The 257,906-nt window shown below is 23.5% G+C and overlaps 13 protein-coding genes across 17 annotated transcripts; 10 read left to right on the top strand and 3 right to left on the bottom strand.

Annotated features, from left to right (window-relative positions):
• The first annotated feature begins 33,923 nt into the window (after window positions 1–33,923).
• On the top strand, window positions 33,924–103,037 carry LOC129616151 (germinal center kinase 1). Of its 3 annotated transcripts, none has more exons than XM_055531643.1 (10): window positions 33,924–34,194; window positions 39,315–40,502; window positions 93,945–94,040; window positions 94,108–94,236; window positions 98,788–99,297; window positions 99,364–99,509; window positions 99,597–100,176; window positions 100,241–100,573; window positions 100,666–100,853; window positions 102,411–103,037. In XM_055531643.1, exons 2-10 carry the CDS (start codon window positions 39,771–39,773, stop codon window positions 102,421–102,423), a joined length of 2,727 nt encoding a protein of 908 aa, XP_055387618.1. In that variant the 5' UTR covers window positions 33,924–34,194; window positions 39,315–39,770; the 3' UTR covers window positions 102,424–103,037. The 3 variants fall into 3 exon arrangements, with proteins under 3 accessions (XP_055387618.1, XP_055387613.1, XP_055387624.1); XM_055531638.1 differs by having other exon boundaries at window positions 33,924–34,231; XM_055531649.1 differs by lacking the exon at window positions 102,411–103,037 and having other exon boundaries at window positions 33,925–34,231; window positions 100,666–100,890.
• An 8,135-nt stretch (window positions 103,038–111,172) lies between these two features.
• Window positions 111,173–113,801, bottom strand: LOC129615664 (ATP-dependent RNA helicase DHX33). Its single transcript, XM_055530991.1, has 4 exons — window positions 112,741–113,801; window positions 112,230–112,616; window positions 111,773–112,171; window positions 111,173–111,707 (listed from the first exon to the last, which is right to left on the bottom strand). Exons 1-4 carry the CDS (start codon window positions 113,734–113,736, stop codon window positions 111,303–111,305), a joined length of 2,187 nt encoding a protein of 728 aa, XP_055386966.1. The 5' UTR covers window positions 113,737–113,801; the 3' UTR covers window positions 111,173–111,302.
• Window positions 113,802–114,202: 401 nt separating this feature from the next.
• Window positions 114,203–117,744, top strand: LOC129615133 (trifunctional enzyme subunit alpha, mitochondrial). The gene is made up of 7 exons (XM_055530212.1): window positions 114,203–114,432; window positions 114,863–115,566; window positions 115,646–115,786; window positions 115,962–116,654; window positions 116,714–116,790; window positions 116,845–116,980; window positions 117,049–117,744. Exons 1-7 carry the CDS (start codon window positions 114,357–114,359, stop codon window positions 117,550–117,552), a joined length of 2,331 nt encoding a protein of 776 aa, XP_055386187.1. The 5' UTR covers window positions 114,203–114,356; the 3' UTR covers window positions 117,553–117,744.
• Window positions 117,745–119,276: 1,532 nt separating this feature from the next.
• LOC129616525 (G-protein coupled receptor Mth) lies at window positions 119,277–136,189 on the top strand. Its single transcript, XM_055532181.1, has 9 exons — window positions 119,277–119,451; window positions 123,204–123,383; window positions 128,743–128,927; window positions 129,059–129,311; window positions 129,437–129,515; window positions 134,409–134,590; window positions 134,655–135,038; window positions 135,109–135,259; window positions 136,058–136,189. The coding sequence occupies exons 1-9, from the start codon at window positions 119,277–119,279 to the stop codon at window positions 136,110–136,112; spliced, it is 1,644 nt and encodes a 547-aa protein (XP_055388156.1). The 3' UTR covers window positions 136,113–136,189.
• A 1,675-nt stretch (window positions 136,190–137,864) lies between these two features.
• On the top strand, window positions 137,865–140,721 carry LOC129615672 (protein DDI1 homolog 2). Its single transcript, XM_055531001.1, has 7 exons — window positions 137,865–138,712; window positions 138,796–139,228; window positions 139,285–139,407; window positions 139,466–139,628; window positions 139,696–139,780; window positions 139,845–139,970; window positions 140,027–140,721. Exons 1-7 carry the CDS (start codon window positions 138,451–138,453, stop codon window positions 140,248–140,250), a joined length of 1,416 nt encoding a protein of 471 aa, XP_055386976.1. The 5' UTR covers window positions 137,865–138,450; the 3' UTR covers window positions 140,251–140,721.
• A 95-nt stretch (window positions 140,722–140,816) lies between these two features.
• On the bottom strand, window positions 140,817–141,914 carry LOC129615679 (peroxiredoxin-6). 2 transcript variants are annotated; one of them, XM_055531026.1, is made up of 5 exons: window positions 141,821–141,914; window positions 141,480–141,745; window positions 141,232–141,424; window positions 141,084–141,156; window positions 140,817–141,015 (listed from the first exon to the last, which is right to left on the bottom strand). In XM_055531026.1, the coding sequence occupies exons 2-5, from the start codon at window positions 141,664–141,666 to the stop codon at window positions 140,884–140,886; spliced, it is 585 nt and encodes a 194-aa protein (XP_055387001.1). In that variant the 5' UTR covers window positions 141,667–141,745; window positions 141,821–141,914; the 3' UTR covers window positions 140,817–140,883. The 2 variants fall into 2 exon arrangements, with proteins under 2 accessions (XP_055387001.1, XP_055386990.1); XM_055531015.1 differs by having other exon boundaries at window positions 141,480–141,896.
• Window positions 141,915–142,083: 169 nt separating this feature from the next.
• LOC129616233 (uncharacterized) lies at window positions 142,084–143,193 on the top strand. The gene is made up of 2 exons (XM_055531766.1): window positions 142,084–142,297; window positions 142,382–143,193. Exons 1-2 carry the CDS (start codon window positions 142,172–142,174, stop codon window positions 143,081–143,083), a joined length of 828 nt encoding a protein of 275 aa, XP_055387741.1. The 5' UTR covers window positions 142,084–142,171; the 3' UTR covers window positions 143,084–143,193.
• A 1,466-nt stretch (window positions 143,194–144,659) lies between these two features.
• On the top strand, window positions 144,660–148,065 carry LOC129616517 (putative uncharacterized protein DDB_G0286901). The gene is made up of 4 exons (XM_055532175.1): window positions 144,660–144,765; window positions 146,634–147,325; window positions 147,647–147,815; window positions 147,922–148,065. Exons 2-4 carry the CDS (start codon window positions 146,892–146,894, stop codon window positions 148,063–148,065), a joined length of 747 nt encoding a protein of 248 aa, XP_055388150.1. The 5' UTR covers window positions 144,660–144,765; window positions 146,634–146,891.
• On the top strand, window positions 147,569–152,462 carry LOC129615747 (meiosis regulator and mRNA stability factor 1-like). Its single transcript, XM_055531122.1, has 10 exons — window positions 147,569–147,815; window positions 147,922–148,053; window positions 148,688–149,443; window positions 149,539–150,264; window positions 150,331–150,534; window positions 150,601–150,754; window positions 150,811–150,918; window positions 150,992–151,719; window positions 151,777–151,872; window positions 152,096–152,462. The coding sequence occupies exons 3-10, from the start codon at window positions 148,712–148,714 to the stop codon at window positions 152,240–152,242; spliced, it is 2,895 nt and encodes a 964-aa protein (XP_055387097.1). The 5' UTR covers window positions 147,569–147,815; window positions 147,922–148,053; window positions 148,688–148,711; the 3' UTR covers window positions 152,243–152,462.
• A 23,416-nt stretch (window positions 152,463–175,878) lies between these two features.
• Window positions 175,879–215,758, top strand: LOC129615449 (scavenger receptor class B member 1). The gene is made up of 11 exons (XM_055530670.1): window positions 175,879–176,294; window positions 200,950–201,041; window positions 201,196–201,356; window positions 201,483–201,627; window positions 207,711–207,911; window positions 208,034–208,261; window positions 208,355–208,472; window positions 208,594–208,760; window positions 208,835–208,960; window positions 209,101–209,724; window positions 215,430–215,758. The coding sequence occupies exons 1-11, from the start codon at window positions 176,102–176,104 to the stop codon at window positions 215,715–215,717; spliced, it is 2,343 nt and encodes a 780-aa protein (XP_055386645.1). The 5' UTR covers window positions 175,879–176,101; the 3' UTR covers window positions 215,718–215,758.
• Window positions 215,759–219,904: 4,146 nt separating this feature from the next.
• LOC129615111 (congested-like trachea protein) lies at window positions 219,905–228,342 on the bottom strand. The gene is made up of 5 exons (XM_055530188.1): window positions 228,145–228,342; window positions 227,851–227,993; window positions 227,008–227,437; window positions 220,488–220,667; window positions 219,905–220,395 (listed from the first exon to the last, which is right to left on the bottom strand). The coding sequence occupies exons 2-5, from the start codon at window positions 227,947–227,949 to the stop codon at window positions 220,208–220,210; spliced, it is 897 nt and encodes a 298-aa protein (XP_055386163.1). The 5' UTR covers window positions 227,950–227,993; window positions 228,145–228,342; the 3' UTR covers window positions 219,905–220,207.
• Window positions 223,366–226,860, top strand: LOC129615101 (leucine-rich repeat-containing protein 15-like). 2 transcript variants are annotated; one of them, XM_055530180.1, is made up of 4 exons: window positions 223,366–223,442; window positions 224,552–224,737; window positions 224,817–224,979; window positions 225,049–226,860. In XM_055530180.1, the coding sequence occupies exons 1-4, from the start codon at window positions 223,386–223,388 to the stop codon at window positions 226,728–226,730; spliced, it is 2,088 nt and encodes a 695-aa protein (XP_055386155.1). In that variant the 5' UTR covers window positions 223,366–223,385; the 3' UTR covers window positions 226,731–226,860. The 2 variants fall into 2 exon arrangements, with proteins under 2 accessions (XP_055386155.1, XP_055386147.1); XM_055530172.1 differs by having other exon boundaries at window positions 224,817–226,860.
• A 1,371-nt stretch (window positions 228,343–229,713) lies between the features above and the next one.
• LOC129614806 (uncharacterized) lies at window positions 229,714–240,286 on the top strand. The gene is made up of 10 exons (XM_055529690.1): window positions 229,714–230,052; window positions 230,676–230,860; window positions 230,925–231,762; window positions 231,981–232,147; window positions 232,210–234,034; window positions 234,102–234,854; window positions 234,908–238,192; window positions 238,251–238,746; window positions 238,814–238,869; window positions 238,925–240,286. Exons 1-10 carry the CDS (start codon window positions 229,899–229,901, stop codon window positions 239,851–239,853), a joined length of 8,688 nt encoding a protein of 2,895 aa, XP_055385665.1. The 5' UTR covers window positions 229,714–229,898; the 3' UTR covers window positions 239,854–240,286.
• The last annotated feature ends 17,620 nt before the right edge of the window (window positions 240,287–257,906 follow it).

Raw genomic sequence — 257,906 nt, 5'->3', positions numbered from 1 at the left:
TATGGCAAATCACATAAATAACTTCTATTTATTGAACACAAATTTGTATTTAGAATTAATAAAAAAAAATTTTAAACGGCAACACTTTTTAACATATGCATAATAGCATGTTGTCTACTAGGTTTCAAATTTAGGTTAACATTGAAATTATTACTTATAGCTTATGTTTTTGTTCGTCATTCACCATTTGATATTTAAAGCAACAAACCGCAGTTTTTTTTTTATTTTTACATATCTTGTTTTGCTTAGAGGAAACAAAGGCAACAAAATCAACTAAAAAAAAAAAATGAATATTAAAATAGAAAACAAAACAATGTAGTCGTCTAGTATAACGTCCAGTTTCTGATTGTTTTTCATTTTCCACGCTTACATATACATACTTACATACATTCGTACATATAACGTTTGCCATAACATTGAATACACAAGTGCCTGTAGTATAAATACTACATATTTTAGATATCTACATTTTTATTGAAAGTTCTGTTCTGGGCAGATGAAAAATACAAAAGAAATAAAATATGTATTTGAAAACGGTAAACTGGTTGGTTATTCTTTCTCTCTCTTTTTTTTACTTTTATACTAATATTTCATATTGTTTTATGTTAAAATACAGTTATAGGCAACCTAAATGCAACATTATTATATAATAACAATCAATAAATAGTTGTATTTCAAATAAGGCGTAGATATGCGCTTCAGCATCTGTTTATTAGTTTTATAGTGTTGCCGATGTGCCGCAAATAATTAAGAAGCCCATTGTATATGTATTCCTATGCTCCTGTAAGTGATATCAACATATAAACTGACAGATGAGCTCGTGTCACGCTCATGTCTAAACTATCGAAAATTCCTAATATTTGAGCTATATTTTTAGTATAACACTGAAAATTGTTCGCAACCACTGTCGTTTCTATATTAATATTAATAATATACATTTTTAAAATACAATCATATTCTACATTCTTGTAATTTAATATTTATATACATTAATAATGGAATGATGATTGTTAATAATACGCTCATTATAATATTCTGTACATACACACATATTATTTGTATTTAATGCATAGGACATAGAAAATTCACAAACCTATTTCACGCTTCTATATAATGACATATACGTGTATGTATTTTAAAATTATTACAAACAATAGAATAATGTCCACTCATTTTTTGAAATGCATCCCATAAATTTCTAAGTTATAATTTAAAAGTTAATTTATATAGCCATGTAGAATATATTCGCGTATTTACATAAGTATATAGTCGTATATATTCGCGCCATAAATACGAAGTAAAATACTTGACAAAAACAAAAGTTTCAAATTTAAACCTTATATATTCAAGTTTCATGTGTCTATGTATGTATGCATGTTATATTATTTTTGTTCAAAAATATCAGATGATCTTGTTAATCTTGATATTTTAGTTATATTTACTTTTTATGTATATAAGTTATACTAAGTATGTAGTATACTTATCTTATGATGTGAAATATTTATTATAAAAGGTAAATTAATACGTTCACATCAAATTATTTTCGTATGTTTTATAAAGAATTTGAAATTTTTCTTGGTTGCGCTCTAAAAACGCATTCTGAATAAATTTAAATAAAGTAAACTCAAGTACGTACACAAAAATACTCTTAATATACATAAATATTTTCATTTTAAAATAAAAATATATGATTTATATCTAAAAAGCAACTTGGACATTTTATGGCTTTAAGCAAATTTTTCAATTCCCATAGAAAAATTAGAAAATTTTATGCAGTTTTTTTAATGAAAATTATAAATACAAACGTTTGGTATATTTTCTAAGTTGCTTACAACAGGAATTGTAATAAAATAAATGGCTAGGCTTAACTGAACGTTATTTGGTTACTAATTTAATCAGTTAAAGAAAAACCAGCACTGCAGGCTCATAAATCTAAAAAAGAAAAAATGTTAAAATTTTATAATGTGAAAATGCGAAAATATTTTGATTATAATCTAATAATACTTACTTTAAGTCAAAATTCAAGTTATAAATATTAGTTTATTACACTTACACGTATACACATATATATATATATATTTCATGAAATAATTTAAAACATTTTAAAGTCCACCAACTCACTTTCTTATTTGATTTTAAAAATATAAGTGCAAATCCAATATTCTGTAATTATTTTGCAATTTACAATAGTAAAGATGCCTTGAGTGATCGATAGGATGAAAGTGCCTAGATCGAACATACTAGTCAATTAGCCAATTTAACAATGAAAATGACATTTACTACAACTATTGTGTGCAACGCAATTGATATTGTGTCATTCTAACCATCTGCGTATTTACAGAGAAAAATTCCGTCTATATCCCAAAAACTGTGATAATATGTTGTTTAAAAGAAAATAATGCTAGATCATGTTCCATGAAATTTTTCTTGGTTGCGCTCTAAAAACGCATTCTGAATAAATTTAAATCATGAAAATCAATACTTCGTTTAAATGACAATCTAATTTGTTATCTTTCAACCAGGCTTCGACAAGCTGTCATGTTAACTGCATATATTTGACAAATTCTGTAAATATAAATCCACTATTTTGTTTTCTTATTAGAATTTCCTGAAAATAGATTAATTTAAATATTTATAAATTATAATTAATTTAAATATTTATATAAATATTAACATTCTCTCAGTATTCTCATTGAACAAATATCTCACAGAGCAAAACCATAATATAAATTCTCCCATTGTCATATAATGTTCACCAAAAAATTATTGTGAATAGAAGGAATGAAAATTTTAGAATATCTCTCTCTCTCATATTTCCGCAGTTAAAAAAAGAGTTGACGTGTTTAATAATCTTGTTTTATATAATATTAAAATTTTATTTTCATATTTTCAATTTCATATCATTATTTTTTTATTTACTCATATTTATATTTTAAATTAAAGCATATGCTTTAAATTTTTTATTAAAAAATTTGAAGGTTATTGTAAAACAATTGTTATTTACTTAAAAAAAGTTTTTAAACGAGACTACATTCATGCTAATAAAAATCACACTATTTGAACAACAACATAAACAGCAATATAACAATTATCAAATTACATAAGTTATTTTGTTTTTTTTTTTTTAATTTAAATATTTACTAATTTAATCAACATGTTGATTTGTTATTGGTATATAAAACATTTGAAAATATGAAAAAAAACAAAAAATCATAAATATAAGAGTTCTATGAATAGAAGTACTATATCGTAATCGTAAAATATCGTATATCGTAAAATAAATTTTAAAACTACGATTATAAACAAAATTTTTGACGTAAAACTCAACAACAAGCAATTCCAATTTAAATATACGATAATGATTAATGACTCGAACTTGATTACCTTTGCATGGTTAACATTCAATGATACGATCAATTAACCAATTCGTAGGTGGTCTTGTGTTATCATGAAGAACGACTATATAGCTTTCTTTGTATATAACTTGTGTTTCATTAGCTATCTAAGTTTGAATAGTTTATTCTAAAATTACGTTATGTAAAATGAAGTTTGACACCCCAGACTCAGTGGCAATTATGCTGTCAAAAAGTGTAAATATTTTTCCTCTCTCAATATAATGTACATATTCATACTTACGTCAATTGTTAAAAATAGTGAATAGTTAATAAAGAAGTGCTTTTGATTCGATTTGTCGTGACAAATTACTGGTGTGTCGTTTGATCATATCAAAATACATCGTATATTTGAGAAAAATAGTAGTAATTGCTATGAGATTTTTAAGTATGTGCACCTTTATTATCTCCTGTGAGAATGAAATAACAAAGACTTTATTTTGCCAGTGCAGTATTGCCAATGTTTTATTTTAAGCATATTATTTGTTCTATATATACTTTTTAAAATTTGTTGAAAATGATTATTAAATTTTAATTCAAATATTTATTCAAAGCATACCTAACTAGTTTCAATCACTTTAAAACCTCTTAAAACTTCTTTCTATTAATAAATTATTTTCGGAAATATTTTCGTATAATTTCAAATTCTTTTAACACTCCTTCCGCTTATAATAATATTCAAATACGATTCTAATACGCAATAAATTGTTCATTCATACATACTTATTGGCTAAAAGTGATTCAAAATAGAAATTAAATACGCGTACATATGAGTGTATGTTAGATACTATATAAGTATATTTTTCAAATAAGTTTAAAATCCGGTTCATCTAAATATATCACGGATTATTTTTAATAATCACCTCTTCAATCTAAAACTATAAAATATTTTCGATTTTTAAAAGTTTTTGTTTTTTTTGTTATAAATTCATTAATAAAGAATTTTTTTAAAATGCTATCTAATTTGATCAATTATCTCAATTAATATTGGTTATAGAGTTTTAGTAAATACATTTAAAATGTTATTAATTAAATTGTGATGAGCTATTTTCGGTGAAATTAGAATGAACAAAGCTCACATAATTAGAAAAACCGAATGAAATAGAAAAATTAATATTTAACCTATATTAAAATTAGTTCACTATTTACGAGTAATAATTAAGTCATTGTCAAAACGTAATTTGAACATCTGTGATTTGGGAGAGAAATATTGAGAGAGATTTTAAAAAATCAAAAGTTTAAACAATATTGAAAAGCGCTTGAAACGTCATTATTGTCGTGTCAAACAACATTTAAATACAAACTTTCTTTGTTTTGTTTGATTGGATTAAAGTTTGATATGAAAATTATTTTTTACTCGTAAATAGTGTTTGAAATATATAAGAGAATGCAGCAGAAATGGTAATGGTAAATAAATGGAAATGGTTGTATTTATTTATTATTTATCCTTATTGTTTTTGTTCAATTTTCGATATTACTAAATTTGAACATCAAATTTTTAAGACAATGTTTTAGTGTGTAAATAATATTCTGAATTATGAAAGTGTTTGAACACCAAATTATAACTCTTTCCCAATATTTTGACATAATTGAATCTGACATTTAAATGACTTTGACATTAAAAAAAACGCCTATAATTTCATAATTATCGAATAAGAATTCTAAGTATTTGCATACATTTTTAAATTTTTGGGTTTATTCTCAAAAAAAAAGAGAAAAAGAAGCCCGCCAAATTCTCTTATAATCAAATTGCTAGGTTAGTTATTGCTTTAATTTTTATGGGATGGGAATAGAAAATCATCTTTATTAAAGTAAATTTTTTTTAATAGGTTAGTGTAATTTAACGCTCTTTTATGATTTTCTTTTTGTTATTTAGTTTCTGTTTTTTTTTTTTGGAAAAATTTTTACAATTTCTTTTCATTTTTTCACATGTTGTCATTTTTTCTCTTTTTTTTTTTCTTAAATGTATGAAATTCAAACTAATTTAAAGCATAATTCACATTAAAAATACCTGATTTTTTGTTTCTTGTTTTCTGTACTCATTTTCATACCTCAAAAATATTTCGCCTCACCTTCTTTATCGTATCTTCTTCATTAACATTTTTAGATTTCTATCACTCGCTATTTTTTATTTTCTTGAATTGAATAACTCTTGTGTCTCATCGTCTCTCCTCGTCTCTCCTTGTCTTCTGTATATAGTGTTCAGTCCTTCATCTAAAAAAAATATTTTTTTTTTTCTATAATAATTCTTAAAGTTGTTTTGTATTTTATATTTATGCTTTTATTGAAATTAGATACCAAATGTTTTTGTTATTTTGGTTTCTTTTTTTTTGTTGATTTTCTCCTCTTTTTTTTCTGATATGACTCGTCAGTTTTCGTTAACATACCGTGGAATTTTCTTATTTCATACATATGTGAACAACATACATATTATACCTGTATTTCAATTTCATTTCATTTCATACATGTAGAACATGAGAGCATATAATTTTAAAACAAATTTATATTAGAAATTAGTGGACGGAGGGGTAAAAGTGTTTGGAACGGGGATGCATTATCAGCATTTTTATGCCATTTTTTATTTATAATGTATATAGTATGGTTGGTGGTGGTGTCTTATGAATAATATTAAATAAATGATTTTCTTAAAAAAAAAATAGAAGAATGAATCTAAGTCGCTTGATTTTCTTGTATATTGTAAGTATATTTTCAGTGTTTACCGCTTAATTTTATTTTTTTCATGTTCATACATACATATGTGAGTAGATGTGTTGTATGTGTTGCTCTGTTTTTCATACATGTATATACATTTATGCATGATATTATGATATGGGAATGAATTGAGAATTCAAGTGAAATTTTGCAGGTGTGTATTGTATGCAAATTATGTTTTTTCATTTTTCTCTTGTTTTTTTTTTTTGTTTTTCTTAATATTTTTTTCTTTTGTTTTTCTTAATATTTTTTTCTTTTGAAATGTGCTAATTTCCAATAAAATTTTGGGACAAAATATAATTTTTCCGTCTGATCTTAGATTTTCTATTCATCATTTCGAATAGCAAACTGTGAAACTTGTAAACAAACGGGCTTTTTTTTTGGAGGAAACAAATTTTTCTCGAACAAATTATTTTCCTATTTTCTTCTCTTAAAGTCTTATAAACAGAAGATGGACAGAGCAGAATTCAATACAAATCTAAAATGGGCCCACGCAACTGCTATGTTGACAGATTGACTGTTAAAAACGGTCCTGTTTTATTTTTAAATATGCTCATTATTTATACATTAAATACGCTTCTTCTCATTAAAAAATAATTTGTTATGGTAGCACAATATCTGTTTTATGTATACTTCCGAGTTACAGGTCCTTTCTTCCCTGCTGACCTGTAGTCTCCTAAAATCAATATAAGTGCTTCTTTTATTTTAAATTATTCGTTAGTTAACTATATTATTCCATTTTTTCGTTAATACTCTTTTAGATTTTTATTAATATCCTAAAAATATGCAAAAAAATGAAATTTTAATAATGTAGTATGAAGGAAAAATGTGCTACTTTACAAACCACTGATTTTATTCAAATTTATTTTAACTTATTGTATATTAACGATGTGTGTCGGTTTATCAATTTCATTTACATATTAAAATTATATGTAAATCATATGTTTATGTATCAAATAATGTTTAGTAGAATACATTCCTATATTACAAATCGACTATTTAATTAATTTTATTACATTTATGATAGAAATTTTTATATACTCATATGCGAAAGAAAAGAAAATTATTGTACTCGTATTGTTAAGAAGAAGAGGAAATTGATTTAATTAAGTCTTGCCATCGAGAAACATGAGAGTGCAAAACAATAAAAAAGAAAATGAATCAGTTTTTTTTCCTTTTTCCACTTTTCAACATCAATCCGATGCAAATGAAAAGATTTCTGTTGTTTTGCAAGAATTTTTAACATTATATAAATACCACAGGCATTTTAAGATTCCCCGGTACATTAAAAGTGAAATTAAAACGTAAAATTAGAGTATATAAATTTTAGGTACAAATTTTTGTAGACATTTCTACGAAATTTCTATCAGAACACCTCGTAGTTGATTTCTAAAAGTTCGGGCTTGAATAAATTAATATCAGCTTTATTTTAACTTGTATGTTCCAGTATATTCCAGTTTTCTACACGATGCGTTGCGTCTTCCTCATTGAAATCATTGTAATTCACAAGCCAATATTGAAATTATTCAAACTCTCTTACCGAATCAACAAATTGTTGCCTTACTTTTCTGGACTCTTTCGTAGATTTCGTAGATTCCAAGGGAACCGAGTGGGACAGGAGTAACCCAACAAGCCACCGCAGCCATTTTTGACTTATTGTAGCCCCCCCCCCCACCCTCCCGTCTATAATATCCCCGTCCCAATCACAAAGCCGGAGATATCCCTAAGGGAGTTGGACAACAGTTCCCGAACACTTAGGGACCCATGTTCAAGACAATTGCGGCACACGCCGCAATTGAGAATGTGCACGGCGGTCTCATCGCCACCCCCACAAAATCTGCACAGGGGGGAGCCCAACTTCCCCAGCCTATGCAGGTGGTACTTCACTGGGCAGTGCCACGTGAAGAAATTCGCAATAGTGCGAACCCGGCTCCTGCTCATCCCCAGCAACTCTGCGGTGAATCCGCTGGAGCACGCCGAAAGAAACACTTTCGCATGACGGCACCCTTTCGTGTCCCGCCAGTGACGGCCGCATTCCGCCGTGAGCAGGCAGGCAAGCCTAGCCCCCACGGCGGAAGAAGGCAGACCGCAGAAAGGCAGCGGCTGCACAAAGTCAGCCCCAGATCCCCTCCGCGCCAACTCATCGGCAACTTCGTTGCCCGCATGGCCACTATGGCCCGGCACCCAAATGAGCGTCACTCTGTTCTCCGAAGCCAATTCCATAAGTGCAGCAAGGCAGCTCCAGACTAGCTTGGATGTAACCTGAACTGAACGAAGCGCCAGCAGTCCAGCCCTGCTGTCTGAGAACACATAGATGGTGCGGTTTCTGTACCCCCTTTCCAAATTGATTTTCAGACAGATCTCTATTGCATGTATTTCGGCCTGAAACACTGTGCAATACGGGTCAAGGGTTGCATATACACGCGTGTCCGGGCGGACACCGTATACGCCCGAACCCACACCCGACTCCGTTTTGGACCCGTCCGCATACCACACGGTCGAACCCGACCTAAGTACCGAACCACCCCGATCCCACGTCCATCGATCGGGAAACAGAACCCTGTACCTGTGGTCGAAGTTGTACCGCGGCAGACAGGTATCCGACATGGTTATTCTTAGAATCGGATCGCTCTTAATGAAGTCTCTGTGAGTTCTGTGGGCCAACTTTAGCCCTGCCCCGTCCTCGCCAGAGAGAAGTCGGTAAGTCACTAGCCGAGCTTCACTCAATATATGGAGGTGCAGTGGCGGCAATCTGATCATCACCTCCAATGCAGCGGTGGGAGCCGTCCGCATTGCCCGGTCACTCCCAGGCAGGCCAGCCTCTGTAGCTTTTCTAGCTTGGCCCGCACACCCGCCTGCTGAGCCTTACGGCACCATACAATCGACGCATAGGTGACGATGGGCCTAGCAAGGGCCGTATATAGCCACAGTGCTATTCTGGGACTAATTCCCCAGGTCCCCCGATGAAGCTCCTACACGTCCATAAGGCCACCGTAGCTCTCCCGATAACTCTATCTATATGGGTATTCCAAGAGAGACGATCATCCAGGGTTACCCCCAGATACTTCACCTCCCTAGAGTAACTAATACGTTCACCAAACAGAATTGGGCTCGTTAATCTATTCCTGCTTCTGCGTCTGGTGAAGGCGACTAAAGTTCTCTTGCTTGGATTTATATTTAACTCTCAAATTTTCCCCGCACGACGAAGGCCACATCGTCGGAGTATCCCTAGACACGCGCCCCGAAGCCATTGAGAGTAGCGATTAGATCATCCATTACAATGGACCACAGGAGGGGCAAAAGAACCCCGCCCTGCGGACATCCTTTTGCAGCGGAGATGAAGAGTATATCGTCAGCTATGGTGGACTTAATAATCCTATCCTGTAGTATGGGGTGCCACCTCCCGCACCTCCAGTGAGTTTTCGAGGACCCCCACCAGACTCTGCAGAGCGAGTACAGTAGACCTTCCCGACTGATAGGCGTACTGAGATTCATGCAAGGGATTGCTTCCCAGTGCATCGTCCCGTATAAATCTATCAATCACTTTTTCCATTGCTTTCAATAGAAAAGAAGTAAGGCTGATTGGACGGAAAGACCTTGGGTGGTTGCTTGGTCGCCTAACCACCTTCGGAATATACGTCACTTTAGCTGGCACGAAAAATTTCCAACAGTGCTCTGGCGATATGTTGGAAACCCCTCTGCAAAAATGCAGGATATATCCCGTCATCACCTGGAGATTTGAAGGGCCTGAAAGAGGAAACAGCCCATCTAACCCTGCCCATTGTGAAGACTAGACAGGATCGTTGCCAGTCATCCCTCCTGGGCCAGGATGCCTTCGGTTCAATGACCGCATTTGAGTGATTCCGAAGAATCTCCGAGTCAGGAAAGTGCGTTGACGCCATAAGCTCCAACGTCTGCTTTCAGTTCTCATTCATGGAGCCATCAGAACGTTCCATTAGGCCCAACCCGCTGGCATACTTTTTGGAAAGCACCCTGTGAAGACGCGCACTGCTGAAGAGTTCATCAATGCCCTTGCAGAATGCCCTCCACGAGATTCTCTTCGCTTTCCTAATTTCTTTATTGTATTTTGTGAGTGAGTTTTTATACTCTTCCAACGAACCCGACGCCTTGGCCTAATTGAATAGCTTTCTGGTCTTTAGTCTAAGCCTTGAAAGCTCCTCATTCCATCACGGGCACTTCCTATTGCTCCGCCTCGGCTTAGCGCGGCAGCTCCCGTGGTAGGCATTAGTAATAGCCGCCGTCAGGGCCTCGCTGGCCAGTTCGATATTCATCAACGTGCTGACAGAAGCAGGAACGGATCCAATCCCATCCATGAGGAGCGTTTCGAATTGACTCCAATCTGTGGATTGGGATCACATCTCATTTGAGACATCCATGTCTGATCATGCCATCTACCAACCCTACTGCCGATAAATTCAGTGCAAAGGGTGATGTCAAGGGCCTCTTCCCTAATTGCATTTATGAATGTCGGCCTATTGCTCTCATTCATAATCATTAATTTATTGCTATATATAAATTCAAGTAGGCACTCACCTCTTTGGTTTATATTGCTGCTTCCCCAGACGGTGTGGTGGGCATTGGCATCACTTCCTATTATAAGTTGGAAGTTCCTCCTTCCACAAAAGTCCACTAGATCCTTCAGTTGCTCGTCCGGATGGACACTGTCCTCCGAGAGGTAGGATGAGCACACAATGAACTCTGTTCAGCCCCCGGAGGACTTCACCTTCACCAACGCAGCTACTTGATCCTTAGAACAGTAATCTGGAATGAGAAAATACGTTAACCTTTTACTAAACAAAATGCAAGCCCTCAGCCTGCCCCCAATTGTATTATCATACAATAGCTCACCTGTTAGGCCCTTAACCTGATCCTTCACTATGTAAGGCTCTTGGATAAGGGCAATATCGAGGTGATCCTTCATAAATCTATCCATGATGGCTACTTTGATTTTCCCTATCTGAATTTCGGAAAGCCTTTCCTCTGGATGCAGTCTATGAGTGATGGCCACCTTGACCTGTGCTACTGCATCCCGATAAGAAGTTATTTTCGGGTTTTGTTAAGGAATGTTCCCAGGGACCTTTTCCTCAACATTGCCCTTTATCGACCTCTGTTTGAGGGCCCTGCATCAGGGGTGTTGCTTTCCGACCTTTCCCTCTTCTGGGGGTGGTTGGCCACAACACCCGATCCACAGGCCTTCAGCTTTTCCAGCCTTTCCTTCTCATATCTGCGAGCTTCCTCTGGGGACATGCTATCCCTGATATAAGCCGCGATACGCCGCTTGGATGCACCGGAGAAATATTGTTTTTTTCCCCTGATGTCCAACCTTTTCAGGTCCTCCTCAGTTTGTTGGATAATAGGTCCAAGAGGATCCTGATTATCCGTCTCCATCGGAGGCGCCGCCTTTTCCTCTACTGGCGTAAGAAAGAATTCCTCCTCTGCGTCAGTCGAGAGAAGCTCTGGTTCCGAAGACCCTTGAGCACTAACTGGGTTTATGTTGTCCTTAGTATTGTTGTTGTTGTAATTGTCACTGTTGTTATTGTTGTTGTTGCAGTTGTTGTGTTTGTCACAGTTGTTGTTCTTGTTGTTGCTGTTTTTGCTGTTATTGTGTATGTTTTCCATTTTTTGGTCCCACGAATAGCGCGAGAAAGTAAAGTCACCCATGGCAGAGCCCGTCATACCATGGGAAGGCTCGTTTAAACTGGAGGGCGCCTGGTATCCTGAGACCGCATACTAACGACTAAGCTCCCCCTTAGCCACGCAGTCATCGGCATATGCTGTTTCACCTTAACTTGGGACGCCTGTCGTCAGCTGACGTATAGATATAGGGCTAAAATTTACAAAGTAAGAGGTAACTTTGATCGTTTCAATCACCCCTTTATCCTCCGCCATTACCGGGGCCCACCACTAGGAGGTGACAGTGCGGTTTTGGGCCCCTTTCTGGACTCTTACAGAATCATGTTTTAAATCGTTCCGATGGAGAACCGAAAAATTTTTCTCATCCGTTTAATATATTTTTTTGCAACATTCAATTCCAAACATTCCAGAAGGGCATGTAAGTTATTTGAGCACCGTCTTCCTAAAATAAAATAATAATAAAAGTTATTCCCACAAAATGATTAAATCAAAATATTATTTAAGGTTTTTACTGCAATTATATCACCTCATGCTTAATATCTATGACACAAAATTTTTTTTAATAAATTTTGAATGTCAGTCAAAAAATAGCACAAGAAGCAAAAAGTTCTGTTATAAATAATTATATGACAATAGCAATAAAATCAAGCAGTGAATGGCATCATCACATCACCAGTCACCACACTTTTAACAAATTTAAATAATTTTTTTGTTTATTGTCTTTTTTTGGAAGAATAATGATTATTTCATGAATGATGACTGCATTATACTAAAATGCTCAAATATTTTCTATATATTTAAAAATTATATATACAAAAAAGAATTATGGTGAATATTTTTTTAAATTGACATTATTTTTTTCACCATATTATAGCAAATTTTCTAACCGCAAGAATTCTGTTAAACTCAATTCTCTTTTCAACTCTCTTCATTTAAGAATTTCTCAGGAAGTATGAGTATTTTCTTTACCAATGACATCTCGTACACTTCTGTACTTAAATTTTAATTGTAAAAAAAATTTAATTTAAAGTTTAATAGAAAAAAAATTTTCTTTTTTAATTTCCTATAGGTTGTTCAGAATTCTAAAATTAAATAAAAATGACTTTAAACCACTTTGGTTTCTCTTTTTGCTTTTTTTGTTTTAATTATTTATACATTTTGGTTTCATATGGAATGGCCGGTTTCTAATGCTATTCGAATGTTATTTTTTTATTTTTAATATTAATTTAAATATTGGTAAGCAAAGCGGTTTGACATACTTTTTTTTTTCTATAATATCCTTTAACAAAGTGTGTGTGAACGTGCATAGGATTATGCATTTAAAATAAATAAGAGAGATTTTTTATATACAAATTAATTTTTTTTTTCATAAAACTGAAGAGTTATAAGTTCAACTTTAAGTTGTTTTTTAAAACAAAATCTTGAACTAACCATGGGGTTAAAAAAATTGCTGGATGTCATTTTATTTTCCGATATATGAGACTTTAAGAGAAGTTAAAGTTAAATTCAAATGACTTTTATATTTTTGACATACATGTGTCATGGTCTGGTAAAAAAGAGATGCTTTTCCACTACTTCTAAGTGTATCCGGCTCTACAAAAGGTAGATTGTTTTCATTGAGTGAGGTTAGCGTGGCTTAATAAGTGTTAACAAAACGGCAAATCGCACTATTCACCTAAACCAACCGAAGTACATGCTTACCGCCAAGATATCCAAAACTTATGCATTAACAAGAATTTAATTTAAATTCCACATTCATTTCCACATTATTCCTTTTAAAAATCATTTAAACAGTTAAAACGGAAATTAAATTTTATTATTAAATTAAAAATTTAAATTTAAATACGAGGAAGCAAAATTAAATTTAACCCAAATCCAACTTACTTTAACGGTTTGTTGCCGCGTAATAATAAAACCATATTTGGTATTGAATAATTTTATTTTACTTTAAATTTTCCTTTACAACTCTTCCTTTTTTAAGTCCGAGTTAATAATGAATTTATTTTCAAATTCTATTAAATGATTTTTTTTTCAAACTATTTATTTCTTTTATTAAAAAAAAAATTCAATTTTCTATTTTTAAATGTCGAGGTTGTTCTTTGTATTTTTTTTTATTTACTCCTACTTGTTTTTCCTTTTATTTTTTCATATTTTCCAATTTTAGTCAAGCAAATATAAATATACACGCATACCTTCTAGTTTCTTCCGGAAATAGATTTTTTTTTCACTTTCTTAACTTACACTCCTTCCTATTTTTGTTTATAAATAATATATTTATGTAAAACACACAAATATATACAGAATTGCCGTATACGAATAACTCTTGAACAAAAAGTGAAAATCTAGGAAATTTACAAGTTTGCATTACTGTATTTAGTATTGAATAGGGAGAGCTTGTATTTCTCAAAAAACTGGGAAAAACAGGCTCTCTCTATTCTCAGTAAATATTGTATTCTAATCCCTTCCTCTCTCTTCTGCTTAATAAGAAAACCAATATATACGCTTACTGCCATCTATATTATAGAGGAATTATCTAAAGGAGTTAATATTTTTGGTTATCGTTTCCTTGTCATTTAACTATGAATTTCGAAAAGTTTTGTTCTTCTCTAAACGAACTTTTGCTCCCTTGAACAAGAATTGATTAACAAATCAGAAAATATTGGATAATATCACGATAAAAGAAAAAATTATCGAATTCTGCTACGTTTAATCAGATTTTGAGTGTTCTTTTGAAATTTATTTTGATATTCATTTTAATATTCTCAGTGAATCACTGTAAATACTTTCCAATTTATCACAGAATATAATCGAAATTTTTTTGCAATAACTACTATCATTACTAAAACTCTCTATAAATAATAATAAAAATATTAAATATATATATATTATGTAGGTATACATAGAAAATGCATTTAAAACTGTATTCAATATAATTGAAAAGTATTTGCAGAAGAAGGTACATTAAAAAAAAAATTAATATGGTGTCCGTGAAATAAAACCAACGAATATAACACCGAAAACACTTAATTAAATTTACAAAACCGAGTAACTGCATCTAAATAAAGTCAAAAAACCCCGGTAATATTAAATATTTTTAAAAATTTAAGTTTTCTTTACGAAATTGGCAATTTCAAACAAAAGAATTTAATTTAATTTTTGGTAAAAATAAAATTACTCTACGTTGAAAATAAAAATTCCAAAAATTTTATGTCAATTAACCGTAGGTCGATTCAATATTATTTTATTCGAACTTTATTGCAAGACAAAAAACCATAATCACAATGAGTGTACTGCATATGTACAGAGGCAGAAAATCAATGGAATAAAAAAAAAATTGCAATTCATATTTACAATTGATTGAAAATTGAATGTGTAATCGAATTGAATTGAATTGAAAAAAAAAATAAACTTCTTTTGATTTTCCTCTTCATCCAAGCACAATTAAATCGCAAAAAAACAAAAAAATTTCATTTTGACTTGCATTCTTTCCATATATAGGGTTGAGCTTGGTTTTTTTGTTCAACCATGTTTTTCCTCTTTTTGTTTTTTTTTTTAGTACTATCATAATGAATTTAATTGAAATTATAAAGAACTCTATAATTAATGATTTCAAAGTCGGAAATTTTGTTTGAATAACTGAGTACTAAAAAAAATACATAGATGGCATCATTTTTTTCAATGACCAATTTCAGTTTTCAATTAAAAAATATGAATGAATAGATAAAGAGAAAAGTGTGTGTGTGTATGTGTGTGCACCAGGAAAATGATTTAACTGAAGAACTTAAATTATTTCTAATAAATTTTTATAAAGAACATCGTTTTTTATTTTATTACTAAGTAAAAAAAAAAATCCTGGTTGTGAATAGAAAAAAATTTTTTTTTTTTAATATTCAAATGATGAAAATTAATTTAAAATCTTTTATTTTTATATTCTTTTTTAAATTTATTGGAATTTGGAATTGAAAGGATGTAAATAATTTAATTATATAGTGGAAAGAGAAAGAAGATAAATGGAGAAAATAGGAAAAATATAATAATTTGTGCTTTTATATTTAAAATGGAGTATTTTTCCTTTACACAAATTTTGTATTTCATATAGAAATATTGGTGGTTAATAAAATTATAAGTGAATTACTTTAAAGTTGAAGCAAATAACTGTAGAATTGAGTGATAATTATTTTGTGAATTTTAAACAATAAACAATGAAAATAATATGCAATTAGAGCGAGGAGCCATACCTAAGTTGTCCCTTTTCTTGTGTAAGAACGCAAGAATTTGGTTCTCTTTCTCTTCTTCAGAGAACCTTCAAGACTTGTCAGCTATTAAGACCGGTTAAATTAGGTGTTATGCGTCTTCCGTCTCCAAAACCCCAAATGCGTCTTTTTTGACTCCAGCTTTTTCTCTTCCACTTTACTACTTACCACCATACGTATTTTGTATGGTCCAATCTCGCAAAAGAGCTCCGACCAAACAAAGCAGAAATTACCCTAGCCTAGCGCTTTACAAGCACATCTGCTTTTTCATTTCCTCTCACGTCAAGATGCTCCGTACAAAGTGAGCCGGTTGTTCTGATCCAACCGATCAAGCTAAGACTGTTCCAGCCGGAAGGAAATGTGCTTTAAAAAAACACAAAGTTACCTATTTCCATTCTATATTATTTCAATCACTTATTTCACTACTTACTTAGTAATGCTAGTGTAATCGATTTCCCAGAATTTCGTTGAAAAAAGTACTACTTGTTTATACTTGTAATAATCCCGTTGTTACTCACTATTTCAACAATATAAATTGCCATCACTTAAAAATAAATAAAATTTCGTTACATACCAATATTTTTTATGTGTCATGTTTAATTGTTTCTAATTTACTTTCTCATATAATAACCTAAAATGGTATAGTATGTACGATCTAATTTATTTAGTGTTGTAAAATAATTTCAAACACAATGGCACACGCTATAATCTTTTGTAAAGGTAAAAAAAACTAAAAAAGTAACAGAAACAAAAATAAATCTTAATTAATCCTCTCGGTATCTTAACAATTATAAAGGTAGAAAAATTAAAAAAGTAACGCAATAATTTTAACTTTGTTTTTTTTCTTATTTCATTCGTAAACTATGCCACATAGATAATTAAACTCACTGATATTATAAACATTGACAGTTTAATAAAGTGTAACAATAATTATGTGCGTGTTTTTAATCTTAAAATTACTTTAATTTTTATAGCGAAAGATTAGATTAAGAAAAACATACGTTTTTAAATTTTCTACTTTTATTTTTAGAATTTTGCTTCATGCATATACTTACTACGATTGTTTATTTAATTTGAAACATTTTCTGTTATACAATTTATAATAATTATACAAGATATAATAAGGTTTCCTTTTTCTAATTCAGCACATATGAAATTTTGTTTGTCAAGTTCAAATTTATAAATTCTGTTCCTATACATTTAAACTTTTTGTAATTTTAAAATTAAAATAATTAACTGGGTGATTTTATAAATTTAAAAGTGATGAAAATTGCATTGATTTTATTTTAATTCTCATAGGTGTCGTTACTGTATACTAATGATGTTAACTAGAAAATTGTAGTTGTTATGTAATCTCTTTCCGAATTTACCTATTTTCAGCGTCTCCTAACGTAACTTCATCTCTCTCTTGTCAGCGGAATCCATGAAATTATACGAAATTCTTCCGTAATACTCATGCCAAATGAATTTATTTACAATCTTTATGAGAAATGTTAATTTATAAAATAATATGTAATTACTCACCACTGGAAAATATAAATTCGTCAGTCATTATTAGTGAACATTATTCCTTGAAATGAAAAATGCAATGTAAATAATTTAAATGTACATACTTTAACATAAAGTACAGCAGATAATTCCCGCAATGCAGCGGGCAAATTACTTTACCGATGGCCAATCGAATGTATTAAATTTAACTTCAAATAGACATCAATTGCGAGAATTTACATAAAACCTGGGTTATTATTTAATTATACCAGTAATTGTGTAAATCGTTGCGTAAAAATTTTGCCTTCTTGATTTGCTTCGCAGAATAACTTCTTTTGGAAAAAAAATTTTAACTTTTCATTGTAGAATTCCTACAATATTCGTGGAATAGTTTTTATAAAATTTTCAGAAGATAATTACTTCCTTATCATTTCCTATCCATTATACAATACAAAATCCTCTGTACTTACGTTATATTTAAAAAATACCGACATATTGTATGGCATGTAGTTAAATAATATGCAATTTTAATAAGATCACACATATTTTTGTTTTTTCTTACAAGTAAATTAGATAACAGTAGGTACTCGTACATATATGCATATGTAAATAATGTCCATACATACACAAATGGTTAAAATTACACTAGTGTCAAGTAGAAAAACTAAAAAAAAAACAGCTTTTATAAAAAAAACTGCATATTTTCGCATTAATTATGCTTGAAATTCTAAAGAAATTATTATTAAAAAATAATTATTTTAAAAGGTAAGAAATAAAATTATTTTAATAAGTAAGAAATAAAATTAAATGAAAAATATATGAGGATGAAGGTATTTAAACATGAAGAAAGAATGAAAATTCCAATAAAAATTCTATAGTACTTATTATAATAATTAATCCGGTTTCGAAAAAAAACCAACAAAACAACTGTTTTGCATGCAAGTACGAGTATTTTTATTGAATAAAACAGTTGGTTTCCTTAAAAGAATATTGAATTTTTAATCATTATGTACGGTTGAGTATAATTACATAATATTTTACAATAATAATTACTAACTACAAGTTAAAAATTTTAAATTACATACCCAATTACATAATTGAAATATTTTCCAACACGCGGTCTGATTAGTACAGTATGGCAACACTTTATTTAATGAAAATTATATTCTAATTAAATGTTTTCAATTAAAATTTAAAAAATGTACATAATCCAATTTCTAAGTACTATAATTTTTTTGAAACTGATTAATTACTTTCATATATTACAAAGTAGTGGAAATTTAGTTAAAAATTTACGAAATGGAATTCAATTATGGAGAAAATATTTATTACAAAATCAGAATTGAATAAGAACTTAATTTGAGAGCGCAAAGCAAACCGCAATTGAGTACCAAGTACAATTGGTGCAAATTTTTATAATTGTAACTATAATAATTTGACTTGAGTACTTTCTCATATATTCGCTAAGCACAAGCAATTTTGTGTACGTGTACTCACACATTTAGAATTAAAAAAAAAAATTATTTACATTTTTCATTTTATTGTCAATTTAATTTAAGAAAATAAAAATATTTAATCAAAAAATTGAATTAATTGAAAGAAAAAATTTTTTACTTATATTTTTCTGCTTTTTTTATTTCCCTCTTTTCGTCCCACACAGGTCTACTAGCTGTTTTTCACAATATTTTCCGTATTTTTTAATTTACAAAATTTTTGCAGAAAAACTTCTAAAATGAACATCGGATTAGGCACTTTGTGTTAGGAACAAAACAAGAAAAAAATAATCAACAATATATCTTTCCCTTTTTAATACACAGCCACACATACACGCTTAATGTTTATTTAAGAAAACAACAAAATGAATGTTCTTCTAAGCCTACAAACAGTCACTTATACGCTTATTTAAATACATAACTATGTGTATGTATGTACGTGTCATACCTATAGATATAACTATTTATACGCCAGCCACCTGTAAAAGCCAATTGTATTTTAATTACGCATTGTTTGCACGTCTTACAAATAGACAGAGTCATTTTTATTCTTGTTGTACTTTTCTTGTTTTCTATATTTTTTTTTCTTTTTTTTTGCGATATTTGTTTGTTTTATTATTTTTTTCTCTTTATTTTGCCTTATCAGAAACACTTCGAAAGAATTTAAATTGTTACGCAAAATACGGTACTATTTGCTTTTTTATTTACATTTATTTTACTTTTTTTTTTTACTTTTGTAACTTTTTGTTTTTCCAAGAAATGAAATCTAATAAGGGGTATGGAAGTCTTTTTGGAAGATTCAGCGAAAAAAATATGTGAAAAAAGTTTTCTCTTCAAAAACTTCAAATCTTTTTCAATCTTCAATTCCGCTGAAAAGAAAAGTATTTAGTTTTTTCCATTTAACTGAAAACAAGGAAGCAACGCTTCGTTCAAATCAAACACGTTCGCTATCCGTATGCAACATGAATCATGCAAAGTTTGACAGACATGTTCGAAAGTAGGTATGGATTTGTATGACAAAATAACGTGCTCAAAATTAAGACAGTGCTTTTATTAGACAGGGTGGAACCATTTTTAGTTCAGACAATTTATGAGTAGTAAGTATATAAACTCAAAATTTTCTATTGCTTAGTGCTGCTGTTCCATCTTCAGTCGAATAATCTATCCGACTTTATGCCGGACAATAACAGTAAATATCGAGATGCAAATTGTAAAGCAATATCACTCCGTTTTTTTTTTTCAAATTTGACTGAGAATAACCCACTTAAGAATAATTGATGCGCTTACATACATAAAATAAACGTATATATTTTATTAAAGGTGATATTTTTTTTCTCTTAAATATATTTAGTAGTAAATGTGCGTATATAAAAATAAATGTCAACATATTATTTGAATATACTTACATAAGACACACTTTGAAACCGAGGAAAAATATGATTACACATAAATTCTTTTTTTTTGTCTTTTTCTTATTTAAGATAAGAAATAAGGAATCGTTTTTGTTTATAAATTGTTAAAGTGTCGAGGCATTTTAGATCTTTTTACAAAAAGTAAATAAATACAAAATTGAAATACCAGAAAATAAAAATATAAAACAAACAAAAGAAAACGAAAAACAAAACGTGAAATGGTGACATGTAACATTTTAAATGTCAATTGTTTTCCAACCTGTGCACAATTTTTACTATTTAATGCGATTAACTGAAAAAAAGAGCGTGAAGTTAGAAAAAGAAGTTGGTATAAAATAGGTAGAAGAAATATTTTTAATATGGGTGATGAAGATAGAAAATTTGAACATATTTTTTGACAGCTTTCGAACTTCAGTTTGAAATTCTAAAAATAATTATTGTACTTGTCAAACCATTTAATTATTAGTGAATGAACTTATGTAAGGTTGAAGTTTTAAAGAAAATTACACTTGTTGAACCATACAACATTTTGTTCAATTTCTTTATTATTAGTTTGATATTTGTTTGATACACTACAAATTTGTATGAAAGACATGTTTGAATGGTTTAGTTAAAAATATATAATGAATGTGTCGTAATGGTTTTGAACAACTACAATGATGTTTAGGGAACAAGAAAAGAACAAACGACTTAAAAGTTTGATGAGCTATTAGTTCTTTTCTGAATTATTAATTGAACTTTCATGAATTCGATCTTCAACTGAATTTTCTTTATATCAAACTTGTATAACAAACATTTTAATTCACTCATATTCACATTATATGAAGCAATTTAATTTATTAAAGATTCAAAACTATCCTCAACTAATCAAAAGTTTTAAAATATTCCTAATCAACTCTAACACCAAATTTTTCCATTTCACTCAAAAGGAAATTTAATTTTATTTTAACAAGAGTTAAACATGAACTTTCAAACATTTTTATTTAATCAGACATTTAAAAAATTTTTATTTTTCATAGTTAAAAGTTAAAAGAAAAAATTTCAACACTTGAATAGCTGCATGCTTATTTAACCAAGAAAAACTCATATATATAAAAAAAAATTTAGAATAGTCAGAAATATGAAATAATTGCATACTGACTTGAACTTGTAACATATTTAAGACTTAAGAGTATTCTTGAGGAAATTCTATACATACTTATTTGCATAGCGATGTAGCAGCAAAAGCAGCAAACTATATATACACGTCATATATGTAAGTATGTAAATATTAAATGAACTTTTAGCTGGAGAAAAAAAAAAGTAAAATGTTGACACCTTGACGTTATATGAAAATTTTCTACCGAAATCATTATGCGTTCATACAAACGTACGAACTTGTATTGTTCGTTTGTATGAATTGCTTATAAGTATGACGTTTTTAAGAATAAAAAAAAAGTATTTTCATATTTTTGTTTTTTATTCTCATTTCAATTTTGTTCATGTAAATTGAAATGTTTTGACAAAAGCCTCTTTTTTTTTTTTGTTTTGCCTTTGTACACATACTCGGTGTACGTAGAACCAAGTCACTCATTGTATAAAAGAATGATTTGCAAATCACACAGGATGTATGTCAAGCGAGCACATCAAGAAATGTGAACACAAATACCAGTTGAAGGTTATGTTATATGCTATGTATATAAATAATTTTGAATATATAAGCAAACATATACAAAAATATCCTTTAAAAATGTTAAAGCAAAAATTCTTTTTAGAATTTTTTTTTTTATACATTTAACGTTTTTTTTTTTATACATTGACGCAGTCAGATTTCAATCAAAGATTAAAACTACATTAAAATTTTTAATTTCGTATATAGATTTTTTTTTGCAAATGGATTTTTAAGTAATTATACTTAATTCTTAATACATAAATGAAGGATTATTATTAACACATAAAGAGAGTGGAGTATAAATTTGTTTACTGGGTAAAAAATTTTAAAAACTAATTAATTTTGCATCTAAATGTTATTTAAATCTTACCCTTTTCGCCATTTTTCTCAACACATGCAAATATTAGAAAATACAATGTTGCCAATTTAACAAAAAATTGAAATTGTAGGAAAATAGTATGTCATAATTCCATTCTACATCTACAGCAGGTTGAAAGAGAGTCAAGCAGAAATTGAAAAAGAGGCATATACAGCAAGTTGTGAGGGAGGCATAGAAATCTCTCTAGTCCGAGTCCCGTTTGAGAAGAAAAATTCGCTCTTAATACCATGTTTTTGTCCACATCATTCATCTGTTCTATAATAAAATTTGACATGCGTCTGTCCTCCATAACAAAAATTGTCTTCATTTAGTGCGCCATAATTGTTATTTGATTAACATACCAATTAATTGCATTAATAAATTTTTAAAAAAAAATATCGTAAGAGTCATTCATTTGTCATATTTTATTTATTCATTTGTCATATTTTTTAAAGTGAAGTTATTTGACATTATTTTATGTTATTTATTTATATGATTATTTCCCAGTAAACCAAAGTAAATTATGCATAAAACTAGCAAAAAGAAAAAATACTAATGAAAATCGAAAAAGAGCAGCTTTTCTCGCACAATTTCAAAAAAATAAGAATAATAGGATTTGCATTTGATTCGGGTACACTTAATAAGTGCAGAATTACTCCATTTTTATTGGAATTAAAATGTTGTCAAATATTATTTAATATAGCATACTTTTAGGGGACCAAAAAAAAAAAAAAAATTTATTTTTTCCACCTAATTTAATTTTTCACCAAAATTAAGGATTGAGAAAAAAAATTTTAATTTTAGATCAATCAAAATTTTTTTACTGTGTAATCCTAATTTGACACCTTTCTTTTCGTACTAGATATTTATAGAACTCCAAAATTTTCTTTGAAGTTTGAAAAAAAAATTTTTTTTTTATTTTTTTGAATAAAAATAATCCAAATTCGATGGAAAAAAAGGTTTATACTAAATTTTGTGAGACTGAAATCAATAACACTTCATTAAACCTTAAAAAAAAATGGAATAATCAAAAAAGATGCGGAAAAATTCTGTCAAAGTCCGCAGAATTTGTTTTTTTCTGGAAATTTTAAAAATTAAAACAATTTTTTTATTCGTTTCCTAATCAAAATTGATTGGAGATGATTTGAATCCTTTCTGTATAAATTTTTGCTATTCTTAATTCTTAGCTTGTTTTTTTTTTCATAAATTATTGATTTTTATTATAAAAATTTTTCTGATTTTGTTTCTTTTTCTATTATAACATGTGGTGTAGGAATATGACAGTTTTGTGAAATCATTGAAAATGTTTACGTCTACAATTAGAAATTTAAGTGTCATGTCTCAAATGTGAAGTGAAATTTTTTCTCATAAGTATTCTCCACTCTTCTAGTACTAACATTTGAGTAAAAAAATAAATGAAAGCTCTTCATAATATATTTTTCTAATTACACTGAAAATAAATACATAGAAATTCTGTATTTAATTACAAAAGTGCGTGTACTTACATCAATAAGTATACTGAATGCGACATCAATAGCTGCGTTGCATCTGAGTTTGTAAAATCTTATTTTGATTCCTAACCATTAGCGAAGTTACAAAAATGATAATATTGTCTTAAACTTTAGAACAATTGTTTGCAAAAGAAATAATATAACTGTAAAGACGACTGACTGCATTATTCCGAATGGGAGCGTTTACATGACTGACTGTAATACCGACCGAGAGATAGTGTTTCCTATTGTTTATCTACGGGCAATTTCACTCATAAAAAGCACTTATAGCGGTCATTTATAATTTGGTTAAATTTCTTTTGTTTGTTTGTATTAAATTTAAAATTCTCTCGAGTTCTCCTTCTCTCTCTCTTTGGTTAACAGAACATAAATGAAAGCGTCTTTAATTAAAAGCAGAATAAATGTCCAATTAATGAAATTAATGCCGTATAATGCAAACTGTAATGCACACTGAAACAAAGCAAATAAAATTAAACTCTAATATAATGTTGGAAAAATTTTTTTTTAATCTTACCACGTTTGCATCCTTTAACTAGTGATGTCAAGAAAATTCAAAATTTCACGTAACGTAACTTACTAAAAAAAAAATTTTCTTTGCATATGCATGCACTATATGAATGCCGTTCCATATCATGCAAAAGGACCTGAAAACTTAAATTGCTTCTATGTCTTCCATTTTCTTCATTATTTTCATTAATTCTGTTAGACGTTTATTTATAGTACATATATACTCTTAATATTTTAAGAGTACAGTTCGATGAAAAAATCTATTAATAAACTCTCACAAAACACAATATATATCCAGTACACTTAACACACATGCACATTTAATATTTATGTAAACATATTTACTTAACATTAAAAGTATATTGTACTGCAAAATAAAAAAAAAATATAAAAAATGTCACAATTTGCGGGAATTAATGAAAATCTATATATGAAAGAGAAAATAGAGAAAAAAAAACAAGCAAAGAATAAAAACAAAACAATTACGAGAAAATGAACAAAAGGAGCAAAAATAATAATAAAAATTTAAAAAACAAATGATCGATTCTATATGGTTTGGTGCGGTGCGGTATTATTAAAAAGGAGAGTAAGGAGAACGTTTGTCATGTGTGAAAAAAAGAGAATCATGTAGGGAAAAAATTGATTATTTGTGATTTTTATCGCTAGGAGACTCTGAACGCATTGTTTGCGTTAACAATACAGCATAGAAATTGCTATATTTTTCTATGATTAGATTTGACATTTTAAAAATAAGCCTTTATTTCTCGCATATGCAATTTTTTTTTGTTTTAAATTAAAAAAAGAGAAAATATTGTTTGATTTTTTCAGTATTTAGAAAATTAAAATTGAAAATGTTCAAATTCGGAATTAATTTTCATAAAGTGGTGTCTTTTATTAAAATGCTGTACTATATCTAAGATTTTACCACTGAAGCTCTCCAAATAAATTTCTTTTCTATCAACTCTTATTTCGTTTGGCAGTATGATAAAATAAAAATTTTATTTCATTCATAATTGCATCCCCGACTGACTACGAATAATATTGAAAAATTTCTCCCCTATTTTTTCTTTGCAAATAATCTAGACTCTAGTGTGATTGAAATATGAGCTGCTCTTTCTAAGATTTCAAAATAATTCAACGAAAATTAATAATATTAAACAATAAATAATATAAGATCCTATTAAGAATATAAAATAATATATTTTAATATTGTTGGACTTAAATCAATGATTGAGTACTTTACATCAGTCAATCCCTATCCCTTCCACTCCTTCGTCTCTATACGCACCAGAAGCCTGAGTTGCTCCTATTTATGCATGATAAATATCAATATTTAAATATAAATTTTTCTCCTTTTTTATAAAAAAACATTATGTGAAATCATTTTTAATAATGATAATAAAAAATAATAATATAGGAGACATTATTAAACAGATGGGAACACAAAGTCTACTTAAATATATATACACAGGCACACGCATTTTTTTAAGTGCGAATATACAAGTGTGCGTTTGGCTTTATAATAATATACAAATCAAAATATAAAGGAATATAAATTCTCAAGATTTGTAATAAATATTGAATATTCGCGTCATGATGTTCACAATACACGCATCAATATGAAAATGAAGAGAAGCATAAGTAGAAGAAGAAATATTTTGATTCCTTAAGGAATTCATATAAGATTATTATAACAACAAAAGCAAATTTCATAGTTACATATACATAGTCAGTGTGTTTTTGCCAACATTTATCATTTAAAATATTGTTCAGTTCATTTCGTAATGTTAAAATTGGAATTTTCCTCAGTTTTTCTTTTAAAAGCGTATATGTACAAGTATATTTGAATCAAGGAATAACAACTGTCTGTTCGTTCAATTTCAAAAAGATTACAATTTAATTATACATAGGAGGTTATAAAGCCTATGTAGTAGTACGTATATATAAGTTTTGTAAATAACACTCCTTTGATGATGGTTACAAATTAAAAATAAAATAAGAAACAGAAGAAATAATTTTTATCTAAAAAATAGAGTGGAAACACACCATACTTTCTTGCTGTTTTAATTAATTTGTGCGCCTATACATATGTGCCTATATATGTATATGAAATCCAGCATATATAGTCATAAATTATGCCTGAAATATAATTCAATATTGTGGCATAAGTAAAGATCAAAGAAAAGTATATAATTATATTATTTACATAATTAAAATTAAGTCTTTTTTTTTAAATTCAACTAACAACATTTAATAACTACTCCTTATTATATACGATAATAGGGGCTGCTGATAATTATTTGTATAAGAAAGGGGTTAAAGCAATATGTATACAAAATAATTTCTAATTTACTATATGTCAAAATGTCAATATTCTAGTTGTTATAACAATTAAATACTTAATCCTTTTCGAAAAAACAAAAAAACACAAAAATTTAATGAAAGTAAATTGTTTTAATTACCACTATTTTAATAGAGAAAAAATTACTTTGATATTCATAAAAATTTAATTAACATTTATATTATACTTATATAACAACTGATTGAATCGAAAAAAAATAGACAGCAACGCTTTTAAATTCTTTAGTATAATTTCATGTAAATGTTGGTAATTTACCTGCTCTTAGTTGTTCATTCGAATAATTCATGTGTGAAATATTTTTTTGCTGATTTCGGTCAAGATATCCTAAATAAGCGCACTTAATTCCGAATATCTGCTGTTCGGGCGCCAGCTCAAAATAAAACCTACAAATTTACATGCGGGAAATAGATTTAAACTTGCAATATTTGGATTGATCCATTTGCAACTTTAGCTGCTAGAATTTTAAAATTTTTCACACAGTGCCAACTTTTCTTTTTAGCGGTAAAACGTCTAATTATACGATATATTAAAAATTATATAACAGTTTTTTTAATTTTTTATATGATTAATTACGAAAATTTTGATTTAATTTCAAATAAATTAAAAAATGATAATAATTTTTCTTTTTGACAACCGTATCAAATACAATTTTGACACATATATACATTGCATACCTACACAAGTGAGTACGGTCTCGCGATATTCTCTTATATAACAAGCATATAATAAAAAATTATTTTCTAATACTTTGCAAACGAAAAAAAAAAATTAAAAATTTGCACTAAAATTTATTTATATACCTACAATGTGTTAACTGTAAATATATATCGTAAATTTGAAAAATATTAAACCGTAAAATTAAATACATATGTACCTACAAACCACATATTTATTATGAACTTACATTTGAAATGCCCTCAAGTCGACTATGAAAGAAATTTTGTAATAAAAAAAAAATTAAAGTTTTTTTTCTGAGTTTTCTTTTTCACTTTATTTCCGCCTGATTTAAATATTTAAAACTAAAATCTTAACAATGTAACATGCACTGTTCATAACTATACATATGTATATACCTTACGTCTCAAATTTAAATTTGTTTTGAATAGTTACAAAATTTACCAATATTTTATGTAGTACCACCCGAATCGATACAACAACGCATTCTATTCGACGCATTCAAAACAAAAATTTTTTTCTGATATTCAAATTATTTAATTATTACCGTTTAGAAGCATACATTCACGAATACACATATGTATCTGTTGTGAAAGAAGAAAAAGGTGTACGTCCAGTTTTTCTCCAGAATTGGGTTTAAGACAGGAACGGTTTTTTTAAAACATTTTTCAACTTTTAAGTACACACATGCAGCCCTGAGTTCAAGAAAAATGAATGATCCGGCAATATACGAGTACATTGAAATACTTACATGAAAACATAAATATGTCAAACATATAGATCTAAAAGTACATTATATGCGACATGACGTACGCTTAACAGATGATTAACATGATCGTAAAATCTTTGACATACAGAGAAACGGCTATAATTCTGCATAATCTCCAAAATACAAAGCAAATATTATGACTGTACTACTGTAATACTTTTATAGCTTAAAATTTGAATATTAATAAATTTTTGTCTTTCCTGCATAATTTTCTTAAATTTTAAATGTCCCCTTTTGCTTTTCTACCATTGATATGATTTTTTTATAAATAAATTATTTTTCATAAAAAAAGAAAAAAAAAACATAATAACAAGAATAATAACGCAGTATAACAATAAAACTGTCAGAAAACTAACCTGAAAATTTTGATTTTTTTCTTGAAAATTTTTACTACAATATGCGTGTGAGTGTTTATTTGACTGTGTAGTTTAATAAAAGTTCTGCAACCCACTTTAAAAATCTTTTTTTTTTTTCTTCACTATAATTGTGTTATGCTCTTTTTTTCCCTAATTGTGATTAATAACTGTATTTTGATATATGATTGTTATGTTATACTATGAATTGCGTAAAAACATTGTTTGATTTTTTTTTTAATTTTCTTTTCTTTTACTGGCAATTTTCTACCGTGTTTTCATATAATTTTTAAAGTTGCCTCCCACTATGAGTTGGTTAATACTCACTTATTGTTACTTAAAAACTTATATTTGTAAAAAGTACCTAAGGTACACTTATACACAGAATACCTCCGTAAACCTTTTTTTACACAAATTTATAGTAATTTTTATTTTTGCTTCTTTTTTTTGGTGTCTGTTTTGTTTGGGTATAGAAATTCATATAACGGGTTCATATTCATTCTTTTCAGGTAAATTGCGAATAAAATACCTTGAAATTAAAGTGTTATTTTTAATTTTTTTTTATTTCGTTTTTCATAAGTATTTTCACATTCAATCAAAAATAACAAAAATTTGTTTTTTTTTTTTTAATAGTAAAGAAAACAGAAAAAAAATTAAAATTTCTCCAAATCAGGTAAAAACTACATTTTAGTAAAAATGTTTCGTACCCAATGTTTCGACGCTATCGATATTGTGTAGAGACAAAGTTTATAAACATCAGAACAACAATCTGTCTGTCAAGAAACTCAAGACGGAAAATGTGTTGAATTACATTATTACCAACAATTTGTTAGAATATTGCCTGATACTACGAAAAATTATTTGAAAAGAAATACTGTTGCATAAATTTAGGCGTTATACATAAAAAAAAACATATGCACATAAATGTATTGCATATTTATGAGAACAAATTTCTCGAAAATTTGGTTTGTAATTGAAATTGAAATCATAGACAAATCACAAGCAAACACGCAATAACAAAATAATTTCGCGAGATTTTTCTATAGAAAATTGGACCGATAGTCTAATTTGCAGAGTGAGGTGTCAACACTCAACTTTTTTGTGAAATCTCAGCGAAAGTTTTTTTTTTTGAGCGAAAAACATAATTTTTCATACAACTGCATAATGAATTTTAAATTAAAGAACTTTACCCTCTACTGCCGTCATATCATATAGCAAATAGAATTAGTTGTAATAATATTAATAAGTTTACAGACGCGCTGTCAAAATTTATCCGAAATTACTGTAATTTATTTAATAGTATTGCACGCTATATTATGTATAGTATAGTGCATGTAGTATACTACATACTGCAGCGCTCTATTATGTGAAATTGTATATGTATACAAGTGTTACTAACTCAAGAAGAGTAAAATTAAAATTAGAAAAGAAGAAATTAGGAGTTTAGTACTTATTTACAATTTCGTTTTCATCTTCTTTTCTTCTTATTTTAAAACAAATAGAGAAAACTAAAAATCCTATTCATTTACATACATACATACATACATACTATTTTAATATTTTATGTATACCATTTCTATTATTATGTTTTTATGTAATTTTTTTTTTTTGTTACTTAGAAATTGAAATTGAAAGATCGGCAAAATTAACAGAAAAATTACAACACTAAACATAAATTTAAATCCAATTCAAAGATGCTTTATCTTTATTATTACCAGAAAGATATAGCCAAAAAAAAAAAAAACAATAAACCCAAAAAAAAAGAAAACTTTTATGATGAAGCATAAAAAAGCATAAGAAACTTTTAAGCTTACATTGATGTTTCGATAAGGCAACATCTAATTATACAATTATATAGCCTAATACTATTGTACAACATATTGGACCGATGAAGAGGGAGAAGAATAGAGAGAAGACGGAAAAAATTCAAAAATCAAAAGTAACATACAAAATTGAAATTATGAATTAGAAAATATGTACATACATACTCGTACGTTACCAAGTTGAAGAACTTTTTTTACGGTCGAATATTTTAGCATTTTCCACTTTCAAAATTAGACTTTTGAATTTACTTATTGTACTGTCAAAAAAGTGTCACTGGATTTGAGAAACAAGAGAGTAATTTTAAGAGTTACTCACATTTTTGCGGCAGTAAAGTACATAGTAGCCAATGTGAAAAAAAGTGAGAGTATTAATTGAAAGACTTTTGCTGTGCCTCTTTTGTTTTAGTATATTTCACTTTTAGTGAATTGGTTTGATTGTGAATTGAACTACACTTATTAAAATGTCATTTTTGTTAAAAGCAAAAAATTTTAACCATGAAACTAATTAGGCGAACTAAATTTAACACTGTTTTAAAAACATTTAATTTAATAATCAAATTTGAATTTATTAAGAAGAATAACATTGTATGTACAGCATATTTTGAACGATTACAATGCATGTATGTGTAAATGTATGTGGCTAATTATCATTTTTGACATATTCAAGTGGCTGCAAAATGTACTAAATTTGGACTAACTGAATTTTAAATTATATGCTTAAAAATTTCTATTGTGTATTATTAATAAAAGTCTCAGAAGAGAAGAGCATTCAAAAAGCAATGGTAACAAACAACTAACAAACAAGAATGCAAGAGAGGACAGTATTTTTTGTATACAAACATACTTATACATAAAGAAACGTACACTATTATCTATGAACAATTCTCAACAATTCCAATTTCAAAAATCAAAAAAAAAAAATTAAATAAAATTTAACACAGAAAAAAAAAAGTCTTAATTTTTTGAATTATTTAAAGAAAATATTCAAAACAAAAAAGAAAAAGATAGAAAAATCGGAAATCTCTAAAAAAAAAACCAAAATGAACTAAGCCAAAAAAAAAACTTCACTATTCAGTTTTGAAATGAATTCTTTTTTTGCGCTGTTCAACAGCTCAATGGTTTTTTAGACTCACCACACTCAGCAAAATATTAAAATTTATAATCTTTAATACCTTAATATTAAAACTATTATAATATATTCATATATACATACGTGCATGAAGTTAATATAAAACTTTTTAAATTGATATTGTATGTGCATATGTAAATAAATGTACATGCATATATATATTGTTATATAAAATTTAGTATACGTGCATATACACAATACATACAAAAGCAGCAACAACAGAAATTCAAATCCACTATTTTATAATGAAATAAAAATATCAAAAAAAAAAAATGAAACAAAACTGAATTAAAACTGAACTGAAACTGAACGATTTGTTGTGTGCAACACACGTAAGATTAAAAATATAACAAAAACAAAAAACATAACAACAAAAACAAAAAATGACTCACACAGGTATTTGTTTTGTTTTAATATTTTTGTTAGCAAAAAAAATAACACAATTGGCTCATGGCTGGATCTCGGCTCTTTGCTCTCTTTATGTATATATAACATTTATATAACATTCAAGCAAACAATATGCATTTTGTATGCAGGCCTACAAAATACAAGCCTATTACATTTATAACTTTTGGTATAAATGTATAACACATAGCAGTACATGAGTATGTGTTGTACATATACATATATTTAAATTTGTTATATTTATGTATGCATATATTATTATGCTGTTGTTATTTTGATCTTAACTCTAAACTCTCCAGCTCCACAATAATTCTCTTGTAATTTTTTTTTTAACTGAAATGTAAAAATAAAGGAAAATCTCAAAAACTAAAAAAAATACATTTCATTCGTTCAAACTTACTGAAAAGATGTTGCTTTTTGGTTGAGTTTTTTTTTAAATGTTGTATATTGGAGCGGAATTACGAGGTGTATTTGAAAATTTGGATATCTATTTAAAATATTAATCTTTTTATTATACATGCAAATTAATTTGAAAATTTTTATTAAAATTTATAAATAAAAATAAAATACATTTAATTAATTTTTGCTTTTTCTCTATTTCTTGTCGTTTTAGGTGAGTAACAAGTTTGAGTACAAAAATAATGACAAAAGTAATGATAATGAGTAAGTGTAATGACAATTAATAATGTTAATTCTCTAAAACAATAGAAATTCAAGAATTTCAGGTTTGTTTTATCAATATCGTAAATAATTTTAAATGTTTGGAAATTTCGGAAAAAAAAATGTGATAAAATTTTGCTGTTAAAAAAATATTTTTAATTTATTAGAATGCCAACTCATTTGACGTTTAAGAAAATGTCATTTGAACATTCAAAATATTTATTTTTTTTTTTATATTTAAAATTAATTTAATGTTGTTGGTAATAATCAATAATGAATGTAATTTTATAAAAATAAATATTTCTCTCTACTTCTTTCTGTTTGTGAATGAGATGTTCTGAATGAGATCGGCAAACGGACATGGTTAGTTTGGCTTTGTATCTGATTCTAAGCAAGAATAATTTGTAAGAGTATATAGAAATAATTGTTAACGTTTTTAAGGTACTGTTTACAAACACAATAAAATTTAAAATTAAATCGTAGATAACATCTAATGATTGTTTACATATCAGACCGAAATTATTTGATTCCGATCTGATCTATCTGACAGTAAGTCTGATGAGAATAAACCAATTTCAATTATTTTTACATTACTCCAAAATCAAAATTTACTAATATTATCTACTCATTTAACCCTCGTATTCCATTACATACATTTTGATAATAATAAACATACAAAAAAAAAATGAAACAAGAAACTAAAAAAAAAAAAAAACAAGAAAAGGAAAAGCTAAAAAATAGTTAAAGTTATGCTCCCGCGCTCAGTTTATTACCGAGCTTACGCTGTATTGGATCGCTTAAGAATATTGTTAATTGTATTTTTTTTTTTCGGATATACGGTGTCGCGTATATTTTAGCGCGCTTTTATTATTATTTGAAGACAAAAATTTTGTTTTAATTTTTTTTTGTTTTTTAATTTATCTTGTCAAATATTCATTAAATATTGTGTTTTGTGCTTTTAATTTTTTTGTCACTTGTTTTTTTTTTCTTAAATATTTACTTACATTTTGTTTTTCTGTGTGTTTTCTCCCTCCCCCTATCACACTTCTGCGGGAAGTGTCAAAATATATCGAGAGTCGAGATAATATTAAAAATTTTGAAATTAATTAATTTTATGTGTATTTTTTTTTATGAATTTTGCAAGTTAGAGCAAAAACAAAAAAAACCAGAAACCAAACAGAAAAATTTGTGGAATTTTTGTTTTTTTTTTTTTGTTTATAAATTCTTTAAAAAAAAAAAAATCTGTTTATAAAAATATTCAAAAGTAAAATAAAAAAAAAATTTTAATTTTTATGAAAAAAAAAAATATTAATAATTTTTCGTTTGAAATTTTTTTTCGAAAATTTGTAAAAATAATTTAAGTTTAACTTTTATATTTTAAATATAAAAAAAAATAATTTTAAAATTATTTTTAAAAAAGAAAAATTAAGTATACTCGAAAACAATCGAACGCGCATAAAACTGTGTATGTGTCGAATCGTAAGCTGCTACAGTTATCGTATGTCTGCTAATTTTGAAATGATGTTACGTTAAAAAACAATACGCACATACGATATGTGTACGATCGTACTTACAATCTAAATACCGTAATATTTAAATTATTTATTTTTTGTTAATAAGAAGGTACCTACAAACTCTTATATTTTAAGATTTATTTAGTGATTATATCGTATTTTTTTTTATATTTTTAAATTAATATATAATAAAAAATATACACAAATTACGAAGTGATAATTTTCTCTTGCGCATTCATACATAAAATTTATTATAAATTAAATTATTAATCATTATTATTCTAATTTATAGAATTGTTATATTTACTTATTAAATTATACATGATTTTAGAATTAGAATTGCAAAAATATTTGTGTAATTTGATACCTTATTAGCAGTTCATTTAAATTAAATTACAATTTTTTTTTTATATATTAAAGAATAAATAAATAAATTATGAAAAAATTTAATATGTTGCCGCACCCAGTTTTTAAAACATGTATACGTATAACAATTTCATATGTGCATAAATAAACGTTCAAACATTACATACAGTATTTTATTTCGGTTATTGTTTTTTTTATAATTTAGTTGACAGTATCGTGGTAAATAAATCGAAAAATTTCATTTTTCTTATTATGTCAAAAAAATACAAAGTGTTACCATTGTTTGTACTGCAAATAAAGTGTAAATTATATAAAAATGTTGTCACTGCAATTTATAGTATTCAATGCATAATTTTTGCATTCATATATACCATTGTTATCCTATGCATATAATATATAATTCCTAATTGTTACGATATACGAGTAAATAACATTAAAATTGAATTTAATATGAAATTAAAACTATATTTAAAGGCTTAAAACTACATATGTAAATGTTGCATAAATTAAATATGCTTATGCAATACATAAGTCGAATGGAATGAAGAAATAAAGTGTGAAAATATCTTGAGAATATTATTAAAAGAAAAAAAATATAACTGTTATGTTATTGTTATACAATTTATAAATAAACAGTAACAAATAATATTATGTGACAGTATGTTAAAACAGTTATACATTTATGCATACTAAAAATATTGTTATAATTTTGGCGACATTGCACAAATATTTGAATTTTTGTTTCTGTTTATTTTATTGATTTCTTTTTTTATTTATTGTTTATTTTAAATATAACATGTTATACATATCTACATAACTTGTTATACATTCATATACCTGTTTAAATTTTATTTTAAAAACATTAATTTATTAAAATATTTATTGCAATTTTTTTTAAAATTAGTGTAAATACTGTTGTATTTTTTTCTCTGTGCATATGACATAAAAATAGAAAACGAACAAATAATAAGAAAAAAATAGAGAAATGTATTATACCGTTATTTTATGATCATTATTAATTATTATTATTATTTTTTTTCTGTATTTATTATTTAGATTTATATTGTTTCTATATGATTTACGATCTAAATTTCTAAAAAAAAAGTGCAAAGCAAAAAAATTATTACAATAAATTTACATTTTCTTTGACATAATTATTTAAAATTGAAAATTATACTTAATCCATATGTATGTATGTACCTATAAAATAAAATAAATCTAAAATTGTTATATTAATTCAAATGGAAATTTTAATATCTACTAAGCATAATAGTTATACCTTATAGTAAGCGAAATAAAGAAAGAGTTTTTAACTGTATTTGTGTGAAATTTCTTTCACTGAATTAAAAAAAAAAATAAATATCTATTATTATTTTCCAAGTTATTGTGATTTTAAAAGAGATTTAAATAAATTTAAAATTTTGAATAAAATTTATTGTTATACTTACATTTTTCAAGTGACAAAAGAAATTTTTATTATATCACACGGCTTTCTTTTAACAAAAACGGCAATACTTTAATGACAAAACAAAACAATAAGATTGTGAATATTGTTAACCTTAAAATTTTTGTATATTGAACAATAAATTTACAATAGTAAAATTGATATTTAAAATAATAAAATAATAAAAAAAATCATTATTAAAATTTTATAACTAAAAAATAATATAATTGCTCAATTTTAATAATATATTAATTTTGAGAGGAAAAATTTAAAATAAATACATTTCGTACAATTGATACAGATCTGCCAAGTTTCGAAGAAATTTTGGAGTTTAATAACCCTTGTTCCTTGTAAGCTTTTATTTTAGCTCATTTCATCACCTGTTAAGTTTACCCATTATTAAGTTGGACAAAAAATTCTTGAATTAGAGGCAAAATTATTACAAATTTAAGTATACATAGCTGCTATCCTATTCTAAAAAAATTTTAATTATTTTTTAATAAAATAATATTTTCCAGGATTTTTAAATAAAAATCAATTAAAAAACGCCTTAATTATTATAATAAAATATTCAAAAAATTACTGATTAATTAATTTCAGTTTAAGACTTATGAAAAATTATAAAATAAATTATTTAACAAAATGCTATATTAATAATATTTTACGGTACTCATTTACTTGTATAACAAATACTTAGTTCATAGAAAAAATTTAAATCAATTAATCAATTTATTTTATTATTTTCTAAATAATTTTACAAAAATTATTTCATAGGAATTAAAATAATTCATTAACAGGAAAATATGTATATGTATATATAATATATAATTACATACTTAATATTTAATTATAAATTATCCAGTTTTAGCCAGTTGAGAACAATTTAAAACTGTAAACTATTTTAGAATAGAACATTTATTACAAATGTTATACAAAAAAATATTGATTGATTGAAAGAATAACTAAAATTTAATTATAATTTTTTAAATAAATCAAATATTTTTGTAGAAATAACGTACTTATATACAAAATACATTAAATTAAAAATTAATTATTATAAATTAATAGTAATGATATTTTGAATTTATATAAGTTATTATATTTCAATTTAAAAATATCAAATGAAATAGTTATTTAAAATTCACAGGCAAACAACAGTATGTGCTACATATATAAAATTTGTAGATGTTTTACAAGATTTATATTTATATAAATTATTATACATATGAATATATTAATAGAACTGAAATTATTATTCTCAATAATCTCAATTAAAAAATTGTTATAATTACTACTTCTTTATGTTGAATAAATTACTTGAACAAAACTTAAGACACTCACTTACTGAGATTAAATTCTCACCCCAAAGTCGAGCTGTCGTTAAAATGAAGTACAATTTATAAACATATATTATCTCTCATTCAATTGTTTTTATCATGAGAACAATTTTATAATCAAGATTCAGGAGAAGGATATAAATTAAAATTTAAATTCTCAAAGCTCTGTAAATTCAGAGAAAAATGAAAGATATTAATGACAAATTTTTAATCTCTATTATTTATTTAAATATCTGACCTTAATCGTTCACAATTGTACACTCGTCGCACACATTAATCAATTCGTTGCAATTATTGTTCGTTATTTCTATAATTACTTCACTAAGAAATGAAATTTTACATTCACTTTTCTTTTAATTATCTTCGATTTATTTACATAAAAGTTCAAGAAACGTGTTTAATTGAAAAACAAATGTAGCAATAATTAAAATAATTAAATATTTTCTTGTACAAGTGCATAAATACAATTTTGAGCAAGTATAATTTGCTCAAAAACCGTAAAAATTTTTATTAAATTCAATTTGAATGAATTTTAGTGCGATCACTCGATGATGATTTTTTTTATATGTATTAAATGAACCATAAGTCACTCAATATAAAAATTTAAGAAAAATTGTCATTCATTGGAATTAAAAACCATCTGGTGTTAGAAATGTAAATTAAATTTTTTTGAAATATTTAAAATATTTATTCTTTCAATAAATATGACAGAAAATAATCATATATAAGTTAGGTGTTTATAATTTAATAAATATCTATGAACATTTACACCCTTAGATCTCGAAGAACATAGAACGGAAAGAATCTATTTCTTTTAACATGTGTGAATCCATGAACCTTCAATCGGAATAGAAATTCTACATTAAATTTACTAATTATAATAAGAAAACAGAAATTATTTCCAAGGGGGAAGAGACAAAAACACAAAAAAATTTCATGTCCTTCATTATAAAAATTATTTTAAAAGTTTTCCAATGTCCCAGCAAAAATAAGAAAAAAAATTTAATTTATTAATATTTTTCTTCTCTTTTTTATTGCTTTTCAATTTACACACATTCCACACACACTATCGGCAAAATGTCATAAAGAACTCTCCGACTTGTTTTTTTTTTTTGTTTTTGTTTGAGTTTATGCTCTTTTTGCTTATTTTAACTTTTGACTAAAATTAAATTTATTGACCTTGATTTGATCATTAAAAAATTTTTTTTTTTGTGGAAACTCTACATTAAGATTTTTTATTTTTTTGTTATTTTGATTATTACATCATATATTCGTATACATAGTAATGAAAAATGAGAAATGGTCTAAAAAAAGTTCAAGAATTTCTACAATTTTTAATAACAGAAGCAATCAAAAGTTAAAGAGCGCGAATAATTCATTTTTATAGGGTTTTTATGCCATTTTCATATAGGAGAGTAACATATTTTAAGTAGTTAGTTATATAGAGTTTTTTCAACAATCAAATTCACATTTGTAATATAAGTATGTAATGAGTGCCAAATGTTATTTAATTATAATTTAAAAATTTGAAGGTGTGTTAAAAGTAGTAATTCAATTACCGAATCTGACAACTTTTTTTAAAAATAAAATTCTACTAATGCTCAATTTATCTCAAATATGTAAATATAGAGAAATTCAGAAGAAAATGTTAATTCAATTGTGAATTGTTTCAATAATGAGTACTTATTTTCGGAACTAATTCTCAGAGAAGTGGTCTCTCACATTATTTTAACTCATTTATTTGATATCAATTATCAACAAATTTGAGAAATATTCTTAAATGTAACCTGCAATGACAGATAGGCTATGCATTTGAATAATTTATTGTCTGCAAAAGAGAAAAACCGTTGAATTTAATTAATTCCTGTGAATAAATTACATAACAACTAGATACTTAAATGTCATTATTAACTTAAGTGTTATATTGAGCTGAATATGAGCTGAAAAACCCATTACATATGTTTTTAGTGTTAAAGACTGCCTTAAAGGCTTTAAGTTTTAAAATTTAATTAATTTAAAAAAACAATTTTCTTTATTATTTTTAGGCTTGTATAACAATTTCTTTCAAAAAAAACATTTCTCTCTTATTAATAAATTTTTACGATTTAAAAATAATGTTAAAATTATTAAAAAGTATTTATTGTGCCATAACACTAAAAAGAAGTGCAAATGAAATCGAAATAAAAGAGAAGCACCCATACATGTAAAAAAAAAACAAAAGAGAAAACTTTCATAAAATTCAAAAACAAAAAATATAAGTAGTAAATTTTTAAGGTTTAATTTCTAGTCATTACACTTAAAAAAAACTCAAAAATTTCAAAAAAAAAATTTTCATTTTTTTTTTAATTATAATTATTAAATAAATTATAAAAATTACAATTAAAAAAATTGAGACTATAACAACAATTACTTTCAATTTTCTCGAATTAAACCAATAAATTACCACTTTTACCAATTGTACTGAGAAAACCCAACAAAACAAAAAAATTTTTCTTATAAAAATGTGGCGTGATCATAATTCAAGTAATTTAACAACAATTGCATCATCTGGTCCAAATCCAATTGTTTATCATCATCAATATCCACCACCACCAAGTAGTACAAGTAAATGGAATGTACCAGGTCAAAGGAGTTCATATTCTTTACCACATCCAAATCATGCATCAAGTAATTTAAGATGGTCACAAAAACATGATAATATATCATCATCAACACGTAATTTAAATAATAATAATATCGGTGGTGGTGTTGGTGGTGTTGGTAATGTTATAAGTGGAGGTATTGGTGGACGTTTATCACCACCATCACCATATGCATCACATATGTCATTAGATCAACTTGATAATAATAATAGAAGATATTTAAGAGATAGAGAACATTCTATTGATAGAATTGGTAATAATAATAATGTTAATATTAATAGACCAAGACCAGCATCAATGTATGATACACCTAATAATTATGATTATGAATACAGTAATAATGGTAGACCAGCAAGAAGTTTAGGTATTGCACCACCACCACCAATACGTGGTAGTAGCAATAATAATATTATTAGTAATAATAATAATAATAATAATAATAGCAATAATAATAATGCAAGTGTTGTAACAGCTATGAAATCTAGAAATAATAATAATAATGTAATGTATAATAATAATTATAATAATAATAACAATAACAGTAATGTAAGAGGAATATCAAATGGATTAAGACAAAGCCCAAGTGAATTGGTAAGAATTTTTTTGCGTTCATTGATTTTTTATAAATTTTAATAAGATTTTAATGAAAATATATTTTGTATTGTGACATTTCTCCACCAAATTCATGTGGTGCTTAGATTATTTTCACGTTTTTAAAAGTAAAATTCTAGTTATTTTATTCTTTCATTTAATTGTTATTCATTATTTTAATTAATAATATTAGGAAACCATTAAAATAGGAAAAATAACCTCTCAATAAGAAATCTTGTAGGTGATAGAAAATTTCCTATTGAGAGGAATAGGATTTTGTACTTATCGTATGAGAAGAGAGTATGAGTGAGTAATTTCCGTGTGAGAATTTTTTTTATAATAAGTACGTATTTCATTTTACTCAAAAATGTCACTGAGTTACATAATATGCTTACAGAAAATTCAGGTAGTTTTGTAAACATTTCAAAACTGGCAAATCTGATTAAGAAAATGATAATTTTAATTTTGAAATATAGAGAGAGAATAAAGGTTTCCAACTTATTTGATTATAATTAAGTACACTAAAACAAAAATTAAACGTCAATAACGTCATGCTTTTTCAATTAATTTCAAAATAAGATATTCAAAATATAAAAAACATTATAGTTCTAACATGCATACGCATAATTGTTAGACAACCATTAATGTACCAACATAATATCAATAATAATAATGAAATTTATCAGCTCATACTCGTAACATGCTACTCAAAACTTACATTCCAGTCAATTTTATCTACTCATTACTTTAAATAATTATTAATTTTCCTAATGGCATAATAATTGAATACATAAATAATTTGAAAAGAATAAAGGTATTTTTTAAGTAATTTCCAATTGGTATCTAAATTTTTATATATACTTTATAAATTTAAAATAAATTTGAAAAAAAAAAAAAATAGAACAAGTTCGTTATCTATACTAGATACAGTCAGATAGAATTTTTCAAATATTTTGATTTAAACAACAAAAAATAAAAAAAACATTCCTCTATTTCCATTATTCTATTTTAATTGTATACGTATGTAGACTTTATTTGAATAAGTATTTCTGTGGTTGTAAATAATAACTACTTAAGTCGGAGTTTTTAGTACTTTATATTATTGATATATAACGTAATCTGTCAAAATTTAGCTCGTGTAACGTATTAGATTCTGAATCCATAAATAAATTAAGAGTAAAAATAAATATAAAGACTGTGATTTTAATGAGTTATTCCTTAAAGCCACAGATTTGTTTACCTATATAAGTAATAGAACTAATTTAAAATTTTTTGTGTATAAGTACTCAAAAAATTTCCTCATTTTATATTAGTATTAAATTTCCTAAAAAAAAAAAGGTCTTATTTTATTACTCTCATATTTTTTTACTTGTGTTTTACCTGTTTATTAATTTTCGTTAATAAGTACTTTATTATATATTCATAAGTACTTGTTAATTAAATTCAGTACCTTAATTATTATTTTAATTAAATTTTTTTATAAATTACTTAAATTAAACAGAAATTCATTTTTAACTACTTATTCAATTTAATGAACAATATTAATTCAACTATTAATATTTTTTAAAAATTATCTCATAACATTGATATTTTAATTTATGAAATTTAAAAGTAATTATGAAAATAAACCAATAAATTTTATAGTTATTACAAGTACTAGAGTATTTTAGAAATTAAAAATGAAATTGAGAAATGTTTCTGATTACATTATTGAATACAAGTATAAGTAACTATGTTAAATGGAACAATTATTAATAATCACTTATTAATAATCAATTGTTGATGTAATTGAAAATAATAGTAAATGTATTATCCCATATGTATAAGTATATATGGGGTATTTTCGGTAAATCAGTGCGAATGGCTCAATATATTCGGTATTAAAATTACATATTTATGTATAACAGTTATAAACGGTAATATTAATATCTCTCATAAATAGGGCACAGAACAAAAACAGACTAAATTTTTTCCAGGCAGCAAAGATCTCCAGTATTCTCTCAGTCTCACTCATAATTGTATAAGAGAATGACAATTTCACTTTTAAAATATTTTTTACTCTTAATTTTTTACTATTTCTGTTTCATAATAAGGTTAAGTGGTTTTTTACTAACACTTTATAGGTTCCAAGCAATTAAAAAAAAACTAATGGCAGTATCAACCAGAAATTTCAATTATTTATTATACATTTTAGTTTTGCTTTTAAATGAAAATAAAAATTACCTTTAATTCTTTTTTTTTACGTTGTTTTTTGTTTGTGTTTATTATTTTATTATTTTTATAAGAGGAAAGAAAATGCCAACCACTCAATTATTAATCCAATCGTAATCGTTTAATAATTACTTTATTTTTTCACAATTGTGTAACTTCCAAGTTTTTTTGTTTTTCTTCATTTAAGTAAAATATTTTTGTGCTTAAATCATCATCATTTTTTAAAGTTCTCAAGTAGATTCGATTATAAAAAAAAAATTGTTGATATTTTTATAAATGAGTCGTAAAATACAAATACAAATATTCACGTATGTACTCGCGTATTGTACTTAAGGTATAAAAAATTTTTTTATGAACGCATTCGAAGATTATCATTGTTAATTTTATGTCACCCATAATAATAACCACCAGTCATTAAACTTTAAAGCAAAAAACAACAAAAAATTTCACTTCTCTGTTTTTTGTTTTTGTTTTCATTTTTTATAACTTCAATTATCACGGACAATCTTGCTTTTTACGAGTATATCATATGAATTCAAGTACTTAGTATACCTATTAATTGGTAAAGTAAATATTATTAAGAGAAAATTATTGTCTCTTGTTACTAGTTGTTGTGCGCTGTATAAAAATGAAATATTTTTCAACACATCTCAATAATTGATGTGTAAATAAAAAATAAATTCATTATCTGACCTAAAAATTTTATATTAACTGAACTTAACAGTTAAATCGCAATATTAATAAAATTTCGACTCAATGTTTACAAATTTCTCAAAGTTTCAACCTATTTGCTCAATTCCGCTCAATGTAAAGACGTGACGCAGAAGTGACGCAAGTGTATTAGTGATAACGATTAAGTTAATTCAAATTGGTTAAAAATTTTATTATTCGCACATTTGGACATTTAGAGAAAATCCATTTCAAGTAAATGCGAAAAGACATATTATGCTACTTATCGTGTCATTAAACCTGAAAATTTACCTAATTTGTATATTGAGAAAATCAAAAATTTTATGCTATTGTGAATTAGCAGAAAATTCAGATGAAATGTCAAATTACTGTGTCAAAACAACAACTACGATATACTTTTTCAATTATAATTAAGTACATTTTTTTTTTGAATTTTGAGTACTACATACCTATGAGAGTATCAATGCTACATGTAGAATCATTGAGTACTACATGAGTATGAGAATATCAATGGCAAGAAATCTCTCAAAAAACTATACTCTTTAATTCTGTAAATCTACATTATTGATCTCGTAAATTATTTTGTTTTCCTTTCGAGTTATTTCCCGTTTGTTTCACTCAATTACAGTGACATTTCGCTTTCAATAAATTAAGTATTTTTAAATTATTAAAAATTCACAAAAAATTTTTTTATAATCATTGCCAAAAAGTCATTGAAATTCAAAAACAAAAAAAATTTATAAATAAAAAATAATTTTTTAAAATCTAATCAATAAAATTTACTAGACCCAACTATTTTTATTATCTTAAAATTTTTTTATGTATTTCTTTTTTTGTTAACCGCGCACATTTGATAAAAAAAATTGTTTTATTGATAAATAAAAGAGCACAAAAATCATAAAAAAAGAACCACCGAAATATTTAAAACACCTTAACACAATTAACTACAAAATTATTATACACACATACATGCATACATATTTTATTTGTGTATTTGTATATTTTAAGAAAACAAAAAAAAAATTCTGATATCTTTTTTTTTTTTGTGTTCAATGAAAGCATAAATAAAAACTTCACAGGTGGTTTTTTTCATTGAGAATTCGCACTACGACGCATTTTATGCAGGAATTCAACTTTACATTGTATTCAATTTGAATTTTTAATGGTAAAAAAAAAGAATCAAAGCAAAAGAAGGGAAAAGGAAAAAGAGTTGTACAGCTTAACGTACAGAATATTTTATTTGCATCATGCCAGTGTTTACTGTTCATAGAGCTACCAAACTGTTTAAAATGTGTTATTTTTTTTGTAATTGAATTATTTAATTACATATGTTAATCAAAAATATTTTAATTGGGGGCAGACGTTTATTAGTGATTTGACAGTTTTCTCTCTTCTTTTAAGAATACCTCTCCGAATGTTGAATATCTGTAATAGATGATTGAATGAGTGTATATAGCATGAATATCATTGTTGATTTTTACAAGGAATTTATTTAATGCTCTCACCTCTCACTCTCTTATTTAATTTTTTGAATGGGAAAAGTATTAGGGATGTGCAATCCAATTATTTTGTGGTATTTTGTCAATTACTTTGTGCTTTTTTAATATTTGTCTGTCACATTCTGATTATCTCTTTAACCACGTTTAAAAAAATAATACTCGATACATAACGAGACAATATGAAAGATTTTATGCGAGTATTGAGCTTTGATCTACAAGTAACCATAGTTACTTCGATTCCTCGAAGTAATTAGTATTGAAATATCGAGTAGTTAGTATTCGTATATAATCAGAAAATACGATAGTCAATGAATTTTCATGTTTATTATTATATAACAAAATTATCATCACAATAACTATCACAACACAATTTTTTGAATTCACAATACCAATTATAACAGTAAAATTAATTATTATTGGCATCATTTAATTTTTATGACACAAATTATTTAATTTATTAAATTAAATAATTATTGTTTATTTTTGTATTCAAATACGTAATTGCATGACTGAGATATGTCAACTTGACATTTGGGTCTACATTTAACTGTTTAGTTGAAAAAGTTTTTTAGCAGGTACCCACCAAAATTGAAAACCGATATAAAAACCCTTGTCAATGTGGCAATCCAAGAAAAAAATTTAAGAATAAAAATTTTAATAAAATTGAAAAGCAAAACAAGGTCATTAAAGAAAAAGACAAGACAAAACTGAAAACAAAACTCCCGTATCGCGAATAATTTTTTTCTTATTAATTTTTGTTTTGATTTTTTTTGGTGCATGTTGAAACGATTGGTTTATGCAATTAACCTTATTTGGTATTAAATGGGAGTTTATTATTTTACATAAATTTTTTTTAAATTTCTGCGCTTTTTTTTACTTTTTTGTTAAATTTTAAAGCTTCTTAAATTAAATTTGTGTGATCATTAAAAAAAAAAATTATTTCTTAACTGATTTTTATTGAATTTTTAAAATATTTACTTATACATACTCGTACAAACTTACATGAATATTTTAATAAATTTTCAATATTATAAGTAGAAAAATAAATTATTAAAATTTTTATTGTTATAATTATTACGAGATAAAGTTGAAACCACTAATTATTTTTTTTTTTTTGTGAATAATATTAAATATTTCCAAAACAAATTAATTATTTTAATAAATTGAATATAAATTGATTATTAAATATTTTTTGAAGAGTTTTAAACATTTTTGTTATCTTTATATATAAATCGATTTATATACAATCGAACACGCTTAATTATAAGGCGCATATTTGAGCAAAACTTCTTTAAATACACACAATATGTTTTGCTCACATGTAATTTCTCTATTTCTTCATAATGTTTGTGACACTACTGCGCAAATAGTTTAATAACACAAAAATTTTACAAGCACAAAAAATTTGGTGTGCGTATAAGTACAAACGTGTTCGACTGTATATACTCGTATATATCGTTATGAAATCGGATTGGATAAAAATCGAAATTTTGAATATTTTTTACTTTTACTGTCCTTGAATTCTTAAAAAAATCTAATTTAGAAATTTAAATTTTTGCATATTTTTGAAGTTAAAATCTAGGGAAACAAAAAAAAAATCGAAAATTAAAACTTAAAAAGCCCTCCTAGTACAAAAATTTTAGAAGTTGTTATTCCAATTGTTAGATTCAAAGTAATGTTAGAATTTTCAATAAGTATTGCAGAAATTCGGAAAAACTCATTTCGTATTGCAGAAATTCATGAAAGAAACTAAATTCGGCATTCCAAAAAAATAGAATATTAGATTAAAATAAAATTCGACGATTAAAACATTCGGTATGAATTCGAAAAAATGTTCGTTATTGTGCAGATATTCGGAAATGGGGAATTCTTTCATACCGGCCATACAACATACGTACAGTTAAAAAAATCTGCTAAAACTGCAAAATTTTTGGGATTTTATTAAAAAATTCATAAACATTTTACTTTTACTTCATTGCAAAATTTCTTACTTACATACTTGACATAAAATTTTAAATATTAAATTGAAATTTATTTATGAATAACCAACCATGATATTTCTTTTTAAAAATTTAAAATACATAGTTGGAAAAAAAAGAGTCAAAAATCGCGAAAATAGTTAAACCATATGCCAAATTAAATTCCTGTGAATGCATAAATATTCAATATTCATGCCAGTATACATATGTAAGTTTTTACATACGAAAAGTGTAATAAAAATAATAGTTTGGTTCATTTGAAATGAAAAATTCTTGAAAATTCTCCAAATACTTACATACACACAAAATATTTCGTTATAAAAAAATATTTACAGTATGCGTTTCTTCCATTGTTTAAAAAAATTTAAACATATTTTAATGCACGACAATACCATAATAATTTGACACATGCAAATAAATACACGTACGTCTTAGAAATTGGTAAAAAAATATTCGGTTCGGATTATATTGTTTCTCTTTCTTGTATAAATATATTCTCACGATCTACAATGGAATATAACACTATTTATGTACATATATAATGAATTAGTTATTGTCTATGCTCATATATACGTTGTATATAGTTTAGGTGCTTTTGCCGCAATTTCACTTATTTTTCCTTTATTTTCAACTCAATTTCTTATTCTACATATAACATGTATAACAATTTAATATGCTATATTTAAATCTAATTTGAGCAATATAACAAAATATGTAAAACAATTTCTATAATAATATACATGATATGTATAGTGTTATACGTACATAGAAGTTATACTTTATATAGATACCATACGTCTATACCCATACCTTAATGTATATGTGCTCCATTTTGAAATTGTAAACTGAATCTTAACGTGTGTATAACACATTTCGCCATTATTTTGCTTTCATAAAGAAGCATTTGCGAGTAATTATGTATACATTTATTCTAGTAAATGGATTTGTATTTTTATATGCAGAAAATAATTGTCAAAATTCGTAGCTAAGTTTCTATTCTCATTTATGTGTGTATAACAGAATTTCTGCTACAAATTTTCTCTTTCATTTTTCAACTCTCCTCGAACTACTCTGGAGTTCGAGGATAGTTAAAGTCAATATGATCGATCAATATTCTTTTCTTTTCCTAAATATATGTATATGTTTGTGTTATGTATTAAATCGGGAAAATGCAACTAAAATGAATAATAAAAGTTTAAATAACTTTTTACTGCAATATGAAATTTTAAATATTGTATTCGATATTAAATGATTTGTTGCACACTTTTCATTCCATTGTTCTTCATATCTAGTTCCACTTCTTCGTGCATACATTCATACATACATACATATATGAAAATGTAAGCATATCTACTCTATACAACATAATACATATGTACATATTGCGAGTAATTCTTATATAACAACAAAATATTCAAGGATTTTTATTATAATAAAAAAAAATGATTGAATTCAATTTATGATAGTAAATATTTGACAATAAATATATATACATATGTTACAATATTGCATGCATACATACATTTATGCTCAATAATATTGTTTATTCAATCCAATTCCATCCAATACATTATACATACATATATACAAATATGTAAGTATACAGAATTTTTAGAACATATTATTTTTTATTATGCCACTCATAATAATACTAACGTCACTATAAGATTTATATAATATGGTGGTGACATCTGTTGGAAACTTGCACTAAGAAAAAAAACAAAGAAATTTCTTATATATTTTATATAGTTTATTGTCATGCATGCTTGTGTTGTGTTGCTCTTCTTATTGTGCAGACACTTATAAAAAGAACTGTGGGAAGTTTTATTGATTTTCTCTTAACTCAATAGGCATTTAAAATCTTAAATTTTGCAATATGTGTGGCATTTAATTGTTAAACATTCAATTCAAATCTCATTCACAATATCATCACTGTTATGTAAAAGAGGCTATTATTACCAATATGTAAGTATATAAATCTCATAGAAATTAAAAATGAGATTAATGCTAATAGAAGTGCCAGATGAATAAAATTTAATTTAAATCTGCGATCTAGTTATATTATACAAATAACTGATAAATTTCTTATACGCTCAAATCTCAATGTTGGCAAATTGTTTGCTTAGAAAATGTTCAGTTACTGTTGCTCGAGTTCAGTTTTAAGGTGAAAATTTTGCGCCAGAATTTTAAATTTTTTCTGCCAGAATGAATCTTTAATTCATTTTATCTAAAAACATTAAAAAAAATTAATAAAATTTTATAGCATAATTATAATAAGTACTGTTAAATTAACTTAGACAATAACACACATTTAGAAATTCAATTCACTTATAACACACATACACAATATTAAATATAACTAATATTCTCAACACATTTAATGTTAATAAATATAGAGTAAACATTGCACACATTCACATATAATTTTCTACAATTTAATTCAAGTGAAATCAATATATAAAAATGGCGTGATTTAAAAAAAAAATTAATTAATTTTTTTCTTTAAAAAACCTAGATAAACACTTTTTTAACTTATAATTATTTGAATGCGAATCCTTCAATTTATTCAACGAGAAAAAAGCAAGTATAATATTTTTTTTATTTACCAAAAAATAAAATTGCAAGAAAAAAAATAACCCTCTCGAACCCCATAGTTAAACATGAGCGCAAAAAAATACTTATGATCGTAAATTTTCAATATTTGGGAACAAAAAAAGCTACCATTTAATTATAGCACACGCTCTGTTATCTTTTCTCTTTTTTTTTTCTTATTATTATTAAATAATTATTAAGTTAGTAATTATTGCAAAATTAAATAAAATTGAATTAATTTTTTTTTTGTTTTTTTTTTTTTTTAATGAATTTAATTAACATGTTATTAAAATAATAAAATACTATAATTAAAAATTTGACTTTTTCTTTTAATTTTACGGTATAGCACTTTTATTGGAAAATATTTATAAGGAAAAATTGAATTACAAAAAAAAAAAACAATTATTGTAGTTTATTATAAAGTTCAAGATTAAAAAATTTAACAGTAAATTTTTTATATCCTATGTTTTTGATTTTATTTTCAGTATAATTTTTAATACTCGTACGTCTATTCTATAATACGGAACAGCATATTGTCATAGCTGAACTGGTCATTGAATAACAATCTTAAAAACTAGTTGATATTGTTATATGAAAAACGGCTTATATGTTTCTATACAAAAGAAAACATATAACAAAAATTATGGGCTTTTTGCCTACAAACTAAAAGAATGAACAAAATGGTTAAATTTTAGGAATTTCTAAGGTTGTAGATTTGTACAAACGGGGTGGTAGTATACTGCACCACGTATAAGGATTTATTGTGCCCACTTCCCTTCTACTCCCATCTGCGAGTGCGAGGCCAGCGCTTACATTACCCACTTGAGATCAACTCCAGGATAGGAGATTTACTTATAAAGCAAATTACAGCTCAATTAACATAGTTCCCATCTGGGCTAAAATTAGAAAAAGACGTAGTGTTAAGTTAGCTAAAAGTTAAATAAAAGTTAGTGAGCGAAATGTTAAAGTTTTAAATTTAATTCCGAAACCATTATATTTATTCATGAGAAAGCCGTTATTTTGATATTTTTAAATCATTTTTAATAATGCGCCTACCTTAGGCAAACATGGAGTTATACTCGAAATTTTAAATAGTAAAAAAATTCAGTCGAGTTGACTTTAAGACTAAAACACAAAAGTTTTGTCTACTCACTACAATGGAATATAACAGTACACTTATATACGAGATACTCTGTCTTAAATATTAAAAATCTCAGTGAAAATATTATTTTTCTCATAATATGCCCCTAAAAGTATGCATTTTTTTCTTCTTTTTTGGTAATAATGTAATAAAAAAGATAATATGAATTTTTTTTTACTATCAAAGGATCATTGTTTTTAATATAAAAAGGATTTAATATAAAAAATAATTTTATGCTTAATAGTATTTTAAATTTTATTACTTATCTCTTTTTTTCTCTCTCTCTCTCTCTCTCTCTCTTTTATCTACATTACATTAAAGGAAACTTATAACTATTAAGGACTATCATTGTTTATACCTGCACCTTTTTGAATTTCATCACCATTTTCACTTAATTTTACCATTTTTATATATAGAAAAACAAAAAACCAATACCAAATAATTTGTATGCAAAAAAATTACAAAAACTTCCAAATACTTACGTGATTATTAAAAAACTTTAAGAGCGTACACAAAGCAAAAAAAAAAAGAAAAAACAAAAATATAAAAAAATTTTTTTTTAATTTTTTATTAGAGTTGGGTAGAAAGAAATCTAGATATCTCGGAATCAAGAGAAAAACTTTTTGATTTTTCCATTTTTTTTTTTTCATTTTTTTTGCATTGTAGCAATATTATTGTTGCGGTATGCAATAAAAAAAAATACCAAGAAAAAAAAAAACCTTTTTATTACTTACCTTTACCATATAAGTATAAGTAAATCCACCACTATATTATCGTAACAAAAAAGTATCGTATACACCTCCTGACTGACTGCTATGGTGCTGCTACTACGATATAACAAAAGCTAATTAAACTTTTCTCATAAAAGTTATCTTTTATGTTTTTTTTTCTCTTCTCTCATTAATGGGATATTTCCTTATATCATTGTGTATGAGTGTGTGTGTGTTATCATAGCATGTAAATGAGAAAATTTTGTATTTAATGTTATTATGTATGTGTTATGTGCATCTAGTTGTAAATACCTATAATTAGTAATATAAAAGTTTATTGTAAAGTGAAAAATTGTAAAAAGAAAGGTAAAAAAAAAACATAGTTAATCACATAGTAGCAAGTGTACAGGTGTACTAATTTTAAAACATTCTTTACAATAAGTAAATTAAAAGTGTTTTTTTTTTTTCTTTTTCTCTATTTTCCACCAAATACCAAATATACGATCATTTTTACAAGTAACTTATGCATAAAAAAACTTTCGGAGTACAAAATTTTTTGTGTTTTTTTACTATTTTGTTATTATTAATTTTTTTTTTGCAGTATTGCAATAAATTAAGTTCTTGTTTTTAATATACACAGAAAGAAAATACACACAATGTTAGTTTAGGATTTGAAAACAATAAATTATTTTTTATGTGCGAATTACAATAAAAATTATTTGTTTTTATTTTTGTTTTTCTTGTCAAAAAATAAAAAAACACAATAATAAAATTAGTGTTATTAAATATTTTTACATGCATTTTTAACATTTTTATTAACACCATTATAATTATGTGCATATACGATAAAAGTAATTGCAAACAGAAAAAAAAAATAGTTAAAAATTTTCTTTTTAAATTTGATGGAAGCAAGAAGAAGAAAGTAAATCTGTGATTAAAAATTATTTGTATAGTGTACCATCTGGTGGCAGCATCTATAAATTCACAATTTTTTTTTTGTGTTGCAACTAAGAAATTAATTCACATCTAGCAATTCTTCTGACTTGAAATAGTGTTTATGGGTGCATGATACATTGATGAGTCCCCTTTTATAAATTTTATATTGCTTAGCCGATGAGTTCAAGGGGTTTCGTACGTTTAAGACGTCTTACCACATGACTAACATCCAAAAGTTCCAGTGTTTCGAGATCAACATGCTGGAATAATCTTGATTGATGATTAATTGGATGTTTTCTTTTTCCACTTTGACTGTTCGCACATTCAGGTCTTGATGCAGAGTATCGTTATTTACGTACCATGGCGCATTAGCAATGATTTTAAGAACCTTTAATTTTCCTATCTTGAGTATGGGCTAAATACCGTAAGTCTATACAAGCTCAAGTGCCTGGTTGTAGAGGAAAAGTTTATTATGAATATTGAGCACGGACTGCTTTCCTAGCAGGCAATACATTTTCCTAAGTTTAATATTCAGTTCAGTCTTCTTTTTTTAACGTTCCCTTTCCATTTTAGTTTCGCATCGACAGTCATTCTAAAGTACTTTGCTTAGTTGGCATATGGAATTTCTAAGCCGTTTAGTAGGACGGTAATCGGTTCGTCTTTGTTATTTGTATAGTTTAAATAAACTGACTTAGATTCATTGAGCTTAAACCTACAACTGTTCTACCAGTTGCCAGTATCACTGTATAGTCTGCAAATATTGCCAGAAAAGTATCATTTTGCGGAATGGCACTAGTATAAATGAGATAGAAAAAAGGTCCTAGGACACTTTCTTGAGTTACATCAGTCCAGATTTTCCTTTATTTTGATATTGGGACCCCTTTGCCAAACCATCTTCATTTCAAACAATAGAAAATGACTGAGTGGTTTATTAATTCTAACCTGTTGCCAAATAAGACAAGGAAATGTGGTTAATTAAAAACATGAAAAGAATTTTTTATAATTATTCTTTTTCCATTTTTTTCTTTTTTCATAATATTTAAATTCATAACCTACTTACCTTATTATATTTTTATTAAATAACTTATTGTCTATTGTTTTCCAATATATTGTATAACCACTCCTGTAATTCTATTATTAAAATTTAAATGTTACAAAAATTCATACCATAATTTTCTACCATAAATGCATAAAGAAATGAAAAATCAATTTAAATTTGTTGTTTAAAGTTTTTAAAGTGTTTTCTGAGTTGAAACTTAATCATATGATCCTCTAGCTAGACAACGAATTCTCTTGTGCTATTTTACAAGATTGCAGTAATGAATTTTTGTGTTTTTCAATTATATTTTAAGCAATTTTTGTTTTAACAACATTCAAATTATTAAAATTTATTATTATTTTCTTCCGAGAAAAATATGGTATTTGTGCTAGCTAGGCTATGTAGAGAAAAATGTCTATAAAAATCTATCTTCCATCAAAAAATGGTTATAATTTGATTTTGCAACACAAATCATTTTAAATTTTTTCTTGTATAATTTTTCGTTTTTTAGTTAAGTGTAAGTTTTTGTTAAATTTTAGGGCTCAGCTTTGAAAAGAAGCAAATCAAAGTATAAAATGAAATTTAAATTTTACTTGTGTTCATAAAATATAAAAAAACAAGGCGAAACAAACTCTGTATAATTTTTGTAAAGTTTAACTAATGGTGTCATTTGCCTTTAAATAAAAATTTGAATTTCTTATAGCAATTTAAATAATTTTTTAAATTGCTATAAGAAATTCTGAAAATTTATTCAGTTTTTTTAATTTTAACAGTAATTACACCAGCTAATATCTTAGAATTTTTAATGTTTTTATTAAATTCTCATATCCCTACTTTGTTTTTTACTATTAATATAAAGTACAAGTTACTGTTGTAACAAATGTTACTAATAGTATAATCTCAACTACTCTAACTACTCATTAATTTAATTAAAAAATTTTAATTTTAATTTTAACTTGTCAATCTTTGTAATTTGTATTGTTATAAGACAAAGTTCATTGTCATATTGTTATATTACAAAGTTCGTATAATAATTATGAAAATTGTGGTGGATTCTGTTCGTTATGGCCTATATTAATCGATTTATTGCCGACTTCGGCCAGGAGTTCTCTGGCATAATCAATGTTAATATCATTTTTTACATATGGTTGTAAAGTTTTGGGATAATTAGACTCTGTGAACATTAGAAAAAATTTCGGTGGATGAAACGTTAGAAAAAAGTTCGGTGACATTTAATTCCGTATTTAAGTACGAGTATCTCCAGTCAACAGAATATATTTGGTGACCTTATTTTCCTTTCTCTATGGGCCTTGATGATTGATTGTGACTAATGTTGGTGTGGCAGGTTTTAATAAGTAAAGTTCATAACTGATACTGGAAGAGATTGATTGAATGCAAAATTGTTTTAAATATTTTTATTACTGTTATATTGCTTGTTGAAATTCCTGGCCCTGAAAATTTTAAATTCTTCTTAATAAAATAATAATCTTAATAATAAAATTCTTTTTAATACAAATATTTTCCTTTAATGAAATAATTTTGGATTTAAAATAAGGTGATTTCTATAATTAAGTACTATTAGAAATCCCAAATAAAAAAACATAAAAAATTGAACATTGTTGTTATTAATTGAAGGTTATTTTTAATTTTGAAAACTACAAAATAGGAAATCAAATTTAAATGTGAACATTCCAATTATTTAAAATTTTCTAAGAGCTTCACAATTAGTCAAGCTAAAATTTATTGTATTCAAATTAAAAGACATTTTGGATTTTGTTTTTTTAACAACTAATATATTGTGTGACATCAAGATTTAAATTATTCAAATTATTCAAATTAAATTATTTGCAACATGTTTGATTAATAGAAATTGTAAAGCAACATGTTTGATTGTTTAATTATTTTTTAAAATATTGACAACAAAAAAAAATGTCATAAAATTTATTAATTTTTAACAACAATGATTTATTGATATTTAATGATTACTTGATATTTTTTCCCCCTTTTATTTTTATAAATTTTTAACAACAACTCAGGTAAAATTTTTAATTTATTAAATTATATTTAATTTTATTAACATTAAATTAATTAAATTCCAATAGATATTATGTACTCAATTAACTTTTAAGGTTTAAGTAAATTAATCAATTTAAGCTTAAAAAAATACCTACTTAATGATTATCGATTACAATTAATTGTTATTTGTGATTGATTGCAATACAGTCAAATTAATTTTGTAATAGAAAGATAATGTTGGCAATAGCTTTAATGAACAAACAAGTTTGATCATACTAGTTTGAGTGCAAGTAAATAAAAATCATTCTTCAATTGAATATTTTGAATTACAAGCAAAATTTGTTGAGAAATTTAGTTTCATAATTGGATGTAAATGTTTAAGTCGGTTTTATTAAAATATAATTTTTTTTTGTAGGAAAAATTGTCTATATTTCTTCTAAATTTAAAGTTGAACAAAACTATGGGGAAATTGAAATTTGAGTTTTCTTGTTTTTATTTCATTTTGTTACTATAAATGGAAATTACTTCCATTTTTAAAATAACTAAATAATTTAGAAATGTCTTCTTTCATTTTGATACCAATCTTGATTTCGGTTAAAAATAAAAACACAAAAAAAAATGTTAGATGTTATAATTTATGATAAATTAAAAGTTTGCTTAAAGGCAATTGTTGCTCTCTTTCTCTAAAATAGACTCGGAAAAAAATTACATTACTTAAAAATACAAAGATCTTGTTACTTTTATTAGGTTTGTAAGTGTGTATCTGAATTATAAATCTGAAAAATTTGACGTTTATTTTTGTTATTAATCACTCTCTTGTTACATTTTACTTTTATGGTTTGTTTTGTTGTTTTTTTAATGAATTTTTCAATTATTTGAGGCAAAACAACTTAATAATTTAAAAAATTCTCTTTTCTCTTGAATTTTTGTTTTGTGTTATTATTGAATTTAAACAATTCTATTGTTTTCTTATAAATGATAATTTTCATTATTGTTATTTTTGTTTTGTTTAAACAGATTTGGTACTTTTCCTTAAAAAGTGAGAAATTACATAAAATTTTTAATTGCAATTCATTAAAAATTCATCCATTTATTTTCATCATCTTCTCATGCTAATTTATTAAATAATTTAATCCCTTGGTGATGCTGAGACATAAAAACGTCAAAGTTCTTTTGTATGATATCGGATCGGATATTAAAGGAGCTGTTCGTTCCATACTTAATTGTGAATATCTTCATTCCGTACTCTTGTGAACATCTTAGTTAATTTTTCGTTCCATTGTGAATATTATCAGTATTTCTAATATTCACAATATACAAGAGAATATTACCTCTTAAAATTGTTAGAAATTATTCAACATTATTCTCCCTATTAATGAGAAACACCAATTAATATTGTGAAAACAATATTTACGACAACATATACGACAAAATCTAGGATTAAATCGTAGATAATGTTTGATGTCTGTTTATTGTGTTAAGTAAGTTAATATGGTATCATGGTGATAATAATGTAAGTAAAATGGATAATAATTAAGAGGAAACAAAAACAAAAGCAATTAAATTACACATGTATACAAAGGGTCGCTCCCCGCTCTCTCAATTATTTTATTCATTCCAATACAGTATTATACAGTAGCGCCACCATATTGTAACCCGTAAACAGCCTAGATAGGAATTAATTAAATCTTCTATTGAATAGAACTCGTTTATAACACGTCAAAAATAATTTTTCGCAACTTTTTAATTTTTAATTTTAAATTGTAATTTTTCTATTTTCATTTTTTTTAATGTTACTCACTTGTAAATTATATGTGAAAGTAAAAATTTCATACCACTTATTCATTTTATAATTTAATGTACACACACGTTTATTACATAGTCTTGTATTCTACAACAATAAGCATGAACTTTTTTTCAATTTTTTTTAAAAATTTCACAAAAAAAAAAGTAAAGAAAAAACAAGCTTGAAAGGTATCAAAGTAAATGGCCTTTACTATAATTTTGCTTCTAGCCATTGTTAGTAAGAGTTACTTAAAATCAAGAAAAATGAAAAAAAAAATTGTTTACTAAACCTTAAAAAATGAAAATTGTAGAGGCAAAACGAGAGAAAACGAAAAAAGTAAAAATTTTAGGTAAAAAGTGAATAAAGATTTCGAAATAAAGAGAAAAAAAAAGTAAAATAGAAAAATAAAAATACAAGAAATTTTTTGGAAAATGAAAGAAAGAGAGGTAAAAATGTTCTCATAGTAAATTTTTTTTTTTAAATTGTCTTTGTATTTGGCCTTAAGGTTAGGGAAGAAAAAACAAGAAAATAGAAAATTTTTTATTTTTGAATTTTTCCGAGATTTTTATAAAAAATTGTTTAGTTTCCAATTTATTAGTGAACACTTAATTCGTAAAACGTCTCTTATTAAATATATTCTCTTATAAAAAATATTCGATATCTTTTCAAAGAGAGGGTATCAACGCAGTAAAAGGATCTCTAACGGAACCCTGTTTAATTGACGAACATTCCAGGAGAGTGGGCCAGCCCGCAAATGATTTCTGCAGACGCTGCTGTGACGAAGACCCATCTGTTTGGCTAATTCCCAGAGCTGGCAGCATAACAGATAAAAGTTTTTTTAGAGTTTGCTTCCTTTAGACAACTACGGACATAACTAGTTAAAATGCTAGAGACATTTCGAGCAGTTCAGGCTAGTTTTAATGGAGGGGAAAGGAAGAGATCCTGCGATAAGACAACAGTTCTAAACGTACCTGTGCGGCGGCCGCGGCAACCTAACCTTGTCTAGACTTTCTGTTTTTTTGTTTTTGTACAACTAACATTTTAAAAAGAAAAGAGTATTTAGCTGAAATTATTAAAAATTGGTATATACAGAAAGGTATGAAAATATTTTAAAAGTTGTAGGTATACGATATATGGGTATTTTATTTACAATTTACGTTATACGCTTGCATTATATACGATACACGATTGTCAAAATACGTTTTTCTTTTTGTCATACTTTATTACTACGTGTTTTTGATTGTGTCAGCCGAATAGGTTAGGAATATAATACAAATATTTTTAATTGCGTAAAACTTAAATATATACAAATTCTTATGTATAACGATAATATTATATATATTCTTATTATATTCTTATTATATATATTTATTATTATTCTTATATTAACAGTGCTACTTAATATTGTTAATTTTGCCACCACCACTAATAAATTAAATTAGAAATTTATGTATGTCAACAAAATAAAAAATTTTGCTGAAAGTCAAATATATGCGAATGTTGCGTGTATAGAATAAAAGAAATCCGATATTTAAGTAAAGGAAACTGTTTCCTGAAAAACTTTTTTTTACTTACTTATTTCAGATTTCTAACTATTTTCATGCTTATTTAAATGCACCTACATATATGTATACTTGAATATAAATGTTGATATTACAGGAATATAACATTATTGAATGCATATACGTGTACATACTGATCATATGTATACGGTATATGTGTGTACAAATGTTGTACATATATTTGTTATTTTTAATAATAAACTATTTTCAAGTTAGCTTGATACATTCACGATAAAATAATAATTGTAAAATAACAATAATAATAATAGTAATAATAATAGTTATATTTATAAAAAAAAAATAATAAAAATAAAAAAAAAATAAAAAATAAAATAAAACGTCAAAAACTCCTCCATGCAATTTAGAAGTGAAAGTCATAACAGTAACCATCACGGCAATAGTTTTTTTTTTTGTTTTTTTTTTAATTTTTTAATTTTTTCTCAACTTTTTAACTTCTATTTATATACTTACATGTCTATAGGCATGCATGCATACATACATATAATGTATGTTCTTATATTTTATGCCTATATGTGCGCTTATACATACATATATGAATATTTATGGGTTATGAATAGCACATTTCCAATTAAATTGAGGAAAAAATGTACTTTTAATTTTCACTCTGTCCATCCTTTTTTGTGTCTAATTGCGGTATTGCGCCTGGAAGCTGCCATTTTAATAAAAACAGTAGTTAAATTTTAATAAAATTTAACTACTGTTCCGACTGTTCCTAAATTTTTACTTTCCCGCCAGTCTAAAAAAAAAATGAGTTATACTTTAAAGCTGGTATACTTAGTATGAAAGCGTTATACCTTTTCTACTGCAAAATTTCATAGACAAGTTAGAGTTACATAAAATGGTCTTTGAAATTAATCTGTTACCCTGGATTTTTTTCGTCAAATTTTAGAAACGTGCTATATGACATTGTTTTGATCCGAGTCTTCAATCATTCTTTACTCTCGTATACCTTAAACTAAAATAATTATAATATTTTAAGTATAGAAAGAAAAATCCAAATAATGTCAAATATTTGCACGTATACTGTTTCAAACAATTACTTACTTACATAAATATACATACATATGTACTTCTTATGATACATTAACAATATTAATATTGTACAACTAAATTGTTAGAGGCATTAAAATAGCACTACACATATTCAGCTATATTTACTTTATTTTGAACTGAGGCAGCAAAGTAAACATTTTTTTAAATTCGCAAACAAAAATGTCAACCTTTTTTTTTCTTTTACCGTTTCAATTTTTACTCTTTTTTGTGGATAGTTTTTTTTTTGAGGTTAGAGTTACTTGAAATCAAATAAAATGTCAGTTAATTTTTAGGCTGTTTATTTTTTGTATATTCATGCATATGTATGTATATACAAATGGTAGGTAGGTAGGTAGGCAAGAAAAAGATCTATTTAATTACATTTTTACTTTTTGGTCTTTCACTATGTTTTTGTTGTTTAGGCAAACGCAATAAGAAGAGTTAAAAGTTATAGTCCAACAAAAAAAAAAAAAGGTCAAAAACGACAGAAAATTTTTTCTTATTTTTTTTAACTAGGCACACTTTTTTTTAAGTATCGTATCCAATTGCTAAAAATTTTTTTATACAAAACCGCAAAATATTATAATTAAAAGTGTATACACTTATAACAATGTAGAAATTTTATTTTATAAGCACAGTTTTTAAAGAATATTAATAAAAGAGAAATTTTTGAGTAGTAAAGAGAGGAGATAGGAAGTTTTAATAACATAAATAGCCTTACTTGATAAAATTATGCTCGTTCTTTCAAAATTTAATCGAAAATTTTATAAAAATTACAGTGATTTATTGCTCGAGTTTTATAAAATTAACTTTATCCGGCTGAATGTTACATTATTCAGAATAATATTGAGAAATACAGAATGAGACGGTCAATAATTCTCCGGATATCATGGTAACAGTTTAAGACTGCACATATAAGTGTCATTTGGTTTTCAGATTCCTTCAAAGCATAAATATACGCAAAACGGCATTGTATTTCAAGATTTTCCACAGCTATTGTGTAAAGAATTTTTATCATTTGTGTACATTATTAAATTTATATGAAAATCAAATAACATACCGTTTCCGGAACCAAATTTTCTTGGTAACACCGAAAACAAAGCTTAACTGAATATTTATATAGCATAACTAATTTTCTTTAATAAATAATTTACCAATAAAATTGAGTAAAATTAAAATTTTGTTTCGATTAAAATTAATTGAATTCACAATATAAGTATGTATGAATGGTGAATTAATTGAATGAAAAATAACAGGGTGCCTACATATTCATTATTCATATTTAATAAGGAGAGCAAGGCAAAGCTCATTTTATGTATGTATGCTTAAAAAAGAAAATAAATCAAAATATAACTATTGTAACAAAAAAAAAAAGAAACATAAAAAAAAACAAAGAGAAAAAAAATAACATAATAGTTGTACGATTTACGTACATTACTTATTCCCCGGTTACAGATAGCCATGTAACTTAAAAAATGAGCAAAACTCTACTTTACTTTATTTTTTGCTTACAATTTTTTTTACTTTTTTACAAATACTACACATAAGCTTTATGCCATTGCTATAATTACAAGGTTAACTAGATTATACATATCGATATTTTTTTCTGTTTTTTTTTCCATAATACGTTCGCGATTTCATCTAAACTTCAATTTTACATTAGGTTACCACCATGCTATTCAACTATAAAAATTATTTTATATATAGATTACCTACCTCTTTCTTATGGTTAACTTGCTGCCATACTATCATTATTAAAAAGTATTGAAATAAGAAAAAAAAAAATCTGAAAGACCATTAAGCCGAAGTTTAGTTGAAGTATATGTGTTTTTTTTTTATCTGTTATACTTACAATTATTGTTATACTGTTATTATTATTATTATTTTTATTGCATATCACAATTTCGATTCGATTTTAATTTTTTTTCTTTTAAAATAAATCAGCAGAAAGTAACAATTTTTTTTTTTTGTTTTTGTTTTCTTTCTTATTTTTATTGTTTTTTTTATTTTTATTTCTTTACCAACATATTATATCAGTTATTTTAATTTTATTTATTAAGTATGAACAGCTTTTTTAGTTGCGCACGAAGACGGAAATTTTTTGTTAGTATATGGTTACTTACATGCGAGTATGTGTAATATGTGCCTCCTGCATTCAACTTTGTGTATATGTTATTTACAAATGTGTATTTTAGAAAATCTTTTTTGTTTACATACATGAGAATACAATATGAAATTATTAAAGTATTCGATTGTTTAAATAATATTCAGAAGTGTAGTTTGTATTGTGAGTTCTTAATTTTTAATACTCGTAATCGGCGTTTTTATATAAGCTTTTTCAAACTATGGTTTGACAATCTGCTAAACAAATTAAATTTTTCAATTTAAGAATTGCATAAGTATAAATTAGTATTCTAGTTGATAAAACTATCATCTAGAAAGCAGTAGATGGCTCGTTATGATTCAAATCCAATTCGTCAAGAAGCATTTCTTAATTTCACTGCCTTGGTACTTATCTCTTACACAGAAATCTCAATTAAACTAACTGGTTATCAACTATTGTACTTAGTTTAAATTCATTAATCATCAATTAAATATTTCTTCCTGATGACGTCACTATTCTATTTGATTTTTTATTAAACAAAATTATCAGTCATATTCTCTGTTGATCACTTAAACTGACACTAATACTCGAAAATGCGCTAGAAATGGCTCACATTCAAAAATTCAATCACATTGGTAATCCTAAAAAGAATAAATTCAAAATTAATTATAGGTTAATCTGAAAAAAAACATTTTATTTCTTACAATTATTAACATATCCGCAATAGATAAAAGCAAGTAATAGAAAAAACTAGCCCACTAACTGTTTTAGCCTCTTAAATTTTTCCAATGTTTTAATTTAATAAGATACTCGTATAAGTATGTGCATATTATTTTTATAATTGTATAAAACAATTAAAATACAAGAGCAAAATTTTTGTTTAAGAAAAAAACTGGAAAATAAAAATCATTCAAATTTTGCAAAACTACACATGCAATCTAAATTAAATTTTCAATTTTAACTTTTATTATATGGGCATTTCATGTGATTTGGCCTTATACTTAAATTGTATTCTCTTTGAAATTTTAAATGTATTTAGATAATATTGTAAATAGTTAATTTTTGAATATAAAAGTGAAAAATAATAGTTACTTAAATTTCAATCCAATCGCGGTAAACTAAATATGATTATTTTGTAGGTAAAGCATTTACTATATTGACTCTTGGTATTCAATGTCAAATTTTGTATAACAATTTAATTCATAATGTGTAGAAAAATTCTGTAATTGGAGGTTATGAATACAACAAAGTTTTTGTTATTGTTTTTTTTGTTCCTCAGTAATTTTTTTTATAATTACGTTCATAATGGGGTATGAAATTTTTCTTTAAATTATACTTTATGCTTGTATACTTAAACAATTTAGTTTAAATTTTTTCTTATTTATACACGCACATATTTTTAGTTTAACTGTAAATTTTTTTCTTTTCTATTTGTGTATTTTTTATTGACAGTGAAGGACTAATCACCTCCTATGACTAGATTATATTGTTATCTTATTAGTCTTACATTCGATTCATGTTAAGAAAATGGAATTTAGCAAAATTTAGTTGGTTTAATGCAAAATTGATTTTTTGAAAGTCATTACGTACATATATGATTACTCTTGGAATTTTAAAAATTAAATATAATTTATACTTAAAATATTAAATGTTTTATAATGCACAGCGTAAAATATTGTGTTTCATTGGTGGTTGCTCCGATTTTATTGGGTCGAATTTCTTAAAGGGAAAATTCCAATTGTTTCATGTCGGTGGAGCTCGTGGTCGGACTATGGGATGCATGAGCCAATGACGCGTATGTTGCGCAAAATATATGAGTCAGTATTTTGTACGTCGTGTATACGTTAGCATTGATTTTCTTTAATTATATTCTTAGTTTATAGGTGAAACTTTTTTCCATTATACTATTATAGTCGTACATACGTTTGGTTTCGGCTGTTTAGTTTTTCATTTATAACTTTTCACATCGTCTCCGTTTCACAGTAGTTCCGGTCTGATAACCATTAAGAAAATCTGATGATGATATCTGGGTTCAAGCTGCACCAGGTGCAGGTAGCCTCCTGTTTTATTGATCTCATCATACGTACGTTCACATTCACATTTTTTTTAAATTATTTTGAAACCAAAATCGATGAATTTTTAATGCATATTTACTAAAAATATAGCAGAGAAAAGATGAACTCATTTAATATTAATGAAATTTATGTATATAATTTTTAATTGAAAATTTAATAAATATTTTTTATTTTTAATAAAATTTTTGAAAATTAAATTTTAAATTACAAAATTAATTAATTTTATTTTTTTTTTTATTTTCAGGTAATGTAGTTTTTTTCTTATATCGTTAAAATCAGTTTTTTTACACATGAATGTACTCATAAAATATGTAAGAAATTACTGTAAGTAGAAAAATTTTAATTATGAAACTGACACCTTTATTTTTATGTGAGTTGTTAATTTTTTTTCCCTCTTATAATATTGAAAATTAATATACCGACTGAACATTAAGCCTTTCTGGTCATCTTAAATTTCAAGAAACTATTAAAAATTACAAATAATACGGATAAATTTTATAAAGGTTGCCAGTGTTGTAATATTAGTAAATGATTTTAATAACTCTCAGAAATTTTACGAAACAATATTGTTATATATAAATATATATACATATATATACGAGTATATATGCCATTGAAATGTCAAGTGCAAAATCTAAATTATTGTATAATTACTTTTAAGTCGGTGAAATTATCATTGTAACTTAATTAAAAAAAACGATTACTTGTTCTGAAGCGATTTGCAAATTAAGTGGTATGCAAACTATCAATTTGTATATTTAATCTTTTAATTGTGAATGAAAAACATTTGGGAATAATGCATTTAATAAGCATTTTAATAGCATTTAATAAAAATTAAAATAGATTTGTGAAAAACTTGTAAATGCATTTAATGTAAAAATTTTTTATTGCGAAACTAAACTCAACAATTTTAGGAACGAAACGTAAAATAATATGAAAAAGTTATTGAATATATAAAGTATTTTCTTTTATTGGGAATACTCTTGTAATTTTAAATTAATATGTTTAACCTTTTTAATAATAGCTTACATATATTCCCCACACAGTCGTGGGGAATATAATTTTCTTAGTATTTTACATATTGTCAAAGCATAAGGTCGATATTATAATGCTCATTAATCAATAATATACCTAAATTTAAATAATAAAAATAAAAACTGAATTTAATTATAGAATCATAAAATATTCTTTTAATTTCTACGGCAAGGAATACAAAGTTTTTCCAAGTTTTAAAAAAAATTGCAATTTTTGCATGTTAGTCTGGGATATTAGCATGTTTATCAATCGAACAAAGTTATTTACAACACGATACTTCATTTTAAACAACTCTGTAAAATTTGTACACAGCTTCTACACCGAAACTATTTCTTTATTAGCAGCGATTCGACTATTGACATTATTTTACATTTCTCAAAATAAAATTCTCTTTTTAAATTTTAAATAAATTTTTGTAAAATCCCGGAATCAATCAGAATTATTGAATAATAAATTTTTTTAATAGAAATATTGATTTCCAATAGATAAAACGATAGATTATAAATTTTATAATTTAAAATAATGTATGACAAAATTTCGATTACATGATTATAATAAATTCAGAATATTTAATGGTCTTTTTGAAAGAAAAAAAATGTTAGCAATAAATCGCTTAGAATCACTTAATATTTTTAATATGAAATCAACTATTAAACAAAATAAAATAAATAACCTTCACATTTTATAATAAATATACATATATATATCTACGTTACATACATACGTACCCATTATATATATATGTATATTTACTCATATTCAAATGATGCCAGTTTTTACTAAAAAACCGCATAAATTAATAAGAAAATAATAAAAAAAAAAATCAAAAGCAAATAGAAAAACAAACATGTATTTTTGTCTTCATTGCATTCGTTTGGCATTAGATCACCAATTCACAATTTTTTTCGCCCATTACCATAACAATACCTATACGATTGAATTCTACTACCACCAATATCACCACAAATCACTATACAATATATTTTTTAAAATTAAAATTCACCACAATCGTTTTGACAGGTGTATAATCTAAAATAATATATAATAAGATAAAAATATTTTTTAATAATCTTATCGAAACTTAACGAAATTTCTCCTTTTTTATTATTATTATTGTTGACATTCTTGTTTTTGTGTTTTTGTTTTTGGAATTAAAAACAGGTTAACTATCAAAAAAAAAATTTGATGTGATCAGCACATGACCGACTTGTTGCATTGTCAGACAAAGCTCATACATGAAATTTAAATATAATCGAAAGAGTAAAATCGACCCATTGTAAAGAAATTCCAAAGACCTAACACATCCCAAAATTGATCAAACTATCATTAAAGAAAACTCAGTTATATATTTTTGATGCAAATCGGTCCAGCCGAACTAGAGATATTGATCTGCACAAACAGACTGACAGACAGGCAGACACGCAAACCGATAAACATCTCTTTAAAAAATTTTTATTTACGCTTCTCTAGCATAGAGAAACGCGTTTCTAATTTTACATGTGAAACTCAGCGCAATCATATAACCTCCCCTTATTGTACGCCATGCGGTCGGTAAAAATTGTTGTTCAATATAATATTGTGTATGTAAATATTTATATTCGGAAGCGAATATATAATATTAACGTGAAAGTGTGAACGTAATTTTCTGTAATATGTCAAAAAATATCTGTACATTGCAAATTGATTTTAATAATCATATGCTTGTGTAAGTAATTTTCAATTGAAAAAAAATTCAAAAATTAATATTGATAAGTAAATAAAACTCACCTTTTGTAAATATTACCTCAGTATATATATGTATATGTAAAATACCTAACCTTAATCATATTGGTGTATAATAAACTAAAAATTAAATTTAAAATATGTTTACAATATTTCTGTACTGTACATAAAATCGATATTAAAAATTCCTATAACAAGTTTAAAAAAAATTTTTTTTTTTAAATATTTACCAATTTTGTCATCATTTCGCAATGATTTAATAATGTATACACACATATGTATGTATAGATATGATATGTGCATATACGAAGTGTATAAATATATAAGATAATTAAAAATCAAAACATGATTATAAATTAGCGAATACACTTAGGTCACCAATCACCACTGTGTTATATGAGCCGCAACATTTACTAATTCTATAAATATTTATAGTACGTATATACATACAAATGAACTTGTACATATACATGTACATTGTTTTTAATCGGTGGGCTTTTAGTAAACAATAAATTAATTAATTTTATATTTTTAAATTAAATATAAGATTACAAGATTTTTTTTTAATTAACTGTTTAATTAATTTATACTGATAAAATTAAAAAAAAAATTAATATAAGATTTTCATTAACTACCCACATTAAATTATAAATTTTTTTTTTATTAAATATTAATAATAGGATAATACCGATAAATATCTACTATTACAATTCAATATTTTATTTAAAAATTTTTCGGTAAAGTTTAAAATTTAATAATTTAAAATTATAATCAAGTAGTTTACTATTTCGATACTCGATTATCCGAAAAAATGCTAACTATTGCTTTAAGTAGTTCAAGTATTTTGTAAATGTCATAATGGAAATCAATAAAAGGCAATTTAATTTAAGATGAAAGCGAAACAAGTGTGATTTTCAGCGGCAAAATGTTAAAATTCCTATAAAATACAAATATATGTATGGGATCTGTCCAGTATGAAAAGAAATTAAAGGAAGGGTGGTAAAATAGTCTAAAATCTTATTGTTTATTTTTTTTTTTTTACATCATCTGTTTCCACTTGTGCGTAACATTGTATGGCAAATACTAAAAACAGAATTTGCCGTTTAACTATTGTTTTTGCTAACAATTGAATTCGTTCGCCGTTGCCGTTCATCTTCGCCGTTGGAGAACTAAAAATTAAGGTGAATTAATTATACTTACCTTAAAATAATTCTCAAAATAATTTTCATTCTCTTCACTCTCAAACGGTGGGACGAAAAATGCAAAGCTGTTGTCAAAAAACAGTATTAGCTATATAAGAACTTGATTAGTAACTTCTTACTAACAATATTGAACCTCTTAAGCATTATAATATTTCTAATTGAATACACAATGTAAGTACTCTACATTAGTTTGCTGAAGTCATCTCTTGGATAATAACAATTGCATCTTAAATTAAATTACATACATATTGTGTTCAAATTTGAACTTACAATTATTTTAAATTGAAATCAACACTGTAAAATCAACTAAAATATTTATACTTCAAACATTAAAAAATTTATTCACGTAATTTTTATAATAATTTTTAATTTGTATTCATACTTCAATTTGAACTTACAATATATAAGAACATTGTATATTACATACATATGTGAATCAGATTTGTAAATCAGAGATTTAAAACTAAAAAAAAATGATTCCATTTTTGTAACTAAAGCCTCCCTATAGTTTAATCATCACAATAAATCACACGTTTCTATATTGCCGCTATGAGAGGAAAATATTTTTCTTTTATTTAATATTAAATTTAATAATAAAAAATTTTACAAAAATGTTAGTAATTTTAATTCTAATATTAATATTTTTTTAAACATTAAATATAATTTTTTGAATAAAATATTTTAAATATGAAATGAATATTGTATGTGTGTGTGTGTGTGTTAATGTTTAGAGAATATTGGCAACATTTTCTATGACATAACCATTTAACCATAATTAAAATATTTTTTTTTTAAATTAAAAATTCTAAAAAAAGAATTATTGTTTTTTCTTCTTCGTCTTCATTTTCGGCTTCTTCATCTTGTAAACTTTTGTATTTAAAATTTTTGTTTCATTAATAAAAATAAAAAAAAAGTGTACAGAAACAGAAAAAAATATTTCAAATATTTTTTTTTATCCGAGGTAAACGTGATTCTTTAACCATTTTTGTATCGTAAAAAAAAATCCAGTACTTAAACCGAAAAAACAAAAATTCTACATAAAAAAACCACAACAAAACTTTTTTTTTTATTTTATTCCTTTTATATTTTTTTTACGGTAAATAATGTTATTTTTTTTTTGAATGCGCAAAAACAACCACCAAATTGCAACAATAAATCACAGTTAATACTGGCATAGCAAGGCAAGGCAATATGATAATGTATACATACATATATACATACAAACATATGAACGTACTTAAAAGAATTTGCAAATTAAGCTAAGAGAAAAAAAAAACAGGTTGAAATGAACACTACATGGTAATCTAAAAGCAATCGAATACATCTGTATACATACATAAGACTTAATGAACATAAGTACATACACACATCCATATGTTTAAATATGTATATAATATTTATTATCATAATATTCTAGTGCAACATTACAGACAGTGCCGGATTTAGTTCAGTTAGAATGAATCGCTACTTATCCAAAGAAAAGGAAAAAAATAAATCAACACAATTCTTCATATGTATGTATATGAAATTTTTGGGATTTATGTTCATGGAATAAATTAAAAAAAAAAAAAACAAATTTAATTAATTTTATGACAATAAGAGGCAATTTTGACTAGCAAATAGTTTTTGCTATGAAAGAGCAAACACAACAAAAAAAAAATTTAAGTCTTGCTTAAAATTTCTATATACATAAGAATGTACATATGTTCATAATTTATAATTGAATACGCAATACGATATGAAGCTTACGGCTTTTAAAATGTAAATTTAAATCCCTATAAAATTTGTATTATTTTTGAAAAAATACACGCCTTAGTTCGGCTTTAAGTTACAATATTAAATTTTGTTCCGCAAAAGTTTGCAGACTTCAACTCTTGTAGAGACTTTCTTTAGATCCCGTAATGGGACAATTTTTCTCTTAACACGATTTTCATTGATTTCAAAAATTTTATGATAAATAAAACAGTAAATCCGACTCTGATTTCAATTATAAATGAGAGAATTTTATAAATTTGTACGAATAAAGTCGGAATATATTTTATAGGATGTGTATTTGTTCCTAAATTTAAAGTATGTATACATATGTTTGTATGTGTTATACACTTACCTGAAAAAGGCCATTTAAATACAATTTTTTTTTTTAAGATTTTGTTCTGTTTTCAGTTTTCTTTATAACAATTATAATTTATCTTCTATATTTTTGTATAAGTTATATAATAAGTTCATGTGTATGTATATTTACATAAATACATATTATGTATCTATATAATTATGTATTTGAACATATGTACATATGTATGTATATATACAATTTTGGAATTAATGTAAAAGCTGGGAATTAAGTGTATAAATACTGATTTTTATGTAGAAATTAGTAAAGTAAGACAAATGAATAATCTAATTTAAATTTTAAGGATTTTTAATATTTAAATCAATTTGTTTTTTATTCTCAATTTACATACATATGTATAAAAATACATCATAATTCATACTTACATATGCTCGTTAACCGGCCTCTATATTACACAGGACATTTTTCTGGATAGCATTTTCTTTTATACTTACATACAACACACCTTAACTACACAAAATATACTATTTAAAATTGCATCCTAAAATCTGAAATATAAAAAATAAATTGCAATTGAATCACCTACTAAATTTTCATTTTAAATATTCTTACATAAAACGAGTGCACACGCATACTCATCATCCATATTTACTGTAATCTAAATTATGATTCAGCAGAATATAACAACACAAGCCTGTTTATGTATGTACGTACGTATATTCACTTCTTATAAAAATGTTTCTTTCAATGTACGTCATATGTTTATAATAATGTTTTTAAAATAAGGCTGCGTAGCATAATAATATTACATAAATACAAAATAATTATTGTTATGATATTAAGTGGGGGAAACATAGAACAAATCAGAGCATTAATTTTGTATTTAAGAGAAAATTTTAATTCTCTCAAATTTTTCGATTATGTTTTATTCTACTATTTATTGCCTTTTCTAATTTTTAGTAAATCATGGAATGTTCATTAGGCTCTCAACATTTTTGATATTTCGCCTGATGCTATATTAAATTTTTTTCTTTAGTATACTTAAAATACTGATACTAAACTAAATTTCTGTTGTTTTAAAGAAAGAACTATAGTTAATACAACCGTGTGGGAGTCATTTTAAATTTCATAAATTCTCAAAAAATTTTCTATATCGAAATGTTATAAAATCAAAATAACATAATAAATTAAGTATTCTACAACATACTATTTTCAAAACTAAAATTTCATAGGTATTTCGTATTAGAAATAAGGTAAAAAAGAAACAAAAATTGTGTGCGTGTAGGCGGTTTTATATTTCAATAATTACATAATAAATATTCTAAAAATATTGATATTTTTGAGTGTACATATATTTTATATTAGTAGGTTTATCTTCATTATATTTATATTTTGTGGTTCTACAAAAAAATTTTATATGTTATTTTCATAGTTTAGAAAAAAAAATAATAAATAAATTAATTACTTTGATAATAGTTATAAAATTAAAAATCAATTTTAAAAATAACACCTTTTGCTCTTTACATATACATAAATACATATGTGTGTATATTTGTATATATACATATTAAGTTATACAAAATCATTAAGAATTTACTGAAATCTTCATGGTCAATTTGAATTTAAATTATGCTCGGCAACATAACAAAATAAAATTAAAATTCAAAAAAATTAACAAAATATAATTCACTTTATCTAGACATGACACAAAAATGACATTTATGATGTTTAAAAATTCAAATGATTTAACAACGTATGTACATGATATGTCAAAAGTTCTTTAGCGCACTAATAAGAGAAAACTTAATTATTTATGTACGGATAAAGCTGTAGCAGAATGAGTAATATTTCGTACAACATATGAATAAGTCATACTATTATAGTAGGTGCAGGTATTTCATTTTAATATATAAAACGTCTTCAAAGTAGAAAACGATATATTGCCACAGTATTTAAAGAGATGTTGGGAAAGCAATCGAATGCAATTTGTCATCATCCAGTATGTTTCGATTTCGACTTAGGAGAAATAATACGGGATAATCTGTTTTATGAAGAATAACCTGTTCAGCTGTTTAATAATCTACCATTAGGTTTCCTAACACAATCAATTTGAATAATTTTAAGAATTGTCTTGTAAAATTTTTATTGTATAAGTCTATAATGTTCTAATTTGTTGTTGAATTTCTTGAATTTATTGTTGAATTTAAATCAGCTTATTAAATTTGATATAATAATGAATTAGAAATGAATTACAAACATGATTTTTATACCTAGAATTAGAAACATTATTCGTATTAATAAATATTATGAAAAATATATGTACATATATGTACCTATGTCATGCAAATGTATATTAATTAGATTACTAAAGCTAAATTTTTCAACAATAAATATTTAATTCAAACATTCAATATCAATATTTTCCGCTAAAATAAATTTAATTAGAAAAGAAAAATAATGTTTATTCGAGAATTTATGAAAAATTGCAAAAGTTATTAAAATTTACATCGATTATTTATAAAATGAAATATGACAATTAAAAATGATATGTATAACGAAAATAAGATTAACATACATATATACACATGTATATACATAATGTATTTATATTCACTTATGCATATAATAATTGAAATTTTTCATATTGTTAAAAATGCTGTCATTTTAAGTATTACCATACAATTATAATATTTATGCAAAAAAAATTCACATGCTGTATTAAAATTTCTTTAACATTATCTTACAACCTTATGCATTTACATACATATATCAAGTCTAGAATATAATAATGCATAAAATCAATAATTACATATGTATATTTACGAAGTTACGATTTGGAATGTATGTATATATATTAATGCAATTCAAACATATGTTAAAAATCTTTAATGTATACCCTTCAATTTTCAATAGATATAACAGATAACCAAAACAATATTTTTAATCTAAGTGTATGCATATAAGTAAGTATTATTATTTAAATATACTATTATTTTATGAGCGTATGTATAAGAATATAACTATGCTTAAATATTTTCTATATTTATGTATATACATATATATATCAGCGCAAAATAAATTACACACAAATTCGTGCTCGATTTGCTCTATTTTAACCACATTTAAAAAATGTGGTTCATTTAACGGACAATAGGTGTTATTTTCTTTGCATTCAAAAATGTTATATTATTAAATATACATAACATGAATATGAATAAATTATATTCATATACATACGAGTATACAGTCAGTGTTTATATTTTAGATGCTCTTATAACGTTAACATATGAATGTATATATAAAAATTATCAGCGGTACCAATAAATTTTAAAATTTTTCTCAAAAGTAATCTTTTTTGACACATCAGTATGGTTAATACAATAAGTACTTAAAGATTCTCTAGTAATATCTGTTTGGTAACACTATTATTGGTAACACTTTCTTCCTTAATATGACTCTCACTATTGCGTTTTAATTTACTAATTTGAAAAACGTCATAGAAAAACAAAAAGTACATTTTACATTTACAAAAGTGCTAATATTTTAAATAGAACAGTAAAACCGAAATTCGACGACTAGCTAAGTAACGTGAAATAAAAAGCTTTAAAACTTACCAAAGTATCTGACCACTAGATTGAGCAAAGCAATTTCAATAATTTTATTATAACATTCTTGATAACATACTCACATAATTAATTAAGTGCATGTATAAATAAACATATGTGCTTATGTACATAGGTAGATACAGATCTAAGAAATCCGAACAGTCCATCTATCTCATAACTTGTTTTTCTCTTTTGTTTTTTCTTTTAAAAGTTTCATTTTCATCAATTTATTATTCAATCGTAGAAAAATATGTGGGAGACGCTTAAAAGCTTTGTTGTTGTTGTTTATTTTAGATAAAGCTACAAAAAAAAAACATTGATCGTGTACATTCTAATTCTATACAATTAGATACATTTTTTATATAATATGGAAAACAAGAAAAGAGCACATAAAAAATGACTGTCACACCTTGAAGTCGTCATCATTTTTAACTTAAAAAGACAATGTAATAGAAGAACAGCTTTACTATTACTAGATAAATTTTAAATAACATTTTTTTCATGTTTTCTATTTCGTTTTTTAAATTTAGGATGACACTCTTGTATAACATTTTGTTTTTTAAAGAAAAATAAAATCAATTTTTTAAATGCTTTAAAAACAGCGGTATAAATAATGTAGAAAAGTAAATCACTCTTTTAAAATTAATATAGCGATAGCTTTGTAGCGTTGAGTATATAAGAATTGAAAATCGTGCTTGAATATAAATTAGGTATAATATTAACCCGGCTAGAATTTTACAGATTTTTTACTTTTAAATTTTTTAATACAAATCGTTTCCTATTCAATAACATATATTTAAAAACGATAACAGTTACTGCAATCCCTCTTTACTTTAATAATAAAACTTAAAATTTTTATCAAAAAAGGTAATATTCAAAAACGTAGTACTTATAGTTGTCACTTCTAACTCACTCTATAGTCAATAGTGTAATGAATAGTGCTCAGAGTAGTGTCATCTGTTGTATAAGCTTCCAACTTAATTTGCATAACATTCATTCATTCTGAGAAAACTGAAAACGTAATTAGTAAAAAAGGGTTAACCATATTATACATTACCAAATATACGAGTAATTTAAAGTTTGTTCTTCGGGTATTCTCCTTATAAGTACATGTAGGTAAATTAGATAAATTTGTTAAGCGGTTAAAAGTGCAATCTGTCCTAAAAGAAAAATATCAAAAATTTAGTTTTGTCACTATAATTTTTAATTGTCATTATACACAATATATACAATACATATGTACATACATACATAATTCGTGCTTGTGGGATATTAACTATAATGTTAAATTTATTTGCTTAAGTTTGTAGGTTGAACAAAAAATTAGAAAATATGCCTAAGCTTTATATAACAAAGTAAATTTATATTAGGTACATTCACCGCATTCATTTTAAATATTTACATAATTAAGTTTATATCTAAATTTACATACAATTTACATGTGATGTTTATGTACATACATATGTATTGTATGTATATATTTACTGATATGAAATTTAGTTTCAAATTTTAATTTTCTAATTTCTATTAATAAATTACAAAAGCGCATTTATTCACATGCATCTTTGCCTGTACATGCCTATACCTAAATATGTATGTGTATTATGAACTACTTATGTATGTCTTCCATTTGAAGTAAGGTCAACAATATACGATATAATTAACAAGTTAAATGGATTTTAATTATAATTAAGCAGATAATAAATTACTGTATTATAATTAGAAAATAATTTTTGTCAAATTTTTTATCTTAAAAAAACATAATATTAACTTTTGAAAAACAAGTACAAATTATGTGAGCCGTGAATTTAAGTAAAAATCAATAATCACCAGCACAGTATCGATATTTTTTTAATGTCACCCAAATATTATCAATCGTTATATTTTCGATTAATTTCTTTTTTCGATAACAAAATTTTTTTTTTCATTTTCGATTCGACTTCGATTGTTTTTTTCTGCTTTTGTTTTTCATAATATTTTTTTACATTATCTTTCGATTCAATGAAATTCAGAAAACTGGTTTCGATTTTTCCGTTGTATTTTTTTTAGGCTCAAATTATCTACAAAAAATTTTGCTGTTTTGATTTTTGTTGATCAGCAACCGAGCAACGCAACAAAACAAACACTTGATTCTTTTCTTTTATATTCGTTACATATCTATGTACATATGTATGTATGTATTTCAATATTACTGTTTTTATCGTTATTATTTTATACTTTTTCTTTTAACTGCATAATTTTTATTGACATTTTTTCATTGTGTGTACACGTCTATGTATTTGAATGTGTTTTTTTTAATGTTATCATCCGAAAGGTCAATAATCTTTTTTTAGGGTTCCTTAATGTAGGAGAATCAAAGCACACTGAAAACAAACAAGAAGAACACCAAAAAACAAAACAATCAGAAATAAAACGTCTGAGTTAATCTACGTCTTTTTTTCCACAAAGCAAAGCAGCAAATGCATAATTTTATTGGAACATTGTGTTTGTAGCCCTGTTATAAAACATAATAATAAGTTTAAGCTTAGCATAAAAAATTGTGTGAGATGGAATTTAACAATAATTGCGATGGGAGTAAAAAAAAAATAAAAAAGATAACAATAAAAAGAAAATACAAAAAGTAAATAATATTAAAACAAAAGAAGAAATGAGAGGAAAAAAGCAACAATAATAACATTAAAAAAAACGTATTACGGAAATGATGACCAAAAAGGTGATCAACTTTTTCGATTTTTTTTTATTTTTTTTTTTGTGGTGAGTTTTCTTTTTCTTTCCAACTTATTGCCGTAACTTGATTTTTTTTCGTTTTTTATTTTAGAAATTTTTTTTTATACATGAATATTATATTTGGAATCTCGCTGAAAGAAAATTTCTTTTTACTTTTATTTTGATTTATGCATTCTCGTTTATTTCATACTTACGTACACAATAAGTATAATATGAAAGCATATGTACATCCATATAATTTCGTACCCCCATACATAAATCACTACTACATAAGATTTCTTGTACCTTAACGCTAAACGTTACTCATAATGTTTTGTTCGAATGATAATGTTCAGATACCGCAATGAAATACATATGTATGTATGTAGGTATAAAAGGTATCGTAATGTAAAATTTTATTCTTATTACTCAATTAATACAAGCTTATTTTCAAGTATATATGTAATATTATACATTTTACAAGGTTTATTTACAAAGTGATCCAATTATTATTGTTATATATAAAATTTTGTTGTATAGAGAGAGCCATTTATAGTTCATTTCAATAATTCTCACCCAACATACTTACTTGTGCGTGTATGTATCATAAATTTCTTAATCATTATTTGGTTAACGTATATTATGTAGGTATTATAGAAAATTGTTAACACTTTTTTTAGATTAAAATACATGCACTTGTGCTTGCATGTTCATACTTAAGTTTTCTGCAAGTTGCCAAATTAAGAGTGTGAAACTGAATAATATGGACAGTATATTGACGGATAGAAAATTGATGAGTATCTAGGTATTTATATATGAATGTACATATATCGATTGAAATTATGATATTTATAATAATTCCTGTGTTTGTTCATATGTGCAGATGTAGAACCATGAACCATAATTATAGTAAAATTATTACAATGTTCTGGGTAAAAATTTTCAAAAAAATAAGAAGAATAATGTAATATAGGAAGAGAACTCGAAAATAGGAAGTATGTACCTATGCAGAAAAATTTTTTATATGCCTAGGTAACTGTACATAGGTATTATATGTATGTAGTTCGATTCTGCACTTCGAGTGTTAAACATAGAAAAGCAAATTTGAAAATAAAGTATTTTTTACTATGTCAAATATCATTTAACAATTTTGCATAGATAACATAGATGTTACCATAATTCACTTTTTCACCGTGGTAAGATTCATTGAGCATTCTTATAGCACTAAAGATAATAAAACGATTTATTTATTTTGCAGAGCAACGGTAAATTTCTGTAAATTATTTTTTTAAAAAGTGCTAGGTTTTGTGACTTATTTTTCGGATTTAACGCTATTCACTAATCTCGCAATACTTTTTTTTCCATTCATATTTTATGTCATATTTTTTACAATTTCAAGTTATACAGAGCTAAAATTGAAAAAAAAAATTAATACATTTTATAAAGTGTTTTATTTTTACAGATATCTCCAATTTTTGGATAAACACTTGAATTACTAAATATGCAGCATAATAGTTAAGCAAAACTTTTTATAAACTATAATTATTTTGATAAAAACAACCAATATTGTGTGTCTTACGTAATAGTTACCATATTTTTTTTTTAAAAAACTACTGAATCGATAAATAAATATTGAATAAATAAATAATATTTTTCTTAATTAATATACTATGGGAAATGTTTTTATTACATAATTTATGATATACTTATAATACTTATGAAATAATATACATACTTTACAATATACCTAATGAATTTTCAATATAATTGATTCTCACATACCTTTTGTGCGTAAAATAATTAATGTGCATAAAATATTATTTACATACTTATAAATTATTTGTATTTATGAAATCATTCATTCAAGGACGTCATAACACAAATTAATTCATATTACATAAAATTCCTGAAAAGCTTTAAGAAAATCAAAAATAAATTAACGCTAGTCAATCTGAAAATTAGCTTAAATTTATATTTTTACTGAAATATATGTAATTGTATTAATGAGAAATTTATACTGTAATTAAAACTGAAATTTTATAATTAAAAATATTTAATGCATATTTAAGTTGACGAAATAATTTTTGATATAGAAATGTAATGGAAAATTTTATGACAGTCGTGGACGTAACAATGGTCGGAATAGTAGGTAACGCCATTCCATTGTACATCTAAACTTTTTTAATTTAGCACGTTCTTATTCTGAAAAGTAAATCAATTTGATTGCTTTACAAATGTGTCAAAAATCTATATTAAATTAAATACACTTTCAAAGCTACAATTCATCTCTCCTTACAAATATCAACGTCAAAAGGTAACACAAAATGACAGCTCAAATTTATAATAAGTACATTATAAAAAATTCACAATCTTTAACACAATTTACTAAATTTCAGACAGTATAATTGATTTCAAAATACCCAGTCGCATTCAACCTTATATTTATAAAATTATAAATTTTATTAATCATATTAATTTTTTATTAACCATCATTTTTAAAAAATTTCATTGTTAATTTTCGGTTTTATAGTGCGACCTTGTACTGTCTATAAAATTTAATGTTCCATATTATATTTACTTATACCTTTTATAATAATATAATCTGATATGCCTATAGCTTTCATGCGCATATACATACATATACGAAACGAATATTCGTATATCATATACGTTCGTATGACTGTAAATGTTGCATGCATTAATGTATATACATATTAAATTTTATAACCCAATTTGAAATTGATAATATAATTGATTAATAAAAGGCAGAAACAAAAATAATAAAAATAATAAAAAAAAAAAAAAAGAAAATTGGTTACTTAAAAAATGTGATGGAATGTCGCGGATAAACAAATATGAGTGTAAACACCTCCTAATAATAAAAAAAATTAATATAAAATGAGGAAGTCAAATTCAAAATTTTTATACATTTTTGGACATTGTAAGTTCTCGTGTATAATATAAATATGGGACCCACCTGATTATTTTTTTATTGTCTTTTTAGTTTATTATTAGTAAGTATATGCAACTGTAATTAACGGTGAATTTTTTTATTTAAAATTATTGTCATGAATTTTAATTAGTTTTTATTTATGGTTTTAATTAAATTTTTTAGGTTATTCTGCATAGTTCGAAAATCAAATTTTATACATGTGTATGTAAAAAAAATTAATTTGAATTAAAATTTTAAAAAATTTTAAAGCATTTTTAAATAAATTTTTTATAACACTTGTACATTAAATAATTTATTTTTAGATAAATAATATTTTATTCAAAAATGTATAAATGACACGCCTTCGGGGAAGGTTGTTGAAGGAAAGTACTAAAAATATTCCAATCGTTAATTACTATGGGAGGAGCTGCAAGCCGAAACATATTGAAAGTCAAATTAATTTACACGTAATGATGGCCCTTTTCAACTAGGATTTTAGTTATTTAAATTAAAAAATATCATAATTCTAAAGATTTTTTTTAGATAACGTTCCTCAAAAAAAGCTAAATTTACTTCAAACAAGTTCTATATAAAAATTTTTTAGTTTTATAAAAATATTTTCCTTTCAAAAATACATCCGAGATTATTTCATCTTTTGAAAAAGCCAGAATTTTGCAATAAGTGATTAAAAGTATTATTTTTTTTTTACCCACTTTAAATGTAAAAAGTGTAATTATAAATTAGTGATGGCATGATTATTTACTTGGAATTTCAAATTTTGAGTTTTCCCTATAATTTTTCTCTTTTACATAGTTCACATTAAAAAACTAACAAAAATTTTAGTTTTCTCTTTTTGTGAAACAAAGTAAATAAATTTCACTTTTCATTTATATTTTTTTTGTTATAACTTAAAAAAGTTTCCTCTTTTCAATTAATACTTTCTATTGAATAAGTTTAAAGACCCCTTAAATATTAAAAACTGAAATCCCTAACTATGTATGGGTAGATATGCAACTAACTATGCGACACACATAAATTTTTCCTCCTTTTTAGATCCCAATTTTTTTTTATTTATTTATTTTCCCTCTTTTTCCTATATAGTTCTATACACTAGGACTTTGTTTTTAGGTTATTAGAGTACAAATCATTTATATTCTCTCATTTTTCGTTTTTTTTTTTGTACATTTTATTTACCTTGATTTACACTTGTAATTTTTATAATGTTGCTTGCTATACTAAAAATACACTATGAGTGGTTCTTTAAACTACAAATTCTTTTTGCATTGCATTCACAATTCTTCATAATTTTTTACTTTTGTTTTTTTTTTTACTTTAATGCAATATTTTCGCTTTCATTTTTTATACTGCAACGAAATGAAAATGAAAGAAAGGAAAAAAGGCATAAGCAGAGGAATAGAGAATGGAAAAAAATAGCCTTATTTTTTTTTACTAAAAAAAAAATGTACAAAACGAGAGAAATAAATCATAATGATGAAGTGAAACCTCATTTAGGTCATAGTCTCTATATATAGAGAACAGCCGCTTTTTTTTAATAATTTAATGCATATAAATATAAGGATAGAACTATAATTTAGGTATGTCGTACTTAGTTAATATCTCTTTTTTACCCAGGTCTATATACTTCTCGTATTTACATATATATCTATACTTATATCTTTGCAGTACAGTTTTTCCTGTAAAATTATTAAAGTTCTGATTTTGTTGCTATTTTATAAAAGAAAAAACAGAAGAATATTAAAAAAATCTAGATGCAAATAAAAAAATAAACTAAATTGGAAAAAGCAAAAATATCTATGTATGTATGTATGTAGGATTACATACACTATATATTCTAAATGAACATAATGAACTGAACTGTTTTTTTTTTTGAATTTAAATTGCTTCCTTTTTTTATATCCTGATATAATATATAATGGGTTCATGCTTACATCATTACCCCATAAAGCCTGAAAAGACTTTTTTTTTCCTAAATTATTAAATTTTGTTTTGTATTTTAAATTGTTTATGTAAATGTGTTTATTTGTATGTAATGGGGATATATTATATAAATGTATAATAAATGTATAATAATTTTGTGCACCATCTGATTTCTCAGATTTAAATTGGAATATTTTGTTTAATTTTAAAACATATTATAGAAACTACTTGTAATCTATACTGTAATATTAAGTATGTGTATATATACGTGTATAGGAAAATTAGTGTTATTATGCAGCATTTAAATATATTAAAAATCCTACTTCAAACATGAATGTCCAGTATGCGCGAATATAATATGTATACGTCTATTTAAGTGAAATCTGTACAAAAATTAAGTATATTTATTTAATTGCGTTCATATTTTCCGAGATTAAAATTTCAATAATACGAGAATTTAGTTGCGTTATTAATTTTTAAAATTTTCGCATTTTGTTTACATATGCAAATATTCTGGTATATACATATGCATTCATTTTTTAACAATGTTATTTGAATCTTACTTTAAAATTATTAATTTTAAAACATAGAATTTGAAAATCCTAAAATCTGTGCTGGTATTAAAAAAAATACTATTGAATAAATAAAATTAAAATATTTTATCTGCACAGTAATTTTTTTCATTTTTATGCACAATATTTTTAGGATTGTGTAAAATAAAATTATATAGTTATTACTGAAGATTCCAATACAAATATCTGAAATTGAATATAGTATAATAAATACAAAAGAATAACAGCAATATATACTCATAAATTTATACATAATTAATTGTATGGCTCTTAAAAAGCTTTAATCTAAAACCTATCCAATAACTTTAGAAACATTCAGGAGGCACATTACTGTAGTAAATGGATAATTTCTGCATCTGCATATATATACTAAAATAAAACTAAAATAAAAAACGAAAATTTATGTAGCTCATACACCATTCTTCTTTATACATAATTAAAAGACATACTCACATATTATATGTGTATTTGATTCTGCACTCAATTCCGTATGCTTATTGAAGAAATAAGTAAAATATTGTAGACTGAAAATTGATGAATTAGAAACATAACTATTGTTACATAGTTATATTATTGTTAACCTTCTGCTGAATTTATTCGCTTCTCTCCGGCTACAAGTATGTAATACATAATTAATAAAAATGAAATTAAGGAACTTAAACTATTATTTATTTACTATATTGTGTTCTATTTCATTATTCAGGAAGTTCCCTTAATAATCCGAATGTGATTAATATATTCGGAATATTGAAAGAATTTCTTTAAAAATATTTTTTCCCATAAAGTTTTCATTATGATCAATATTTACAATATTTTGAATTAAATATACATACATATAATAAATATTTGAATATAAATTCTATTTATTACTTTCACACTTAAAATAAACACACAAAACGTCATGAGTTTTTTTTTTTTTTTGACGAAATAAAATTCTGCGGTTTCCTTATCAATTTTCCACATAAAATAGAAATTTTTTATCAATTAATTTTATCATTGATAAGCAATGACTATTAATGCATTGAAAGAAATGTTAATACAAGCAAGTACCTACTCCTTTTATTACATTATAAGAAATTTTTTATTATTTATTATACTTTAGTTATCAACAAATTGAATAGATGCAATAACAATAATTATCGCAATTTAAAAATATCAGAAAAAGTTTGAAAATTAAATATAGTAAAATAATTATACATTATATACAATAAAAATGTGAACAATATGTATAATGCCATTTTATTCTTCCATTGTATATTATTGAATAATGGCCAATTTTCTATGAGTAATATGATAAATTTTTATAAATAGTATAACAAAATATATTTATATCTAGTAGCATTCAGTGATTGAAATTTTAAAGATATAAAAAATATGGAAATTTGTAAAAATATTATAAATTTATTTGTAAGTGTAATGATTTTGTATTGAAATATATTAGAGACGATTATATTCTCTAAAAAGATTTCAAAATTTTGTGTTGTGCTAAAGTTGTTAATTAATTTACTTATAAACTTCATGTTTACATATAATTTATAATCATAAAATTGTGTGAAGTCTAGTAAATTTTCCATTTTTATTTCAAAATTAAATTTTAAATTGTTAAAATATTTGTTGTTTTTCCATTATATAATTAAATCATTATTTGTAAAGATAAGGTGCTTATTATTTGCACTTATACATTGTGGATACTTATAAATTAATAATAAATTCCATTGCGTTATCAGGTATAACTAAATATACACAAATTGAATTAAATTTTAAAGTACTCCAATTATAATGTGGACAATCTTCGTAAGTATGTGTATAATGTACATTATTCATTATAATATCAGATAAACTAGTTTTGAGGTTTCTATTAACTTGTATGTTTACACATCCATGTATGAACTTGTGTATATATGCAGAAAATATTGATATCTAAAAGTTTTTTCGGATGATTTCTAAAAAGAAAACCTATAAATGACTTGTAAATTAATAATAAATGAGTATAATTATTAAGCATTACCCATTATATTGTTAAAATTTCTTCAATTTTTCATTTTTCCAATACTTATGTATATCATTATCCAGCACGTCCTACAATTTATCATCGTGTTTGTACTGTAATAAAACTAGTAATCATAAAAAAATTTTTTATTAAAACTTATAAACTTAAATTAACAAAAAAATTAAAAACATTTTTGCTTTTTTTAATAAACTTTAATTCTAATTTCAAATTTTTCTCATCAAAAAAAAATAATTTTGACAGTAGAATTATAGAGAGTAAACAATCGATATTGATTGAACATCATAATAATTATTATTAATTAGTTAATAAAGAGAAATTACTATCGAACTTTTTATAGGTTTAAGTCTATGGTTTTGTTCTATTGCAATAAAATATCGAAATTATGATCATTACTAATTGCACTTGAAAATTGTGTCAATTAAGTATAATGTTATCGATAAAATATAATCGGTTTAGTGTGTTCACACTAAATTATAATAATAATTTGATAAAATTGCTTTTCGCCATTATGATTTATAAAATTGTGCTTAAAAAAAAAAACTGTTTGCTTTGTTTAAAATTGTTGTTACTGATTTAAAAACGTATACATATGTATGTATTTAATATTTGCCACACGTAAATTTGCGCTACATATTTTTACATATGTGTAACGTATGTATATATAAAAAGTTTATGTATAAGTGAATTTAATTCATTCACATTTTTAATTACTATTCACTTTAAATGGCTTCTTTATTATTTAATTCTAGAATAATATTTATTGTTTAACTACACATTTTAAGGAGCTATACCAAATTTAGAACGAACAATTAAAATTCTAACTATTTATTAAATAATATTATTCAAGTTGAATAACATATTCACATAGATCACAATCAAAAGGTCAGTTGCATATTGCATTAATTTTTATTAGAGGTAATAATGACAGAAAGATCACGTTCTTCACTATTCCATAGAATTTAAGTAATAGATACAGGAATCCAAAATTCAGCTAAAATTTTTCATACTTACAAAAATTTGTTTTCAATTAAGTATACAAATTTATATTTCAAATTTTCTAGCAATTTATTAATATTTTGAAAATACCAGATTATTTTTAATAAAAACATTTTTTTTTTTTTCAATTGGCATGCCCATTGTTTCAAATTTATTATAAGTATGTATGACTGAACATTTTAAAGAATAAAATTAATTTTGAAAAATACAATAAAAAAAATCTTTTTGATGACTAATTTTTGCCTTTAAAGTTTATTTTTTCTCATGTTATATTTATTCTGTTTTTTTTATTGTTAGTGTTTACGTGTTAAAAATCTTTAGTAAATTCATGAGCAGAAAAATACAATATGAACCTAGGATATTACATCTATTAAATATATAATAATAACAAATAATGTATGTATGTGTGTATGTATGTGTAGATAAAAAAAAAAGAATTTTAAATTTCTTTAAGTAAACCCAACCTTAACTATTTAAAAAATTTCTTGTGTTTTTTTTCCGCTATGTGAAAAAAAAACAAATTCTGAATAAGCAACCATATGGGTGCGTTTCCTATTGTCAACAATTTTCATAATAAGCAATCTAAAAAAAAACTGTTTTTCTTAGCTGTTTCTCTTAAATGTATTCTTAAATTGGCTATAATTTTTATAGTAGAATAGAAATTACACCCATTACAAATGTACATACAAACATACATACATACATACGTAAGTGACTATATGAAAATGTGTAAAAAAATATGCACATTTTTACTACTCGTAATAGTGTACACGTTTTTTTTTTTGAGTAAATCCCAATTGATTTTCTTTAAACTATGTATTTTCGGGAAAATATAATAGGAAAATATAAAACGAAGCACAAATTCGCACGTTTTTTTCTGTGTATATTATATTATTTTTTGTTTTTGTGTACTGTAAAAGATCTTCAAAACGATATTTTAATGTATCATAATCGATTTTCGAAAAAAAATCGTTTTAACAATATCTACCAAAAAAAAAACAACGCAAAAATCCGACTGTATGGAAAAACTAATAGGAAAAACTAAATATGTATATATATACGTCCATATTTATGTATATGTGTATAAAAAAACTTAAAAATAATGAAAACTATAAAAATGAAACATGAAAATGATTTTAACTCCCTATGGGTGCTTTTTCATGCCCAAAAAATTGATTCGCGAAAACTACATACATATGTATTATTTGTGACATTTCTTGACTTTGTAACAATTTCATTTATTTAGATTTGTAATAAGGGGCCTATAATAATATTTCACTTTTGCATTTCAGATAACATCTTAAATTTAAATCAATTAACTTTGTTAACAGAAATGTGGAGGGGATTTGTTAATCAATAAAGCAAATTATGAACACGTACATACATACATACTACTATAAGTTTAATTTTCTATAAGTTTACTGCCTATTTTTGTCGGTTGAAAATAAGGGAGTAATCGCACGAAATACATATCGTCGGCAAAACTGTGATACCACGTAAGTGCAAATATTTCCAAAAGTACTTTACCAATTTTCTGTTTAGGAAATGTCAAACAATCCATCTTTTAAATTTATGAAAATATGAAAATTATTTAAAGAATATGTAATTATTTATTAGTTTTTACTGTTTCGTAAATTTTAAAGATTGACTGTTTGAGATTTCATAAACAGAAAATTGATAAAGTACTTTTGGAAATATTTGCACTTACGAGGTATCACAGTTTTGCCGACGATATGTATTTTAAATCGCCACCTAGTAAGCAGCGCAAGTAGTGCCATATGTACTCAAATGACATTGTTATTTGGCCTATTTATACGTGTTTGTAAATATCTCTACAAATAATTTTTTAATAATGTGAGAGCATAAAAGAATTGCTGTGCATGGACTAAATGCAAACAAATGTAAACGGACCCATTTTCAGATTACTTCAAATCGAAAAAATTAATGGTATTTTGGTTACTGTTCATACATATTTACATATATAACTTTAAATAAAAAAAACTCAATTTATTTCCGAAATTGTCCCATAGATGGGGTATTTTTACATGAATAAAATAAAAATACTATGAAATGCTAAATAATTTTCCTAATTCCTTCTACGTATTTTATACATATATTTATTCTTTTCTTTTATTATTATATTTAAATATTCAATTATTACCGTTATTTTCTTTTATTTTTATTCACTCAAATACATACATACATATATAGGTAGATTTAAACACGGTAAGTATATTTTAGTAGTAGATCACTATCTTGCGTACATCTATGCTTAAATGAATAGTACAATATACATATTTTTAATGTGGCTTTTATACATATGTATGTATAGTACAATACACAAATTTCTAATGTGAACGAATATTTTGTATACTTTAACATGATATTTATGATTTTTTTGGTAATCATTATATCCCAGTGTGCCTGATGGTCACGAAGGTGACACTAAAATTTAATGAGGCATTACTATAAGTACACGTTGATATGTATCTACATACATACATATATTAACATGTGTATAAATATACATATGAGTACATACGGATACAACAACGAATTAAAAAAAAACCTTTTCATTATGGTTTTTGAGAATGTACCGTTATTTTACAAGATTTGTTTTTAACATATAAGGCAATTGTAAAAAGTTATGTATTTGGTGCCTTCTTGTATTAATTTTACATTATATTGTATATCAATATTATGTATGTATGTATAAATATAATGTGGATATGCGTACGTATATGAAAATCATACAAACTTTTAATGGAAATTGTAGCAACATTATATTGTGTTTATGTGCGATATGAGCGTAATATGAAAACAAAAATTTTTTAATTTTTTTTGGTATTTTCAAGGTGAAATGTTTTTCGTTCTTTTTTTGTTTCAAAAAGAAATACCAAAATTCTTATAAATTTTCCATCAATTTACCGCAAAAAATTTAAGAAAAAAATTGTATTAAATTACAAATAAAAAAAAGGACTTACATATTTTGCTCGTTCATTTTTTTTTTGTTAAAAATTACTTTTTGTTCCATTCTATAGAATTTTATATCGTTCTTTAATTAGGCGATAAATTAAAGAAAATAGAGAAGAATATTAGGCTACACAAACTATATTAATTTTATTTTTCTCTTTTTCTTATAAATTAATTTTGTATAATATACAAAATACGTAGAGTTTAAAAGCTTTACATAATTATTATGCTAATAAAATGTCAAAGATAATCAAATGAGCCTTGCCTTTGTGAGACTTGTCTTTTAAATATTATTAGTAAATCTTAGAAGAAATACGTATACCTATTTTTTATCTATTCCTATTTAATTTTCTTTTAAATATTATAAGCATAATTTAGCTTAAATTATAACGGTATTATAATAGATATTTTTTTTAATGTTAAACACAAATATGATGAATTTTAGATAATGTATAATTTCGTATATATATGTATAGTTGAGAATGAATGTATTCCATACATTATTTTGAAAAATGTGAAAACTGTGCCTTATTTTTAACTTAATCAAATTTTAAAATCTAAGAAAAAAATAAAAAAAAAATACAAAAAGAAAATGAAGAATCAAATTAAAATTGAAGAAGAAAGAATTGAATGAAATTGTAGTTGTACTAAAACATGTTGAATGTGTGAATATCATTTTATACTGCTTATATTTTAAATATATGGCAATACTTATATTCGATATATTTGATATTTTGCTTGATATCAACTGTCAAGCCCATTGTATTTGATATTCCATTGAACTATAACTGACACTTAGTTACTTATTTTAAATATTTGTAAAATAAAAATTGTATTCCAACAAAATTTTATTTTTTAAAGAAAAAATTTAGTTGAAGAGATAGTAAAATATTAGAAATATTGTAAAGCTGAAATCTATTGCCGAAATTTGAATGATAAGTTACAATTTTTGACTGGATTTTTCTGGAATTTTTAAAGAATTTTTAGTGAAATCACGGAAATTTATCCAATTTTTCAGTTCGGCTTTATATAAAAATGTAAAGAGTTGAATAAGAGGGAAAGTAAGGAAAATATTAGATTTTTTATTTATGCTTTTTTATGAAAATGTAAAATTATAATAAAATTTAAAATTTTTAGATTAATTTTATCAACAAAAAACTGTTTAAGCAAAATAACGCTTCTTTTAGCTATGTATATCAGATCAAAAATTTGTGATTATTTGAAACATGAAACGAGAATCATCATCTTTATATACATATTTTAATATGGGTCATATTTTCTAAACATGATTATTTTATTTTCACCATCAATCAGATGCGTTTTATAGAAAAGAAGAAAAAGGTAACATTCACAAGATTTAAGCATAACAAATTTTGTGTGATTGTATAGATACATACCTACAAACATATCTTAATACGAGCAAACTATATGTTCCTATACCTTATGACAATATATTACACAATACATTATGTATATCAGATCAAAAACGAAATATTCTTGTTTGATATTATAGGAGTGTAATGAAATCTGAAAGTTAGAAAGTTAAATATTCAAAAATAATGATGACGATTTATCAAAGAATTATAATTAGCATAAAATATTAATTTTATATATGTATATATTCAGCAAAAACAAGAACCGAAAAAGAACCACGTGTCGTTTACAATTTGAACTATGTATGTTAAGATTTTAATTTTTTTGTGTAGGAATTATAAACTTGTATAAGAAATTTTTAAGAAAAATAAATAATTACTGGAGATAACCTACATAATTATAAGGTGTAATAAAAGAAAATTATTTAAATCATTTTTAATGCAACGAAAATCAAAAAAAATTATTTAAATTCAAATTAAAATTACAAAAATTATAAGATCCATATCTATTTTTTAAAATCATGTAAATTGTAGAAAAAATTTAAATATGATTGAATAGCTTCTCGCAATAATATTCCAAGAAGAATTGAATAATTCAAAAAAGTTTTACATATTTACAATAATTTATTTTTTGTATGACACTACAGTTTTTGTTATTTAATTAATTCTATCGAACGTGAAACAATTTAAAAAATATTAAGTTTATTAATTAAAAATCTCTTGAAATTGTAATATTAAAAAGTCTTTTGTTCTCTAGGATATTAGTTATGTAAGTATATCTACTTATACACAAAAGTTAAACAAAGAGATATTTTATTATTTAAATGTTTTATTGTTTTGCATAAATGTTCTTAATTAATAACAGTTAATATTGATACTATTAATCATCTCGTACGATGATCATAAATTATTTTTTACAACTTCTGAACTTCTATATATATATGCGTTTACATTATGTATCCTGTATATTTGTACATAAGTATGTACTTTGTTAGTTTTGATAAATTTCAATTATACAAACTTTTTTTTTAACAACTATTATTTTATATTTATTGTATACATATATATGTCATGTGCCTCCAAAATCAATAAATTACCCGTGTTCTAAATAATTATTATAAATTACTTATATTATATTTTATTTCTGAATTATTAATAATATTATGTACATGCATAAATTGAATTTGTAATTTTTGTTTTTACATATATTTTTTTCTTTTCTTTATTTTCTTATTGTTTAACATTGTAAATTAGAACTTTACTGTAGATAGGTAAGTATATGAGTCACATTTTACTTGTTAATCTTTACCACGTCATCAAGAAAAATTTTCCATGTGCAATGTATAAATAGTGAAAAAAAAATTTTTTCTATAATATTAAAGTTTAATTTCATACACGTGAATATTATGGTAAAGACAAAGAAATATATAGAATAAAAAAAATAAGAAAAAGCAAAAAAAAAAAAACACGATCTATAAAAAGGGAATAAAAGAAAGGTATAATAATCTGGGATTTAAAAAAAAAATATTTATATTTATAGTAAAAAATGTAACTCTCGTGAGTTCGTCGAAAAATAACTATAATAAACGAACATGAGTATAATATGGGTTCGTATTACGAGTACGAGTGCAAGCATACTTATAGTTTATACATATGGATATTGAAAAAGTTGAATCACGTATGTAATTGAAATATGTCCTATAGCACCATATTATTAAGTATATTTAAATGTAGGTAGATATACATATATACTTAATTTATAATATTATTATATTGTTTAATATAAATCGTTCAAATGTGATTAATATAATTCAAAAGATGGGTCTTATGATTAAAAGTAATCTGTGATGATACAAATAGTTTTTTACTTTAAAGGAAGAAAATTTATTCACAATAGACGTAATTCAAATTTTTGTAAAATAATTATTAAAAACTCTTTTCTCTTGCAGTTTAACTAGAAAATATGAGTACTTTTAATTTTTAAGAATTTTCATAAGGAATAATATACTTTTCATACTAAAAATACAAAATTAATGAAATTTAAAAAAATTTACCTAAGACGATTATATTTCTTCTAGTTTAGCCGAAAAAAGCCGTTTTAATTGCAATACTAAAATTTGAAATACAAAAATTTCATTGTTCTATTCTGCATTTTGTTAAATATTGACAATATGCGAAAAGAACATTAAAACTAAATCATATATTTAATATTACTACATACTACATATTAAAATTATTATTTATTTATGTACAAATGTGCAACTTAATTCATATATTGCATACTTTTAGGGAATAACCAACACTTTGCATAATATTAGGGCACACCTTTTTTGGCAATAGACGTTTCAAATTCTCTTTATAAGAATTTTGAACAAATTTTGATTATAAAATAACAAACCTTTTAAAATAACATAATTTTTAATTTAAAATTAGAAAATATTTATTCAATTTTGAACACTATCGACATTTTGTGTTATCCAAATATAACAACATAAGCAGACACTAAACTAAATTTGGTAGACCATCACTATACGTTTTATTTACTTATAAATAGGCAACACTAATTCCATATATTGCATAGGTAAGAATAAAAAACATTACACTCATGATATATTGAATGTTTGTGTTCTCATATTATATAAAAACAATGCACTAGTACCCATAATATAGCTAGAGTTTCCATGAAAGGAAAACCTATGTGAGAAAAAAAGATATAAGAAGATATGAAAAAAAAATTTTGTTTTTGCATGATTCCAACAAATGTAAACGAATAACAAAAAAAAAAAACAAAATAGAAAATTCATAAAAACAACGAGAAATAAGTAAAAACTAAAAAAAAAATTAAAAAAAAAAATTGGAAAATTTTAGTCACGCCACATCGATTTGTTATTCAGCAAAGTCGAAATGTGATTAAGAAATGAAAAATTGGAAAATTATTTCGTATTACAGTAAAAAAAATCTACTAATAAATATAATATATGTATATATATATATACTTTTTTGAGAAAAATATTCTCATACATATTCATTTATTCCATTTAAGAAATTATTATATTAAAAATATTGAAAACAGTAAAAAACTTAAAAATAAACCAAATTTGCAGACCAAAGTAATTGCATTAAATACAGATATACACTGTTTTTTAGAATAATATTTGTTTAATATTGGGTAAATGGACCTAAAAGCAATGAAGAGGTGATCTAAGTTGTATATGGCGGGAACGTAAATATCGCAAAAGCCCTCGCACACTATCCATCAATATTTCATGCTGAAACATATACTATTGAATTATGTGATCTGACGTGTATCAGAAGAAACCTCAGCAGGAGCAGGTTCTTTATTATATCGGACAGTAAGGTCGTTTTTGGAATCCTCTCGTCTGAGATATTGGAAATGAGAAAGCTAACGATGTAGCCTGAAGAAGACAATTGCTTTCATTGGATGGATTACTTTGGAGTGCCAAGGTGACGTATCTGCGTGTCCTTAATGGTTGGTAGTTGGTACAATGGCTGCGTATTCTGAATGGTTGGTTGGGCCTGGATCGATATTGAAAATTTTTTTTCCTCTATAACAGTTATTTGATTTAAAATTCAGATAAATTTTATGTAATTTGACGTTTTGTTAATTTACACTAAATTATTCACACTAAATTATTCGTAATGGTTAAATATTTTTAAAAATTCTACTGTATTTAAAGCTATTTATGTTAATTCTTTGCGAAATAAATGATTGCAATAGTCTAAATTTTTATACATATTAATATATAATAAAAGCACTTAGCATTTTTTTAATATTTTTATATTTTCCATACTTGTTTTTTTAGTTATTGAATTCTAATAGACTTATTGGTTTGTCAAAGATAGAGGGATCATGAAAAGTTCACATAATTAAAATAAAAACATAAAAATAATAAAAACTGTATATGCACATAAATATAATATATTTAAATATGTATTTGTATATGTATAAATAAATGTGATGCTTTTGAATTCACGTTTAAAATGTTCAATATTTTGCTTGTACTTAATATTTAATTTTCTTGTTATTGATATTTTATAATTATTTACTTCAAATATACTTTGCAAAATTAATCTAAGACAAGCATTTGTGATTATAAACAATTTTAATAATCAATCTTGTCAATTATGAATATGATTGAAAAGTAATTAATCAATAATTTGAATGAAAAACAGAAAACTATAACTGCATACTTAATGTCCAAAATCCAAATATTTGGAACAATGAACTGCATTGGAATTTGTGTATCTACATTTTGTAATTGAATTCGTCTCCATGATTTTATTACGATAAACTTATCAAAAACTTTGACATGTCAAAAATTTTTCTTTACCCAAATTTTAGTGTTAAAGGAAACATTTTATATCCTCTAACTTCCAACCTTAAAAATAAGGACAAAAAAATATTTCAAAAAAAAATTCTACGAATAATGGAAATTATTTTATACACCTACCCATTTCGTTCAAAGCAGGTAAAAATTATAATAAAAAAAAAAAATTTGTGAAATTTAAAATTTTGGTAGACCAATTTGGATTTTTTTTCCTTTTCCTCAAAAAAGGTTTACAAGTATAATAAAAACCCTTACAAAAACCATTAAAAAATTTCATGAAAACTGACAAATTAATAATTAAATTAAATACTAATATATTAAAATAATTATTACCTAATTATTAATTATTTAAAAAAAATGAAAGAAAAAAAAAGGTTATGTGCGTCAGTTTCATAATTACATGAAAAATTTTTCACCACGGTTCATATTCTTAAAATTGTATTGATTTTATTTTAAATTCTACTCACTAGGTGGACTTTTGTCAATATAAATTTTTAATTATAAACTTTTGACGTAAAATGAAGAATATTTTATTAATAATCCTTTTTTTTTTGTCTATTACAGAAAGTGGATCCTGAGCTGATTTTTACAAAACAGGAGCGAATAGGTAAAGGATCCTTTGGTGAGGTATTTAAAGGAATCGATAATAGAACGCAACAGGTAATTTTAATTTAATCATTAAAACGTAAATGGAAAATATTAGAAAAAAAAAATTTATTTTTTTAAGGTTGTTGCTATTAAAATAATTGATTTAGAAGAAGCTGAAGATGAAATTGAAGATATACAACAAGAAATTATGGTATTATCACAATGTGATTCACCATATGTTACAAAGTATTATGGATCCTACTTGAAAGTAAGTTTTCCTTAAGTGAAGAATTTGGAAATTATTTTAGTCTGAAAATCTTTTCTTATTTAATAATATATAAAAAATATTTCAAAATTTCGCGAAAAATATGGAAACCAATTGGTGTTTCACCATTTTTAAATTCGTCTATACTAACAAAGAAAATTTGATACCACATTTCGATCCTACTACATAATACACAATATATACGCAAATTTTTCATTAAATTAAATTTTCTAAATTCTCATATATTAAGAACTAATGACAGCTAATTGAAATTTTAATTCAATTTCCAAAAAAAAAAGAGAGCGCTTATTTTCTATAAAGTCAAAGTTTTCGGTGCCATTAAGATTGAGATATCTTGTAACAACTAGTACATTATAACATATACCAGTTTAGTAACATACTAATTGAAAGAATTTCCATTAAATTGCTGTATTCTGCAGTATTTATACTTTAATCGCATTAAAATATAAAAAAAAAGAATTTATTTCTGTTCTATTCTACTTTCTTTTTCCAAGCTATTTTAAAGTATGCATTCTATATATTTTGCTTTTACCATTATATACTTAATCTTAATGTTATCTCATATACATGGAAAACATATTAACTTTGAAAAGTCGATTTTCCCAAATGTAGAAATTTTGAGTTATGTGAGCGTTGCAGAAAACAAACGATAAAGTAAAAATCTAATTGCTATTCAATGTGAATGAATTTTTTCTTTATCCTTAAATTAAATACTCTTACATAGCTATATCTACATATTAACATTGTGTTCACATGTATGATTCATTCAACTTTTCTTAAGGTATAATAGTTTAATAGATATTTCTTACTCGTGTAGTAAGTATATAGAAAATCAATATATTCAACTGACAAAATATCAGGCATATAACATAGAGAATTTGTATAATTAAGGGGCATTTAATTATATTTTGAAGAAGTTATTTTTATCTCTTATAACATTATTGATTACATAAGATAATAAAAGACACTCGTTTCAATTATATTAAAATAAAACTGAAGAAGAATAATATGCCATAAATAGCCTTATTATAATTACAATTACCATAATATGCAAATTAACAGTATGATTGATTTTGGAAATATTAAGATTTTTCATATTAAAAATTTAATAATTTAAATTGTAAATTATACATATAAAATATGTATATGTAACATAATATTTGAGCATTTAGCAAAGTCAAGCACCATCAAACATCACGTCAACGCGATGTTGAAAAACAATGCCCCGATTTTTATTAGGTTAGGTTAGTTAACGTGGACTCTCGAAGAGTACACTTGAGCTCATTCTAGTACTGCCGGATCTCTTCTTTTCCGCTCCTCATTTGAACTAGCCCGTCGGAGAAATATCAGATTCATTGTACATGCTCCGATTTAAGATTTTAATAAATTTTTTATTGATTTTTAAAATATAATTAAAATTATTTAAAATTTTTTCAAAATTTTGGAAATTTTAATTTAAAAACTTTGTTTTTTATACAACTTTTAATTCAACAAGTTGATTACCATTCCTCAAATTAATTTGTATTAGTGAAAATTTAAAAATTAATAAAAAATATTAATTTTACTTAATACTGCTGGAAACAAAAAGGTGTACAAGAGAAAAAAGTCCGTCGTATATTTTTAAAAAAAATATTTTCAATTCTTTCCTCCTCCATTTCCCGACACAATAATTTTCATATTGACGCAAATAGTTTTTCCTTTTTGCTTTATGAAAAATTTACACTCATCCTGCTTCATTTTTTTGTTTTTCCCGGCCCATGTTGTCCATTTTCTAAGTCCATTTATTATTTCAATTTTTAACACGAAAATGGATTTTTCATAATTCACGCCACTAACTAACAAAGTTAGAAGAAATTCATTTACTTTTATGATATTTTTGTTGACAGTGATGTTTTGTGAAATACGACGTTTCGTAGGCGCTTTAAAAAAAATCAAAATAATTTTTTTTTTTTTGGAAAATGTTATAATAATATTTTTGCTAAAATTTTTTTTATTCGTCGATTTGCATATACATTATAAGTTTTTAATTACAAAATTTTATTCAGTACAACATTGGATTCAGTGTACTCGTATTATACAAATTTAAGAATTTGGTGAAGAATTCGTCATGATTTCTTGCAAAACAGATGTCGTTAAAAGCTTAAATTATTTATCGGTGTTTTTATATATTGGTAGAGTTTCATTGATAAATGTGTCTTTAATAAACTTAATCACTCATGAGATCAGCACATGCATAAAATAAATAAAATATGTAATCAATTTCAGGAATTTTTTTGACAAAATGTCAAAATTATGTCAGATTTTCAATACTAATTTGAAATTTACGGTCATTAAGAAAAATGCTGTAAACGTTGAAAGACGTGTATCATGGTCTTTTAACGTTTACTTCTTTAAATGACATTTCCAATTTAAAATTGTCATAAGTCTACTAATATTAAACTAAAAACAAATAAAAATTTTCATAAAAACTTTTCAATATTCTCTAACTTTTAAATTTTCTATAACTAAAATGTCTATATAAGTAATAACTAAATGTAAACATCTGTTATTGATTTTCTTTTTGTTATGAACATTTATAATTCTATTTAAAGCAAAATTACATATACAACAACATATGTACAGTATTTTGTAGACATTCATATACACAATATATTTACATAAATACATGTAAATGAAAACTATTTATTTTGAATGGCAAAAGTTAACATGTAACAGCTGAAATCAAAAAAAAAATTCATTAAAACGAAAACAGAAAATTTTCTGTACAAAATGATGTTGATGGATAATGATGATAGTGTTATTAAAATTACTAATTATCTCTTTAATTAGGTATAGAGAATTTGAAAAAATTTATGAAAATATTTGAATGATAATTTCTTTATGTAATTAAAAATCATTTTAAAAATATTTTGTATTTTCCATAATTATTTTAAAATTTGTTTTTAATTCTATCTCCATAAATACAGTCGAACACCCAAATTTGCAATACGCACTATATTATGCGTCTATAATATGCCTCTCTTCCCACGTATGCCTTTTTTCCACGTATACCTCTCTTTCCACGTATTCTCTTCTAACGTAGGCTTCTATTTCCATGTATGCCTCTCTTTCCACGTATGCCTCTCTTCTAACGTATACTCGTATCTCTCTTCCCACGTATGCTTCTATATTGTATATGTTTAACTTCTGATCATCAATCATTAAAGAATATCATTGATTACTCACTAAAATTTATTTATAAATAAAAAAATATTTGCTCATAAACCCAGACTGTTGTTTATTCCATATTAATATGTTATAATAAATAATAATGCTTTCTTCGACCTTCATAAATATGCAATGATATTATTTAGCAATAACTAAGAACAAAAAAAAAATATAAATCTTAAGAAATTAATATTTTAACTTTGTCGTAATATCGTAAAATTTGTTTTACAAAATACCGACAACCGTTTCTTCGAACAACAAACTTTTATAATATATTCGATTGTCATGGAAAACCACATGAAAGTGATTGATTTTAATTTATTTCTTTTATTTTTATTTAAATACTTATTTATACATAAAATTGTCTATGTTTCAACAGCATTCGACATGTAAGGGATATGTCTATTTGCATTTAAATGAAATCCAGAAAAAGCAAAACTCATTCTTTAAAAAATGAAAAATTTTCTATTCATATTTTCTTTTGTCCTTCTAATTCTCAAAGAACGTTTAATATTTGTGTTTTTCCTTTGAAAAATTATATTGCGAATAAATAATGATATTTTTCTTCTTCAGTATATTTACACAATTACATATACATACATTCATATTTATAAGTCGTACAACCTTGTTCTAAGAATTTATATATTTAATAGTGTTTTGGTCAAGGTTAAAATAATGTAAAAATAATAATAAACGTTATTAACCTTTAAAAAAAAGATAGAAATGTGAAGGATATAATGTAGAAATTTTTGAAAACAATTGTATTTTTAATGGATCCACATACGATTTTTATTGACATGAGTTAAATTGAAAAAAAAGTAGACAATTTCACGTAAATTTTGAAGAGTAAAAGTTCACACGTGTCACATAAATTCTCTAATATTTATTTTTTGAATTTTCTCTTTTTAATATATTTGCCGATTAGAGCGCTTCACCGAGAATGTTTGACGTTCTCTCACTTTTAGATAAATATTATTTCTCTTCGAATGCAATTACTTGAAATATTTCATTTCATTGTCAGATTATAAATTACGGAAACTATTTGGTATCTTATGTGATACGATATTGCATAATAAAAAGTAGGAAAGATCTAAATTACGTTAGCATTTCTAATGATTCCCCGGTAAAAAAAATCCGATTCTGAATTAAAATTTAAACTGTGAGACCAATTTTTATATGATTGTTTCAGGCATTATTTCAATTTCAACAGAAGATTAAATTTATCTCACCTAAGCATAATGTAAAAATATTTCCAATAGTTTTTATTTTACAATCATTTTTATTATATATACAATTCAAAACAAAATTTTTTATTTGCTTTTATAGGGAACAAAACTTTGGATTATTATGGAATATTTGGGTGGTGGTTCAGCTTTAGATCTTATGAAAGCAGGTTCATTTGAAGAAATGCATATCGCCATAATATTACGTGAAGTTTTAAAAGGTTTAGATTATTTACATTCAGAACGTAAATTACATCGAGATATTAAAGCGGCGAATGTACTTTTAAGTGAAATGGGTGATGTTAAATTAGCCGATTTTGGTGTTGCTGGCCAACTCACTAATACAACTTCAAAACGTAACACATTTGTTGGTACTCCATTTTGGATGGCACCAGAAGTCATAAAACAATCAATGTATGATTCAAAAGCTGATATATGGTCATTAGGTATAACGGCAATTGAATTAGCCAAAGGTGAACCACCAAATTCAGAATTACATCCGATGCGTGTACTATTCTTAATACCGAAAAATAATCCACCTCAATTGACTGGAAATTATACGAAACCATTTAAGGATTTTGTTGAAGCGTGCCTAAATAAAGATCCCGAAAATGTAAACGTTTTAAATTTTTTGTTGTATTTTAAATTTTGTATTTGAATTTTTTATTTACAATTTTAGAGACCGACAGCTAAAGAACTATTAAAATTTCCATTTATTAAAAAAGCAAAGAAGAATTCTTATTTAATTGATTTAATTGATCGATATAAGAAATGGAAATTACAAAGAGGTGAAGAAAGTGAAACCGAATCCGAAAATTCTGACTCGTAAGTTTAGATAATATTTATATAAAATGTAGAAAATTTTTGCTTTTTCCATTATGATAATTTTTTTTATTTTGAATGTATTTAAAGAGAGGAATCTAAACCAGATAGTGATATGGATGAACCATGGATAATGACCGTTAAAGGAATGCATTATAATAATTTTACAAATAATAAATCAACAGCTGCATCAGTTCTTGATCATCATTCGGAAATATTCTGTTCAACGAATACAAAACAACCACAAATTCAACATCAAAATGGTTCAACTAGTATAATTCAACCTGGTATTAATAATCCTAATATAGGACAACAACAGCAGCAACAACAACAGCAGCAGCAACAGCAACAGCCTTCTCATGGTAGAGATACTAATTTAAATCATTATAAATTATCAACAAGTAGTGGGCAACTTGAAAAATCACCATCCAGTAATACATTAGTTGGTAGTCCACAATCTCCAACTCATAAAGAGATGCCTTCGCAAATAATATCATCATCGGGTAGTAGCACTTCCGTTGTATTGGACAATAACTCTTTAAGTCGAAAGGAACAAATATTACGTGATAAAGATAGAGATAAGGAATTATTATTAGAGCAGCAAAGAGACTTACATCAAGATGATAGAGAACGGGAAAAGGAGACAAGAGACAATAGAACATCAAAAGATGTAATTTAAAAATTATTATTAAAACCCAACTTAATAACCTAATTGAAAATAATTTAATTTGTAGTTTACTCACTTGGACCTTAGAAATACTGAATTATCAGAAGAAAAACGTTCAAGTTTATTAAGACGTGATAAAGAGCATCATCAAACACAAATAGTGCAATCTCCACAATCGCCAACAATTGCGTCATCATCGTCTGCGAATAGATCATCGATGTCTCCAACATCATCAGTGACAGCGACATCTAGCCATAATGGAAACTCTTCAAGTGGTAACTCAATGTCATCACATAATTATGGTAATCAATTATCACCGAGTAGCAAAGATGCTTCCAATCGAATTGCTCAGACAAATAGTCCGTGCCTCAATAATTTTATTTTTCCAATTCTGTCGGAGGTAATTTTCTAAATTTATATACACCAAAATTTTTAAAAATTAATAAAATTATTTCAAATATTAATTACTTTTTATTTTTATTTTGATTGCAGCTTAAACGTAAATACTATTATTCATCTAATTCAAGTCCTGTGGATGTAGTTGAATTAAAAACTGCTTTTGAGTTAGCTGAAAGAGCCAGTCCTGGAATTAGCGATCTATTAATAAAAGAAATTATACATAAATTAGTTCCTGGATTTTCAGAAACACGAATAAATACGCTTATGGATAGAGTAATGCGGTAGGTCAGTTTGTAATACGAAAAAAAAGAATAAAAGGTGATGGTTTCTTCCAATTTATTATATTAAAAATTATTAATATTTACTTCTTAATTATTTTGTCAATTTTATGTTTAAATTTATGTTAACTTTATAATTAAAATAATTCTGTTAATATTTTTGTTAAATTCTTAGAATTTTAATGTTGTATTTGGCCCTTTATAATTTGGTTTATTTTGTGTTTTTAAAGTAATATACGCTATCATTATCATTATTTTAAGCCATATGTAACATTTAATAAAATTTCAAGGCCTTATAACCTCTAAACTTAGTTATTAATCAAAATAGAAAAAAAATTTAATCCAATTTATTTCTAATATTGTAAAAATGATAATTCTATTTTTTGTTTAATGTGCACAAACATTGTTTAAATTTGATTACAAAATATTATTTTAATTTCATCGTTATTGTAATTCTCTCATTTTTTTAAATAAATCATTTTTGTATTTTTACTACTTTTTAAACGGCGTTTTAAGTTTAATGCTTTAAATTTTTTACATTTAATAAATATTATTATATTATAGGTATATAGTTTAAAATTATAAAAAAAATTTGTTCTTAAACATTAAAAATTCATTAAATCATAAAAAAATGAGAAAACTCGTAAAAATTTAACGATTTAAGACATGTAATTTTTAATAACTAAATTTATATTGAACAGGGTTGGTGACTTTTAAAACACCTTTTTAAAAAATCAATTCATTTTGAATAGGTTTGGTTGACCTTTAAAATAAAAAAAATACAATTTAATTACTAACATATTTTTTACTGACACTTTTAAAAATGAAATAACTAAACTATTTTATTGCTTACTTAGTCGTGTACTAAAATAATTAGAAAATCTAATAATAAAGTTATAAACTCTTATGTCATTTACAATTTAGATTGCTTTATTTTTCAAAAACCAAAATCAATTTAGATTTTTTTTTTGCTCCTAGTTTTTTTTGTGCTACTTAGTTCATTTGATTGTTGCATTTGTAAAACGAAATGTTTTTTTTTTTGCATATTCTTCCTTCTTTCTTTTTTAAACCAATTTAATTCAGCATTCAAAACGGAGCAATTTAAATTATTAAAGAAATTAAAGCCAACAATTCGAGCTTAAAACAATCCAAGAATTCTCTATGAATTTTCCAAAAAGAAAGAAAAACCAATTTATCTCAAAAACAATACTAAAAAGTTCAGTATTTTTAGACAACCAAGATACATATATCAACTTATCTAAATTTCAGATTTATTCCCATAAGCCCTTAGCCTCCAATTCCACATTAGTTTTGATGAGTTTTCAGGCTTTTAAGCAATATGCTATTTACGCTTTTCGATATCCTAGTATTTTTTTTTTCTCTAATGAATTTTTAATAAAAAATAGATATTTAAATTTTGTTAATTTAGGTTTAATTTTCTGCTTTTTCCTTCTTTTTCTTTTAATTTATTTTATTTAAATAAAAGTTTTTGCTTCACCAATTTATTTCTTTAAAAAAAAATTTACTAACAATAGCAACTTTTATTTTCTATCGTTTCAGAAATAAAAAATAATTTACAACTTTAAAAAAAAAAAAAAACAAAAATTATTCAAAACTAAAAGTATATGATACAAAAAAAATATAGAAATAAATGTTATATAAATTTAATAAATAAAAAATAAATAAAATAAATAAAAATTTCACCACTGTACTATCAAACATTACGGTCAGCTCAACACGATCAATTTTACAATTCAACACAACATAACAATAAATTGAAAAAGAAAAAAACAAAAAAAATTAATAAATCATAAAGAAAAAAAAAAATACAAAAAAAAAAAATTTAAAAAATAGTTTTAGAAAAAAAAATCAATTTTTAGACAAAAACAAAAACAAAAAATGTTATTTAAAACTGAAATTCTTAACAAAATATATGAAAATTTTAAATAAAAGACAAAACAGACAAAAAAAAAATTTAACAAAACAGTTGCAAAATAAATTTGAAAAGAAAAACAAATAAAAAAAGCTTAAAATTAGAGGAAATAGAAAAAAATTAAAAAATTTCAATTTAAAAATTTTTAGACAAAACACAGCAATATAAAATAAATTCTCGTTTATATACATTATATGTACATAATATGCATATATATATACATATATAATATATATATATATATATATATATATATATATTTGTTTATTTATTTATTTAATTATTTGTCATTTGTTAATTTTCAATAGTGTAATCGATATTATCAAATGTCAGTCGATAACAATTATTGCATCTGAGTGTCACCAACAACCTGCAATCAATAATTTATTCTAAAAATTATTTTGTATATCAACTTTCGACAACTGCCTTAACCAGAAATAATTTTTGTTTTGAATATTTCTAGAACTAATTAGATAAAATTAAAATTATAAAAATACAAAAAAAAAAATTTTTTAATTAACATTATTAATTACGTGACATTTGTTTTTTGTTTTGCACTATCAGTTACGGTATAAATGTAAATATCCTGTTGATAACATTAATTTGATCATTGAAGTTGTTATAATGCTTTTGTTAATTGCAATATTGATTAAGATGCAAAAGATTTCAACGTGTATTTTACATTATCGATTACACCCAATTAAATCAATCCTTTTGTTTGTCTCAGTTTTGTAAACGTACAATTGAATAAATAATTTTGATAATGAAAATATTTCTTAAATACTTTTTTATAATTTTGCAAAAATTTATTATTTGAATTTAAAAATTAATTTTTTTTTATTTATTAATGATTTATAAAAAATATGACCCTTAATTTTAAATAAATATTGTATTATTCATAAATTTTAAGATTTTGAATATTTTTTTAAATGAAAATTTTAAATATAATTTTTATTACTTCTATTATTCTATACGAGTAGTAATTGGTAATAAATAATTTAATTTAAATCAAAAATTTCTTTTATTCTAAATATATTGAAATGAACAATTTGAAATAAATAATAAATAAATAAATAAATTAATGTGTACAATTTCTATATGTATATATATATATATATATATATATATATATATATATATATATATATTTGTAATATATCAATTTGATTTAAACTTAATTTAAAGTTTTATTTCATTTCCATAGTTTTAAATTTTTTAGATAGTCGTCAGTCACTGTATTACTTACATGAGTTAAAAAAATGTTAATATATTTTTTTTTTCTATTTTTAAATAAAATTGTCTTACGGTTCTTCTAATATTTTTTTTATTAAATTAATTGTGAATTGCAATAAATTTGAACTATAAGCATACCATATTCTCGAAAAAAATAAAATAAAAAAAAAAATAAAACAAGAAATTGTAATATATTATTATTTATTTTTTTAATGCAATCGAAATATTTATAATTTTATTAAAAAATAAATGTATTGTTAAAATTTTTATAAAAATGTTTTGATATAATTAAAACTCAAAAATAATTCATTTAAATAATAGAAAAATTAATTGAAAAACTAAATTGTAAAATTTTCAAAAAAAAAAAAAAATAATTAATTAAATATTTTTGTTTTAAGATTTTTCTTTATTCAAAAAAAAAAAAAAAATTTTTTTTAGATGGTTTATTTTGAAAGTGATCTGGGGTCCACTTCAAATAAAATTGAAATATTGCCCCGTTTGAAGTTTAAAGTAATCAAGTAAATATCCTATAACCAAATGGTATATCCTATTCAGCAAAATATTAATTTCAGCTTCAATTATTGAGAATATTATTTCTTTGGAAATAGAAGAGATGGACTTTAGGTCACTTTTAAAACAAACCATACAAAAATAATCTGTAATATTTATATTATGACAAAAAACAACAAAAATTATTTTATTAAAAATTTTCAATATTAATAACATTTTTTTCTTTTTTTTTTTCCACAAAAAAAAAATGTACACTTATATATTATTTATATTTTTTAAAAATTAATTGGAATTATTTAAAAAAAAAAATTTAATATTATTTCATCACAAAATTAAAAAAATAACAATAAAATAAATTGAAAATACAATTATTAAAAAATTTATTAAATCAACACAAATTTATGTACATTAATTTAAAATTAAATATTAAACTATGCAATAAATAAATAAATAAATATGTACATAAAAAAAAAAATAAATATTTTACAAATTTAATAAAATAATTATTTTAATTTTAAATAAAAAAAAAACAAATTATTTGAATAGTTTATGTCTTATTTTACACACCTATTGTATAAAACATTTGTAATCGATATGAAAACATAAAAATAAGTTAATATTAAACAAAAAAAATTATTAAAAAAATAATAATATAATTTAAATAGTATAAAAAAAAATATAAATTGTTTTCCTTGTTTTTTTCAATAAATTTTACAAATTTTATTTTAGTTTAAATATAATTGTAATTGTAATATGTAATTTTTTTTTTTTTTGGTATTAATTTTAATTAATTATAAATTGTATGTATTTTTTTTTTAATTTTTAGTTTCGTTATTCATTGTTGTTTTCCTCACTATTTAATATAAATAAAAAAATAAAATATAGAAAAAAAAAATTAATACTTAATTATATAAAAGTGCATATAATAAAAATAAAAATTTTTGTTGCGCTTAAAATTTAATTATTTTCACAATAGAAAATTAAAAGCAGAAGCAAAATTTATTATATTTAATAAATTAAATTCAAATTACATTATTATTATTATTATTATTAAAATTATTATTTACAATACTATAATTTTATTATAATAATTAATTAAAATTTTTATTTTATTGATTTAGAACAAGATGTTATTATTTTTTTTTTTTATAATTAATTATTTTGTTTAATGATAATATTAAATCCATTATTTTATGTAAAAATTAAAAATATGAGTTTGTTTTTTTTGTCTTTGTGAAAAGAAAAATAATTAATTAATTGTGCTGCTATTTTAATTTTTTATTTATTTTTTTTTTGTAATATGTACAGAAATATATTATGAGATGGTGAATATATAGTTTGGATTTGTTTTGTGAAAATTAAAATTTTTTTTTTTCCAATTTTTTAATAATATTTTAAAATAATCTTAAACAATCTGTTATTCGTATAATTTGACGTGGATGGGTTGTTCCTCATAAATTTTGTAATTTTGTTAATAAAATTTAATTCAAAATTTTAAATTCTATATTGAAAATAATGGTTTTTCAATAATACTAGTTCAAGAGCTCCAATTAGTTCAAGTGGAGCGACTAATAGAAGAGGAGTGGGTATTTTTTTAAAATACCATTTTATTTTAATTTAGAATACTTTTTAATAAATTTTTTCATGCAGTCAATTAAATCCTAATTTAATTTTAATAAAATTAATTTAATCTTATTTGCCAAAATGATCAATTAATGTTTTAAATTTTGTATTTGAAATATATTTTTTTTGTTTTGTGAATTTTTATTATTTTTCAATGCTATTTAAAAAAAAAAATATTAGAAAAAATATTCGAATACAATTATTAAATTGAATTCTACACTTATAACAATTGAATAATAGACCTATAACAATTTAAAAAAATCTATTTAATTCAGAAATTATTAATAATTGATATTAGATTATTTCTTATTTATAAATTTTGGCATCTTACTGAAATTGCATTATAAAGTTTAATAACGCAGTAAATTATTTTTTTTATTTCTACTTTAAAGTTTTATATTGACTTCTAATGGATTTGACTTTTTAACAAATTTAAGAAATTCCCAAAAAATATTTTAATTAAACTTAAATTTAATTTTAAATATTTAATCAGTATGAAATTTTTCTTTTCATTTATTTTACATAAAATAATGGTGAAAATTATAAAAAAAAACACAACATTGGTTTATATACGTCTATTTTTTTTTTGTTTTGTTAATTTATAATATAAAAAATAAAACTCTTCTTCTTTTATTTTTCTTTATTTTTCTTATATATTTTTTTTTAGCATTCTAGAAATAATTAATTAAAAATTTCATACGAGAATATAAAATATGATTATCTATTTTTTAAATAAAAATAAAATAAAATTAAAAAATAAAAACAGGATTAAAATCAAGAGAGAAAAACACTTAAAAATACTTAATTTAAAATGTATTTTAATAATTAATTAATTTAATAAATAAAAATAATAATTAGTGTATTAATACATTTATACATACTTTTAATAATAAAACAAAAAATATCTAATTAATAGCCAAGGATTTTAGAGTTCCATTAATGTAGCATTAATTAGAATTCCATTTTTTTTAAATTTTTATAATTAAATTATTTTTCAAAAATTTTATTAAATTAAAATATTAAAATAAAATAATTTTGACTAAGATTGCTTTTCTCTTATACATAGTGCCTATTATGCCCATCAGATGACTCTGAATTATTAAACTGTCAATAAAAAATTTTTAAAAATTTCTTGTAGTTCAAACAAATCCGAGCAATTTAATAATAAGCAATAATTAATAATTTAAAAATAAAATAATTTTTCTTTTTTACTTTGAAAAATAAATTATTTTATTAACGGTAACTTCAAAAAACCTTCTCTAAACTCTAATTATTTTTATTTTACTAATTTTCTTTAAATAAATCAAAGTTACTTATTATTTTTAGTACCATTGAATAGTTATTGTAAGAAAAATTTTCTCAATAGAAATTGAAATCACAATAGAAATTTTCATAAACGAAATACATACTGCAAAAGCATAAATGTAAAACGTAATATTACACAAAAAAATAACGTCATGGATATTCTATTTATTTTCAACTATTCTATAAAATCAAAATAGTTCATAGTTAATTGCGCTACTCATATCTAATATATATTTCGTTTTATTGGGAAAAATTAGCCATATTTGTTATACATTTGATTAGCAAAATTTGTTTATGAACACAAATCAAATGCAGTTTTCAAAATACTGCTTGACGTTTATGAAAACGCCTAAATATATTTTACACTACTTATAATTTTTAATAATTCAACTATTTGATTTATTAATTTTCACGAATTTGCTTTATAAATATATTTAATGGCTCTTCTTATTGGCATTAAAAATATTAAGTATGTATAAATGATCATTCACTTTATTAAAAATAATTTAAAAAAATTCAATAACGCTAATAAAATTATTTCAAATTTAAAAAATTAAAAAAATATTTTTAATAACAAATTAAAATGAAAAATGCTGTGAAGTATGAAAAGAAATTTTTAGTCTATTTAGAATGACTGTTTTTAAACAAAAAAAAAATAAAATTAAATTAAAAATGAATTTTTCATTTACAAAAAAAATTGTTTATTATATTTTTATAAATTTTTAATTTGTATAATGAAAATAATAAAACAAAATTAAAAAAAAAAATTAAAAATTTAATTAAATAATATTATAAAAAAAATAATTATTTTTTTTTTCGGTTTTTGTATGTTTAAGTAGCGAAAATACAGAAAAGAAGAAGAAATATGGTAAGCGAAAAATAAAACAAGGACAATTTAATTAAAAACAAAAAAAAAAATTAATAAAAATGTTATTTCATTTTAATTAAATTATATAATTTTAATAAATAATAAAGAAAAACAAAATAAAATATGAATAATTAATAATAATTATAATAATATAAAAAAGAAAAATTAAATATTATTTTTAGGAAAAAATTAATTGATTGTATAATTATATAAAATAAATAGATGAAGAAAAAAAATTAAATAAACAAAAACAAAAAAAATTGAAAAGCATTGCAAAAAAAAGAAAATACTTTTATTATTAATTTTCATTTATATAAAAAAAAATATAAATATAAATTTATAAATATATATATATACTCAATATGTATATTTGTATATGTATAGACAAATATGTATATACAATTTATATTAAATAAATGAGAAAAATCGAGTTGAAAAACATGATTTAAAAAATAAATAAAAAAAAAAAACAAAAATAATAAATAAAAATTGTTGAAACTTAAATTATACAAAAAGCAAGAGACTTTTATTTAAGGCGTGACGTGATCGTCGTGTATCTCCGCTATATTACTCACCAAGTGAGAGAAGTAAATGGCTGGCTATCCAAATTTTATAACCTAATTAAGTTCTCTCGAAAGTAAACTGAGAATGATCAAAATTTTTCAATTTATTCAAGACTTTGATTGATAATATTATTTGTAAATTTTTTGGAGTTCTTCGGAATCATCAAGTCGGAGTTAAGTGTACGATTTTGTCAAAATCTAGAAAAATTTTGGATACACAATTTGAAAAATATTTCAGTGTTAATAATATCGCAAACTCAACATCAAATAAATTCTGAGCATAACATATTGTCAATTTTTTTTTTTTTTGTTGATATTTTCGAAGATAATGTCAGATCAGATCAGATACAATGTGTCTGATACGTCGTAGATGCAATTCTGAAGATACTCTTAATTACATACATAGTATAAGAGTTAAGGTGTGATTTTTAAATTTAAATTTTTCTGATTTCTATGAACTATGAAATAATGAATAATATTAAATAATTAAATTCAAAAAGATATTAAAGAATTTTTACAAATATGTACAATAAAATTATGTAATGTAATTTTTGAGTGTTAAGAATTTTTTCGTTCTTGTAAAAATTTTTAAAAAATTTAATCATAATTAATTCATTTTGTTTTTAAAGCTTTTAAAGTTCAGATAATAATATGAGAATACAAAAATCCTATTAAAAAAATGTGTAATTCAATTGGAAAAATAACAAAAAATAAAAGGTTGTTGATTTTTTTCAAAAATAGAAAAATTAAAAAATTTTAAATTGGCCTCAAATCGTGTTCATTTTGGCTCAATTATGGCCAATTTTGTATAGTGGCTCAATTATAACTATCCGCCATTACAAATTATTGGGTTTATTTTGATAGTAAGGTGGTGGTTTAGAAGAAATTGCTCCAACCCGTCTGTAGGTATTTAATAATAGAAATTTTAACCTTTTTCCAGATAATTTGAAAATAATTCCAAAATTTCACGCGTTTTTAAATGAAAGTTTTATATAATCACTTACCAGATTTAAATTACTTATTCTTCCAAGATAAATTATCAATTTTTCAGCTGTACATACATATGTGTTATATTAAAAAATATTGAAAGTATAAAGTTGAAAACTAGATTCTTAAGCTTTAATTATAACTCGGTAACTTGTCATTCATAATTTAAATTAAAAAAAGAATAAGTAAATTGGAAAAAAAACAGTATGTGTTTTATAGTGTTGTCGTTTCTCTAAAGTGCTAGCCTAAATTTATGCAAAAAAAAATGTAAAAATAATACGCATTTGACTTAGAATTTAAGAAAGTGTATACTCGTGAATGCATATCAATATTTTCGTCAAATATTAATAATTTGCTCGTTCAAAATAAACAAATTACATAAGTATTTGGAATTAGAACTTCTTATATCCGATCTGTAATTTTCATATTATTCGAAATTTAATAAATGTAATATTGATTATTTTATTTTTCCATACTGTACATTTTTTAACATTTTGTTTAATGCAGGATAGTTTGGAACAGATTTCAATTGATCTAAATAACAAATCATTGCAGCATGCTTTCTTTCATTAAAAAAAAAAAATTAGTAAGTATAAACCAATATAAAAATTTAAAGTGATGATATTTCAGAATACGGTCATATATTTAAGATTTTCAGTATCATATTACACATGTAATTTATAAAATATAAAATAAATTCATGCACAAAAAAAAATTTATAAACATTGTTAAATTGTCGATATGATGAAGAAACGTTTTCATGTTCAACTAAGACAATCATTTGCTAACAATGTCAAAAAAAATGAACTAAAAAGCTATTATAGTAACTAGATACAAAGTCTTTCATTACCTCATAGTCTTTGGTTGAATATAATTGACAAATTTTTTACATGAATTTTATTTACAGATTTGTTTTATTATTAATGAAAGCTTAATTTGCATTAATCAGCTTATCATTATATCAATGAAAATTTTACATAAAAATTATTTAAATATTAATATACTCTAATTTTATTTCTTTTTCATTTTATTATTTATAAAAATTACATTATCGAACTTAACGAAATATTTAAAAAACAAGAATCAAATATTTTAAATAATAATTTGTTTTTTTTTTTTTTTTTGACAATATTTTCTTTTGATTCTAAATTAAATTTTACATTGATTTCTTTTTTTTTTCTTTTGTATTATGTTATTTAGTAACTTAATATTATTTTACACTAAATAAATTTTTAATGCTCATTTTTTTTTTTGCATATATAAATTCATATTTATATATATATATACATGTAAATATTATTTGAAATGCATTTTGTTATTATTTCAATATTTCTAATTAATAAAATCAGTACGTAAAAATCTAAGAACTTAAAAAAAAATACTAAATTATATTTTATAATTACAATAATTGCTTATACTATAAATCTTTATTAGTTAAAAGATTTTTGTATTCTACTTAAAAATGGATAATTAGGTACAACTTCTTCAATCCATTCAGGTTCAATGGCAGTTACTAGTCTTAGGAAATTTTTATCAGTTGTTACGATTTCATTATATATTACATAATTTGATTTTGATTTTCCACTTAGGATACTTGATGGATGAACCTTTGCACGCTGCCGACTAGATAATGTTAAGTAACAATTGTCCCTTTGCTGAAATTCTGCTATATTACTAAATAAACCGGATAATAAACATTTTCGAACTTTATCGAAATTCTGACCACAACTGGTAATTTTTAGCTCACATCTGTTACATATTTCTTCAAGTTGAGTGCGTACATCACGAGCATAAAGAAGATTTCTACAGTTAAGAAAATTATCGGTACACCAAAGCTAAAAATAAATTTTTCATTGAATGTAAAATATATTTTTTAATACCAAAAAAAAAAAAAAATTACCCGAATTTTTTCAATTTTTGAAAATGCTTTATATATATTTAACAAAGTTAAATGATCACCAGATTTTGATTCAAATTTTGCATGCGCTAAGGCGGCTTGATCTCTTCTTTCATTATTTGGCTTAATAAGAACATTTTCACCTGACATTATTGAAACCAGGCTTAACATTTCTTCTAAACAATCAAACTCCGGCGCATTTAATAATAATTTGCTAAATTTCGGATCCAATGGAAATAATACCATTTTTTTACCTAAATTAGTCAGTTCTGCATTATTAATGCTTTTAATAGCACCTAAGGCAACAAGTTGTTTAAAAGCGCTGTTTACAATATCGGGAGGGGGTTTGTCTAGAAAGTCAAATGTTCTACAATCTACACCCATTGCCAATAATTGAAGAACCTAAAATAGTTAAGTAAATAGCTTAAAATATGAATTTAAATTAAAGACCAATGCATACAGTTGAACTGATATTACTGCGTAAAATTTCTGGTTTTGTCATGAGTTCAAAATCTTCCATTTCACTTTTTGTATATGTACGATAACAAGTACCTTCTGATTCACGTCCTGCTCGACCACATCTTTGCCAACTTTGAGCTTGTGATATTCTAACTACTTTTAAGGAATCCATACCAGTTATAGGATCATAAACTCTTCTCTTTACATACCCACTATCAATTACATATCTTATTCCTGGTATTGTTATTGACGTTTCAGCAACATTTGTTGCTAGAATAACTTTTCGCGTATTTGGTCCAGTTGATATAAAGCATTCTAATTGTTTATTTTGAGGCATTTGTGAATATAGTGAAAATACTCTTAATGTTGGAGCATTTAATTCATTATACTGTAATTGAAGATTATTTTGTATTAGGAATTTTTTTTTTTTTGGCTATTTTTAAACAAATACAGAGTAAAAAAAATTTCAACTTACAATATATTGATATCTGTAGAATGACTACTATTCTTACCTTTACTATTGATCTAATTTGTACTGCCATGGCTTCGATTTCTTCTTGACCAGTTAAAAAAACTAAAATATCATGATTGGGGGGTGCTTCACGATGAATTTGGAAGAGCGTTACTAAACACGACTGAACATAGTCCTTTTGAGGTTCCTTAGCATGCATAACCTTAACCGGAAATGTTCTTCCTTCAAGATACATACCTTTCACACCGTAGTATTTCCCAAAATGATCAATATCCATTGTTGCTGATGTTATTATTATTTTCAACGGGTATATTCCTTTTGTTTTTCTTAATTTTTGAGCTTCTTTTACTATACCAAATAACACATCAGTATTTATTGTTCTTTCATGAGCTTCGTCTAGCATGATAACACTATAGTTTTGTAACAACCTATCATTAATTGCTTCTCGTAATAATATCCCATCCGTCATAAAGCGAATTTTTGTTTGCTTTGACGAACAATCTTCAAAACGTACCGTATAACCAACTAAATCACCTAGTTTACAACTTTTTTCCTGTGATACTCTTTTGGCGATAGTTATTGCTGCTACTCTTCTCGGTTGTGTAACAACAATCTGTCCTTTATTAAAATGTCCAGACTCATACAGGTACTGTGGTATTTGTGTAGTTTTTCCAGATCCGGTTTCTCCCATCAAAAGCACTGTATCGCTTTTCATAACTTCAAAAACAATTCGCTGCTTACATAAAAATACTGGTAAACTTTGACGTTGCTTAATTATATTTATAGCTACTGGCACATGCTGATTGTTTCCGGACTTTTGCTGACCAGTATTAGTTTCATTTACGTGTTTCTTAGAACTAGATGGGCTTGAATCATTTTGACCACCATTAACATAAGTCACGTTGTTCTTAACTTTTTTTGGCGATTTTTCAAGAGGTATGGTACCATTTTTCCTTTTTAGAGTGAATCCGTTAAAAATACCATTAGTTAGTTTTGTTGTATTTGACTTTTCTACTATAACGTATTTAGAATCCATTATAACAAAAGTTTATATTAATTTAAAAAACCACATAATAAATCAAAATTTATAAAATTAGTAAACACGAGTACGATAATCAAAAAATTGATTTGTCAAATATTTGCTTTAAATGCCAAAAATGTTTTAGTTTAAGAGTTGCCAGATTTTTTATAACCCGAGATGTTTTTTGGGAATGATTTTTACTTAGTTTATAGGTGTAGATGCCAGAGAGAATTTCAAAATTTTCCTTTATTCGCCAATATTTATATTTTGACATTACATAAAGAAATTTTTTTAAGTTAATTAAGAATTTCTCGAATTTATAATTTTAAAAAAAATTGCGGAAAAAAATTTGCATTGAAATATGGGACTATAATAAAGAGTCAAGTGTCAAAGTTTTACAGAGCTAATACATGTTTATTGGGAAAAAAAATTTACATCGAATAAATGTACTTGGTGTACTTGACTAGTTGAATAATTGGCAAGCAAATGTAGTGCAAGCAAAACGGGTTGGCGAGATTGAGTTTTTTCATCCCGGCGAAAATAACTTTAATATAAATTTATTTTGCATTTATTTTCTTTATTTGTTTTAAGTATTAAATTCCCATTAACCTAATTTGTTTACACATTCTGTTGAAATGTCTGCATCAAGGATATTGAGTGTTTTTAATCTAGCTGCAAAAAGTTCATTGATTGGAATTAAATATAGCAAAGGTGAGGCATGATTTGAGTACATACCATAAAATCTTAGATTTTTTAGACTACCTACCCTATTCTTGACAATTAAGACTTAATAAATGTTAAGATTACAAAATAACTTACGCTATATTCCGTAAAATCTTTCCGATGTAAACTTGTTTTATAATCATTTTAGACAGTAAAATGGACTTTGGCCTTACCTATTTTTGACACATTGATAATAAAAATGAGAAAACTTTCTATAATTACATACATACATATGTATGTACTTTCTTCTGTTGATCTTCTACTTATTAATGTTATCAGATCGAAAAAAAATAAAAGACAACATTCAAATAAATAAATGTCAATATTCATAAAGACTTTGTGGACCATTTCGCCCAAAATATTTTAATATATACAGTTATAATGAAATTATAATTACTAAAAATAAATCTTATTATAGCACCCACATTAAATTTGGTGAGAACTATGGCGGCAGTGGCAGCTAAAAAACACACTTCGACGAAAATTGTAGACGGTGTTTTAGTTGTAACATTGGATTCTCCAAATGCGAAAGTTAATTCACTTGGTGAAGAAATAAGTGCTGAATTTCAAGAAATATTAAAAGAATTGGAAACTAACTCTCAAGTTACATCAGCTGTTTTGATTTCTGCAAAGCCAGGCTGCTTCATTGCTGGAGCTGATATTGGAATGCTTGAAAATTGCAAAACGGCTCAAGAGGCAACCAAAATATCACACGATGCACAAATTATGTTTAATAGGCTCGAAAGATCAAGAAAACCTGTTGTGGCGGCAATAAATGGTGTTTGTTTAGGCGGAGGTTTAGAATTAGCAATGGCATGTCATTACAGAATTGCTACAAAAGATAGAAAAACAAGTTTAGGACTTCCAGAAGTAATGCTAGGTTTACTGCCAGGAGGTGGAGGAACCCAGCGTTTACCAAAGTTAACATCAATCCCAACGTCTTTAGATTTAGCTCTTACAGGGAAACAAGTTAAAGCAGACCGCGCCAAAAAGTTAGGGTTAGTTGATTTACTAGTTAGTCCATTGGGTCCTGGCATATTACCAGCTGAACAAAATACTATTCAGTATTTGGAAAAAGTCGCTATTCAAACAGCTAAGGATTTAGCAGCAGGAAAATTGAAGGTAAACATTGTGAGATTGTAAATAATGTGGTTATTGCTAATTTGTTATAAATGTGCATGTTCTAAATGTATTTCCTTAGGTTGATCGCCAAAAAAGCGGTTTAATGAATAACGTTATGGAATTCGCTTTTGGAATTAATTGGGTTAAAGATAAAGTATTTGGAAAAGCTCGTGAACAAGTTATGAAAATGTCGGGAGGACTGTATCCAGCACCTTTAAAAGTAAGCATGAAAGAAAATTTTGAAATTTGTTTAATTAAACATAAGTGCATAAGAATGTGCTTTTATATTAATGCATCACATAACTATATTAACGCATTATGATAGTTAGATGGGAATTGTTTTTTTGAACATTTGAAAATGTTTAAAAAAAGTTTTAAATTCGTTTAATTTTTAGATAATCGAAGTAATTCGAACTGGTATAGATAAAGGTCCTGATGCCGGTTATGAGGCAGAGAGTAAAGGATTTGGAGAGTTGTCAGCAACACCAGAGTCTAAAGGACTAATAAGTTTATTCCGTGGTCAAACAGAATGCAAGAAGAATCGTTTCGGGAAACCACAAGTGGAAACAAAGGCAATTGGTGTATTAGGGGCTGGATTAATGGGCGCTGGAATTGTGCAAGTAAGCATAGATAAGGGATATAAAGTTGCAATGAAAGATACAAATGACGCAGGTCTTTCACGTGGTATTACACAAATTCAAAAAGGTTTAGAAAACTCAATCAAAAGAAAACGAATCACTAGTTTGGAACGTGACAAGATAATGACGAACTTAATTCCAACACTTAAATACGCAGATTTTAAGGATGCTGATATGGTAATTGAGGCAGTATTTGAAGACATTAATATTAAGCATAAAGTAATAAAAGAAATTGAAGAAGTAGTTCCTAATCACTGCATAATTGCAACAAATACTAGCGCTATTCCAATCACCAAAATTGCAGCAGGCAGTAAACGACCAGAAAAAGTAATTGGAATGCATTATTTTTCACCAGTAGATAAAATGCAACTTCTTGAAATTATTACTCATCCAGGAACATCACAGGACACGACTGCGGCAGCAGTTGCTGTAGGATTAAAACAAGGAAAGGTATAAATTTGACAAGTTTGGAACAATAATTATTTTTAATCAATGAGTATCACTTTCAGGTTGTTATTACAGTAGGAGATGGTCCTGGTTTTTATACTACCAGAATTTTGTCAACTATGCTTTCTGAAGCTATTAGGTTTGTATGAAATCAATAAATTATCTTTAACTTACCTATTTTTCGATTCGATAGATTGTTGCAAGAAGGAGTAGACCCCAAGGACTTAGATAAAATGACAAAGAAATTCGGTTTCCCAGTTGGAGCAGCTACTTTAGCTGATGAAGTTGGAATTGATGTGGGGGCACATATTTCAGTTGATTTGGCTAAAGTATAATTTAATTTTATAAAATATTTAACAAATATTGAGTATTTTTTTACGTTTTTAATGATATATAGGCTTTTGGTGATAGATTTTCTGGAGGTAATTTAGCTGTAATGCAGGATTTAGTCAAAGCTGGATTTATGGGCCGTAAATCTGGTAAAGGTGTATTTATATATGAAGGTCAAAGTAAAGGAAGTCGTCCTGTAAATGAGGAAGCCTTACAAATTCTTAAGCAAAAATATGCCTTAACATCAAAAGGTGCTAATTCAGTTGAAGATATGCAATTGCGTATGGTATCTCGTTTTGTGAATGAAGCTGTACTATGTTTAGAAGAAAAAATACTTCATAGTCCATTAGAAGGTGACGTTGGTGCTGTATTTGGTCTTGGTTTCCCACCATTTTCAGGTGGGCCATTCAGATGGGTAGATCAATATGGTGCAGCGAAACTTGTTGATAAAATGAACTCATATGCTGATTTATATGGAGCACCATTTAAGGCAGCACAAACGTTAGTTGATATGGCTAAAGATCCATCTAAGAAATTCCATAAACCAGCTGGAACTTCAGCGAAATTATAAGTCTGCAAAAAAATTCTTAATACTAGACGTCAAGTGCAAAAACTATTGAGTTTTTTTTATATAGTTTGTTTTTTTTTTATATTGTATTTACTACCTTTTAATAAACTTTTTGGAAAAAGAGAAATTAATCAATAATGTTTTAGATTTCTATTTATTTTTAAGAGAAAATAAATTTTCTATTTAAAACTATTATTATAGTGATTTATTTACATTAATTCTTGCATTTATTCACTAAAATTTAAAAATACTTAATTAGGTTTAGAACTTCACATTTTCATAAAGTGCAGTAACATTTAACTACTCAAAGTTTAGTTCCGGTAATACTAGAGCAAATAATAATATCTTTACAAATAAAAATATCTAGACAAGTAATATTGAATTAATATAATCAAAATAAAATCAATGACATTTTTAATAAATAAGGTTCATTACCTACCATTAATTTTGAATACATAATCAATTTCCACTTTAAATCAACCTAAACATTGTAATTCCGGGATAAAAGATTATTTTTTTCATCCATTTCAATTTTAACGGAAAAGCTCATCATTTTACATTTAGGAAAGCTTATTTTTAAATTTTTTGCTCATAATAATAACAAAAATAAGAAAATTGAATAGAAAGAATAAAACTTTCCTTTTTCCATCATTTTCCAATAATTCAATTTTATCCTATTATTTTAGTATTAACGTAGCTCTTCTATTAATAACATCGTTAATTAAATTAAATAACGGTTAAAATCTGCATTTCAATAACGGTTCCTGGTTAATTTTCTCAATATACATACAAATTTTTTAATACATACATATATACAGTATAGGAAAATTCAAAATTGCATCTACATAAGTGGTTTTATTTTTTAAGTTTAATCCATGCTGAAGAATATTTTTATAATTATGATTAAATATAATAAAGACCATTATTTAAAAAATCAATTTAATATTAATTTAATATTACAATTATTATTTTTAATATTTTTAAAAATACAATTAATTAATACTTCAGTTATATTAACAACATGTTGTCCACATAATTTAGAATTAAATAAAGTGATAAGTGGTTATAAGAATTTTGAATTAGACAAATATATATGTTCGAATCGTTCAATATATTTTGGAATCAGTGGAGACTCCGGCGGAATTGATAATAATGAAAATATAACAACAGATGATTATAAAAATCCATCATTTACATTTACAAATACATATTATATAAATGGTAGTAATATAATTGATACAAATAATATTAATATACCAAATTGTGAAAAATATAATTTAATAAAAATAACAAATGATAAACCAATAATTAAAATACCAATAAATAGTTGTATTTCACATTATTTAAATGGAACATATATATTATATTGTGAGAAATTATTAGAAGATTCATCATCTTATATAACAGCAAATATAATAAAAAAATGTTGTCCATTTGGTCAAATATATGATAAAAAAAATTCTCGTTGTATTAAAAGCGAACAAAATTTTAATTATCATATTAGGCAATTTTTTCAACAGCCAACAATATTTATTAATGAAGATATTATATGTTCTAATGATAAAACAGTTGTAGTTGATTATTTTCATAAATATATTAAATTTCAATTTAATAATAATACATTTAATATAATTGGTACAAATAAACAATATGATTATAATTCTATATGTATTGAATCAGTATATGATTATGATGATATTATTGATCATCAAGTTGATTTTTCATATATGGTTAGAACATGTAATCGTCCTAGTATATGTATGGGAATACCATGTGTACGACGTTGCTGCCAAAGAAATGAGAAACGTGTTAAAATTAATGGTACAAGAATATGTGTTCCAGATTCAAGTCATATTGATATACAATATAAATTTCATGATATTGATATGTTAACAAATGGAAGTTATAATATAATTAAACCGCATGGTAAGTAAAATTTTTATTACTTTTTATTTACATTAATTAAGAAGATCAATTCTTTATATTAAAAACAATTTTTAATATTATTCTAATGTTGAGAAGAGAAGAATATTTTCGTATTCTATAGTAAGAATATTTAAATATTGTATTTAAAATAATTCAAATGAATTTTCCAAACTTTCAGGATTCTGTTAATTGATTCTAAATATTCCCTTTATTAAAATAATGACGATATTTTATCCTTACTTTTTTAAAATTTCTTATAAATAGCATTTGAATCCAATATCAAATAATTAGAATTTACTAGGCACTGTGGGTGATTTTTAATATATCTCTTGAATTTTTTTTTCTGTATTTTATAAATGATTTTTTATGGATTCTTAATAACATTTTTGTGTTTAATAAACTTTATAAATAAAATTCTTGCTTAATAACAATTATATATGTATACTATCATTCAAGAAGAAATTATTTGCTAATTACCCTAATACATTGAATAGTTATATTAGCCATCCTATTATGTAAAGCCCTGTGTTTACCTAAAAATTCGAAATTGACACATGCATTTACAAATTAATAGTTTTAGGTCACAATGTTTAAATGTGAGCTATAAAAGTTTTATAATGTAAATTTATTATACGTTATTCATGCATACACAAACTATAAAATTAATGAATTACTTGTTAAAGTATGTATGTAATCTAACATCATACATTTATTTTTGTTACAATTTCATATTAAAATGGAATTTTTATGGTGGCTAAAATTACTTTGGGTTATGAGGAAAAATATCTTATTTTTCGCAAAAACTAAAATGCTAATGTTTTAAACCATTTAGATAAGTAATTATAGATGACTACTGAAATGAGAATTTCTTAAAAAAGTTTTGTGCAGCAATCAAAACCCGGCTTTCAGCATTGAATGTTACTATAGATATGAGAACATTTATAATGTCTAGTATATTTTTAATGTAATAATGTAAGCAGATGTTATTTCTTTACAATCACTTAGATGATAAGGAATTATAAAGTTTTCACTACTCCTATATAGTAATTTTGATAAAAATTTCCAATACTATGCAAATATTTCATGCGTATTCCAAATTATTTCTCATTTTTTTTTCAAATAAAATGGAATAAAATTGATTCCATTCATAAAAAAAATTACTAAAATGTCTAGGAAAAAGTAATAAAAAGTGAAATTTTTCTAAGAATTTTTAGCTCTTTTGATGTTAAAGCGTAAAATATATTATATATGTATGTATATGTATGTACTTATGCTAATATTCAACTAAAGACATTATAAAATGTATCAATAATCATAGTATTTTTTAAAAATTTTCGTTCCTTCCATTCGATTTTAAGATTTGAAATTACAAATATTTATGAAAATTAATTTAAATCTTGGATATTATTTTAAATATTCCAGACTAAAAGATTTTAATTCAAAATACAATTTAAAACTAATTCTAATTATATTTAAAATGCTCTTACTTATAGCCACAGATTTATTAGCAATTAATCTAAAATTATTTTGCAACTTAAATTTCAATTATCATAAAATTCCCAAGATTACTCATAAGATAAACTAAGTTAGGAATTCAAATAAAAATATATATATGGGTATATTGTAATTTACAGGATGTAAAACTGTTATACAATACTGTTATAATTCTTAAATTCCTATTATATACACATCTATCCCTAATATTCATATAAACATATTTAAAATTACTAATTCTCTAATTTAAAATACTAAATCCAAATATTCTTAAATTTTTTAATACTTAACAATCAAAAATTTCAAAAAAAAAAATTAATTTGCTTTTTAGATAAAAAATGATTGATTGATTAATATTATGTTTATATATACACATCTATACACATATAGATATTACATATCGCACTTTTGCGAGAAGAATGACATAAGTCAAAATCCAGAGTCGAAAACTTGCTTTTATTACTATTATACTTTAATATATATGTATGTTTAAAGCTGTTTTTTATCAATACTTGTAGAATAGCTCTAAATCAACGTTTTTTAGCCTTCGATAATAATTTACATTCGTCTTATTCTTGAATTTTGTCGTTATTCTTCCCAATGTGCGATATTTACAACACACCTTTTTGTATATACATATATAAGCGTGTTGCACATTATTTTCAATTACAGTTATTTCTAAAAATAAAAAAAAATTATTTAAAGCAAAAAACATAAAAAAATTATAGGTAATTCGGCTGCTATAATAAAATTATATCAAAACTCAATAAATTGGTATCAAAAATTAAAGATAACTGAACTATTCTATATACTTAGGTATACATATATTTATATAGCTACATTATTATTATTATTATTTTCTACTTAAATAAATATCAATGGATTTATAAAGTTCTACATATTATATTTCTATAATATAAATTTAGCAAAAGGTTCAAAAAGTTTTGTAATCATAATATTTAAGTATAAGTTTTATATCAATAACAATTATTTACTCAAGAATTATTATACTCTTCTATATGTATATATTATATACATATACTCGTATGTATATGAGTATATGCATGCTATGAAATTTCAATAAAGAATCATACAGTTCTCATTTCAATTATACTTTAGTATTAAAGGGATTGTCACACTAATAATAACAAAATAATTACCGTACATAATATAAAAATGTTGCTATACTTAAAATTTAATTCAACATAAAACATAACATTATGCGATAACAGTAATTTGATCAAAAATTTTCGGTGTTTATAATAATTAAATACACATATTTGATGAAAAATTAAAAAAAAACAAAAACATGATTAAATATAATAAAGATAATAATTATTTACTAAAAATTTATAATATTTATTTTATAATCATAATTATTATTATAAGTATTTTTAATATAAATTTAATTAAATGTACTGTTATATCAACATGTTGCCCAAATAATTTTGTATTAACAAAAACAATAAATGGTGTTCAAACATATCGTGGTGATAAATTTTCTTGTACTAATTATACACAAATTTCAAATGATAATAATAATTATAATAGTTATAATGATAGTAATAGATTACAACAAGATATCATAATAAATGGTATTAATATAATACAATCAAATATAATTAATTTACCAAATTGTGAAAAATATAATTTTATTAAATTAAATAATAATAAAAATTTAAATACAACAATTATAATTACAAAAGAATCATGTATTACATATTATTTAAATGAAATTTATATATTATATTGTATAATAGAATTAGATGATGATGAAATTATATCAACACCAATATATTATAATAATAATAATTATGATAATAGTAATAATAATAATCATTTAATAATAAATTCAATTAAAAAATGTTGTCCATTTGGTCAAATATATGATAAAAAAAATTTAAAATGTATTAATAGTGAAATAATATTTAATAATTATTTTAAAATATTTTTTGAACAACCAACTATATTTTATTATAAAAAATTAGAATGTCCTGAATTAAATGATAATAATAATGTTATAGTTGATTATTTTTATAAATATTATAAATTTGATTTTAAAAATAATATATTAAATATAAATGAATTAAATAAAAAATATAATTTAAATGATATATGTTTTAAAATTGTTTTTGATTATGATTATAATATTGGTGAAATAAAGAAAATTTCGGAAAATTTTTTTGATCATCAATTAAAATATTCATATATGGTTAGAACTTGTAATAAAAAAGATTTAATATGTAATGAGATTCCATGTATTCCACGTTGTTGTAAAATTAATGAAAAACGTATTAAATATAATGGTACAGCAATTTGTGTACCAGATTTAAGTAATAATGATATAGATATTATATTTCATAGTTATAAGAAAATTAATAAAGAAATTATATCAGATGTTATTAAACCGAGGGGTGAGTTTGTACTTGTATAATATGGTTTTGTAAAATATTTTATAAAATTATAATTGTAAATAGGTATAGTAAGTTTTTTTTTCCATTTACTAGATTGACCATCTTCTCATATCCATCCATAATATCTGTTGTAACTCTCATTTTCACTTACATTATAGCATTACATCCAGGCTTCTGACAAATTGCAGTATTACAGCTATAACCCAAGTCGTGAGAATTGAATCGGAATCACAAAGCCACTACCGAAATATCTCACTCGTTAGCGAGCCACGTAAACCTTGTACTTACACAATAAGTAGTACATGTTAGGGAATCATTATTCTTCTTCTACATTTTTAGTTAAAAATCTAATTCTTAAAAAAATTGTAACATTGCTGTTTGAACACATTCAAATGATAGGAGCAAATTATGGGCAAAATATAGTAGTGCCCTAAAATTATCTTAAGGCTTTTAAGTCTTAACTAGTTAAAAATTAATATATAAATATTTTCTTGTACAATAAGTCATTCGTTTGAATTTAACATATGTTTTTATTATTTGTTATTAATAAATTTATGTACATACATTTTTACTCTTATTAATTACATTCCAAATGTTTCTAAGACAGAAAATCTTATATTATAAATTAAAATTTAATTTTCACAAAATATCAAAGAATTTTCTGATTTTTTTTTTTTTTGGTATATACATACTAGATACATATGTTTTAAAATATGAAAATATTAATGTAGGTTGCATTTTATTATAGTCAAAACAACGTAATATTCTTATTAATTAATATGTTTATATAAAAATATAAAAAAATTCTTCATAATTTTATTTTTTTTTTTCTCAAAATTTTATCACACAAAAAATTCATATTTTATTTATGAATTTAAAAGAAAATCTTTTCATAAAAGAAATAAAATTTTTTTTAATAGTTTTTTAATATTAAAATTGGTCGCGTTTCAAAAAAAAAAATCTACTTTGATATTAGAAATTTTTAAATATTTTGAATGTAGGTACTCATATATATTTTGAGTTTCAATAAAAACGTGTCAATTTCCGTAAATTCCATATAATCTAAATACGGTCGTATAATCTTGGGCTGATCACTTGAGCTGATTAGACATTATTGAAAAGAATTTTATTTTTCATATAAAATTTTGAATTTCGGTATTGTTTTCATTCAAAAAGTTTTTGGATAACAGCTCATCACAACGAGTGAAGCAAATAACAGAATATATGGGCAAAATTTTAAGAGTGAAAATATTCTACAGAATCTTTAAGATTTCTATAAATTTAGAATAATTATAGTATTAAACCATAAGCAAGAATATTACTCGTATTATGTGTGTTTCTGCGCCTATATATGTATGTATCTTGAACACTATTTTTTTAACGCCACAGCTGGGATGGTTCGTATATGCGGATATAAAAATAACATTATGTCTTACTGGGATATAATTATTTTGATAAAATTTAAAAAAAAAAGTTATTTTTAGTAATGTCGGTGATTTCATAAATTTTTTTATACGAAACGATTGATTAAATACAACATAATGACGTGCACATTTTTATTTATTTAACAATAAATTTCATTATTTTTATTTCTTATCGCCTTTAGAAGCTTCTGCATATGGTGAACGTGTGATTTTTAATTGTTCGCTCACATTATTTACTTTTACTGCGATTTTAATTAATTTTCAATTTTATTAAATAATTTTATTGTTAATTGAACTCATAAGTATTAGAATAATTTATAAGTAATTATTATTTATTATGTTTGTATAGTGTCTACCGCTTTCCTACTATATTTACATATTATACTGCATGGTATATATTATGAGATTTTTCATAAACTATTATAGCGTACGCTCTAAAATATAATTTATCGCGAATTATTATTATTGTGTACATTGTACAGTAAGCGAGATTATCATTTAATAAAAATTCTTAAATATCTTATCCAAAATTTTAAAATATTTTTTTGTACGATTAAACAAACATAATTATATTATCAATAATAATAGAAAATTGAGAATTTCTGAATTTAAGCAATTATACAACTGTACATATTTTATTAATGAAGATATTATGTAGAAAAATTAATGAAACGGCGCTGTTCTCATACAATGGTTAATGAGTGAATCATGTGTACCGTAAACAATTACCAAAAATAAATTTGATAAGTTCGATATTTAAGTTTTATATAATGCTTGTATGTATAACAATAACGAAAAATAAAATATATAATTTATTGCATGAGTATTTTTTCTTAGAAAATATTTCAAAGTATTTTAAAGTATTTTAAGAAAATTTCAAATTTAAAACTTATTTTACTTAAATAAAATTAAATTATTATTTTGATAGCGGACAAAATTTTCATAACAGTTAAATTACTTATCAATGTTACTATCTAACTTCCCCATAATTGTATTGTAAGGTAATTGTATATTCAATAATTGTAAAATACCAGAAAAATTTTATAAATTGTCCTGTTTTCTTTAATCAGTCATAAAAGTTTAATCTGTTTTAAGTTTCTAAACTAAATGTACATATATGTAGATGTTTAATATTTAACCAACATACACCACAATTAAAATATTTGTCGTATTATCTCATTACTATCATCAGTATCACTATCATCAACGTAAATGTAATTATTTAACCAATAAAATATGCATATGCGTATATATGTATGTCTACAAATGTGTAAAATTTTTCTGTACTTTCATTAATTATTTTTACAATACATGAAGAACCCATCCCATTCAATTTAAAATTCTATACTTTTTTTATAGCATTTATATCACCATATTATGTCCATTTAATTGAAAATATAACACGATTGATTTATGAGAAACACAACACTTAACATACATATATTATTGATTAAATGTGATCTATTATTTCAAAAACAGTAACATGTTCTCTGTTACACAGACTTGCAGATATTTTACATGTTTCCTTTGATACATATTTAAGACTTTAAATTAATTGAAAAGAAAAATAAATTTTTAAGAGTTTGTTATAAACATGCTTTTTATAAGGTGTGTATTATCGTTTATACTACTTATTGAATTACACATTATATTAGTGTCTCCTTAAGTGTGGTTCGTCGTCTTGCCTGGCTATCGTATTATTTGGCCTGCGTAACTCTCCACTTTCTAACTTGTTACGTTTTCTTTTTTATGAAAGTTTTCCATTTTCTTTGTTATAGTCACATTTATAAGTTTCTGGTCCGTATTCGCCCATATAGTTCATTGTTTGTTATTGTTCTAGATCAGAATATTGCAAATATTATTCTGAAGCGTCTGTGAAATTTATGACTGTGCTTTATTATTGATATATGCCGTGTTTCACAATCGTACTGAAGTACCGATTTTACATAGGTATTAAATATATTCGGATCTTGGTGCTCTTTGTCAAACGACTTCTTTACGGCCAAAGGCAATCCTTGCTTTCTCGCAAACTCACCGTACGTTATAAAACTCCTCATTTGCATATGTATATACCTATGTACATTCATAAAAAATAAAAAATTGTAATTACAAAATATTCATATTGGGATCATTTTTATTAAATCTCTAATTTACTAGTTTTGCCTATATTACAATAAAATTAATTATATTATTACATTTACATACCACACAATATAGAATTTAAAAATTCTTAGTAAATTCAATAAAATATATTGCATATATATAGCTATATATGTATATGTTTGTATAAACAAAAGCAAAATAATGTAAACATTTGTTTATAGTTTTTCCTCTTTATAAACCATTAAAAAGTTTAAAACAAAATTTTATATAAACATTTAAAGTGTTACACAAATATTTTGTAAAACAATTAACACACACTTACAGCACAATTTCCTTTGCACACACAAATCTTGTTTACTTTAATGGTTTATAAAATATCCGAACGATATGACATAATGTAACTAGTTTGATGTAAAACTTTAAGTGATAGCTAAACACAGTATACATATGTAGGATAATTTGTAGAGACGCTTCTACCTTGCTATAGTAAGAATGTATGTAGTTGTTTAAAGCAAATGTGCTGGGTCTGAATTTGTTTGCGTATATACTTAATAAATTTTGTTAATTTGTGCAATTTCGTACCGCTTAATAATTTTGTAGTTGACCAAAAACAAATTTTATATTTTTTCGATCTAAATTTAATGATGTCCGGATAATTACAAAAATTTTATCGTTATCTCTTTCATTTTGCTAATACCAAAAATTCTCAATTTATTTTTGGCTTCGTTTATACACTAAAAGCACACCTTCTCATACCAATTGGCAAAATTTTTTGTTAATGAAATTTCAAACATCAAATGAGAAATAATTGTTTTTCAAATTATTTTTAATTTTATGGCGAATTTCAGTTGAAAAATGCAATTTTTAATTTTGTTTATTTTTTAAATATTAAATAATTTAAAAGTATAAAATTGTTATAATTGTTTTCTTAACGATTTTCTTAATGATTTCAATTTTAATTTATTGAATTTATTCTATTTATTTAACATGTTTATTTGAACTAAGTAAAATGTATAGAAGAAGAAATTAATTTTCTATATGCGCAAATAGTGAATTTTTGCAATTTGTCATTCATATTTATATTTTCAATTTGGAATTTGTTACGAATTAATTATAATTAAATGAAAATTTTTAGCATAATTTTACCGTATTTAATGTTTTAATTTGTAATTATCACCTATACAATTATTAAATTTAGTTCAGATTCATTTTAATGGAATGATTTTTGTCTTGTTCAGCTTGACTTGACTAATGCTGTTTGACTTAAAAATTAAAACTGGATTTTGGCAGGATATTGTCAATTTTATATGTCAATAAAAAATTGATGAGAATTTAGATGGATGTCAAATTTTTAAATGTCAAAGATTATAGAAGTGCCTGAGATGATTTGCGCGGTATAATTTTTTTCTTTCTTTTCTTTTATGTCGTGTAAACTTTGTGATGGCCACCATATTTGGATTTTTGTCCGCATTTGTAAGCATCTTTTCCAATTTTCTGAGCCAAAATATTTTAGTTTATTTAGCAACTACAGGTATGATCCGATGCAAATATGTAGTAGAATTCGGTGCTTTATCTCCTATAAATATTACATACAGTTTTCTTATTAAAAGTACCAACAATGCAATGAAATTCGTCTCGCTTCAAAAACATCATGACAAAACTCAGCTCATATTGTCTCAGACAATTTTGAAATCATAAAACATGAATTAGAAAAATCAACGTCTATAATATTTTATTTTATACTATAAAAAGACTTCACAATTTTAAAAAAAATTTCAATTTATTTAATTTATTTTAATTTTCATTTGTAATATACTACGATACAATTATAGTTTATGGAACATTATATGGTCAAGATTGTTTAAGTTATAAATTAGATCCAAATATTGATCCAAGAGAATTACATTTAATTAATTATAAGGATGGTTCATTATATTTACCAAATGAAGATGAACAAAATTCATTTACAAATTCTGAATATTGTATTGAAAAATTAGAGGGTCCAAAAAGTACACAGGTAATAAATAATATTTTTTTTTCATATATTTAATATATTATAAATTTCATTGAATACAATATAATAAATAAATTTAAAAAAAAAATATAATATTAATTTATTCAATTTTCAAATGTGTCGTTTTTTTTAAGGTTGGAACATTCGTATGTTTTCCATCGACAACAGAAAATACCGAAATAAAATTTAAAATATATTCAGTTGGAATATTAATATCCTGTGTATTTTTCTTCTTAACACTTTTAGTATATATATGTGTACCGAAATTAAGAAATTTACCAGGAAAAATTTTAATATGTTTAGTATCTTGTTTACTTGTTGCTTATTTAGGAATAGCAATTGGTCAAATATCACCACCAAATAATGATAAATTATGTTATTCATTTGGTAAGTATCAATTTATTTATAATACTGTTATACGTACATATACACATATATATATATATATTATCCTTTTAAATATACAAATTTTATGTATATATAAAATGAATAAAATTTATATTGCTTTTAAGCGTTTTTTATATATTTCAGTATGATGGCAGCATTTTCATGGATGAATATAATGTGCTTTGATATTTGGTTAACATTTGGGTATGTACTGGCTTATGTTATTATGTAATTAAAGGATATTTAATAAAACACAATTTTTTGATGGATAATAAAATTTCCTCTTGTAATACTAAGTACATAAAATATTAAAAAGAATACAAAATGTAATTACTAATTACTTTTATAAATTCTCATCTATGAAAATGTCCACAAAGTATATGTTTTCTGACATTTTTTTTATCGTTATAAACAAGAAGTACTCGTATAATAATTAATCTTTAAATCCCACTATTTAAATTTATTTCAACTTTAATAAAGGACAAATTTCATTTCATTTCATTTTTTTTTCAAGAAATAGAGAAAAAAAATACATTTTGCAATTTAATATTTCAAGAATTATTAAGGTGGGAGTGCAAAAAAAAAATTATGACTTCATTGTGGGGAATTTAATCTTTTAATATAAAAAATGAACCTGTGGTTCCCTTATGGAATCTATTTCTTACAGCTATTATTACATGGTATTATTAAATTAATTAAGTTACTTAAAAATTTAATTTGACAGGATTTTTTTTTTTCATATATAATATTTAATTTATGTCTGACGCCAATTTACTCAAGTTAACGAATGTTAAGTATACATGCTATTATATATACTCGTAATACACTTAAACTACAGTACACAAATGTATTTAAGAAGATTTTTATTAATTTACTATATAAATGCAATTACAAGGTTTAAAGATATACTTATATATAAATATTTTAATATTTTTCTTTTAATGCTACATTCTACTGATTTTCTTATTAATAAGGGGAGGTCTTCTGCTCAAAGACCTGCACTTCTTTTCTTCGTGAAGAAAAAGTGTTTTCTGCTTCGTTTTTAGAGCGCACCACTTGCCTGTGCGTTCGTTTTTAGAGCGCAGAGTGCCTGTTGCACGTCCTCAACCACCCCGATGTCCGAACTCGGCAAACATCCGATAACCAAATGCCCAGCCTCTTTGCTATTCTTTCTCTTTCTTCTTTCCAATATTTGCTAATAAACAATGCCCCATCAAAATGCCAATTACTGATATCCCCGCTACTGTGAATTTTATTTGAAATTGCAAATTTAAAATTAAGAACCCCAAACACTTAATCCAATTTTCGGCTACATTACATAAGAGATATTACTTTTTTTTATAAAAGAATATTTTTAAATTTTTAATAAAGTAACTCAAATATGAAATATCAAACAACAATGAAATATTAATATTAATAGGAAATATGAAATGGTAGTCTCATATACATATTCATGTGCATTCATATTATATATATATATACATATCCATATATTCATATTAAATTCAGAAATATACACCTATGCATATCACCGCCAGCTGAGTGGAATTTTGATTCATACGCCGCTGTTGATTAAGAAAACTTTCACAAAATGTGTGGTCTTCCGAGTATTATCTATTATAATATGCAATCCGCTTTTCGCTATCTCATTTAATTCTGTTATCTTATATCGTTACCGTTATAGATACCAAATTTTTTATATATTCTTTACCGATATTTTATTCAATTGTATAATTAATTAAATACAATTTAATAGCAAATTAATTAAATATTTAATAATATAAAACAAAATAATAATTAATTACAGTCATGAAATGACAATACGGTACATATTTTATGTAATAAACATAAAATCATTTTTTTGGGTGTTAAATGGCTTTACGGACTTGTTTATTAATACGCTTGCTCATATTCATATAAGTATGTGCAAAAATAAAAAAATTATGAATAATAAAATTAAATTTTATTGTTACAAAATTTGGGATTTGAACTGGATTTATACTAAATTTATGGCTTCAATTTTATCATAATTTTTGGTGTACAGATAAAAGAAAATTTGGACAGTTTGAGTAATATAACATTCTGATGTGTTTGTTACTGACTGTACATATATATATTTATATGCATGAATTACCTATGACTGCAATTTCTGAATGAATTATTATTTAGAAGTTATAGCAAGGCTCATATGACTTTAGAATAACAGTTTGTATATAGTGTAACATTAATATGCATATATGCGTTATTATGGCAATATTGAAGTCACAAAATTTCATTTTATAATTATTTAATTTCAAAAATAATAATTGACTGTATGTTGTTGAAAATCTTTAATGCAAAAAATTCTCATAAAATTCAATTTTCTTGAATTCTGAAAAATAAAATCGTTTTTTTTTTTTTATTTCATTCAATACTATACACCTGTGTAATATTTTCAAAAAGGTGTTTAGACATTTTTAGTGCTCTAATAACATATTCGCAATCATTTACAATCTAATTTCGCTATTTTATATTATAAACATTAACATTTTGCATTTATATCCAAGGGGGGTGGAAACCATTAAATATAAATTTAACCCTTTGATATTTTTAAAAATTTTTCTAACTCTAATATTAGATTACAGCAGGTAACAACGCATTGCGACCTGGGAAGTTGATCTATAGGGCCTTAATATTCTTTGATAAATTGTTAGGTTTATATTAGTACTATATAGAGATAATTTCAGTGCCATACAATTTAAATTAATTTATATTGCAAGCTTTTAACAATATTATTACATAATTATTACACAATTTTTTCTTTTGCAAATATTGAAGTCCGAAATTGTTAAATGTAAAATTTTAATACCGAAAATATTGCCGGATAATAATTTGATTGATCTAAATTTTATACAATTCAATTATGTTATCACAAAAAAGTAATTTTCGCGTAAAAGGTTTAAATCCTACAAAAATTTTGTTTTTACCGAAATTCGGAAAAAATATAGTGAAACCCCGTTTGCAAAAATTGTATGTATAACCAATCGTGTTGTTTGTAGAACAATGAGTAATTTAAGCTTTAAAATTATGTAAAATATATGTACGTATTTATTATAAATTAATTAAGGTCCATGTATCATTTGAAAGTATTTGTGTTGTTCTCTGTATTATAGAAAATATAGAAAATATAGAATTTAGCAATTTAAAGTAATTTTTTTTATTGTGCGGTTAAACTTAATTGAATTGCACTGTACTTGAAAACCAAAAAGCATTTAATAAAATATTATCGAGTAAAACAGAAAAATAATTTTTTTAAGATTGTGTTTCAAAAACTATTGAAAATTGTTTATAAAATATAAAATAAACAAAAAAATTTTTTTTTATATATTTTTAACATTTTCTATTTATATTTAAGTTTTAATTATTTTTCTGTTGTTACAAAAATATTTAGATGACCGTCTGTAAAATAGAAGATATTTTTTCTTAATTTTCTTTTGTTTATTAAAGAAATTAAATTTTATAATTTCATAATACATACACACTATTCCACCCATACAAACGTATGAATTTGCATAAGAATATTGTAGGATAATGACTTTGAAATTGATTAATGAAAATTTGCACTGTTCTTTTATTTGTTGGAAGAACAAATGAAGGCACCTTTAGAATTTAAGTAGAACAGTTATGTTATTGGAATGTGATTGTAAAATTGCTTTTAACTTAAAAATAAAAATATTTATAATTTCCAATTATTTACTTAAATCACATAATTTCAACTTAAACTATTAAATTATTTTCACAATTTGGTTTCATGTCAAAGCTCGAATATAATTTCAAATTTTATACCGTATGTTTATGAGATTCAATCAAAAATACTCATTAAAATTAAACACCTTTCACAATTTTATTACTTTACTAATAATTACTCTGACTGAAAAATGACTGTGAAAGTCTGAAAATATCGATATGACGAACAATTCATTCGATTATTTATCATTTGATGTGTTGATGGCACCCACTGATTTCTTTTAAACTTTGTTAATTGAATTTCTCTGTATCCACTTACATACATATATAAATAAATTTTATATTTCTTCACTATAATTGAACAATAATAATGAATTGATTAATATTGACAAAGATATTTATAAATATTTATATGTATACATATATATACGTATATATAAAAATTCTCTGTAAAAAAAAAAAATAATATCGAAAATAAAATTTTCATTAAAAAGTAATTCATATCTCAACAAGTGATTATCGATAAGTAAATAATTTTAACAATAACAATTAATAAATATTAATTTTAATTTTTTATTTTTAATTTTCGAAGGACGTTTACGTATAAAAATTTAATTTGAACTGAAATACTTAAATTTTGGCTTAGTATTTTCAATTTTATGTAAAAACTTTTTTATACTATACCCAAACCACATTTAATTGTTTACAGCTACACGGTGACTTATAAAATTGCAGTATAATTCTGTATTAATTCGTAATCCGACAATTATAAGTTGCATTATTATATTAATACTATGTGTATTAATACAGGTATCGCTGCAATTTCGAAGTTATCCTCAATAGTAATAATAATGTAGTATTTGAATTGCCACTACAAAAATCTGAAAGTTTTCAAAATAGTAATTCTTAATTATATGATTTTTGACATTAGTAAAATACTTCATTGCTTCTTGAATATCGAAAATTTCAGTAAAATGCTGTGCAAATTCATAATTAAAATTTTTTTACTTACATGCTGTGCAAATAAATTTTTATCACTTACATATTGTATAAAAATAGCATATTATTTACGACTTTGATATCTTGATCTTTACGATAATTATGTTTGTAAAATTAAGTAAAGATTTCGTTACTTATTAATACAAGCTTCATATACCACATTTTATTTCCTTGATATTATAAAAATATGAATAAGTAACTTCATCAGGTAAAGTGCAATATTTATTTAAATTTTATAAAGTAGCAATTTCTTAATTACGGGGTGTAACAAAATGTATAATTACATTAAAATAAAATTAATTGAATATATTAATAATTTATTAGAATAAAATTAATATTGTAATTAATTAATTATTTTTTAAATTTTTACAGTTCAACATCTAGACCTCGTGGTAATTTTGGTAATCAGGAACTTAAAAGATTTTTAATGTATTCTTTATATGGATGGGGAATGCCAATTTTAATCACATTATTAACAATGTCAGTGACAAGATTCAATTTAGTTAGTGATGATTTACAACCAAAATTTGGAGAAGGACGTTGTTGGTTTCAATGTAAATAATATTACAATATATTTTTATTTATTATATAAATGTTTTTTTTTTATTTTTATTTTAGATGCTCATTCAAAACCACATTTAGTATTTTTCTTGGGCCCCGTAGGAATATTATTTTTATTTAATTTAATATTATTCATTTTAACATTAAAATATTGTAATCAAGTTAAAAAAGATATACAAAGGATGCAAAGTACAAATGCTGATAAACCAATTATAAAAACACGTTTTACTGTTGATAAAACACGTTTTATTATGAATACAAAATTATTTATCGTAATGGGTATAACATGGATTTTAGAAATAATCAGTACAATATTTTATGATCAAAAGAATGTATATTTATGGTATATAAGTGATTTTTCAAATATATTACAAGGTGTATTAGTATTCTTTGTATTTGTATTTAAAAGACGTGTCTGGTATGCAGTATTGGATAGGTTTGGTATTATACATTTTATATTAATTTGAAAATTTCTTAATTTTATATTTATAAAAAATATGTATATAAATAGGTATTAAAACAGCATCAGCTAGGAAAAGTACAACTATGGCTACAACAAGTACATTTACTGGAGGTAGTTCAGTTAATTTACACAGATTACGTAGTATGGAAAGTTGTTCATCATTATTAGCAACGAATGCTACAGCAGTTAATGGAAGAAGGTTAAGTCCTGTAATGAATACTGTTAAATCACATACTTAATAAAGAAATATTATTGTGATTAATATTAATTTTCAATTTTTAATTTTTTTTCTAAATTTGGTGTTTAAAAAACAAAAAAAAAAAAAGGAACAAGTAAATAAATTTCCTCTTTTAATTAAAAAAAAAGACCTTTTAGATTGAGCTTTTTTCGCTATAGAAATATTTTTAATGTGGCTTAGTCAATCGAATTAAATATTTTAAAAATTACGTGTATATTTCCTGTTGCATGACTTATTTTATAGTTATTTTTTATATTTTATAGTATAATGTTTTTTATATACTTTCATTCTTTCAAAACTACTTATCTGATTATTTCTTTTCCTGATTGGTATGTAACTTTTTTTATTGAAATTTTTTAATAATTTTTTTTTTTTAATAATACATATAAGGATCATTTTCGGTGTATTTTGGTGTATTTTTAATACAGTGTATACATTGTATTAAAAATGCAGCGTCTAAAGATGATTACCAGAACTAATTGATGTGTACTGCTATTACTTTATTTGTTTACACTTCAAGACTCACATAATATATAAGAGGACTTTTCACATTTTCGAAAATTGAAAACTATTACCTTATTATAACATTAATTTTTGTTCTAGAATCAAAATCAAAAATGGTCCTTAATCAAATTACATGCTATTTTAAATTAAAAACATAGTTAAAATAAATGTAATTGGTTCCTAATATTATAACAAAATAATATAAATTTTTATTAACATTCTAAAATAAAGATTTCAATAATTTTATTTTTTTAGTTATCAAAATCAATTGCCCTTTATCTCTTGGAAAGATCTATTGGATAGCTCATAGCATACGTAAAAAATTATTGTATAAAAACAAAATTTACAAATAAGTTCAGGTTGTACTTTTTTAGTTATTGCTATTTATGGAAGTATTTATTTATAAAAAAAATAATTATTGTTATAATAGTAAAATGGTGTCATAGTTTTCACCATTTAATGTTAAATACTGATAACTCTTAAAATTCAATTTTAATAAAAAAATATAAGAAAATATTCATTCCGAAAATAAGTATGTATGTATGTATGTATGAGCATACTTACATTAATATTCCTGAAATAGGAATTTTAAGCTTTGTTTTAATTTTTTTTTTGTGCTAAATACCATTTTTTATTAATATTAAAAATTTTGTAATTACGTACGCTTTTTTTTAGGATAATCGATTGACGAGCCTTGATTTTTTTAGTATTTCTTATAAAAAGTCAATTATGTAGCTGAAAAAATTTAAATATTTTGATGTAAGAAAAATAATCTGAAAATTTATATGAAAATTCCAATATATATAAATATTTACCTATGTGTACTTAATATAAATAACGTTTATATACATACGTTCGTACATATTTAAAAAATACATAATTCCACACCAAATATATATACATATGTATAATGTCGACACAAGCCTTGGCAATTTGCCAAACTTAATGTATATTTTGCAAAGTAATCTATTCCACAATTAGAATTCTATTGCTGAATTAATTAAGTTGACGTTATAATTTCATTTTCGTAGGCTACCTATGTATATGATTTGTGGTTTATTTTAAAATGTACGTATGTGTGTAAGTATGTAAGTAAAAAAAAAAATTACAATCAATAAAAGAATTAAAAAATTATGTAATGTTGTTTTCATATTATTTTAAAATTTAAATAAATTATGAAATAGATTGTATACAAGTTGTATTTTTGATTTTTTTACCCTAAGAAAAAACATTTTCACAAAAATTTAAATTGTATATTAACTTCGCATAGCTATTTTGCATCAAAAAAGTTATTTAAATTTTTTTGATACAAAATCCAATGTTCATACATAATAAATCTTCATTTGGTAATTGAATATGATTATGGGGATAAATCTTCAATTTGATAATTAAATATGATTATGCACGGCTATGTGTGTCTTCGGTAGTGAAGCACATACTAAAATATCGGTGTCGCATAGCAAAAGTTTCATTACAAACCGCAAATCTAAATTCAATGTTTTGTCGTATTTGAGCGGAACCTAAAATTTTTAACAAAAAGTAACATGAAGCCGAAATACTTAACTAAATTTGGCAGATTGCATTTTTGTTTTTAAGGGCTACAATACAACTTATTGGATTTTCAAGATTCAGAAGTTGTTATCTTTTTTTACTCACTAATTTAAAAGTTTAAAAATTCAAAAAATTCTTATAAGAAATATTCTAGCTACTTGAAATGGTTTAATTTATTATTATTCATTATACCTGTTTAGAAAACCACTTTTGTATCAACGGTTGACATACGTTTCTTTACTCTAGCTGACAAGTTTCAGTGTAAACACATGTATTCATAGCCATAAGTACAAAAATAAAAAATCACAATTTCTTAACATGAGAAAATATATTTACGATTTTCACCGCTAGAGTAAATTTGCCACCACTACAAAATAATGTCAAAAAAAATATTGCCAGATTAAATTTTTTATTGCATACTTTTTTAAGTTTTCTTATTTAAAAGATTCTTATACTACCAAGTTTTTAAAAGAAATTCGTAATATTTCATTAATTTGAAAAGTTTTCTTTGTTTTAACTCTTCAATGTCTTTTTTTTATGACTTATTAAATATTTCATATAACATAATTTTGTTTATAATTTGAGATTTTTTGTTAAATTTTTTAGTGACGAGTCAGATAGGAACATTAAAGTAACTTTCGAAACATAACTAAAAGTGGAATAAGTTTATAAGTTGGTAAATTATAAAAAGCGGTCTCCGTAAATATATTTGCATTTAAAAAGTTTTTTTTTCAATATAAGATATTGTAAATTTTTTATATTTTTATAACTGGTTTTCTATCAAAACGAATTTAAAATCAAAATTTCTCTAAAAAAACATATGTACACACACGTATTGTTTTAATTGTATATAATTTTTGTTTCTGCTTACCGCAATACAACCATAGTTGATAAAAACATTTTTATAATTTCAATATCTGTTTATAAATACACAACAGTCAGGAGTAAGAACAAAAGAAAAATAATGTTTTTTTAAGTACAATATAAATTCTTTCGTTATAATACAAACAAAACACTTTTGATCAAAAAGAGATAAAAATCATTGAATAGTGGATTAAACATCTTTGTTCAGTGCGGTTAAAAAATAAATAGAGGAAATGAAAATTACAGTTGCTTCTTTAGATGACAAAGTCTTTGTTTTAGATGTATCTGAAGACCTAGAGTTAGAAAACTTTAAGGCTTTTTGTGAAATTGAAACAGGATGGCCTGGACCACAAATTGTTGTGGTTGCAAATGGCCAACCTTTGTATGACAATAAAAAATCGCTCAAGGATTACAATATTAAAGATGGTGATTGCGTTATAATACAACGTCTGAATCATCAACAACAATCGACATCATCAAATTTATTAGGTGGTGGTAAGTATTTTATGAGAAATTTTATGAAATACATATGATGAGGTTATGTGATTTTCTGACTTGCAAATTTTTTTATTGTTCAGTTCGCAATTTAGATTTCGGTAACATCGCAATTCCAAACACGTCACGGCCAGCAGGTAAAGCATCTCAACCATCAGGTGTACCTATGCAAACTAATGATACAGACATAACTGTTGGTCCCGAAGATGATCCTGCTGTTGTAAGAGATATGTTTCTACAAAATCCAGAACACTTAGCTTTATTAAAACAAAATAATGCTAGACTGGCTGATGCTTTATTTTCTGGAAGTTTGGAAACGTTCGCAAAAGTTTTGAGAGAACAATTAGCTGAGAGAAGAGACAGAGAAAAGCAAAGAATTAGAATGCTGCAAGCAGATCCTTTTGACACCGAAGCTCAAAGAATGATTGCAGAAGAGATAAAACAAAAAAATATACAGGATAACATGGCTGCTGCTATTGAATACAGTCCAGAAATTTTTGGAACAGTGACCATGCTGTAATAACTTGCTTATTATTTTTAGTTGCAATATTAAAATAAAAACTGTTTTTTAGTTACATTGACTGCAAAGTAAATGGGGTGCCAGTTAAAGCATTTATAGATTCAGGTGCTCAGACTACAATAATGAGTGCCAATTGCGCAGAGCGCTGTAATATTATGAGATTGGTTGATACCAGGTAAAGACAAGTTAATCAAAATATACATTGATAAAAATAAATAATGCATAAATTTTAGATGGAAAGGTATAGCGAAGGGAGTAGGAACACAGCGCATTATAGGTCGAATTCATATGGTGCAAATGCAGATTGAAAAGGATTTTTTAACAACAAGTTTTTCTGTGTTAGAAGAACAACCGATGGACATGCTTTTAGGATTAGACATGTTAAAACGACATCAAGTATGTATACAAACCAAGATGAAGATGTAGTTATATCATTAGGTTACTCAATTATCATTGTTTTTAGTGCAACATTGACCTTCAAAATAATGTCTTAAAGATCGGCACAACAGGAACTGAAACAAGATTTTTACCCGAAAGTGATTTACCAGGTATAAATTGAAAAAAACATTAAAAATTTTTAAAGTACTAAAAATAGCTACTATTCTTTTATAGAATGTGCCCGCCTGACTGGAAGTCCAGAAGAGGAAATGAAAGCTTTGCAGGATTCAACAAGAACAGCTGAGGAAAGAGAAATACAACGTGCTATAGAACAAAGCAAAAAAGAACATAAAGAGCGTGGTACGTATAAGTTTGAAGGTTTCATCTTTTTGTAAAAAAATGTTTTTGATTTTAAGGTAGCGGAAGTTCCGATCCTGATAATAATGCTTCATGCTCAACTTTATTGAATCAATCGCAAACGACAGAATTAACACCAAACGAAAAATTTACAGAAAACGATATTTCTGAAATTGTTAAATTAGGCTTTAGTAGAGAAGATGTTATTGAACATTTAAAGAAATTTCACGGTGATAAAACTCAAGCGACAGCCGCCCTCATTGCAAAATCATTGAAATTTTAAATATTTTTTTTTTTACGGAAGTTTTCAATTTTAGAATTAAATATGTTCAAATTACTACCTCAGGGCAATGCATTTTATTACTTCAGAAACAAATAAAACAAAAAATAATGGCGTATAAATTTTTTCTTAAAATCACAAAAAAACAAAACAGACTAATAATCATCGAATTAAAGTAAATTAAAAACATTAATCTAAAGAATAAATAGTTTTTGTTTCAAATTTTAATTCCTCTTCACTTTCAAGTTAATGAAAAACGATTAAAAAATTTATTTAAATTTATTAAAAGAATTAATTGATGATAAAAGAATTATTAATTGATGATAAAAAGACTGAAGTTATCTTCATGGTTTGGTATTATAATTCTTTTTTTTTTTTTGGATATTTGTTGGGATTTGATTTTTAGTATAGGTCATGTAGGATATAATTGTATAAGGAATTCATTTAGAAATTAATAAAGAATTTTAAGAATAATGTGGTGTTTTTTAATGATTATTTTGACATACCTAGGATTATGTAAGTGGTTAATCATAACTTGAAATTTTAACATTTAATATATCGCATTCCAATGAAATTATAAAAAATTTTATTTATCAAAGTGTTCATAACAAAGATTAAATTTACTCAAAATAATATTTATTCTGGTTGTGGAGTTCTCCGAATATATCTTTTGCCAGATGGCACTTCTACAGTTGTAATTCCTCTTGGAAACAAATTGGGAATATCAGATTCTCTAATAGTTGGTAAAACCATGCAGTCTTCCCCATTCTAAAATTACAAAATTGATTATAAATTATTGCTGAAAATAATAAATATTAAAGAAAAAAATTACATACCTTCCAGTCTGCAGGGGTTGCTACTTTCTTGTTATCAGTAAGTTGCATCGAATCTATTACTCGTAATATTTCTCTAGTAAAATATTAAAAATATGTATGTTTTAAAAAAGAATTGTGTTTTATCATTTTGCTAAATCTTTTGCCTTACTCAAAATTTCTTCCAGTTGTAGCTGGATATAGTATTTGCAGTCTTAATTTCTTGTGATTATCAATTACAAAGACAGCTCGACAGGTCAATGGGATGCCATCTTTCCCTATTTCATCTTTATCCAACATATTAAACTTTACAGCTAATTCACGTTTATCGTCCGCTATTATTGGATAATTGAAACTTGACAAACCTTTAAGAATAAATTTTTAGTAGGAACACTTTTGATTAATAAAATCTTGCTTTACTTCCATATGATTTAATATCTTCTATCCACCCACGGTGGGATTCAACAGAGTCACACGATAAAGCGATTGGTTTAATATTTCGTTTTTTAAATTCTGGTACTAAATTTGCAACACGAGAAAGTTCAGTTGTACAAACTGGAGTGTAATCAGCTGGATGTGAAAACAATATAGCCCATGAATTTTCCATCCATTCGTAGAAATCTATTTGACCATCACTGGTCTCAGCTTGAAAATTTGGAAATTTATCTCCGATATTCAATGAATTTCTTGTAGACATAATTCATAAACACGTTAGAATGGAATATTAGATTAAAACAAATGTAAAAAATATACAAACCGACCACTTTAGTAATAAACTTTTGTCAATTCTCGGAAGTTGAAAATTTTATTTTTGTTTACAAATTTTTCCGCCGGCAATATGGACATGAACCCATTCAACACAGTAAATGTCACTAGTGACAGCAGAAAAAAAAATTTAAAAATATGGCAGCACTTTATATATTGTATGTTTGCTGGGTAACAAATAACTTCCAACTTGATGACATTCAATATAGCCAACTTTATTTATTTGAAATTTAAATATAAATTATACATATTTATTTTATTGTACTTTTGAAAAATTAAAACGAAGAACAGCTGTTAGGTTCAAAATTATCATTGTTCATTACAAACTAAGAAATCGAACATTAAAAATGGGTGCAAAATCCTCAAAATTATTTAGAAGTGCGGAAAATTCCAAGAAATTATGTTCTGAAGAAAATATAAAATCCGACAGTAAAGATCCCCGATCTCCAGATGTAATGAGAACACCATTAAATGTAAGTATCTACCTTCATATTTACTTGCATATAATACCTGAAAAAGTTGTAAAAAGAAAATTAATTTTTGTAATTTTTTTGTAGGAACTTAATATGAACGGCAAAGGTCAGGATTATGTTTTTAAAGATCCAAGATCTCCAACTTCGAGTATAATGCGTACTCCAATTGTTTTTGATTCAGATCAATCAAGAAGTTTTGTTTTTGAAGAAACAGATACTTTTAATGAATTATTTCCTAAAAATGTAAACCCGGAAGTAAAAGTAGCTGGAAAGGTTATAGAAGAATGTGACCCGCGTTCTCCGACTTTACAAATTGATAGAACACCATTGATTTTTGAAGATAATGAAAACTTAGAACTTCCTCCAATAACTTTGAGTGACGAAGAAGATGAGAGTGAGGATAGGTTGATACAAAGCGTGTTAGATATGATGAAATTTGACGATTTAGATAAACCAAAAAATAAACCTCTTGAGAGAGTTAAAAATATGCACAAGAAACAAAAATCAAGTACAAAATCAAAGGAAAACAGTCCTAAAATATATCAAGACACAAACGTTTTTTATTCAACACCAAAAAAAGAAAGTTTCTTAGAAAATAGCCGAGGCAAAAGAACGCCGTTTGGTTGTGTAGAAAATAAGTTGCGAATGAGGTCGAAATCAGTAGAAAGTATTAAGTATAAAAGTGGAAAATCTCTTAATGTAAATTTTGAAGATGACTACTTCAAAGAATCTAATCGCATTTGTTCTTTTGAATCTGGAAGTGGAAACAATTCTTTTATTATTTGACTTTATTTTTAAACTTTTTTATCGCTTGATTTTAGCTAAATATTTTATGTATGTAAATGTTTTGTCCTTAATTTTTAAAAGTAGAATTTGAATAGATTTAAAATTTTGTAACCGAGAATTTTTAGTAGTGCACTAATAAAATGTGTTAATTTAATTTTCAATTTATTTTAGCCGATTTTAATATGAAATTTCTTGGTACTTATGTATGCATAAACATAAATTTACTCAAGAGTTTCATTGCGATTGAGGTCATACTGTCCTAAATGCATATTGGATATACAATGGGTACAAGTATTTGGTTATTTTAACGAAATTGCAATAAAATTACGAATTTTTTTACACAATCTCATTTATTTGAAGTCTGAATATGAAACTTATTAAGGATTTGCTATCCGTTAAGCCATAAGGATGTCTAATCTATTAAGTTCAGTAACCGAAAACTTCTTTTGATTTAAAAGCATTAAAATATTGTATCATTGTTTTAATTTCTTTGATATACTACCTATTCAAAATTTTGCTTAAGTCTTAGAAGTAAGTAAATATTTAAAAATATGTTTGTATAAAAGTAATATGCAATTTTTTTTTACAGGAAAATTTTTATATGAAAACTTAAAATTTATAGCTCAAAAATTACTTATAGTTTATATGATACGCAGCACTGTATAAGTTAATGTTAAGAAGCTTATAGTGACTGCTATGTAGTGTACCATTAGAAATTTGCTTTGCAGTTCCACCCTTAACAACTGAATTTCCAGAAAAACCCTACCTATATGTACGTAGGTATATACATAAATATGTTTCTAATTAATTGTATGTTTACAATATCGCTATTCCAATTATTAACATAATGGTTGTAGTGTAATTTAATCGTTAACACGAATGTCCAAAATATGTTTACAAGTGTATGTACAGTTTCGAAACAAAGTTCGTTCGAGGAATTTGAATTTCAAATAATGTTCGTCCATAAACATAGTACGAGAAGATTTATCGATATTGAAAAGACTGATTAAATTTTTATTATACATTAATTAATATAAATAATAATAATATTAATCAATTCAATTTGTGTGAATATTCAGAGTTTTTCGAAAACTCTTAAAACACCTAGTATGCTTATGGCACATTCCTTTTGATTATAATTTGCATTTTGACGAAGAGTTATTTTGATCATTTTAATATTCACATATTGTGACAGAAGGGTATTAAGCATATTATTTTTAACTATTATACAGTTATTTTTACGAGCGCCAAAAAATAAACGAAATTTAAATTTAGCTACTCTTTTAATGTAAATTAAAAATCAAAATCAGTTGAAGTAATGTTGGTGCACTGTTCATTTCAAAAGTTCTAAGAGAAGGCAGAAAAAAAAATAAAAATTTTTTTTTTCTATAAAAAATATCCGACTATATTTGTTTTATTTGTAAAATATGCAATAATATATATATATACATATTATATATATTAATTATATTCAATTTAGTGAATAAACAATATTTTTTTAAAGTGTTTTAATTGTATTATCTATTTAATATTTTAATTATTTTAAAATACAACTTTACATATATAAATATTTCCGTTAACTATTTTTATAATATCAAAATCGAAAAAAAAAAAAATAGTAAAGCCACACTGACAAATTTTAATTATTTTTAGTGATTAATTGAATTTGTAAATGATCAAACGTAAGAATTTATTTGAATATTTTATTTTTTTACAATTATTCTTAAAAAATTAAAAAAGCTGTAATATGCACTGGTAACATTTTTGGGTAAGATTTTGTTGAAAAATTTGTTTTTTTTTTTTTTTTGGCGGGAAACGTTTTACTTATATCTTAATCTTTTATTGAAGAACATACATAAGTATGTATATATATTAAATTTAACTAAAGATTCACATTAAGTTAAACTGCCTTATTATATTTTGATAAAATTTTAATAATAATATAATTTTCTCTATTTGAGAATTAAGCTTAATTGAGATTTATAACCTGTTGGTATATCTAGCTAAAGAAATTATTATAGTTTGCAGATGGTAAAAATGGGGTAACATTGCCCCGCGTCCACCATATAAGAATCTATTGTACTCCAATATGTGAGACACGCTTCTATAACATCTTCTCGAGATCTACTGGCCTTGATGATTTTGAGTAATTGGAAAGCTCCGACAGATCGCAACTCCGCCGGTATAAGTACGTTATTCCCCAGTTAGTAAAGTAATTATTACTAACTGTTCTCAGATATATTTAAACCAATAATAACACAAGGACCTATATAGGTTTTTAAAAAATGTATGAAATTTAAAAAATTGTGTTGGAATTAATTGCAACAACTCCATTATATTAATCTTATGTTATAGGTACCTACATATATCTACATTTAAAGTTAATATTTGACTCTACTAAATATTGAAAGAATTTGTATGAGGTACTAAATTGTATTAATGCTTAAATTTAATACAAGAGTATTATTAAATTTACATTCAAGCATAGTCATCTTATATTCATCTATCTTCATAGTTGCCTAGTTTCATATGTGATCCATGTGTATATTAATAAAATAACCTCAAGGACCTTATATGATTTTTATGGTTTTTATTAAAATAATTACTAAAATTAACAATATTAATGGAAATTTAAAAAAAGATTTACGTAAATAATATCTTAACTAATAATAACATATTTTATGCATAAATAATTTTCAATATATTTATAATAAGTAAAAGTGTGTAGGTAGGTTGGTACTTAAATATCTACCTATTTACTGTAATTAAATTTTATTGCTTATGTAGGTATAAATCAGAAATTAAATATTAAAACATGTTATTATTTTACCCAGTAAATGATCTAATAAATAGTTACAAGCTATATAACATTTTCTCTATATACCATTTATTACATGTAGTACAAACTCATATTAATATTATAATAAAATAATAATATGCCATACAATATAAATTAAAATACAAATTGAATTTATAAAAATTTAATTAAAAATAATTTTCTATTGTTTTTTTAATTAATTAGCACGTATTATATTATAAGTAGCTTCCTACGAGATTTATTTTTTTATAAATTTTTCAGGGATTAAAGCCTAATATTAATTAAGTAGATTATAAAAATAAGTGAAAAAAGATTTTAAATAAGTTTTGATACAATAAAGCAATTGAAATTTAAAAAATTAATTCTAAAATAGTATAACATAAAAATATTTAAATTTTGTTCTGGAATATGCGAGAACTTTTGCTTCTTAATTTAAATAATACATAAATATGTACGTAGTAATTGTAAATAGTTATAAAATATAATTAAATTTAATAGGTACATATGTTTGTATTTCCTGTTATTCGTTTTCTACCATAACTCTTCGCGTCCTCCAATCACTCTAATAATTGCTCGTTTATTATAGTCTATTATAAAGGTATGAACACAATAATTTACTTATAGCTATGTATTTTGAATAAAAAAATTATAATTTCTTTAATTTTATATATTTTACCATAGATTTAAATATAATTAAGCTTATTGTTAATTTCTTTTTATCTGTTTGCTTAGATCATTACAAAAGAACATCCGAAAAAAATTCTTTATCATCTGTGCTTATTTTAAATATTCATCATCAAGGGTCTTTGATACATGATACATCCATCCATATACATACCTTCGAATTGCAAAAAATATTTGTGTCTTATATGAATTTCTGTGATCAACCAGCATTATTGAAAATTAAGAATTGTTGAAACCAATATTTTTGAAAAAATAGGATATACATAAATACTATATTACTGGAAAAAAAAAATCTATACTGAAATAATGAATTTCTCAACATTTATTAAAAATTCATCAACAACTCAAAATAATGGCAATAATAATTTGTCCAATTCAAACAATAATTTAACTAATAATGATGCTGTTTTAACAACAAATAGTATTTTATCAAGTACAACACCATCATATATACCATCATGGTTAGGACAATCAAATACTAATTTAAATAATGATAACACCTTTAATATTAATTCACAATTTCAATATACAAATACTAATGGAGTTACAATGAATCATTATAATAATAATTGTAATGGTAATATTTATAATCGTAATCGTTATGCTCCATATCAAAATCGATCTTATTCAACTGGTAGTATAAATTTTACTAATAACAATAATAATCAATTATTACAACAACCATTATTGAATCAATCATTTTCTTCGATTACTGCACCCCATAATAATTGTACAAAATCGTTAACATATGATAATTTTAATAAAGTCTTAACTGAATCAACAAATTTTTATAATAATAATAATAATAATATTATTAATAACAATAATAATAATAATAATGAAAGTAATAATAAGAAGAAAACAAGTATAATAAATAACAATAATAACAATAATGTACTTTCGAAAAATTTTCAATCATATAATACAACATTATCATCATCGAGTATGTCAACATCAAATTATTCTCAACTTAATAATTTAATTTTAAGTACTTACACTGATATACCGAGTACTAATTCAATAAATAATAATAATAATAATGTTAACAATAATAATAACAGTAATAATCCGAATCAACCAATAACGTTACAAATAAATAATCTTGATTATTCTCTTGAGGAACAACATTTACGCGGTTTTCTTGTAAACCAGTTAAAACCAATAACACCGGTGATTTCTTTAATATTTGAAGGAAGCTCTTGTGCCAAGGTTACTGTTCCTGATTTATATGTAAGTTTATTATATCATATTACATATGCATATTATATTGTTTGTTTTTATACAATGTTTTTCCTCATAAATTATTAATGTTCTCTTTTTTTTTTAACATTTTTAGTACGCTAAACTGGTAGTATCGACTTTGCATAGAAAAAAAATTGGTTATAAAAGAGTTGTTGTATCATATACAAGAGATTCTTCAACAACTGAAATTTCAACATTACGGTGTCAAGTAGCAGGACTACTAAAGGTAATCATTTAATAAATCATCTTTTGTACTTTGATGTGCGTTTTAAATACAAAATCTCTTTTACTGGATGAGTTGTGGGAAGCTTTTACACATGATTGAAGTTCTTTTTGTTTTTTAATAAATTCCAACATCTGTGTGTGAGATATTAAAAAATTAAATTTTCTTTTCCGGTTTAGCAAGGATTTTTTTCACTTTATTTTTGTGGTTTAACAATAATTGTTGTTTTTCTTTAAGCGGCGTTAATTCCGACAAATTTTAATAATGGGATCGATTATTTTTCAATGACTTCAAGGTTTTTATAACAATTTTGTATATATTTAATTTGTTATCTTCCTGTTTTGACTGCACCTTTTAAGCATAATTTCTGATTTTACATAAGAATATTATAAGGTGATTAAAAAATAATGGAATAAATATGTCGAAACGAAAAGTCTTAAATGATCCGTTATATGTTACTTAAATTAATGACATTATAATTTATTAAATATATGCACTGTATGTAATTTTCAATTATTGAAAAATATAAAAAAATATACATGTATGTAAAATAAGTGCTATAATGTTTTTGTACCAGAAATCAAATTTAATAAATAGGTGTTGAATATAAATAACTAATGAATTTATTTAATTTTAGGATGTTCCCTACTGTACTTTACCAATGTATAGATTTCGTGAACTTTTTCAATCACGTTTCAAAACATCAATCAGTATATTGGATTTATATAAAATGCAAGATATTTGTAATATTACAACTGATAAAAATGATGATAAACATATAAGTTTAAATACAGAATTAATCAATTCAATTGAAAATAATGCTTTAATGGAAGGTTTACAAGAGAGTGTACCATATTGTTCAATACATTTTCACAAGGAACAACATAAAGGATGGGCTGAACAAGAAATTGAACCATTACCAAATGTATTTATGACAATTTCTGAAATAAGACAAATTATATGTCCATTATTAAAATCACATACGGGTGATATACCAGTTGCCAGTTTAGTTTATTGTATTGCTGGTGAACTTGGAATACAAATTAATCGAAATGAAAATGGAGTCAATTTAGAACACTTAATTTGTTGTATTAATGGTGTACAAACATCAATTAATAATTTTGGTATAAAAGTATTAGGATGGTTAGTACCAGAAAATGTTGTTGGTAAAGAAAATAGTGATCGTTTTATTAAAAATAATTCACCAAGTGATCCTTTGTATCAAATATCAAAAGAAGTTATAGAATTAATTAAAATGTCACCAAAATCAACAATGAAATTTAATCGTTTTATACCAGCATATCATAATCATTTTGGTAAACAGTGCCGTGTTGCTGATTATGGTTATACTAAATTGATTGAATTATTTGAAGCATTATCATCAGTTGTTCAGGTATTACTTTTAATTTTAAATTTAATTAAGTTAACTAAATAAAATTTTAAGAATTCTGTTAAATAATTAATTATTCATTATTAATTTTTTAAAAGATAATGGGCGATGGTGAAAATCGTCAAATTACACTCACACATCGTATACAAATAAGGCGTTTTACAACAGATCTATTACGAATTATCAGATCCCAGGGAAATAAATCAATTCTCTTATCTCAATTACCAGAAATTTTTGCTCAAACTCAAAATCGTATTTTTGATATAACAGATTATGGAGTATGCGCTATTGAGGATATTTTGGATGGACTAGCAAATTCTAATATAATTGTTGTAACACCAATACAAAATGGTAATGACATTTTAATTTCTATCCCAAAAAGGAAGCAAACAATATTAGAAATTGAAAAAACTTGCGTTTTTGCTGGAGAAGTTGTTGATTTGTTATGTAATGCGCCGCAATATTCTATATTATTTCAAAAATTTGTTCGTTCATATCATTATCATTTTGGTTATCAATGCCGTTTAAGTGATTATGGATTTTTAAAATTAGCTGATCTTATGGAAGCCATCCAAGGAGTTGTAGAAATTGAAATAACAAATGATGAAGATAAAAAGATTTTTTTGTCTCCAAAAGTAGCAAGACGAGTTTTTGCTGAACAATTAGAAGAACTAATTAAAGTGAATTCAGGAGCTCCAAATACATGCATGAAACTAGATGATGTTTTATTGTTCCATAAAAAGAAATACGGATATCAGATTCAAAGTCAAACCTTAGGGTTTGCAAATATATTCGATGCTATTAGAGAGTTACCATATATTGAGGTAAAAAGTTATTAATATCGAACGTTTATTTTACGTATTTAAATTTATGATCAATTTTATTTGTAGATAATTGAAATCGAAAGCCAATTATGGATTGTATGCCATTTAAATGATGCTAATTTTCGCGATCAAACCTATAGAATTTGCAAGATAATACTAAATTCAGAACCAAATGATATTTCTTTAAACGAATTACTGAACTTATATTACGCGACCTACAACGAAATTATTACCGAAAATTCATTATTAGCAATGAAATATGCCATAGAAGTAAGAGGATTTAAGCGGATTAAATTTAATAATAATTTTGTAAAATTCTATTTTTAAATATTTAAGATTAAAATGGATAAAGGTACAACTTTGGTTATTTTAACACGTTTAATGAGGTATATTATGAAAGTTGTTAAAGTAATTGATCAATATAAAACATTAACATTGGGTGAAATAAAGAAATATTTGAGTATAACTTTAGGCGATTGTTTTAAAATTGGTAAATTGAGGTATACAAAATTTAATATATGATATTATTATAAAAGTGTTTTTAAGGTTACCCCAACATTACATCTTTTATTCGGGCATTTCCTGATATTTTCAATTTCGAACTGAACAGTTTAGTTGATCGTAGTAATATATCTCTTGTTTCAACATGCCCTTGTAAGTTTTACCTCTAATTTCATTAATACGTGTTTTAATAAGTACTATAACTCTTTTATTTTAAAAATTCTAGTGACTTCAAACAGCCCAGTCAATAATTCTGTAACAACGCAAGTCATGCATAATATACCGTTAATGAAGGAAAATATTTTATCAAATAATAATTATAATAATATTGATAATGATAACAAAAATAATAATTTAATTTGTATGAAAAATTTCTTCGAAAATGAAAATGAGAATAAATATTCAAATTACATAAATTCTTATAAATTTATTTCGACCGGAGATAAAAACAAATTACCGTCTGAATCAACTGATGATCAATACAAATATTCAGTTAATTATGAAAATGAATATCATAAAAGACAATTTCTACAATTACAATCAGATCAACAGCAACCATTTATTCAGTCACTTTATGGAAAGGATAATTCATTTAATGTATCATTGAACTCTTCAAATACTTCTATTGATTTAAATTCAACTGCAACTAATATAAATTTAAACAAAAATGTGAATAGTTTAAGTTTAAGTAATGGCAGTGCCAATAGCGTAACAAGCAGTTGTGATGGAATGAACTTTAGTGCTGAAGTTAATTCAACAGATATTAACAACAATGATCCGTTTGGTGATTTTCCACAACTATGGACTAATGGAAATATGGATTATTTTAATGATAATCTAAATTATAGCAAGAATGATGATATTTTTGGATTATCAAAGATTACAGAAAAAACTAAAAACATTGATAATAAGTCTGAATTGAATAATAAAGAAAATGTCACTGATCATTCAGAGGTTATTGAATATTCATAAAAAATTTTAAATATTTTATTGTTCAATTTTTTTTTTAAGATTCATTCATTTTGGGTTGATCCAATTTGGGGGAATAATAACAAGCATTCTAATTTATCTCATGATCAAAAGAATTCTACAATTGAAGAAGATCCAGTAAGAAAATTTTATGCACTCTAATGGAACAGTATTATTCTTTTTTTCATTCTAATCATTTAATTATTATTTATCTTTAATTAGTTAAAGATTTTCATAAAAATATTATACAAGTTAATTCATTTCTGAAATTGCTAATAGTTCCTAATATTAATTAGAATGAGGAAAACATTTTTTTTTTGTTAGTATAAATGATATTAATTTTTGTTTTATTTATTTTTAGGCGAAATTCAATTTACTTGAATTACAAGCGTATAATGTAATTCAGCCAACATTAGAAAATTCATTTCAACTATCAAAAACAGAGAACATGAAGAAAAATATGTTTTCACTTGATAGTTCTGACGAAAAAACTTTCTTAGAACAATAAAAAAATATGTAAATAGAAATATTAAATTTCAATTAAATTAAAATTTTAAATTATCAATTAAAGGAAAAATTTGTTTTAAAATAAATATTAATATTCATTAAAATTATTATAATAACAATTAATTAACGTAGGTATTGTTAATTTTTATATTATAAATTTTATATTCTTTTTATTCATATTTTTTTTGAAAATATTTTCCCTAACTAAACAATAATGTCGAAAACAAGATTATTATTATAAAATATATATATTTTTCTTTGTTTCATAATAATTTTTATTCTACTTTTAATTATGATTATAATTTTATATTTAAATTAATTGTAATAATAATTATATTTTTTTAATGCTTAAAATCTTAATTATATGGAAATTAAGATTTATTTATTAATTTTTGTTATATAAACCGTAATTGATTGATTTTTTTTTTTGAATGTAAGAAAAATTATAATTGTAATTGTATGATATAGCACATTTTATTTCATTTTTATTAAATTAACAAAAAATATACGTATAAAATAATTTAAAATTAAAATTAATATTAAATACTGCTTATAAAAGAGTCACAAATTGAAATAACCATATTTTTAGATATTTTATTATTTTTTAAAGTTCTTAAGCATAAATGTATAATACTGCATCGTTGCAAATTTAAATTCTATAAGAAATATTTTAAATTTTTTGTCTAATGAAGATCAATACTTATATAAAATCAATACTTACCTGTCTTTAAATATTTATTTCATATTTATTTTTTTTTGTTACTATTAAATTAATAATTATTTTTAAATAATTATTTAATAGTAACAATTACTTGTAATTTACTACCAACAGTTTTGATCTTTATAACATGCAATTTTTATTTGAATGAGAGTTTCAGACTTAAGAAATTTGCAAATAAATTTAAAACAACTTTAAAACAATGCAGATTTATATTACGTTTTTTAGAATTGTAAGAAAAAAAAATAAAACACTATCAGAAAATATGCTCAACACTTTTACGTTTATTAAATTTGTGACAACTGTATTAATAATATTTAACATGATGTTATAAATGTTTATAAAAGTGATTGTTCAATTAGTATAATTCGATAGTATTATAATAATATCAATTATTTATAAAAATTTTTTATACATATATTTTCTAAATTGTGCATATTTGTAAAAAAAAAAATTAATAATTACATTTATTATTAGGTATTCAATGTAATACACATATAAATGTCAAAAATATTTATTTGGTAAATTAAGTGATAAATATTGTCAAACCTTTAAAAGAATGTATTTAAAAAACAATTCATAAATTAAAAGAGAAAACATTAATTTAAAAATATATATGAAATTATAGACTTAAAAAAATAATTATAAAATTTAAGTAAATTATATAGAGAAAAAAAAAGGAAAGCAAAATTTTTCAAAAAAAAAAAAATAATAAAAATATAAAATATAAGTTTTTAATTTACATTTTATATAATTTTCAATTTAATAAATTATTTTTTTAAACATTCATTTTAAAAATTTTTGAGTTTTATTCTAAAAATGGTATCACTATATCATTTAGTTTTTAAGCTTTCATAACAAAACATAATAATCTCGTTTAGAAATTTAAATTCCCAGATATATTAAAATAATAGTTTCACTGTTTTTAGTTTATTATTTTGTAGAAACTTAAGTAAATATAATTATAAAATTATTACGTTTAATTTTTAATAATGAATTTACATTATTAAAATTATATGAAATATTTCAAGCTTTTTTTATACGTATGTATTATCTTTATAAAAAAGTATTATTTTACATGAAGATAAGAAAATATTAAATGGAAATAAATTAATTACAAAATTGTAAACTATTATGTATGTTTGTACTCTCGAATTTAAGATGAAGCTTTATTAATGAAGGTATTGAATTAAAATAAGTAAAGCTGATTCTAATTCTAGACAGATTGTAGATAATAATCAATTGTACATTATAAAAATTTTAAGTTTAATATAACTGAGGAAATAAAATAAAAATATATATAGGCATACATAAGTTTTTGATAAATGTAGGCTCAGTTAAAGATCAACTACATTGAAAATAATTTAATAGAAAAGGAAAAATTTAAATAAATTAAGTGTCTTGTCTGAACGCTAACATATATTTTTTTTTCAATTTAATATTTCAATTAAAAGTATTTTATTGTTTTTTCTTGATATCCAAAAAGAGTATCGTTAGAATTTTACAGAAATAAATTGTATATTATAAGGTGTACGATAAAAAGAATAATGACTTTAGTAATATCACAAATTACAAATATTTTATATTTCTCTTAATTTCTTTAAGTGCTTAAATATAAAATTAAATATTAAATTGTTTTTTATGTTATAAGAAATTACAAATTATTTGGAAGAGTAATATTCTTTAGTTTTAAGTTAATCTTCAATAGAAATATTAGCAATATTATTTTTTGTCATTTTGCACTATATGTATACACTTACTTTAAACATTTACTTAAAAACTATGCTGTAAAATATCAAATTAATCAAAAATTAAATTAAAATTAAAAAATTGATCATTCAATAATTAGATTCATGCAATAATTAGATTAAAATTCGTGCATAATTTTCAATTATTTTTAAAATTTTAATTTACAAAGTAATTTACAATATTTTCTATACCAGTTTTTTATTATATTGTTATAGTATTTGCGCTATATAATGTGTAAATTTCTATATATAATGCTACTTTTAAATACAGATTAATGTGAAAATTTTCACAATCTAATATTCAATTAGGAAAATTTTTTCATTTATGCATAAATTCATATACATACGTAAATGAAAGTATTTACATTATATATTTTTATCAATGAACTCGCACTTCAATATTCTATTGCCCATGATTTTTACTTTTTCTGTTTCTTTTTCTTAGATGTAGCTATTTCTGAATGAACTTGAATTCTATGAATGAATTAAATTTTTTTTCTTTTTGTTTCTTTCAAAAATTTCAAGTGTAATTCTGTAACAAAAATTGTATGTAATTTGTTTTGTAAATGTAAAGTAATATTTGAATAGAAAATTTTTGTTCTGATTTCGTTTCTTTATTCAATTCAATTTAATATTTGTGTAAGATTTTTTTATTCGCTTAATATAATTTTAGGATTTTTCCATTTCTTTTGGACTTTTTTGATAAAATATGTGCCAATTTTAAATTTAAGAGTTTCTGATAAAAACAATTAAGTGATATTTAATTAAATTTATGTATGTATATTTATAAATTGCCAAAAATATAAGTTTTTAAAGAAAAATATTACTTTTAGTTGTGTTTTTGTCGGAAAACATTATAAATATCATAAATATGGTGCTCTTTGATTAAGAAGTAAAATTTGGGGCATCTTACATTATACGAATATATGAAATGAATTAATTTACAATTTAAAAAACAAAAATTTGATATCAAAATTTAAAATTAGGTTATGCATTTTGTGGTGCAAAATTAATTATGTATGTTAAATTTTTTTGTACATTTTTATCGGAATTGCTTGAAATTTAAGAAAGTTTTAATCTTATTTCTTGTTTGTTTTTGCTGGCGGAGATAAAAATTTTGCATTAAAATAAAAAAGAAATAATAGGTCTACGAGTTTGATATTGTTTTTTTTTTTTTATATTTTACATTTTATTATGATTGTGTATAAATTTGCCTAGTATCTTTAAATCTTTTTTAAAAAATTGCTCAAATAATAAATATTTGAATAGACCCTAAACTGGTTCCAAAAAAGGCCTATTGTGGGACAATGTTTTTCTTTACCCATGGAGATCTACACGCTGGTATATGTCAATGCACCACTGCAGAAACACTGCATATAAGCATATAATATGTACATGCTGTATGTACATAAGGATAGTTTTTCTTTAATTTTAATTTTAAAATTTTTTTACATTCCAATATGCTTTTTTCTTTATTTGATTAGTTTTCGAGTATGTATGTAAATACTTACAAGTTTATACGTACATATATTAATGAATATTTTAGTAATATTCGAAAATATCACCTAGAGCTTAAAATCTGTCAAATTAATTTCAAACACTGCATAAGTATGTTGACATCCAAGTAAATAATAACAATGTTGACACGCACCAAAATATTATTAATCAGTTGATTGCAAACACTATGCTACTTATACAAAAAAAAAAATAACAAAAATATTTATCTTTCTAATAATTTAGAAATTTTTTAAAGGTTTAGTATAAGCAATTAAAATAGTAAATGTTTAACTATTTTAAGTTAATTTAAAAAATGGACCTTTTCTGCATACCTCACCACATTTTTAATATGTACATACGCAAATGTCTTGAGGCATAATAATGCATCTAAGTATAAATAAAGTCATAAAAATACAATTAAATTCTTGTTAATTTTAAAAAATATTTTTATACATTACATGTGTATACATTTATATACGAGTACTTTTCAAAGTAATCATTTAATAATAATAAGTCTCTCTCCGGTAATTATGATAATATTCTAATGAGAAAAAGAAACAAAAAAAAAACAAGTACATTTTAGTTATGCGCACACTTATTATACCAAATTGTGTACCTACTTACTTGTTTTACTAGTGCACATATATGTAGGCGCATTTATAATATTCATAAAAAGTTTTATACTTAAAAGTTACACAATAAAAGAAAATTTATTTTTTTTTTCTTATCAGTTCAAATAATGATGATGATGAAAAAAAAAAATGAAAAGAAATTCAAATTTTTTTCTTTTTAATTTTTTTAAGAAATTCTAGACTGGAATTTAATTCAGTTATTATTTTTATGTTTTAGAAGTCAGTTGACAAATTGAGAGAATAACGGTATTTCTTTAAAAAAAAGAGAAATAAAATTGTTATAATTTTTTATATTTTTTTTTTTAAATTTAACTAATTAGACTTTATTAATTTAATTTATGTTTGACATAAATATAAATTTTTTTTTACATATTTTCCAATATGGACGTATAATTTTTTTGATTCAATTCTGTTCGTACCTATACAGTGTTTCTTTGATGATGGTACAAAATAAAATTGATGAATGAAACACCTATTTATTAGGTGCATATACATACACACAACAATAAATTATTAATAAAATTAATATAATAAAATCAATTGAAAAAAAAAATTATGTTTATTTAATTAATTATACCAAACAGTATTTAATTTTAAAAAATAATTTCACATAATATTTATATTAAATAACACTAAAAATTAAAATTAAAAAAATTAATAAATATATTATAAAAATTTACAAAATTATAATAAATAAATAAAATATTATAAATATTTTATATTAATATAAAAGTTCGGTGTGATCACTTAAGCATCAGCTGTTTTCCAAGAGAGAATTAATTATTATGTTTCTCTTAAAAAATACACGTGAGTATGAAAAAACAAAAAAATAAATACAAATAAAATATTATTTTTCCTTTCATTTGTTATATTAATTTTTTTTTATTTGTTATATTAATATAATTGCATGCACTACTATAAAATTTTATATTTACAATTTTTTTTGTTGAGAACACTTATTCAATATTCAATTCAAATTAAAAAAAAAAAATTCTAAAAATAAAATAATTAAAAAAAAATCCCTTATGCATAGCGGTCAAGCGAATGTTATATTTTTATAAAATTATTTAATGGCGTTTTGTTTGACAATTTTTTCTTTCAAAAATTTTCAACAATAAACATTATAAAAGAAAATCTTATATGTTGCATAATTATGAAGGAGTGTTTACACCAATATCTTGTCAAAATTTTTCTCTATATTTTTAACTGTATTAATTTTATTTTTTATTGTTTCAAAACCTTAAATACTTTATTTGACATGTGTGTTGTGTATGAAATAATGCGTGTGTTATGTATGAATGGCATTAATATATGTTTTATTTGCATTATATCAACATAATTGGATTAATACGAACATATGAATAATTTTTATACCAATTAAATTGAAAATTCCTCTTCAAATTAATGTGTGTTTCATTTTAAAATACATATAAAGTTTAGAAAAATTTTTATTTAATCAACTCTATACAGATTAACCTGATCCCTGACACATTCAAATATTATCAGTTAGGACTATCATACATACTGCACCTTACAGCAGTACTGCCCAAAAAAGACCAAAAAGTATTTCAAGTAATAATTTGGCAAGTAAATTGTTTGAATTTATAAGATTTATTTTGGCCTTCTAAAAATTTTAGGATAAAAACTAGCCCATAACTATCTAAAAATTGAACAGCATTGCCTTAGAATGTAGAATAATAAAATAATTTGTCATAAATAAAAAATAATTTATAAACAAAAACACACATCTGTTTCTTTATGTCAATTAAACTATATGACAATTTATACAATAAATCAAAAAAAGTAAAGTGTAAACTAACCTTAATAAAATAAAAATAAATTGAAAATAATAATAATATTTTTACCGGATCTTTTAATAATAATAATATAAAAAGAAATATAAGAAAAAAAATTTATAAAATAAAATAAAAATAATATCAAAACAAAAATATTATTGCAATTGTTTTGTGAGCCACTCAACTCAAGTATCATTGTACTCAACTATATTGTAAAAAAACAAAAAAAAAAAAATCTGGCATACATAGGTAAATAAATTTATACTAACGCCAATATTTTTCTTTTCTTATTTTGCCGGATTTTTTAATTGAAAAATTTTCAATAACCACATTTATGTATACACAATTTACTACGATACATAAACAATTCATAAAAGTTATAAAATGTGAATAGTAAAATTTCTATTGTGATATTGTTATAAATTTTCTTAATTTGGTTATTCAATTAATTAGTGATCAATTAAAAATATTACTTTTATAATATTGCGTTCTATACTTAGTATTTAGTATATAATATAGTGTACTACTATTTAATTAAATTTTCATAGGAATTTTAATATAAATGAATAAATTTTTACGTTTGAATATATTGTTAATTAGGAAATATTTTAATATATAAATTAAAAGAAATATAAAAGAAAACTTTATTAATTATAAGATGGTATATAAATGTGCAGTAGAATCTCTATATAAGGAACAGTGACATTTATGTGATGTCTTCTCTTATAAAAATTTTGAAATCTCTATTAAAATCTTATGATGGGATTATTATTGAGTGTTATACATATGTAAGTTTTAGAAAATTATTATGTTTTACAAAAATATATGAGTATACATGCCCAAAAAGACACAAATTCTCAAAGAAATACATAAATTTAAAAATTTTTTTGGTGCATATAAACATATCGTAATCCAAAGTCCATTTCTCTAAAACAACAAAAAAAATTTTTTTAAAGCAATATCTTATGCCAGTTGATTGCACGATAGACACAAGAGTGTATACCTTATTGATGCACTATAAATATATTTCGGGTTTAAATATATATAAATTTTTATGTGGACGCAGGATTGTCATCTAAAACTTAATACAAATATATTTTGTGGTTTAAAGCTGTCATCCGAGAATTTGAATATCAATTAAATTTCTGTTTTTTAATTTACTTTCCTAAGCATAACTTGCAAATTGTTACTTAGGATAGTTCTACTCTAAACACGTTATATGTATGTATGTACATAGATAATAGATAACTTGAAAATTTTAGAAAAAAATTTTAAATGTTCATTTAAGTTAATTTTAATTACTTTCATTTAAATATACCAGTACTTATGCTTTTGTGTTACTAACCACTTCTTCAACTCAACCAATTGAGGAATTTATTATGTGCACATATTTAATGTATATAGACCATATATTTAAGTAGGTATGTTATACATATTTTTCTTAATTAAAAAATTACAATTTATTCAAATTATTTTTGTTGACATGCTGTTTATTTTAAATTATACTTACATGTATAGTGCCTGTTCTAATTGTCTAAATTTAAATTTACTATTTGTACGTACATACATTTAATTTAAGTTTAACAACGTTACATGAAACCGACATTTTTTATAAATATGATTTACTTAATTTAACAAGACGAACTCTCAGATTTTAGAATAAAGAATCGTAGGTGTATTTTAGCTCTATAAAATTTTTACTTAATCATGTGGTGTTTTGGTTCCATAAGCTTTATGGTTATAAAAGATCTTTGATTTACCATGTATGATCTGTGATCAAACTAAAAATCTTTTCTATTATACACAATTTTACATTGTTATAGTAGTAAATGTGTATGGGACTTTGTATACTTAAAAATTTTAAATTTATTAAATATATTTATGTTTACCTATATAATATGTACATGGATATTTTAATTATAAACGAGCATTTGTATTACAAAGTAATTATTTAAATTTAAAATATTGTTGCATTATACATGAAGTTAAATATAGAGTGATTATACAATAAATAGTGAATACAATATGTCTAATATTATTTGTTGTTAATATTGCATTAGTCTACTAAAACTAGACTTATCGTATACAAATTCAAACAGAATTGAAAAATTTAAGGTTATGAACTTTTCCAAAGATTTGATTGAAAGGAACACAATTATTACTAATGCAAAATAACAAAAATTAAAAAAAAATATGAAGTTATTGATTTCTATATCACATATAACAATTTCTAATACGCAGGTGATATTGTAGAAGTAAACAAATAATTTTTATATGAAATTATTTTCGTAATAACAAGTATAACAATTCATTTTTAATTAATTTACATGAATCGCTTAAATTACATTGTATATACAATTAATCCTTATCATATTATAACAGAATTTTATTGGTAACACTATATGCATAAATTTCTTATCACGTTGTTGAAAATGATGCTCTTGCTTAATTTTTCTATATAATTTCTACATTATATATACCAGTATAACAATTTTCAGTTAAAATCATTGAAGTTTTTTAATAAAATCAATAAAAAATTCTTATTAAATATAGAAGAATTTGTTGTATGGGTTTAAAAAAATTAATAACAAAAATGAGAAGATTACCAATATAATATTGGTAATTTTGCTTATTAACTGCATGTATGATATGCATATGATTTTTTTCATATAGTATATAAATTTATGATAATAATTAATAGTATATATGTAGCATATTTGAAATCTATTCAGGAATAGGAAAATAAATTTATAATCACCCGCCTTCTATAATGCTATTCGTAAATAAAAAGGAAGTTTTTTTATTTTAAATATAATTACCAAAATGATCTAGATTGAGATCTAGTAGATTGTGGTCCTCATTTATTCTACAAATCTACAATCTACAAATGAGGACTGTAAATAATATAAATGATAAAATAATATAATTCTAAGAGGAATTGGAAATTACATAAATAAGGGCAAAACAACTCAAAAATGACTAAGAGCATTAGAAATTTGAACGTTAAAATATGGGGAAGCAATATTTCAAACTAAAAATCTAAAGCCTATGGCAATGGCATTTGAAAACGTGACATTTCCGGGAACTTATACATATACTTATTTTGTTAATATACATAAATTATACAGAATTTTTATATTTCTGCTTCTATTTCGATTATAAAATTCAGGATTTTCCAATTTTATGATTTAAACTATAACTCGTATTATATTTACTAATATATTACTATATTAGCTTTCGTACTCTAATCCTAGTGTACTATATCTATTATTCATAAAAATTTATTATTATTCATTATACTAACCACAGTGACGTAAATTGTATTGCATATTGTATAGATCAATGAAATATTGTTAAACTAAGAACAACTTAACCTTCAATAATTTAATATAAGAATTAAAAAAAAATAATAATTTAATTCAGATATAATTGAAAAATTATAATTATATATATGTACATACATTTATAGTGAAAATGTAAGCAAGGCCGATTATTTTATTCGGCCGATGACGTGCTTATTGTCTTTTTTTTATCTGTTATCAGTAAATTTTTTTTTTACATGCAATTAATTTGGCTCTTTTATTTTACTTATAATTGATTGATTTTGCTCTTAAATTGTAATACAACGATTTTCTTGTTATTATTGTACATTAATCATATATACATATTATAATAGTAAAATATTTTTTAATTAATTTCAATAAGTATTTAATAATTAAATTCTGTCACCCACTGACATTAATAATCTTATTTTATTGTTGTTATTATTATTAGTTGTGAATAAAATGAAAGAAAGAAGAATATACAAAAATAGTTTTGTAGATTATATAAGTGTATAATGTACACGATATCTATTAACATATAATATTGTACATAATGTAATTTTGTTATATTGACACATTTATTGTAATGTGTGATAATTCCATCACAGATTTTTATAATGAGGAGTACAAATCAGTGAGGGAATTATAACTGATCTTTTTTGCAATATATGTAGATTTGCAATAATACATTTAAAATTTTTTTATAATAAAATGTTATATTATGTTAAAATTTTTGTATAGAACACCGTAGATCTACGTTTATGTGTATTATGCCGCTTAGTTTGAATATGACTACATTATAGCTGGACTGGCCCAAATACATTCTCGAATTCAAATCTCCTAAAAAATTAGATCAATTAATTTTTCTGTATATGTCGTAACTAATTATCGTTAATACGTACGTTTGTAATGGATTTATTATTTTTTCAATTTCCATTTTATTTGGTTATTCCATTTTTGTTTGATAATTCAATCAAATTATTCAGAAAACGGTTACAGAACACGCCATAGTTTTTAAAAACAGGTATTGTGACATTAATAGTTGCAAAAGTATTTCTTTATAGTTTATTTTCAAACAGCTTTCTCCGGTGGTACTAAGTTGGAAGTCCATTTTTCAAAATACTATTATAGCACCATATCTGAAATACCAAATTAAATGCATATTAACTTCTGAATGAAACTAGCAATTACATAAATAATAATAATAAAGTTAAATATAGCATAAATTTAAGCGATACGTATTTTATTTGCATCTTTATTGATAGTATATCAACTTTCCTATTTGAGTTTATAAGTGGGTCGCCCTATTATGTGTACTTTTATACATTTTTTTTGCAATACATTCATTAATTTTGGTTAAATGGATTTTCTTATAATATTCTGGATAATTTACTTTAACTACAATAATGTTCTTTGAATTTTCTTTTTGACTGAGTTTATATTAGTTATTTACATAGCTATATATCAAAATTTATTTAAAAAATCAGATTTAAATTCGAATCATAATCATTTAAAGGATATAAATAAATGCTTATTTATACTATGCAAAGGAAATTAAGTTCACTATTCAATTGTATTCAATATGTACATCAAACAATTTCAAAAATTTCGTTAAAGTAGTTATATAACAATTATTATTGCAACAGTATAATATTAATACATTCGTCACATGCATATTATTTATATTTCATTGTTTTCAAATATTATTATACATATTTTATGTAAGAAAAGTCATTGACCTATTTTCACAAAAATTGTAATAATATTATGATAAAAACAAAGAAAAAAAAATTATAATAAAAACGCATTATTTACTTCCCAAATTTTTAATTTTTATCTTATTCTCTATTTTGATTTTCATATATTCTAATATACTCTAATATCTAATAGAGTTTCTTTGAAGTTATTTTATCAATTTTGTATATTCTTTTATTCGAAATCATTCTTTTCATTCTATATTAGATACAAAGAAGATGAAATAAAAAAATTTAAGAATTTTTAACAGAAATTTTATATTTCACTCCCGTTATAAATTTAAGTCAGACTTATGGTCGACAAGTTTGCTATTCCTGTAATTTATGATTATTTTTGACGTACTTTTATTATCAACAGTATTAATTGTTAATATAATGAAATTTTTTTTTCATTTTCTTATCCCTTAGGGAGAATAAAGCATCCAAAAAGCCAACCCGACCAGGGTCTCCTTAACGCCATCTCGGCTAGCTCTCGACTAATCTTCCATATCTTTTCCAGAATCTCCATCAGATCATGTACTTTGTATTGCTTGCCTTTGGATAAGTAGGACTATGTCGTCTGCATATTACAGGCTTTCGAGTATATTTGGCAAGATTCCTTGCTTAACTCCGACCCCATCTTATTGATTTGTTTAATTGGCTTTGATAAAACACCCTTAGCTCCACATCCTCATATATTGACTTTATTATGTTGATTATTTTATTTGGAATATCTTTATTTGCTAAAGAAAGCCATAATGTCCTTCAATTGATCGTGTCAAAGGTGCTTTCGAAACTTTATTTCACAAAAGTGATATACAATGGTGAATACCATTCAACTGAGCGTTCTGCGATTATTCGAAGTGTGTTACTTTTGATTTTGGAGTATATTGTAAACGCAGGTGTTTTTATAAACGCATTCAGTATTCGTAAACTCTGCCAGTCCTTGCATTATGCTTTTTTGATAGATTAATTATAATGTTCTCCTTCTAGCTGCACAATATTTGTTCTGTTTACCAAATTCTGTTGATTATTGAGTGAATAATATCTGCAGTTCTATTAGGACTTATATCTGTTTTGCTTGGAGTTTCAGGCCCGTTCTGATGTTCTTAATACTGTTGGTTGCTCTGTTGAATACAATAAAATGAATTAGATGCTATATAGGAAAATTTGTTTAAAACTTCAACTTAGGGGCTACACAAAGCTATCACGATTTAGAAAATTACAATAACCTCCGAATTAATTCAAAGCAATTCTGCTCCTAAATCCTAATTTTCATATCTATTATAAAATTGTCGAAATCACATAAAATAGATAACAGAATTGTTAATACATTTTATATTATTTAATTTGATTTTATCTTATACTATAAACTTTTTGTATTGTAATAATCTATATTTTATAATAATAAGCATGTATAACATAGGTTATTACCCTTTGACTTCAATCATTAATTTATTTGTTCAAAAGCACAAAAAATAACAACAAAAAAATTATTTGCTACCAAAGTATGAAGTATTTAAAATTATAATTAATCTTCCTATTATACATATTTATTATTTGAATGAAAATTCTAGAATTTTTAAAATAATTTATAATAGAATATCTTACTCATAACAGCATTCTTTTTTTCTATAGTGCATTAACATGGTAAATTTCTGTTCATCATATAATATTATCATTGACGTTATTTTAATTGGAATATGGTATATTAGCAATTAAAATACATATATTTATAATTATTTCACGTATATACACATACATTTGTTCATATTTATATTTAATATTGTAATAGAAGCTGCCAAGTATAAAACTTTCCAATATATCTAAACAATAAGTGTTAATTTAAACACGATTAAATTTTAATAATTATTATTTTATTGTTAAGCAGTAAAATTTATGTTTAATTATCGATTAATTAAATTCAATTAAATATATATACGTGTATGAATTTGTACACATAATATTTGTATACGTGTTTATAATATTTAATATATTAAAAACTATTTTAAATTTTTTAAATATTTAATCAAATCGGATTATATTAAGTAGAAGTTGAGATTATTTCATGAAAGATCTTTGTACTTTTAAAAAATTTTATTTCGAGAATAATTCATGGGAACGTTAAATTTGTTATTAATTTTGACACAATCTATATATCTCAACTATATATATCAGTTACGAAATGTCAGAAACAAGAATTACTTTTCAGAATGCCAGCTATGTAATGTTCTCACAGGAATTTTGTTTGTAGCGAGTACTTATTTGCCAAATAATTCCTGCATATTTTCATAACTATCTAATCTCAAATTCAATACTATCTATAGAAGTGTTGTTATATTATTGTTGTGAAGAGTCATAATGTGTTATGACATTCGTACAATATTGCCTCATATTTCTATGAGTTAAATAATTGATTGTTACAAAAAACGAATTTTATAATATATTCTTTCTATAATTGTCATATAGGATTTATATAAAGCATTAATTAATATGTGAATATGTATATAATATATACATATATTATATGTACATTCATATATAAATTAAAAAAAGGAACGTGTAGGTAATTCTAGTTAATTTGATATAATTGATATTAAATTAATTAAATGATAATTAAAATGGTTGCTATATAATACAGCATTTTTGTCAGTTTTATAACAGCTGCGGTGACTATTATAATATTTTTATTATATTTTATATAATTAATATATTCAATTTCGATATACTATTTTTTAATTAAAATATTATTTTCAAATTTTAAAGAATAATAATTTTTTAACAAATAATAAGTATTTACGATGTGATCTACTCTGTTACGTATTTATACATATTAGTTATTATATATATTACGAAGTTAATGCGACATAATACAATAACATTATTATAATGAAATCCAAAACATTTAAAAACAACAAAAATTTTAAATATTCACTCAATAAATACATGAAGCACACCCTTTTGTTCAGTAATGACAAAAGTTTAGCAAAAATGTTGAGCAACATTTTTACATTTGATTGAAACATTTTTGTTGCATTAGAGAAGGCATTAAATGGGAATATAAAGCTAGTTTGATATTAGAGTTGGATTTCAAAGTTCATTTAACTTGTTTCAAACAAGACTATATGTATATTTATAATTTTATTTTTAATATAATTCACTAATTATAATTGTATATATAAATGCCTATATTGAAAATGTCAGAATAAATCAATATGTATGATTAATATCCTTATATACTTTAGATACTTTTTTGACATTAAAATCATAAATTATCATTAATTGCAATTATAATTGTTTATACAACTTTTAAAAATTTTAATAATTTTTCAGCAAATTAATAAAGAATTAATTATAAATTCAATTAAGTAAAAATAAAAAAAATGCAATTTTAGAAAAAAAAAAAAACAAAAGTTGTATTATAAAATTAAATATTTAATTAATCATTTGGTAACACTTGACTATATATTTAAAAAAAAATATTATTAAACTATAAAAGTAGTATTTTTACAATAAAATGTTACAATTATCATTTAAAAAAAAAAACCTTTGAACTTCTATATGATTAAATGCTTCTAATATGCTTCTATCTTTGGCGTGAATATTAAAATTTATCTTTAAATTTTTCAAAGTCATTTAAACATTTGATTAATTATTATAAAAAATAATCATTATTGGATAATAAAATTATTGGATACAAATACGTTTTAAAATTGCATTTACGCATATTAAACAATGTATGTATATTTTTTACTAATTAAGTCATTTAGTTAACTGAATATAATTTAAAAAAATTATATGTTACAGTATTAATATGTTTATTAATTTATTTTAATTAAAAAAATATAATTATATTAAAAATAAAACATGTTTTTCAATAATTTGTACATTAAACCAAAAATGTGGTTAAAGATGACATTACAAAACGTGATGAATTTAATTATTTAAAACTTTTAATTTTGTAATTTCACTACAGTAATTGAGAAGGAAAGAATTTTCTTTTTTTTTTAAAACAAAAGAAATTTTAAAATATTGCTTCTTTTTCTAAAACAAAAGCATTGAATTCACTGCTTCGTCTTACTTTACCGAAGTAAAGCGTATACGCATTTATTTTATATGAATATTTGAATTTCTCTCATTTTTTACATTTTCTGCGCAGCTCTTTTCTCTCTCTCTATGAAAAAGTTGAATTTAACTTCAACTTAAGTACGGAAGTTTTTAAAAAAGTCATTTAACACTTCAAAAGAAGTGACGTTAAATTTCATTTAAAATTTTAAAATAAAATGTGATATTCAGACGAGGCGATGAGCCTTCATGAGAGAATTGAGAGCGTCTTCAAAAGCAGATCGTCTTAAATACGACGTACTAATGAAATGACATTAAATATTTGTAAGAGCTATAAATAATTCAAGAACTGGAAAATTCTTAGAATTCAAGGAAATTTATTTAAAAGCAACAATATTAAAGTAACCTCATATTAAGACAGACATGTTATTATAATTTTCTTACTTTATCTTATTTACAAATAGGCGTATTTTCTTTTCAGAATAAATCCTATTTACTTAACCAGAAACCTAATTATTAAGTGTCATACGTATATTATAATACTTGAATTATTTGATTATAGAGCGGTTTATTACATTTATATAGAAAAATTCAACAAAATTCGCATTATACTTTTCAAACATATTACTTATAATTAAAATAAATATACTTCTATACTTTCGCAACCAATAAAATTAAATATAATAAATGGTTACGTACATACCAATTTAATTAGGAATGTAAATTTTATTGTTTATTTAATAGGCAATTCTATTGAATTTTACGGAATTTCATGTTCCATATATTTCTTACTACAGCAGAAAATTTAACAAAAACAATTAAATTTAGATCATTAATTTTCATTAAACTATAGGTATTTGTATTCATTTATACTTTGTAAATTAATAGAAAATAAACAATTGTATAGAAATGATATAATATTACTTAATATTAAATTACAGAAAATTTAAAAAATTTTATAATTTAATAATGAAATATTTTTTGATCAAATTATATTCCAATTACTGTAATAGAAGATTTTTAAATGCACGAAAATATTTTTATTTAAAAAAGCGAAAATGTGGTTATAAAATTAAGTCAGTAATAAAATTGCATACTTATAGGGATTCAACAATATAAAATCAATACAAATCTGTTATAATGATTTCATTTTCTTAAATTATTTTAAATTTTGAATATAAAATTTCAAAAATAAACTATTTATTTAATTATTAATAATATTTTGATTATAAAAATTTTTTTACTTTATAAATGTTCAAAAATAAATTAATTAATATAACAAATGAGTAATATTTAAAATCCACGTGCATAATATGTATTGAAAAACAAATTGTATAACAATATCAACAATAATTACAAATTTTTATTCTGTAAATTTTATATTCAGTTTAATTTTATTCGAAAAAAATTTAATCCCGAATCTTAATAATTAATTTTTTCAAAAGAATTTAGATTTAAGAACATATGTAATAGTTTTAAATATAGAAATTATTTCAAAATTTTGCAAAAAATATATGAAATATATTAATTAACATATGATTAAAAAACGTGAATCTTTCTAATTTTATGGGTTTAAGGAATATCTAAAGTTACAAGTTTTATTAAAAACTTAATTAAAAAAATTATTTCTTTAATATTATAAACTTGTATAACATTAACTTTTATATACAATTTTACACAACTTTTTCAATGTACGTACATATATTTTTATTACTCTCAATAAAAACATTCTAAAACAAAATAAAATATAATGTTGCAATAAACGTCATAACAATATTCTAATATATAACAATATACATACAGCCTTATTCTACTCACGTCACATTTTTTTTTGTCTCGTCATATTTATTTTTATTATTCTACTAGACGCGAAATGTGAGGTGACACAAGAAGTGAGCGAGACTCAAAATTTTTGATGTCAAAAAGTTAGAAAAGTGTTTTTAAATAAACTATAGTAAGAGACAAAAATATAAATAAAAAATAGTAATTTAGAATAAGATTAGAATGTCTTCGAACTTTTTTTTGGTTTTTGGATTAAAGTGAAGTTTTGAATTTTCCATCAATTCGATTAAAATTTGAAATTCCAGCCGCTCATTTACTTTTACATTAAAATATCTAATTATATTTGTATCTTCTCCATTTCCTCTAATTTTTGTTTTACAGTAACTTTTATATCTCTGTCGACAACAAAATATACAAATGTCGACAGATTAGCAATGAATATGTGACATTTTTCCAAAGACGCTTTTTTGCGAAAAATAGTGAGACGTGCGTCTATATTAGAATAGCAAATTTGTCACCTCACATATTTTTATGTTCGACGAGTCTTATAGAATAGAGCTGATAGAATTTATTCATACTTCTTTATAATATATGCATATACGTTTCTATATAATTCATTTAATGTAATATAGTATAACATTTAAATTTTATTCTATTTTATATATTATAATGTGTTTAAATATTTTACAATATAATTTTTAATAATAAATTAATTGTAGAAGTTTAATTAAACAGGATGAAAAGCTTCACGTGAGTTGGCGAATTTTTTATTATTTTATACAAAAAAGTAGTTTTCAATGATACTAAATGGGGAATCACTTTTAATTGGAATGTGTGTATGAGTGTGTGTGTGTGTATGAATGCAATTTCAATAATGTTTCTTCATTTACAGGTTTTATTGTAATGCGTAAATATATGATTAGTGATTAAATTACATTGCGTCATAATTATTACAATATATAAAGTGTAATACAGAGTAATTAAAAATTACAAATACGATATTAATATGAAAATTAAAAAAAATAACAAAATCTTAGAAAAACAATTTCCGCTACTATATTATATGTACTAATTAATTGAATTAGTAAGAATTTTTAAGAGTATAACAAATATATGTTTCTGTTTTTTATATTACCTATTGATCTCTTAAAATTTCCATATATTTTAAAAACCTATATCAGGATAAAATTAATATTACATTGATTTATTTTTATATATATTTTTACAATAAAATACATATATACTTATTACAAGTAGGATTTTAATAGATTTTAATAATAACATATATAGAGAAACTTCCGTACTACATTAGAAATAAGTTGATTTACATTTCGAATTAAATATTAATAAGCAAATATAATACCAATTAAATGTTAATTAAATACCGTATAATATTATAGAATTTCTGTATAATAATGTTAGTATAATAATTATTTGTTTGACAATAATGATGAAAAGTTAGATAATAATGAATAATATAACATTATACGAATATAAGTGTTATAAATTTATATTATTGCTTTTGTTTTTTAAACAATTAAGATTTAATTAATTAAAAATGTCAACTATTTGTCAACTATTATTATTATTATGTAATTTTGTTGAACTGATTAAATTTAAAAAAAAATATATTTTTGGCACTAAATTTTAACAATATGTATATGTTTTAGATTATCAATGTTCTATGTATTTTTTAAAAGAAAAAATCTGTTATACATTTTAATAAAATAGAAAAATTAAACATAATAGAGAAATAAAAATTCAATTATAACTAAATTAAATGTATTTATGTTTATAAATTATATTTTAAAGCTTATATTTATTTAGAATATATTATTATATGGAAATTAGGAAATATTGTGGAATGTTTACGCGTGAAAATTATTAACATACTATTTATTGCTAAAAATATAATATGCATGTGCTTGCAAATGACGTCAATTAATGCTGTTATATATTTATGTATATATATAATTTTATTATTTTGGTTTTTGTCTCGTTTAACAAATTGTAATTATATTTATTGGCATTATATATTAATTAATTTTTTCCAAGAAATTACGAGTAGTAATTAAATGTAGTATAATAAAAATTTTTAATAAATCATTAGTTAAGATGAAATTTGTGGTTAATCCGTATTTTTATATTTTTTAGAATATTAAGTATATTTTATAGAATATTTTAAATTATTTCACTATTTAAATACAAAAATATTACAATTTTTTGTTAATTTAACAGAATTCTGTCAATTTCTGTTAAAATATTAGAATTTCAATTTGGTTCTGTTTTGGAAAATTTAACAATTTTTGTTATAATTTATAATTTTGTATTAAATTTAATTAAAAATCAAGAAAGGTTAAATTTTTTTAATTAAAATAAATTGCTCTTGAAATGATTAATTTAATATTAATTTTTTATAAATAATATATTACATGTTTTTATATTATATTAGTTCCTATTAATATTAAATGTTATGTTATATATATAATTTAATTATATTAAAATTGTTCTAATTATATTAATAAAACTTTAAACTATAATATAATATTAAATTTTTTAGTCAAAAAAAAAAGTTAAATGAATAATTTTTTATAATATCAATTTATTATAATGGGAATTTTATGTAAAATAATTTAGCAATATTATTATTTAATTGTAATAAATTTTCAATTGCATCAATTTGCAAGTGCTCTAATAACTTATTGTTTTTATATAACTATCCTAAAACATTTGTAAAGAAATTAAAAAAAAATATTGAATTCTCTTAAATAGAGCAACTTATTCAGTGTATTGTTTTAATTTTGAAAAAAAATATTTTATTTTATAAATAGATTAAATTTAATTTTTCGTTTCGTTTTTTAAGTTTATCGGCAATGCGTTTTTAAGTTTATCGGCAGTCTAAAATTTTCTCTATTCCATAAGTATCCTACTACGTGCAGTGTAAAATGTGCTTCTGCATTTTGATAATATTCCCATTTTCAACTTAAATATTAATAAAAGCGTATTATAATAAGGTATTAATAAAAGCGTAGAATAAGGTATATAATTCTTCTTCTTACAGTCATCCATTTTGAATAACATATCAAAGCATACTAATATGCGCCCTTATATCACATTTGATTACAATTCACACTGCTCTGTTCTGCAATATTTGTATAGTCTGTCAAATTTAGTGTTGATGCTTTGGTGCTTAACAATTAAGAATTGATGCAGAATAGTTAAAATGTTGTAATATGTATTAACGATGTATATATATTTATTGCATATTTCTTAGTTAATGTTTGCCTTATATTCCTGCAAAAAACGATTTTAATTATTTTAACATTTTTTATTTAAAATAATGTACTTAAAATAAATTATATATAATATATGTATACTTTATTAAATATTTCTAAACCTAACTTAAATTGATATATTTAACATTTTTCTTTTCTTTTCTATAGAAATTTTATATAGAAAGTATGCACACATGTTATTATTTAGAATTAATACATATACGTGTATACGATAATATCAATTTATAGTATAGATCAATTAATAGATATTATCTATATGTAGAGGTACTTGATTTAATTATGCGATAAAGCTTCTTTAATTACAAAAAAAAAAAATAAAAACAAAATCACTGTAATTTTTTCCTTAAGGTCAAAATTTTCTTTATGCCACCACATACATATATAGATCTACTGCAACCATAGTGTTGTGCTTGCTTGAAAGCTTTTGCATTAAACTGTAAGAAATACTTAGTAATAATAAAAAATCATGCGCTTTAATAATAACGCACTTAAACAGGTAAACAAGTCATTTAAAATTGTAGTGTATTTATTGTGGTGTAGCAATAATTTCTCATTTTTTAAAGAAAATAATAAAATAGTAAAAGCAATCTATATAATAAAATTAATTACTACACAACACACTACATATTATTATGTACATTTACATATATAAAAAATATCATAAATAACTTCAATTGATTAACAATGCTATACACGTACATACATATATATGAAATTAAAATATGTGTTTCAACATTTATTTTTTTTTCCTTAAGTTAATCAAAAAATAAAAACAAAAAAAATATCAAAAAATGAGAAAGAATGTGTTTACACATTTTTCTTTTTTTTTTGCATAGTAGAAATTCAGAATATTATGGTGCAATATTATAAATAGTATAGTTTTAATTACATACATACATATACATTTTATTTATAATATCAGTAATTTAAATCTATATACAGGTATAATAATTGTTTATTGACAACAAAATAGTTGAATATTACGTTTATTTTTATTTTAGAAAGAAAAAAAAATTTAGTAAGCTATTATGCTAAATAAGTAGATCTTCAAGTTTTTCTTATAAATGAAAGTTGGTTAAATTATATAAAAATAATTCTTTATATAGGCCTGAGTATATGGTCGGCATATGTTTATTATTTTTTTTTAATATATAATCTAAGTTAACGTTAAGTAAATAAAATTTTTCAATATCATATTGATTACTTAATATTGTATAATAGATTTTCTTATAGAGTTTGTGACCATATAATTTATATTTCTAATCATAATTACATAATATATGCTCCATGAATATGGCTTTCTTATAATTATATGAAATGTTTACAAATTTTTTATGTTGTTTTCGCTTTGAATTGCATATTGTTCAATACTTATAAAAATGAAAACAGTTTGTTAATGTGTTTGTTTGTTTTTGATATTGTATAGATTTAAAGATACATTATTAATTGTAAAATTAAGAAATTTATTTTTGATTTATGTTTAAATATGTAACAATAAAGGCTTTAAATCCTTCAAAGATTTCGTGACATCCATTTTACAAATACTTCATAAAACTATAGTAACAAGACCGTTTTATAAGCATTACTTGCAAGTGCTTTATTTATGAAAACTTTAATTAATTTACCAAAATGTGTGCCACGGTTGCTTGTATTTATTTCATTTATATAAGTATATATGTACACATATATGTATAAATGAAATAAATACAAGTATTCTTACACTTTTTATAATTCTATATTATCTAGCTTATTGAGTACATTCTTAAAAATTAGAATTTCAGAAAAATTTTATAAAAAATTACAGCTTTTTTAATTGTTTTTGAAAATTATTATAACATTGTCTAAATTTTAAAATACTAAAATCACGTAAACAATTTTCTTTTGATTCAAAAGGAATATTAAAATTAACTTAAGACCTATATGTATTATTCGCAACAAAGAATGATGAATTTAACAACAAACCAAATATGTATAACAGTATTAAAATGTAAAAAATACAAAAAAATACAAGCATAAATGAAAATTACTTATACAAATACAATACATAACATTGATCAAACATTCGAACATTCTATTTTTTGCATGATATAATATCGTAAGAAAATATTCACAAACAACAGTACAGTTGCAATAAAACTTGTTGTAACAACAAACTTTTCATTTAAACTTAAAAATATTTTTCTTATAGTTTTATACTATTGTATTTATGATAATGCATATGTATTAGTAAAAAAAAAAAACAGAAATACAAAAAAAAAAACAGTTAAAATTGCGAGTACACTTTTTATGTTTTTCAATTCAAAATAAAAAAAAAAAACAAAAACAACGAATAAATGTGTGTGTATGTAATTTAAAAAAGTATCATTAAAAAATGAAGAAAAAATAAATAAAGAATAAAAAATAAAAACTATACTTTTACACATATAGATGGAAGAAATGAATAAGAAAATGTGAAAAAAGAGAAAAATAATTAAAAAAAATGTAAAAGTAAAAATAAAAAAGCAAGAAAATAGAAAAAATACAAATATAATTTTTTATCGTAGTTAAAAAATAACTTGACAATTTAACAGACCATTGGCCACTCGTGAATTTTTTCTTTTTTTTTTTTGTATTTAATTTAAAGCCTTTAATTTTTTTTATTATATTTTTGGAATTTACTTATTTATATGAGTGACTTGAGATAAAAATTTCTCACTCATAACTGAACATCACTTACGATCGGAACACAAGAAAAATAAATAAAGAAATTACGGTTAAAATTTAAAAATTTTAAATAAAATTAATTTAGAAAAGGAAGTTTAATTAAAAAATAAAAAATAAAAATATTAATTGTTAAATTTAATTTATAAAATTTTGAGTTAATTAAATATTAAATATAGAAAAATAAATAAATTAAATGAAAAAAAAAAATATATATTAAAATTATTTTTTGAAATAATTTAAAAAATATAAAGAAAAGAAAAATTAATGAAAATTAAATTAAACTAAAAAATATTTAAAAAAAACAACAATATTTTTGTCAAGTTATTAAATGTGGTGGTGTTAAAGTTAAATTTCAAATTATATTTTTTGCAATATTAATTAATAAAATTAAAAAATACAACTGTTATAATTAAAATAATTTTATGAATTTTTAATTTAAATTGTGTATTTATTAATTATAACAAAATTAAAAGTGTTCATTTTCAATAAAATTTATAAATACTTAAAAATAAGTTTTTCTTAAAATAAAAGAAATTTTTAATATAGAGAACAAAATATATATAGAAAATGAAAGATTTTAAAAAATTTTTTGCACAACAATATAGTGCTGTTAATACAAAAGATGAATTAAATGGTCCAGAATTAAATAAAGTATATAGAATGAATTTAAAATCAAATAAAAAATATAAAAATAGTATTAATGTTGTTGATTCATTTTTTAATAAAAGAAAACCAGGAAAAACAACTAGATCGCCAAAATGTAAGTGATATATAAGCAGAAAATAGATAATATTATATTTATTTAAATTATTGTAAATTATAATACATATAGGAAAATAAAGTAATCAATAAAAATACAAAATTTTCCGAATTTCAAGACCATAAATGTTATTAAGAAATTTTGATTAAGACCAAAGCAAAAAATGATCATTAGTAGGAAATGTAAATTTCAAACAAAAAATTAAGAAAAATATAAGTTGTGAAGGCAAAACGAATTAAATTAAATACGTATAATATGAAATTAAAATAAATTAAGTAAATATTAAGAAATATTTTTAAATAATCAAAAAGTGTAAGAACTATTACAATTATTGAAAATCAAGAATTATTTACACTTAATATTCTACAATTATATGGAATGTGGTAAACAAAAAAATTTTTAAATTCCAAAATTTTCAATATTTATAAATTTATTAATGAATATTTTAATTATACACATATGTGCATAAATGCATAAAATTTTATAATTATTATTTATATATACAGACATGTATGTATGATTTTCAAAGTATACGATTTGGGATTAAGCGTATTTATATGATTAAAGCGTGTGTTTGCTGTTGTGCGTGTGTTATTTTCAAAATTATTAGTATCACGAATTTATGCACTCGCTTGTGTATAAAAATTATTTAATTTTTATACCTTATATACATATATATGTATACACATGAATAAAAAAAAATGAAAAAATTGAAAAATATAAAAAAATTAATTGGTTGTTGTGAAAAATTGTAAACAATAATAGAAATAACACAAGATACGCTCATATATGCTTAATTCCAACACAAGGAATATATGTACGTATCATTATATGCTTAAATTCGTACTCTAATATGTCTATATACACAAGCTTCTTTTTGAAATTTTTGGCGCACTCGAATAATAATTTAATTAAATCTATTTTGTTTTTAAAAAAATTTTTAACATAAATAGGATTTTCTTACGCATATACGACTTTTATAATTAAAATATTAATAGTACAATATTATATTTGATAAGTGTGAATTAAAGGATAATTAATTACTTATATAAATATTTTATGTTTTATGTTTGAATTTATGAAAATTTGATATTTTGATTTATAGAAATATAAAAACAAAATAATGTGATACAAAAAAAAAAAAATTATTTAAAATATTAATTAAATTTTGAGTATTTGAATTTGTTGAGCATTAAAATTTATGATTCGTTTTTTGAAATTTTTGGAACAATCAAAATTTATTTTTAAATTAATACAATATTAGTATGATTGAACGATTACAACAGATTTTAAATCAAATTTGAAATATATTCAAACATTATTATAAATATATTAGAAATGCTTATATTTTATATATATCAAATATATATATATATATACAAAAAAGAACCTGTTTACAAGAAATTATACCTGTTATATAAGTTTTAATTACGTTATTTTAAAGTAAAAGTAGAAAAAAAATTATAATCTATACATATATACGGACTACCTTCATATACATAATATGCAAAAAAATTATTATTCCATGTACAAGTTTATATACACAAACAGATAATACATAATAGTTATCGATTTTCAAGGTAATATTTTCGATGCATTATGTATGTATATACATTAATAACGTAGAATTTATTATATAAATTAGTTAATAAATAACATAGAATAAAATACTGTTAGTAAAAGTCTTTTTTTTTTCGTAATATAATGCTTTAAAGTAGATTATCTATGTATATAAAAATTATATACCAGACAAACTCTTAATAAAATATTACAAAAAAATGCTTAATCATTGTATTAATTCAAGAATTTATAATGAGTTCTTTGAATTTATATATAAAAGTACGTCAATTACAATCTATAATATGTATGTATTCACAAATAAATATCATATACATATTATAGTTTCTATAAATTAAATATTTTATTATTTTTAAATTTCTATTTTTATATAATACATACAGCATATTTATCACATATATATTTTTAATTAAAATTTTTAATTACATATGTAGGTATGAAAAAGAGGTAGCAAATAATACAAGTTACTTGAGAATTATTAATTATTAAGTAACTATCAAAGAATTAATGTTCACATATGTATACGTATAAATATATTGATACAGAATAAATTTAGTTTAATAATCGGAACTTAAGTATATACATATACATATATAAAAAAATAGAAAAAATAATAAATGATTTTTAAACTTATACAATTAAAAATAAATTAAAAGTGTATAATAGTTTAATAGATAGGAGGTTGAATGAACTGCTCCACAAGCTTAAATTATAAATTGCATTCTATACTAAGCATATATAAAGGAAAAATACGAAATAAAGTATTATTGTATTAATTCTTAATATTTATTCATTTTATTCTCTATTATTTTTATTTAATTTTTTCAAAATTAATGTAATACTCATTACTTAGATGCTTTAATTCAATATTTCTAATTTTTTTCTTCTAAAATTATAAATTAATCATTTTTATTTTTATAATCATAGTTGACTTTAAATTAACATTTAAAAATAATACAGTTAATGTAAAATTATTTTTGCTTTATTCTAAGGAAGCTTAAAAAAATATTTCCAACTATGAGAATAATACTGGAAAACTTCCATTCCATCAAAATACAATTAAGTATTCACCACTTGTTTTTTTTTTTTACCGTTTCTATAATGCATTTTCCATTTAAGGTAAACCTAAAAAATACCAAAAATGAAAATAAAAAATTAATTGGTTATAATTAATTAATTAATATATTAATTTATAAATAAAAAAATAAGAGTAATAATAATAATAATTCTCAAAAAAAAAATAACAAGAAATAAATTTGCATTTTCAAAAAATTAATTAAAAAATCGCAATAAAAACTATTTATTTAATTTATTTATTTATTTTTTCAAATAATTTCCTGTAATTTAATGAAAAAAAAATTTGAAACATAATATTAATTTTGAATTTTTGTGTATTTGTTTTTATGTATTGTTTATATGTATGCTAATTATGTATATATATATATATTTAATATTATATAACAATAAATATTAAAATTTATTTAAAAATAATTTTCTAATAATAGAAAAACGAAAAACAAAATAAAATATGTTCGTAATATCTCCGCTCTACCCATTCATTCTTAAGTATTTTAACTTTTTACATAAGGTTGTATTTATATACATATGTACCGTACTTACTGATTTTCATATTATAAACATACAAAAATTTGTTTTTAGGAAGACCTTCCGACTAAAAATTTGTTTTTTTTGCTTTTATTATTAATTCTTCAAATACATACAAACAAAACTCTTGTTTATTATAATTCTTTTTCTATTTGAATATTTTGATTTCTTTTTCTTCTTTTAATTACAAACTAATTTTTTGATTTTAATAAACATTTGATCAGATCCAGTTAATTGAATTTTTAAAATTTGTATATACATACATATACATACATGCAATTCATGGTTAAATAAAACATTAAGCTTATATAACAAAAATTATACAAGATTCAAGAGAAGAACCAATACAAAAAAAAAAACAAAAAATAGTTATTCACAATTTTTTTTTCTTTTAATTTTTCATCTTTCAATATTTTTTCTTTTTTATTGTTTATTATGTTTTCATTTTTTGTTTTTTTTTTGTGTATAAGATGAAGACCATGGAAGGTAATCAAGGTATTATTGAAAACAAAAAAATATATAAAATGAGAAATCAAAATTCAAAAATAAATAAACAAAAAATAAGCGAAAAATAAAATTCAATAATGGTTATGTTTGATAGAAAAAAAAACCCAAACAGAAAAATGTTCGAATCGAAATTTCGAGAATATTTTAAAATTAGGGCAGTAAAAGTAAATGTTTTTTTTTTGTTATATAATAAATATTATAATATTATGTAAATGTTATACAATATAATAATATTTTAATTTATACAAGAAATAATACGTAGCTATGTATGTATATATGTATTTATATATAAAAAACATAAATTTGTAAAAGTTTTTTGTTTCTTGTTTTTAACGCTATCAATTGCTTTCATACGCAAATACATATACATACATACATTTATACTGTTAATTTAATGCATTGTTTGGCAAAGTTTTTGAATTTGAAATTTGTTTTTAATTTATGAATATTAATATGGCATTTATACAGATATATACATACTTATATAATAAACAAAATATACATGTAACTATTAACGTATGCAAGTGCTAATATCAGTAAAATATTCTATTTTCGTATATATAGTTTTTCTTTATATTGTTTATTGTCAATCAACCGGCTTTTATATGCTTAGTTATAAAAATTTAATACAATATTTTTATCATTTGACTGTTTAATAATATAAAAGTTGACTAAACTATTTAAGTATACCAATTTTTATTGTTTTGCTATATTATATATAATTTTATTATATAATAAATAATTTATATTTGTGTATAGAGTATAGGTTCATTATAATTTTTTAACATTGAAAATAAAATTGAAAGAAATATAAATATACAAAAAAATGATGTTACTTGATATAATTGAAGTTTGATATATGTATTATAGTTTTTAACTTGGTTTATATTTATATAAATATATGTATATTATGTATATAATGTACGTATACGTACATATGAAATGTTAACATATTATGATGGTCATGAAAAAAAATTTTTAAAGTAATTATTTGTATCGTAGTACCTTGACAGTGAAAAATTATTATAATAAAAAAATAATATTAAATTCAGTACAATAAAATTAACAAGCATAACTGCTATAAATATTCTTATATGTTGGTAACACTTATTAAACTAAGTTCCTTAAATTATATACACAGTGATTTTTAACGTAAAATGATATTAAATAACGTTAAAAATTTGCTACATATAACGGTATAAAATTAAAAAATAACGGTATAATGCTATTTTTTTACTACCAATATTTTTTTCAAATAAAATCAAATAAAATTAATGTTAATTTACTATTAATATATTAATTTTTATAATTTCTTTGTAATGCAAAATATTGAAGTTTGAATGGCGGCGTCTTCATTATAGTATGTACATATTTCGGCATGTAGTATAATAAAAAATGCTGACTTTACTTAAAATATTTGTACATATTTGAATTTTATTTTGTTTAACACTTATATTGAAGGTGTAAAAAATAATTTTTTTTTTGTAAAATTCAAAACAAAAAAAAAATCAATGTGTGTATGTCTGTAACAATGGCACGCAATATTTTTATATAACAAAACTCAACTCAGTATTTGTGGTTTTTGCTTAGTTTTTGAATTTATACAAAAATTTTTTTTTTGTTTTAACGATAACAATAAGCTGTATGTACGTCAAAAAATGCTATTTCAATTGAATTTAGAATGTCCAAAGTTTAAAATTAATTTAGTTTTTTCTTTGTAATCAAAGAAATTAAATCAAAGATCAATTGTAATTTTTGAAATTTTAGTGCACACAATTTGTGATTTCAAAATTGCAGAATAATGAATTTATAAACAATTCAGCATTTACAATTCATAAGCTGAATTGTGCATTAATACCGTATTACTGCAATTTTGAATTAGACACTTGTTATACATTACAAAAAAGATTCCATTAAATATTAATATAAATTATTACTTAAAATTACAATAACTTTAAATACAACTGTAAATATTTTCGATTATCATTGAACTTGAACTTCAATACCTCTAAAAAAAATTTCCATTACTTATAAATGTATTTGTACCTAAAAAATACCAATTTTAAAAACACTATAATATGCATTTCTATAATACTTAAATACAAAATTAATTAAATTACATATTTCATATTCTTAAAAACAAAAAAAATTGCAGGTAATTTTCCAATTTCCTATACAACCAGTGTGATTTTTTTTCATGCAACTGGTTATATTATTTATAGGTCGCTATTGACGTCATCATGATCAAAAACTTACACCAAAGTTTAATTCCATTATACCAATATATTATTTATGGTATATAAATACATATTTCTTTTTTTTTGTATAATATAACATTTAATACAGTTAAAATTATACTTTAATTTAACATGATGAACAATGAACTAATAGCAATGAACTTGTGACTGGTTATGAAGATCGCATATACAAAATGATTAAAGCATCTTTTAAATTGGTAATTTTCCAGGAGATTTTCTTTGTTTGTTCTGATCGTATACTGCTATAATTATTAATCCTATTTTTTAATTTTTAAATGTTAAATTTATTTAATTTTAATATTTAATTTGCATTTTATAAATTTATCCATCGCACATTCGTACATTTAAAATTTCTTCAAATATCATTTTTGTTTTTGTTATTGATTTTTTCTAAATACCATTCATGAGTCAGTAGATGAATGAAATTCATTCTACCTTCTCTATATTCTACAAAATTATATTAAAATAGTATGCGAAATATTTCCATTTAATATATTAAATTACATTTCATATATTATTCTACTTTATATATATATTCTTTATATACTTGCAATTTATAGGAAATTAATGCAGAATAATAATAAAATTGATAGTATCACACATGAATAAATTGAATAATCCTTGAAAAGATTCTACAAAAATTGGATTTATCATATAATATTCTCACAATATATGTACATTATATATACATTTGTGTGTCAATAGTTAAAAATAAGTCATAATATTAAAGTATAATAGATATTTTGCATTGTATACACACTGCTTATTTAATTATAGTTTTTCAATAAAATTGGTAAACTTTTTCTATTTAATTATCATACAATAATTGATAACAATAATTGTTATCATTTATTTGCACCATCAGTTTTTGACATTTTAAAACGATTATTCTATTTGTACTCTAACAGAACTTAGATTCGAAAGATTTTAAAAATTATTACATATATATATGCTGTATTATTTTGTAATATTATATTTTTTTTTTTGCAAATATAAATAATGGAAATTTTTAAAAGGTAATATATTGCTACTAATTTGAATCTACTGTTAAAGAAAACAAATAATTATTAAAAGCTCTATATTTAATCTGTATGCGCGCACTTTAAATGCTATACTGAAACACACCATGTACCATATTGGTACATCTAACATAAATATGCTTTTAGAATTCAATACTAGTTATTTATATATTACAAAATTCATAAATGGGGAATCATTTGAATAATAATATTAAAATTCTTTCATATAAAAATTACCATAACATACCATATATAAAACATAAATCACGTGTTGGCACAAATGAAATGAAAATTAAAAGGTGTTTTTCTAATAAAATCAAAACATTTCACATTTGAATTCGATTTATAAAATGTAATGCACAAGTGCATGTATATATGTATGAATATACAATATTATATTATGAACAATTGTTTATAAATATAGAGAATTATATGCTTATTAAAAAAAATGCATCAATATTCCACATTAGCATATACATATAATAACAATTATTTTACCATGCTATGTACATAGACAACTACTTATATATGTATATATTTTTGCAAAAAAAGTTAATAACTAGAATTACAATATTAAGTTTTATCAACATTTCTTTTTATATATATATATAAAAAACCTAACCTCTACAATATTATAAATAAGTAATTTAAAATAATTTATTTTTTAAATAAATTATTAAAAAGCATTTCTCATTACTAAGTTGTTCAACCTGGAATGCATTTTAATTAAGATTCATTACCTTAAATTGCAATAATGTTAACGTGAAATGATATTATATTAAATAATGTATAACAACAATGTAAAATAAAAAAGTTTTTAATGATTTCTTACTTAATATTGATTTTAGAATTTTTATATATATGTTGTATATATTGACTATTTGATTAAATTCACTTTTTACTTATATAAAATTTTTATGTATGCATATATATATACATATTCATATAAACATATGTACATCAAAATCAAAATGATAACTGTAAATTAATGAAAAAATTCTGGTTATTGCTGAATTCTTCATAAAAACCAAATACTTAAAATTAGGCTATATATAATTTTTGTTAATTGTGTAATATGAACTTGAATATCACAATTCGATAATATGAACCAAGTTTTAGTTGAAATCCAGGCAAATTTTATTTGAAAATTTATCCTTATTTAGCCATTTACTTATAGGAATTTAGCCACATTTGTAAATTTCAAGTTGTCCTAAAATGCATGACAAATTTATGTTTCAATCCTCATATTATTACTTATGTATCTTATTATTTATACTCACCAGATGGTTTCTTTATCAGCATTTTTAGCAGTTTATTTCTTAATCAGCATTAATAATCAACAGCTTTGCAAATTTTGATTTCCAAATCATGTTAATAACTCCAATATAATTAAATAAATCAGACGTACTAGAACGCGTTATGATGAAGAACATTTCATTATGACATTTTGTTTAAAAATTGGTTAAAACTACATGAAAGAGAGGTGATTGTAGTAAACTACATAAAAATATTATGTTGATTACCTACAAAAGAGTAAAAATAGAAAATATAATTAATATTTTATCTATATGTATGTATATATTGAAGGAAGAAATGTTTAATTAGAGTGATCAATATGCGTACATATATATGCGTGTATATATGCATGTATATTATATTTACAAGAGAATTTTAAAGACAACACGTCTTTGAAATCTTTAGTAAATTTATTTTTTCAGATCCTTACATCTTACTTATGCATTCATACATATATATATATGTATGTGTATGTAATAAATACAATGTGTATGAAAATTAATTTGACAATATGTATTTAGATATACATATGTACATTCATAAATACATACATATTATATGTAACTAACAAACTCGATTAAAATAAAAATTATTTTTTACATAATTTATTAATACATAAATCAATCTTAAATATTAAATCAATAAAACTACAAATCAATTTTAAAGTATAGTTTTGCAATTTAATTAACAGAATACATTATTTTTATGCTTTGCATATGTATATATGTATAATATGTGTGTATATATGTATAATTAGGCAATAATCTTATATCAATAAATGGCATTGAAGTGTGTTCTATACAATTTTTTAGTTTTTTGATGCTGTTTTTATGTTTTCATATATAATACAAATTAATCATTATGTTATAGCTTGACATTTAAAAAGATACATACACATTTATGTATGCACACATATCCAAATGTACATATATCTAATTCATATATGAATTAATTAACAAGTTAATTAATCGATATCATTTACATAATACGCGGGGAGGTTGTATATGTTTACATATATAACAAAAAACTGTTATAAGCGTGCGCTTATAACTGAATTCAAAATACACGTTTGTAAATAATTTTGCATAATTTATTAAAACACTGTAATATATACATACTTATATACACATATCATGTATTAATAGATAAAACATAGTAAGTATGTAAATTTAATATTTATTTGGATAACCTGTACAAAATTTTTTAATAAATGTTTTGTACATACATACAGGAATTATTAGTTTTGTTTTTTTTATCCTAAATATAACAAATAATTAGTAAGGTGTCATTATCATTGCCAAATACTCGTACAAGCGAATCTTAAAGTATTTATTTATTTACTTTTATTTTATATTTTTCAAAATAAATATATTTTTATGAATATATTTTAATAATCAATTAATAATAATATGATTACTTTTGTGTACAAATGCTTATAATTGAAATGAACACTGAATACATATTATTATAAAAATTCTATTTTAAAATACTTGTATAAAATAATTGATTAAATTGAATTAAAATTTCATAAATTTAGTTTAAAACAAAGTTACAGTAGACTTACTGTTTATCTAAGTAAAGGAATTTTAAATTTGATGCATATTATTTCAATGCGCCCATTGGAAAATGTTTCTTTGTTCTAAAAATTTTCAAAAAAAAAAATAGTACAAAGAGTGTAGTTTCTTACCGTTTATAAATTTACGGAAAAATTCAATTTGCATTTTTCAAATCCAATTTCCTATATAAGCACTAATATCGAAAATTTGAACATGAAATTCATGGAATTATATAGAATTTCCTTCAAATACCGGATACAAATAGAATACCTAAAGTAAAATTCTTTATTATTAGTATGAATTTAAACATAAATAATACTGTATGTAAATAATATGTGCATAAGATATGAAATACCATTCCATTTATTTAATAATAAAAACATTTTTCAATTGATAAAATTTGATGATATACATTTAATATGGTACATAATGCCCATATATATTAATGTAATAATGTTGTTTTGACTCTCCTTTTCAATTACAAGCATTCAAATAAATTACATTTTATGAGAACAAAATAAAAATAAAAAAATTAAATTATGTGATCAGAATATTCATTTTATTTGTTATATATTTCGTATACCTTTAACAGTTATACACAATATGCAGTATTATTTTTTTAATTTTTTATAGATGCAATATGATTTTAATAATGAGATAACATACAAATTGAATTATAAAAAATTTATTTTGTAAATTAAATTAAAAAATATTTGCTAATTTGCAAGCATAATGCATTGAAAAATAAATTAAATAAGTAAATTTAATAGAAAAAAATTATTATATTTGGTTGAATATTAGGAATATTTCGAGTATAAAATCGGAATTAATATACGGAAATCACCCGTTTTAAAAATTTTTGCATTGACAATTATTTAAGAAATTGTGAATTAAATTAAATTCTAAAACAATTCGTAATATAGCTACATGTAATTTAGATAAATGATTACTTCATGTAGTGTTAGTCTCACATATACAGTCTATTTGGTTTTTGTATACCACCATTTTGTGATTCCCAGGTGTGATGAATGTTTTTGTGAGGGAAAAAAGTTCCACGCACAGCCAGATTAAATTTTTTATATAGCTCGAGAAGGCGGTTTCCATTACAGCACAGCTGAAGTAACTGATGAGAACATAGCATTGAATAATCATGATTTTTCTTCTGATTCTAAAGTAGAATCTGACCGAGATAATTCTGTCCGATCTGTAAAAAATGAAAATACAATTATGTATTTGTGAAAAATTTTGTAAAATAATCTACGGCTGCAAATAAAAAATTAATTGTCTCTACAAAACTTTTAGGTATTGCAAAGTAAATAAAAATAAATGACAGCTAACATTGCGAAATTATGACAACGAAACAAGAGCGACATCTTGCATTTAATTTATTTTCACAATTTAGCTTATCCCCCCCCCCAACCCCCGAAATTTTGAGAATCGCTCTTTTACAATCTCGCATAATATTGTGAATGCGCCTTCAAATTTAAAATATAATTTTACTGAAACATTAAATTTAAAACACTCATAAAATTTCGTTCTTTCTTTCTTTTTAATAATAACAAATACAGCAAGATCTAGAAAAAGTATAGATAAAAAAAACGAATCAAATTATATAAGCCAATAAGAAATCGTATAAATTTAGCAATATGCACAAAAACTGCATAGTTAATCTATGCCTACATTCCTCTTAAAATTTTGCAAACATTATCACTTTCATACTTAACCGGTTTATTTATAGCAGACTTGACTCTTGTTTAATAGCACATTACTATATATGTATACGATCGTGTGTTACAACATCCTTTACTTACATAAATACCCTATATATTCTATTAAAATATTCCAGAAAATTCTATTTTCATGTTAAATTACAAGATAGATGCTAAAGAAACAATTTTCTTCTTTAATTGATACCACAATATAAAAAAAGAGTCAATATAAAAATAAAAAATTTATTCTTGCAACTCAATTTATTTTTTGTTCACTCGTTTTTTTCTTTGTTTTTTTGTGCATAGATGCATTATACACACACAAACTCTACAAATAATTGTTCTATTCTGCTAAATCTCGAAGAATAATAAGATTTTATTTCTATTTAATTGGTTTGCTTCGTTGGAATTGGAAGAATTCATGGTTCGTCTAACTAAAACAAGTTTTTTACCAGTTTAAATATACTTTTAATTTTCTTTTAAATGGAAATTTCCATTCTATTCTAAAAAAAAAAAAACATTTTCATTTTTTTGACATAACTATGTACATATAAGTACATTTTTGCATGTATTGCAATAAATTCTAGTTGATTCAACCGCAGGACTTGCATACACGGTGTATATGCATGCTACGAATATATATATGTATATTAATGCATTATTATAATCTGCCCCCTACATGGTATACAATATTTTATGAGATATAGGCACAATATTTTAAATCCTATTGGATATAATATATAAATACATTTAAGAAGTGTTTGCCTTATTAGTATAGAGAATTATTTTTATGAACCTATGAATAAAATGAAGTCGTGTACCTTATCTGAACTAATATAATCTTAAACAAACTTCATAGGTAATATGTATTTTTTTTCCTTTGTTAATCAATAAAATATAAAAATAATTTTTTTTTTCAAAAAGAAACAAAAAAAATTTTGGCATTGATTGGTTTTACAACTTTAGAAACTTTTATAAGTACAAAATTTAATGACATTTTTTATAGGTTTGCTATGCATAAAATGGATTTTTTATTAAAACTTACAATTGTGTGGAGTTTATAACAGGGCAGTTAATAGCAGTTAAATTACAAATCATAATTATGTATGTATGTATAGGAATAATTTCGTAACAGGAAATAGTGGAAGCAATACATAATACATATGCAAGTTTAATAATTAAAATGGCTGAAATTTTCGAGGATTATTTAATTCTTATAAGAAATTTAATAAACAACATTTTATTTAAATGTATAGCGATTACATTTGCATATAAAACGTATTAAAAATTTTAGAACAAAAACAAAAAATGAAACATTAAAATTTCATCTCTCAACAACTTTAATGGGTTCAAAATTTTATTTATGTATATAAATACATAATATACGTATATTTGGTGTACATTTATGACCCAAGTGTACAATAATGTATAAGAATTCTAAAGTTCGACATTTTTGTTACGTAAAAACTTCTAAATTTAAATGAAATATGTAAATAAATTCATAAATTTACGTCACTTAAAAAAATTAAAATTTTTAAATGTCAAATTTTTGATCTATGTGACATAATGAAAATATTTCATTTGAATTTGGAATAATAATTTTTTTTTTTTCAAATTACCCAATTTTGTTGTTCGTTTCTTCATTATTTGTTTACATACATATAATATTTTGCTTCTTTTTTTCAATAATTTTGTGAATTTTTTTCCAACTCGAACAGGAACAATATTTTTGAAGTTGATTGCGATAACTTTGGCTATTTGCATGACTTTCCAGTATTGCAGATCTTATCAATATACTTTTTTTGTTTTTCGAGTAAAAAATATTTGAACTTGTTTTTGGTTGACTGTTCGACCGGATTTGACAACGTATGCCCAAAATAATTCTTTAACACTGTTCTCATTATCTGATCGGTCTGCTATTTATATAATTTACTCAGTCAGTCCTTTTTTTTAATTTCATGCAGACATGTATGAAAGTTGTTCTCTTATTTAAATGAAATTATTTCTTAAATTTCATTTACGATTATGTATATACGAGTAGTTCAATTCAATTGATGCCGAATCAACACGGATTTTTTGAAAAGTGATCGATGACAAGTAATCTGATCACTTGCTTTTATTTAAATGTTATATGGAGTCTGTCATAACTTGTCAAATGCTTTTGATCTATTACCACATAGTGTTATTCCATTTAAATTAAGAAAAGTTTGGTATCCTTTATATATTTGTGGCACTTATAGAAACTGTGTCTCAAGTCTGTTTGTTGCTAATACTGGTGTTCTTCATGACAGCACTTTGTTTCTGAAATCTATTAAAAACTATTGAAATATTAAAGCAAAAATTATGTTAATCTTAATATGTTAATCTAGAATTGAAATTATACAAATTTTTCACTTTGTAATTTAATATCCATTTAAAAATTTTAATTTTTATATTGGTCATAAATAAATTTTTAAGAAGGACATTCATATTTCAAAAGGAAAACAAATTACATGTGAAAAATTTCGTTAAAATTTATGATAACAAATTTTATAATTAAATCAAAATAAAAACTAATTACAAAACTTAAGGTTATTTTAATTATATTGTTGCAAAAATTAAAAAAAAAGTCAATAAAATAAAAACAACATTCTATTCGGAAAAACCGCACAAGGAAAACTTCATTTTAGAAAATAAAAAACTTATCGGCATTGTATTCAAAGGTTATAAATCCAAATAATTGTATTTTTTTTTTATAATTTGTTCTATTTTTTACTTTTTTTTAAAGTAATTCTCATTCAATAACATAAAAAAATTTTTAAATTTTTCTATTCATCCAACATAAATATAAATTGCACAGTAGCTACTATGTATACTTTAAATTTATCTAATAAAAATTTCACAATTTAAAATAAATAAATTAAAATAATTGTCATTTAATATTTTGAAGGCGGACAATCTTTTCATTCATAATCCAAAATTATTAACATTATTTACATATTTATGTGATTGTTTTTAAAATTTTTAACACCAGCCGTATGGGATATGGGAAGGCTACAATGAGCCAAGGCTGGCTACAGTGTTCGGGGAAAAAAGAGTTCCTTTCCTCATGTCTCTCTTCAGTAATCTATAAAACAGCCAGACATAATAAAATAAATGATAAATTTTTAATATTCATAACTGATTCATTCATAAATTAAAAATTTTTGTAACAATTTTGTTTATTTTTATGAAAGAAAACTATAATATAATTAAAATGGAAATTGGAATATGAGCCATGATTATTTAATTAATTTTTTCTCGCGAAATAGTTTTTTTTTTCATAATTTAAATGACCGATACAATTAATTTCTATTATAGTATGATAGTTTGCTAATTATTTGTATTAAAAACAAAATAATTTTATTACATTAATGTGTACAATTCCTTACACACAGGCACATTCACACATATTTGATAAAATCAGTAGATCAATTTAGAGGTTAACTACCAACAAACAATAAAAATTCGTTTGCTGCAACACTAACATAACTCGAAATTTACACATTTGAAAAAATGAATTTAATATATTTAAACGGTTAGTTAATATATTTTTCTCGCGTTGTAGCACTAACATAACTCAACCTTCATTTAGTACACAATAAACAACTTGTCACAGCAAATGTCTGTACTACGTTAGCGTTAGACGGCATTTTTTACACTAAAAAGAAATGCTTTTAGCGCTTATCTCTGTATATAAATAACTCACAAATCGTATTTTTTGAGCTATGTCACTATTGCAGCCAAAGAGCTATATCTAGTCTTAGTATATCAATCAAACAAGATTTCATTCATTTTTTTTTTATAATAATATTATTGTTAATAACACAAAAAAAATAAAATTCAAACAGGTGAATTTTAACTGAATCATGCGATATTAGTCTATATCATTAATAATAATAAGAAAATAAATTTTGTGTATAATGCATTTAACAGCGCTACTCTATACTTACTTAGATTTTATTCGAAAAAATGTAAATAAACATATTTTCTAGTTTACATATTTTGATCGCGGAAAACTTTTTATAAAAAACTTTTATTAAAAAATAAAAAAAAACATATTTAATTTACGTTTATTTTTACTCAACAGTGCCAAGCAATTCTTAATAAAATTAGAATTTTTATAATTTTATATAATATAATGTGACTTTCCAAAGAAGGTAATTTTTATAAACAAGTTCATGCGCTATATACGCTATATACATATATAAATACAATTTACAGGATTCCATAAAAAAAAAATTATTTCATTGAACTTGTTTTGTAATATTTTTCATGTACATCTACTTGGTATATAAAAATACATTTTAAATCATATTAATTAAATAAAAAATTCCAATTGCATATTTGTTCATCCAGTACAAATGAATCACATAGGAAAACTTTAAAAGATTTTAAATTATTACAATGTTAGTCAAACAAGCCTGATGGGAGAATTTAATATAGAAATTTATTTATAGAATGTTTTGCTTTTTATAGTTAAAAAATAATTGTTATATTTAAAATGGAGCAAAGAGGAAAATTTAGCAAAAAACGAAAATAATTATGCACGTAAACATTAAAGGATCTGCAACAAAGATTTTCGCACTGTAATTCCTTATTTCTCAGTTCTTAATTTAAACTAATTTTTATTAGGCAAGAAGTAATTAAACCTATTACGATTTATTTGATATTATTAGGCCTTTTTATAAACGCAGTTTATTGCGATATATAGTTAAAACTGCGCTATATTCACGTTCTCTCAATGTTGCTCAATGTTGAACAAATTTTACTCATATTTAACTCAACAGATGTTGCACAGTTTGTTGGCCCCCAAACATTTCTAAATTATCATAATATAGCGAAATTAGTATGAGTAGCGGAATTAAATAATATGAACTGTTTTCATTTTATAGAATATTTTAAAATATATTGCATTATCAACACGTTATATTTTTGAAGTATTCTTAATACGTTCTGTAGAATTGTTTGTCAGTATTGCATTTATGAAAATCTTTATTGAATTTAAATTGCATATGCATATGTATCTATACAATATTAAATGAATATAAATAATATTTATAAACAATATTTATAGCTACCAATACATATTTGTATACATAAAAATGAATTTCAATAAATTCATTATTATCTAATATAAATTACAAAATTTTGTTCTTTATAATTAATTAAATATTTCAATTATACAATACTTATTTCAATAACAAATTAAGGAATTAAAAAACAAAACACAATTTTTAATATTAATTAGTAGATGTTCTCTATTATATTACATATTTAAATTTACAATAATTACGCGCAAATAATAATGATTTAATAAAATTTTAATTACTCATCAGCATTAAAATGAATTTAATCGCCTCAGGTTATTATACATGATATTAGATGATAGTGTTTCCGTGTATTTTAATTGTTTTACGCATGATGTTCATATGTCAATAAAACATAAACATCAAAATTATTTGCGCAAAAATTTTTGCAAATTAATTAACTTTTGTTTTTTATTAACACCACATATACAACAAATTCAATGATCTTCCGCCTCAAAATGTAAAAATAATAATTAAAAGGCTTTTTTAAATTGCCAAATTCTCTCTTATTTTTGTTTAGACATTAAATTACGTATAAAATTTACACTAATTTTTGTTTGTTAATTTGAACTTTGTTGACATTTACTATTTAAAAGTTATTTCCTCAAATCATAAATTTTTTTTTTTTGTTTTTTCAATATGTTATCCAAGTTTTTGTTTCAAAATTACAAATTATCAAATTTTTTTCACACCTCTTCATTTCAATATTGCATACATAAGTATATACATACATATTTATTTGTCAATTTTTAAAAGAAAATTTCTATTGTGTTATAACAGTAAATATCATTGTGAAATACGTATAATGCTGTTGTTAACTATTTCATAATATGAAATCCAGCTTCATATTAAATTTATTTATTTTATTTAAAATTTTTTAAATTTTTTTTTTAATTGAGAATTTTTTCTTACATTTTTCTATTTGGACTTTCATTAAGTACTCAATATTGCAAATTCTCAACTTACGAGTAACATTAATTATGTCAGATATAGTTAGGCGGAAGTTATATTTTAAAAATGCGAATAATAACAACAAATCTAAATTGTAATATTAATTTTAGTAGTTTCATGTAAAATTAATTAAATATATTTATGTAAATGTTCTCTTCCTGAGAAAACTTGGTGACAAAAAATTACATCTATGCAATTTAAAAGCAATGACAAATCAATGTTTATTACTAAATCTATTCACAATAGTTGTCATAATATCAATAATGAATTTGAGTACCTACATGTACATACATATACAAAAAATTAAAAAGAGTGATTTGCAATAAAATCGTACTAAATTTCGATTACATGTCACTCTTGATTATTTTTCAATTTTTTATTTCTAATATTATACTAGCTAAAATATATAAAATCGTACATAGATAGAATACGGTAGCATTCTCTAAACGCACTTAAATATGCTTACTATATGAATTTATAATAAAAATTAATTAATAAAAAATCTACTAATTATACAAGCACGTTGATAGCATGGTGATCGCAGAATGATCATCTAAAAATTCTAAAAGAAAATTATCATTTACTTATACATATTTTCTTCTTGTCATTTTTCATATCGTATTTATTTTCACTTTTATTTTCTTTTTGTTTTTCACCGTGTTGTGCTAATACAACACAATATCGTAAACATAAATTTTGTTCGATTGATAATTATAAAGGAACGGAAATACCAGATTATGTTTGATTGAAAAAAATTTTTTTTTGTTTGAAAGTTAAATGTTTTGTTCTTTGCCTACGATTTTAATAATCAAATCAATATTAAAATTAGTAAATATACTTAAGTGTTTAGATTTTATGTTGTGTATTAATAATTATTAATTATTTATGAATAAAATATATTAATAATTATTAATAATACAATTTATTAATAGTTTTTTTTTTGTTAACCGGCTTTTCAATACTTCAATTAGAACGTATTATAAATAAATTTTGTATTTTAAATATGTTTACGTAAATATGTAAATGTATTAAAATTAATATACAAATTATATAATTTAAGGCAACTTTAACCACTTATGAGAGCAATTTTGTATAAGGTTTATCGTATTTTTTAAAAATGTTTGTTTTTTGTGGAAATTTTTTATTTTTTTTGTTTCTTTTGTCTTTAAATGGAAAATTTTTTATTTAAACTGCTATATAATTCAAAATAAGTATATGACTAATTTAAGTTTAAATTAGTAATTTTAAACTTACTAAAGTTTTTGAAAAACTTATGTATGTGCGTAGTTTATTGTTTAATTATAAAATAATTTAAGCTAATATTTTAAAATTAATACTTATTTAATTATGATTTTCTTATATATATCTGTACATATTTAAGAATTTAATTAATTACCAGACGAGAAAAATTAATAAACTAATTATTAAACTAATAAGTTTAATAATTAGAGAATTAATAAACTTATCTTGTATAACAAAACGAATTTTTCTCATTTATCAAAAATATAGTAAACAAATTTTAATTATACCGTTAATGCGTGTATATTGAAGATAAATTACACACAGACTTTTACTGGAAGATTTAAAGAAAAATTAAGAAACTACATGAAGATTTATTTCACACAGATAAATTTAAGGCAGACTGTATTTAATATTTTAATTACTATCACTCATAAAGCACGTATACAGTACTCGCTATTATACGCTACAGAATCTGTAGATAAACAAGCAACATAATTGACAGCAATAAACAATATACAAATTATAAAAATTTATTTAAATAAGATGTGATAAAAATAAATTTTAATTCTATAATTATATTTGGAAGTTAATATAGTCAAATTAAATATCACTAGGTTATTAGGATTTGAAAGTTTTTCATAAGAAAAACAAAACATATCGATCAACATAATCACCGATAACTTATTATTAATTTCATTTTGGTTTTACCCACATTTCAACGACAATAAGATAAACCAACCACATATTTCTCTTATCATTTTTATTATTTCTCGGTTTTCTTGAATAAATTTTTTTATATCCTGAAACCGGTAAAAACGCACTCTCAGAAAACCTGAACTGAATCAAAAAACAAAACTACTGAAAGACAGAAAGCATTATTTTAAAATTCGGATCTGATCATTTTACTAAATGTTGTTTGTATTACACCCATTCACAAACGCACTCATACAAAATTTACAATAGCCAATAGCCATAATTGCCTAAGTTTATTTATCAATAGATTATTAATTGATTTCCTTATATTATGTCTAGAAGTCTGTTTAAATAAACTTAGCAAAAACAAAAACCAAATAGCTACCACGGTCATAAAATGAACCGCAAAAACAGACCAGTTAATCAAATAATTTTAGTATTTGTAACCAGTAATGAGAATTTAATTTTTAAAATCGCAGTATGAGTTAAAAAAAAAAAACCAAATAAATAAATAACTTTCATTTGATATTTGACGCAACAAAATAGTAACAAACAAGGAAATTCTTAATATATTAAACTCGGTTATTTTTTTAATATATATATGTATATAATATTAAATATAAGTCAACAATATGGTTATTAATCTTTTGTACTCTAATTATAATTAAATTACGTCAAACATAATTGCGGTATTTAATTATATACTATAAAATATTATTTAGTATATAGGTACATTTTGCGTATTTATGTTGGTACAGTAGGTAGAAATATTCTTAAGTATTTTCTAATTTTTGTAAATTTTTGTAAGTATGTAAATGTAATAAACGAATATTATTTTCAAATGTTTCGACTATGAACTCGGTAAAATTCTAATTTGCGATTTTATGAGTTGGAGCTAAACAATTAAATATGGAATTGTGTTTTTGAACTTTAATATACATATAGGGCTCCGCATTACATATATAGAGTTCAGAGTTGTAATAAAATTGAGACAATTTTAAAGTGTTTAATTTCCTAGTTGAGGTTAATTTTTTTTTACGTATTCTTTTCTGTATACGAGTATAACTTTTCTTAATAAAATACGGTTCTTTTCAAATTTACTTAGATACTTACACTGTTTATCACTAATATTCAACTATACAGATGTATACACAAAACATAAAAAATAATAAATTCGATAACAAAACGCCATTTGCATGCTTGATTTATTCATTTTTATATTAAATTCGGATTTTGATGACAAAAATATTTAAAAAGTACTTGAGGGTTAATATAAATAAAAATTGCTTACACATAAGCATGGTGGTTACTTTTAAATTTTAATATATCAAATAAATTATAATTACTGATTTATTTGATTAATTTCTATATATAAAATCGGAAATATTAAAGAAAAAAAAGAAAAACTCATGCAATAAAATGTGTTCAAAGTTCTTGTTTTCATTTTATTTTAATTTATTTTTTTTACGAGAAATGTACGCAAATACGTGAAGGAATCTTGTTAATAATTGTTTAAACATTTAAAAAAAAAAACAAAATAAATAAAAAAACTCAAAAGAATTTGAAAAAATATTAAAATGAATCGAATTATCTAAGTAGTGTCACATAAAAAATAATTGTAAAAACAAAAAATTCACCTGTTTTTGTTACATACGAAACTATTTAGGTATTTATAAAATTTTTAGATCTAAAAAATTGATTGAATTTCTTAAAATTAAACATGATTTGTTTAAAATATATGATAAATTTACATATTAACACATTATTATCAAAAAATAAAAAAAAAAAAATGAAAATTGAAGCATTTTTTTTCAAAACCATTACAATATTTTTTATTCATTTTTAATGTTATTCATATTATTAAATCATTTTTACTGTTATTTTTATTTTTACTAACACAACAGCAATATTACGCACTTTATTATACTTAATTCTTTTAGAATTTTATTTGAAAGAGAGCGTATTATAAAATTAGACTCCCAAAAATTTTAATTATATTATTTTGATGTAAAAAATTCTGATTTTGCATAAGTACTTCAATTTCAATTCGACAGTAATTAGAGTCAAAGCAAAAGTAGTGTGATAAAACTATTAAATTATAACCAATGCCATTTAATATGTATTATAATCTATCATGACATTTACATTTATACATACTATTTTATTTGTGTCATAATAACAATTACAATCAATTTATAATTGCTAATAATTCGTACAATAATTTTCGTACAAGTGTATAAATACAAAGTAACGTATTTATCTTTCTTTTTCCAAATTTCAATTAATTTTTTTACATTTTTATTATTTATTTCTATCATTCACTTTCGGTTATAATTACACCTACCGATAAGAAAGGTCAAAACAAAGAGTTCAAATCTCTATTTAAATTAAACGTCCTTCATTTCAATTAACGCAATATTTAAGTACATACCATCATTCAATTACTATATATACATATATATTGTATGTGCATATGTATAGTAAAATGCAAAAATTTAAAAAAAAAAACCCAAAGAGAAGTATAAAATTTTAATTTTCATTAAAAAATTCGGTAATGCGAGAATAAATGCATAGTTGAATATTTTATTGGTTAAATAATATTATTATTAACGGTGCACAGAAGAGTGTTGTCAACACTAAATTGATTATTAATCAACTCAAATGAGTTTTAAATGAAGTATATTATTTAGGAATCGATTCTTTTAAAATTTTGTAAATATTATCAAAGTATTATACATGTAATATGTAAGTACATATATAGATTTGTATGTATGAAAATATATTTCAAAATATGATATGAAATTGATCATTTGAATTGAAAAATTTATTGTCAATATTTTACAATAAAAGGTTCATAAAAATACAAACAATAAATATTGTACATATTTTATAAAATATTTTTAATATTTTTGAAAAGTCTTATTGTTATATTCTTATGTATTTATAAAATTTCATCTACATATATACATACATCTAACTGCACCTATTATATTCATAGACATTGTATTGGTATTCTTTTTAAACATACATTCATAAATAAAAGTACCAAAAATATATTGAAATGTTATACATAAATTACAATTAAAATTAAATTTAAAATGCATATGCACATACATAATATGTAATGTATTTTTGAATACGACCTAAATATTAACAAAACACTCAAATAATTATTATTATAACATGGTTTCTTATTTTACAATGATAAAATATTTTAAGTGTAGTATTAAAATTATATTATACAAAAAACTTACATATATACATTCAATCAAATTCGAAAGGGATAAATTAAAAAATTTATAAACACACAATTCATATCACAAGATTAAGTAACTTGTGCATACTAGTGTATATGTGCATATTATATTTTTCAATATACAATTATATTGTTTATAATGATATGTTATTTGCCTAAAATATATTTTGACATTTTTACTATTTTTCTTTAAAATTTGCCGCCTCCGTAACACTATATAAACATGTATGTATATGTATGTGCAAATGACTCGATGTTATTAATAAAAAATTAAATTACAACGTCAAAATATCATAGAATATTAATAAAATGTCATAAAAGTGATGAAATCGTTAAAAATACTTTGATCGATTCTATTATAGATATTCGATACTTATACATACATAATAGGTTATGATACTCGTATGTCTGCATCACAATAATATTTTTATTTTTTTTTTTTGTTGTAAATATTCATTTACATAAAATTTTTTTTATTATTAATGCACTGTTAAATTTCACGCATTTTAAAGTAAGTATATTTTGCCATATTTTTTTATATTTAAATTTTTAAAAAAAATCTAATATACTTATCGGATCAAGAAACAAACTTGATTCATATCAAATTCGATTGAATATTTAGTATATATGGATGTATATATGTAGTATGTGTAAATGTCAAAAATAAAAAAAATGCATATAGAAAAATTTGTTTAGGAAAAAACAGAATAAATATTTAATTTTATTTTAATGTTAATTTGGCAGTGGTTTTCCTTCAGACGAAGTCAAAAAACTTGTTGCATTTAATGCCTTTGAACTTGTCACAAAAAAAAATACTCTAATATCGGAAAAAATCACAAAATTTTTTTTTAAAATTAAAATATTCATGTTACTTTTTTTATTTATTTTGATTTGTACATTTATGTTTAAAGCTTCTTAAAAATAATATTGGAAAAAAAATTTTGAATGAATTAATAATGAATGATAAATTTTAGAAATGACTTTGCAATTTTGATAATTTTCGTACATTCGAGAAGTTTTCCAATGCTTTTTTTTTGTTTGTCTGATATTTATAACAGAAACAGAAAACGTGTTTGAGACTATATTAAAATTAAGTTTTTTTTTGTATTTTATATAAGTACCTATACCTATTTGAAATTTGAAATGTAAATTTTAAAAAAAGGTGTATAATAATAATGAGCATATTGGATTAATGTTATTTATGCATTAGAAGAAGAAGAAAAGTTAATATTCGATAATATTTATCGATTTGTTGTCAGCACTAAATTTTCATTATTTAAAAAAAAATATGCCGCTTGTTTATTTTTTTTTTCATTTAGCGTTTGAAGATGTTTCTAGAAATGCAATCAGCATACAGTTATAAATTGTTTTTTTTTTTTTTGAATATTTAAATTTTAGAACTAAAATAATTATTGCTTTCCGGGTATGCAACACAATGATAATATTTTGATATATTTATCTTCATTATTGTAGTACCTATACTCGAATTAAAAGTGAGTTAATGATATAACGACATTACGATAAAACACATAAATATTTTGGAGATGCATAAACACAATGTAGCTCTTATGTAGTATTTAAAAATGTAGTTGACTAATTATTTTTATTACAGAAACTGTCAGTATTTTAGAAATTATGAAAAGGAAAGGAATAAATCAAAATTAGTTTGTAGTAGTTAGAAAATTTATAAGGAAAGATATTGCTAATTGTACCAACGAATCCTTTATTGTTTGGGAATTATTCAAAAATACTGCAATCATTTATTTATATTCAATTGTGGACCATTAATTGCGTTATTTTAATATTTTATTGAGCCTTTAATAAATTAAATTAAAATAAATTTTTAATTCTCATTTTTTTTTATGTTCTTATTTTAGGTGGATTTTTGTTATTAGCTGGTGGTCTGATAGCTATTGTGACTGGTATTTTAGTTGGTATATATCACCCATATGATGTAATTTTCAAATGGGTAAGAAAAAAATATTACTTATAAGATGAATTGTTGAAAGAATTTAAAATTAAGTAGATACCTAATATATTGATGAAATTAATGTTAACTATATTAAATAATTATTGAATAAATAAAATTTTTAATTTAATCTTATATTAAAATTCTTTTACAGAAATTAAAATTTGGTGAAGGAGGTGAAATATTTACATTATGGGAGAAACCTCCAGTTGATCTATATATTAAGATTTATTTATTTAACATTACAAATCCAAATGAATATTTAGCTGGAAAAGAAAAAATAAAAGTTGAAGAAGTTGGGCCATATGTATATAAGTAAGTTTAGATTTTATTTTTCACTTACATATATTCGGAAAATTACCTTAAATCTTTTAAGTAACACAAAAAGTTAAATGGTGTTTTAACATTAATGAGAAATTTAAAATATTTATTTTTTTTCAGGGAATATATGTCACATGATGAAATTGTTTTTAATGATAATGGAACTGTTTCAACTATACCAAGACATCCATTAGTTTGGCAAGAACATTTATCACAAGGAAATCATGAAAATGATACAGTTCAAATGTTAAACATTGCATTATTGGTATGATTTCAAAATGATTATTTTTTAAATTAAAATATTTTAATGGAAAAAATTTATAACAATGCTTCCTCCTATCTGAAAAAACAAAAGATAATTAATAATATTATTATTTTAGATAGAGAATTAATTATACTAAGAAAAAGAAGGCTTTATAAAATCTTTTTAATGTTCTAGTACAAGTATCATAATCCCCATTATATTAAACATGATAAAAGTTTGGTTATAAATCAACTTTTAAGTTGTTTTCCAGAAAGGAAACAAAAGTATTTATAATAAAATACATCAATTTTATGATGTATCCTCATAAAACCAATATGTATATTTTGCTAACATCATTTACAATTAAATGTAATAATTACAAAGGATGTTCCGACTTACAAATAAAATTAACATATTTTAATAATTTCATATACTTAACAATTTTAAAAAATTATGTTTAAATTCAACATTTTTTTACAAACTAACTAAAATTAATTTATATTTAATGGATTTTGTTCCATTATTTTATTATATGCACACTCGATTTTTATATAAAAAATTAATTTTTGTTATGTCATTTAATTATAATTAAAAAAACTACTATGCAATGACTGTCTCGTTTCTTTTAATTAAAAATTTTATAAAATAGCATTTTAATATTTTTATTTTTACATATATAATTTCATGTTATTTTTTATAAATTTAAAAAGATACATATATGTATTAATTTTATATAACTAACATTTTTCTCATTTAAATAACACAATTTGTTTAAAAATTCAAAAAAAAAAGTAAAACAACAAATTGTAATTGCATATAATGATTTTAAAAATAACACTGTAATAAAAGGTTACTTAAAGTCAATAAAATTTAATTTGTAGTCCAATTTAAAGTACAAGTGCCTTAATTATTTTTAATTTACAAGTATAAAAAATGTCTATCTTAAAAATCTACTTGACAAGTACAGATTTCACTGTAATAATTTTTAAACAATTTATAAATATTTTATATTAATAAAATGGAACATAGGGATTACCCTATTCATTTCAAATGTATATCTATGTAAATATGTAGGTACCTTCAAAACAAGGATAAAAATAAACAAATTCAAATTTTCCTTCCTAAAAGGTGTTATTCCCGCACTCATTTAATACCTTGAATGTACATTTAAATAACAATTATTTTTATTAAAAAAATTTTAAAAGCACGAACTTAACATATTGACCTAATTCGTTGTTTACAATTCTTCTTTTTAATTCTTACTTGCAATTTTTTTATTAACACTATATATGCTCTACTGGTTTTAACTTGAGCCACAAATATTACATCCATCCATATTACAAATACTTAATGAATAAATAAATAAATTAATCTATATAAAGATTAATATTTTTTCGTCATAATATTATATAGCATTTATTAACCTATTAACATTTAAGAAGTACTATGTAGTAATTACATGTAAAAGTAAAAAAAAAAAACAAAATAAACGGTAGAAAAAACAAAAACGCACTTGAACTTGAGACTTTATTATAAAGTTCAATTTCTACTTTTTAATAAAATAATTATTATGTCATTATACATTTACTAGATTTCCATTAAAGTTCAAAATTTCTCATCTCAGCATTTTTATTTTTCTGACAAAAACAATAAAATAAATTTCAATACCGTGAAACGTCATAATTTGTAAATTTAAATACTTGAAGATTTTGTTTTGTGAAATTTATTGTTGGATTTAATTGCAATGACAAGTGGTACAGTAAACAATCTTAATTTTTTGACATAATTTCCTTTATTTCTCATTTTATTCACTTAAAATTTTTGATAAGCATAAGATTGAATTTTAAAAAAATATATTATTTATTAAATAAAATCCGTCAAGATTATGATGAAACTTGAAATATTTCAAAAATATTTAATAATTTTAAATACATATATATATTTGTATTTCGCTCTTTTATACATGCATACTTATATATATGTATGTTTTAATTAGCTCTTATTAATGCAAAAAGAAAGCATTGCATTACTCGTGATTAAATGAAATTATCAACATTTAACGTGTATGTGCACACTTTTATATAAAAACAAATGAAATAGAAAAAATTATAAGACGAATATTATAACCCTTTTGTGTATTAATTATTTATTTTTTAAAAAAGGTCATCAATTTTCTGCATTTTCTAAATTAAAAACAAAGTAACAACAAAAAAAGAAACAAGAATATAAAAAAGAAAATATAATTTTAAAATTCTTAGTAAGCAATTTGGAAATATTTTTTCAATATTTGACACATTTAAAACGTGTTTAAAAAAATAATAATAACAATGTGGATGAAAATTATTAAATGTCAATAAATTAATCAGAGCTGTTATATTTATAAATATTATTCGTACCGTTTGTAACGACATAATTATGAAAAACCGATTAGAAGCAAATTATATGTATTTTTTGAAGTTGATTTAATAAAAACGATCAGTGGCATCTCGAATCAGTGGTTGTGTCAAAATTAATATTATACATAATGTATAATAAAAATGAATTCCAAGTTACATTTACATTTTACACAATTTGTTAATTATTTTTACATAGGTGACTTAATTTAAATTATTTCACAGGTATTGCAAAAAATACCCGTTGGGTAGCGCTAACAAATCTATAATATCTCATTTTTGCAAGGTGTTAGCTATATAACAGTAAATTGATTATAATTAGATTGACATACATATTTATTATTTGAGTTGTAATTATCAAAAGCTTTTCATTTAAATTTTGAATTAATTACTAAATTATATATTTTATAATAAAATATATGTACATAAATATATGTGCATATCTACTTACTTTTTAAAGAGAATAAAAAAGATTTAAGTAAAAACTTCTGGTTCTTCAAGTTTTCAATAAAATCAAATTTTATATATTATATATGTACACACGAATATAACAATTTTTTAATCATAGCGCACAATTATTTTGCGCAAATGAAACAATAAAATTCGAAATTCCCACAAAAATAAAATTTCAATGTTATCTTTTGTCAAAAATTTCACCTTAATTTTAATACTCACACTTTATACTGAGTTCTACACTACATATTATACAAAAAGTTTAAAGAAAAAAACCGGAAATACACACATTGATAAATTCATTAAATTTTTTTAACTAATTTACACCATCTTTTAAGTAATACGTATATTACAAAAACAAAAAATTGATAATTTTTCCCATCATAAATTATGACGTATGCATATTGGAATATAAATTTTAATCAAAATTTTATTATTCTTTTCTTTTTATCACCTTGTCACCTAAATATTTAATATATAAACACTTTGTAACTTATTAAATTTTTATATATACACATATGTACATATGTAATATAATGTTATCAATGACCATAAATATTGTAAACACTGCTATTAAATTGCCGTAATCATTTTATGCACCACTTAATAAATTCTCATGCATGTTTTAGTTCAAAAATGAGCATATAAGACAAGTAAACGTCCAAAATAAGGTAGAGCAGTTTATATGCAAATACGAGTACTTACATTATATAAATATATAAATACAGTGTAGTTTCTATAACCCGAAATCAATATATGACTCAAATTTTAAAAAATCAAAATCTATGACAACTTGACTTGAAATGCTTAAAAGGATGAGAATTTTTTTTATTAATGAGTTCATTTAAACTTTTATTTCTATGTCTAATTTTGTAATTTTTTATTTTCAAAATTTTTGATCTTTACGATATTGAATTTTACTATGAAATATTTTCCTCAGTTGCAAATACCTCGAAAAAAATAAGAACATTTTCATAAAATCAAATAATTTTTTATGTAACATTCAATATTTTGAATAGTTCGACATAAAGACTCTGCACTGTATAGTGAATAAAAATGTTTGTAGAAAGAAGAAATACGCGTGTAATTCATTAGAGGTGCTTTTTTTTAAAGTATTATAGTTTATGGTAACTTGTTTTATGGTAATTTGTTACACACGCAAATATAAAGGTAAATTTGTATATTATGTGCATTTGTTTATTTGAGGGACACAATTTTCTGTATATATTTGTGTTTCTTTTAAGTGAGTAAGTCTTTATACTTACTTTATGATTCAGATTGATCAGCATCATATACCAGCCGGACCATTAATTTTTGATTTTATTTCTTATCTGTATTTTCCTATTTAATATGATTATGTGTTTCTTGTTATTGTTTTTGGCATTTATATGCATACACGTATTTAAATTGAATGCTTTGTTTATACTTGTGAAGTTTAATATTAAATATAATTCGGCAAAGCTGAACACATCAAAACTACAATAAAAAAAAACTTTTCATTTCAAAACATACATACATATGTATAGTAAATTTAAAAATTCAAAAATTGAAATTTAATTAATCAAAAATTTTAGTTAAAAATTAAATTTGTAATACGGAGTTGTTAAGAAATCAAATCCCGTGTTCGATTTAAACCGAAAATTTCCCAGAATGATGTTAAAATTCCAAATTTATTTTTTACTGAATTAAATAAAATGATGGGGTATTTTGGTAATTATATGTACTTACTATGCTCACATTGTCAATTAACAAAAATATTATAAGAAATTTCACTTTCTAACTTCTACAAAATGAAAATAAACAAAAGTATTTTCAAAACTGGTCACGTTGTGAATAATACGCAATATGCACTGTTTAATTTTTATAACATATGTTTATGTGTCCATATGTATGTATATTATTATATATTTTATATTAAATTTTAACTTAAACACCATAATTAACGGGCAATTGCTATTATAATTACTATATATGTGCATATACTTAGGTGTTAATACTGATAATCTTTATATTTGTCTTTTTCTATTAACATTATATTAAAAACTTAATTATAGATTAAAGGGAATATAATTATATTAAAAATAAAACAATTAATTTATTATGCCCAATAATAATATATATACATATAATGTAATTTTAACTAATTAAGAATATAAATAACACAACACTTACATTTATACAACATCTTCATTTAAAACACACTGCTATATAGAAATTATTCAAAACAAAACATTAATACAAGTGTCATCCTAAGCTTCTGTCATTTGGACAAAATTATATTAAAATAGGGTCAAATAATCCTAAAAAGCCTTGTCAGATAAAGAAAGTTCTTAACACAAGTTGACTAGTGTTTCGTAATTTTCACAATATGTGTTCATATTATATTTTTATCTACATATCTTCATTATGTATATTTTATTACATAAATTTATTTATTGCAATATGCATTTAATTATATTGTATTAAACACTTGCGTTTTGTTTAGCATATTTAACATTATATTTTATAATTACATGTTCATTACATGTTCAGCTATGATGCAAAAATGATCGATATAACATAAATCAGCTAAAAGTAAATTGATAATTAAAAATTTACCAACAACATATATTAATTGTTCAAATTAACATTAAATAATAGACCATTTTATATTAAATAATCGATTACCTTTATATTACTATACAATTAAAGTGATATTGCATAAGTATCAGAAATATTCTAAATAAATATCATAGCAATTTGATATTATAAATTCAAAACTGAATTTTTTTATAAATCAAGTTTAATATATTAACTGAATAATTCATAAATATCATGTAATAGTATTATAACCTTATTCATATAAATTCAACATGTAATTACAAATATGTAGTTTTGGTTTTTTCATATAAGCTACTGATTTAATTGTTTGAACTTGATACAATTGAGAATTTGATTTTGCATCAATCAAAGTTCAATTTTATTCTTTAGCTGTGAATAATTAATATATTTCAATAATTTAATTAATATATGTCCATACATACATATATATATCAGAAGTTGCGAACAGGAATATATTAATGTTCGATTTTGTTATGAACTGGTTTTGTTGAACTAAGGGGGTGAACAATTAATTGCATAATGGGAATTATTTAGTTATATAATTTTATTGTAATCGTTTTGAATATCGAATAATTTTTTTTTTTAATCGATTTAATATTATAAATTTTATCTTTTCACTATTTATAATTATTTTGTTTTTTTTTTATTATTTTTCAGAGTATTGCACAAGTTGGTGCAGATAAATCATACCTTTTTCGATTACCAATAAATTTACTAATACGTCAAACAAATAGTCAACCGATTGTCAAAATGACAGCTAGAGAATTTATGTTTGGTTTTGAAACATCATTAACAACAATTGGAAACACTTTTCTATCAGATTGGATATATTTTGATAAAGTTGGTTTAATTGATCGGGTAAGTTCATGTTCACCTAAAATTTTAAAATCTAAATTCAACTTAATTGCATTTAAGTGTTTATTGTAGATTTTTTCTATTAATTTATTAAAAAAGATTGTTTTTTTCTTGTATTATTTTAGATGTATGACTTTAGTGAAGATTTTGAAACATTTTATACAGGTGAAACAGATTCTAGCCTATCTGGTTTATATGACACATATATGGGATCAAAAAATTTACCACAATGGGACGGCGAACACTGTAGTAATATTGAAAAAGCTTCAGATGGTGCAAAATTTAAAAGTTTTTTGCAAGCAAATGACACAGTAAAGTTCTTTAGGAAAAGCATGTGTAGATCACAATATTTGGTAAGTTAAAAAATTCATTTTCATTAATATAATATAAATTATAGTACAATAAAATTGAATATCAAAAATAATTTAAATTTTAACAATATTAAGGTTCGTGATCCAAATGAAATTGAAGTTAATGGTTTCAGAGCTTATAAATATTCATTTGAAGAAAATGCTATGGATAATGGTGAAGTTGATGAAAGAAATAAATGTTTCTGCAAAAAAGGTAATTTTAGAATTTTGAAAACTTCGAAAATAAAAGTCATTTATAAAAATTTTAAATTTTTTGTATTAAATATAATTATTATTATAATTAAGTATTAAATATTTAATTTTTAAATTTTTAGGTTACTGTCCACCTAAAGGATTATTAGATGTCTCTTCATGTTATTATGGTTTTCCAATTGCATTAAGCTACCCTCATTTTTTGGATTCTGACACAAAATTAATAGATAATGTTGATGGAATGGAACCAGATGCCTCTAAACATAGTTCCTATTTTGTAATACAACCGGTATGAAATTATATTACCTATTTCTCTTAAAATGAAAATAATAAATATATTCATATTATATTAAATTGAAATAGGAATCAGGACTTCCACTTAAAATATCAGCCAAATTTCAAATTAATATGCATTTTCGTGATATTCGCTCAATGGCACGTGTTGGACGTTTTAGTCATCAAACTATTCCAATGCTATGGTTTGATATTGTAAGTACGCTTGTAATACAAAGACGATAAATAAAAAATAAATATTAAAAATTACTTTCTAAAATAACTAAAATGCATAATTTCATTAATATTAATTAATAATATTTTTTTTTTCTTTTCATTTTTTTTAAAATTATTAGTCCTTGAATGAATTACCGGAACCATTAAGGAATCGATTTAATTTATATTTAAATATTTTACCTCACATTGATACACTAGGTTTATGGATACCAATAGTTGGTGGAATTATTTGTGTTCTTTGCACAATTGTTCAGGCAACACTAAATTTGCCACAATTTGTTTCATCAACATCGAAAAAACTGGCATCGTCAAATAAAAATTCAATATATTCAAAAAATATTTTAAGATCAGACGTATATAATCCATGTGAAGTAAAACTTTTGGAATTGAAAGAAAATAATGTTAAAAATAAAAATATCAAAAATCAAACATATGGCCAATATGATAATAATATAATCAATTGTGATAATTATGAAAACAGTGATGCTGTTATGTATCAAATTGATTTACCAGATAATAATAATAGTAATGATAATAATCGAAATGAGTATGCACTTGAAAACGAACCAGTTATATCAGATTACGATTGTAGTTCAAAATCAAATTTTAGTTCTAGATCGACAAGCAGTCAAGAATTATCATCAGAATCAAATAATATTGTGATATCAGTCGAATCATCCAGTGATATTGAAAATATAAATAGTAATAGTAGACGAAATAGTAATGATTTCGACAAACAAATAGTAAGTACAGGCTATATAAATTTCCATACCGCACTTTAACATCAAAATTTTTTATGAATTTTTTTTATATAAACAATCTAAAATCATACTGGGAACAAGTAATATTACCAGTAGTTAAAAAATATTTTTCAAATTTCTAATAAAATAAAAATGATACTTTACAATAACAATATATAATATAAAAATTATAACTCTTAAGATATAATTTCAAGTTTAATGTTCATTATTTATGAATCATTTTTGAATACGTGCATAATTTAGTTCTTTGATTCAGCTGACATCAAAATTTTTTTATTTTTATTCAAATTGTTATGTATATTTATATTTATCAGTATATATTTATATTTAAAAATAAATTCAAAGTACAAGAATTATATAGTTAAATGGTTATTCATTATTAATATTATAAATTTTATGTTTGGCATAAATAAGTCTACATTATCCAAAATAATATAGCTTTAGGCTATTAGTTTTATTTATATGTTACTATTTACGGCAAAAGTGCAAGTAAAATGTTTTAGTGATAAATTTTATTTACAATCATCTGCATAATGAAAAAATGAATAAAACAAAAATATTGATGCGGACGTGCGTATTTCATTGAACAACTTTGAAAAGTCTTGAACTACTTTTTATAAAAAGACAAGAATTTTTATAAATAACAAACAAAGTCATTTATACCTATAAATGAAATTTAGGTCGTCATAAAACCCGAATTCAAATATATATAAAATAATTGTATTGATATCAATACTAATGACGAGTATATATTCACGACTTCATCATGTAAGTTAAATGTCGAATATTATATTACATATTGCAATTTAATAATCAAAGAAATTAGGTAAATAATATACAAAATTATAAATCACAAATTTCAATTATGTATTTAGAATTCTTATTTTTCACGTACACACTACATATGTGAACGTACAAAAATTAAAATTTATTAGAAGTCATTAACCGAGAAGAAGGAAGAAACCACGCGACAAATAACCTGTTTTTAAAAATCTCTAAAGTAAATGATAAAGAACTGTTAAAAGAAAAATTTTTATAATAATAAGAATTTTATCTTATTGAGGCTCAATCAATGAATTCAAATAAATCTTTCATTTATTTTATATATTAATTTTTTAATTTAACAAAAGAAAGAAGATTTGTAATATATATACCTAGTAGTTATAATTATTGAAAAGAATAAAATTTATCACATTGATTACAAGTAAATGTATGTAAATATTTTTATAAAATATTCATAAAATGAAAATTAATTCTAACCAAATTATCAAATAACAATTCTTTTTAAAAATTTTAATTCTAAACATTATGTTTTATAAACATTAAAAATTAATTATAATTATGTCCACAAATGTGTTGTCTGATTTTACAAGCACTGGGACTTCATAATAAATTTTTTAAATTCTATAATACATAATTTGGAATTCAGTCGATTGACAAATGGAGAAAATTTCACGTTTTGAAAATTAATTTACTATTTGAAATTAAATATAATTTATAATAAATATAAAAATAATATTGAATATAAAATTATTAATAAATTAAAAACAAAAAAGAAATTGATTAATAATTATTTTGATACATGATTAATAATGCCTTTAATATAAATGAAAAACTAGTATTGCAAATTTTAATTATTTTAAATTATTTTTACATATATAAAATAATACGAAAAGAAGAATTATAGGGCAGTAACATAAACTGTAGATATGTAAATAATAAATATTTTTATTACTTTTAAACGTAATTTTGTGGTAATAATTATTATTAATTTAAATCCGCTTAAAATATTAATTAAAAGCAATTAATTTATATTAAAAAATAACTAAAGATATGACAATTTATTTATTAGAATTTAATTATATAGCATGGATATACCATAACATACAAAGTAATTCAAAATTTAACCGCAAATTACTATATAATTGTCATAATTGTATTAATTTAATGTATAATTGCATATATAAATTAATAAAACAAGCATGTAGTTTCATTTGAATATTGTAAGTCATTTATACAATTGCATAAATTAACAATTTATTATCAATTAAAGCAATTTTTTTATTTTAACTAAAATAATTCCGTTTGCTTAATTCCTTTTTCTAATAGCATTGTACCTGTTGTTTTAAAATATTATATTGATCATTTTATATTTTGTTTAATTAGAAACGTAGATCTTAGTTAAATTAAATTATAAATGACATGAAATTTAATGTTTATGTTTATTATTAAGTTAGAATATTGGAAAAATTTAATGTTAATTTGCATAGATGTTTTGTTCTAGTTTTTTATAATAAAATATTTAAAATTTTAACAAAATACTAAAATAATGCTTTAATAAGAAACCCAAATAAATTTTAAAGTAAATTTAATTGGAAATATATTTTAGAATATTATTGAAGTAAGAATAAATAACAATTGATGCATAATTTAATATTAGAACAAGGTTATAATAGATTTAGAATTAAAATATATTTAACATAACAGCTCTTTAACGTTTTAAATACCCGCTCATTATATTTAAATAACATAATATATATCTGGTTATCATCTATTGTATATTTTTGATGAGCAGAACTGAGATAAGCAAATATTCTGATTTAAATTGAATCAGAATATTTTAAAAATTTCCATTAAATTAAAGCGTAATTTATTTTTTTTCTTTTTTTTTTTTCATTTCGTTGTTTATTGTGTTGTCAGCTGATCTCAACCTAAATCATTATTATATTTAAATTGAATTAATTGAATGATTAAATTATATTTTTAATTTATGATTTGGTAATTATCATTAAACATGTGGTATAACAATTATTATTTTCAAATTCTTTGTATATTTTAAGAATTTTTTAATATATTTTAAAAATAAAATTTTACATAATGTTGTATTAAATTTTGCATATCATTCTGATTATATTAAAAATTTATGTTAATATATAAAAAGGTTTCTTAAATTTAAAATCAAATATTAAGGTCATATTAAATAGAATTCATTAAAAATAGTATACATATGTATTTTATAAAACAAGCCAATTTATGTTTAATTTTAAAAAAAAATCCTAATTCATTACTCCCATTTGGAATATATTTATTTGTACACAAGCAAATAAGATAATAAATTGCAATAACTTTGTTTTACAATGCTTCTCCTACATGCTTAAATTAATCACAAATAATTTATTCGATTAATCATTAATTAATCGGTTCCATCAACAAATTAAAATTAAATTAAAAATTCCTAAATATTTTTAATAGTAAAAGCTTTTTATTTCTAAATTTCATTCATTAAAATTCACTAACTCTAGAGAATATTAGCATAGAATTATTTTAAAATTGGTGATAACGGTTCATTAAACGCGATATTTGGCGCTGAATATTAAAAAAAAAAAAAACAATTCTTTGTTTATAATTTAATTTCTTCATCCTATATTTATTTAATGATAAAACAAGAAAAAATCAAATTGCTATTAGTCTTCTTTTATTAATGATATTAAATTTTTTTCGTCATATCAATTATATTTTATGCTAATTAGTTTAACACTTCCGAATGATAATCAATGAAAGTAGATATTTAATTTACTATGTTTTTATATGTGTTTTGAATTAATTTTTAAAATATCTTTTGATATACGAACTAGAGGTATACGAAATTTAGGAAAACGTTTTCTATATTTGTGCTTTGAGAAATATTGTCATTTGAAACCGGAATTTTAAATTTAATTCATTTTTATATAGTTTTCAAGTTTTATAAATTCACTAAATTTATTTTTACATTTTCATAAATGTTGTAATAGATACCTTTATTATTTACATTTGATTTAATTTATTCTTATGAAATTAATTATTAATTTAATAAATAATATGAAAATAACATTAACCTTATACAGTTTAACTGTATTTAAAAATGAAAAACTAATATTTTTTTTATAAATAATTCAAATTTATTAATTGATTTGAAAAAAACATTTTGAAAAAACAAATATATTATAGTTGAAATTGTTTGAGTACAGTTTTAAAGTTCAGAAATTATAGCAGCCAAAATGGCACCATTTATTTCCGGTAAAGATTCAATTACAGTAATTTCTTTAAAATTTATTCAAAAATTTCCACTAATATACTAATAGAAGTATAAAATTCATATAAATTTTATTAGTTTATAGTTTACATTAATATTTTATTAATGTAGAGTTGTTTAAAAAAAAAAGTATTAAGGTATAGGTTTTTTTTTTGTGGTCTCTTGAAATTATTATTTTAATTTTAATAAAAATTTGTTGACTAACAAACACGTTGATTGAATCAATTAAACTTTAAGCATTGATTAAAATTAATTAATTAATCTATTCTTTATTATTTTTTTTTATTTGATAATGTTTAATAGAGTCAAAAATCAAGATTTTAAAATATTAATTTTTAATATTGATTTTGTATTAAAATTTTAATCAAATATTTTAATACGAAAATAAATTAAAAAAAAAACATTCAAACTTTGTTTGTTAAACAAATATTTAAGATCTTGTTTTATTTTTTAACATAAATAAATTTTATTCAAACATATTTCATATACTTTTTTTTAACAAAACACTTAACAAATTAATTAAAACATACCTATATGTACATACCAAATATGTTATTTAATTACTTAAACTTTTTTTTTTTTTATTAAAAAGCAGTTTTATTATGAGAAAAAAAATCTTAATTAAAAACCGCATAATAAATTCAAAAATAAATTAATTTCTTTGCAAAAACAAAGGTCATATTAAAAATTTCTTAGTATTTTCTTCTAGAAATTTCTATGACAAATCATATAAAATAATTGGACCCATGTCATATATCCATAATATTAAAATATTAAATTTAATAACTTGTTTTTACAATAATTATTATATGTATATAAATAAAATATCAAATGAAATATTATAGTACAATTAAGGGGGGGTTTACAATATACATAACGTACTACACCTACCGACATTCTTTATTAAAGTATAAAGTTCATAATTCGTATATGATAATTAATTATCATTTATGTAATAATAATATAGTTATATAAGTATATGGGAAACTATAATATTAAAATAACAATAAATCTAGTTTATTTCTTTAAATAAAAAAAAAACAATTTTAAACAATTTATTACAAATAATTAATTAAAAATAAGTAAATTGTCATGTTGTTCATAAAAGTAGTCGTAAATTGCAAATTTTGTATAGTTTTTCCTTAATTATAATTAACATTTATTTAATTTATTTCATAAATACCGAGATCACTTGATTAATTGAACAATGTTAGTTACTTATCAGTTAAAATCTGATTAGATCAATATGCTAGTCTGTTACTTATCGTTAATTATTAAAGTTTATATAAAATATGTAAATAAGACATAATTCAAGCAAGTAATGTACCAAAACTAATTAGTTTTTTGTGAAATCTTGTATTTCATTCTATTCATTTCCTAAAAAGTAAACCGTTGAGTAAATAAAAATACTTAAAATATTGAATAATACTTAAAAGTAAATCAGAAATTTGAAAAATTTGCATTTATGTACGGTTATATTATTAATTTACGATATTCATAATAATATTAACATAATTTATTATACCGATTACAATATATTTTTAAGATATTTTTAAATTTTTTAATCAATACTTCAAATATTAATTTTTTCTTAACTTTTTTATTTTTTTTTTAGATGCAAAATCGTTTGATACACAGAAATGATACAAATAGTGAAAATTCATCATCACGTAAACAATTTAACAGCAATAATAATTTATCAGAACCATGTTTATTAGGTGAAACTTCATCATCTATTGAAGATATTGGAGTTAATCAATTCACAGTAAATTCTGATGATTTTTCAAATACTAATAATGATCCAAATAAAAATTATAATCAATATGAAAAAGATACTCAACAATTACATCAGGAACATAATAGTAATGTTGAAAGAAGTAAAAGCAAAAACTTTAATATTTGAAAAAATATTATTATAAAAATATTTTAAGATTATTTATATTGTAATAGTTATTGTATATAATCGTAATATATTATTTAAATACGTATACATTCATACTCACATTCGTTTGTATAATACAATATTATATATATTTAAATATACATATATTTTCTATATATATATATTTATTATAAAACATTATATAATTATGATTATCTCAAAATTATATTATTACAAATCGAATTTATTTTAAAACATAGCAAAAAAAAAAAGCAAAAAATGGATATAAGCAACAATTATTTAATAAAAAAAAAATTGGTGATTTATACATATTTAGGGGTTAATTATACATAGAATTTAAGTTTATAAATAAATAAATATTTTAATTTTTATATATAAAAGAAAAAAAAAGTAAAAAAAAAATATGTTTAAAATCAATTCGATTAAATCGAATTGATTTAATTGCGTACATAAATGTATGATTTTTGAATTCGTCTCCAATAAATTATTAATACATATTAATTAAATTAATATATATTAATAGTATATTTTTTTAATATAAATTTATTGTATAATGTCTGTCGATTTATATAAGAAACTAAAGAAAATATTTAAGATGAAATTTATATAGTAACGAGATTTTTTTTTTCTTCTTTCCTTTACGAAAATTATTATAAATTATCAAATTCAAATTGAAATATGTACATGTTTAGTGTTGTAGTATACAAAAAAAAAAATATTATTATATACTCATATTTTATATAACATCAGTAGTTAAAAATTTAATTAACTCACTTAATTTTGTATTTTATAAAATTATTAATTTCAAATATAAAACTTAAGTATTTCAAAAATATATTATTAAATATATTTGTATAAATATTTTTATATAAAGTAGAGAAAAGTTAGTATTTAATAATTTATTTGATTTCAGTGTTTAGTTTTTTAAAATTAAAAAACAATATTTTTCAAATATCGGTTAGTTTTTCAAAAATAGCTCGTTAAAATTTTTTTATTGAGTATTGTAAATTCTAGTCTTAAAAATTTTAAACAAAAAAATTTGATCGACTAAAAAACTACATAATTATTTATTTTCAATATGTATCTAAAAACTATTAATAATATCTTGTCCGTTTTGTTTAAGTCTGTTTTTTTTGTTTTTGTTTCACATTCTGCACCATTCCATATTCTATATTTAACTACTCTATATCTGTACTTCAGTATCATATACAAATTGCAAATTAATATTATAATTTTCAACTTAATTTAATTAAACAACATATTTTTCAAATATTTAATAATTTAATTGCATTCCGATTAAATTTAATTTTAAATTTTAATTTAAAAATTTTACATATTATTTCTAAACATTAAAACTTTACTTTACATTAAAACCTATACATAAATTTTTCTCTTTTATATATCAGTATTAATATACAATATGTATATTTATAAATATTTGTTTTTTTCCTTATTATTTTTATAATTTTTCTTATACATTCGAATATAATATACATTATACATACATCATAAATCATATATTTTTTTACTACTTTATTTATTTAAAATTTCACTTTTTTTAATGTTAGCAAAATTAAGTGAGCTAAAATTAATAAAGATTTTTTAAAACTTCAAAAATGTATTACAAAAGCTTCTTTATTATATTATACTCTATCTATCAATTCATTAAAGAAATATGATAAAATTATAATATTTTAATATTGTATCACATATTTTATTCAAATTTTGTACAAATATTGTATAATTATTGCAATATTTTATTAAAAACAAAATCGATTTGAAAGATTTTTTTAAAAAAAGAAATTAATATAATTTTATTTTATTCATATTTAATATATAAAATATTAGAAAAAGATATTGTAAAATTATTATTAAATCTTTCATTGAGTTTTTTAATAAAATATTATTTTAATTGTAATAAAAATACAAAATTATAATTTTATTTCATATAACATTCAAATATCTATCTACCTTTCTAAATATATTTTTAATTAAACCAATTATATAACAATTATATTATTAATGTATAGACATTTTTATTTATTATATTTATACAATTCATATCCTTAATCTTTTCTATCAAATTTATTATTCTTCTTTTATGATATATTCCATTTTATAAAAAAATCCCTATCAACTAAAAAATAAAACCTCTTAAACTCTTTCAAATGAATGAAATAGTCTATTTAATTATTACTTGAAATTCTAAAAGTAATTGAATACAATTAAAATTAAATAATAAATATATTTACTATATTTATTATATAATTAAGGTTGTGTTATAATTTATTCAACCAACATTTCTTTAAATATATTATTTATATTATATATTTTGAAAAATCAATTTTTATATTATAATTTTATCAAATAAATTTTTAATAAATTTTTAATAATGATTTCATAATTTTAACATGAATTTTAATAATAACTCATAATTATCTTTAATTTTTTTTAATTGTATTGTTTTTAATTTTATTCTTGTTCAGTATGACATGACTGAATTAAAATAAATTTTAAATATTGCATACAAAAAATGTTAATTATAAAATCAAATATTTTCAATATAATTATTTTTATTTCAAATTTTATTACAAATTTTGCTAACAAATAATTTTTTTCCAAGCTTATACTCTTTTTAAATTTAAAGTTTCTAAAAATCTTATATTATTTATATTTATTATAAAATATATTATATATATTATTTGTATAAAATGCACGCACTGTCAATAAAAAAAAAAATTAATTTTTAAAAATTTTTTAAATTTACAAAAAGAAATTTATATTATAAAAAAAACAATGCTTTAATTTACATATTTTAGGTGTTGGTACTTAATAGTAATTTTGATTTTTTTCCAATATTTTTCATTTTGTAAGAAGTTTAAATAATAAAATGTATGTACTTTAAAATTTTGAATCAATATTGAGAAAGCATGAAATACATGTGAATGTAATGCATCTTATATTATTATTATATTATATATGTATATATAAATAATATATAAAATATATATAAATTCAAAATTTTAATGAAAAACAATAATTTATTAATTATTAATCCATTCAATAAACTAAAATAAAATTGTGTTACTATATAAAAAATGCTTAAAATAATTTTTTAATTGAATTCATTTTTTTGCCTCCATGAGGTAACTTAGATGTTGGGATTTTTTTTTTTGTCTTGTAAATATGTATTATTATACTATTATTTTATTGTATTTTTAAATTTTAAATTATTATTATTTTTTTTTGTACATAAACAATATATTATTTCCTTCTACTCCAAATATTAGCTATAAAATTTTTTAATATTAAGTTAAATTTTGTAATACAAACAAAATTGTATGCGTCTCTTATTATAAGAAAAAAAAATAAAATAATAATTAAATATTATTAAACAAAAATAAAAAAATTATTATAAGAAAATAAATATTTCAAAATATAGAAAACAAAAAATAATGAAAAGAAGATTTAATTGTGGAGAAAAAGATGGATGGAAAACATTGTATGTAAAAAATAAAGTCAAATAAATTTTATAAATTTTCAATAGAAAAATTTTGTTTCTTTTTATTTCATTTCACGGTAGGCTCGTGACCTACCTATTAAATTTAATGACGTTAGTAGTTGGTTCATAGTTATTTACAATATCGTGCACCAGCCCTATGCTCCTCCCAGGAGCAAAGTAGAATTTTTAAAGGCTTTAAACAATCCGTTGTTGACACATATTCACCAGTCTTCCTGAATTTCGTTAAATGAGAACTCAACTCGATTTCTTTTGTTAAATACTGCTTTAATTTACTAAAAAAATATGCTAGACGTCCATTATTCGATTGCCTTGAGTTTGTAGTTCATAACATGTTATAATTCAATTTTAAAAACAAAAATACCTAACCATTTGTGGTTTTTGTATCTGTTGTTTTCAATTTTAATTTGCATTTCAATAAAATTTTTTAATATTTTTAAAATAATTCAGAACAATTTCAAATTAACAAGATTAATCCGTACTGAATTCCAAACATAAACAAAATTCAATAAATTTTTAAGAATTTTTCTTATATCAAAATATTTTTAAAAAATGTAGTATAAAGATAATAGTAATGAAATAAAAACAACATATTTATAACAATAAAAATGTTTCATATATTTTATATTATCATTATTGTAAAAAATAAAATTATACAAAATTTCTTACAATTAGAGAGTTCTGTATTTTTATTTTCTTGAAAAAATCAAAATGGTAAATTTAGTAAACTAACCATCTAAATGAATTAACAATATTGCTATTAAAAAAAAATCCAAGTTTTACATAGGTTTTTTGTTATTTTTCTTTTTTTTTTCTATATACTAGCTATTATATAAAAGTAATTTCCCAGTCATGTTGTCATTTAAAATAACTAATTATTGTGATTTACTACTTTGATTGTTATAAAATTAAAATATTCAAATAAAATTATATATATATGTAGTTATGTATGTGTATTAAAAATTATACACTAAAAGTTCGGGAAAAATTTATCAAAGAATTTCATAAGTAATTCAAAACCTACAAAACATGCAGCATTTGCTGGGAATGCTCTTAACATAACCGGTGTTACACCTTTATAAAGAGCTCTTGGTCCTTCTGTTTTTAATAATTCACTTAAAACTTGTCTTACACCACCAGGATATCTACCACTTGGAGCTAAAATAAAAATTGAATAATTATTATTTCATTTCTTTTAGATTAATTTTTTAATTTTTATTATTTTATTTAGGTGCACGTGTATTACTTACCAGTTTGTAATCTGCTTTTAATAACATCTGGTGGCATACCTAAAATCCAATATGCCATACCAGCTGCACCACCAGCAAATATTGTTTGTAAAAGACTAACTGTTTGTGAACCAGATCTTTCTTTCGCTTTATCCTGAACATATTCATAAGCAAAGAAATAAAGACCACCTCCAGGAATTTCTACAAAATATAATATGTATTATTAAAAAAAAAATTATAGTTTTTGTTAAAAATTTTAATGTCAAAATTAATATCGATTTTTTTTTATCATTTGAATCGATTATGTTTGATATAACTTCAATTTCCGATTAGTAAAGTATAAAAAATTTTAATGCAATTTTAAAAATATTTATGACCTATTAAACTATTGAAAATTCTTTTTGTTAATAAATAATAACATTTTAATTAAAAATTTTTTTGGCGCTTTTATTATTTCTTACTATACTATGTTTAATTGTTTTGAATTTAAATAAATGAAGAGATAAACTTATTTGTGTTGTTGTATTGTGATTTTATCAAAATATTTTTTATATTTTTTATTAAAAATATAGAAACTTTTAAGATATTGTGGCGACTACAGTAAAATTTATCTGCTTCTTTATAGTTATGTATACACGATTAAAAATATATACAAGAATAATTTCTTAGTTCACACTTTTGTATATAAATTAAGAAAATTTGGATATTATTTAGATCATCACTAAAATCACGTCTTCTGTGATTGAAATGATTTTATGTGCTTTATTTCTTTATATAACCGTAAGTATTTATTGTTTTCTAGGTACAAAATTTGATCGATTAAAATTACATACTTCGATTAAAATTATATACTTCGAAAATTTTATTATTTACTATCTATGTACATATAACGCGATAGTTCACCGTATCGTAAATCGAATGGGTCAGTAGCTAAATATTATTACAAATAAGCAATTTTTTCATTTATTAAAAAACAAAAGTCTGAAGATCCGTAGCTCTTTGTTTGGTTTTCTTGCTTTGAATTTATAATATAGAAAATTTTTAAAAAATCTTATTATCTTTAAATATTTTAATACAAAAAGACAATATGGTTGTACGATATGTGTTCTGTTGCAGTTGGGATAGATTGACGCGGCTCCGCGATGGGTTCACTTAGGCCATTTAAGTCCGTTATGGTACGAAGACATTTAATTTAATTGAAATTTTTCTTAATTAAATTTAAATAACAATGATGTAATAGAAAATTGTAATAATAGAATGAAATAAAGATTGAAAAACTGCAATAATTTTTATCAAATTCTATTTTATATTTTAAAATATATATTTTTTTTTATCTTTAGACATAGTTTAAAATTTTCCTTTTTTTTGAATTTCAAAAGATACCAGAAATGCATATACAAATTATGTGTGTATGTGAATCTATTTATGAATGCATTTGTTATATAAAATGGTATAAAAGATATTTCAATATTATAAAATCTTTAAAGAAATGTAAAAAAAAACAAAATATCCATTAAAACAGTAAAAAAGAAATAAAACAAATTTACTAAATAAAAGTACAAATCTAATAATAAATGCAATATAATCATAAAGAAACTGTTATACATGCATACTATGATGGTGTACCCACAATATAACTACATAATAATTATTGATAGTGTAATATTAAAAAAAAAAATTACAAAAAATTATATACTGATAAACAACATCCTTCTAAAAACAAAAAATATAATAAAATAAAAAACAAATGCTCTAAAATTATAAAGTTTTGCAATAAAATAGAACGTTGGTCGCAATTACCGCCGCATTTTTAAAAAATTTTTCAACATAATAATTATAAGAAATAACCATTATAATTAAATTTGTTGTAAATTATTAGAATTAAAACTACCAAAAAGTGTTGCTTCAGTAATAGAAGAAACTGAAGCTGTCGTGATGCAAAATTTCTTTATCAAGCAACTTCTGGGAAATATGGGGTAAATTAAAATCGCCACGATTTTAATTTACTGTAAATCGATATGATGATATCGTCTTCCGCGTTAGCAACAGCCGAAATATATTCAAGAACCTCAACTAAATTGTTATAAATATTACAAGAAGAGCTAACTAGAATGTAACAGCAAACAAGAAACCCAAATTTTTTGACAAAACAAATTTTGATTGCATATAATTCTAAAGGGCTATTCATTAAAAAATTATAATTTCTTAGGTGCTTACATAAATATAATATGATAAAATCTAATGACTGTTTACACAATGTCATACTGAAATTATCTCAGACTTTACGTCGAAATTTAACAATTTGTCACGAAAATTATAATCAAAATAATAATCAATGGATCGCTGTCACAAAACCTTCCACAAAAAAATTAATTGTCGTCATTTTACTATTAAAAATTCTAATGAGAAACATGGTTTACATAAACCACTTTACATTAGACTCAGATTAAATCGTAAATTTTGTCGTATACGCAAAACAGTAACTTATGCAATATGTGACAGACGGATAGTAAAATAATAACAAATAAGTTTCTTTTTTGTTTTGTTTTTGTTTCATTTTATAAGAAATAAAGAAAATAATAATAATCGACACTTCCCTTATTCTATGATGAGATTTCGTTAAATATCGTATATTATTCTACTAGGTCTATCACATGGCAAAATTGTTGAAAATTTCAGTCTTCTTTAAAACATCTCGGTATGATTATGCGTTAAAATTATTATTTTTTTTTTAATTATTAAAAATAATATTTGTTTTTTTGTTTTTTTTTTTGTTGTTTTTTAGTGAAATGCAATTAAATATACATGTATATTTCAAATATATTTTTTCTTTGAATTTAATTTAGAAAAAATTTACATTAATATTATATTAATTAATTTATTAAATTTACGAGTAAATTTAATAAAAAAGAAGAAGAGATGAACATGAAATATTATATTTTAATAATTACGATATTCTTTACGAGTTTTATTATAGTAAGAAGCTTTTTTTAAAATAATACAAAAAAATATACAAAATAAAAAATTTAGTCAAAAAAAGAAAATTTAAAATAATTATTTTTCGATTTAAAAATTAATATTTTTTTTACAATAGATTACGATATTAATTAATGTTAAGAATATTAGAGAATTAATAAATATTACGGTATTGAAAATATAATATGCCAATAATTAAAGGATTAAATAATTATATAATATATAATAAAAAACACTACATAAGATAATTTAAATAATTAATTAATTAATTGGACTCCATGTAAAAAAGAAAGTACTAAAATGGATTTATATGGCGGCAACTCTTAATTGTTTTAAGGCTTACATAACAATATACGCCAACTTATCAGTAAAATAATAAAAATTTATACATATGTACATAATAAATCAAATGCGAATAAAAATAGAATTAGTAACAATTCATTTCCATTAGAATTAATAAAAGAGAATTACTAAATAAAATGAAATATTAAAAAAATGTTCATTAAATAATTCAAAATATATATACAAATAATTAACGATAATTACGATATTAAACTGTTAACAATAATTATTTAACTAAATGATTTAATAATTAATAATAAATATATAAAATTAAATTAATTATAAATAAAAATATAATAAATAAGTAAAGCAAATATTAATAAATAAAATAATAATTTTAAGTAAATATTAAACGAAAATAATTGAAAAATTGAGTATAACAATTTTAATTTTTCATTCCAAGGGATTGAAATCAGCTCAAATTAAACTGTGTATAAATAAAGTGTTAAATGTAATATAAAAACTAAATTTGTACAAAGCGTTTTATACGCACGCGTTAAATATTGGGGATTAAATTAAAATATAAAAACTTATTCAAAAATAAAAAAAAAAATTTATGTCTTACTTTATAATTTAAAAAGTAAATAACATAAATCAAACTGAGTTATATTTTAACTATGTCTGAACAAAAACATAACAAGAACAGGAAAAATTTTTTCTTTAAATTTTTTCCATCATGATTTATTATTAAATTTGATTAAATTGAAAAACATACATTATTCAGATTTACTCGAATATTTAATATTGAAATTTTGATATTTTGACAGGAGAGTCTGAGTGCCGAAATATGGAATGCTGATTATGATAATATTAATTGCCCTAAACAATGTTTTTGTCAAAATGCACATTTTATGGATCTATCAATATCAAGATGGATAAATTTTATGAATTCAGGAAATAATCAAATGAATAAATTAAATTATAAAGAAGAAGATTTGGTTAACAATAATGAAGTAAAATTAAAAATAGAAAAAAAAATTTTATTTGTTTTAAAATTTTATTGTTAATTATTTTTTTTTCATTTTCACTCAGGCATTATATGAAGGAGATGATTCTTATTTAACAAATCCATTAATAAAACAAGCAACTTGTATTTTACAAAGGAACACTGATCCTAAAGAACTATTTGAACAATTACCACATGATATCCAATCACTTGTAATATTATATAGTGAAACTAAACATAATATAACAAGTATTTTTCTTTTGCATATTGAAATCTTTGCAATAAAATTAATATTTTTGTATTTTCTTAATTTTTTAGTTTTAACTAGTTCATTGAAGCCTTTAAATCAATTATCAACTTTAGAAATACGAGGACCAGCTGATCAAAGTTTAAGATTATTAATTGATGAACCATTAGATTTTCTGGTAAATGCAAATTTCGATTCAATTAAATTGGAAGGCAGTGAATTATTTAAACGACCAAAAAATCCAATTCATCCAAGTGAAAGTTTCAATTATGTTCCAAATAGTGAAAAAATGGCAACATATAATTTATCATTGGAAATAATCGAAAATGAATATGAAATTTTACCATATGAGATTTATGTAAAAGAAATGAAAAAATCACGTATGCCATCATTTTATAATTGGAAAAGTTTAGAAATTTTGAGAATTTATAAATGCCATTTAGATGAATTACATTGGGAAATGTTTGATGGATTATCGGAACTACAGCATTTATCATTAGAAGAAAATGATATAAAAATAATACCAGCATTTGCCTTATATGGTGCTTTACATATTAAAACATTATCATTAGCTCACAATAATATATTTGATTTACATTATAGATCATTGGCTGGATTATTAGATTTAGAAATTTTAAATTTGAGTTTTAATAATCTTACGAAATTATCAGAATTGACGTTTCCACCTTTCCCAAAATTAGAAATCATAGATTTTCGCCATAATCCAATACATTACATTTTTCCAGCAACATTTGGAGTTATGAATACAACACAAGTTATATATTTAGGGAGTAATGATATGATGCTCGAATTGAATAATAATAAACCGTTTGAGTCACTTAATATGTTAAAATATTTGAATATCAATAACATTTCTATAGCATCCTTAAATCAGAACATTTTTAAGAATTTAAAACAAATCAAAACTCTAACAGTACATGGTTATATTGGTAAAATTGATTTTGATGCGTTTGTAGATTTAGAAGAATTAAAGGATCTAAATTTGAGTTATTGTGGTATTAAAGAAATTTCAATGGATGCTTTCATCGGCAGTGTGAATTTGGAAATTATTGATTTGTCTAATAATCAGCTTACCTATATTCAACCAGGAACTTTTGATGATCAAATTAATATAATTGAAATATATTTACAAAATAATAAATTAAAATTTTTACCGTCAAATTTTTTTATGAGTTCCACTTTGAAACTTCTTCGCTTAACCGGAAATCCATGGAAATGTTCTTGTGATATGATCTTTTGGGAAAAAAGAATTACAAACCAATTTCGAAATATGAGAATAGAAAAGTGTATAAAAGACTTTAAAACTGAAAAGATAATTTCTTGTAAAAAAATCAATAGTTACAGTTTTGATAATAGACTATCGCCGAGATGCCAAAACCTAAAAAATCGCGGCTTGTACTATGTTCTTCGTCGAGATCTACAATGCGGCATAAAACAAGACGGTAAAAAAGGTTTAAAACACCTTAAAAATAATGAGCAAGATAATAATTTAAAAAAAAATCATAAGGAAAAAGTAAAGAAAAATCGTGAAAATAACGAATTTGAAAAAGACGCTAGTAGTAAGAAAATGCGAAGGAATAAATGGAAGAAAAACTCAGAAAAGAGATCAAATTCTGGAAATAAAGGGCATGTAAATAGTTTAAAATATTTAAGTACACATAACAATAACGAAAACGAATTCGCAAATATTTTTGGTAAAATTGATGATTTAAATTCATTTAACAATATCTAAAAAAATAATTTGAATTAGGTATTTGCAATCGGTTTGTTGCTCAAACCTGTTTTAATCGAATATTACTCATATCGTCTTTTAAGTTTTAAGATAGTTATTTTTAAACTATAACGATTAGTATAATACTAAACGTGTAAAAAAATGTATTATGTACATTAAATAAACTTAATTCACAAAAATCAAAATGGTATTCCAATGTATTTAAAGCTAAAAACTTTATAAACGTTATGAAAAGCATTCATAAAAGTTGACTAATTTAAAATTAAAGTGTACTTACCTCTCAAAAATGTTGGAAGTGTACCTCTATACAGACTTTTCATGCCACCTTCCCTGTACAATTTTTTTGCACAGTCAACCATACCGTTATATAACTTTGGCCCCTCAGTATTAGCTTGAACTTGTAATAAACACTTAATTCTTTCACCTGGTGCCACAATAATCGTTGTAAAACATCCTGAGAAAGCCCCAGCCAAAAAATGGTCATTATATGTGAGCTTATTATCACCCGTTTGTAACAAGCGCTTCCCTAATCCATAACCGAAGAAACTTATTGCAAATATCGGTACAACACCAACTAATGGTGCTGACATTCCTTTATATAACCCGCGAAATCCTTCATTTTTTATAGTTTTCGACGCACAATCAAATGTTCCAGCATATAATGGAGCCTGGCCGGCTGCTGGAATCGGCATAGTTTGTAATCGCACCTAAAATTAAAAACAATTAACATCATTTTCTTTCTGTGTTTGATTTACTATTTATTATTTAATTCAACTTTCATTTATGTATTTAAAAATAAATTAAATGAAATTGGATTCCAGAAAAACCCGAATGTTTTGATTATATGGATTATATACACATAAACATATATACATTCAAAATATTATACTCTATTTAAGAGTTGATTGAAATTAGAAAACAAATTCATTAAATGATCATCTGACCAATATCGAAATTTAAAAAGTGAAATTATTTGCTTAGAGGACAAAATTATATTTTTGAGATTTGGATCGTGGCACAAATTTATAATTAACTTCCAATATCAATTAGTACTAATCAATTTGAAATTTAAATATATTAAAATTTATATGTCTTTAGGTGTATGTTCATCTAACGTTACCTTTATTGTATCAAGAGGATGTCCTGTGATTACAGTACATATTCCACCAAATCCTCCGCAAAGAAAATATTTTGCTGGGTTTGTCTTTTGTTCAGTCATAATTAAAATAAATTGTTACGAAAACCTCTGAATATTTATATACCCTAAAAGATATAAAAAAGAGAAAGTAAAAATTTTATATCACACGACCTTTGTACTTTTAGTTATATAGTTACATAACTGAGTGATAAGATAAAAATCTCTATTGTATTTGGCATTTTTATTTTAAATTACAATATTAAAAGCAAAACTTACCAAAAACCTATAATTTCCTTACTATTTTGTTTAAGAATTAATTCTTGAAAAAACTTTAAGAATTACTCAAAAAGCTTCCAGTTTAGTTACAAATATTTTATAGTTTTACACTTTAATTAACTTATACTATTGATTTTAAAAGAAGACAACATAAAATGCAATTAATTAATTTTATTTCAAAAAATAAAATCATCAGCCTTATTTTATGTAGGACTCGCCAAATATAAATATAATAATTTATGTAAATAGAAGTCCAAAAGATGCTTTGACAAACCAGTAGTTTATCATACTTTTGTATAGATGTTTAATTTTATTATACTTGCTGTCATATGATAAGCAACAGCTGTTTTATTCACAATGGCTATATGAAAGTCAAATTCACGGTGAAATATTTTAGTACTAAATTTTCTGAAAAAATTATGTTAAGAATTTTGATGAAAAAACTTACGATATCATTATCTATTAATATTATTATTTAGACTATTTTAATAATTTTATTTTAATAATAATTTTGATTATTTATTTGTTTAAAATAAATAATTAAAAACCATTTTGGCATAACTTGGAGACACATAAATTTAAAATAAATCTACTTATTATTCCATACTTAAAGAAAATTGATATTTGACAGTTGCGTCAACATAGGTAACATTATATACATGAACTGTGTGTCCAAATATTAATCGTCAATTTATTTGACTTTATTAACCCCATATTATTATTTTTTATGTTTTTTTCTTTTTGTTTAGATAAAAAAGGAATCTCTCTAATATAAAACTTTCTTTTAATCTTCAAGAAACCAATTAAAAAAAAAGAAAATTGTTTTCTTTATGTTTTTCCTCTACAAAATATTAATGAAAGTTTTTATTACAGCAATGGGGTTGTAAAAAATGTACAAACCCTCAATTTTGTTCAGTAAAAATTAAAGTTTAAATTTAATTTTTTCAATAGAATCTAAATGAAGATATGCAAATAGTAAAAAAAAAATTCTTTAAAAACAAAAACTATATATTATTATAAAATTACATAAACACTATCGAAAGCAACATTCGAGCAAAATTTAACAATACATAATGTTATTATCATTATTTAACGAAACGTTTAAATTTAATTGTAGTACCTTGTAGATTTTAAAAACGATATTCTGAACCCTATTTTATGTTATGTCAAACAATTAATTATTTGTTGTTAGCCACCGTATAAATTGAATACAAGTCGCCAGTCGGTGAAATTGAAAACTGAACTGTCTGTTTTAGAGTTCTAACTTACCGTAAATTAATTGGGAGCAAAAAAATTCAATCGATTAAATTATTGATCCAATTAAATATATTATTTAATAATGGTTTTTTGATCGACTATTGTATAAAACAAATTAAATTAAACATTTCATATTATGCAGTAATAAAAATTTTATATTGTTATTCATTACTATTATTATTAAAACACTATATTAATTCACTTTGCTTATTCAGCAATGATACACAGAGGGAGAACTGATACAAAATGTAGTAAAATGATACAGTTGTATTATTCTAAGGTCTCAGCTTTGCTTAAATCTACTAAACGCTTTTAAAAAATTCGTCTTGTCCTTTGTTTTATTTTAAAAATATTATTTAAATAATTAAATTAAAAGTAATAAAGTATTAAAAATGTCTAGTGCTAAATATTTTGCATGGTGTATTATATGAAACAGACAAATTTATACGAAAAAAGAAAATATATAACACTTATAAAACTAAAAAAAAATCTAAAAAATGGCGTCAGATGAGAATAATATAATCAGCAGCTGCGAAAATGATCCAAATTTTGCAGTTATATGTCTATTCTTTGACAAATTTGCCAAAATTTTAAATATAGCACATCCTAATATTAAAAGATTACAAGAAATGTTAGAAAATACTGAAGAAGGTAAATATTTTATTAAATTTTAAGTGAAAAGAAGTGTCATGTCTGCTAAAACAAACTATACAATAATTTCAATATGATTACAATATTAAAGTGTATGCTAATTTTTTTGTTGATAAATTTCGGAACGAATGAATAAATATTTCCATATTTCAATTTTTAATTTATAATTCTATCTAAATTTCCAAAGCTAAATAATGTCATCAATCAAATTATACAGAAAAAACAAAAAAAAAAAATTTGGATAATTATACATCGTTACTTATCTATATATTAACGATGGAAATTCGACAAATTTCTAATGTAATTAAGTACCTATCAACGTACATATATAGGAATTAGATACATCTTTAAACATAGAGCATATTATATCCATTTATAAGCTATAGATGATTTATTACTTTAACTTCAAAAAATTCAAGAAGTTTTTCATTTTGAACGATTCTATAATAACCACTATGTTATGCGCGTATATGCACATACATATCTATATAATCAATACAAAATATTTAATGAAATACTTTTGGGTTATGTTTGTGTTTACATTTTTAAAAAATTGTATTGTAAAGAAATGTAATTAATTTTTATTGTAAAGTTTTTAATATATTTATTTAAAAAAATTTCAGTTGAAAAACCTTTGAAAGATTTACATATAAAATTATTAAGGAAACAAAGGAAAACTGTGCATGAAACTGCATGGGAATCTGCTTTGTGCAAATTTTGTTGGGGATTTAGTCCTCATGATGCATGGGAAATTGAAAAATTTGGCTACAAAAAAGCTAATATTAAAGTGAGGCTAAAAATATTACGAGTAAGTGTTTTTCTATTTTAAAGAAAAATTTTAATAATAGGAAAAAATAAATTATTTCTTTTAGGAACTTGTTGAAAGTCAATTTGAAAGGAATGGAAAATTTCGTTCTATAACTGAAAAAATGTCAGCTTCTGAAATGAGAAGTGAGCCAATTGGAAGGGATAAACTTGGTCATGCTTATTGGATAACTCAAGATCCTGATTGTAATATAAGAATATATCAAGAACATTCTGATGAAGAAATTTGGCAAGTAGTAGCAAAAAGTAGGGATGAATTGATTACTTTAATAAATCGCCTTAAAGGAAATGAGGTTGTATTACCCTCATTAATAGGATCTATCGATGAAGATAGTAGTAGTAACAGTTGTCTGGTAACTGCAATAAAAGCTGAACCTACAGATATAAAATGCATAAAAGTAGAAAGTAATGAAAAACAAAATGAAAATGATAATAAAGTTCCAAATATTAAAATTAAATTGCCAACTGAAAATTTAAAAACTGGAGAGACTTCTCAACCTGAAATTATAAAAACAGAAGAAATAAAGGAAGATGTAGAAAAGGTAAAGGAAAAGAGTTTAGAAGAAGAAAAGTCTGTAAAACTAGATAATGTAGAAATTAAAAAGGAAGAATTAGATGAAAAAGTGGAAATTTTAAAAATCAAGAAGGCTGAAGAAAAAGAGGAAAATTTAAAAACGGACAAAAGAGATTCAAAAATTGAAACGAAAGATAAAGTTAAGGTAGCTGAAGTAAAATCGAATAAAGTAAAAGAAAAACTTTCAAATAAATTGGATAATATTGAGAAAAAAGAACCAGTAGAGGAGGAGGAAAATGACGAAGGGGAAGAAGAGTATGACGAAGAAATCGATGAAGAAGGAGAAGAAGAAGAAGATTACGAAGAGGAAGGTATATAGAATTTTAAAAGAAATTTGCCTCTTTTGTTCGTATTGTTTTATTGTGATTATTTTAAAATAATTAAAGTTTATTCTGAAATTAAATTTGATTGAAAAATACTTGAATATTAGTATTTTTATCAAATTATAATTGAATAACAGATGCCTTGTTTTATTGTTCTTAATAAAATGTAATTTTAAATATTATTCAAACAATTAACTACTTTTTAGAAAGCGACGAAGAAGGCGAGGATAACGAAGAGGAAGAAGAAATTAAAACAAATAAAATTATTTCTGTTAGTAAATCAGAGAAAGCCGAGCTGAAAAATAAAAAAGACGACGATCAAAAAAGTTTTAACAAAATGCACAAAGAAAAGAATGATATTCGAAAAGTTAAGGTATAAGTTAAGAAATTTTAAATTTAACTTGTCAAAAAAAAATTTTTTTTTTTCAATTTTAGCCTTTAGTTATAAGCCAATCAAAGTTAGCATCATCGCCTTTACCAGGAGAACCAACTAAGGTTGTAAACAAATCATTGTTAAATTCTAAAAAACGATCTATTGAAACAGAAAACACGGAAAAAGATGACTCAATAACACACTTTCCTAAGAAACTTAGACCAACATTATTGGATGCTAAACGTTCAAAGAACGTAAGTAAATATGAAATGTTTAAAAATGTTTCTGATGACGAAGACGAAGAAGAAGAGGAAGAAGAAGAAGGCGAAGAAGAAGGGGAAGAAGATGAAGAAGGTGAAGAAGAGGAAAATGAATTGGACGGGGAAATTGGAGATGAAACTGATGAAGAAGAGGAAATTTCTGAAGTTGGGGAAGCAATTGAAGAAAAAGTATTAATTGTCAAAGGAGAAGGGAGTGGTAAAAACTGTGAAGGATCAATAGCAGATTTTTTAAATCTCAGTTCCGAATTGATTAACAGTGATCGAAATTTTTTTAGTGAAGTTATAGAAGAAGAACTACTATTTGTTTATGGTGAAGGGAGTGGTAACGAATGTTTAGTTGGAAATCCATCACAAAGTGACTCAAAAGATAAAGTTTGCAAAAAAGTTCTAAAAGAAGACGAATGCTTAAATCTTAGCAATAAAGTTAAAAGAAATTTTGAAAACAGTGCTTCAATAGAATCATCCAAGTCAAGGATATCTAACGACGAAAACAAAGCTTTAAATGAAACTCATGACAAGAAAATTGACAATAGTATAGAAAAATTCGAAAAAGATAAAACTGAAAAGAATGTGATAGTAGAAGTTAGCAAAACCGAAAAATCGAATTTAGAAATAAATGAGTCTGAAAAAGACGGAAATGCAAAAGATTTGGAGAATATTGAGAAAAACGGTGTCAATGGTAATAAAAAAAATTCTGGAAACTCTTCAAATGCGAAAAAAGCGAATAGCGCTACAACAAATAATGTAACAGACCGTGAAAAACTTAATCAGAAAGACGATAAAAAAGAATTGAAAACCGTGCCAGAGGATGATTCGGTAAAATCTACAAATTCTGCTGAAAATCATGTGGAAAAATTAATTCAACCTGCTAAGACTTCTCTAGAAGTTGAAGTAATTTCGAAAGACAAAGTTAAATCAAATGCAATATCTAAAGAAAAAACATCTGAAAAGACGAAACCAAAATGCCCTGAGAAAGGTGATTGCGAAAATAAGACTACTGTTGGTCGTAAAAGAAGATTAATGTTAGAAGAAAAAAGTAGAGTAATTTCAGAAAGCGAAACCGATCTAAATTCAGAAAATTTAGAAGATATTGAAGAAGAGTTGGAAAATGGTGAAGATTGTGACAGAATTGGTGGTAAAAGACCGAAAATGAGAAACAAAATCGTAAATACTTCTATGCGCAAAAAAATCGAAGCACAGAGAGAAGACGTTGAAAATACCTCTAGCAGTGGAAGTGGAAGTGAAGAAGAAAAACCGCGCAAAAAAATTTCACCAAAAAAAATTAATGTTCCTAAGAACACTGATAAAAAAGATTCCATTTGCGAAAAAGAAAGTTCGTTAAAGAAATCTGAAAATCCAGCAGCACCAGTGCCTGCAAAAGAGAACGATTGCCCTTTTAAGTGGAAAAAGAAATTGACTTGCAACAAATTAGATGCGAAAATTGCTTCTCTAAAGGAAGCCAAAGAGAAGGATCTTCAAAGTGAACTAAAGCAGAAAGCAAATAAAAAAGATGTTGATGAAATAGTTATAGAAAAAAAGATTTCCACTAATGGATCATCCATTCCTCAACAAAAAAGTGTCTTAAAAGATGAAGAGATCTCTACTGGTAAATAATTTATTTTATAAAAGTTCAATGTTTTTAATAATATTCTTAATTTTTTTTGTTTAACCAGTTTCAACGAAGGAAGATGATAAAGAAAAAACACGTAAGAGATCAAGTCCACCGAAAAACGCAGAAACTACTAAAAAAACGCAAAGCAAGATCGTTCCAGACAGTAAAAATAATAGATCTGGCGTAAAATCCAAAACTAAAGTAAACGAAAGCGATGAAGAAATTCCAAGAAAGCGTACAACTAGCGAAGATTCACCAAATATTGTTTTAGATAAGAAAAAAGATATTGAAACAACAACTGATGAAGAAAAACAAAGTATTCGAAAAAGGGCCATAACTGATTGTGGAAAAGCTAAGCTAGAAGAAAAGGATGATACCGAAAATTGCCCAAAAAAAAGGACAGTCGTCGAAACGGTTTTATCAAATAAACCAAAGGAGTCTCCAAAAACAAAATCTGCTCCAAAAACATATAAAATTGGCAGTCGCTCGTTGCCTCAAGACAATTTCTTACGAATAGAAAAAGTTGAATCTTTATCTAGTAGGGAAAAAAGAAAATTGGTACCAATTGATATTCCACCACCAAAAAACAAAATATTTACCGATTCCGAAAAAGAAGATAAACCAAGTTTTGATATTGAAAGAGCATTACCACAGAATTTAATTATTTTAAAAGAAAAAATTGAAGAAAAAATAAAAATTGTAGTAAGAACTTGTTCCGATAAAAAGAAAAAAAGTAGTGATGTCCCTACTGTTGTGACACAATCAAAGCGTCGAGGACGTGCGAATCCAATAAATCAAAAAAATACACCAATTGGTAAATAAAACAAAAATTTTATGTAAGAATAATTTTAAATTTCATTATTTTAGGTAAAAAACCAAAAACAGAAGAATGTAAACTAGGTGTAAAAAGCGAACCAAGAGAAGAAGATCCGTTAAAGTTGTCTCCCGAAAAAGAACAACCTCAATCAACGGAAAAGTGCAACAATATAAACGCCCAACAGGAACAAAAAAAATCAACTGAAACAAAGAAGGAAACTGTGCCCCGAAAACCTAGAAAACGAGAAATAGATATTAGTAATATTATCGATCCAGAGTCTGACGCAATTCCAATGAGGCAATCTCGACGAATAGCTCAATTAAAAATAAGAGAAGAAGCAGAAAGACGCAAGTTGGAAGAAATCGCTTTGAAGAAGATGAAGGATGATTTACGAAAAAGAAAGAAAGAAGAAAGACAATTGTTGAACGATCCAACAGTGAGTGAACCTTCGTCGGAGTCTTCGGATTCAGAAAAATCTTCAAAGAAAAAATTTGAAAAAATGAAAAAAAAGGGTAAAGGCAAAGATGGGTGGAGTTCGGGAAATTCCGATGAAGATGAGCACGATGCTGATGAAGATGATTTGTTCCGATATCCTCCATCAGACCATGGTTCACCTCTATTTAAATCAGATCACGAATTTTCTCCTGAGTCTGACATTGAAGACGAATCTCAAATTGTGCCTTTAAAAAGGGCTAGAACTGTGCGTAAAGAAGGTGAACTGGCTGAGCCTATAGACAGCGATGAAGCATGTCAGAAATGTGGTAAGGGTGATCATCCTGAGTGGATTTTACTTTGTGATAAATGTGATAAAGGTTATCACTGTTCCTGTTTGTCGCCTGTTTTATTTATAATCCCGGAAGGTGATTGGTTTTGCCCTCCTTGTCAACAAGAGCAGTTAATAGAAGCTCTTGAAAGCCATTTGAAAGTGTTTGATGAACTTGTTATAAAACGTAAAGAAGAAGAAATTGCCGAGCAAATAAGAATTGCTGAATTGGAAGCTGCAGAAAGAGAGCGAGAAGAGCTTGAAGAGAAAGAAAAAGAAAATAAAAAGAGTCAGAAAGGCGACAATAAAAAGAAAAAATCTTCTAACGGAATTGATAGCAAAACTGATAGACGATCAGATGGGTCCGAATGTAGTTTTGGTAGCAGTGAAGCTGAGTGTAGTGAAGATGAAGTTATTACAAAAACTAAAAGACAAAAAGTCTCCGAAAAAAATCGTAGTAATAGGCGTAGGTCATCACATTCATCATCAAACTCAAACACTTCATCGAAGGGAACTGGTTCAGCTACAGATAGCGATGATGAACCTATTTATAAATTTCGAAAAAGACGTCAAATCAATATAAGCTATAATTTTAATGAATATGATGATCTAATAAACTCTGCTATTAAAAAAGATATGGATGCAGAAGCTGGGGCAGGAAACTTAGGACGTGGAAAAGATATTTCCACTATAATAGAGGCAGATAAAGAAGAAAAGGCAAGATTAAAACAACTTGAAGAGAAGAAAGCTATTGAGGAAAGTAGGGGAAAAGATGACAAAGAAAACATTGAAACTACTATAGTTAAATCTAAATCAAAAAAGAGTGATTCTGACAGCGATTTTAAACCAGTAAAATCTAAAAATAGTCGTAAAATGTCCAAAAAGAAATCTAGGAAGCTAAATTGTTTAGAGGTCTCTTCGGAAGATGATGGTTCAGATGAAGATTTTAAAACTAGTTCCGATGAGGATGACGAGGAGGAGGATGATGATGATGATTTATCTTTCGACAGTGAGAGCAGCTTAGAGGTTTATCGACGAAAAAAGAAAAATGGAAAAAAGAAGACAAGAAGAGCTGCGAGGAGAGCAGCAAGGGAAAGAAGGAGAATTAAAGATTTTGTAGTTGAAGATTCAGAACTCGATTCAGAAGAAGAAAAACCAAAAATGAAAAAGAAAAGAAAGAAACATGACTCAGATTATACTGAAACTGAAGAAACTGATGATTCTGTTGAGGACGAAGAGGACCTCAACAGTGAGGAACTTTGTGACGACTCTACCAGCAGTAGCGATGGAAATTGGAGACCTGGAAAACGTAAAAAGCAAAAAGCACCAGCCAAACTTGCTAAAAAAGAAGCAAAAGGAAAAGTGCCAGTTGCTGTAAAAACAACCAAAAAAATTAAAAAAGTCGATGATGATGAAAAACCATATAAGGTTTCTGCTAAACCTAAAATTGTTGCTGCCAAAAAGAAATCACAATTTTCCGATGATAGCACGGATAATACGACAACGGATTCAGACTCCGAAGCAGCAAGAAAAACTAGAGGAAGGCGATTATTTTATATTGATGATTATGAAGACGAGGATAGTTCAGATAGCGGTATCAAGCCAGGGGTAAAACGGCCAGATACACCACCTGAAGAAAGGGAAAAATTCATAAAACAACAAGAAGAAATAAAAAAACGCTTACAAGCAGAAAAAGAAGCTAAAGCAAAAGCTGATGCGGAAGCTAAATCAAAAGTGAAGGAGCCTGAGAAACCTGGTTCATTATCAACGGTGCCCTTGTCTGTAATCAGAGCAGCAAAAGCGTTAGATGCAGATTATTTGCAACGCAAAGGGGAGGTAACTAATGCTGATGAAGAAGAAGATGACGATGATGATATAGCAGCAGCTGCTGCTTTTAACGACGCGTTACCTGACGACTTTAATCCAGATGATATGGATGAAGAATCAATAGCAAAAATGATGGAGGAAGAGGACTATGCTCAAAATCAATTACATTTTCCTCCTGCTACAGATATACTAAGTAAGCCCAAGAAAGGTGCTACACCGGTAAAAGTCACACCATCAGAAGTCTCTCCACCTGCTTCACAAATTAGTTCTTCAAGTGTGTCAGTTATACAGGATCCAATTCGGAAAAAATTGCCGATTCCAACATTCAGTCCGTTGATGAGACCAAATCAAGTGCCCAGCAGCCATCCTCTATTGCAAAATGCTTTAACCAATCCGGGAAGTTCAAATCCACATACTAATAATGACCTAGACAATCAAGGTAAGCCAAGAGGACGAAGGAAGAAAATAACGCCTTTAAGAGATCCAATGGAAAAGGCCGCTGCTGCAGCTGCTGCGGCTGCTGTTACATCCTCTTCGCTATCAAAATTGCCGCCTCCTGCTACACCTCCTGAAGTAAAAGAACCCGAAGTACGGCCCAATCCTCCACCTCTTGCCAGAGCTCCAAACGTCGATCTGAATGTTGCACAACCTCCGCAATTGTATAAACCGCCAAACAATGTTCCACAACCTTCAGTTATAACAAGAATGCCACAGATTCCTCCACGCCTTAGATATCCAGATCAAGGTAAATTTTATAAGGAGTATTTTATAAAAGAAAAAATGATTTTATTAAATAATTATAGGGTCCCGTTACTTCGCTCCACAAATTCCAACAAGCCATTCAAGGATTCCACCAACATTAAGACACCCAATGCCTCCACCGCATCATACTTTAAGACCTTCTTTCGCTGGAGGCCCGCCACCATTACGTTCTAATTTGCCTCCACCAAACAATTCTCCTTTAAGTTTAGTAAATGACCGTCCGCTATTACCTCCGTCAAGCAACTCTCCAATTAATCTAGGAAATCGGGGTAATTTACCTCCATCAAGGGGTCCTCCTGATATACTGAGGGCTCCAACAACTTCATCGAACAGTGTATCAAAAACTAAACAAATAGGACTTTCACCAAATAGTATTTTAAATAATATTCGACCTAATCGATCATCTGGGCCACCAAATATAACTCCAGTTAACTTAGGGGTTGGTCGATCTTTAGGTCCTAGGCAACCACCACCATTTAATCCGGATCAATATTCCGGTCACAGATCCAGACCTCCTTCGCATTTAGGACCTTACAGGTGAAATTGATATGTCTTTTTTGTTTATAAATTGTTTTACCTATGTTTATTTTATCTTATGTTAAAGGCCACCAATATTTGGAGCTCCAGGATATCCACCACCACCTAAATCACAGCATCCAGGTAAGAAAAAAAATTAAAAATATATGTAAAATGTACAATCATTATACAATTTTAGGAGTACCTTATTCCCTTAACCCCATTGGTCCACCAAGACCTCAAAATCCCCACAGTTTGATTCCACCAGGATCGCAAGTACCCCTTGGACTCTCTATATCAACATCAGGATCATCAAGGCATTCCAATCAATCACCCTCAGATCCACCACCAGCAAATTCATCATTATCTAGAAATCAACCAATATCTCCCATAACAGTTAGTCCATCTGGTTCATTAAGACCGACAAATCCAGCAAGATCTCTCGGTCCGCCTAATATTTCAATAATGCCTATACCTTCACGCTTATCCATACCTCAAAGCCATTTAGTTGCAATAAATTCACCAAGTTCGCCGCGTGTATTGGGACCTCCAGGTCCACCAATTCCAACGGTTTCACGAGATTCACATGCTCCACCGCCATCCAGTTATTATCCACCCCCAATTGGTCATCATTTAATTTCACTTGGTCCTCCACCACCAGCAGTTCCAACAGCTTCAGCTCCCAGTTCAGTTATAGTATCAACTTCAAAATTACCACCTGCAGCAATTATACCGCAACCACCAGTACCACGATCATTATCACCAGTTTCAGTTTCCGCAAGATCAGTAGCTCCAGCACCAGTCCCATCGACACCATCTTCAACATCACAACAAACAACGACAACAACTTTGCGACAACAACCCTTACCACCCCCACCAGCAGCAGCGACAGCAGCAGCAGGATCTACTACAATATCATCATCATTATTAAAATCCAAAATGAATACTCTAGAAACATTTGATTCTAAAGATGCAAGTGCTCCAATTGATTTACATCAACGAGATAATGATGAAGAACCAAATGATTCTCATCCGTCAACAGTAGTACCAGCTTCATCATCATCAAGTAGTGAATTTAGTGGTCTTGTAAGTTATTTTAGTTCACAACATGATGATTTTAATACATAACAAGTGAATATGAAATAAATTAATTGCTATGTATGTATATTGATTTTAATATTATAAAAATAAAAAAAAAAAACTATTATATATTCGTATATAAAACATAAATATATATATATATATAAACATAATGTACAATATTACCTAATTATGTATGTAAAATATACATATTATATTATTTATATAAGATCAAAATAAAATAACATATTTATATAGTATGAAGTTTAATATATGCATATATTTTATATGTATATATATTTTCGAATGCCTACTTAATGAACAATTTAATTAAAAGAAATTGATAAAAGGAAAAAAAACAAAAAAAAAACATAAATATATTGTTAGTATACGCGTTTTTTTATATATATTAAATAATAGTAAAATTTAAAAATTTATATTATATAAAGGAAAAAGATATTTGACACAATAATTCTACTTAATAAATTTCACAAAACAAAAAAATGGAGAAAAAAATTAAAAAAAAAAACAAAAAAACATTAATTAACTTATATAATTTATATTCTTAAATTTAACTTAAATTAAATATATTTTTCACACTTTTGTTAGTTTTAAATAAAATTTTGGATTTTATATTTTAATTCGATAGAAAATTATACATACATACACACACAAAATTGTATAACAATTTATAAAAATAAAGAATATATTTTTTTTCTTTCTTTTTTAATTGAAATTCAATATAAATCATTAAAAAATAATCATTAAAAACAAAAGCCGCAACTAATTAGTATATAATTCATAATAATTGTAAATATTGAAAAGAAAAAGTAATTGTAATTATTAAAAATCTAATTATAAATATAATTTACATTAAAGCATATAAACATATAATATATTTATAAAAATAATACATGTATTTGCAACTTAAAAAAGGAAAAGAAATTAAATTAAAAAAAAATTGTAAATTAAAAAATTAGTCTTATATATATAGAGTATTATAGTATAAAAAAAACAAAAAAAAAATTTGCAATTAGTTATGATATCATTATAATATATTTAAAAATATTAGATGAACACATTATTTTTTTTTATTTTAAAGCAAAAATACAATATAAAATCTATAAAAATATTAATTATTTAAAAAAAAGGAAGAAATATTCGAATTTATTATAATATTATTTTTTCTTTTCTTGTTTTAATTATCTTTATAATTTTTTTTTATTATTATTATTATTAATTAATGTTTTATTGAGTATTTAAAAAAAGAGCAAAAACTATTCAGAATTAAAAACAAAAAAGTAAAGCAAAAATAATATCTTACACAAAAATATTTAAATAATTATATAATTTATTTCATGCAATCTAGTATTAATATTTTTATTAATGGAAATTTATTTTTTAAAATAAAAATAAATAAAATTCAAAAAAAAAACATTAGTTTATAAAAAGAAAAAAAATTTAATTTTAAAACAACTTAAATAAATTCGTTTAATAATAATTTAAAATATATTTTTTCAACTGAATTCTTATTTCATCATTGGTCATCAAAGAAAATAAAAAATATTTTTTCTAACTATAAATGCCCTAAAGAAATCATAAAACGCAAATGCTCCAAAATAATAATTTTTAAGCAATCATAAACTTTTAATGTCTCCATAAACTATTGTTTAAAAACAGAATTATAAAAAAAAAAAAATTCTTTCCAGTATTTAATACAATAAAAGAACGTTAATCGAGCAATCTGTTAAGAAAGGTTTGGACGTTTTAATTGGTCAAATCCCTTATACAGAATATTAATTGAATATGAGGTAACTGTTATATTGTGTATATAAAAAAGAAAATTGTGTTGACCGGAACTTAAAAATTAATTGAAATTTTATTAAATTTAGCAAAATTGGAATTAGCTGTTTTTATAACAAAACCGAAAAGTAAGTAAGTATAAGTGTATTTACAAAAAAAAAAGATAAAAAAAAAAACAAAAATAACTTCTGAATGTTAACTGTTCTTATTGTTGTTAGATTTCTAAATTGAAACTGTTTAAAAAATTTTCAAAATAGAAAACAGTGTTAAAAAGAAAGCGAAAAAATTTATTGAAATTCTTGTTCTTATTTTTATTAATTCTTATGTGTAAATATTTTAAAACAAATAATTGAAATTATTAATAAAGTGTTATTATATGGCAAATATATTACAGTTTAATCCAAATTTTAAGTATACAAATTGTATATGGTTATGACAGTTTGATAAATATGCCTTGAAGTTTTATAATTCAAATAAGGAACTTAAGAAACCAATAAGTTCTTAATAAAAAATAATCAGATTTTCAAAAATTCAGTTAATAGCTTAAACTTTAATATAAAGCATGTAAAGTCTTAAAAATCTTAAAAAGTAAAATAGATTACTTTTCATCATTACGTTCGTGTAGATCTCTAATGATGTTAATTAATTGAATAATTGGATTATTGAAAGTCCCCCTTATTTAATATACAAAATATATTTACATTTATACTCGTATTAATATTTAAAATAATTAATTGTATAATTGAAAATCGTATAAAATATCATTTATAAAATTTAATTTCACTTTTATTCTTCGGTAATTTTTAATTCATAGTTGAATAATGAAAGTTTTAAAATTTACTCGTACTTTCGCATTGTGCCTACATAAATCTTTCTTGTAAATAATAAGTTTTTTTATTTTGAACTTAATTGCTATTCTCTGATATAAATTCTGTTTATTTATTTTTTTAATATGCGTAACTATAAATGCAATAAAAAAATTAATTGACTTAAAGAATAATAATTAGGAAAGTTGTTTTTTTTTTTTTAAGTTTCCATTTAAAATAGTTTTCTAAAAAATTTTATATGAATTTCTTATACTCGTACTAGAAATTTTGAAATTTTTGCATAATATTCAAAATTTTTTTTTCATTAAAACTTTGAGGTAAATCAATTATCATCATAATATTTTTGTATAACATCTACTTTCCATAATATTAATCAGTCATTTTCAGTAAACTAGGCAAATTTATAAAAAGGTCTTTATTAAAATATAAAATAGAAAAACAATAACAATAAAAATTCGGAAATATAACAAAAATAACAAATTAAAAGGGTGCGTTTATTATTAAATGCAATTAGTAATCGGGTTCATTCAACCATTCAAATAGATTTTGGGTGGCTCATTTACATACTTTGTATAACATTTTCATATATAATATAACTTAAATCTGACGAATGACGATATACACTTACATACATACAAAATGTAATCATAAATTCCAATACATTTTTCTAAATCAGATTTTAAAATAAAAAAATTGTTCAGATTTTAAAGATGTAGAGTAGACAACAATGCTTCGTATGCTTTATAACAATTATATATGTTATACATTTTAAAAAATATTTTAAATTTAGTAACTGGTATTCATTTAAAGTTAACTGATTAGTAAAATCATTTTAAACGCAAAATAATTTTTTTTATGGGTCTAGTTTAATATTCCAGAAAAAATGCATTTTATGTAAATTAAATAAGTTGTTTGGTGAAAAAATTTCTGTTTTATTTTTTTTTTATGTTTTATAATTTTCATTGCCAAAATTTCATCAACTTTCAAGTGAAAGCTGATAATGTGATAAATTAAAAGCGCAAAAATAAAAAAAAAAATAATTTTGGCTAATATCCAGTCAGATATACAATAATGTAAGTATATTTGTAAGCATTTGTTTTTTACACAGTAGGATTCAATTAAATTTTCGTTTAAGTCGCAAATATAACAGTTTAAAGTTATTAAAGTTGCAAGAATTTTAATTGGAATGCATAAAATCCGAATTAAAACAATTTAAAGTAAAGAGAAAATTTTGATTACTATAAATGGTAAACTGTTATACAACATACTATAGTTTTATACATTTAAGATTTTTATATAAAAAAAAAAAGCATTTAAAAAATTAAATGCTTTTAACTACTTACTTCAAGTTGAAAAAAATTTCTGAAGTAGTTTACAGTGTTATACAGTTTTAAATTGAATGCCGCTTATATAATAAGTGATGCATATATAACACTTATCAAGTTTTGCATATATAACATTTTATAAGTTATATACTTGAAATTCAAATTTTTTTTTAGTTTCATTTAGCTAGATTGTACTGTGTATTGCATTGTATTATGTTATGCATATTATACTGAATGTATAATGAATTATGAGCCAAGACGAAAAACAAAAAAACTAAAAAAATATTGAAAAATAACATTTTGAAGAAGTTTTCGATCCAGTAAAGGAATTTTTAAAATTTTTTGCGTCATATGTAACGATCGTTTAGTTAAAGTGGCGATTATTAAAATTTTTCGAGTGGTTTCGCTTTTTTTTTTTGGAAGAAATTCGCACGGTTCAAAATATATATTTCTATATAATTACATACATATATATATGAATTTTTTTCCTTTAGAAATCTAAGTTTGCGTAAATAGTGGAGTTAATGAAAATGTTTGCTAAACTGTTATATACTCGTAGGTATATATATGAAAATATTTAATAATTATTTCTTGTTTAGGTCAGGTGAATTCAGTATAATTTAATGATGACACATTTATTTTAATTTTAAATTTTCAATAATATCGTAAATTTTTTGTAAAAGAAAGTAAAGGCATTTGAATTTTTTTTTTTTAATGCTATATTTTTTAGCAAATATGTGTATTATATTTTTTAGCAAATATGTGTGTATGTTTGTGTACAGTGTGTATAAAAGAGTTAAACTTAAAATGTTTATCTTAATAAAATTTCTTTTTAGTATGATTAAGTGTAATATTGGAATTTTAGCTTCCGAATAAAAATATAAGTAATGAAATGACGTATTAGGTCCAAAGGATGCGCTTGCGTTTTCCGGAAGCGGAATAATTGCAATCGTAAGTCAATTTTTTTTTTGTGATACGTATAAGAAATTTTTTATTGACAAGCAAATAGAAATTATTGAGAATTTTTGCACAATTTTGTAATAAAATCGAAGAAAATGCTGTAAGTAGGGTTTTTCTAAAATGGTATTAAAATTCTCAATTTTTTTTAGGAAAATTATTTATAATTATACACAAGTATATTTGACATATTATATAGAATTTTAATACCAGAAATAGATTGCACAAAAAATTTTTCATTATACATAGATATTCTAGGCTACGGTGAATTGGTCTTTTCGTTGACTGCCACCTCTTGAAATCTATATTGTATATAAAATATTATTTTTATTGTATTTTATCCTCTTCTTTGGATTTTTTCAAAACTGTACAGCTGTTGAGTTTTTTCTTTATAAGAATAAAAATTAGAATAAGGTTTATAATTTACCATTGAGATAAATAATCACAATAATGTAAGTATAAAATTTCAAGTCCATTCTAAAAGTTGTAAAAGAATAAACATTCTTAAATCTACATATGTACATAAAATAATTAATATGCATGCATCGTAACTTTCTTTTAACTTTAAATAGAATAACCTGCTTTCATAAAAATATTCGTATAAGAGTATAACACATTTGTGTTATTTATAACTTTTTTTTCTATATACCTTTGCATTCTAAGAATTTAAAATATTAAAAAAAATATATATAATTCAATTTTATATCTATTGAATAATTTTAACATAAACCATAGAAATTGTATTAAAATTTCCTAAAAAAAAAATTTATATTTCTACTTAATTTTACTTTTAAATTTTAATTTTTTTATTAATAGTATTTTGGTCTATTGATGAATATAATCTATGTCGATGAATCATTTGTGTCAATCCTGGACAACTGTGACATATTTATAAAATTAAAATCTTTTTATAATATTAAAGAAAAATTTCATTTTCTAATCAATTTTTTTTCCAATAATCAAAAATTTTAAATGTAATTTATAAAATATTTTGGCTGTCTCTTTAGACTCTATACAGAGTTTCAACTTACAGTGAATATGAAAATAATTAAAACTTATTATGATAACTTGATTTGCTATAAGTTAATATGTGTACTGAGCTTAGTATGGTATAAATAGTGTTAAAGTAATAAGTTTTATGTAAGCCTTAAATAATATAATAGTATATGCCTTGAAAAATAATAACTTGAAAAATATCTTCATTCCTAATTCAACGCAGAAAGAATCCAACTCCTATCGAGCTATTACTAAGTTTTTTTTCTAAAACTATGCAATTCAAGATATAAAAAAACATTATTTTGTGAAAAAATTTTAATATTTCTATAAAAATGATGTTATAATGGTAATACTCTTATAACAAGTAATAATCATTCACTATTTTTATAACCTTCATGAAAGGTGCAAGAACATTGCACCGTCCGTTCGTTCGTTCGTCCGTCCAATCGCAAGATAACTTAAAAACTAATAGAGTAAACAACACCAATTCGTTTTTTTTCTTTAAGTTTAATTATGGACCAATTCGGCGGCAATGGTTCAGTTCACCTACCATATATAAATATAAAAGTACATTATATTAATATTTTGAACTATATTTTTGGTAATTTGACTTACGCTTATTGTTATAACTTTAGAATAGATTTTAAATTAATTCTTTTTCAGAGATTATCAAAAGAAAAATTTAAGTACATACATACATGCATATAAATATATATCTATATATATATTTTTAATATCCATAAATATATGGATATTAAAAAAAAAATTTCATTTTTAAGAGGTCACACTTGTTTCTGTTTTACATTAATTTAAAAAATATTCATATACATTTATAAGATATTCGTATAATTATATTTGTATGTATGAATGTATGAATATAAATTAGTTAAGGAAAATGTATGAATATAATTAGTTAAGGAAATTTGGAGTTGACAAGAGAACGTTAACAAGTGAACATCGTTTTTAGCGGTTATTAATCGCTCTAATTTTATTCTTTACGATTTTTTTTTTTTTTTTTTTTATTTTTAATTTTTTCCACTTTTTTCTTTTTAATAATTCATTTAAAATATATTTTTTTTTTTTTTTTCACTGAAAATTAAATAAATATCCTTAAAAGAAAAAAGAAAAGGGGGAAAAAGAACAAAAAAAGAAAGAAAAGAAAAACAAGAAAAAGTATAATAACACAAAAAATTAGAAAAACTTTAATAAAACTATACACAGAATACAAAATAAAATTGGCTTTTTGAACATAATTTGAAACAAAATGGTGAAGCAATGTTTTGTATGTAAAAAAAATATATCAGGAAGAAGTAAAGGTTTGCAATGTAGTGGGGTATGCAATAAAAGCTTCCATGCGACATGTGGTAAGGTATCTGATGAACTTTTTACTGCAATAAAAAATGGAAATGCGTCTTGGAAATGCTCAATTTGTCCGCCAATGAATAATGACACAACTATTATAGCAGATGATGAGTCTAGTGATTCAGAAGCGTTTCAAATTTCCAGCGAAAGTAACAGCGCAATTGAAAAATTATCATCTTTCGATTTTTCTGATTGTTCGCTGCAAAATATGGCAATATACTTAAAAACTCTGGGAACTGTACTGATAGAGATACAACGTTCTCAAAATTTCTTCGCCCTTCAAATGGACGATATTTTAAACCAAAACAAGCACTTGAATCAAGAAAATAAAAAATTAAAAGAGCGCTTAGATGAAATGGAACTGAAATCTGCGGCCTTAACACAAACAGTTAACCGATTGGAGTTTACTTTAGATGAAGCTGAACAAAAAAAAATTAAAAACAACATAGTTGTAGCTGGTCTACCTTCAAATATTTCCAACTACAAGGACATAATTTTAAATATTTCGAGGAAAATTGGCGCTAAGATCTCTGAAAACGATATCTGCAATGTTTATCCACTTAACTCGCAAAAAAATAAAATCAATAAGGAAAATGGAGTCAATAAACTATTTGTCGTTCAACTATCGTCAGAAACCGTTAAAGCAGAATTAATGGCGAAAAAAAAAGAAATTAAACACCTTTTTACTGATGAACTTAATTTGGCACAAAAAGGTAACAATAATAAACAAATATTTTTCCACCATCATTTAACAAAAATTCAAACAAGATTATATTACGAAGCAAAGAAAATTAAAACTAACAATGATTTTAAGTATCTTTGGGTAAAAGATAATAAATTTTTTCTTAGAAAAAACGAAACAAGCAATATTTTTAAAATTATTAATTCTAATGATATTAATTATATTAAAGACACACTTAAAATTTCAAATTGAATTTGATTTTAAAAAGTACAATTTCATTTTAACATTACTAAAGATTTTATTGGTTTCACTATTTCTTTTTGTTTTCTTTAACTTTATTTTAAAATTATTAAAATTGCTTACAAACTTTATTAATCTATTGCTTAACATATTACAATTTAAATTTCTAAATTATATTAAAAATAATTTATATGGTTGTTTACTCAAAACATTTTTTTGCTACACAATGTGTCAAATGCTTTTATATATGCTTACTTGTTTTGATTTTACTATTATGGTGACACAATATCATTATTTTTTTTATTTTTTTTGTTGTTTTTATTTTCTTATTATTGCTCTTCACAAAAATTATATACCTGCATACACTTTAACTAATTTTTATTATGCAGTTTTATTTGGCACTGAACTCATATACTATAACACAATATTTTCAAAAATAGTAATACTAATACACTATTATTTTATCATGAAATTTTCAATTTTTTTTTTTACTGAGTTAACCAATTCTAGGCGACACGTTTTTCAATCTTTGTTTACAATTTCGTTTTCACTGACATATTATAATTATTTGCTGGTTAATGAGAATTATTTAATTAGTTGTATGTTTTTCCTTTTTCTTTGTGATGGCTGAATATACTGAGCTGAATGACGATGTCAAAATAGAATGTTTTACAGAGTTGGGACATGAAAACGATTTTAGCAGACATGTTGACAATTTGAAAATAGTTTATTTAAATATACAAAGTTTGCGGAATAAATTAAATAATTTACAAATATTAATTGATAGTTATGGTTGTGGAATTCATGTTATTGTATTAACTGAAATTTGGCTAAGAGAGTGTGAGAATTGTTTCTTTAATTTACCGGGCTATAATGCTTACTTTTCCAATAGACAAAATTCATATGGAGGTGTTGCGATATATGTTACAGATACAATTGAGAGTAATTTAATGTACAACGAGGAGTTGGAGAAATCGAATTTCTTGGTAGTAAAATTATTACAACAAAAACTAAATGTGATGGCTGTTTATAAGTCTCACGAAATTGGTGCTGATATTTTCATTCAAAGGGTTGATGAGATAACTGGCAATTTTCCTAACTCATTAATTCTGGGCGATTTTAATATCAATTTATTAAATAGGGATAACAATGTTGTTAGAAATTACGTTAATGCGTTGATTGGTAATGGTTTTCTTATTTGTAATAAGATATCAGAAGCATACGCTACAAGGAAAGGAAAAAATTCAAATACAATAATTGATCACTTTATAACGGATCTGATTAGGAATCGATACCTTCTGTATATTTTAGATACTTCGCTCTCAGATCATCAGCTTATGCTTATTAGTGTAGATCAAGAAATTAAAACGGAAAATTATAAAATTTTTAAAAGGATTTTAGATTATGGAAACATAGAGCAAAATAATTTTTGGAATAATTTAGACTCCTATAATAATTTTGATGATTTTAGTCGTGAATTAAGCGATATAATAGCCAATAATACGAGGCAAATTCCGGTTAGTGGAAAAAAGAAAAAAAAAGAATGGATTACTGATGAAATTTTAGACAATATTAAAATTAGGGACTCGTATTACAAATTCAAGAAAAGGTACAAGGACGATTCTCGAATTGAACGATTGTATAGAAATTACAAAGTAAGGGTTGCAAATTTAATAAAGCAGGCCAAAAAGAAATTTTATTCTAATGAAATAATGGTGGATCCAACTAATAGCAAAAATTTGTGGAATATTTATAGGAAAGTTATGTTTAATAAGGACTCGACCTCAAACCGTAACATAAAATCTTTGGAGGTTAATGGTCGGGAAATTTGTACTGATGGTGAAATAGCTGAATCAATGAATGAATATTTTATTGATATTGCTAACGGGGATAGTTGTTCTACTATTTCGGTTGACCAGGCGTACTTTTCTACATTTACACATAGTATCTTTACAAATTTTGAGCTTAGGCCTACTGATTCAGAGGAAGTGAAATCCACTATCGATTTGCTTAGGTCCGGTGCAGCCACTGGTTGTGATTGTATCTCGACTAAATTTGTCAAAAAATTCTCAGATAAAATAAACCCTATATTAGTTAAATTTGTTAATGCATCTTTTCGATCCGGCATTTTTCCAAGCTCGCTTAAAATGGCTATTGTTACCCCTGTTTTTAAGACAGGTAAATCGACAGACAGATCAAATTATCGGCCAATCTCTATATTAAACTCCTTTTCAAAAGTATTTGAAATTATAATCAGAAGCAGGATAAGTTATTTTCTATACAATAATGGAATTTTATCTGGTGAGCAATATGGGTTTGAGAAAAATTCTAACACAACGGCGGCATGTCTTAGTTTGACGCACTTTATTTCGAAAAAACTGGATGAGAAAGATTTTATTGCATGTGTTTTCCTAGATTTCCGAAAGGCCTTTGACAGTGTAGACTATGAAATTCTTCTTCTTAAACTAAAAAAATTAGGATTTGGTACAAAGGATATTTCATTTTTCGAGTCTTACCTGTATGGTCGTCAACAAAGTGTACGCGTTAATGGTGTTCAAAGTACCTATAGATTAGTCAACAGGGGGGTCCCGCAGGGGTCAATTTTGGGCCCTGACTTATTTAAAATATATATTAATGATGTGACTCGCTTGAACCTCAAGGGATCGATTCAATTATATGCAGACGATGCTGTATTGAAATATAGTGGCAGGACTGAGGATGAGATAAGAAACTCAATAATTGAGGATCTGAGGGTTATTGATGAGTGGCTTTCCAAGAATCGTCTCTCATTAAATATAGAAAAGACAAAGATATTGCTTTTTAAAAATAAACAATACGTACATAGGATTTTCTTTTTTGGGGGCTTACCCATTGAGGTGGTCGAACATTTCAAATACTTAGGACTTATTCTAGATTCTAGACTCAGGTATGACCAACATATTAATTACATTGCGGAAAAAATTGCACCATATATATATATATTACGGCGTCTTAGAAAAGTGTTTGACGCTCATACTTTGTATGTGATATATTCGGCATATATTATGTCCCATTTAACATATTTGAATCCCTTGTGGGGAAATGCTGGCAGTTCCTTATTGAGCAGATTGGATATTTTAAATAAGAAGGCAATAAAATGTATCCATTACTACCCAATTAGATACCCTACAAATAATTTATATACAGGCCCATATATAAGTTTTGAAAATATTTGTAAACGTGAGTTGTATATGATCGCATTTAAAATAGTGCACAATTTAATTAAACATAATTTTATTCTTAATAGAAATATCGATTTTCATAGCCATAATACGAGAAACAAATCAAATTTTTACCTTTCGCTTTTCAAAACAAATAGCCAAAAAAAAAATTGTTTGTATAACTGCTTAAATTTATATAACAATTTGCCACAAAATATAAAAGCAATTGAAAATATTGGTAGTTTTAAAAAAGAAGTAAATAGGTTACTTAAGTAATTAAAAAATGCTTTAAAAATTGTTTAAAAAAAAAAAAAAAAAAAAAAAAATTAATTACAAAAAGAAATTTACAAGAAGAATGTTAAGAATTGTAATATCTTTAATGTTTTTTTATCAATTGAATTGTATTTGCAAAATTTTGAAATATACTTATATTGTTTTTTTTTTTCTCATTTGATATTCACTTAGTTAAATACTTTTATAAGACCAGATAGCTAAGGCTGCGGTCATAAAAATTGTTAACTTTTTAAATGTTTTTTGAAATAAATTTGATTATGTATATTTTAAGATAAGATAATTATACTGAATTACAATATTATTTATATAGTTTCAAAAAATACAATAAAGGAAAAAAAAAAAAAAAAAAAAAAAATACATATTTACAAAAAGCCGTTAAGTTTTTTTTTCATTATTAAAGCTTTAATTTATTGAATTTTTTCTTTTATTTGAATACTTTTGTTGCTGCTGTTTTCTTTTACTTTATAAATTTTATTGAGCAAAAATGAGAAATAATTTCTATTATGGTCAATCTACGCCCCATTATACGTTGTAATACTAATAGGTAAATTTATACACATATATGTATACATACATATGTATACATAATATATTTTTTCTACAGTGCTTCAATAATATATTGACATATATTTGTTATATTGGGTTTTTTTCATGGTTGAATTCGTTGTACTTTTTAAAACAATGTTGGATAAAAAATTTAAGTAAATCTCATTATAGATTGGGGCTCTACTTATATATATTTTCATATATTTCCAGTTAAGAATATAATACTAGATTGGAATATAAAAATAAAAAAAAATTGTATAAATTTTTGTTACTCAATAATTTTTGTTATTGGTTAATTTAAATTTTTTTAAATTTTTTCAAAACTGTTATACTCAAACTTTTAATTAAATACAGAATATTATTTGCGTTCTATTTACATGTTTAAACTACTCAGGAGTAAATCGCAACTAATTGTAGCAACTACACAATTCTTCGAACAAATGCATAGATGATTTGTGCAGTTATACTATTTTTTATACTAATAATAGTTATAGAAATAGCATATACCAATACTCAAAAGTAGTTTGAACACGTAAATGGAACACAAAATATTAAAAGCATATATTATTTAAAATTAATTATAATATAGAAATTTGAAATTATATTTTAAAAATAATATAAATATTTAAAGTAAAATATATAGGCAATATTAAAATTAACTATTAAATTCATTTAATTGAAAACTTAAAACAGTCTGAAAACAAATTGAAAACCCCAAAAACAAAACTCTACTCTCCTATATGTCTGCAAATAAATCTGCAAATAAGTATGACTACTGTTTCTTCCTTTGTATAAAAGTATACCTGCATTATTTTCAATCATCTGTGGTTGCCGAACTATTCTAACACAATAAAATTGAGTGGTATAATATTCTAAATTAATTGTTTTATGATTATATCGTTTATAACAGCTGGCATTATGTCTTTATATAAATGTATAACAAAGTTAGAAAGCAATTAGAAAAATTTGTAAAACATAAATTAATTTCGAATTTTCGAGTCTTTAATCTGTTATAATATCTCTTTTTATAACATTTAAAATAATATGTATAAGTATATTATAATTTTATATATAAAACTGTTATACTGTTGAGAAACACTGTTATAAAATACCATTTGACTGCATTTAACCTAAAATGCTATTTTTTTTTTTCTTATTATTGAAATTTTTTAAAGAATGTAACAAACACAATCATTTGGAATCAAGTGATAAAAGAAAAAAAAAATAACAAAAAAAAAAAACCGATTTGTTTATGCTGAAAATATTGGGTGATGTATGTTAAAAAAATTTATAGAATTTTTTCTTATTTACACAGGTATGTATGAGTATTTGAATATTTTCATATTATGCATATAGATTTTTAAAACCGGTTCTTAACATTATTTGTGCACAATCAAAATTTTAATTTTGCGTACATGAGAATTTTTCTTAATTCATAATTTCAAATAGGAATAGCAATAATAAGAAAATTAAAATCAATACTATGTATGTAGATATTTTTTAATGTATGTAGATATTTTAATTAAATTTATTGTTTTTAATAGACCATGTTAAAATATAATATGGCAGTACATAACATACTGACATTAATTCAAAATATGAACAGATACATATTTACGGTAACAGTTTATTTTTAGATTATATGTGTATGTATATGCTTGGAAATTAATTAAGACAATAAAATAATATTGATTTTATTTGTTACAAATTAATTGTATACAAATACTGTACGATTGTCTTCGTAGACAGCTCAAAAATAAAATAAATAAGGTTACTCGTATGTATACGAAAAAAAATTTTGATTTTCAATTCCAAAAATTCCTAATTGTTCTACTTTGTTCTTTTCTTTTTTAGATTTTAAATTTTAGTTAACCCATAATTAATATAATAAGTATGTACATTTTAGAAATTGAGAACTATAACGGTATCAGTTTTTGAGATTAACTATCTAATTTAGAAGAGTATGTAACTATTCATATGAAATACATTTTGAATGCAAGTTTATTTTAATAAAATAAAATATTTGTATAAAAATTTGGGAATGAAAAATTTTCACCAAATCTTTTACTTTGATAATAAGTTCGAAATACTGCTTTTCGCCTCTGTGAAGACTTAAAAAAGTAATATGAATGTATCTTGAAAGGTCTCTGCCGTGTCCTATAGAATTTAGCTATAGAAAATAAAATTTAATAAATTTTCATATTCAAAGCATTAATACATATTTTATTGTATTAAAGTTTCTAAAATTTTGCTTGAAATACCTTGTATCTCATACGGTTAAGTCAGATTCCTTCACTATGCAAGATTTGTACTCGACACTGGCTGTCTCCTGTTGCAATTGCTTTGGACAAGGCTTCTTAATTATTCGGGAACTGCTGTCCAATTCACTTGTGGATATCTCCCAATCTTATTAATATCCGCAATAGCCCCAACAGCCCCAACTTGTTTCGCTTGAAAATCTACAATCTACAAATATGGTTTAATCAGAAAATGTTTTTAAGAATTCCAAAATTTAAAGCCTCTGGAGTAGCTTTCTGTTTTATTTGGAATATTTTTCTGCAAATATAAATTAATAAACTAACAATAGTTAAGAGACTTTTTCTACATTGAATATTTTAATATAAATTGGATGAAAAAAGTTCAGACAATGAACACAGCCATTCCATCTCATATTTATTTTATTCTCATTCGGGTTCACCGAAATTATTTTGTTTTTATTTTTACCCATTAAATTTTATATTTGTCCGTTTATACGCACAATGAATTTATCTACAGACAAAATAAGTAAAGATCCTGACACAAATTCTTAATAATACAAAAATGAGAAACCGAAATAAAGAAGTAAAAAAAAATAAGAAAGAAAAAACATAAAAACAACCTTTTAATTGCACAACCGATGAATGACATCATACCACCACAGGAATAAAACAGTAAAAAAAGAAAAAAAAATAGCAATAAAATTAAAAAAAAAAATTTACAATTTTAAAAAATTCCTAAGTCCGTATAAAAAAAAATTTTCCTTCCATGTGTGCAAATATTTTCACATACATGTATAAATTAGATTTCTGTACAACATACAAAATATGTGTGTGATTTTCAAGAAAAAAAAAAAGGAAAAAATTCACCACATCTCATTCACCAAAAGCCTGAATTTTAAAAATATAAAAATTGTTTGTGGTGTGGTGTAGCCTTCGTTATTTGCAATTTTTCGTATTTTAGCAATTTCAGTTTTCTTGTTTGACATTTTTTATATTAAAAGTACAAAACCACTTTCAAATTGCTAGCAATTACTATAAAACATGAATTTTCGTTTTGTTGTTTATGTTTAATTTTTTTTTTCTATAGCGGTGAATTATAACTTGAAAAACCGCCAATCGACAAAATTCCAATTTCTGGAAAAATGAACTGCATATCGGAATTTTTTTTATTACTTTATACTTACACTCATACTAGATTTTAATAAAAAAACAAAATTACAAAAAAAAAAATAATTTTTTTATTCCTCACCTGTATGCGAAAAAAATTTATAAAATACAGGTGAAAAAGACACATGAAAAAGAAACTCTTTTACCTTTTGTATTATTGAATTTGAGTTGAATTTTTATATTAAATTTGAGTGATTCTTAATCTTTTCTCAACTGAAAATGTTGCCAATATGCTTAAAAGATTTTGTAGTAGAAAATTTTTGTAACTTAAATTTGTTTTTAAAATTTAATTTTTTAAGATTATTATAAAATTGTGAATTATTATAAATAAGAAATGTGAAGTATTGTAATTTTAAAAATTGAGAATTATTGGTTTATATACTGTTATATTATTCATTATAATTGGTTTATATACTGTACTACTGTAATTATATAATGTCGAAAAAATGTTAAAGTGTAAAAACCCGCTCAGTTCAATATCAACCATCTAATCCATCTGTATTAGCAAATTTTATTTCAATCATCTTCCGCTTGGAACTCAAACGCGACTGCTACTGTGCACTTTCTTAAAGACTTTATATAAAAATATGTATATATATACCAGTGTAAATTTTGATTTGCTTATTGCGTGCCGTTTCAATTTTGTTTGAGTATTTAGAGTGCAAGTATAAATGCTATAAATATTTTTTTTTTTTTAAAAATATAAGAAACGAACACACTCTTCTAATCTCTTTTAAATCACTCAAATTTTACTTAATATTTCAACTCAACTTGAAAATAAAAAACTAAACAAAAACTACTCCATTATTATTGACTCACACTTAAGAAAATTTTAATTCGATATTTTACTACCATAATATATTTTTATAATTTAAATACAAATACTAAGAAAAATTTTTCATATACATATAATTATTTAAAAATATTATTTTGATACCTAGAATTCGAAGACAAGTCAACTTTCCTAACATATTAACTTGTATATTTTTATCTTCAAGAAGCACACATACGCACGCACGCTGTATGTCAATACACAGAGAAAATATGCAAACATATATAAAAGGTAGAAAATAAAAAAAAAAATTAATTCATTTTTTTTTTTATTTTTCTTTTTTTTCCATATCTAAATAACTGAAAACTTAACTGGTTCCTTCTGCCAAGTAATCGCTACTTACATTTTTTTTCTTAAACGAAATCAGTTAGTGAGTATTTGGCCTTCGGATTGAATGGTACATTTTATTTTTTGTCTTTGGAATATAAGCAAGAACTAAAAAAAAAATTTCTTTTTTTATTATTTTTAATAATTTACAATATAATTATTATTTATAATAAAAATATATTATTAAACTAATTTAAAAATAAACTGAAAATTTCAATTATTATTGGTTTGGAATTGGAAAAATAAAATAAATAAATTAAATATTTTATTAAAACGAAAGACTTCAATGCTGGATTTAATTTTGTTATACACATTAATTAATAACATTTCATCCTTTAAAAATTATAAAACTATTTAATTTAAAATTAAAATAAAAATAAATAAATACAATAAATTTGTGATTTTATTTTATAAAAAAAAAATTAATTTAGAAATTTTAAATAGCAAGTGTTATATTAATGCAAAAACCAAAAAAAAAATTTAAAACTTTTTTGAATTATGACAGAGTGAATAAAAAGAAGGATAGCGTGTTAAACTTGTAATAAAAAATGATTTTAAAAAATTCTCATGTCATAATATAACAGTTTTGCTTTAAATAGTAATTTTTATTATTACTTTAAAAATTTATTTTCTTCAAAAAAAAAATTTCCTTAGAAAAAAATAATTTAAAAAAATATTCAATTTGGATTTTATATAGAGGAGGAAGGAAAATATTTCAAGAGCTTCATTCTCATATTGGATACAAAAACAGAAAAAAAATAATAATAAATGTTATACAGAAAATATTTTTATAAACTCTTAGAATTTAAGAGTCTATAATAAATAAAATTGGAGTTGAAAACACGAAAAATTTTAATATTTTTTCCAACTTTTAATTTTTTATTAAAGTGTGTAGCTCGCAGCATTTTTTCATTTTTTTGTATAAAAGATTTTTTTTTTTGTTTTACTTTTTTAAATAGAATGGTATTTGTTACAAAGAGAAAATGTAATACTTTTTTTTATGCTGTTGTTTTTATTTTTTTTTCAAGAAAGAAGGAATTAGCATAAGGAGAAATTTTAAAACTTTTGAAGTTTGAATCAAACTTAGTATATATATGTATAACGTTAAAGAAAAATTTAATCAAATATAACATTATTATATGGAAGATAAAGAAGGAGAATAAATTAATATTTTATTTTCATAGTCATTTCAGTATAATGCATATTACATATAATATTATTATTATTCTTTAATTTATTATAACTTTCATAATATTATTATTATAAAATTGTTATTAATATAGAA

Source organism: Condylostylus longicornis, unplaced genomic scaffold (assembly GCF_029603195.1).
Source record: "Condylostylus longicornis isolate FDR11 unplaced genomic scaffold, ASM2960319v2 ptg000005l, whole genome shotgun sequence".
NCBI classification, from domain to species: Eukaryota; Metazoa; Arthropoda; class Insecta; order Diptera; family Dolichopodidae; genus Condylostylus; species Condylostylus longicornis.
Note: the sequence above shows the minus strand (reverse complement) of the source record. Positions and strands in the feature narration are given on the sequence as shown.

Bases quoted from the DNA above. Each gene is read 5' to 3' on its own strand.
- LOC129616151 (XM_055531643.1), top strand. From the start codon at position 39,771: ATGTGGCGTGATCATAATTCAAGTAATTTAACAACAATTGCATCATCT. The intron at 94,237-98,787 runs GTAAGTTTTCCT...TTGCTTTTATAG, and splicing joins ATTATGGATCCTACTTGAAA to GGAACAAAACTTTGGATTAT. The intron at 99,298-99,363 runs GTAAACGTTTTA...TTACAATTTTAG, and splicing joins TAAATAAAGATCCCGAAAAT to AGACCGACAGCTAAAGAACT.
- LOC129615664 (XM_055530991.1), bottom strand. From the start codon at position 113,736: ATGGATTCTAAATACGTTATAGTAGAAAAGTCAAATACAACAAAACTA. The intron at 112,172-112,229 runs GTATGCATTGGT...TAACTATTTTAG, and splicing joins GCAGTAATATCAGTTCAACT to GTTCTTCAATTATTGGCAAT. The intron at 111,708-111,772 runs GTAATTTTTTTT...ATTTATTTTTAG, and splicing joins CAAAAATTGAAAAAATTCGG to CTTTGGTGTACCGATAATTT.
- LOC129615133 (XM_055530212.1), top strand. From the start codon at position 114,357: ATGTCTGCATCAAGGATATTGAGTGTTTTTAATCTAGCTGCAAAAAGT. The intron at 116,655-116,713 runs GTATAAATTTGA...TATCACTTTCAG, and splicing joins TAGGATTAAAACAAGGAAAG to GTTGTTATTACAGTAGGAGA. The intron at 116,791-116,844 runs GTTTGTATGAAA...TCGATTCGATAG, and splicing joins ATGCTTTCTGAAGCTATTAG to ATTGTTGCAAGAAGGAGTAG.
- LOC129616525 (XM_055532181.1), top strand. From the start codon at position 119,277: ATGGTTAGAACATGTAATCGTCCTAGTATATGTATGGGAATACCATGT. The intron at 119,452-123,203 runs GTTATAATATAA...GTAATAAAAAAG, and splicing joins TGATATGTTAACAAATGGAA to ATTTAATATGTAATGAGATT. The intron at 128,928-129,058 runs GTAATAAATAAT...GTTTTTTTTAAG, and splicing joins AGGGTCCAAAAAGTACACAG to GTTGGAACATTCGTATGTTT.
- LOC129615672 (XM_055531001.1), top strand. From the start codon at position 138,451: ATGAAAATTACAGTTGCTTCTTTAGATGACAAAGTCTTTGTTTTAGAT. The intron at 139,229-139,284 runs GTAATAACTTGC...ACTGTTTTTTAG, and splicing joins TTTGGAACAGTGACCATGCT to TTACATTGACTGCAAAGTAA. The intron at 139,629-139,695 runs GTATGTATACAA...CATTGTTTTTAG, and splicing joins ACATGTTAAAACGACATCAA to TGCAACATTGACCTTCAAAA.
- LOC129615679 (XM_055531015.1), bottom strand. From the start codon at position 141,756: ATGTCTACAAGAAATTCATTGAATATCGGAGATAAATTTCCAAATTTT. The intron at 141,157-141,231 runs GTAAGGCAAAAG...ATATTTTACTAG, and splicing joins ACAACTGGAAGAAATTTTGA to AGAAATATTACGAGTAATAG. The intron at 141,016-141,083 runs GTATGTAATTTT...TTGTAATTTTAG, and splicing joins CAACCCCTGCAGACTGGAAG to AATGGGGAAGACTGCATGGT.
- LOC129616233 (XM_055531766.1), top strand. From the start codon at position 142,172: ATGGGTGCAAAATCCTCAAAATTATTTAGAAGTGCGGAAAATTCCAAG. The intron at 142,298-142,381 runs GTAAGTATCTAC...ATTTTTTTGTAG, and splicing joins TAATGAGAACACCATTAAAT to GAACTTAATATGAACGGCAA.
- LOC129616517 (XM_055532175.1), top strand. From the start codon at position 146,892: ATGAATTTCTCAACATTTATTAAAAATTCATCAACAACTCAAAATAAT. The intron at 147,326-147,646 runs GTTAACATATGA...TAATAATAACAG, and splicing joins CATAATAATTGTACAAAATC to TAATAATCCGAATCAACCAA. The intron at 147,816-147,921 runs GTAAGTTTATTA...TAACATTTTTAG, and splicing joins TTACTGTTCCTGATTTATAT to TACGCTAAACTGGTAGTATC.
- LOC129615747 (XM_055531122.1), top strand. From the start codon at position 148,712: ATGTATAGATTTCGTGAACTTTTTCAATCACGTTTCAAAACATCAATC. The intron at 150,265-150,330 runs GTAAAAAGTTAT...TTTTATTTGTAG, and splicing joins GAGAGTTACCATATATTGAG to ATAATTGAAATCGAAAGCCA. The intron at 151,720-151,776 runs GTTATTGAATAT...TTTTTTTTTAAG, and splicing joins ATGTCACTGATCATTCAGAG to ATTCATTCATTTTGGGTTGA.
- LOC129615449 (XM_055530670.1), top strand. From the start codon at position 176,102: ATGAAAGATTTTAAAAAATTTTTTGCACAACAATATAGTGCTGTTAAT. The intron at 201,628-207,710 runs GTATGATTTCAA...ATTATTTTTCAG, and splicing joins TGTTAAACATTGCATTATTG to AGTATTGCACAAGTTGGTGC. The intron at 208,262-208,354 runs GTAAGTTAAAAA...AACAATATTAAG, and splicing joins TGTGTAGATCACAATATTTG to GTTCGTGATCCAAATGAAAT.
- LOC129615101 (XM_055530172.1), top strand. From the start codon at position 223,386: ATGAACATGAAATATTATATTTTAATAATTACGATATTCTTTACGAGT. The intron at 223,443-224,551 runs GTAAGAAGCTTT...ATATTTTGACAG, and splicing joins TCTTTACGAGTTTTATTATA to GAGAGTCTGAGTGCCGAAAT. The intron at 224,738-224,816 runs GTAAAATTAAAA...ATTTTCACTCAG, and splicing joins ATTTGGTTAACAATAATGAA to GCATTATATGAAGGAGATGA.
- LOC129615111 (XM_055530188.1), bottom strand. From the start codon at position 227,949: ATGACTGAACAAAAGACAAACCCAGCAAAATATTTTCTTTGCGGAGGA. The intron at 220,668-227,007 runs GTAAGTACACTT...TATATTTTGTAG, and splicing joins ACTTCCAACATTTTTGAGAG to AAATTCCTGGAGGTGGTCTT. The intron at 220,396-220,487 runs GTAAGTAATACA...TTTTTATTTTAG, and splicing joins TAAAAGCAGATTACAAACTG to CTCCAAGTGGTAGATATCCT.
- LOC129614806 (XM_055529690.1), top strand. From the start codon at position 229,899: ATGGCGTCAGATGAGAATAATATAATCAGCAGCTGCGAAAATGATCCA. The intron at 230,053-230,675 runs GTAAATATTTTA...AAAAAATTTCAG, and splicing joins GTTAGAAAATACTGAAGAAG to TTGAAAAACCTTTGAAAGAT. The intron at 234,035-234,101 runs GTAAATAATTTA...TTGTTTAACCAG, and splicing joins AGATGAAGAGATCTCTACTG to TTTCAACGAAGGAAGATGAT.